Source organism: Taudactylus pleione, unplaced genomic scaffold (genome assembly GCF_031769625.1).
Source record: "Taudactylus pleione unplaced genomic scaffold, aTauple2 ptg000156l, whole genome shotgun sequence".
NCBI lineage: Eukaryota > Metazoa > Chordata > Amphibia > Anura > Myobatrachidae > Taudactylus > Taudactylus pleione.
Window position 1 is genome coordinate 14,089,502 of NW_028284558.1, and position 288,358 is coordinate 14,377,859.

At 44.6% G+C, this 288,358-nt stretch overlaps 1 protein-coding gene and 1 pseudogene across 1 annotated transcript; both read right to left on the minus strand.

Moving 5' to 3' along the window:
- Positions 1 to 21,393: 21,393 nt before the first annotated feature.
- Positions 21,394 to 149,750, minus strand: DARS1 (aspartyl-tRNA synthetase 1). Its single transcript, XM_088474862.1, has 18 exons — positions 149,600 to 149,750; positions 110,094 to 110,190; positions 106,126 to 106,155; positions 101,058 to 101,115; positions 96,043 to 96,135; positions 85,795 to 85,897; positions 68,657 to 68,759; positions 66,973 to 67,053; positions 56,325 to 56,384; positions 45,915 to 46,026; positions 41,546 to 41,680; positions 38,892 to 39,039; positions 29,641 to 29,787; positions 27,860 to 27,902; positions 26,830 to 26,910; positions 24,684 to 24,795; positions 23,907 to 23,978; positions 21,394 to 21,887 (listed from the first exon to the last, which is right to left on the minus strand). The coding sequence occupies exons 1-18, from the start codon at positions 149,620 to 149,622 to the stop codon at positions 21,796 to 21,798; spliced, it is 1,590 nt and encodes a 529-aa protein (XP_088330988.1). The 5' UTR covers positions 149,623 to 149,750; the 3' UTR covers positions 21,394 to 21,795.
- Positions 149,751 to 204,148: 54,398 nt separating this feature from the next.
- On the minus strand, positions 204,149 to 204,266 carry LOC148521659 (5S ribosomal RNA; annotated as a pseudogene).
- Positions 204,267 to 288,358: the final 84,092 nt, after the last annotated feature.

The window sequence follows — 288,358 nt, forward strand, 5'->3', positions numbered from 1 at the left end:
CTCACCAGAGGGAATTTATTGGGTCGACGTTTCGAGGTGTACTTCACCCCTTCCTCAGGACAACAAAAGTGACAAAACATAACAAAACAGTGTATAAATACATAATCAATACACACTTACCCCTCTGTAAGACCATGCACACCTGGGCTCCGTCCAGCATCCACACCTCCGGTGGCGGCAGCTCAGCAAAAACCAGAAGTGACGTCACCTGGCCAGGTCCCGGTGCCATGGAAACCCTATACAACGTGTGAACATTCTTTTTTTTACAAAACAGCATCGTGCATCAATATGTAAAATGCAATGTGTAGCAGCTTACTTTAGCAAATATACACAATAATACACATACAATACCAATATAAACACATATTAAAAATCGTGCTTCACACCAAAAGCCACAAATAAATATATGATAATTTAAAAGACTGTACAGGACATACATAAAATACACAATATCTACTATAGCGAAACCTAATTGCCACTCAAAAAGGCACCTTTTACAGAAACGCTAACCCTTTATAAAAAAAAAAGAATAAACTAATGCATTCGTAACACTCTGAAACAGAGTAATGGTGGCATCTAGTGGGTGCACCTCAGTATTACGCCTGCACATCAACTCATGTGTAATCAAATCCAGCTTGCATAAATCAAATATCCTAAAAACCTCTACCAAATGAAGAAATGTACACAGGATATTCAATCTCTAAAACATCAAAGCATGTGCCACTTGGCGCCAGTCATCACTATAGATGAAGAATGACAAATCTAAGTGACATATTTAATCATATATACTAGATCATGACAGAACCCACTAGGATATCTACTAAAAGATGTTTACAAACAATTATGTTTACAAGAAATTATTTACAAGAAATTAATGAGGCCAAGGGACTCCTGTAGTCCCCTTGGGGAGAGGGTACCCAATCTATAAATCCACAGGGTTTCTAATTGTAGAAGCTTTCTCCCTCTATCCCCAACTCTCAATGATTTGGGAACATGGTCTATGATCTTATATCTGAGTGTGGCCATGCTATGTTTATGATCTGAAAAAATGTCGAGCCACAGGTTGATCGCTATTGCCGGAAGCAATAGCTGTCCTGATCGCTGATCTGTGTTGAGCTATTCTAAGTTAAAATTGGCATTCAGTCTTGCTTATGTAGTAAAGGCCACACGGGCACATAATCACATAGATAACAAAACTACTACTGCATGTCAGAGGCCAGTTGATTTAATACTTTCTGTCAGAATACGGATGCAGAATAGAGTCACCTATCTCCACATACGAGCAGGTTGTACATTTGTGGCAACCATTTTTCCCGGCTTAAGAAGTGTTTTTTAACATTAATTTTGCCAAAATCTGTAACATCCGTTTTAACTACTAGATCTTTTATATTCTTGGCTCTAGTATAACCGGGTAATAACCTTGTTTTATGGAGGCATTTCAACTCTGGATCAGATGTTAGAATAGGCCAATCTGCTCGTATGTGGAGATAGGTGACTCTATTCTGCATCCGTATTCTGACAGAAAGTATTAAATCAACTGGCCTCTGACATGCAGTAGTAGTTTTGTTATCTATGTGATTATGTGCCCGTGTGGCCTTTACTACCTAGGCAAGACTGAATGCCAATTTTAACTTAGAATGGCTCAACACAGATCAGCGATCAGGACAGCTATTGCTTCCGGCAATAGCGATCAACCTGTGGCTCGACATTTTTTCAGATCATAAACATAGCATGGCCACACTCAGATATAAGATCATAGACCATGTTCCCAAATCATTGAGAGTTGGGGATAGAGGGAGAAAGCTTCTACAATTAGAAACCCTGTGGATTTATAGATTGGGTACCCTCTCCCCAAGGGGACTACAGGAGTCCCTTGGCCTCATTAATTTCTTGTAAATAATTTCTTGTAAAGATAATTGTTTGTAAACATCTTTTAGTAGATATCCTAGTGGGTTCTGTCATGATCTAGTATATAATATGATTAAATAAGTCACTTAGATTTGTCATTCTTCATCTATAGTGATGACTGGCGCCAAGTGGCACATGCTTTGATGTTTTAGAGATGGAATATCCTGTGTACATTTCTTCATTTGGTAGAGGTTTTTAGGATATTTGATTTATGCAAGCTGGATTTGATTACACATGAGTTGATGTGCAGGCGTAATACTGAGGTGCACCCACTAGATGCCACCATTACTCTGTTTCAGAGTGTTACGAGTGCATTAGTTTATTCTTTTTTTTTTTTATAATGGGTTTCTGTTTCTGTGAAAGGTGCCTTTTTGAGTGACAATTAGGTTTCACTATAGTAGATATTGTGTATTTTATGTATGTCCTGTACAGTCTTTTAAATTATCATATATTTGTGGCTTTTGGTTTGAAGCACGATTTTTAATATGCGTTTATATTGGTAGTGTATGTATATTATTGTGTACATTTGCTAAAGTAAGCTGCTGCACATTGCACTTTACATATTGATGCACGATGCTGTTTTAAAAAAAAGAATGTTCACACGTTGTATAGGGTTTCCATGGCACCGGGACCTGGCCAGGTGACGTCACTTCCGGTTTTTGTGGAGCTGCCGCGACCAGAAGTGCGGATGCTGGACGGAGCCCAGGTGTGCACGGTCTTACAGGGGGGTAAGTGTGTATTGATTATGTATTTATACACTGTTTTGTTATGTTTTGTCACTTTTGTTGTCCTGAGGAAGGGGTGAAGTACATCTCGAAACGTCGACCCAATAAATTCCCTCTGGTCAGGGTACTTTTTTCACTAGACTCCGAGTGCCGCCTATACTTTGATGAGATATATATATATATATATATATATATATATATATATTTTATTGTTTATTTATATGGCGCCACCAGTGTTCTGCAGCTCCTTACAATGTACATAACCAAAAAAGTGACTAACAGCACAAAAGCATACCGTGCAGGACAAGGACATGTATAATATACATTGCTACATTGGTGACCATGACACCCAAATAAGCAACTGCCCTAGTGGGGAGTAAGATGTAGATGGAAATAAAGTAAGAAGCACAAGAAGGTAGAGGGCCCTGCTCGCAAGAGCTTACATTCTTAAGGGGAGGAGCAACCAAACAGTTGTGACACAGATGGGGTATACAGGGAGGGAGCATATTGCAGCAAGTTAGGAGGAGAGCTGGAAGGCATTGATGCAGTGTATATATGTGTGTATATATATATATATATATATATTTAGCAATGCTGTTGCTTATTATCAAGTGTGGTATATATATATATCTATATATTGTTATGTGTATATATGTTTGTTCATGCTGTATCTATGTATTTCAGTGCATTATTATTATTGCCTATGACACAAACTTGAGAAAGATTTGCAATAGAATGGAAACATCGATGGCAAGATGGAATGTTGTTGAACTTCAAAATAAAAATGTTAAATACTTCAAAATATGTGGAGAGTGCCTTCTTTCTACAGAAGTAGAGTGCAACATATGTGTGGGACATCCCTTGGAGATTCCCGAAGAGCACCCCAGTAGCTGGGATAAACAAAGATGAGAGTGCAGGACACACACTACCTTTTTTGTTACATTACAACCTGTAATTTATTGGGTTTTTTTATCCGAATTTTATGTGATGAATCTGCACAAAATTGTCTAATTTGGTGAAGTGAAATGAGAAAAATATATATAAAAAATAATCTTTATAAATAAAATTCTGAAAACTGGCATGTGCATATGTAATCACCCCCTTTGCTATGAAGCCCCCTCAAAAGTTCTGATGCAACCAAATACCTTCAGAAGTCACATAATTAGTGAAATTAAGTTCACCTGTGTGAAATCTAAGTGTCACATGATCTGTCAGTATAAACACACCTTTTCTGAAAGGCCCCAGAGGCTGCAACACCACTAAGCAAGAAGCATCACACCATGAAGACCAATGAGCTCTCCAAACAAGTCAGGGACAAAGTTGTTGAGAAGTACAATTCTGGGTTGGGTTATAAAAAAAAAATATCCAAATCTTTGATGATCCCCCGGAGCACCATCAAATCCATCATCAATAAATGGGAAGAACATGGTACCACAACAAACCTGCCAGGAGAGGGCCGCCCACCAAAGCTCACAGACCGGGCAAGGAGGGCATCAGAGAGGCAGCACAGAGACCAAAGGTAACCCTGAAGGTGCTGCAGAGTTCCACAGCAGAGACTGGTGTATCTGTGCATGTGACCACAAAAAGCCGTACACACCATAGAGCTGGGCTTTATGGAAGAGTGGCCAGAAAAAAGCCATTACTTAGTGATAAAAATAAGAAGACACGATATGAGTTTGCCAAAAGGCATGTGGGCAACTCCCCAAATGTATGGAGGAAGGTGCTCTGGTCAGATGAGACTAAAATTTAACTTTTCGGCCACCAAGGAAAACGCTATGTCTGGCGCAAACCTAACACATCCCATCACCCCAAGAACACCATCCCCATAGTGAAACATGGTGGTGGCAGCATCATGCTGTGGGGATGTTTTTCAGCAGCAGGTACTGGGAAACTGATTTGAGTCGAGGGAAAGATGGATGGTGCTAAATACAGGGATATTCTTGAGCAAAACCTGTTTCAGTCTGCCTGTGATTTGAGACTGGGACGGAGGTTCACCTTCCAGCAGGACAATGACTTGAAGCATACTGCTAAAGCAACACTCGAGTGGTTTAAGGGGAAACATTTAAATGTGTTGGAATGGCCTAGTCAAAGCCCAGATCTCAATCCAATTGAGAATCTGTGGTCAGACTTGAAGATTGATTAGGGTTGTGAATAGTTATGCACGCTGAAGTTTTCTGTTATGTTGTCATAAGTGTTGTTTGATTCACAATATATAAAAAAACACAACTTCACAGTTGTAGGTATATTCTGTGAAGGAAATGATCCATTTTAATTTCAGGTTGTGAGGTAACAAAATAGGAAAAATGCAAATGGATGTGAATACTTTTGCAAGGCATTGTATATATATATTTATTTATTTTTTTAAACAGTCAGTAGCCAGATTTAACAGTTTGTGACGATGAATACACACACACTCAGTGGCCACTTAATATGGCCACCTGTACATCTACTGGTTAATGCAAATATTTACATCAGCCAATCATGTGGCAGAAACTAAATACACAAAATCATGCAAACACTGTCAAAAGATTCAGTTGTTGTGCGGACAAAACCCAAAAATGGGGAAGAAATGTGATCTAAGTGAAGTTGACCATAGAATGATGGCTAGTGCCATACGGAATGGTTAAAGTAATTCAAAAGATGTGAATCTCTTAGGATGAACAGCACTATCTAGAGTTTAATATGAATGGTTCACAAAACATACAATGAGCACAATTTCTCTGGGATAAAATGTCTTGTTAATGAGAATGGCCAAACTGTTTCAAGCTGACATTAAGGAGACAGTAACCCAAATAACTTTGCATTACAACAGTGTAATGCAGAAGAGCATACACTGAACCATAAAATTGATTGGATACAGCAACAAAAGACCACAACATTAGGCCCCATAATACCAATTGATCCAACAGCCTGAGTATTATTGCAGACCAGGTGCCTCCCATTAGGATTACAGTCTACCCATCTATTATTGGCTAATTCCAGAAGGATAATGCACCATGTCACAAAGTACACGTTACCTCAAGCTGGTTTCACTAACATTAGTGCAGTGTACCACTGGGATGTGGTGGGACAGGACATTCACAGCATGAATGTGCAGCTGAAAAATCTGTGACAACTGCGACATGCTATCATGGCAACGTAAACCAGAATCTCTAAGCTGCAACAATTCAGGCTGTTCTGTGGCAAAAAGGGTCATATCCAGGGGGTGTGGCCTGGCAGCCGACCAGACTGGACGTGTTCTCTCTGAGCTATAATAAAATCCCCTGATCGGGACCTGTGCAGCCCCTTACCTGCTGCTCCCCCCTTTCCAGTGCCAGTGTTAGCTGGGTGGTAGGGTTCGTGGTGCCCGGGGACTCCTCCTACGTCCCTGAGGGTTGCTGCCTACTGGCCCCTAGACGTGAGGGCCTCGATTAGTGACGCGGCCCGACGGGACTGCTGTCGCACAGCTAGAATCTAAGGCCGGCTCTCCCCCTCTCTTCAGCTTACCTGCTGCCCATGGCCTGGGAGGTCGCGACTGCCTGCAGGGGGTGCCGCTTGTCATCGACTAGAGGCCGTCTGGGCTGTTAACTCCTGTGGCACCTGGTGGTGCTGCGCTGATCCTCCGGTCTCCCCTCCTGCTCTGTGGCTGCTGCCTGTGGCTGGCCCTGCTGCTTGCATACCCCCTGCTGCTTTCTCCTAGGACCAGTAGTCAGCTCTCACTGGTGTGCGGGTAGGTTCTGTGGTCAGGAAGTGTTCACCTGTCAGTGTCATTAGCCATATTGCTAGGCTCCAGCTGCATTTTCCCTCCCCCTATTTAAAGCAGCTTGCAGTGGTTGGGATATCTTTACCCTTTTGCCCCAATTAGCTAGTATACTCTTCTTTTATAGTAGAATAAATAACACTGCACAACAATGAAAATGTTTCCGATGTGAAAATAGTTACTTCTAATTGATTTCAGCATGCAAAGAATGAATATGATATTTAAAACTCTGTTAGCTCTGAGTTCCGAGATATAGCCCATTTATGATGATGTAGGGGTATTCCTAGTGAAGTGGGCAGCATGGAGAGAATCTTACCAGCAATCTGCGTTCCGTGCAGAGGGGGCGGGGCGCCTAATGACCCAATTAAATTAATCAGTTATTTGTCCCCTCCCCTATTCAAATATATGCGATTCACGGGATTACCCACACAAGATAACTGTGGTGCACTGAGTGACAAGCATAGTGAGCGATTCCACAAAGACATTTCAGCAATGGAACAAAGATATCAGGGTAGGTGATCACTACTGTTGGACAGTGACAAGAGATGCCCCAGAAGAGGAGTACAAGCGACAAGCAAAGAGAAAGCACCCCCATGAATAGGCCACTATATTAGATAGTACTTTCATATGCTGTATGTTTGTTTCGTATGCTGTAATGTTTGTTTCGTTTTGTGTTCTTATTTGTGATTGAATTAATACAACTGTTATTTATTTTCTATCAAGAAAATATCAGATTATTTTAAAATAGCTTTTCACTATGACTATATTACTAATGTACATACAGTATAGTATAGTGTAGCTCAAAAAAATAGAGGTAGTAAAAACATTCTGAAATCATTTGTTTTTCTTGACCTCAAATTAGTAATGTATGACTATTTTTAGAAAGGAAACAAATGAAAAGTATTAATTTGTTGTACAGTGTAATATATACAGTATGTTTAATTACCATCTATTTAATGTGTGCTTACCACTGTATGTATGGAGGGTTAAAATTATAAAACCCTGTAAGCTGACTTCTAGAGCAGACGCTCCCCCCTGTGGCAGGTCCTTGTATAAGCAGTAATCCTTGCTTACATAGTGTTTCAACTGCCATCTCACTTGTGTTTATATCTTAAACTATTACATACTACTACCATGGGTTCATGAGTGATCAGGGTTCTTCGACTCACCCCAAGATGCTGTTAGCTCCAATGCTTTAACACTGGCCAGGTTAATGGCGGCCTAGGCCACTTTTCACAGGAAAATGTGACAGCAGTCGCCTCACCGCTTTCTACACACACGTCTCTTCATTTTAAGAAGAGTACATTTTCCTGTACTAACATTCCTTTTTCTGTGAGCTATGGAGAAGAATTAAAATTTTACTGCCGAGAAGGACTACTGTCCCCCTCCTTCTAGATCAGATATGCGACAATTCCTTAAGCAGACAGTCCCGTCAGTGATGACTCCTGCTCCCTGCCTTCACCAATTGACGAACCCTCGGCTGAATCTGACCCTCTTGCTGTTTCCTCTCAGTATGTCCAGACCTCCGATGGGGGTGATCTTTCGCAAATACCCTGACTCTTGCACTTTATGCCTGTTAAGACTTTACTTCTCTAGAGCATAGTCTTTGAGACACTATCCGTTCAGAACTAGCAGAGATTAAAGCAGACATTTCTCACCTAAGCGAGAGGGTCTCTCAATGCGAGGATTTTTGGGACACCTCAATAGATGCATATAATGGTTTGCGAGAGGTGGTGGTCCGCCAGGCATCTTTGATCACTGCCATGTCCCAGCGGTTGGAGGACTTGGACAACAGAGGCAGGGTAAACAATCTTAGGACCCAGAGCGTATCAGAGGATATCCCTGCTAATAGCCTGACTATCTCACCAGAATTTTTAATGACATCCTGGGTAGGGACCCAGAATCTTCCATTGCCTTTGATAGGGCCCACAGGGCGTTAAGGCCTCGTAGTGCAGCGGTAGACCAGCCTAGAGACATTATACAGCCATGGCCAAAAGTTTTGAGAATGACACAAGTATTGGTTTTCACAAAGTTTGCTGCTTCAGTGTTTTTAGACCTTTTTGTCAGATGTTACTATGGTATACTGAAGTAAAACTGCAAGCATTTCATAAGTGTCAAAGGATTTTATTGACAATTACATTAAGTTTACACAAAGAGTCAATATTTGCAGTGTTGACCCTTCTTTTTCAAGACCTCTGCAATTCGCTCTGACATGCTGTCAATCAACTTCTGGGCCACATACTGACTGATGGCCGCCCATTCCTGCCTAATCAATGCTTGGAGTTTGTTAGAATTTGTGGGCATTTGTTTGTCCACCCACCTCTTGTTCTCAATGGGATTAAGGTCTGGGGAGTTTCCTGACCATGGACCCAAAATGTTGATTTTTTGTTCCCTGAGCCACTTAGTTATCACTTTTGCCTTATGGCAAGGTGCTCCATAATGCTGGAAATGGCATTGTACGTCACCAAACTGTTTTTGGATGGTTGGGAGAAGTTGCTATTTATGGATGTTTTGGTACCATTCTTTACTCGTGGCTGTGCTCTTAGGCAAAATTGTGAGTGAGCCCACTCCCTTGGCTGAGAAGCAACCCCACACATGAATGGTCTCAGGATGCTTTACTGTTGGCATGACACAGGATTGATGGTAGCGCTCACCTTTCCTTCTCCAGACAAGCGTTTTTCCAGATGCCCCAATCAATCTGAAAGGAGATTCAACAGAGAAAATAACTTTACCCCAGTCCTCAGCAGTCCAATCCTTGTACCTTTTGCAGAATATCAATGTCTCTGATGTTTTTCCTGGAGAGAAGTGGCTTCTCTGCTGCCCTTCTTGACACCAGGCCATCCTCCAAAAGTCTTTGCCTCACTCTGCATGAAGATGCACTCACATCTGCCTGCTGCCATTCCTGAGCAAGCTCGGCACTGGTGTTGCCCCGATCCCGGAGCTGAATCAACTTTAGGAGACGGTCCTGGCGCTTGCTGGACATTCTTCGGCGCCCTGAAGCCTTCTTCACAACTATTGAACCTCTATCCTTGAAGTTCTTGATGATCGGATAAATGGTTGATTTAGGTGCAATTCTACTAGCAGCAATATCCTTGCCTGTGAAGCCCTTTTTGTGCAAAGCAATGATGACTGCAAGTGTTTCCTTGCAGGTAACCATGTCAACAGAGGAAGAACAATGATTTCAAGCTCCACCCTCCGTTTAAAGCTTCCAGTCTGTTAGTCTAACTCAGTGTGACAGAGTGACCAGTCAGCTGGTCCTTTTGTGGCAGGGCTGAAATGCAGTGGAAATGTTTTTGGGATTAAGTTCATTGTCATGGCAAAGTGGGACTTTGCAATTAATTGCAATTCATCTGATCACTCTTCATGACATTCTGGAGTATATGCAAATTGCCATCAAAAAACTGAAGCAGCAGACTTTGTGAAAACCAATACTTGCGTCAGTCTCAAAATTGTTGGCCATAGCTGTATGTCGCCTCCATTGTTTTACACAGAAGGAGGAGATTGTACACAAGGTCCGTAACCAAGAATCCATGGAGATAGTGTTATGAATCCTAGGTAAGATTCACTTTTGATTTAAAGCAATAGTCCTGAGGATTATATTGTGCGATGGGGTCAACTAAATTGGTAATGCTTGATAGAGACCGGGTGACCCAGGCACAGCCTAGAGGGCTGACGTGTAATTGACAAAAGTATGGCCTCGGTGCCAAGTTGCAGCCTTGAGGGCTGATGTGTACCTGGCTGAGGTGCGGCCTTGAGGGCTGATGCATACTTGGCTGAAGTGCAGCCTTGAGAGCTGAGGTGTACTTGGCTGAAATGCATCCTTCGGCCGAGTTGCAGGCGCACTTGGTTGAGGTGCAGCCTTGGGGGCTGTTGTGAACTTGGCTGCGGTGCAGCCTTGGGGCCGATTTGCAGCCTTGAGGGCTGATGTGAACTTGGTTGAGGTGCCATGAAAATTGTAGCAGATTGTCCACACAGACACAGAAGTGCAATTGAGAATGCAGCAATGTCCAATAAGAGTCCACTCAGACACTGCAGTGCAGCTGAGACTGTTGTGACGTTAGGAGTTGAAAGTCCACTCAGATCCTGACGTGCGGCTGAGCCTGCTGTAATGTTTGTAGCAGGTAGTCCACTCAGACGCTGAAGTGCGGCTGAGACTGTTAGAATGTTATTAGCAGAAGATCCACACAAATCCTGAAGTGCAGCTGAGACTGCGGAGATGTTTTTAGCAGATAGCCCACACAGACGCTGAAGTGTGGCTGAGACAGTTGATACACACGCAGGAGACAAAGAACTGGAACACACAGTAGCATAAATTCCTCACACAGGAAATGGAAGGCACGTACTGAACGCTAGCACCGGCATGAAAGAGTAAAGAACCAGCGGGAAAGAAAAAGGAGAGGAAACCAATCTGCGCAGTAAGGAGATGACGGAGTAGCCAGGTAGGAGGAGCTCACGGAGAAGCAGCCCGGCGTCCTTGTCTCCTAGCAACAAGCCTACGAGAACTGTTGGGAGCACTGTTATCCAACAAGACGCAGCGGCAGCTTGTGACAGATAGATGGCCAGAGGATCCAAATTTTCCAAGATCTGTCGTGGTCTACTCCAAAATCGCAGATCCCTCAGGCCCCTTACGTCGGAATTATAGAATCTCAACTTTCCTTTCAGCTTACAGGTAACTCACCAGGGGAAACAGCTTGTCCTTAAAGACCCTTCGGATTTGCCTTCCTTCTGTTCCACCTTAGGGATTACTTCTCCCCAGCTCCTAGATTGGAATGATTACACAACAGGCCCTATATCCACCCGCATTTCAGATGGATGACGAAAGACGGCAAATTGTTGAGCATCGGCAAAGAGTCCCAAGCGTCGTTGGAAGCGACCATCAGATAACCAAGTGACATGAACTTCTTTTGGTTTGCTCTGCCGTGTTATTGTCAAGGACCTGGGTTTGGCCGGCCTATACGTTACAGGGACTTTTCTAATTAGTATTCTATTTACCGGAATTCCCACAATGTTTGGGAAACACCTTAGGAGATGTTTCCCCTTTCAATTGTGAACTTATTGCCTGGACTTGTGCTAACCCAGAGGTTTCGTGAGTATGGCCCAATTTTGTGCCTTGCATATATATTATGTTTTCATGTTCTCTCAGGGCCTGATTCAGAGCCGCACGTAAGCAGCCGCTCGTTCGCTCCGAGCGATGTTTGCCCAACTGCGCATGTGTACGGATAGTTATACGCATGCGCAAACCAGTCAGTGTGGTCGAAATTCATGTGCTCGCAAAATAGCGAATGCCTGATAATTTGAGTGACAGAAAGAGGCGTATGTGGGTGGTAACAGGGGGAAGGTGCTTGAAAACAGGGAGTTGAGATTCGAACGCAGGCGTGCTTAAAGGTCAAAACGGGCGTTTTATGGGTGTGCATAATTAAAACAGCAGCGTCATTGACCACGTCACTGGGTTATTTTATAGTCAGAACTACTCGCAAAATTGTGGTAGGAAAAACCAACCCCAAGAATAGCGAGTAGTTCATACCCTGGTCGATGTACTCGATTAATCTAATAAATAGTGGACATGACGTAGGATGCGAGCGGCCAGGGGGCGTATTTTTAAAAAAAACGTCCGCAAGTTTTGTTCGCTCGTTCAGACCTAGAGGCGTGAACAGACCGCAAAGAGCGAACGGTTGATTTGAATAGCCACCCCTATTTTCTGGACGAGCGAGCGCTAATTGCGTCCGGCTCTGAATCAGGCCCTCAGTCCATATGTTCTGACCGATTTTCTATGCGCTTATTTTTTATGTTTTATTGACGTGTTCTTAGAAGTATTATGTCTGCCCTAGATCTCATAACACTTTGAGACTGCAAATGTCTAGGTAGATTTTTGTACTGTTAAGTTTAATATGTTTTACTGTTTTGGCAGCGGCTGCCGCTAACCCCCAGTGTCCCCCCACACCGTATATGCTTGTCCTAATGCCAGGTTGTGTGCGACACGCCCGTGCGGCTAAGGAGCGGTTTCTCAATGTTCTCCATTATTGATGTTACCTATTTTTATTTTATTTTCTTTGTTTTTTTTTCTCTCTCCCCCCTTTTCCTGCTCCTTCCCCCCACCCGAGATCTTTATAGGTAACTGATGGCGACTAGTTCTAGGAATACAACCCTTAGGCATGCCCGCAATGAGCCGCACCAGGCCCGTGTAAAAGTGGGCGAGGCCTATTCACGGGAGGCGTGGCCATGTCCCCTTAGGTAAAAAAGAAAACAAAGAAAAAAGTTTTGCAGGGCCGATCGCTGGCAGCACGGCGCATAACCCGTTGGGGGGCGCGGTCAGCTTGATCTCTCCCCCCACAGGCATAGGAGACTGCTGTGGCTGCTTCTTAGCAGCCGCGAGCAGTCTCCCAGTGCAGCCCAGCACACAGCAGCGTATGCTGGGCTGCTGTGATGTAAGAGGGGGGAGCGGTGCGGTCCCGGGCCCCCCGCCGGTCCCCTCCAGCAAGCTCGGGTAATTAGTACCTGCTCCTCCCCCCTCTCGGCGCCAAATTATACGCCTTTAAGGCTGATGTGGCTTTTATCCAGGAGACACACTTGAAAGCTGGTGCGGCCCCTTCTTTGAAAGGACGCAACTTTCCTAATACTTTTTATAGCAACAATAGTGAAGGTAAAACCCTAGGAGTAGCAATTTTATTTTCTCGTCTTCTCCCTTTTCTATAGCTGATGGTTGGGCACTATTAGTTAAGGGAACTCTCCATGGGCATATCTACACCTTTGTGTCTGTATGTGCCTAATGGCAATCAACCCTCATTCCTAAAGACAGTATTGATGCCTTGATCCTCATTCTAGGGGGTGATTTGAACTAGACACTTCATCCTGATGTGGATACTTCCACTTCCTCCCATAGTTGCCCTTCTAAACCATACCGAAGTGTTCGACGAACACTACATGAGCACACCTCTATTGAACCAATGACTTGGTCTGATCATGCCCTGATCACTTACACTCTCTACCCAGTCTCGATTCTCCTAAACCTTGCACCTGGAGCTTTAATGAAAGCCTTCTTTCGGACGCCTATCGCAAGCCTCAGCTGGACCAAAATTTCACTGACTATTTTGAGCTAAATAATTCTCCTGAGGTTTCCAGCCTCACTGTTTGGGGGAGACACAAATTTGTACTGCAGGGAAAATTGATCCAAGAGGGTCGGAAGATACATTTGCTCCAGCAAATTAGATTGCTTGAATTGACACACACAGCCTCTCTGTCAGCCGTGGACCAGAAAACACTATTCTTGGCCCGAGCTGAACTCAATAAAATATTGAACAAAGGGGTGAAGAGAGATTTTCATTTGTGTAAAAACCGTTAATTTCAATGGGGAAATAAACCAGGTAAATTATAGGCAAGGGCTTTGCGGGCTCAGAGAGCGATATCCTTTATAGAGGTGATCAAGGATGGGACTGGTAGAGATTGTATTTTGACCCCCGATATTGCTTAAACATTTTATTCTTATTATTCAAGGCTGTATAACCCAAGTTACTGCTTTTCAGGAGAATGTATCTCGGGAAGGTCAGTTTCCCCACGATCTCTGATGAGGACAGGGACAGGTTGGACAGCCCGTTCACGTTGAAGGAATTGGAAGAAGCTCTAAAAAAACACTCCTACTGGTAAGAGCCCAGGTCCTGATGGGTATACGGTTTCATATTATAAAATGTTTAGGACCACTAATTTATCCAGGATGTTGTCGGCATTTAATTCTATATCTGATAAGATAGGCTTTTCGTCTCAGTCCCTTGAAGCCCAAGTTGCGGTTATCCATAAGGAAGGTAAGGACCCGGCTCTATGCTCTAGCTATAAGCCAATTCCCACCTGAATACAGATACTAAACTATTTGCCAAGCCTATTGCTAACAGACTTAAGATTCTTCTTCCTGCGTTAGTCCTTTCAGACCAAGTTGGTTTTGTCCCAGGCCATGAAGCACGATTCAACACCACTAAGGTAATTGATCTGGTGCATCTCGCTGTGACGGAACAGTCCCCAGCTCTTCTGATATCCACTGACGCAGAGAAGACCTTTGACCCCCCTCTGAAAGCAGATACTGTAGAGAAAAATCACTTTTCTCTATGTTATAAGCAAACATCTAATGATTTTGACATTGCCGATGCAGTATTGCGAAGGAAAATCATTCAGATGTTATTACAAAAAACGCGCTTTTGTGGCTTATCGTTTTTCCAAATATCGGCAGGATCTCCTCTTGCTTTTTGTATATATATATATATATATATAAAACAAGAGATATGGTAAGAACTTACCTTTGTTATCTCTGTTTCTACGAAGTCCATAGGGTCCACAGGGTTGACCTTGGGGGATATAGCTGGATCAGGATCCATGGGCATCACACAGTTAAGCTTTTAGCTCCCAGGATGCACTTGGGTCCGCCTCTATACCCCGCCCCCGAGCCACAGGCACCTCAGTTGGTAAGCAGCCTAGGCTGGAGGAGGAGACTAAACAGAGAGAAGGAAGACTGGAACACACAAGAAACCATACTCACAGAAATGGGAGACGGAAAACCGGTGACCAGGGAAAACCGGTGACCAGACACAGCCCATTTGAAGCCAGGTGCGTCAGGGCGGGTGCCCTGTGGACCCTATGGACTTCGTAGAAACAGAGATAACAAAGGTAAGTTCTTACCATATCTCTTGTTTTCTACTTCAGGGTCCATAGGGGGTCCACAGGGTTGACCTTTGGGATGTCCCAAAGCAGTTCAACTAAGGGCGGGGACGCTCCTGTGCTGAAAGGAGCACCCGGCGCCCAAAGGATGCATCCTGAGAGGCGAAGGTGTCAAACGCATAGAACCTCAAAAACGTTTGAATTGAAGACCAAGTGGCCGCCTTACACAGCTGAACAGCAGAAGCGCCACGTCTAGCAGCCCAAGAAGGACCCACAGAACGAGTGGAATGAGCCTTAACAGAGGCTGGCACAGGCAAACCCTCCTGTGCATAAGCCTCACAAATAACGGAACGAAGCCAACGGGCTAACGTTTGTTTGTTGGCAGGCCAACCCGTCTTGTGAAAACCAAAGAGGATAAACAAGGAATCAGACTTCCTAACCGAAGCCGTCCGGTCCACATAGATTCTAAGCGCCCGGACCACATCTAAGGAAGATCAGGGGACTGAAAAGCTGGCACAAGTAGTTCCTGATTAATGTGGAACTTCGAGACCGCTTTGGGCAAAAACTCAGGACGAGTGCGGAGCACCGCTCTGTCCTGGTGAAAAATCAGGAAAGGAGGGCGACAGGAAAGCGCCCCCAATTCAGAGACCCTCCTGTCAGCCACTTGAGCTCCACCGACTCAAGAGGCTCAAACGGAGGACCCTGCAGGACCCGCAGAACCACTGCCAAGTCCCAAGGAGTCACAGGAGGCACAAAGGGAGGCTGGATCCTGAGAACACCTTGGAAAAAGGTGTGAACATCCGGCAGTATTGCAATCCGCCGTTGAAACCACACGGACAAGGCGGACACATGAACCTTCAGAGATGCAAGGCGTAAGCCGAGGTCCAATCCTGATTGAAGAAATTCCAAGATCCTAGAAACTCGGAACACCTGAGGATCATAATGTCTGGACTCACACCACTGAAAGTAAGTGTGCCACACCCTGTGATAAATCCGTGCTGAAGCAGGCTTGCGTGCCCTGAGCATGGTACCAATAACCGAACTGGAGAAGCCCCGATACCTCAAGACGGCTGTCTCAAGAGCCACGCCGTCAAAGACAGCCGACCCAGATCCGGGTAAAGGCAGGGCCCTTGAGACAACAGGTTCCGACGCTGAGGAAGGTACGGCGCGTCGATGCAGAGGCTCCTGAGATCGGAGTACCAAGGCCGTCTGGGCCACGCCGGAGACACCAGCACGAGCGTGCCGCCGTCCTGCTTGAATTTCTGCACAACCCGAGGAAGTAGGGATATCGGAGGAAACAGATACGCCAGGTGAAACGTCCATTTCACCGACAGCGCGTCCACCAGACTTGCGCCTGTGTCTCTTGTCCTTGACCCATAAACGGGCAACTTGTGATTGTGACGGGAGGCCATCAAGTCCAGCTCCGGCAGTCCCCACCTGTCCACGAGTAGCTGAAACACCTCTGGGTGAAGCGACCATTCCCCGGGATGCACGTCGTGACGGCTGAGGAAGTCCGCTTCCCAATTGAGGACTCCGGGGATGAAGACCGCCGAGATCGCTGGAATGTGACACTCCGCCCAAGTCAGGATGCGAGACACCTCAGACATTGCTGCCCGACTGCGAGTTCATCCTTGGTGGTTGATATACGCCACCGTAGTGGCGTTGTCGGACTGCACCTGTACCGCCCTTCCGTGAAGAACGGGACCGGACGACTGCAGGGCCCTGTATACTGCCCGCAGTTCCAGGATGTTGATGGGGAGAAGTGCTTCCACCGCAGACCAACGACCCTGGAGAGACAATGAGCCGGTCACTGCCCCCCAACCCCGGAGACTGGCATCCGTCCTGAGCAGGACCCAGTCCGGGATCCAAAAGGGGCGCCCCTCGACCAGATGAGCTGTCTGAAGCCACCAAGCCAAAGAGTGCCGAACCTCCAGAGACAACACCAGCATCTGAGAGCGGATCCAGTGAGGTAACCCGTTCCATTTCGATAGAACCAGCCCCTGCAGGAGCCGGGAATGGAACTGGGCAAATTCCACCATGTTGAATGTCGACACCATGGACCCCAGAACTTTCATAGCCGAATGGACCGACAGGCGGTGACTGCTCAGGCAACTGCGTATCCGCAGCTGTAGGGAGGCGACCTTCTCCGGAGTCAGGAAAATCCTTTGCTGACGCGAATCCAGTAGGGCTCCCAAATGAACCATCCGCTGTGATGGACTCAGGGAGGACTTTTTCCAATTTATCAACCACCCGTGTGCTTGCAGGCAAGCGATCGTCAGGTGGTGAATGTTGAAGCAGTACCTCCGGGGAGCTTGCCAGCAACAGGAGGTCGTCCAGATACGGCAGCAGCCGTACATTCTGGTTCCGAAGATGTGCGGCCATGACCGCCATAATCTTCGTGAACACCCTCGGTGCAGTGGAGAGACCAAAGGGTAGCGCTCGGAACTGATAGTGGTGTTGAATGATAGCGAACCTCAGATACCGCTGGTGCGAAGGTGCTATCGGAACATGGAGGTAAGCGTCCTGGATATCCAGGGACACCACGTAATCCCCCGGTTCCATCGCCAGAATGATGGAACGTAACGTTTCCATCCTGAACTTGGGAACTGAGGAATTTGTTCAGAGACTTCAAGTTGAGGATAGGGCGATGAGAACCATTGGGTTTCTGCACCAGAAACAGAGACGAATAATACCCCGTCCCTCGTTGTGATTGAGGAACGGGAACAATGACCCCTGCTTTCAGCAAGGACTCTATAGCCTCCTGAATCTGTAACGCCTTGGTCTTGTCCTGAGAAGGACTGGTGCAGAAAAACTGGTGGGGTGGTCTGTCCCGAAAAGACAGGGCGTACCCCTGGGAGACCACTTCTCGAACCCAGGCATCCGTGGTGGTATTGTGCCAGCACTGGGCAAATAGAAGTCAGCCTCCCACTCTGAGGTCCCCCAGAGGGAGGCCCGTCCCATCAGGCCGCAGGTTTATCTTCCTGCTTGGAGGAAGGGCCCCAAGCACTCCAGGCTTGCTTCTTGGGTTTAGAGGCAGTCTTACATGCAGACTGTCTCGGGAAGGACTGACCTTTTGCCTTTCCCTGAACCCGAAAGGAACGAAAAACCGAACTCTGAACCTTAGCAGGCAGTGCCGCCGAAGGGAGGAAAGCCGACTTGGATTTAGCCAGGGTATCCACTATTTTGTCCAAGTCCGGACCAAATAGTATTTCCCCATTGAAAGGTAAGGCCTCCAGGCCTTTCTTTGAATCAGAGTCCGCTCTCCAGGACCGCAACCACAAGGATCGGCGGGCAGACACCGCTGCAGCCGATACCCGCGGTCAGCAGACTAGCATCTAAAGAAGCTTCCCCAATGTAAGAAGCAGCGTCCCTCATCTGTCCCAACAACGCCCTCTAGACATCCGGAGCGTCGTCCGGGAAGGTATTTTCCAATGCATTGGCCCACCCCTCAATGGCCTTGGCCACCCAGGAGATGGCCATGCACGGTCGGGCCACCGCCCCGGAGAGGGAGTAAATAGACTTTAAGCAAGTCTCAACTTTCCTGTCCGTGGGATCCTTCAGCGAGGATATCGACGGTAATGGTAAGGTAGCGCCCCGAGTTAAACGGGTGATATGGGAATCCACCGCCGGTGGAGTTTCCCATTTTTTACAATGTGCCTCAGGGAAGGGATAATTAGCAGCCAACCGCTTCTGAGGAAGGAATCTCTTACTGGGCGCCTGCCAAGCTACCGCCATATGATCCGTCAACTGATCCGACAGGGGAAACACCGCAGAAGCCACCTTAGTTTATTTTAAACTAGGAAACTTCGACTTAGGAACTGGTGCCTCATCCTCTATAAGAAGAATGGCTCGCACCGCCCTAACCAGTGCTCGCACATTAATGGACGACTTGGTATCCATTTCCTGGACCGAGGCGTCCGAGTCAGTGTCATCAGGGACCTCCCCATCATCTGAGGAACCCTCTGAGTCCGATACCTGAGCCGCCCGCGCCATGAGTGGGCGTTTTGAAACCTTAGAAGGCATGTCAGTCTGCAACATTGACTGAAAGGCCGAGGATGCGGCTGCCAAATTTTGCACGGAGTTGGAGAGCACATCCACCCAGGGTGGAGGAGTCGCCATAGGGGCCTGAAAAGGTATCACAGGCTGCTGCGGCACAGGGGAAGCCTGTATATACATAGGCAACCCCGCATATGGACCCACAGACTGAGACCCAGGAGGACTCCGCAATAACTGCAGGACACCCGGGGAATGGGGGATGGTCGGCTGGGGTAACGCCTAGTAGGGAGAGCAGTCGGGACCGACAGACGGTCCACAATAGACACCAGCACTTGAGAAAACATCGCCCACGGTGGTTCCTGCGTCAGAGAAGGTCTGGATGGGCCAGGAGCCACCTGGCACCGACTACACAGGCCATCCTGTGACAAATCTTCCCTATCCACTCCTGCAGAACAGCGTCCGCAGGAGGCCAACACCGGAGCCACTGAGCGCTCAACCTCCTCGTCTGTCATGACAGAATATATTATATATCTGGCAACAGGGCAGAAGTAAACGCACTCACCGATGTGTTGAACAACAGCCCACAATATGGTACTGTGTCGCACACAACTGTATGTGACGAACCTCACAAATACGTGATTTATATAGGTGAGGTCTGTAGAAACGCCCCTCCCCCACACACCTGTAGGGCTTGTAGGAGAAGTAAAGGGACAGGTATAAGCTGACAGTAAGTAGAAATTAGCACAGACAGGTAGCACTAGCAAAAGTCACATACCATGCAGAGAAGATATATTCACTGCACCTTTCCACTACAATCAACCTCCCAGATTCAGTGTCTGGGAGGGCTATAGTGCTGTGTACGCTGTCCTTAAATCAGGGAGAGGTACACAGGGGGACCGGTCCGCGTGCTCCCCGAGATCTGCGTTGCCACAAAGAAAATGGCCCCCAGAGACCTCAGAGGAGGAGTGGCCGAAGAGTCTGCAGCTCAGCGACGCCAGACTGCGTGCTGAAAGGCGCGCTGAGCTGAGGGGAGGAGCCGCTGAACAGGGGAGGCTTCCTCCCCTGGCTGGCCATAACCCCAGGGATGCTGGCTTCCCGCTTACCTGTTATCCCTGGTGGTCTAGTGGTCCCACGGGTTATGGAGGGCACGCCGCCACTGCCAGCAGCCTCCGGTCTGTCCCCAGGACCGGAGGCTAAAGGACTGCATCTTAAGGCATTCCGCGCGCCGCCGCTAGCCAGCGACGCGCGGCTTACCTGAATCCCCAGCGACTCCGGCAGCAGTCCTGGGAGGTAGACAGAGTCCGGCTAGTACGGACTCTGTCCGCCCGCCGCGATACCCAGATCAGTACTGGCGTTGCGGCGCCAGTCGGGGATCAGAGCGGCAGCGTGGGCGTCTGTATAGACAGCCCTTCGCTGCCGCCTGTAGTAAAAAGAGAGATTAAAATAAATAAAATCTACCCTAAAATAAAAAGCTTCTGGGGGCTGCTCCTGCAGCCCCCCTGCGCGGTGACCGACTCTGGCCGGGCACCAACTTACACTGAGGTGCCTGTGGCTCGGGGGCGGGGTATAGAGGACCCAAGTGCATCCTGGGAGCTAAAAGCTTAACTGTGTGGTGCCCATGGATCCTGATCCAGCTATATCCCCCAAGGTCAACCCTGTGGACCCCCTATGGACCCTGAAGTAGAAATATATATATATATATATATATATATATATATATGTCATTCTTTATAACGGCTAGTTCGTTGTTTGGCTATAACCTTAGGTACTATGGAGTAATGCAATAAACAGTAAGTAACTGTGCACCTGGACAAACTATGTTGTAATGCGGGGTGCAAATTCATTTATTTATTCTTGCATGCAGGGTAAATATTGGCGGTAGCCCACACATGCTGGACAGCTTTATTTTTACACTGCAATTTAGATTTGAGTTTGGACACCTGTCTCAAATCAAAATCCCTCTGCACATTTTAAATCTACCCCACCTGCAGTACAACATGGTTTTGCCCAGGTGCAGTTACTTGCATTTTTTTGCTTTACTCCCACCTCAGAATCAGGCCCATTACGAGTAACAACATAGTCGAAGAAGCCAATTTGTGGATGAATCAATACTCATGAGGATGCAGCCAGTCAATTAACAAGAAACTATTGATATCCCAGTAGAAGCTGCCATTTTGTGGATGAATCAATAATCACAAGGATGCAGCCTGGCAATTAGCAAGGAACTAGTGATATCACTGCTGCCAAGGCAATAGACAAGCTGTATTCTCGAATGAGTGCCTCTGCTCTGTGTAGCGGACAGATGCATTTTACTACAGACACTAATAGCAGAAATACAGATCCACCTGTCGTCCCCTGAACCAAGAAAAAAAATCTGACCTTGAATTTATTTAATAGTTTAATATTTGCATTGTTAGAATTCACTTGCTATATTATTACAGTGATCTGCACTTAACATTACCTTTCAAATCATCTTTACAAAAAATGATGGTCGTATTGTAATTTTAAAACACGTTAAAGTCCTTTTTTTTTGTTAATACAAAATGCTATCAGTTTTCTGAGCTGCTCTGTTATCCTAGGAGTTCGCTGGCTTCTGGCATAAAGCATAAACCCAGGTTGTGTTTACTACATTAATGGGCCCATTACATATCATCTACAGAAAACATAATGCTCAGAACTAGGGACTTTAGAAGGACAGGCCGGGCGGTCCCTTGCTGTGACACTACTTGTGCAGTTTATGCTCTAGAATATGGCGGTTGATAGCAGGTGACTTCACATTAAAGGTTCTTAGGGGGTAAGTCTCTTGGGGTCACGGGGGAACATGGAGGTTTGTCGGACATTGTGCAACCCTAGGAACAGCATGGTGACGCGCTCCAGACCTGTAATGCAAAGAAGAACATTGAGTAATAGGAAAGAAGAGAGTAGAGAGAAGGGGAATTTAGACATACAGAAAATAGTGTGTCCACTGTGGCATTATTCACATTTTATTTCCTTACATAATGGAATTAAAATAGATGTATTCAGGATTTCATACCATTGGTCAACCCAAAATTATTTAGCTATAATTACAGCTCTTAGTCTAAAGCTGGGTACACACTTTGACGACCAGGTGATCTTACAACGGGTTGATACAATTTATCAATATATTGCGTCGTCTTACACGCTGCATGATCCGCTGTACGATGACGCGATATGGCTAATGTTACCAACTGTGATGTATGTCGCATATGGGACTAGGCAACCACACAATTCATCAAACTATAAACTGCGCGTACCCACTACACGATGGTCGTGCATATAGGTCGCATGTACTATGATTGCACGACAAATCGTGTAGTGTGTACCCGGATAATCGGAGCCCTGGACACCATCATTTTCCTACATTCTTCTTTGCACTCGAGCTCTGTCAGGTTGGATGGGGACCATTGAAAATCAGCAGTTTTCATTTATTCCACAGATTCTTGAAATGAATAATGCCTGAGCCAGTCCTGGAGATGGATTTTTCTTGTATTTAAGTCATTCCAGTGTGGCGTTTGCTAAATGCTTTGAGTCATTGTCCGGATAGATTATAGATTTCTCACCAGTCACACATTTCTTGCAGAACGCAGCAGGCTTTCCACAAGGATTACTTACATCTTTCTCTGTCCACTTTGACAAGTTTTCTTCTGCTACAATGCTGCATTGTAGGGATGGAGATCTGGCAAACATAGTGCCTAGGACTGAGGACAGAAAAGGTCATTTCATCAGTCCAAAGGCTGTACATCCATTTAGTATAAAAGGGAACATCACATGTGTTCTGGCAAACTCCAGGCAAGGTTTCATATTTGTCAGCATTGGGTTTCTTTTTGCCACTGTCCCAGAAATAGCGAATGTATGAGGTGCTCGGACTGTTGATGTGCCTGGGCCAGTTTCTCTCCATCTCTGCCATGGAAGACTAAAGCTGGATACACACTTAGCGTTATTTTGCATGATTTGCCCGATTCAGACGGATCGGAACTTCAAATCGGTAAAATCGTTAAGTGTGTACATTCTGTCGGGCAAACATATCGGACACCGCATCGTCTAATGTCGGCCCGTCTGCAGTTTGCTCCATATTATCTTAATTTCTTTACTATGGACTGTTGATGATATTAGAAGTGTTTTACATCTTCTCATATCTTTTCTCTGACCAGAGCTCATCAAAAACTAATTTTTCAGGTTTGCTTTGAACGTTCTCTATTCTTCAAGATGAAGCTCTTGCTGGGAAATTCAGTATCCTACTACTGTGGAACCTTTTAAAGAGAAGTAGGTATTCAATCTGAAATCAACTGAAAGACTGATTTTACACTGGTGGACTCCAATCATCTCTGATGACTTCTAATTGCACCTGTGTTATTGAGGTGCATTTAAAGGTGCATACACACTGTACAATATTTATGAACAATAACGATATCGATCAACAATAAATCGTTCAATTTTATGCAGCAAACGACCAACGATGCGCGTTCCGCATTGGACGATAATGATATCTATGGGCGTCCTTACATGCAGGCAAACTTGGATGATTTCATCACGATTTGCATGATCAGAGATGTGGCAGGATGACTTCACTGAAAGGTATCTATCATACATATCTGTCAGTGTGTACATCCAATATTGTTTGTTCTGTACTACAAAAAAGTTCAAAGGAAATCGTTCAGCGATATCGTTGGTTGTGCAAATCGTACCGTGTGTACCCAGCTTTAGAAAATGTGGTGAATATTATTGCAATTAAGAAAAAAAAATACTTAAATTTTTTTATTATTATTTGATAATTGAAAGTATTTTCCGTTGATCAAAGGTATAAACTACTGAATGATCCCAATTCCTTAAATGAAATGTGAAAAATGGTGCAACCAGTTTTTATAGCCAGTATTTACCAATGCCACCGCCAGCGTGAGGTGGAGCTCCATACCGGAAGGAGTCAATGTATGACTTGATTTTTTCTAAGTCTTAAGGTAAAGAAAAGAAAATACAATTACTGTTAATGTTGCCTAAAATGAAAATACAATCATTTCAAAAGTTACACGTCCTTTCAGAGGCCATATAAAGTCTGTGCCTTAGCACTTCCAGAACATTTTTTACACTGGAATTTATGAACTGTATGGAATATGTTACAGTAAAAATAACTGAGGTACCTTTCTAAAAAGTAGATAAAGACATATGACTTATATGAAACACATTATATTAATGTGCTACATTAAATTATGCTGCTTCCTTTTGGAGGAGGAAGGACCTATTGGGAGGTGTGTATAAAACATTTCATTTTGCCAGGGCATAGATCCACATGAAACTTCTAAATCAGAGTTAGGACACAGTATCAAACTAGTAGCAAATATGCAAACGTTTCAGAACTGAAGCTATGAAGAGGGGAAAGATGAGAGGGAAGTATTTTTTGTATACACAACAGACTTCCTGTCTGTCTACTGCAGGACAGTGCATGGAAGCACTCATAGTTTAAGGTGGAAAAACATAATAGCTCAACTCTAGTTGCATTGACAGGGAAGGAGTTTGTGTAAAGCAGTTGAGTACCCTATATCCCACAGCTGTAGTGGTGATTATTTACTCTTTATGGTCAGACTGTATAATCACGTTACTCATCAGCCCCAGTAGTATATGTCGCACATTACAGAGACTGGTCGGCAGGATTCTCTCACCAATCCCGTGATGTTGCGCTCTCTCAGTCAGCAGTTGAGCGTCATGCACTCTCTGAGCACCGGACAAGATCTCTTCACCTCTCATAAACATGTCATAGGAGTTAGAATATTTCTAGGCAAACATAAAATGAGATTATTATTATCCCTTATTTATCTGGCGCCACAAGAGGTTTGCAGCGCCTTACAAAGTACAAAAACAGAAACAGCATGAACAAAAATAGGAACGAAAGTGACATACAATATAGAACATGGACATTGTGTATAAACATTGCTGCACAGCTGTCATCATGCTCGAATAAGCAGCAGGGTGGCAGAACGCAGAGGTTGTGTCCCATTTCAGGCAGTAGGGAGGAGATGGTGGTAGAAGTGAGAGAAGGAAAGAATATGAGGGAGGAGGGCCCTGCTTGTGAGAGATTACAGTCTAAAGGGGAGGGGCAGACAGAAACACAGATGGTGTAGACCAGGGGTGGGGAACCTTTTTTCTGGCGAGGGCCATTTTGATGTAGATAACATTAATTGCGGGTCTAGTGCAGGCCACACCCCCTCTGTGTGACATCACACAGGGGTGGGGACACAATCGCCGGTGATCACACCAATGCCTGGAGCATACTGAAGATGCTTTGGGCAGCTGTAAGGGCAGCGGTGTGACCGTCTGAAGTGTCCTAAGGACGCTCCAGGGCGCACTGCTGCATAGATTCTGGCTGCTAGGTGCCATTCTAGGCACCCTGATAGCCAGATGAGGCTAGCAGAAAAAAGCTCAGAGGGCCAGACCAAATGATTCTGGGGGACTTATACGGTCCCCGGGCCTGAGGTTCCCCATCCCTGGTGTAGATAATGACTAAAGAGTAAGGAGCGGTGGGTTAGGGTGGGAGCTGAAAGGCTTTGATGAAGAAGTTTAGCATTTAATTCACCGTATATGATCTCATCTCTCCACAAAATGTCAAAGAGCAGGTTTAAATCAGATTTGGTCTCTTCAAATGTTACATGATACGTTCCAGCATGCACTTAACTAAACATTGATAATGGGACTCATTGAAAGTGCAAGAAGCATTTTCCATTCATACAGATGTGTCCTCATACATCTAGCCTCAATACGCCAGGCAGCGCGACTAGCTTGGCGTGACTATGCAGCCAGGTCCCTTGAGACACTGCTAGGGCCGGGCGTCATTTTTGCCGAAAATGTGTTTAAGTTGCAATGCAATGTAACTAGGATGCACCAGCAGACTGTGCGGATTACTATGATATGTGACACTTGTATATCTGTGTGCACCTGAGTCAGTATATGAAGCACAACAGAACTTGGAATAAAAAAAGCTGCGGTCGCTACATGGCAGCACTTCATATAAAGATACAAGTGTCGCATATCAAATTAATCAGCAAAGTGTGCTGGTGTATCCGGGTCACATCACAGAGTCTCACAGGACCTGGGGCGCACCAAGAGGGTCTTTTTAGTGCGACTGGAGCAAAGATGTATAAGAACACTTAAGTCTCTTTACAAAAAAAAAATGCTTATTTACATTTTTATAGTGGATCAATTTGAAACACAGCAATGTTTCTATGTCAGGTGTACAAATGCACATATCTAAGCCCTACGGTAATATGTGATTTGGGACCCAAAGTGGGTCTGTGAGATATCTTCTGGATCCAGGGGTCATTTCTGAATTAAATACATTTTTCCATTTTTTTTGATTTGCTGTAAACAAGGTAAGTGAATTATTCTTAAAAGATAATAGTTATAAAACCAAGTACTAATACACATTAACATTATGTCCACCTTAGAGGACAGATTTTATCCTTTAAAGTATAATAAATAAGTCAGTTAGTACCTGTACTGCCATTTATCAGTATAATGTAAAATGTATGCACGAACACTATATTAAGCACAATGTTTAAACACAATTAATTTTCTTCCTAAACTGGATGATAAATAACAGTTTTGAAATTATATTTCTTCACCAGCGAGTCTTTGTTATGCTTTATACGGTAAGGTACAACATTTTCCGGATGGAGATCTTGAGGTTAAAATAGGACTCCACAAAGAACTGGAAGCAACGCCAGCTCGCCCTGATCTCCAGGAGTAGCTTACAGCTAATTAGATGTTTTATTGTGAGCATTCAGTATTATCTATGCTGCACACAATACTCACTGGGTCCTGGGGGTCCGGCATGGTGTAGAAGGGTCTCACGGCCAAGGGGTATTTATCAAGGATGTAAAAATCTGTATCATACTAAGAGATGAATAGGATATAACACAGTGTCAGTAATGTGTCTCAGTTAGTGCCGACCACCAATGTAAAGTAATACAGCACTTACAGCAAAACATACAAAGAGATAGAAGAGTGATGAAATCGGCGCTGTCAATAAAGCAGCTGTTCAAGGAGGGTGTCAGGCTCCCAAAATAATATGGGTAAAAATAGGAGTGATGCATATATTTTTTTAACAATAAAATCAGCATATAAGTATAGGAATAACTATGTAAAGACACATGGGAATAGCCCAAACCACTATGATTACTATGGGTAATCTAATTGGAACCTGTCACAGAAGGTTTCTAGAGGGCACTGGAATATAAAGTGTATTAATCAGGAATAATAACCATTATGAATTTGGAAATGAGCATATTGATGAAAGAAAGGAAGTCCGTGCAGTGGAATTAGCAAGTATTCCTTGCAACAGGTTGTTTTGAAAAGTAGGTCCATAAAGTTGTAACTGGTCTAGATATATAATGAAATAGTTCCAAAGTGACCCAGGTGTTGAATGTAAATAATCTTAAACGCGTTTTCATTGTGGTAATCCCACAAATTCTTCTGCAGCATGTACTTCCAGTCTCTCACCGTCAGCCAAATCAACCAGTTGCGAGGAATACTTGCGGATCTGCTGATTTGGTTTAACAATGCTGTACAATGGGGGGAGAATGAGCAAGGACAAATCAAATGTAAAAGACGGTGTTTAATGGACCAGAACCAAGGGAACTTTGAACCCATAAGGCTCTGTAGAAATGTACTGTTGGGGGACCAGCTTATACTTGAGGAAATAGGATTGTCTAAGAGCTATGAAAACTGCTATAGGACATGGACAACAAATACAATTAACAAATAATAACAAGACATATGACAACACAAGTACATTTCTGTGCAACCATAGGCAAGAGATTATCAAGAATTAATTTAAAGTTACCTTCTCTTTGACCAACCGTCCCAGGAGTTTCTCATTAGGAGTGCTGAAAGACAAATGGGATTACAAGTCACTATCCAACCTCTATGCTGGTGGGGTTTAGCACAGGGAGTGCATGTGTAGTAATCACTCCTTTCCATCAGACTAAGACACTCATAGCTCACCAGCTATAGCTTACCAGTGCCCATGTCTCAGTGAGGCAGTGTTAGAGCAGATGTCTCCTACAGATAATCTACTGGAAGAAGTGGTATAGCGTTTCTGCTAGGCTGTGTCAGCGGGGCGCCGCGCTCTGCCCTATTTCTGAAGGGCAGAAAGCACCCTGTCCTCCAGCGCCCCACTGAAACAGCCTGTGGGTTCTATTCGCGGGTGCGGAAAACGGCAGAGCAACGGTCACCGCTGGTGCCGGGCGCATGCGCCCGGCATCCATTCACAGTGACTGCGGCGCTGGGGGGTTGCACGGCATGTCCGTAAGTGCAGGGCACGCCTCCCAGAGTGACGAAAAGGGGGCACGTCATAAAGAAACGCCCCCTTTTCATTGGCCATGCGCAGAAGTGCCCTTGCTCTAGGTCCAGCGCCCTGCCTGCCGCCGAACCTAGAGTGAACACTATGGTATGTGATTTTATTAAAGGCCAAGTTACCCACAACAGAAACATATATATATATATATATATATATATATATATATATATACACACGTATATATACATATATACACATATATATCTATACCTATATATATCTATATATATATATGTAACTTTGCATATAATTATGCTGGCTAATTACACCCATATTATTCAGTTTTGTTTAGGATTCCATGGGTTGGCCATGATGTGACAATACCATCGACGAATGACATATCGATATTCCACATGTTGACACTGCCGTAATGTTGACAGAATGTCCTCACTGATATTTTGTCTTAACTGTAACCCTTTGTGTATCTGATGGAACTGCAACCAAAGCTAACCACTGAGCCTGGCATTATTGTGCAGCAATATGCCGCCTGTTCGCAGCAACCCAGGTCGCAACTGGCTCAGTGTGTCACAATAGCGTACAGCATTCACAGTATCTCTCCATGATGAGGAAATCAACAAGAAGCACACCCTTGTGATCCCAAAACACGGGGCCATGCCCTTTTTTGCTGATGGAGTTGTTTTGAATTTCTTTGAAGGTGGGGACGATGTGTGTTTCCATGTCATGGATGCTTACTTTGTCTCTGGTGTCACATGATGCACAAATGTGTCATCGCCTGTAACAATACACTGCAGGAACCTCACTACATCCTGCACTCCATCCTATCACGTCACGTGTACAAGAAAAAATCCCATCCTATTGGTTTTGTGAACTTGCTTCTGTGCCCAGCGTAAACTCTTATTCCTGTACCCTAGTTACTCATGAACGATGATGTGCACTAACTCAAATGCGTCTGTCCTCCTGAATCAGGCTCTCAATGCAGCGCAAATTGTCCTCTGTGGTGGACGTGCTTGGCCGACCAGATCGCTGCTCATCTTGAACGTCTGTCCAGCCATTATCAAGGCAGTGCACCAAACCCAAACCTGTTTCTGTGACATGACATTATCACTGTACACTTAGACAAGTTGGCGATGAATTCCAGCTGCTGATATTTAGACAAAATGGTAACACAGCCCGCTTTGTTAAGGGGAAGAATGTGAAACTGCTGTGCATTTGTGAGGGAGTAGAAAGAAAACATACTTGTACAGTTTCTTCTGCAAGAGAACTATCTACTAACAAACGTGATTAGCAAATAAGAGTAAGCGCACCTGAGGTCTTCTTCATCACCCATTTCCACACCGGCCTCCCGCAGCATAGCAAGCCCCTCACGGTACTCCAGGCGTAGGGTGGGTTCCAGGAATTTGAACGGCTCACTAGGGAACTGCCTGGACACTGTCTGGATTTCTGTTTGAAACCTACAGGACAAACAAGAGATATGGTAAGAACTTACCTTTGTTATCTCTGTTTCTACGAAGTCCATAGGGTCCACAGGGTTGACCTTGGGGTATAGCTGGATCTGGATCCACGGGCACCACGCAGTTAAAGCTTTGCTGCTCCCAGGATGCACTTGGGTCCGTCCTCCTCTATACCCCGCCCCGGCCACAGGCACCTCAGTTGGTAAGCAGCTAAGGCCGGAGGAGGAGACTAAACAGAGAGAAGGAAGACTGGAACACACAAGAAACCATACTCACAGAAATGGGAGACAGAAAACCGGTGACCAGCCACACAGCCCATTTGAAGCCAGGTGCGTCAGGGCGGGCGCCCTGTGGACCCTATGGACTTCGTAGAAACAGAGATAACAAAGGTAAGTTCTTACCATATCTCTTGTTTTCTACTTCAGGGTCCATAGGGGGTCCACAGGGTTGACCTTGGGGATGTCCCAAAGCAGTTCAACTAAGGGCGGGGACGCTTCTGTGCTGAAAGGAGTACCCGGCGCCCAAAGGATGCATCCCGAGAGGTGAAGGTGTCAAACGCATAAAACCTCAAAAACGTCTGAATTGAAGACCAAGTAGCCGCCTTACACAGCTGAACAGCGGAGGCGCCACGTCTAGCAGCCCAAGAGGGACCCACAGAACGAGTGGAATGAGCCTTAACAGAGGCTGGCACAGGTAAACCCTCCTGTGCATAAGCCTCACAAATAACTGAACGAAGCCAACGGGCTAACGTTTGCTTGTTGGCAGGCCAACCCCTCTTGTGAAAACCGAAGAGAACAAACAAAGAATCCGACTTCCTAACCGAAGCAGTCCGGTCCACGTAGATTCTAAGTGCCCGGACTACATCTAAGGAAGCCTCACCAGCGGAAAGATCAGGTGACTGAAAAGCTGGCACAACAAGTTCCTGATTAATGTGGAACTTTGAGACCACTTTGGGCAAAAACTCAGGACGAGTGCGGAGCACCGCCCTGTCCTTGTGAAAAATCAGAAAAGGGGAGCAACAGGAAAGCGCCCCCAATTCTGAAACCCTCCTGGCAGAAGCAATTGCCAGGAGAAAAATGGTCTTAAACGTCAGCCACTTGAGCTCCACCGACTCAAGCGGCTCAAAAGGAGGACCCTGCAAGACCCGCAGCACCACCGCCAAGTCCCACGGAGCCACCGGAGGCACGAAGGGAGGCTGGATCCTGAGAACACCTTGGAAAAGGTGTGAACGTCTGCAAGTGTAGCAATCCGTCGCTGAAACCAAACGGACAAAGCAGACACATGAACCTTCAGAGAGGCCAGGCGTAAGCCGAGGTCCAAACCCGATTGAAGAAATTCCAAGATTCTGGAAACCCGAAACACCTGCGGATCATAGTTTCTGGATTCACACCACTGAAAATAAGTGCGCCACACCCTGTGGTAAATCCGCGTGGAAGCAGGCTTGCGTGCCCTAAGCATGGTACCAATCACCGAACTGGAGAAACCCCTAGACCTCAAGACGGCTGTCTCAAGAGCCACGCCGTCAAAGACAGCCGACCCAGATCCGGGTAAAGGCAGGGCCCTTGAGACAACAGGTCCCGACGCTGAGGAAGAAGGTACGGAGCGTCGATGGAGAGGCACCTCAGATCGGAGTACCAAGGACGTCTGGGCCACCAGCACGAGCGTGCCGCCGTCCTGCTTGAATTTCCGCAGAACCCGAGGAAGTAAGGATATCGGAGGAAACAGATACGCCAGGTGAAACGTCCATTTCACAGACAGAGCGTCTACCAGACAGGCGCCTGCGTCTCTTGTCCTTGACCCGTAAACGGGCAACTTGTGATTGTGACGGGAGGCCATCAAGTCCAGCTCCGGCAGCCCCCACCTGTCCACGAGTAGCTGAAACACCTCTGGGTGAAGCGACCATTCCCCGGGATGCACGTCGTGACGGCTGAGGAAGTCCACCTCCCAATTGAGGACTCCGGGAATGAAGACTGCCGAGATCGCTGGAACGTGACACTCCGCCCAAGCAAGAATGCGAGACACCTCCGACATTGCTGCCCGACTGCGAGTTCCCCCTTGGTGGTTGATGTACGCCACCGTGGTGGCGTTGTCGGACTGCACCTGAACCGCCCTTCCGTGAAGAGCGGGGCCGGACGACTGCAGGGCCCTGTACACAGCCCGCAGTTCCAGGATGTTGATGGGGAGAAGTGCTTCTTCCGCGGACCAACGACCCTGAAGCGATAATGAGCCGGTCACTGCCCCCCAACCCCGAAGACTGGCATCCGTCGTGAGCAGGACCCAGTCCGGGATCCAAAAGGGGCGCCCCTCGACCAGATGCGCCGTCTGAAGCCACCAAGCCAAAGACTGCCGAACCTCCGGGGACAACACCAGCATCTGAGAGCGGATCCGGTGAGGTAACCCGTTCCATTCCGATAGAATCAGCCCCTGCAGGGGCCGGGAATGGAACTGGGCAAATTCCACCATGTCGAATGTCGACACCATGGACCCCAGAACTCTCATAGCTGAATGGACCGACAGGCGGCAACTGCTCAGGCAACTGTGTATCCGCAGCTGCAGGGAGGAGACCTTCTCTGGAGTCAGGAAAATCCGCTGCTGACGAGAATCCAGCAGGGCTCCCAAATGAACCATCCGCTGTGATGGAATCAGGGAGGACTTCATCCAGTTTATCAACCACCCGTGTGCTTGAAGACAAGCAATGGTCAGGTGGAGATGTCGAAGAAGCACCTCCGGGGAGCTCGCCAGCAGCAGAAGATCGTCCAGGTACGGCAACAGACGTAGACCCTGACCCCGAAGGTGGGCAGCCATAACCGACATCACCTTGGTGAACACCCTCGGAGCCGTGGAAAGGCCAAAAGGCAACGCCCGAAATTGGTAGTGATGGTTCAGGATAGCAAACCTCAGATACCGCTGATGTGCCGGTGCTATGGGCACATGGAGATAGGCGTCCTGGATATCGAGGGAGATCATATAATCCACGGGTTCCATCGCCAGAATGATGGAACGTAATGTTTCCATCCTGAACCTGGGAACTCTGAGGTATCTGTTCAGAGACTTCAAATTCAGGATATGGCGATGAGAACCATTGGGTTTCTGTACCAGAAACAGAGTAGAATAGTACCCCGTCCCGCGTTGAGACTGCGGAACGGGAACAATGACCCCTGCTTGTAGCAAGGATTCTATAGCTACCTGAATCTGACCAGCTTTGGTCTTGTCCAGAGAAGGACTCGTACAGAAAAACTGGTGGGGCGGCCTGAACCGAAAAGACAGGGCGTACCTCTGAGAGACTACTTCTCGAACCCAGGCATCCGTGGTGGTATTGTGCCAACACTGGGCGAATTGGAGAAGTCGGCCTCCCACTCTGGGGTCCCCCAGAGAGAGGCCCGTCCCATCAGGCAGCAGGCTTATCCTCCTGCTTGGAAGAAGGGCGCCGAGCACTCCATGCCTGCTTCTTGGGCTTGGGTGCAGCCTTGGTCGCCGAATGTCTCGGGAAGGACTGGCCCTTGGCCTTACCCTGAACCCGAAAGGACCGAAAGGCAGAGCTCCTCACTTTAGCCGGCGCAGAGGCCGAAGGGAGAAAAGCCGACTTGGACTTAGCCAAAGTATCCACTATTTTGTCCAAATCCGGACCAAATAGTAAATCACCATTAAAAGGCAAGGCCTCCAGACCCTTTTTTGAATCTGCATCAGCCCTCCAGGACCTCAGCCACAGGGAGCGCCGAGCAGACACCGCTGCAGCCGACACCCTAGAAGTGAGCAGGCTGGCATCCAAAGACGCTTCCCCAATATAGGAAGCTGCATCCCGCATCTGCCCCACTAACGCTCTCTGGATATCCGGAGCCTCATCAGGAACGGTATCCTCCAAGGCATTGGCCCATGCCTCAATGGCTTTAGCCACCCAGGAGATAGCCATGGACGGGCGAGCCACCGCCCCGGAAAGAGAATAAATGGACTTTAAACAAGTCTCCACCTTCCTGTCCGTGGGATCCTTCAAAGAGGAGATAGACGGCAATGGCAGCGTCGCGCTTTTGATCAAGCGGGTAACGTGGGAATCCACCGCCGGCGGAGTTTCCCATTTCCTGCAATGAGCTTCAGGAAAAGGATAGTTCGCCGCCAACCTCTTCTGTGGATGGAACCTCTTACTAGGTAATTGCCAGGCCGCCGCCATATGATCCGATAATTGATCAGACAGGGGGAACACAGTTGAAGTCACCTTGGCCTTTTTAAAATTAGGAAACTTCGACCTAGGAGCCGGCGCATCATCCTCAACATGTAGGATAGCCCGCACCGCCCTAACTAAGGCTGGAACATTAATGGAGGACTTAGCTTCCACCTCCTGCCCCATGACATCAGAGTCAGAGTCCTCATGGATTTCTCCATCATCTGAGGACGCTTCCGAGTCCGACAACTGCGCAGCTAGTGAACTCACAACCGGACGTTTAGACACCCTTGGTGGCACATCACCTTGCAACATGGACTGAAATGCTGAGGATGAAGCCGCCAGACTCTGTACGGAGCTGGATAGAACATCCACCCAAGGCGGAGGAGCAGTCGGAGCAAAACTCTGCAAAGGCACTACAGACTGACGCGTCCCTGGGGAAGACTGCACATACACAGGCAGTCCCGAGTAAGGACCCACAGTCTGGGCCCCGGGGGAAGACCGCAACATTTGTGGAACCCCCGGGGAATGGGGGATGGTGGGCTGCAGTAACGCCCTAGAAGGGACCGCTGATGGGACCGATAACCGGTCCGCAATAGACGCCAGCACCTGTGAAAACATCGCCCAAGGAGGGTCCTGTGATACAGGGGGGTTGGAGGGGCCCGGTACCAGCTGGCACCGCCCGCACAGACCATCCTGAGATAAGTCCTCCCCATCAACTCCAGCAGCACAACGTCTGCAGGAAAATAGCACAGGAGCCACAGAGCGCTCAGTCTCCTCATCAGACATGATACCGTAAATCACAAGAAATAGGTATCACCAGAGGAATTACGGTTTTAACACCCGCGCACTCACCAGTATGCGACACAACAGCCCAGATATGGTAGTGTGTAGCACACAACAGTATGTGACTGACCCCACAAATACGTGTTTTATATAAGTGAGGGTCTCAGAAAAACGTCCTTCCCCCACACACCTGCCGGGTCGTAGGAGAAGGAAAGGGATAGTTATAAGCTGACAGCAAGGAGAATAAGTCACAGACAGGCAGCACTAGCAATAGTCACATACAATGCAGAAAAGTTAGTACTCACTGCACCTTCCGCTACAATCAACCGCCCAGATTCAGTGTCTGGGAGGGCTATAGCGCTGTGTACACTGTCCTTTAGCAGGGGAGAGGTACACAGGGGGACCGGTCCACTTGATACCGCCTGGGAGTCTGCGATGTGCCAGTAAAGATGGCCGCCGGAGACCTCAGAGGAGGAGTGGCCGAGAGATAAGAGCAGCTCAGCGACGCCAGACTCCTAGTTGAAAGGCGCGCTGAGCTGAGGGGAGGAGCCGCTAGACAGGGAAGGCTGCCTCCCCTGGCTAGCAATTAACCCCCGGGTTGCCGGTCCCGTTACCAGCCTGATACCCTGGTGGTCTAGCGGACACGCGGGGTTTTCCTCAATTGAGGGGGAGCCCGCCGCCGCCGCTAGCGCCTCCGGTCTGTCCCCAGAGACCGGAGGCTTCTGACTGCATAGAAAGTATCCGCGGGCCGCCGCACGTGGCGACCCGCAGCTTACCTGATCCCCGTCGCGTCCGGCAGCAGTCAAGGGAGTCCCCAGAGCCCGGCTAGTACAGGCTCTGGGGTCCCGCCGCGATCCCCGAAGCTGTACTGGCGTCGCGGCGCCAGCGGGGAGAAGGAGCGGCAGCGTGGCCGTCCTAAAGGACAGTCTGATGCTGCCGCTCTAACAGTGTAAAAAAAGTAGAAAAAAATAAAAAATGTCTCTTTTAAAATAAAGCTTAGGGGCTGCTCCTGCAGCCCCACTGCGACAGGGTGACCCGACTCCGGCCGGGCACCAACTAAAACTGAGGTGCCTGTGGCCGGGGCGGGGTATAGAGGAGGACGGACCCAAGTGCATCCTGGGAGCAGCAAAGCTTTAACTGCGTGGTGCCCGTGGATCCAGATCCAGCTATACCCCAAGGTCAACCCTGTGGACCCCCTATGGACCCTGAAGTAGAAATTAAAGTTATTGGAGATTAAAAAAACCTAAAAAGTAGCAAGCCAGATCCCTGTCTCCTACACAAAGTCACACAGCCATGAGCCGTAGATTAGCTCTAATTTATTGAAGGACAGAAATGATCAAAATGCAATTAAAAAACATATTTCACTGTCATTTTACAATACATTAACCTATTAGAGACTGCAGGTGCAACATAGTCATCTTTATGACCACTTCCATGCATGTCACCCACATCTTGCTGGGCTTCCCATGACTGACCATTATAAACAGTCCTTCAGAATCAGGATTTTGAAGATCTCTAAATAGTTATAATGAAGCAACATCCAGCTCAGATATGAGACCACTGGCTGATTGCTGGTAACTACAAACATTATCTCCTTCCATCTCAATGTGTAGCATTAACTTGCATCGTAGAGTTTGCTCACTAGAGGGTGATGTTGTAATGTTAAATGAATGTTATGTGATAGAATGGAGGCTAAAACACTTGTAGACTTCAAACTTTGTATTATCATCCAGTATTCTGATAACTGTTACACTTAAAATTTAACAAACTAGAGCAGTGGGAGTTCCAGGCCGGCGAAGATAATGGTAATTGATAAACAGTCCTATCTCCAGGGCTCAACATCCTGGACAAGTCTAAATTAATACAATGCTACCTTGACTTTAGTCTGTAGAAGGGACTGTTGTCAGGGAATGTTAGCGTGCTGGTGTGAATGAGTACCTCAGGATCTGCATGGGTCCTGGAAATAGGACTTAAAAACCTCAATAGTTAGATATAATGGTGGCAAAACTAAGACCTAAGCCATAAAGTTAGTTTAAAAACCTTCCAAAAATGTAGAGTTGAGGGAGAAGGGCTAGGGGGTATATTTACTAAAGTGTGGGTTTTAGAAGTGGAAATGTTGCCCATAGCAACCAATCAGATTCTAGCTATTATATTCTAGAACAGGGGTGGGCAATAATTGGCCCTCCAGCTGTTTTTGAACTACAAATCCCAACATGCATTGCAAAATTTTCAGCATGGCCAAATAGCAAAACTGTGGCAGGGCATGCTGGGATGTGTAGTTTTACAACATCTGGGGGGGACGCTCATTGCCCACCCCTATTCTAGACGGTACTAGATAAATGATTAGTAGAATATGATTGATTGTAATGGGCAACATCTCCATTTCTAAAAACCCGCACTTTAGTAAATATACCCCTAGGACCGCTAAGTACTTCAATTATACTCAATGTAATTTGCCGAGTTTAAGAGTTGAATATATCTATTTTGAATATCTGTGTTCTTAGTGGTTAGAGAGGGATCCTGTCTAAAGATCTACAGTAAAAAGGTAGACAATGTCTAGATAGACAACAGATGTTAGACAGTCAATAGGTTGACAGGGGCAAAAGGTCAACATGTAAGGTGGTCAACATGATCAAAAGGTCGACATGAAAAAGGTAGACGCAACAATGGTCAACACATGTTTTTTGGGGTTTTTTTTAGGGTTAGGCACTTACCAGGGGGTTGAGCACTTACCCCAACAGTTGGGGTTAGGCACCAGGAGGGAGGGTTAGGCACTTACCCCGGTGGTTAGGGTTAGGCGCCAGGAGGGAGGGTTAGGGTTAGGCACCAACGGGAGGGTTAAGGTGAAGATTAGGGTTAGAAAAAAATAAACATGTCGACCATTTTTTGTCTACCTTTTTCATGTCAACCTTTTGAACCTGTCGACCATTTGTACCAGTCAACCTTCTTGAATGTCGACCTCTAGCATGTCGACCTCTTGTCCCTGTCGACCTTTTGTATCTGTCGACGTATTGACTGTCTAACATTTGGTGTCTATCTAGACATTGTCTACCTTTTTACTGTAGACCTTTCAATCCACACCCGGCTAGAGAGTACATCAGCAGCTTTTTTCCTGGATGGCACTACAAGTCTCAGCATGGTAAAAACTCATATGGGTGTGCAGTCATAGCCCATCCCCCTTTCCTCTGTATTTGTACACTTGAAGGTAGAGACTTCCTTTTGCTTGGTAGCAGCACCCCTTCTATCTGCCCTTAGGTGTATGTAATCAGCACAGGTCCTGCATCCAGAAAAGAGCAAGTAACTTTGCTCCATGTTTAAACAGTGTTTTGTACACTGCAGGTGGGGCAGATATAAAATGTGCGGGGATTTAAATTTGAGAGGAGGGTGTCCAGTGTAAAATGTATAAAGCTGTCCAGTATTTGTGTTCTACATGCAACAGCAGCCGGAATATTCCCTGCATGCAAAAAAGTATATATTTGCACCCCTTGCATTGCCACATGGTTTGTTTCTAATGCGAAGTTACTTGCATTTTTGCTTTGTTCCCAACTCAGAATCAGGCCCAATGTGTTAATATTAGTAATGTTAGGGACCCATCTGATGGGGTTCACATTGATGTACTGTATGGGCTCGCTTGTTTGGCCAAATATGTGCCAAGAACCTGAGAACATCAGTGTTCTTAGTGCTAGGAGTGTGCACATGTATCTTATTTTTCCAACAATTTATAGTTTCAGGTCAAAGAACTTGGGTGACAAGAACTTAAAGGGAAAAAACCCCATAAAATCTGTTATCTGTATTTTTAGATTGTGTGCTGGACGGGAAGTGAGGAAATGCTGCCTGCCTGTTATTTCGTATCAGCTTTGGATAAAGACATCTCTCTGGTAGCCATGGGTGATCCTCTGAGGTTCCTTGCCTCCTCATGTCCTGTCCTTACCATACAGCTACACTATAAAAGTATGTCTAAGTAAAGCATGTCTCTATCTGCAGTAGGATTCTTTACAGTAATATAATAATTCAATATAAGTCAGGTGCATTACAACACATTAAGCCTCAGATGCACTAACACACTGGACAGAACTGGCTGTTAATGTCACTGCTCTATCTCCTTAATTATGTCCTATATATCCAGGATCATGACTGTGGATCAAGTTAGGACTTCTATTACCTTTCCTGTAATCCCTTAAACATCTGAACCAGGGTGTCTGCGATCACATCCACAACCTCGTGATAGTGATAGTTAAATGCCATCTCAATATCCAGACCGACAAACTCAGTCAGGTGCCGATGGGTGTTGGAATCTTCTGCACGGAACACTGTAAACCAGACAGACATGTGGTCAGTCACCTGGAATCCATAGAGCATAAAAGGAGCAGACATTCATGCAGGAACAACTGGTAAGCAGAGACAACAATGACATTTAATGATGTAGTTTGATGGAAAAAGCCAATTTAAAAAAGTATATAAAATGACCTATTAAATGTTATAAAGGTGCACCCTTACTAATAACAAATCATCCTTTACTCTTCTGTATAATGGCATTAAATATTCCTATTGAGGTGGTTATAAATAGGACTGCACACACTCAAACTATGATTTTAAATCCATTAGCTTGTGAGTGAGATAAAAGCTGCACACATATAGTCCACATGAGACAAAATCCCCACAGTCAAATTCCCACTAATGAGCATTAGGTACAAAGATAATTTGGAAGCTGTTAGCGAGGAAAAGTCGTAAATGGAAGTAACATTATTATAAAATATTCAAACGGTATAACCACATATCAAATAAATGGGCCTTTGCAGTAATATGGGTAGTCCATGTGAGGGCGCCACTAGTATGTTTGACACAAGAACTGTTAAAACAATTCCAAATGACATCTGTAGGCTATATGTTCCAGAATCTAAAATATACAGTATCCGTATAACAAGTTTTGCTGAATGTATTTTACTCCAGTGACAATCTATTTATACCTTGACTGACGATCCCCACAGGGTAATCATCCTGATGTAACTCTGACAGGTGGCATATGACATATAGAATGGACATGATGTATGATACAGGTCAACTGTATTTATATTTTAGCCATTCTACACACTAGTATTTATTTCATTGGCAGTGCTATGCAAGCTTATCGGTTTTGTCCTAGTGCTATATACAATGCTCAACGGATAAGTTAAGCATTTAGTTCCACCATGAGCTGTGCAATAGCATCAGGCTATAGAAAGAACTGTCATTGTGTTAGGGCAGCCCATGCACACTTCATCTGTCCTCCTTTGGACTGCTTGTGTCTTATCGGCTGTAAACAAACGTAAGAGACACAAACTACTAGTTTAACACGGATGAAAACTCTGGTTGTATACATGCACACGCTAATGGCCAAAAGTTTCAGAACACCCATTTTTGCAGTTGCTACTGATATTTATGGAGTTTAATGTCTCAATTTACTCTGAAATGAGAGTCGAACAAAAACAATTGAAGATAAAAAAAAGACATCAAAGAAACATTTTGTTCAACACAATTGAATCTACATTTTTGACCCCTCAAAGTAGCCACCTTTTACAGATACAAACGCCGAACACACTCGCTGCATTCTTCGTACAACGGAAATCAAATATTGTTCAGGAAGATCTTCCCACAAATGTGTTGCACTTGTAGGTTGCATTGCTCTCACCCTTCTGTCCAGTTCATCCCAATCCAGCTTGATGGGTTACAAGTCTGGAGACTGTGCTGACCATTCCATGATTTGAAGCCCAATATCTTGTTTTTTCCCCCAAATGGTAGTTCTGGCATAGCCTGGAGACATGTTTTAGGTTATTATATTGCTGTAGGATGTACCCTTGACCAACTAGGTGTGGACCAGAGGGGACTGAACGGCGCTGTAAAATGCTTTGGCAGCCCTTTTGGTTCAGGGTGCCACTGTGTAAGTCACACACCCAAAATCCAGACCCCAAGACCACCAAACCTGACAGTTGGCGTTACAGGGGTATTTTCACTAGGTAGCGACTTGCAAAAGCAGGAGCTTCCCAATGTGTTTAAACCTGAAATGTAAAAGGGCAATGTTTGTAATAGCAAAATATTAAAAAGCATTGCCCTTTTAAATTTTGGGGTTAAACACACAGGTAAGCAGCAGCTTGTAAATATATCCCACACACTGAGTAACCATCCTTTCACCTATTCAACGCTATACCACAACTATGCATGATGAACCAAAGAGTTCACATTTTTAACCATAGGTCAATAAGACCATCACCCATTCCAAGTTGTCCACTGGCGGTGCTTCATGGCCCAAGCAATCCTCTATTTCATTTCTACAAAACAGCTGTAAGATCTTAACCCATTATTTGTTCCCTAAAAATGGTCTTTTTTCAGAACTCTGCAAGTTACATATTTGTTTTTGCTAACCTAAACTTATGTTGTTAACCTCCAGCAGTTTACCGCTTATATACACCCCCATGTTTGTTTATTTTAGATATTTAAAGAGATGAACTTATTGCACCTTTCCAATGTGCTAATATTACTAATGCCAATACTTTTACTTCAGGCACAACAGACTCATTCAGAGATAATTATGGAACCATTAGATTTGCAAAGATCTGACAATTATGCAGACACGCGCTGTGGTTTCTCACTTGTTTTAGCCTGGAGAAATATCAGATCTTAGGATTACACACAATAAGAAGGTTCTGCATATTGTCATTTAACCCATAAATCACCATATGATGCTGTCTGACAGCGCTGTAATCACGTTCCGCATATGAATTTCAATGGGATTTGAAACATTTCAAAGTAATTAGACGGACAGTCGTATTTAACCCTTACCTGGCCCAATGCAAAACACCTTCTCAAAATCGGCACAGATACACATTTGCTTGTAGAGTTGTGGGGATTGGGCTAGGTAGGCGCTGGTTTTAAAGTAGGACACAGTAAATACATTGGCTCCTCCTTCACTGGCCGCTGGAAGAGTAAATTAAACCGCACAATTAGAGGCTTATGTTATAGACAAACTGCAAAAGCAAAATGTACAACTTTTCCTGAATCATTCTAGCACCATTTGTTAGGAACTTTTTAATACATTTGTCAAAAGGGCCGTTAAATTTATGTCATGGAAAGTATGAGCTTATGGTATCTTGTTGGTCTAGTAATTTTATAGAGCTGTAGAATAAAAATGAAAGCTAATAAAGACACCTTAGGGCATGAGAGGATGAGTTATGGAGACAGTGAACTTTTCATACAACAGGAGATGGCATGTACACTGAATAATGGGTCTATTCCCTCAGCAATGGCTATATGTTAGACACCCAGCCTGTTATGTCATGTCAGTGGGACGTCTCTTTTGGGAAATTCCCTCATTCCTACAGTAACACTGTAATTAAAGCGCTGCAAGCATTTGGAAAAGCCAAACGTTGGTAAAACACTATTCACTTGTTATACATTTTTCTAACCCTAGACATCACCCTCACCTTCCCTCCTGGTGCCTAACTCTAACCGTCCATCCTAGTGCCTAACTGTCAGGGTAAGTGGCTAACACTAACTTCTAGAGTCTAACCTTAACCCTCCAGTAAGTGCCTAACCATAAAAAAAAAAAAAGTGTCGACCTATTGCCCATCTACTGGTTGGTGTCTACCTAGACACTGTTGACCTTTTCATTGACTATCTATTGGCTGCCATCCGTTCCTAAGGCACCATGTTGTGGATAAATTGTGATTTTTCTCATAGGATCTAAAGAACGTAGATAAAAACATGGCAATACAATCTCTGGATTGATATGAAAAGATAGTACCACCTTTGGCAAGAAAGCTGGATTGGCTCTCATGACTAATTTATCCTTACATATATTCAAGAAAGGCTCCTTGCTCCATAGTGCTCTCAACTCCCCAAATTGTCTTGCAGAGGAAATTGCCACCAACAACCTTACTTTCAGTGTTATCCACTTCACAAAAACGTCAGATAGTGGTTCACATTTAGAATCCATAAAGCTTTTTAGCACCAATTTGAGATTCCAATGAGCCACAAATGATCTTCCATAAAGCTTTTTAGCACCAATTTGAGATTCCAATGAGCCGCAAATGATCTAATTGAGGGATGAATGATTTTTACTGCTTTGAAAAACCAAAATATATTATACTGTATAATGAAGTTCTTCTTACTTGTTAGCATAAGAGACCAGATTACAGACTCCAATACTTCCTTGTTTCAAAGCGATTTCTTCCCAATCTGTATATCAGTAAAACGTGTTTTATATATTGGTGGGAGGTTGGAACCTTATGTTAATGGTTTAGATGATGAGGTAGAAACACTGATTTTCCGTGAAACCATTCCTGGGCTATTAGAAGGACTTTTACGTCTGTTGGCCCTGTTTTCTCTTTCTCTGTTGTCTCTTTGACGGACTGAATGGGTACAGAAGACTGGCCTAAAGGAAACCGGTGACCAAGATAAGAAACCCATAGAAGCCAGGAGCGTCAGGGCGGTTGCCCTGTGGACCCTATGGACTTTGAAGAAAGAGAGTTAACAAGGGTGAGATTTACCATAACTCTCCTTTTCTTCTTCAGGGTCCATAGGGCTCCACAGGGAGACAATAGGGATGTCCCAAAGCAGTTGCTCAAGGACGGGGACGCTCCTGAGCCGAGAGGAGAACCCGGGAAAGAAGCAACCTGAGAGGCAAATGTATTAAAAGGCATAGAGCCTAAGAAAGTTGTGGACAGATGACCACGTGGCCGCCTTGCATAGTTGTTTGGCAGACGCGCCACGGCTGGCTGTCCACGAGGGACCCATAGAGCGAGTAGAATGAGCAGAAACTGTAGTCGGCACAGGAAGGCCAGTCTGCGTGTAAGCCTGTGAGATATTCATGCAAAGCCATCTGGCCAGAGTGTTTGTTAGCTTGCCATCCCTTCTTGTTGAATCCATATAGGACAAAGATTTCCTGATGAACTAGTACGGTAAACTTAGATCTTCAGAGCACAGACCACATCCAAAGAGGCCTCACCTGCCGAAAGGTCTGGTGATTGAAAGGCCGAAACCACAATTTCCTCATTAAGGTGGAAACGAGAGACCACCCTGGGAAGGAAGCCAGGGCGCGTTTGATGAACAGCCTTGCCCGGATGAAAGATTAGAAATGGAGAGCAACAGCAAAGCACCCCTAAATCCGATACTCTACGGGCAGATGCTATAGCCATAAGAAAGAGTCTTCGCAGTGAGCCATTTGACATCTACTGAATTCAGGAGTTCGAATGGAGGTTTCTGAAGTGCGTGGAGATCCACTGACAAATCCTACAGAGCCACAGGAAGGACAAAGGGAGGTTGCAGTGTTCTCCCCAGGCTGTTTTCTGCGGGCGTATTGCCCGGCAGAAACAGCCTACCGCCCGGCACTTCGCCCCGCCTCAATGCACCGCATTCCCGGTCCCCTCAATGTGCCCTTGTTTCCACGGACACGGATGCAACGCCGAGCTGCGCCGACGTCACATTCTTCACATTGGAGGCTCCATGTCCCCCGGCAATAAGGACATGTTAGTGAAGGTTCCAGGTGACTGGATGCGGCGCATCGGGGCAGGGGGAGGTGCCGGGCAGGGGGCACGGTACAGGGGCAGGTGCCGGGCAGGGGACACGGCATTGGGTCAGGGGAGAGTACCGAGCAGGGGATGTGGCATTGGAGGGAGGGGGGGGGGTAGTTGTCCATCACCGTGCAGGGGCGGTGTCAGGCTGGAGGGCAAAGATCCCTCCTCCTGTATAAAAGTTCAGGCGGGAACAGTCACCTGAACTGATTAAAGAGAGCCTGCAAGTGGGGCCAGTATCTGTAGAGCTGTATAAAAAATATATTCTGTGTAGCCTGCAAGTAAGGACAATATCTGGGCCTCTAAGAAGAAGAGAATGAATATATAAATTGTTATTTCAAGTTTAAATCAATATAAGGTCATGATTTAAAACTATTTATTATTGCGAAGGCCGCCACCCGGCTACTTCTTGATGCCACTAGGTTGGAAAAAAATTCTGGGGAGAACACTGAGGTTGTATACGTAGAACACCTTGCAGGAAGGTGTGAACATCTGGCAGAGGAGCAATTCTGCATGGGAACCACATGGGCAGAGCAGAGACGTGCACTTTCATAGAGGCTAGGCGGAATCAGAGATCCAATCCAGCTTGAAGAAAGGCAAGGATTCTAGAAACCCTAAAAACCTGAGGGTCATAGTTTCTAGTAGCACACCACCCGATGATAAATCCTGGCAGAGGCCGGTTTATGCGCTCGGAGATGGTCTGGACCACAGAGCTAGAAAACCCTTTAGACCTTAGGAGAGATGTCTCAAAAGCCAAGCCGTTAAAGACAGACAGACGGGCCAGGTCTGGATGTAGACAGGGACCCTGAGACAACAGATCAGGTTGTAGAGGAAGTTGGAGAGGAACGTCTATGGAGAGACTTTGAAGATCGGAGTACCACTGGCGTCTGGGCCAAGCTGGAGCTACCAACAGGACCTTTGCCCCCCTCTTGCTTGAACTTTCGAAGAACCTGAGGCAGTAGGGAGACTGGAGGACAGAGGTACGCCAAATGGAAGGTCCACCTCACAGAGGGATCACTGTACCGGGCCCCAAGATTTCTGTTGCCTGCCCTGCCTGGGATAGAAAAAAAAGCTTTGCTGTTGGTGCCCGGTCCCTCCAAGTACCACCTACACCCCATTGTCTCCATGTGGAGCCCTATGGACCCTGAAGAAGAAATACATCTATCAGTGTGTACCCAGCTTAAAGCAGACGTTGTGCACAGGCACAGAGGATATACTCATGAATGTGGGAGATAGGTAGTCAGCCTGTCCTCCCGTTCCAGCGGCATAACGTGTTCGGCCCTGGGTACAATAGAGAAAGATAAGCCCCTGCATCAATAGTGTAAACCAAAAATCACTACTTGCCTGCAATAACTATACATAGGAAAAAACACTGGGGGAGAGTAGGATCTCTCATTCATACAGTCAGAAGAAGTGTTGAAAGCTAACTGACTTTAACTTAACCCATTGTAAAGGCCTCCGTTGCTTAACCCACTATAAAGGCTTTCATAGATACTGAAGAAGCAACGCAACATAAATTTTAGAGTATATAAAGGCAATTGGCAGCTCTCAAGCTGAGAAGGCCTAAAGAACCTAGAACGCTCTGCCAATCTCGGTTTGGGACGTTGAGGCTTACACATTCGGTTAGCATTGTTACTTACCAGATATAATTTTGGGAGTCTGTATTTCCACAAATCCTTTTCTGCTCAGAGTCTCGCGGAACAGCTGACATACACCAGACTGCAGGGTGAACACAGCATGACTTGTGGATGTCTGTAAAATAAATAGAAGCAGTGAGTGGACATATTTACACAGCAAGCAGCTCTGTCTCACTCATGTGGCCACTCTAATGTACAGATCATTCCTTTATTATACAACACTGATATTATGGACTTCCCTTCAACTCTAAGAAGCATGGTGACTCTACAGTGCCGAGTCCATGAGTTCTATTCTGACCATTCTATGGCGTTTGCATGGTTTCCTCCAAATACTATCTGTAAGGAGGTTGTATGTTCACCTCCTGCTGCTATCTGTATGGATTTTGTATGTTCTCCTTTGGGTACAATCTCTGCAGAATTTGTATTCTATCGCCCAGGTTCTATCGGTGTTGAGTTGGTATGTTCTCTTTTGGATGCAATCTGTGTGGAGTTTATAAGTTCCCCACCGAATATGATTAGTGTGGACTTTGTATATTGTTCTCCAGGCATCTATATGGAGTTTGTATGTTCTCCTACAGGTGCTCTGTGTGTGGAGTTTGTATGTTATCCTGAGAATGCTGTAGTTTGTATGTTCACCTCTGAATGCTATCTTATGCTATATAATTTTGCGTGTTTTCAGCTCTGTGCCATCTGTGTGGAGTTTATATGCTCTCTTATGGGTGCTACATGTGTTGGGTTTGTATGTTACCTGTGTTGGGTATGTATGTTCTCCTTTGGGTGTTATCTGTAGGAAGCTTGTATGGGTGCTATTTGTGCAGAGTTTATATGTTCAAGTCCAGGTGCTATCTGTGTGGAGTTTGTATGTTATTCTCAAGGTGCTATTTGCGTGTTTTTTTTAGAGGTGTTATCTCTACAAAGTTTATATCTTCTCTTTTGTGTGCTACCAATGTTAGATTTGTATGTTCTGATCGGGTGCGATCTATATGGAGTCTGTATGTTCTCCTTTGGGAGCTATCTGTGTGGAATTTTTGTGGAGCTTATATGTTCTGCAGTGGGTGCTATCTTTGTGTGGAGTTTAGTTTTTTTGTGGTTCTCTGGTTTCCTGGATGTAAAATCGGCAAATACTTAATCCCAACTTTCAGTTGCCTGACTGTTTAAAAAAAACTTGAGAAACCAGTGGCTAACATGCTGTATACCATAATATAGGTGAGCCAGTTACTGTATTTTGGATAGTTTTTATATCCCAGACTACAATGGTTTACATACATTCCTTAACTTGTCCCAGTCTTCCCTCCATATTGCTATCCCGCTACTAGGATTCCTAAATGTCATGGTGTATCTGCATGTCACTGATCTTACATTTCTCCACCTTGATGGTACCAGCATGCAGCTGTTTGGGCCCTTCTTTCTAAGAATCCTGTCTTAAACCCACTCTCTGTAAGAGATCGCTGGGAGCCATCTTTGTTTACCTACAGACCGCAGTTTCCTACTGCCTTCAAGATATCCCAGTGGGCCTAAAGGTTTTAGAGTGGAGTTTAAATGTATATCAGAGGCTTTTGTAGGAATAGAAGATTGTACAGGGTAATTGGGGCACCCACCTAGATGCAGACCACACCAACCTTGAGACTTTTAAATTGCATTTCTTAGTGATGTCATTGAGATTCATAGGTAACTTGTAACACACTAAACTCTGTGCATAGTGAGGTCACTTTCACCTCATCTTATTTTGAAGATAAACAGACCATGACCACAAGATTGCTCATAAAATTCACATGTCAACAGATAGTCACGCAGAACACACCAAAACTTTTTTCACTTCTTTTCATACACGTCAGAAAGTTATATACTTCCCTATTTTATAATTGAGGTTAACATCAGTTGTATATTTACCACACACAAGTCGTCCTTTACCTCAGTAACACGGATGACGTAATCTCCTGATTTAAGATCAGAAGAGACTGTTCAAAAACAAGGAGTCAACAACTGTATAGGCAAGAGGAACAAGAACAGTGTCTGAAACCAATTAGATCCGTGGCTTGATCAGCAAGCTGGGACTTGTAGTTCCATATGTCACCCAGAGCTGCTCTAGAAAAATCAGTAATTTATTTCAAAATAAAAATGACCCAAGTATAAGTGTATGGAAAAATATTTGGGATTAGAAAATGAAGCAAACAAAGCATTGCTCTTGCCAGTTTATCTCTTTACAAAAACATTTTTACAAGATGACCAGATTACCTTTTTCATAAACATTTAAGGACCCCATCAGTGAGCTCCATTATTGGAACATCAGTTGTAGTTTATTTGGTAAAAATGATTGTAATTAGGGCAGATAAGAGATGAGACGACTCCTGCCTTTAAAAATAATTTGCTAGCATACTGTGTTGTCGTGGGAATGAAAAGGGAACAGTCTATGGCTAAAATGCATACACAAATGAAATTCCACGGGGTCACTTAAATCTTTCCATGTAGTGTATTTTCAGTAGTCCTCAGCAATACAGTACATGGAAAGTTTTAAGTTCTAACATATGGAGGGAAGACTGGGATAAGTTAAGGAATGTATGTAAAACCATTGTAGTCTGGGATATAAAAACTATCCAAAATACAGTAACTGGCTCACCTATATTATGGTATACAGCATGTTAGTCACTAGTTTCTCAAGTTTTGTTTAAACGGTCAGGCAACTGAAAGTCGGGATTAAGTATTTGCCGATTTTACATCCAGGAAACCAGAGAACCACAAAAAAACTAAACTCCACACAAAGATAGCACCCACTGCAGAACAAATAAGCTCCACAAAAATTCCACACAGATAGCTCCCAAAGGAGAACATACAGACTCCATATAGATCGCACCCGATCAGAACATACAAATCTGACATTGGTAGCACACAAAGGAGAAGATATAAACTTTGTAGAAAAAAAACCACTTAAAAAACGGTTGCACAAAAATAGAAGCGTTGCAATGATTGGGCAAAATACACCAACTTTACACAGACTGTACAGATGTTATTCTTTATTGTGCTTGTTCTACAATCCTGACAATAAGCTCCTCTAATGTATATTTTCTGTGCACCCTCATTTAGATGTATGGTACTCAATAGTAATTTTATTTGCAATGAAATGCTCCTCTCCATCTATGGAAAAGCTGTTAAGCAATTCGATAGACACCAAAAAATAATACTCTGCTAAATAATACGTAGCTGTGCATGCATACTTGTGCACTCTTAGGAGTATATTTACTAAAGTATGGATTTTTAGAAGTGGAGATGTTCCCCATAGCAACCAATCAGATTCTAGCTGTGATCTTCTAGAAGGCGCTAGATAAAATTGGGGTAGAATATGATTGGTTGCTTCGGGCAGCATCTCCACTTCTAAAAACCCACACTGTAGTAAATATACCCCGTAAGAGCTGTAGGAATATGTGGGACTAGTATGAATTGGGTTTCGAGCCAAAAGCGTACAGTAATCTGTAGGTGTGAAGCACTTTACTAGTGAGACATTATAGTGAATGGGGAGCACATCAGCTGTGCATATTTTCATGTCATTTTAATTTAAATAGAGAGAATGTGACAGAAGGCAAGGATAGACAGCAGAGTATGATTCAGTAATGATTACCTGCTGGTGTAGTATCTACATATTGTCTTATTGGCAGGGTGCTTGCAGGCTTCTCAGCCAAACGGATGTCTCCAAGACAGCTACTAAACTATGCATCTGGCATAAGCAAAAGGAGTAACTGTTGCAAGTTCACCTCTAGTTAACCTGCCATGCTGAAAAATGGGAGACTATAGGAAGTTGGTTGTTGTGGTTTATCAGTCTGCAAAATGAGTCAGTTAATCGAATTTTGCCCACTGCTCAAAAACCGTAAGTGAAAGTAGTGGCGCTGCTGCTATCTGTAACTGCTGTAACAGAAAACTGCAGGTGCTTAATGTTTATCTGCTACACATAAAAACCATAACATCCTAAATCTAAACATATGCAGGTACTGTAAATATAGAAAGGATACAATTGAAAATAAACAATAGTTATTCCCATGGTGTGCACACAGACACTATAGCATTTAGTACAGGTAAAGGCTCTCTCATCCAGAAACCAGATATTCACAATTCAAAAGTAAATTATTGCTGTAACTCACAGGTAACGTCAAACACAGAGACATACACAATAAGCATGCCCGCATGCAGTCACGGTGAGGAGTGCTGATAAACAATTTAATGAGGAGGGTAATAGCAGGGACAATGTAGTATATTTTGGACATAGTGCTCCAAATTACAAAAGAAAACTCTAGCCCCAAGCACTCTGCATCTCTGCATAACAGATGCCATAATAACTGTATATGGTGGATTCATTAAAAAAATAAAATTCACAAAAAATATCCGGTTGTCCTTAAACCCAGGTGTACTCTGCTTTCAATGTTTGTGTTTTGAGTGTGCATGGCCTATTAATACATACATTTGGGCTAGCGGAAAGGTCATGGAAGGGCCTGGTTCCCCTGCACCCAAGTCATGTAGTTATCTACCAAGTTCCAAGAATTGCATGCTAAGAAATTGGGTCCGGCCTATTGCCCAGGCGGTTAAGGGGGACTCATCTGCACTTGTATAGTTGGTGATCTCGGCTTCTCCCTCTCAGTAAAGCTCCACATTGATATGACCCATCTCCAGCATGCCTGTTTCACCCTCACAGGACAACTACTAGTAGGCTTCTCATTGATTACAGCATTTGTAAAATGAGCTGGGGTGGGGATTGAGCTTGGAGATTAAGAATATCTCCACATAACGTGAACTTTATAGCTGGGTGGTCCCCCAGTTTCTGTCATTTAATAGACTGTGCTAAATGATAGCTAGAAGCTGATTGGTTGCTATGGAAAACTTCTCCATTTCCTTTCACTCAAAAGTTTGATACATTTACACCATAATATGAACTGGAGGCATTATGTGGCATATAAACTGGGGGGGGGGGCACTGTAATGTGGCACATCATCAACTGGGGGCACTGTAATGCTGCACAGTATGACCTGGGGGCACTGTAATGTTGCACAGTATGACCTGGGGGCACTGTAATGTTGCACAGTATGACCTGGGGGCACTGTAATGTTGCACAGTTTGACCTGGGGCCACTGTAATGTTGCACAGTTTGACCTGGGGCCACTGTAATGTTGCACAGTTTGACCTGGGGCCACTGTAATGTTGCACAGTATGACCTGGGGCCACTGTAATGTTGCACAGTATGACCTGGGGCCACTGTAATGTTGCACAGTATGACCTGGGGCACTGTAATGTTGCACAGTATGACCTGGGGGCACTGTAATGTTGCACAGTGTGAACTGGGGGCACTGTAATGTTGCACAGTGTGAACTGGGGGCACTGTAATGTTGCACAGTGTGAACTGGGGGCACTGTAATGTTGCACAGTGTGAACTGGGGGCACTGTAATGTTGCACCGTGTGACCTGGGGGCACTAGTGTTGCACAGTATGAACTGGGGGAACTGTAATGTTGAATAGTATGAACAGGGGACACTACAGTGTGGTATAATATTACCTAGAGGAAGCACAATGTTGCATTATATGAACTGGGGACACTACTATGGGGCATAAAATGAACAACAACTGCGGTGTCTCTGTCTCTCTAGAAGCATTGGGTGGGGGTCCCTTCCAATTGTTGTTATGGGGCCTCCCTGCATAATATTTGCACACAAATTGCTATATCATATAGGACAGTGAAACCATCCTGATAGTAAACAGAAGGGCTGCATAGTATAAAATGGATATCCTAGAGAGCAGAAGACGCAGCCACAAGTAAAAGATGGGAAACAGCAAATCTATATAGTATGCAACTTATATTAAGCAGGCTGTCCCAGCTAATAGTGCTGATATACCTGAACTGTATTGCTCTCGCTGCCCCAAAGATGAACCCTCTGTCAAGTTTTACCACTTGTACAGGACTTCATATTGCTTTACAACTATGTCCGGTGAACCTCTTCACATATTCTCACATATATTTTTATGTCCCTTCTGCACAAAGAGAGTAAAAAGCTCTTTAAAAGAGGAGCACACAGTTATGTAGGATAATGGATCAGAGAGGAGGCACTTTCTATGCATTCCAGAAACGTCTACAAGATGTAATAATTTATTTTTAACTCATTCAAAAAATAAAATCTAAAATGTTAATGTGAGATTTAGTTTAATCAAAGCATTGTAACAAATACATGAAAGTGCTGCATCTTTGAGACAATGGAGGTTACATTAACTGGGCCTATGGATGTGTGTAAGAAAGCTGCTGTACGCAGGGAAATGACTGACCACAAGCCATACCCATACTCAATGACTCCTGATAGAAAGTGTTCACGCACTGGGCGGTATAGCACGCCTGATCTCCCATCTAAAGTGACAGGAGATCGCAGGACACTATTCAATAATTGTTTTTCGCGCTGCGCCCAAAGTGGTTGGGTTTAGCCACTTAAAATGGCTACCCTCGATCAAAGTGCTGGGCGTGATCACGAAAAGTGCTGTTTGGGAGCGCCCAAACAGGTCACTTTTCACCAATTTCAGCTCGCACCCCCTGGGGCTGTGAGCTGAAATGGTGTGCTGGCAGCTGATCGCGCCCGACAGGAGCAACAATTGAATAGCTCCTGTCGGGTGCGTAAAGGGGCGAAAACAATTGAAAACCGCCCATTGTGCGTTATCAGTGTATAGAGGAAAGTGAGACCTGAAGGTGGGGTAAGATACAGACCACTGAATAAGGTTCTTGCCCCCAAAAGAACTGCTGGTAATCTGCTAGGGAGCAGCTCCTGGTCATTGTACCAGCTCTAGAACTGAACACAGGTAGGTGGCTGTGCATCAATAAACCCAGAAAACCCCTATAAGTCTGCCCAGAGAGACACTGTATGGGCGGGGTACAATATGGAGTGTATTTGATTTTTTTATTGTAGATCCTGATGCTTTTAGCAAAAGTTTCCATTGCAGTTTATAGACATTATACAAGACATTGTTTTATTATTTTTGTAATCCGCATGTACATTTGGGAGGGGCTTGTTATTTTATTTATTTTTTATTTCAACATTTTCATTTACTGTTACTGCTGCCAAAGTGCACTATACAGTGGAAGCTCTCTCTCTCATTTCTGTAGCGTGAACCTATATTTGTGAGACTGCAGAATAGCAATTCACTAGTAACTTGTGACATCACTGAGGCATTGAACCAATCAATACTCATCAAAATGCATTCTACTGCTTCACAGGGGACTACTGACCTCTCTGAGCATGAGGAACTGACCTAATTGCTATTCATCAGAATTCATCACTTGTCACTAGTAGCATCAGTAAGCTTATGAGACGCTGAACCAATAAATATTGATGAGTGTACAGCTTGATTCATTGGAGTGATATCCCTACTGAGGTATGAGGCGCTGAACCGAACGCTTTTTATAAAATGCAGCCTATCGGTTCACTAGACACTAGTGTCATCACAGACCTCTAGGCACAATTTTGCAAACCTGGTCGCCATGATATCAATAGTTCTTAGTGAATTAATGACTCCAATTTCATGAACATTGGTTCAGCTCACAAAATGGTTGCCTCTGCTGTGTATAGGTAACTTTAAGGAATTGCTGAAAGTGTAAAATTAAGGACCCATTGGTCTGTTTGCAGCCTCTTTTATACCAAATTTTGAAGTTTCAAAAGTGAACGTTGAGGTCATTTTTAACACTTATATCCCATATTCTTTGTACAATAGCCTGTGAACATTTTATCCCATTCCCTAAGTAAATAAACACTTTGCAGTTATTGTTTGACCCTTGCTCACAATGAGAGGAAAGACCTGCTTAAACGAGCGTTGCATGATTATTTGGTATCCATGAATACTGTTTGTGGAGGAAATTACTAAGGAGACACTTTCTATACACACTAAGTCCAGAATATATGACTTATTTAAACACAGTTTATAACCACATGAAACCCAGTGAGATATGTGCACAACGGTTTCCTCTGCTACTGTAAGAGCGAGCAGACTGCTGTAGCGGCCCCCTGGCAGATGTATGCACTGGAGCAGAACAATACTTCAAAGGAACTTACGCTAAGGCAAAATATACATTTATTTTGTAGCACGTGCAAATAATAGCAAGTGTTTTCTCTTCCTGTTTACGGCATACCACTGACAGTCTCACAGTGGTGAGATCAAAAGGCCTGTGTTACTCACAGCTGTGCAGGTATTATATGATTTCTGATAAATGATGCCTTCAACTCATTCCTGGCCTTTATTAAGCTGTAATGCTTTTCATATTCCTGTTTGCCAAGATGAAAAGACATTGTAAACGTGTTCTGATACTTGCTTTGTATTGAATGTACTAAGTTGTAAGTAGCATAGTTTCATTTCTTAAAATGTATTAATGACTAACCAGCGTGAGCAAGGCTTTGGGGCGGCTGTGTCCACACCTATGCAGAGAGGAAATACGAGCAGCCCTATAGGAGCGTTCCAATATACATTTATTGTACTCTGCGTGTTTTCACGTCCTTCCCCCATTCTACCCCCTTAAGCGTAAGGAGGTGCAAGTCAGTGATTTGGCAAATAATGTCATAGGGACACAGACGTATTTTTTGTGCACAGTTCAAAAAGCTTATTTTATGCATAAAAACAGATCTTCGCTCCTACTCAAATCCCTACGACTATAATGCATTATTTTCAAAAGGGTTTTTTTTTTAACCTGCTATCCTAGTAATTACTTTTATTATTTTAAAGTACCAACATATTTTGCAAAGTCAATCACTCACTTTGGCCAACTTTTACTCTAGATCATGCTTATTTTTCATCATAGTATGTTCTACAGGATATAACAAAAGGATTATTGAGTAAAGATTGCACAATTACTGCCTGGATGACTAAGCAAGGGTCTCATGATGAGGACATTTGTCTAAGTAGCCAGCCTGTCCTTTAGTGTTACTGTAGATCAGACTGTGACCACAGACAAAGCTCTTAATCTCTGCCAAGCAGCAACTAAAGATCCTATCTCTATGCTATTTGTCCTATTGGCATAATAAAGTCAACTAGTCTGAGTTTTTTAAATGTAAGGCCGGCCATACACGGGGCGATTTGAAAACGTACAACACCTCGGTACGTTTTCAAATTAAGCCCGATGCATCGCATGCTGCTGTGAATGGTAAACGATGTATCTTAAAAGATACTTCGGTTACCTATTTAAGAGCATTACGGATCACAGATCTTATGGTTTTTCCATAAGATCTACGATGCCGATGTACGACGGCGGGGACGCGCATCGCCGTCGTAGAGCATGCCAAACCACACACGATGTGCACGATTGATCGTTGCGATCGATCGAAATCGAGCACATCGTCTAAAAAATCTTACCGTGTATGGGCCGCCTTACTTACCAAAAAGAGGCAGCATACACCGCATCTTTTGGTTACAGTATTATTGTGCAGGTTGCAGCCTCCATTAATGCCTCTAATACAGGGATGGCCAACCAGTCAGAGGCAAAGAGCCTAAAAATATCTGAAGTCACGTTAAAGAGCCAATAGCTGTCACAAGGCCACACCCCATTTTTGTGCGCACGCCTTTGGTATGACATTTGCAGGAGCATGACCTTGTGTCACACCCCCGTTTTAGTCACGCTTGGGGCGAGCCCAGCACATTGAAAATACACAAGTGACAATCTTCCCAATATAGTTTTTTTCTTTTTACTTTGCTGTAGTTTTTTATTAGTGGGACTTGTGGCAATCCTTGTTTTCAATCATTTTTGAATGGCTCTTATGCAATGCCCCCTGTAGTAGTGCCCATTATGCAGTGCCCCATATGAATTGCACCCTGTAATTGTGCCCCATATGCCGTGCCTCCTGCAGTTGTGCCCCATATGCAGTGCCCCCTGTAGTTGTGCCCCATATGCATTGCACCCTGTAGTTGTGCCCCATATGCCGTGCCCCCTGTAGTTGTGTCCCATATGCAGTGCCACCAGTACTTCATCGCATCGCCGGCTCCACGCTGTCAGGTCTCCAGCTGTCGCTGACTGGACAGTAGAAGCGCAGGCTCATTACATCGTGGGTGCACTGCATTACTGTGAACGCTACATTACTGGCAATGCTGGCCAGCGTTCACAGTTGCAGTGGGGGTCTGCGAAGGCCGTTGTACTGCCGAGCCACATCACAACAACAAAAGAGCCGCATGCGGATCGAGATCCGCAGGTTGGCCACCGCTGCTTTAATACATGTTACAGCCTCAATTAATGCGCACTGGTGTCTACACACAGTGGAGGCATTCATGTTGTTGGCAGAACCAATATGCATAGAGGTGACATGATATCCAGGACCATCCTGAGGTCTATTAACTACTGAAGTGGAAGCTTGTTTGTCAGAGATGTAGAATAAAAAAAAAAAGTATTAAGATTAGCGTGCACTGGAATTCAATCCTTACCCTTAAATCAATGACTCTATTGTCCAGTCGAGTATCCTGGTTTACAGTAGCTCTTCCTTCCTAAAGCAGGAAAACAAAACAAAGAAAACATACACAAAACATTAGGCGAAGTAACATAATACATAAAGTCAATACTTCTAGTGACTAGTTGCACTAGCCTGCTGAGCAACATACAGTACAGACTAGACTTAATGTGTTTGCTGTTTAAAGGGTCCCTGCAGCATATAATAACAATAATAAAACAGTTAAACTGTAATGCTCTTATCAAATAATCTATTAAAACTGTTGTAAACCTGCTCGTGCTATTGCTGTATAAAGTTTGTGGTTTTGCAGAATAACCATATTATAGTTATAATCCCGGCACGGCATCCCGATGGTAAGTAGTGGGGTTAGGTTTAGGGTGCGGGGAGGGAGGATTAGGTTTATGGGTAGGATACTTACTGACAGGTGTTGGCATCCTAACCCTGTTGGGTGCCGGCATCAGGATTCTGACTGCCGGCATCCCGAGCGCCACACTCTTGTACCCAACCCTATTAAGAGTATGGTAAAGAGTACATAGTTACAAATGCTAAAATGGTTTATAAAATAAGAGAACCAAACAAAAACTTTAGAAATAATGTGTTTGGTCTTTCACAGATAGCCTACCTTGATTTACACTATCACAGAATTATAACTGCCAGACAGCAGATAAGCTGCCCATGCATGCTGTATTACGTAATGGATGGATTGGTGAGTCAATCTGCCATTATTGTGGAAGACAACTTGCGATGATTTGGCCATTCACTTGCCAAGATAATGTTCATGTGGCTGCTCTGTGCACCTCTTCTCCTCAGAGGCAGCGGTGCCAAGAGGGGGATGGGGAAGGTACTGATTGCACAGGTCAAAGCTCATCCGGGGATTCCGACGAGAACCCATGCCAGACATGGAGCGGGAAAAACAAGAGATATGGTAAGAACTTACCTTTGTTATCTCTGTTTCTACGAAGTCCATAGGGTCCACAGGGTTGACCTTGGGGTATAGGTTGGGAACCAAATCCGGGCACCACGCAGTTAAAGCTTTTAGCTCCCAGGATGCACTGGGTCCACTCTCCCTATAACCCCACCCCCAAGCCAGAGGCACCTCAGTTTGTAAGTAGCCAAAGGCCGGAGGAGGAGAGAAAAAGAGAGAGAAAACTGGAACACTCAATAACCATACTCACCGAAATGGGAGACGGAAAACCGGTGACCAGCCACACAGCCCATATGAAGCCAGGTGCGTCAGGGCGGGCGCCCTGTGGACCCTATGGACTTCGTAGAAACAGAGATAACAAAGGTAAGTTCTTACCATATCTCTTGTTTTCTACTTCAGGGTCCATAGGGGGTCCACAGGGTTGACCTTGGGGATGTCCCAAAGCAGTTCAACCAAGGGTGGGGACGCTCCTGTGCTGAGAGGAGAATCCGTCGCCAAAAAGGAAGCATCCTGAGAGGCAAAGGAAACCAATGCCTAGAACCTTAAAAAGGTGTGGACAGAAGACCACGTGGCCACCTAGTAAGGCAAAACAGCCGAGGTGCCACAGCGAGCCGCACACGAGGGTCACATGGCCCGAGAAAAAACAAGCATCAACAACAGGAAGGCCTACCCATGGGTAGGCCCCTGAGGAAGACCTACGAGGCCATCCAAGTCAACATTTGGTTATAGGCCGGCCATCCTTTCCTGTGAAAACCAGAAATCTCAGACCACCAATAAGGAGTCCGATTTCCGTAAGGAACCTGAACGGATCACATAAATCCAAAGAGGCCAGACCACAGTCAATGAGGCCACACCAGCCGAGAGGACTGGGGACAGAATGGCCGTACCATAAGTTCCAGAATAATATGGAACCTGAAAACCACTAAGAAGAAACACAGGGCGAGAGCAACTCCCACCCTGACATGATGCCCTCCAGAAGAGGGAGCTACATGAGAACGCTCCCAATTCAGACACTCTCCTGGTTGATATAAACACCCTGAGAGAAAGAGAGAGCCTAAGCAATAGACCATGTAATGGCTATCACAACCAGCGGTTCCATTGACTGTCCCCGGAGGTAACGAAGAACCACTACTTACTCCCAAGGAGTCCCTAGGGAGGACAAATGGAGGCATAATCAAGAAAACACTCCAAAGGATGAACTGGATACCAGAGTGAAGCAATTCCATATCTTAACCATACTGACAGTGTAGAGATCCGCACTGTCAGGAAGACCAGGCCAAGTGTGAAACCCAAGCCAGCCGGAAGGAATGCCAGAATATCTGGAAATCCTGGACACCGGAGGATTGTATCGACAGGTACAATACCATAAGATTTATGGCTGCCACAGTTTGTGGTAGGTCCCAGCAAAAGCTGATCCATGTGCTCTAATCATTCCAACGATGACAAAGCCAGGGAAGCCGTAAGACCACTGTAAGGACACAGTCAAAGACAAACGACCCAGGTCCAAGGCAAAACCAAGGACCCTGAGACAACAGGTCCGGGCAGTGAAGCATCAGGGATGGAGTATCGATGTAGAGACTCCGAAGATCCAAGTACCCCTGACATCTGGGGCAAGCAGGAACCACCAGCAGGAAAGCATCTCCGTCTCGATTGAAAACACTTCCAAAGACCTCGAGGAAGAAGGGAGACCGGAGAACACAGGTACACAAAGTGGAAGGACCACTTCACCGACAAAGAGTCGCTGAAGTTTGCTTCAGAATCCCCAGAGCTGAACTGTAACACCCTAGTGTGATAAAGTCAGAAGGCCATGAGGGTCACCTCAGGGGGGCCCCCCCTGCTCACCAGGAGATGAAACCTCTCTTGGGGAAGAGACTAGTCCCCGGGATGCACGTCGTGACGGCTGAGGACTCCCGCTTCCCAATGGAGAGCTCCTGAAATGAACGCTGCCGAGATGGTCGGGAGGAGACCCTCGGACTATGTCCGAATATGTGACATACCTGTCATTGCCACCCAACGAACAGTGTTGCTAAAAAGGAAGCCACTGTCCTGACCCTGTCGGACTGAACCTTTTCAGGTTCACCGGGAAACAAGAGTTATGCCAGAGTAAGTTAATTGACAGGGTGGAATCGACAGACGTCCAACTGCACTGAAAAGGATTCGGTCCAGACACTGTCCCTAGCAAAGAAAACCCTGGACGAGATGGCCATAGCCACCCGGACAGGGACCGACTTGCCTCCGGAGAGAGCATCATCGTTTGAACAGTTATCCGACAGAAAAAACTCATTCCATCTGGAGATGAGCCAATTATGGAAAGGCCTGGAATGGAACTGAGCCCATTCCACCATGCATCCCAGAGTGTAAAGACATCTGTCGACTGCGCAGACAACCATGTACTCCTAATGGAAGAGAGGAGATTCCGTCTTACGCCAGAAGAATTCTCAGATTCTGAGAACCCAGCAGGGATCCTAGATGAAGAATACCCAGAGAGGGATGCAGGGAGGACTTTTTCCCCGTTGATTAAACGTCTGCACCCTGAAGAAGCCACAGTCATCCTGACCTGGCCGTAAAGTACCCCGGTGATCCCGCTAAGAGCAGGAGGCCGTCCAGGTACAGGAGCATTGGGATATACTGAACAGAAGAACTGTCAGAAAATCCAAAACGCTGGTAAACCCCTGTGGGGCTGAGGACAGTCCCAACAGGCAGAGCCCGAAAAATTGTAAGTGTTGCTGTGATACAGCAAACCTCAGCCCATGCTGAGGAAAGGTCTCTGTAAGTACCCGTAGGCACGCGTCCTGTATATCCAGTGATACCCTAAAGTCCCCAGGTTCCAAATATCGTATGATGGAGCATAGGGATTTCCTCCTGAGCCCAGGTAGCTTTAGGAACTGGTTCAGGGAATTGAGACAGAGAACAGGCCAAAGAGGACCATTCAGCCACCGCACCAGAAAGAAAACAGAACAACCAGTCCCTCACTGAGATAGTGGGGATGGCCCAATTAGCTCCGCTTACCGCAACAACTGCATAGCTTTCTGGATCTGTAAGGCCCTTGTAAAAAGGGCGTACCCTCCTACCCACGTAGCCGCGGCAACTTGACACTAATACCGGGCGAACTGAGAAAATCGGTATCTCCCAGTTGTAGGCCTGTCCCGTCAGACTGAAGAGATATCCGTAGGTTCAGAAGCAGGATCGGCTGGCAGTCCAGGCCTGCTCGGTACTGGATATGTCGGCCCTTGTAGATGCCGACAGTCTACGAAGAAACAGACCTTTAGGCTGACCGAGAGGACAAAAAAGACTTAACAGACTTAGTCTGAGGCCTTGTAGTGTGCATAGCTGAAAGCGGTAAACTTGTCGTTAGTAATACTGCCAATGTTACTACAATCTTGTCAAGGTCAGGACCAAACAATATCAACCCTAAAGATGGTATCTGCACCTCTGCATTCTCAGAGCGCAGCCATAGGGTATTACGGAGGATACAGTCGCAGCCGGAACTCTGAAAGTTAGGAGACTGGTATCCAATATAGGCATGTCCACCTATGACAACTGCATATATTACATGAGCGACCAAATACATTTGAACCCCCGACGTGTTGGAGGGGAAAAAACGTTACAAATGCATCAACCCAATATGCAATAGTATTAACCAACCATGCTATAGCCATGGTAGGATGGGTAACAACTCCCGAAAGCAAGTATACTGATTTCAGGCAGAGTTACCACCTACGGATCCGAAGAATCCGACCACGCAGGAATGGGAGGCGTAGTAACGTCTGTAATCAGACGAGTAACACGCCCATCCCCCCCAGGAGGGGCTCGTGATGCCCTCAGGGAATTTGGGACAGGAGGCCAAACACTGTTGTAACACCTCCTATCTGGCAACAGCCAGAGTCCCGCTATGCGATCCACCCGCTAGTCAGCAACAGGTAACCCGAAGGCACGCAATACTGAGGGTGTATGATACAGGTGCAGGTCAACATTCACTCTAACCAGAATGGACCTGCTACCAGCCCTAAAGCAGGGATAATAATACCTGAAATAGGCTTCCCCCCGTGTAAGAGGGAAAGAGCCCCGAACAGTACCCAGTTCACGGCAGAGCCAACTGGGAAGTAACCACAGGGCGTCAACCACGCCAATTAGCGTTTCGTAGAAAACGACATCCACCCAGGGTGGCTGTTGTGGTAATCCCTGCAAGGGGAATGACAGACTATTGTGGCACCAGGGGGAATTCATATACTGCAAAAAAACCCCTGCAGGGAGCGGTAGTCTGTGTCACAGGGGAAGAGTGCAAGAAGCTGCGAGATACCCTGAGATGAAAAGGGCAGTATGGTGAAGTAACCCCAAGTGAGGTACAACAATGGGGCCCGCCCGGCGATCCGCAATTGAGAGGATCCCGAGAAAACAAACCGCCCAAGGGGGTCGTGAAAGAGGCCGGCACCAGATGACGCCACATACAGAACCCTTTATGAGTCAAATCCTCCGCACTAACACCTGCAGCACATGACTTGCAGGATAGTAAAAATGGGTGCAGTATAACGCTCTATCTCCTGGTCAGACATATCTGACCCATCTTGGCGGAAATATTAAGCAGCACTATACTGGTCCTGACTGATGCCAAAAATAGCTGCAGGGACCCATTTTCAGCGTATGCAACACACAGTTCCATCTAAAATATGGCAACGTGCAGCACGCAACAGTATGTGACAAACCACACAAATATTAACAAGTATATAAATGTGAGGTCTCAGAACCACCCTAAGTACAGCTGTATTAGGGCAGATAAAGAAAAGGGATAGATATACACTGACAGGTGAGAGAATAAAGTACAGTCAGCACTAGCATAAGTCACATACAATGCAGATATATACATATATACATAAACATGTCATATAATATACTGCACTATTACACTGCATTCAACTGCCCAGATTCAGTGTCTGGGAAGGCTACAGCGCTGTGTACACTGACCTGATGGTGAGGTACGCAGGGGGACTGGACTCACTGCCATCTCCAGAGATTTCTGCTGCACCACAGAGATAAAATGGCCGCTGGAGACCTCAGAAGAAGCGTGGCCCGCGGAGGAAGCAGCTCAGCGACGCCAGACTATGGATACTGAAAGGCGCGCTGAGCTGAGGGGAGGAGCCGCTGTAACAGGGAAGGCTGCCTCCCCTGGCCGGCTATTAACCCCCGGGACGCCGGCTCCCTGCACCGATCGTTAAGTCCCTGGTGGTCTAGTGGACACACGGGGTATGGGGGGCCCGCCGCCACTGCCGGCGCCTCCGGTCTGTCCCCTGAGACCGGAGGCACAGGACTGCATTTGAAATGCGCGGATCACCGCAAGCGGTGATCCGCGACCTTACCTGCTCCCCGTGGATCCGGCAGCAGTCCTGGGCGCCCGCAGAGTCCGGCTAGTACAGACTCTGGGGTCCCGCTGAGATCCCCAGATCTGTACTGGCGTCTCAGCGCCAGCGGGGTGACGGAGCGGCAGCTTAGACGTCCTATGGACAGTCCGACGCTGCCGCTCTGAAGAGTCCAAAGTCTATGAAAAAACTTTGTCCCTAAAAAAATAAAATAAGCTTAGGGGCTGCTAATCAGCTCCCCCTGCGCTAACGGTGACCCGACTCCGGCCGGGCACCAACTTAAACTGAGGTGCCTCTGGCTTGGGGGTGGGGTTATAGGGAGAGTGGACCCAGTGCATCCTGGGAGCTAAAAGCTTTAACTGCGTGGTGCCCGGATTTGGTTCCCAACCTATACCCCAAGGTCAACCCTGTGGACCCCCTATGGACCCTGAAGTAGAAAATGCCCGTTCTTTTAATAGTGAAGCTTTCTAGTCTCTTCTCTAGCAACAAGGCCCACCAGATGTCTCAGCGGCCATGCACAGATATGCCAATCAATGTCATTTGCGGACTTAATTATTCTAACTGTCAAATCAAATCCGTATGCGTGTGTCCAAATTTACATCTTCAAAACCAGCTGACCCTTAGACTTCGTGTACACTGGCATATGAATTTGTTTAAAATGTAATTCTAATGTATGTTAATTGTATTATTATATTTCATTTATAAGTGAATATAAATGGATTTGAACAAACTTTTTCCAAAATGACACGGAACATACTATATGTAGGTAAATGGACAAAAAAAAGTTAGTATCTGTTTCCACGTGGGTTTGGCTTGAACGAGATAAAAACGTCCCGCTTTGTCACAGATGCAAGTTTACAAAATGCTGATTTTATGCCTTTGTAAACGAATTTAAAAAAACACAATCCTGAGAACCTTCTGACTAATGGACATAAAGATAAACATTACATTTTGTAAGCTGAATTCATTTTGCGTAACACATTTACTAGAGAAAATTTTTAAGAAACATAGCTGGGTATATCAGATGTTCGGTTCACTGGGGCACACACACAAATCTGCAAAGAAAAACAACACAAAGTCTAAAAATAGTGCCAGAAATTCACTATAGAAGCAATGTCGGAGACATGTTTACACGGGAGCCTCTCATGTGCTGAGAGGAAAAAAACGCTTCTCTGTATTGTGAATATGTCAATGTAAACAGGAGATGCACAGGCTGCAGAACTATGCAGCATAATGACTTCCGTTCAGCTTGCCTGACGTCAATACAACAGACAGGGGGTCCATCCCCAGAGGCAGGTCAGGAGTGTTGGACTCCTGACTATTGGCATTTCTTAGAAAACGTCTAGGAGTACGCAGTCCTGCATAGCTGCTATTGGGGTAAAAATATGGGATTTGTTAACCAGAAAAAAAAAACATCCTGTAAATTCCAAAATAAAGAACGGAAAGAGGGTAAATTATTGATGTACTTTGATGATTTTGGGGGAGACTGAATTAAGCTCAAGGCTCCTACAGGATCCTTAGTGGCATTGCAGGATGTTACTGGTACAGAACATCACTTATTTAAGCTTACACCCAATGTTTTCTGTACTGCGATATCTGGAAATTTGCACGGAAGTACATTGCACAAGGTCCCACTTCACTGAAACGTCCGCTTTGTCATAAACACAGACATGATTATCAAGTGTTTCTTCTTTTGCTTTGTTTTTTAAATCAGGTATTTTTATTGAGAAGTTTTCAAAATTTACAAAAAAAATAAACAAATGATAAAGAAACAGAAATAATAGGAATAACTAATCATACATGTTACACAACAAGACATTTGTTTAGGAGACTAGTAGAAACCAGCTCTGCAAGAGCAGCCATCTAACAGCAGAACAACACGCACTACTTGCTCCTATGCGGTTACAGGACTTTCCTAGGGCTGCACCCACTCTGTGGAATGCCCTCCCATGCACAAATAAGACTTTTCGCTGTTCTCCAAACCTTCAAGCGTTCCCTGAAAACACACCTCTTTAGACATGTTTATCAGATTCCAGAACCGGCCACATAACCTCTGCTTCCCCATTTAATTACCTCTCTTTTTACAGTCCACACTTAACTTCATATATTTTCTTTCTTCGCTTTCACATCCTCCTAACCTTCGGCCAACATTCCTGTGTGACTGGATCATACAACCCACCAAGAACCTTTGTAATCTGGCTGGGCCAATATGCAATATGCAGCACCTATCCTTGTGTATCAATGACTATTTCCCTATAGATTGTAAGCAGGGCCCTCTTACCTTTCTGTCTGTCTGTTTTACCCAGTTTTGTTCTATTAATGTTGTTTCCAATTGTAAAGCGCAACGGAATATGCTGTGCTATACAAGAAACCTAATAATAATAATACAGTAGGAGCAAATAAATACAATATAGCCATCGAAGCCACAGCATAATCCAATAACAACACAATCATATACAAGGAGGTGGCAGGAACAGCCATAGGACACGAGATTAAATTGAATCAGAAGGAAGGAGAGTCCAGATCCAAGGCATGTCTGTTAGACTGCCAAAGGGACCCTATATTATCAATTTAGAACAGCACTTTCTTTTGGTATACATAAACCGCTCATAGGACACTGTGGAGTTAACTAGGCCAATCCAAGAGGCAAAATTAAGAACCTGAGGAGCAATACATACTTAGCTAGTGTGAAAATGGACAGTTATGTTGAACCATTATTTACAAACCTATCTGCAAGACCCAATCCAAACAAACACATTCTCGTGGTAAATAAAAAACATTCTAATCTTGGGAGTCAGCCACATAGGCCAGGAACCAGTACCAAAAATCAGCAATCAGTGGACAAGACCAAAGGAGATGCCAGAAGTCAGCAGCAGACGCTCCGCATTTAGGACATGAAGTGGACGCCAAGTGCCCAATCTTCCCCAATACTACAGGTGCCCAAATAGACTCTATTTAGAAAATATAACTCTACTCGGGCATAGGCCGTAGCTGTACGTGGAGAACCAAGAATAAGGTTCTATTCTTCATCCGAGAGAGGACCCAAGTACGCCTCCCATTTGAGTTGTAAGGACTGTAATCCACTTGATACTTCAGCTGACAGTAGAAACAAGTAGACAAAGGAAATAGTGCGTATCAAAGCACACAAAGGAGATTCTACAAAAACTGGAGCACCCCTCCCACTGTGGTCGAAGCTGAGCTTCAAATACCTATAGAACATGGTTTTAGGAAGACCAAATGCACAACTAAGTTGGATAAAGGAGCACAAGGTCCCCTTTTGGTATAAATGACCCATTCTAGAGATGCCCTAAGAGAACCAGAGATAATTACCTTCCAGGACAGACAATTGAGAGAAAGCGGCAGTCCCCCAGAAAGGAGAACAGTGATCCGTTCCGTGAGCACCAAAAAGTTTGTGTGCTGCCAACCACACCTTGCGTGCCTTTACCAGAATGGGAGGACAGCCTGAAAGGGAGGACTCGGCAGGTATAAACTATAGTAAGATTTACACCAGCCTACTGAAGCGGTGCCCAATACACACCCCCACACTTCGGCACAGCCACCCCAGTCTCTCAATTATACAGCCAAATAATAAAGGGGTCTATTTACTAAACAGTGTTAGGAGAAGTGAAAAGTGATAAGGTGACAGCCAATCAGCTTCCAACTGTCATTTTTTAAACACAGCCTGTGAGATGGCAGTTAGAAGCTGATTGGCTGGCACCTTATCACTCTTCACTTTTCCTAACACCAGCGATTTGAAGGCCAATCTCCAGCCAATAAATATCCATCACTGAAAAAGGAAGTGATGTCAATGATCCATTGCTTTCACAACCAATTTACAAAGACCTGCAATTGGTTGTGAAAGCAGGCAAAATTCATGAGATCAGTCTCTTGGTGTTTTGCCACACATCCTTTATGTACAGGCCTACCTGAAGTCAGCCAGGCATTTGCAGATAGGCCTATAGCAGGCTGTATGTTATTTAATGCTCAATCTCACATGATTTTGGTCAACTGTCAAATTACCAATTGAAGGCCAAAATAACTCATGTGGCCTAGATCATAAAGTGCATTCCCAAAATGCCTGCATAAACTGTGTAGTGGATGTGAGAATTTCATCAGTCAATGGGACAAAGATATTGCAAGTTCTTATTACATTTTGCGATGAAAGATGTTAAGTCACTAAAGTAAACCTTGCCTGAGCAAAATGTTTCTTCAAGGAAAAAGGCACAGTTATAATTTACACAGCTTATATGTTAGCTGTGGTTGTGTAGGGTCAGGTGAATGTCAATAGGTAAAGTAACAGGACCCCAGCCTGTACAGTGAGTTGATTGAAATAAAAGGTCCCTCACCTCTTCCCCCTCGCCTTCGGGCCGCATTGCATCTTCCAGCTGTAGTGGCAGACGGGGCTCAGCCGCACTGATTACATAGATCTGAAAGTCAGTACAGAAACAGGTATAGCAGGAACATAAATTGCTATGATAACAAGTTGATTAAAGGCACTGGAAAAACATGCACCTAATGTTCTTCTGAGAACTCCATGATAAACTTCAGGGGGATGGATTATATAGAAGTGTTTAAAAAAGGAGGTGTTGCCCGTCACAGAATATGCTAGCGCTATAAGAATAAAAGTTAATAAATAACCAATCAGGTTCTAACTATAGCTTTTCTAATGGTATAGAAAAGCATGATGGCTGCCATATGTAATACAATCTTCTCTTCACAGTTACATTTCAGAAATGTGGTATACGGAGTCTAAGGGAAGGTTTGCAAATTCAGATTATATAGCACTTTGGATACAATTATCAAGATATCAATTGGAGGAATGAAAAATACATCATGAAATGTGCCTTATTCGATCAAAATAATTGTACAGTAAACAAATGTTACATTTTCCATTTGTATTTGTCCAATGTAACTATTGACATAAAATGTGTAAAATTCATGCTGCAGATATATTCCTCACTGCTACTGTATACAGGTGTACCTGCAGAGATTAGCGTGCCTAAAGAGCCAATGATTATCTCAATCACAATACCCTCATGTCAGTCTTAATTAACTTTGATGTCCCTATGTCTGAAGAAAAGAAAATACAGAGATGAGACAGAAAAAACTAGGTTTGCTAAACAGTGTGTAAAAAGTGTTAACACATGTATAGGATATACTTTAACTCAGTAAGAATTAAGCAAATACATTTTTTTAATTGAAAGTGCCTTTGAAAACACTAATGTTAGTGGGATAGAATATGTGCCATCTGTGAGTGAATGTAGTGGGCCGCTTAGGAGGTGTTTAGAAAAGTACCGTTGCCAGGTACCGGGAATGTAAATACTGCCTGAAATATACAGGGTGCTACACCTCTATTTTTTAGGACAGAAATTGTGTAATTTTTGGCGCAAATACTAGTTGTACCTTGTCTAGATATAGGTAAAATCCATATCACATTAATTAAATCGCATGAAAGGGCCGAAATGAATCTGGCCCTAAATATCGATTTATTTACAATGTATCCAAAACATCAAAGAATATATTTAAATCTAGATTCACAGATATGAGCATAATTCAATTCATCAAACAGATATGAGTATAGGAACTTGAATTTGCATCAGGCAAAGTCTAAAATAGACAAAATCAGACTCCTTCACCGCAACATGGCATGGAAAGAGTTAACCTGCTATGTCACACCAAGATAAAAGCACATACGAAATATAGGTGATCTCTCTGCATCCCTGATGAAGACTGGCTCAGACCAGAGTAAACACATAAGAAACTTCTCTACACAAGTGTGACACGCTCATACTGCAGCCCTTATATATGGGATTCAATACATCACAACATGTGATTTGACTTATGAGGCTGCATTTTAGCTATACATAGTCCATGTAAAAGTAGTTTTTTTGCCTAGAATGACAACATTTTATATGCTTTAAAAACAGTAGTCAAACTTTAAAAATAGAATAATAATATAGTATTCTCCATGATATAAAACAAAGCTAGGAAGCAGAGTGAGAAATGTGTTGGACAGCAGAGTATATTCACCCTAGAAATGTGAAGTTCCACGTCTTGCTGAGTGCAGCTCTCGATTTTCTGGTCAACTTTACGCACAACACCCTCCACGTCTACAATACTTTCCTTGGTGATGCTGCAAAATAAGAAGAATTAATTCCTTATTACAGCATCTAAAGCAGTCATTCCCGTTTTATGGAAATCTACTTCTATTCTCTTAAACCAGTCTTTAATGGAGGGAGAAGATTATTATGCGGATATGGAGGACATTGTATCTTTCTCTAAAGGTAGACCTACCGACTTTACTGCCATTTGGCTACCTTGGTTGATGTTTAAAGACTCCATATTATACAATAATTTCAATGGTGCACTTACTATATCCGTTTTTGCAGCGTCCTAACTTCTATTGGTTTAAGTCTGGGAACACTCACAAGTATTTACATTAATTCTAGACCGGACAACGTTATATTGTCCCCTCTAATATCCCCGTTTGTCTCCCGCTCAATCCCTTCTTCCCTTCTTTTATTTCTCTTATACTTTTTTTTTTGGGGGGGGGATATTGATTGATATATTTTGTATTTTTGTAGTGACTTTTTAGATTGATAATTTTTTTGTATTACTCAAAATGGAATAAGCAATTGTTTATATGTGTATACACTTTATCTATTTGTATTTCATTTGGAATTGCTTGGCCCGCTTTCAATAAAAACAATTTGCATAAAAAAAAAAAAGAAGGAGTCTTGGCAATCATTAGAGACCGGTAAAAATGACGGCGCATTGTCGCGCCCACGAAAAGCCCCGCTTGAGCAGTCAAACAGGTAACTTTTCGGTCACTTCTGCTTACCAGCTCGGGGGGCTGCGAGTAGAAAAGTTAGCACTGGCGGCTGTGCACGCCCAAACAGAGCAACAATTGAATTGCTGTGTCGGGCGCCATCTAGTGGCCGCCGGCAAGCAACGCACTTTAATTCCTCCCCATAGAGGTGAGGAGCAACATTAGCCATATAATTTATATATTTTTATGTTAGGGCCTATTTAAGCCTTGCTGCCCAGGTGGGCCAAAGACACTTACCCACTAAGGGACAAATGACTCCATGGGTCTTTGGCTAATGGGTGTCTGAAGGCCATTATCCCTCTTTGGGGCCAAAAGCCCCAAGCACAGTTTGAGCACTGCACATGGGAGTATAAAGGATGCACCTTGGGCGTCAATAAAAAATTTTTTAAAAGTTACTTATGATAGAGAGAGCAATAAATGTAAAAAAAAAAAATATGTACAATTAATAACCAGTCAGTGGTCGTGCTCAAAGTAGAAGTTAGTCAAAGAGACAATAGCTTTATTAATAAACCACACGACTATACAACTGAGGCAATCCTGTGGTGAGTTCTGAAGCTCATGCTACAGATAATATAATAACTATTACCCAGTTTATTTACTTTCGTCTCTTGTGGCTGTACAAAAATATCACTCTGCCTATTAATAGCATCAATACCGGTTTATGTTGCAGGTCAAAAATTTATGTTCTGTGCAGAACAACCTCTTCTTGCATCAAAGCCAGTGTAAATACATCCAGGAAAGATGGCATCAAAATAACTTCATTAGCCAGAACGAACAAACAAACAAGCAAAGAGAACACAGATATCTATCTCATAGGAAACAAAAGGTCACATCCTGGCTCAGACTGCTCAATGGAGCTTTACTAATTGCACATAACCAAAGCGGGCAGAAAGCAAAAGTTACACCAATTAGCTGAATGACTGAAAGGGCTGCGTAAAATCACTTAATGGCGACTATAAAACTCCTCTGTGCTTATATCTGCTGGGCTGGATGCTATTGGTTGTTACACTTTCAGCATAATCTACATGTCGTGGTTCTTCACCAGGTTAGACGAATATTTGTAAAGCTGCCCATCCACTAGGCGCTTAAACCTAGCGATTGAGAGATAACGACCGTCGTTATTGTTCAATCGCTTGGAAATCGTCCGCAAATCGTGCAGTAAAATGCCCTAAAAGACCAGCGATGCACGATCCCGACGGTCGTTTGCGTCGTCCTGTTTTGCCTGTCAATAAGTCGTTATTGGACATCGTTATCATTCCATCGTTCATGCATCGGTGCACATTTTCAAAGCCAGAACGACCAACATATATAGATTTAAATAAATATTTCATCCCACTTTTATTAACAACTGCTTTGAAAATCGTTGGTCTATGGTCTTTGGTCGTTTTGTGCAATCATTTATGCACATGAACGATAACGATCATCAGGAATTAAGGAAGGATTTATGAAGATCTTTTGATCTTTCATCTTTCAGGGACAAGTCTGCTAGTGGATGGGCAGCGTTAGAAATATTGTTCAAGCTGCAATACAAATAAACAATAATACGGTAGTAACAACAATTACTGGAATTATCAAGGGAGGGGGGATGTAGTCTGCATCCCGACTGTCAGGATGCCGGCGGACAGAATCCAGACAGCAGTCCGAATGCCAGAAAAAGAATCCCGACCGCTGACATCCCGACGGTGAGTATTAGGGTTAGGTTTAGGCACTATGGGAAGGGTTAGGCTGCGGGACAGGAGGATTAAGCTGCAGGAGGGGTAAAACATGGAGCCCATATAGTCACTGCTAGCGCCCACCCCAATCACTAAGTGAGAGAAAGCCTGTGACTGACTGGCAACCTGACAAGTGTTACCACACTTCTATAACTCCTAATATATGCGCTGGGTAATCACAGAACCCCACTCACTTCGGGATGAGGAGAAGCTGGAGGAGGGTGTGAACATGTGTCAACAGAGAGACATATCGCCATATAGCAAAAACTACAGGCCAAGCTTTCTAGGTGTAGGATCATCTAAGAGCAGAAAAATAACATTCAGCTACCCAACTGTACAGCTATGGTGTGTAAAGGAGCTGTGCACTCAGTCCTACAAGCAGCCTGTTACCACTACATTCAACATACAGAGAACATGTAAATTACTCATTTCTGAAGCACTTATAAACAGCAGGCGCTTACAAAAAGCAGCTATAAACCTATATTAACTGAAGAGCCTGTATACTGCCCTACACTTCTGTAGACTTGCACGTTGTGTAACACCATTACCTAATTCCAAATCAAACATTCTATACACTAAGGGGGCTGCGGTGTATAGCTCTCATTTGTCCATTTAGAAAGAAATTATGCAGTCCACTTTCCAATTTGCCACAGCTTATCATATTTATTCATGGTCTAGAAAAATTTGGACACTATTCAAAAAGTTACAGTGACAATTTTTTTGCACACACAGGGACTGATGCAGAATGAGTACTCCAGTTTAGCGTATGCTGAGTGAAAACCATCTCCAAATGCCTGGCTAAGCATTCGCACACATAATGCACCTATGCAGATGACTTATAGCAAATAGGTTTTAAGCAGACAAAACAAATTGTTATGAAATGATTAAAAACCAGGATGTAAGTGGCAGCATCTGCTACTGATGCCAATACAAACTCAATAATTCCAGCTTTGCATATGCACACACTTATGCTTTTTAAGTGAACATATTTGCAACACCTCATTGGGTGCCATTTAAAGAAGCTATGTGTGGCAGCGCTATGTTGGTACTTGGAACCATCCCGGTCTGTGATTTGGGTCCCAATTGCAGTAAATACTGCACAAGCCCCCCCAGTCTGTACAATATTACAGTCAGCAGAGCAGGCATCTTGACATTAAGTCCTGCAGTGCAGTCTTGGGCCAAATGCATGCTTTCAAAATAGCCTGGCTTATAGAAAGCTTCAAACTTCATATAAAGCAACCTTTGACTCTCCAGGGGTTGTAAAACTACAAGCCCCAGCATGCTTTGCCAGATAAGGGATTGCTGGCACTTCACAACATCTGGAGAGCCACAAGTAGTCCAGGCCTGATCTAAAAAACTCTGCAGAGCAGTAGCTGTACTCCCCAGCAGCGCATTGAAGTTAGATATAGGGAGAGATCTAGTCATTTTTACATGTATTCCCGACCATGCATTATATGGGCTCGGTCTTACTTTTCAATGAGAGCGATTCCCCTACTGTGCTAGTTATTGAAGCTCCGCACAAAACAGGTTAAGTGGAAGAAAATATAATAGATTGTAAGTATAATAGCTCTTTGACGAGGCACTGAGAGTATGAAGTAGAATTAAGAAAAGAGAAAATAGAAGTCAGGTGGCTGAGATTAACTGAAGGAAGAAGTGAGCTCAGATGCAAATCTACAGGAGACATAAAAGGCATGTACAGCAGTAACGAGATCCACAAGATGTGCCGTTAAACCCACCTCACATCCATACTTCTACTGAAAGTGCCTCAATTCACACATTGTCCACTGGTTAAACCACAGGCCTGGTGCCTGCAGGGTTACCGCTGTTTTCAATGCATTAAGCGTGACATAGGCTTGTGATTGCAGGAAATTAACAAGGCCACAGAAAACTCGTCAGGCTAATTAGTATGACTGAAGATAAGCACTCCGGCACTGATCAAAGCAGCCTCGGCAATTTGCAGTCCTATCCCCAATTAAAAGGAGCCATTCTGTAAACCAGTTCAATGTGAGGGGAGCACACAGAAAGGTTGGAGATGAGAGTAGTGAACAGTCAGCAGTAATGATAGAAGAACATCACTCTTCCAATCAATGCAGTGTCTGCTGGGTGTTCCAGCATCTCATACCCTCAGGGTAAGCTCGCCCCGACGCTTTCACTGGCCTCTTTGTCATGTACAGTGTCAGAAACGTCGTTAATCAAGAATTAATGACTGCCTTGAAGTTGCTGACAATATACATGACAAATTTGGAATACTAGAGCATTAATTAGGTTCTTGTTTTGTTCTGTCAGTAACATTTTACAGATGTGTAAGGACAGGGGAGGGGAGGGGAGACAAAGGGTGGCAATTGGAAAGTTAGCTTTATTTTTATTTCTTTTTTTAAATAAAGACTACTACAATTGCAATAACTATTTTATTAACATGTATTTTACTTGTATAACTATGTAGGGGAGCACTGAAATTCAAATTTAAGAAAAACATCAGTCTTTTCAATCTTACATGTGTGTTCTCATACATCTAGCCTCGGTACACCATGCGTGACGGGCGTAGTGTGAATGAGCCTCCAGGTCCCATGCTACTCTGCTGGCCTGGGGCGCCTTTTTTTTAAAAAAAAAAGTGTCTAAGTGGCAATGCGATGTGACTAGGACGCACCAGCAGGCTGCGCTGATTAATGTGAAAGGTGACACTTGTATACCTGTGTGTGACGGAGTCTGAATATGAACACTACGGAACTTGGAATTAAATAAGCTGCAGCCGCTAAATTGTAGCACTTCGTATACAGATTCAGTCGCACACAGATATAGAAGTGTAGCATATGCGTTATTATTACATCGCTTTGCAACTTAGGCGCATTATCTGCAAAAAAAAAAAAGACGCCTGGCACTTGCAGAGTCTCAAAGGACCTTCTGCGCTGAGAGGGGCTTTTGCCGTTACTGCAGCAGAGATATATAAGGACACATCTGTATGTTACGTTTAATTCTGTAATAATGGTAAGTAGATCACTTACATATTGGTGCCTACAAAGGAAGAACTCTATTGGTGGCCCAATACCAAACTTTTTAGAGTGAAAATATGATAGGGGCCGATTAGCAATTTTATTCTATTTTGTAAATATAAACATTCCGTTAACTGCAAATTAGCTATCCTGCAAAACAGCAACTGAATTCTATCTCCATATAAAATTAAATTCTGCTTTGGTGGCTTTATCTGCGAACATGCGAGTATCCCTTTGATGTGAATAAGAAATGCACTGTGCCCGCAGGAGTTTGGGGGGCTTTGAAAACCAGCCAAGGCAGGAGGGGAACGGACCATTACACACACCAGGGGGTCAGATGAAAATGTTTTATCTTATTGAACGTCCCCCTAATGAAACTTAATACATATTTAGCCTTTAAGCATTTATAGTCATTAAATAATGGTGGTTGCTGTAATGCCATCGCTCATCTGAAGAACTAGCTATAGAATATTGATAGACTGTAATATACCAGCGGTTCCAAGTACATGAGGTATCATGGGACCTGGTAAAATAATGATCCTAACAATCAATAACTTGCCACAGATCGTATCAGACTGTAGCTCCAAGCAGCTGAGCACTAGACCATTATTCAGAAAAAGCACTGCTATACTGGAGACATCAGAGGAGGGCTCATCATGGACGGTAATTGGAGTGTTGCCACAAAGGGAAGGTGGGGGGGGGTTCTTAACTGCGGCAATTACATTACAGAAATATTTCTTATGTGCTCTACCATTTTTCGCAATTACATTTTTATCCTAAGCAATACAAATTCAATCCTATATAATCACTGGTGCAGAATAGAGCCTATTCTAGGGTTTACATGTCCCTGAATCCCTACCTATACTATGGGGGGTATTCAAATAAACTAAACCCAGCGACTAATTGCCATGCCGAAGTTATTCAATTAGCGGGGAGTACTCCGCACACTAGTCCCTGCAGTCGGACCGAACCTCGCAGCTTATGGAGCTGCGAGGTAAAGTCAGCGGAAAAAACACCAAATCCAGCTCGCGAGCGGTGAAAAAACACATTCATTCCGTGGTTTACAAGAAATCAGTGTGTTTCCGTGCTCGAGTTCCAATTTTTCGGCACGGAAAAAAGGCTAGTTAATTGAATAGCCTTTCCCCGCGCCGCAGGGATTTTGGCCGTCAATTAGTCGCGGGTTAAACCCCGCGGCTAATTGAATACCCCCTATATGTGATAGCTGTAAATATTGTGGGAATAAACGTCTAACTTCTACATTATTTGGTGTAAAAAAACATTTATAAATAAGGAATGAACCAATAGATAACGTTGATTGCTTCACTTCAAAAACAGTTCTATAAAGTGCTAAAACTTTGCAATTTCCCCTCTACAGTCATTTCAGATCATATAAATAATAAGTACTGTATGTAAAATTGTAACTACAGATTCCCTGCACTTAATTGTAATGTGCGTGTGCCTTATGGTATTCAGCTTGTTTTTAGGTTTATTATCCGTATCACTAGCGGATCATTGGTCACAGCAGCAGGAGGTGAGTCAGGGAAAGTGGGAGACAGTGACCCATCTACTCTTGTGGTGAAGACAGAGCTGGTGATGTGAGGAGGGGGATGGAGGCCAGCATGAAGCCAAAGGCTGAGTGCTAACCAGTCTATAACAGCACAAGGTAGCAATAGTAATATGAAGCACCTGTCACACTCATGCAGGAATACCATAGTGTGAATCATACTTCTGAGAAACAACTCGCTGCTTCTGTCTTCCAGTGTTATCCATCCCAGGCGTCTCATTATTGTAAATTACACTTTTACACAGCTATGAAAATGAATATTTCAGTGCAAATGACAGATGTCACAGAAAGGATGTGAAAGTGTTGCTTGTGGGACAGGACACTCATCCTTCACAGTTTGTCTTTCCAAGTGACAAGAATTAAAAAAAAAAAAAACGTCACCAACAAGCCACATTAAAGCCTTTCTGAGAAAAGCCAGACTCTGAAATCTGGCGAGTCAGAATATGTTGAAGATGGTAAAAGACGTTGCTCTTGGGGTTCCCCATTACCTCTCTGTTAGGACGTGTGGCTCAATAACGATGCCTGTTAGAATGGGAAGTGAAATCTCACATACATCTCACCTCCAAATACTACAGAGAACATTTATTAAAAGAAAAAAAATAAACCCTCTATATAACGGAGTTTGCACATTCAGAGTGAAATGTGGTTGTTTGTGTTGCTGCATGTACAACACTTTGCATAGACAAAGTTGTTACACATGAGATTCTTCTGTTATATCTAAATTTTGCCTTGTGCTATCATTGCAGCTTTCAATTAAGGCTATAAAAAGCCTAGTTGGGTGTGGCTCACAGCCAGCCCCTGTATAGATGTGTCCCTCTGTATCTAGGAGGTGAGTACATTTAACTGCAATGTAATGATGTGCTGGGCATATATGCTAGTGTTAGGGACCTGCAGAAAAATGGGGTCCCTTGATGCTGGGCTGCAGGCTTAAATGCTTTGATCAAATCATGACAAAATCACCTTTGTTTTATTTGCTGCACACACATAAATTTGCAGTATATTATTGTTAGCGCCAATAGCAAAAGTTTTTCTGTCTTATATCTAAAGGCGACAGATATAAACAGCTCTGCTTGGATAATATAAGAATCTTGATGAAAAAAAAACACAAAAGATAAAATTCTGAATTAAGTTGCAAGACAACATGTACTAACCCAGTGGTTCCCAAACACTGTGCCGTGGCACCCTGGGGTGCCTCTGGACACTTGCAGGGGTGCCTCAGGTTGGTGGTCCAGCACCAAAATCAAATTATTTATGGTCAATGTAATGTAAATATGTGGAAAACCCAATATCACATAAACTAACCTCCGCAAGCCAGGTGCGTCAGGGTTGGCGCCCTGTGCCCCTATGGAGTCAAAGAAAAGGAATTAACAAGATAAGATCATAAATTGTCTCTTCTTTTTCTTCACTAGAGGGCACAGGGAGGACAATGGGACGTCCTAAAGCTGTCCCCCTATGGGAGGGGTTGCTCCTGAGCTGTGCTAAGAACATGTCGCCCAATGGCCGTATCTGCGCATGCAAAAGTCTCAAAGGCGTATAGACGGATGAAAGTATGAACAGAGGACCATGTGGCAGCCATACACAAAGCTGCTCTGCGGAAGCGCCAAGGATGCCACTGACCTAATGAAATGAGCCGTTACCATGGGAGGGATAGGAAGATCAGTCGCAGAGTAGGCGTGGGGGATGAATAAACTGAGCCACCTGGCCAAAGTCCGTTTAGAATAGAAGCCAGCCAGCCCCGCTTGTGAAAATCATACAAGACAAATAGATAATCAGATCTGCAAATATCTCTGGTCCTGTCCACATAAATCAGGAGAGCTCTCACTACATCCATAGAGGCCTCCTCAGGCGAAGAACCCGGAACACTGAAAGCTGGTACCACAATGTAAAACCAAAATACAACCTTGGGTAGGTAACCCAAGCAAGTCCTTAAGACAGCTCTATTCAAATGGAAGATCAAAAAGGAGCAGCAACAAGACAAGGCACTCAAGTTGGACACTTGCCGCCTCGGCACAATGGCAAGTAAGAAGTCAGTCTTCCATATAACAGATACGAGAGGAAGAGCCAAGTGCTCACAGTAGGATTGCTAGATGGTCTAGTAAATGAGGAGGCAGCAGGTCTTCTAGAAGGAAATCCCCATCCTTCTAAGATGTATATGGGTAAGGGTGAGATAAGCCACGACTTAAATCAACAAATGAAGACTGCGCCTGTGTGTAACTAAGCTCATATATATATATATATATATATATATATATATATATATATATATATATATATATATATATATATACACACACACACACACACACACACATTCATACATATACATATATATAAATATATATGTGGAAATGTCAAGCTGACACAAAACAGATGTATTTAACTCCTTTACTAGAGTCATAGGACCTCATTCAGAGTCGGTCATAGCGGCCGCACGGTCGTACGCCACCGATGTTCGCTAAACTGCGCATGCGTAAAGTTCGCAATGCACGTGTGCAATCTAGCTGCTACGATCAGAAATTTCGCTCTCCTTGAACACAGCCAGGTCAGTAGTTTGAGTGACAGGATGAGGCGTTTGTGGGTGGTAACAGGGGAAGGTGCTTGAAAACGGGGGGGTGGAGATCCGAACGCAGGTGTGCCTAATTATGCGAACTGCGTTTTATGGGAGTGCATAATTAACAAAGTAGTGTCATAGCACATGTGACATGGGAGGTTTTTACACTGACATGATCGTAGAGCTTAAGAGAGGGTATGGTCAACCTTAAACGACCGACTCTGAATGAGGTCCATAGTGCTCTTAGAGGTAAAGTGGTGAGTAATATTGCAGTACAAATGGTTCTAATAGGTAAAAACAAATAATGTTGAAACATAAAAAAGGAATGGGGGGGGGGGGGGGAGAGGGGAGAGCAAAAAGGTGTGGGTATGGAGAGGATGATGAAGGGGATTGGAGAGTAATAGCCTGGGGGGTAGGCGTCCCTTGACCCCCCAAATGTTGCAGTGTATAGAAAGTCTTTTGTTATAAGTCCCGATGAGGCCTCACTTACTCTTCTTTCTTCGGTCTTCTTGTCGTGAGTTGATCCGGACCGTATTCCAATGAACGCCGTCCGTGTGTTCAGCGGCTTGGTCCCCGCAGTCACGCCAGCACACGTGTCACTTCCGGCGCCGGGGTATCGCGAGATACCGCGGGCCGCCGTGTCGGGAGTCCCGGTTACTATCTGCGCGCTCTAACTCACCCGATGGTGAGGAGCCTTGGAGGTGGATGGATTATCGGTGTGGGGAGAATTGAGGGTTCTCCCAGGGTGGATGAAAGGAAGTCTGAGAGGTGTACTCCGAACGCGTTGTGGCCGTCAGGCCTTCTTAGGGGAGTGATGTGGCGCCATCTTGGAAGAGGGCAATATATACATGAGTATTGGATGACATCATAAGGTGCCCATCGTTATCTGATCGTCTTTTAGTCTGCCCGTGTGTACCCTCCATTAAACTGACATTGTAAAAAAGATGAAGAGTTGTATTGCCAATATTAAAACAATTCTCTTTCACTGCCTCATTGAGGGGTCAGCTAATCCTCCGGGTCTTGGCCAGTGATGTCACGAGATTAGATCTAGACAGATATAGGTCATTGTGTTGGTTACTTACTCTCTCACTTCCATATATGTGACATATGTCATCCTAAACATAGACATCTTGAAGCATCTGAAGACTAAACATCTATTACTGGCTTTTCCTCTATCTCTGACTGGATGTAGAACAACTAAGGAAATGAAATAATGGGAGGCACTGCCAATACAAACAATGTTACAACAACAACAACATGCTTGTTTATTATAAAGAAAATCATTGCAGAGATACAGTATAACCGAATATTAAGTCCCTTCTCAAGGTGAACCAATTGGCTGAATACGTAATCTACCTCTATGTTTGTCTGTTATTACCTAGTCTTGTTTTATTATAGTTTGTTCCCAATTGTAAAGTGCAACAGAATATGCTGCTCTATATAAATAACCGTTAATACATAAAAATCCTTTAGGTTTTAAGGGGTATATTTACTAAAGTGAGAGTTTATAGAAGTGGAGATGTTGCCCATAGCAACCAATCAGATTCTATTAAACATTTAACTAGCACCTTCTAGAAGATAATAGCTAGAATCTGATTGGTTGTTATGGGCAACAACTCCATTTCTAAAAAGTCTCACTTTAGTAAATATACCCCTAAAATCTCACAGGCAGGCCCCTTTATTCTAATCTAGTCCTGCAACCCCCCCATTCTGTCCACCAGCGTGCCCTTGCCTGTTACCTTCTGATGGAACTGTTACACTTCCGTAATGGAGAAACACAATAAGGAGATTCCTGCAGGTACGCCCGCTGGCGCTTGACACTCCTGTGATCGATTGAGACGGACATTGTGGACTTGGGCGCACACCTCTCTTCCACCTGAGGTGCATCTCCCTTCCCCAAAAAGAACTGGCCAATTACATATTGCTCCTACAGACACCCCTCCACTAATCCATCAGGTGGATGCCTGTCACGGGGAGTGTAATTCACTTAGGTACCTTCCTCATACCGCGGCTACCCTGGGAGTACTACCAGGAGCTAAGATCCACACTAGCGGTGAGGTGAACATATGGTAGGTAGGTCGAATATTATACCAACATTTTCCTTTTATCCCATACAAAAAGTGGATTGTTTTATTATACCGGAGCCCTAAGCCAGAGCGGATAGGGACTATTAATCAGAATTCAATTTATATTCTCATTATATTGTTTATTTTTTAACCACTTTGTGTGGTTCTAATATTGTTTTTATGGTTTAATGTTTTATTACATGAACATGTGATTATTCTTATAGCGCTCCCTTGTGTGGTTTTATAAAAAGGTAATGTAAAAGCCTAATGTTCACTGGGTGCCATTATTCCCACTGAGAATACAGGTCTATTAGGGAAATCATTCCACCAAGTAAACATTTATATTTTCACCATATATTAGAAAGTGGGAAAAAAAATGACTGAATAACATTTACTCCATTACTTCAAAAACTTTACAGAAGGTTTTTATTATGTCCCTCACCTCTTGAAAACTATTACAACATACCAAGAAATAACTACAGAGACAACTCAAGGGCACATTGTTTAGCATTGCAGCCTCACAGTGCAGTGGTCATGGGTTTAATTCCAACCATGCTGCTGTCTGCAGAGTTTGTATGTTCTCACCAGTGTTTGTGTGGGTTTCTTACAGGTGCTTTGGTCTTCTCCCAAAGTCCAAAAACATACCGTTAGGTTAACTGGCTTCTGATGAAAATGATGTACCCTAGTGTGTGTTTTCATATGGTAGGATATTTACACTAAGCTCCACATGGACTAATGTGAACAATTAAATATTCTACAGTGCTGTGTAATATGATGGTACTATATAAATAATGGACAATAAATTCAGAGAACTCACAGATCTAAGCCACCAATCCAATTTTGGATACATTAAAACAGGTTGGGTACTGGATCCCGGCGGTCACAATACCAACAGCGGCATCCCGACAGAATCCTGACGCCTGCAGGTAAGTACTCCAACCCTAACCCACCTTTCATGCAGCCTAACCCTGCCCTTCCCACCCGCAGCCTAAAGGGCCCAATCCACTAGAAGACATTACTGAGCAACTGCACGATTACGGCATCGTAATCATGCAATCGCTCAGTAATTGTTCAGCAATCGTGTACTTTTTGATCGTTTGATTGTGTCTATGGTCATCCTAGCAATTTGGTCGTATCGTGGTTGAATCGTTTGTAGATCGTTTACAATCGTTCAGTCGTTCAACGACCAAACGATCAGCCACTCCCCTGACACTGCCGACACTCCCAAACCTCCATTTTGTGTTCAAGTGCAAAAACCACTGTCCACCAATGTTGTGCTCCCTGAGGACTTGGGGGACAACAGGGGGCACGCAGACGGGGCACAGGCACTGCATAAGGGGGCCAACAGGGGGCACTTGAAAGGATCACAGGCGCTGCATAAGGGAGACAGCAGGGGGCACAGGCAGTGCATAAGGGGGACAACAGGGGGCACAGGCACTGCATAAGGGGGACAACTGGGGTACTGCTTAAGGGGCACAGGCACTGCATGGGGGACAACAGGGGGCACGCAGACAGGGCACAGGTACTGCATAAGGGGGACAGCAGGGGGCACAGGCACGGCATAAGGGGGCCAACAGGGAGCACGTGAAAGGGGCACAGGTGCTGCATAAGGGGGACAGCAGGGGGCACAGGCACTGCATGAGGGGGACAACTGGGGGTACTGCATAAGGGGTACTATGACCTGCTCACATTCGTCCTTGATAAAGAACCAAAGAGACGGTTGCAGTGCTCGCTGGAGCCAGAGGTGGGAGAGGTCCTCGTGGAGGATTTGGAGGGTCACGAACAGGTATGCAATTAAACAATTGTCAATTATTTTTTTTTGTTCTAGTTGATTGTTTTACTTCTGAAGCAAATCCCACTTTTGTCCATTTTCCTTTTTTTTAGGTTTTCAAAACCACTGTATGGTAAGTATTTTTTTTTTTTTTGGAACAAATAATATTATAATATTTTAGTGTCATCTTTCAAGGAGGATGTCCTGGACGTGGATCCTGTCCCTTCAGCCAGCGAGCCCACAGAGGTCGTGGAGTCGGCAATGGAGAGGCCGTCCGCTCCACCACCCACCAAGAGGCGGAGGGCGGCTTCCAAGACTCCAGCCTCTGGACCGTCAAGGAGTGACAGATTTTTAAGACACGCGAAGGTGGTTTTACAGACACCCCCGGGTCCAAATCAAGTTTTTGGCATGCATATCGGCCACGAAATGGACAGCATGGCTCCAAACCAGCTGCCTCATTTCATTCTCTCTCAAGGATGAACTTGAGTATGTACATAGGCCCTGATTCAGAGCCGGACGCTCTTTCAGGGCGTTTTTTTTATTGCGGCCTCCTGGCCGCTCGCTAAGTTGTGGGTGACCACCCACAGCTTTTGCGAGAGGCCTGGTGATGGTCGCGACCATCGGGGCTTGTGACGAGACCCTTGTGGTAGGGTCTCGTCCGTCACGAGCCCCAGAGAGCTTCCTGCTCTAACAGAGTAGGAAGCTCTCCACTGACATCACTGTCAGTGGAGAGCCTTCGGGAATGCCTCTGTTTGTGTAGCCAACCCCCCTCGCCGACTACAAAATGGGGTGAGCCGTCGATCAACATCGACAGCCGCCCCTTTTGTAGTGAGTCCCGGAGCGAGAGAATTTCTCGCTCCGGGACTTGCGCATGTGCGTGGCGCGCAGTACCCCACCATCGACGCGCTTGCGAGCGCTATGCGCTAACGAGCGGGTCTGAATCAGGCCCATAGTGCCATGACTTTGGTAACTGTACTTCATTTGCACTTGTTTACTGAACTTTTGGAATTATGTATACTTCTTGTGCTCTTAAATGAACACTGTTTCTCATATCAGTTTTGTTCTATTAATGTTTACAATTGTAAAGCGCAACGGAATATGCTGCGCTATATAAGAAACTGTTAATAAATAAATAAATATCTGTTTCTTTGCCTTTACCCTGGTTATGCTAACATCACTGTTCTGCTCTCTGTATATTCTTAAGGGGCGTACAGTGGGGTTTATCATAAGGACATCTTAGCGAATATTCTTAAGGGGCATACAGTGGGGTCTATCATAAGGACATCTTAGCGAATATTCTTAAGGAGTGTACAGTGGGGTCTATCATAAGGACAGCTTAGCGAATATTCTTAAGGAGTGTACAGTGGGGTCTATCATAAGGACAGCTTAGCGAATATTCTTAAGGGGCGTACAGTGGGGTACAGCAGTGTCTGTCATAAGGACATAAATAAAAAGCATAAAATGCAATGATTAAAATGGCCACCACCTATTTATTCCCTCATGAAAGCCTAACCCAGTATCCACCCCTCAAGAAATTAATTTGAATGCAACTATATCGTTTGATCGTTTATTGTTTGCATATTGTACAGGCTAAACGATCACAATTTCAAGGGAAAATCGCTGAAAGATATTGTACAGGGAGGCAATCGTCTAGTGCAGTGGTGGCTAACCTTGACACTCCAGATGTTGTGGAACTACATATCCCAGCATGCCTTGCCAGTTTTAGCATGCCCTAATAGCAAAATGGTAGGAGTGCATGCTGGGATATGTAGTTCCACAACATCTGGAGTGTCAAGGTTAGCCACCAAGGGTCTAGTGGATAGGGCCCTTTACCGACGTGATGTGAGCGGTAGGGATTCAGACTGCTGTCAGGATTCCGGCACCCCAACCGCCGGGATGGTAACTACATCCTCATTAAAACACATAAGAATTCAACAAGGTTGCTCCACATCTTAAGCTTTTGACATGGACGTGATCACCAGATTTCAATATTTTCCAGGTATCATAAGTGAAGTTCAATACAAGCAGTGATTTTGGGCCAATATGGCCAATTTTGTCCAAATTGGTCACAAAAATTGGGCTGGTGTGAATATCCACCTCACCACAGATCATAAATGTAACTAAAGTATGCATTCCGTGCTAGATCTGGCAAATGCTCAGCTTATAGAATATTATGCAGTATACTAGTGTGGGGCCTTAATAAACAGGCCAACATTACAAAACCCTGCACTTAAAACTCTTTCACCCAAAGGGGCCGATGCAGGGTTGAATTCAGCTCATGCTCAGATGCTCCAGAGTTGCAAGTGCACTGAAATGCTTATGACTCTGCCCCGGCCGTACTTGCATGTGTTTGGTCCAGAGCAAGCGAAGCTCCGCAAATGGACATACAATCTACTTTGTATGGGCCCCAAAGTATTACAGAAAAAGGTTTTAAAAATACATCATCTTCTGTCTACATTCAATGAATACATAGTTCAATCACCCAAATGATCTAATGACAGAAGTGAAAATAAAAATAAATCTCAAAACACACTCATTGCAGATTAGATGACAACAATAATGATCACTCGTTCAAGAACAGGAGTAAACACTAAAAGAGTATTAAAAGGGAATTTCCATATAGAATGGCTTATCTACAAACCACAGCTAAAGTACTGGTGTTTTTTCTTTTTTGTATGAGCTGCACTGACTGCCGTGTGCCCTCTACTTAGGTAGCAAATGGATTCATGATGGTCACATTCAGCCTCATTTAGTGATGGGAGTAATCCAGCTAGAAGGGGCAATTTAGCACTTTGGCAAAAACCATGTAGCGTTGTAAGCGGTGGAACTAATTCAAGATTCAGAGTTGGGAAGATTCTAGCTCCATAGTAATCTCAGTGTTAAAATAAAGCTGCCCAGTATTTCTGTGCAGTATTTTCCTAGCATGCAAAATGCAATAGCATTTACACCCTCACATCACATCATGGCTTGCCCAACTGCAAACTTGCTGCCCTAAGCAGCATTTGCTCCTACTCTAAATAATGTGCTTTATCTCTTAGGGCCACATGCAAACTTTCAGAAACACATCAAACCAGAACCTGGTAATTTGGCCATCAGGCATTTCAGTCCATCTGCGGAATCTATACGTTGTTCGTGAATTACAAGTCAATAGCACAAGATGTACAATAGAATGTACAGTATATTTATATAAAAATAAAACTCTGTTCCCAACACAAAGAGATCCTAATGAAAATAAACGCCTTGGTACTTCTACTGAATGTCCCAATTATCTAGAACCCCTTTTCCTGTCCAGCCTGAACTCTGTGCAGTGAGCGTCTAGCAAGTTACAGGGAAGTTACAAAAACTTTGCAAATCTACATATGCACAAAACCCTGTAGCCCTCCAGCCTTGAAGACACATCCAGGGCTTTTGTTGTTGGGCCTTAAAGTAATGTGGCCAGTTACTGGATTGACTGCCGCTTCATTGGGTTCCAATGAATTTCAGGTCTGGAATCCATTGTGAGCGTAATGTATTCAGCGCAATAGTGAAGTGACAATATTAAACAAGTGCAGACCCCCCCCTCCCCTTTCTTATCCTTCTTAAACAAATGCAGCATTGAGGAGAATGTGTGAAAATGGTCCCAACCCTCACAGTCTGGGTTCCCACCATTGTTTACTGTGACAACAGGATATAATTGCTTACTTACTTGGCAGAGAACTTAACCATCTGCTTGCTCGCCGAGTCTCCCACAGCTACCAGAGCCTGGACGGTGAACTGCTGCTGACGTAGGACCAGAAAACACTGCTTTCCTGATGAGAGGAAACAAAATACAGGTGTACCATGCACTTGTTGACCACAGTAACATAACAGGCACAAACTTTGTTAAATATGTGAAATGAATGGAGACGAAATCTAACAAACAGTTGTTTGGGGGAAAAAAGAAAAGGTTTTGTTTTATTAACCGATTTGTCATGAAGGCATCGTCTATGCAGATAGCAAACATTTTTTTAAAAATGGCATTTATAAAAATATTAAATGTATAGCCCCACATATTGTAAGTAAGGGTCCCTCTGGCACAGAGCAGCTTTCTGATGGCCCACATACTGTACTCATTAGTACAATACACTTTACCTAGAGAACTACATAAGTGTTGCCTGAAGGTCACAGGGCCCGATATACTGGTAAATAGTGACTAGGCTCCTGATTGGACGACCCAAGAAAACAACTGCTTTCTCAGCTGTCACATTAGAGTGTGGGTCACATTCCTTTGCTATTGCAGCTCCCAAGCAGTGACCCATAGGGAGCTCTGCAGACAGTCGCACAATTCAAACTGCAGACACACAAACCAAAGTAGGATACTGGGGGGAGAAGAGGGGTTTGCAAAACTCCCTCCAAAAAGTAGCAAACCTTCATGTAACTGTATAAATTACTATAAGCAGATCCCTGAGGGCCTTACTGTGTGCCACATTTATACCTTCAGCTATTGAACTCCAATGTCATCTGTGTATTAAACCCAATACCAATATGGCCATTTGGAGAAGTTTCAAAAGTAAGCCTCTCCCACCATATATGCAGAGCAACAGTACTAAACGTAGGAGCATGTGTACCAGTAATATAACCCTTTTAAAAAATAATATTAATAAAAACATTTATCTTTATAATAACAACAACATGTATGAAATGCAATAGCAAAGTACCTAATCCCTATTATGGCAGCTTTTTGACACCAGGATAATGTGTTCCATGCAGCAATTGTAACCTTCGCTGTCATTTAATAGTGTTTTGCCAATGGGGGAGGATCTGGTTTTAGCGCAGGACTAAGGATGCCAGATTGGATGCTGGTTACAGGTAATGGCAAAGTCTCCATAGCAGCCCAGACACTGTCTTTGAAAAAAAAATTGCTTTTAGTTCACGGACAGCGACATTTGTAATGGTTTGGGGGCTGGAAAACGTAAGCAGCACAAACAGCTGTATATAACAAGGAGAAGCCTCCATGCAAGCACTAGGAAATCTTAAGTACCCCCCTTCAAAGGGAGTGATGTATTGACTGTTACCGAGCGCAAACAGTAACAAGCATCTGCTTAAAGAGGAGCAGTTCATTGAGTAAGAGAATCTCATCATGGGGAGTGTTTAGTATTAGAAGGAAAGCAATACACGAGCTGTACAAAAAACAACAACAACAGATTTTGGGGGAGATTTATCAAAGCTTGGAGAGAGATAAAGTACCAACCAGTGGCAGACTGGGCCAGGGGGCAGGTACAATGTTTGTATTCCACGGCCGCCTGACTGTCAGGCAGGTAGTCGCAGATTATGCTTCAGCTCCAAGTCCGACAGTCTGCTGCCCAGCCATGCTGCTAGAGAGATCTGAGACTAGCTACAGAGGCTAATAAAAAATGGCTGCCCCCATATCAAGCTACAAAGAAATGGCCGCTGTCGACCAATGGGGAGCCAGGTTTCCTTTCCCAGGAACCCTAGAGGCTGGAAAGTGGAAAAAAGGGGGCGGAGCTTGTCGGTGAATCTGTCAGGACTCAGGGAAGAGGATCTGAAAAAGAAGTTTGATCGATGTCACCCAGGAAAGAGAGAGACAGAGAGGGCAGAGGTGAGTAGTGATCCAAAATGCAGGAGAGCCTGCTTCCGGTCTTCTCTACACTTTTAAAAACCAGGTAAATGGTGGATGGAGCTTATATACAGTGTATGTGTGTCTTTCTATCTATTTATCTATCTCATATCTATCTAACTAACTATCTCTCTCTTCTATCTATCTATCTCATATCTGTCTATCTCTCTAATATCTATTTATCTAGGCTCCGGGAGCTATTCAAATCAGTTTGCTGTTAAGTCGGAGAATGCCGGTTCTCACGGATTAACCTGGGTGTTTAGTCGCGAGAACCGGCATTCTCCGACTAAAGTGCTGTCGGATTTCTCCTTGCATCCCCAGGGGGTTCGAGAAGAAATCCTTAACATGACCAAACAGCATGGTGAATTAAATAGCTTTGGGAGCTCCCTCCCGATGCTATTCAACATCGCTTTGAATTGAATTCCTCTGCATGTGTGTGGACTTAGGGCCTGATTCAGATCCGCTCACTAGATGCGATCGCTCGCTCCGAGCGTAAGGAAATTTGGCTAAGTGACGTCAAGGCAGCCGCTAGCAGGGCAAGTCATAAGCACATCCACTATGTATTGGCGAGCGATCACTTTTTGTTTGTAGATGCCCACCAGCCTGTCTTAATATGCCCAATTGCGCTCGTCATCTCCAGGAAGTGCAAGAAATCATTGGTACATCGAGCACCATCGGATGCGATCGCAGCGCTTGAGGTTGACTATACCCTGCCGCAAGCACTTCGATCACTTCAGTGTAGATTTCAAGTAAGTGACGTGTCCTATGACTCTGGCTGTTAATTATGCACGCCTCTAAAACGGCGTTGAATTTCTCAGCCTGCGTTCGCACCTACACTCCTCCGTTTCCAGTGGCCTGCCCCAGTTAGCACCCACAAACAGCTTGACCTGTCACTCATTCAGCTGGGCTGTCTGTGGTTGGCAAGCGAGAGTTTCCCCATCGCTCATACCAGTTTGCGCACGCGCAATACGAAGCATACGCAGATTGAAAAACATTGCTCGCTCCGAGCGAGCAGCCGCTTGCGAGAGGGTCTGAATCAAGCCCTTACACCCGTATTCAATCAGAGGCGAAAAGTCGGAAAGTTCTCGACTGTCCGACTTTCCGCCTCATTCGCCTGTTTCCGAGGCGAATTCATTCCGTGCGCGCTCCCGTTTTTCGCCTAATTCAATTGCAAAACAGGAGATAACAGAAATAGGCGAATGCGGAACAGGCTAAAAGTACTGTCAGAATTGGGGAAATCAGTTTGTAGCCCAGAAAAAGATTCACTAACATAGGAAATCAATATAGATGTGTACTAATAGCCCTAATAAAGCTATTTTTGGTACTTAAGTTGTGTAAATTGCTTCTTATTAGCGACTTTGCATAAGTGGAGAAGAATAGCATTAATCAGTATTTTTTGGTGAAAATAAGTAATCCAATCAAATTTGGGGTACTTGAAATTGGGGACTAGCATATTTTTAGGTCTCTAAAGTGAACTTTTAAAAAACGTGAAAAATCCACCCTCATACATGCACCTGCAATCCCAAAAACACCTGACCAATCCTTGCAGTCCCTCCAAGAAGCCTATTTCACTAGTTTTTATGCTTGTCCCCCCACTTTTTACATTTTCACTCCAGAAATGACATGTCTTTTTGGGGGTGTTCTTAGGTTTATTTTTTTTTTGGCAGATTTGTCCTTTAGGGGGCTGTCCCAAGGGTTCTGTCATTTCCCCACATTTGCACCCCAAAATAAAGATTTTGCACTTCTTTTCACCTTGGAGAAACTGTTTTGCTTAATTCAATGCATCGAGTTTCTGCTTAGGCGAAAACGTCATGGAATTGAATTAGGCAAAAACTTTTTAGGCTATATTTTCCCCAAAAAATAGGCAAAAAAGGCTTTTCGCTTCTAATTGAATATGGCCCTTAATGTGTCTGTATGTATATACATATTAGTGTTCCCACTAGGTACTTTTAGCAGGGCACTATGCCCTGCCCATTTTGTTAACTGTGAAATGCACCCTGCCCGTTTTGTGATTGATGAATTGCGCCCCGCCTTTTCCAAGTCAGACACACACACTGTGGGACGGAGCTTTAGGGGAAGGCGGAACAAAGGGCCGGGCGCAGCTACTCAACCAAGTCCCCAGGAGACGCACACAATAGTTTGTATTTATTTATAGCTTTGTCATAACAAATTTACCCTCATATATTTCATTTGCTATTTAAACCACACACACATTACGGAAACCATGCCACCAGCATTGTTGTCACGCCCATTTTTACATTGCATTCGCTAGTAGAAAAACTGGGCCACTTGCTTGTGTCTGCCCCCCAGGCTGCAAGTTGCCAGCCAGCCCCTGGTACCAACCAGTCATCTTCTGTCATTTTACAGGCTGAGTTTGACAAATGACAGGAGGCGATTGGTTGGCACTTTATCTCTCTCCCATTCAAATCTCTCCAAGCTTTGATAAATCTCCCCCCATGTAAGGAGACCCTTCATGTTAAAGAAATGTACTGGGGAGAGAACCTGCTAGCTCTAACTGCCTTGGAGACTGATTAAACTCATCATAAGCCCATGGGCCAAATGTAATAGGGTGAGAGTTTAGAAAATGTGAGAGCTTAGCAGTAAACTCTCACACTTTTTAAACTCGTCCAATGTAATAGAGTCCGAGAACATCAGTGTTCTCCCCAGAAAATTTTTCCAGCCAGGTGGCATCAAGAATTAGCCGGGTGGGGGACAAACTTGCATGTACTTAGCCTAAAAAAACTCTCACTATTTAAACTCTCATCCAGATGTTTTCCATTTTGAAGATAAAACTCGAACCAGTGTGAGAGGTTACTGCTAAACTGTCACATTTTCTAAACTCTCACCCTATTACATTTGGCCCCAAAGTGAGAGTTTTTAGAAGCGAATTTTAGAAGAAATGTTACCCATAGCAACCAATCAGATTCTAGCTATTATCTTCTAGAAGGTGCTATTTAAGTGCTAAGTAGAATCTGATTGGTTGCTATGGGCAACATCTCTTCTAAAACCCACTTCTAAAAACTCTCACTTTAGAATATTAACCCCCTATATTCAGAAAAAGCAAACCCTTAGCTCATATACAGTTAGCTGTTTACGGACTACGAGCCTTTTAACGGTTACTGCAAAAATAACAGCTTACCTTGTCTGTTTGCTGCCCAGCTGGCAGGGATGCAGCAAAGAGAGTATTCTAACCAACGGCTAATCTCCCTCTGAGTGATTTGCTGAATACATGGTGGTTTGTATTCATAGTTAGGTTTACACATTAAAGGTAATGCCAAATCATCAAACGTTATACACCTATTCAGGAGGACTACAGTTAATATGCAACATACAAATACAGAATACTTTCCAAATAACAGATTGTCTACTGTATCTGAAGTAAATAACTGGACGTCATGATCTCAAGTGCACCAACGAGGACTACTGCACATATGAACTAATCCAAGGAACTGTAGCGATTACACAGACTGCTACTATTTCATAGTTAAGTGTATGAGAATGAGGACGTGTGTGTGTGGGAGTGAATGAATAAAGGGAAAAAAGGATCCTTGGAGGGGTAGTATTAATTTATCTAGTCTCCTGTATAGTGTGAGAGATACTACTTATTGTGGTCTTAGTGCCTGATACAGAGGTGTACGCTATGCCGTACACCTCTGAATCAGTTGGCCGATGTTTTTATTACAGCGCAGGTGTCTAAGTCTTAGTGCCTCTGCAATATAGCTCACAGAGGGGATATAGTTATGAGACCAGTGGCCACGATGCCGCCGGACTCAATTCCAACATCGAAATCCCTACAAGGGACTTAAGATAGACGTCGAAATACTGATGCCTATCTTAATTCTGATGCCGGAATGCTGAAGGATGCCAGCCCGAACGAGGGGGGGGGGATAGGTTAGATTTAGGGAGTGTAGCAGGGGTAGGGTTAGGTATTGGGGGGGGAGATTAGGCACCCCTAGGGTGGAGGTTTAGGAACCCCCGAGGGGAGGGTAGGTTCAGGGTGCGGTAAGGGAGAGTAAGGCACCCCTGGGGGGAGGTTAGGGTTAGGCACTAGGGGGGGAGGTTAGGGTTAGAACCACTAAGGGAGGGATAGGGTGAGGAGAGGGATAGGGATAGAGTACTTACCTGCCCTGTCTTGATCATCTTCCTTTTTATTCCTTCCAGATTGCCGGCATCAGGATATGAACCGGTGGCTAGACTTCATACCCATTCCTTCACAGAGAGGGAATGGACGCAGAGTGATTGCCAGTTAGGGACCATTTGTGGGTGGTAATGGAGGCTGTGGTTAGAGTGTCAGATCCAGCGACTACATCTTTTCACACAGTCTCACTGGTGCCGAGGTCTCAATACATCCTCCTGCAGCTGCGACATCTTCATACTTTTACATAGCAGCTGCATACACAGAGGCAGCAGCGGTGGCAGCATTAGCTTACATCACTGAATCAGGCCCTTAGCCAGAGACATTGCAAAAAGTACTTCTTGGAGGGGAGGCTACTTATTAGTTGTACTGCTGTATAGCCTTTTTTAAGGGGAATAACTGTAGCAAGAAAGGATAGTGACTACAAGGTAATAGTAAAGTATAGATTTTTCATTATATGTTATAAATTCAATTTTGAATTGTACTAAACTAGATTGTACTATCAAATGCCATCTTCTAATTAAAATTATATTTCTTCCCTTTAATAACAATTTACTAAATATATAAAGAATGTTATCCCCTTATCACTTCATTATTTAATAGGTATGAATGTAACCTGGGTGGTACCAGTCCATCATATCTACCTCACTGAATCATAGGGATTTCCCAAACCGACCTCTGACTCCTCCTCTACTATCAATAAAAGAGGACTCAGGTGGAGGAAGGCCAATAGGATGAATACACGGAGAAACAATGACTACCAGTATTGTGTGACCTGGTCACCTACACCAAGCACAGGTGAGCAGGAGTTACACAATGGTAAAGACCAGGACGCAGGACAATATTCTTATGGGTCGTGGCTAAAGATATGGGAACAACTCACCCTCTTCCCCATTGCATTTTATAATACTGCTCATTAGAAGATGACACAATTAATGCTCAAGGGGCCAAATATTTACATAAGAAATATAAGTATACCATACACGATGTAAAAGCTCTCATGGAAGGTGGAGGACAGCCATATCTTACAACATAAATCTGGGTAAAGTCTTCAGGAAGAATTATGAGCGATCAATGATTTAAAACCTACACACCAAAATGCTAAACTAGAAAAGATCTAATCTCTTAGGGTCAAATTGTTCACCCAAATTCAGTAACCCTGCACATTTTATCTGCAGAAAAGATAATAAGGAACTAATAATGGCCGTACTTTTTTCTATAGCAGTAGCAGACTAGCGGCGCTGTTCATTCAGTATCCAGTGTTTGTCTTCCGTCACTCAGCATGGCTGACAATCACTAATGGCACATACCCTTTTCTATGACAATGGATTTCTGGGCTGGTAAAGTCTAGGAATGTTTATTTTGCATGACTAAAATAACATGACATTTGGGAAATGTGCACCACGCCTGCATGGTACAGTCTGAGGGGCCAAAGCAACGGTAACGTCACTGTACAGCTGGGCTGAGACTTTGACTAGGATATATGGCATTGTTACAGATCTTCCATCATTTGTGGTCATCAATCAATCATGATGTGTAAACCAACTTAATGAAATGTTTTATTCTGAATCCATATGACACATTAAGACAGTGCAGGTCATATTTTTTCAGTCAATCATATTGGTGCTTTTACAATAGTGACTTTATGACTGAATATTACAAGTGGGAAGCAAGTTTTAAAATAATAGGCAAAATATTCAAATTAAAAGTTGAATTTAATAACTCTACTGTTGTGGATGGCGTTTCAATTCTATATTTTTTAATTCAGAATACCAACAGTGCAAAAACAGGATTGGACAACATGTGGCACTCCAGCTACTGTGGGACTACACATCTCAGCATGAACTGACACAGTTAGCATTATAAAACGGTCTCAGGGCATTCTGGGATGGATAGTTCCACAGCAGATCGAGTGCCACACATTGCCTAATCCTGTGCTAAAACATTCCCCCTTGGTCCCTGGTGACTCAATTACGGGAGCAGATCCCAGGAGAGACCTCCATCTCTTTGTTGATTGCAGCTAGTGCCTAAGACAATTTACATTAATGGTTGGATATCATGTTAAAGATTCAGAATTATTTTTAATAATGAATAATAAAATGTGAAAAAATTATCTAACATTGATTACAAAAATCCGGTGCCAACTGTAAACTTACATAGTCTGCCAGCAGTCCTTGCAATGCGTTTACTCCTGGTATCTTATCATGGCCTTCGCAATCTACAAAGCCAACCCAGATGTTTACAGCCTCAGGTTCCAGTGAAGTGATTAGGGCATGACATTTACAATTACTGGCAACCCGATTACTGTACCAAGCGTTCAAAATGAATACTTTGTACTATTCTACAGGAAAGTCTAAATCAGCCCACTGATATTGCAATAAGGTTTAATCATCATTACACTGAATCTATAAGTACTGACAACAAGCTAGGCCCAAATAAGCTCCCTGGTTACAAGTAAATAAATAAACTTTTAAAGTAAAAAGAAAAATTAAACAACAAAAAAAGAAAAAATTCCCAGGCCCTATAATACGGCATATATATTTGGTATCCTAAAGTTGGGTAAACGAAGTAAGATATATCACACGATATATTGTTAAGACACGGATCGGAACGATATTTTGTGCGGATCGTATAGTGGGTACGGCACATGTAATATATTGTTCCATCGCCGGGTACACACATTGTATAGTGTGTACCAAGCTTTATACTCAGGAGTACTAAAGCTGGCTAGACACTATACAATGTGGGTACCCAGCGACGGCATGACACGATTAAACAATATATCGCACTGGCCATACACACAACACGGATCTGGTGTATGACCGCGCAATATAATGCTTCATGCTGCATTGAACAGCATGGCACCGTTCACCACTTTGTCCATCTGCTGTGCAGCACAGCAGATGGGATGATGCAATGAACGACCAGCGTGCACGCACAACAGAGCGTACTCACTATACCATCCGCACAACATATCATTGCAATCCACGTTGGAATGCTGTCGCATAAGATATATCGTATAGTGTGTACCCGGCTGAAGACTTCTGAGGAAATGTCTGGGTTACACTCTCTGGGTAAAAGTACCTATCGAAAAATAAATCCTTGGAAAAGGGCTCATGCACTTACAATAATAAAATATACATTCATTTAATTCGCCTGGAATGTCCGTGAGACTTCTGATTTTTGTGGAGCTGTCTCTGACTCTTGTGAGAATAGGGCACCTTCCTAGATCCCAACCCTCTACCAGGAGGGTGATAGAGAATTGTGTGGTGGCACAAACAGCAGCACTGCGCAATAGGGAAGGGAGGTGCACTATGACGCAAATCGCCTCACACCTGCTATTGCTACTTGGATAACGTCTCAAGGATCTCCCAAAGGGGAAGTTCAAAAGTAGGTAAGTAAGACTTATTTCACTACGCTAACTCTAAAGCCTCCACCCCCCTTTTAAAAAATTAAATATATAAAGCTACTACTAAACATAATCTAGTTAAAAAGTATATGCAGTTTAACCAATACATATCAAAAGTCAAAACTATGAAATGTGGTCTAGTCAAGAAGGCCTAAAATACCCCTAAGTCATGAATAGCGTTCCTGCTAAGCTGTTTTAACGGGGCACGGCATCCTGCCAGTTTTAAAAGGGCAGAATGTGCACTGCCCTTTTGGTGGCGCCCCGCTAAAACAACAAGGTGGGCGCAGTCTCCACCCGCGGGAGGGAAAAATTGTGGTGCAGCGATCACCGACAGTGAATAGATGCCGGGCGCATCTATTCACAGAGACAGGACAGCTTGGGGGCAGCCAGGTATGTTCGTAAGTGCAGGGCGCGCCCCCAAGAGTGATGAAAAGGGGGCTAGTCTTAAAGACACACCCCCCTTTTCAGTTCCCACTCCCCCTTTCTAGGTTCGGCACCCTGCCCGGCGCCAGACGAAGAGTGAACACTAAAGAGGAGAACTAGGGCTTTAAAACTGTTCCACATTCAAGGATGTTTTAACATTTATAAGTGTCCACAGGCATTGGATCATTCTGACATGTTTCTTTAAAACAGAGTTTACAAGGGGACATTGAACTTGCAAATATGATCTTGATAAGAGATGGAAATTAATCCCAGAATTTGTCAAAGGAACATTTCACATCTTGTTACTGAAATAAACAGTAAAGATGCCAGTGATCAGATCCCACTGTGCCATGAGAAAATCCGTTCTTACCCTTTGCTCGGCTGGTATGGACACGGGCCCGGATCCAGACAACATCATCGGCTTTCTGTGGTGTCAGGTCTTTCACACTCGCAAGTGCCCTCTCTGGAGGATTAAAAGAGAAATGACTGCTGGTAGCTTTATACAACACAATGTCGGACCTCGTCATACATGCATAATGCCCACACATACTGCCGAACTGTACGCAGATATACAGCTGAGAGGATGAACCATTATTTCCCCTACTATAGTAGGGGCAGGCATTCTGTACCAGCCAATAATCATCGAAATTTAAAATCTCAATTCAGGAAGTGCCTCATGCCTCAATGATGTGCAATCCCATGAATATGGTTTCACGCAGAAAACCAGCTACCTCCACTGTGTGTAGGAGATGGCAACTTTAAATACCAGCCAACAAGAACAAACAGAGGAGTATCCCAAGTAGTCGCATATAGAAAATAAAAACATACATGCAAGGCATAAGCACTGGTGATCACAATGGATATCATTTAGGCAGCGCACACTTAATCCGCGTATCCACTTGCTGATTAAAATGAGCGATTGAACGATAACGACATCGTTATCGTTCAATCGCTCATTTATCGTGCATGAATCGGACATGAAAATGTCAAAAACAACCAGCGATATGCGCTCATGCTGGTCGTTTCCGACATCAATCATCGCCCGAACATGCCGGTCGATCTGCCGATAACGACAGATTTGGCATGTTCGAGGATGAGGGAGGGTGCCTGCACTGAACGACATATCGTTCAGTGTGGGCACTGTACAGTACAATGAACAACTGCACACGATAACGATATCGTAATCGTGCAGTCCTTCATTGTCGGGTAGTGGATGCGCACCTTTAGTTTTGCATCTAGATAGCCAGTGCATTTTAAGGTGCGTGTGTACAGTACGTTCTTTGGAGATGCATTTGCAATCTACACGTGCACATATAGAGGAGACGGACATGTCTGAAGGGACATACTGGCAAAAAGGTTTCATATCAAGTCCCATCAAAAAAACAACCTCCAATTAAAAACTACCACTTCCTTAAGATAAAATTTTTGGGTTCTTCTAATAAAATACTGCTCGGTTTACTCTCAATTAAGGCTTATATTAATCAATGCAGTGAAGGAAGAGCAGGAATATGTTTATTATGTATAGCATTTGTGTGCCGCAAACATTTTATCAGTTTGGGATAACTAACTCGCTTCTCTGTCAAAGTGCAAACGGAAGGTGCAAAATACGACCCATTAAAAGTATAGGACGAGAAATGATGTATGCTAGCTGGAAGCTATATGGAATTTCAAGTCTTTTCGCTCAGTGGAACTGGCACTGCACCCTTTCATACATCATCACTCGAAAAAAGAATATTGTCTTTTGGCTGTTTAAACTGGATTGTGTACCTTTTCCTCAACCTTGCTACTTTTTTCGTCATTGTGCTACTTTTTCCTCAATTTTGTGTCTTAGTTCACTTATAGTGTACTAGGTACTTAGGATCATTAGTTTGTCACTACTAAGTAGCACAGTCTGTGGTGCGATAAACAATTGGTGGAAAGATGTATGTAGACACATCTGTAGCCTCTGAGGCTTGTTTACAATATTCAAGAAGCTGGTCATGTGAACAGATGATGTACCTGTGAAAACAGAGATGGATTTACAAAAATAAAATAAACTTTTACTCTTCCAGAAAGTGGTTATCTCTTTACGTAGCTTCAGTCACAGTAAGGTTTACCGGAACAGATGTTTTAGCAAGTGTAGAAAACAGTTTTACAGAGTGAATAATGCACTGAGGTGCTAAAGTCTTCATAGTTCCATACTTTGATCTCCGCACACAATTGTCTGCAGTTGCGATTCTGTGGTCTCAGCGAGGAGTAGATCTCTCCAGGGCCGTTAGTTGCTGCACTATACCAGGAGATGTTTTGCATTATTCAGTAACACGGTGATGAACAAGATGCACAGCAAATATCTGTATCGCTCCATGACATTTTCTATAAAAAGCTGGATTCAGGGCACAGTAGATAACAACCAGTATGGGGGCTGTTTGGCGCCTGTACTTGTCAAAGCAGTGCAAATGAATTAGGGTGTTATCCGTATTTAGCAAATGGCTACAGACTGTACATACATAAAAAAATCCACTGCTAGAGATAGAACAGAAGAAATATAGTAAGAAAAATGAAGTAACATAATAAAAATAAATGTTAATGACAAGTATTCATGTCTTAATAAGGAATGAAATTCTGTTTACACATCCATTAATGCTAATCAGCGGTGTACAGCCAGTGGGATGCAGACGCAAACCATTTAGGGGGAGGGGTCACAATTTGTGTTAGGGGTGTCTTAATTGCCAGTTTTTCATTTAATTGTATTGGTAACAAAAATAAAAGAATGACACTTGGGGCTTCAGTACAATGGCTCATTGTTGCTAGAGGACCCAGGTAAAAATAAAACAACACCACACCTCTAGTCTATAGATGGGTAACCTTTGGTGCTCTGGAATGTATTTAATAAAAGCTAAAAAAAAACAAAGCACCATTTCCACACCAATATGTATCTATAGCTAGAACAGTACAGTGAGAAAAAAAGCCTCTTCCATGGAAATGCACTGCGACTGACACATTTTAATCTGTCCACAGTCATGGCAGCAAAAAGATGGGGGATGTGGCCAATTTATATTATAATCGGGAATGGCATGTCCTGAAACGAACATGCTCAATTGGGGTGGGAGCGCACCCCCTAACGGTCCCCACTGAGATGGGGACATGCTGCTGGCGAGGGGCTCCCAGCTATCTTCCATATGCCCAGACTCATTCTCAGCCAGGATGTCCCTCGTCTGCACCACAAGTCCTCACCCCACAGCCATTCGCCATGCTCTCTGCAGCTATTAGAGATACAGTAGAAAAAATACAGGAGATACAGGTAAAAGAAAGAGAAAAAAGTGAGGGAGAGAGCAAACGGGACAGTGAAAGCATAGAAGACAAAGGATGGAGAGAGAGAAAAGGGAGAGAGTGGAGACAGACAACTGAAAGGAGGGATAAAAAGACGGATGGAGGGAAAAAGGGGGCAGAGACAAAGGAGACAGTGAGAGAAAGACTTGCCAGAGAAATGGTGGGCAGAGAGAGAGAGAGAGATAGGCAGAGACATGGGAGAAGGAAAGGAGGAGTAGAGGGAGAGAGAAATGGGGAAAAAGTGGGGGAGGGGCAGAGAGAAACAGGGAAGACGTTTGGGGAGGGGAAGAGAGACACGGTATAAGGGGGGGAAACAGAGGGTGACAGAGAAAAAGGGGAGAGAGACGAGGATGAGACTCAACCGAGCACAACAGCTACTGACCCGGCAACAGGTGACAGGTCCAAAATTCTAGTTCAATTATTTTCTGGGCAATCAGAATAAAGCAATACAGCAAATATTATATATTTGGCTTTAGTTCTCTTTCATTTCCATTCTATTAGAATAATAAGCGAGACATACACCTGGACATAGGGGAAAAGCTTTGAACAGTAGACTTCCTGTAAGAACATGTAAAGTAATAAAACCAAGACAGAATAAACGGTGCATGGAATTTCCCTGCTAGCTCCTAGCTATTATGAAAGGCAGATCAAATAATTTGTTTAAAATCATTCTACACCAACATCAACGGCCAAATGCTCCATTTACAATTTCAGTTACGAATCACTGACATGATACAATCCCAGCACACAATGAGTAATTACAAAATATCATCGTTTCAGCATGTGGATGTGTCCAGTTTTAGAGGGCTCTCATATGGCATATAGGCACTAAAAGCGGCCAAGAAAAGTGTACCTATCTCATACACACAATGGGTGCAGGCATTCCAGGGTATGTACTCATGAGAATGCAGCCCATTAATTCTCTAACTGGACATAAGGGACTTTAATTCATAGTGATTGATAAGCTGTATCCTCGTGAATATAGTCCACCTATAATGGTTCCATCCACTGTATGCAGGTGTCAGATGACCGTCAATGGAAGTCAGAGAACAGTTTACCCGATTAATGTGGCTACTTCAATCAGGTGCTGCTCAAGAAGCATACAAATCTATATGGAATCAGTGCCTACCTTCCCCTCTATATACAGTATAACTAACTCTGACATACAATATTAATGACTATGCCCATTAACTGAAAATAATAAACATTTATAGAAAATAAATAGCACCTGGCACTCTGAAAGCTGAAACTGAGAGATTAACAATTTTTATTGCCATAAATAGAGCAAGCATGCACAAATCTTACAGGGTTTTTCCACGTAAATGTTCTCCTTTGCTATGTAAATACCCTGCTTTTCTAGTAATGTTACTCCTTCCCTGGGCCCCTGCTATTTGGTCAATTTAGACAGATAGCGGCATCTAGAAATAGCTGGCAACAGGGTTTGCCATGTTCTGCTCTGCTCAAATCTCTCCATAGCAGGAAAGAGCCAGCTCAGTAGCTCTAAGGCTTATAATTACAGAGACGATATAAGGTTGCATGATAGTAAAATATAACAACTAATCAGCATGATCGATCACATGCAAGTTACACAATTAAAGCAAACACCTGATGGGTTCCCTTGATTTATATTTGCACCTTGAGCAATGTTAAGCTAGCTACACACTTGTCGATATATCGTTTGTTCGGGTGACAAACAATATATCACTAGTGGATCATCAGGTGTGTACAGACTAAATGTCTGAACAATGTAGTTCACAGATAGATCAGGGCGGCCCTGCAGCACATCTGGCTGTGTGTACAGCCGACCTACCGACCACCGGCCGCAGGAACCGCCGACATTGACATTACAACTTGGCGGGCAAATATAAATGCCAGCCCAGTTGTGATGTCTGGCCAGACATATTGAACGGCCGCCTGGTAAGTGTATATAGCTTACCAAATTGGCCGCTGGGTCGGCGTCACGGGTCCCTCAAGTGTGTACCCAGCATTAGTAAATAACTATTTAGCATACAATAATTCAGCTTACAAAAATACTACAGGGGTAAAATGGGGGAGATATATTTCTTGAATACAAACCTGGTTTCTCTTGAGACTGTATCATTGTGGGCACCCCATATTTGTCCTTAGCAAAGTCCTACATGAAAAGAAAAATTGATTCAACTGGGCGGACTGCAGAGTAGGAACATTAATTACTAGAAATAAAGACAGCTGAGGAACAGATATTTCATACTAACTCTGCAGTCTCTCCAGCCTCTAAAGAGAACAGGTTCTTGACAAAGATGTTGACATTTGCAGACTAAAATAAGTCTGCGTCAGTTGATGGCAATAGTTGGGCTAAGCAAGAGTGTTCCTAGTTAAGTACAAGGTAGCCACCCCGTAGTGCCTAGATTTAAGGAGCGGGGCAAAATGAGGTTTTCATTTAGTGTGCTCATATGACTGACATCTAATAAAGGAATCGAGAAGAGGTTTGGGGGGGTTATAGGCATTTTGAACTGCGCAGAATAGTACAGACTCATTTCTATTCCAAGGACTTGATTTATGAACCAATTGAGGACCATAAATGAGGCTAAGCTAAGCAGTATCTAAATAGAGAACAGTGGAAAACTGGTGTATCTAAAATGATAGGATGATGGACTTGGATGTGAAGTATTTGGACAGATTTTTTTGCCATTCTGAAAAGCTAAAATGAGGCATGCATGTTAAAGAGTGCTTGGAGGAGCGGCTAAGGGACCCTTATGCAAAACCACTGCATTAATGAGGTAGGAACTAGCCCCAAACCGAGGTCCCCTGTTCTAGCAATCTGCATTCCCACCACTAGTGATTCAGATCACAAACTAAGCTGTAAATTACAGATTTATATAAAGGGGAATTCCACCTACACAGATAAGCTATGGTCCGTGCATTAGAAACAATTGTTTCAAGACAGTAAATATGTTGTTGCATCAAAGAAAATAACCTGTCTGGACAACAGAAGTCTCTAAAGTTGGACTTCCCCTTTAAAAAGAGCAGTTTTAATGTGATCTGGAAACATTTTAGGGAAACTATCTGCAGGACAGATCTGCTATTTACAGAGGGTGTGCTACAAAATGTCCACATTCAGACACAAGAATATTGACACCAGAATGTCAATACATTGTCTGAATGTCAACACTGACAAAATGTTGACATTGCCAGAATGTAAAGAGTTGGTGTGTTGATATGGTGTTTTAAGCTGAATTTAGCTCCAACCCTCCCCTAACCACAACCTCACTGACAACATTTGACATTATGTCCAAGTCAACATTGTACATGTTGATATTTTAATTTTGTCCATGTCGACATTTTGGTGTCAACATAATGACTGAATACTATTTACTGTATGGAAATGTAACATAACAGATATACCATTGTGAAAACCACATTATCAAGAGACACCTATAATACCCAAAAATTTACATCACTGCTCCCAGTCTCTGACAAGTTGTACAAATACTTACAATCCAATGAACTGTATATAAATGAAGAACAAAATAAAGTCATGATACCATATATGTATTTATTGAGCTGATGATGTGATGAGGGAATATATCATTCCTATATAATTTTCCTTCAGTTCTAGGATATGGCGCTAGAAGAAAAGGTGTTCCCAATGGTAACTGTCAATACTGAATGTTCTGGAACCGTGAATGAGAATAAAATATGGTACTTTTTTCCAACAATGTGATATATATGAAGCAGAGAAAAATATACTGTAATATCCTTAACGCCAATGAAAAAACACAAATGTAAATATGGGGTAGAATACCCCTAACTTAAAGCAATAATGAGAGTTATGGTAAAAATTACCTTTGTTAACTCTCTTTCTTCAAAGTCCATAGAGTCCACAGGGAGACCTTGGGGTGTAGGTGGTGGTTGAGGACGGGGCACCGAACAGTTAAAGCTTTGCTCCCAGGATGCAACAGTCATTCCCCCTATACCACGCCCCCGAGTCAGAGGCATTTCAGTTCGTGACAGGCCTATGGACGGAGGAAAATAGAAAAAACACTGGTACACACAAGAATCACATTCTCACACAGAAGGAGACGGGAAACAGGTGACCAGGAAACATAGCCCATAGAAGCCAGATGCGTCAGTGCGGGTGCCCTGTGGACCTTGTGGACTTCGAAGAAAGAGTTAACGAAAGTAAGTTTTACCATAACTAATTTTCTTCTTCAGGGTCCATAGGGCTCCACAGGGAGACTTTGGGGATGTCCCAAAGCAGTTATTCAAGGGTGGGGATGCTCCTGAGCCGATAGGAGAATTCGGCGTCCAAATGAAGCATCCTGAGAGGCAAATGTATCGAAGGCATAGAACCTAAGAAAGGTGTGAACAGAAGCCAACATGACCGTCTTACAAAGCTGATCAGTTGAGGCGCCACGACGAGGTGCCCATGAGAGACCCACAGAGCGAGTGGAATGAGCAGTGACAGTAGCCTGTACAGGAAGCCCTGCCTGTGTGTAAGCCTGTGAGATAGTCATGCCAAGCCATCTAGCCAATGTCGGTTGATTGGCTGGCCAACCCTTCTTGTGAAATCCATAGAGCACAAATAGGGAGTCTGTTTTCCTCAGAGAACTGGTAAGGTCAACGTAGATCCTGAGAGCACGGACCACATCCAAGGAGGCCTTACCTTACAGAGAGGTCTGGTGATTGGAAGGCCGGGACTACGATTTCCTCATTAATATGGAAACAAGTAACCACTTTGGGAAGGAAACCAGGGCGAGTCCAAAGAACAGCCATGTGCTCAACTGGTTGATCCGAGAGGGGAAACTCTGCTGAAGTCACTGTTTATCGTTTAAATAGTGGGTGCTTTGATTTGGGGTTGGGCTCATCATCTTCTATTTGTAAGATAGATCTAACCGTCGCACCAAAGCAGGTATATTAATTTTAGACTGAATTTCTGCTTCTTCCCCCGAAGGGGACTAGGTATTAGAGAGATCAGCATCTTCTACCTCCTCAGATGACACAGAATCTGAGAGCTGCGTAGACTATGAAGCTAAAACAGGACGCTTAGTAGTCTTACTGGGTGGGGGCTTCTCACCTTGCAACATATTTTGAAAGGCTGTAGAGGTAGCCACCAGACTTTGTACTGCGTTAGGGAGTATGTCTACCCAGGAGGCACCTGTATTGCTTGTACCTGTTGTGGCAACCCCATAGGGGGAATTACAGCCGGGACTGCTAGGCGGTTCGCAATAGTGACCAGCACCTGAGAAAAGGAAGCTCAGGGGGGCTCTTGAGCCGGGGCTGGGGTCTGATGGGCCTGGAGGGCTATAAAACTTAGAACATAGCCCATCCTGTATTAAAGCCTGCTTCACATAATTTGCATGAGAACAGTATGGGTGCAGCTGCTTGCTTGCTACTCTTGCCTTTGCTAGCCATAGCTGTAGAGTAGCTGCAGAGTAGTATAGCACACAATATGGAACTGAGTAATATGCAACCACTAGGTACAGTATGTGATATACAAGTGGGAATGCAATATACTGATTCTATCATATGCCTGGTCAAGCTGTAGGAGCGCACAGCACAAAATATGGCACAGTGCAGTAACTAACAGTATGTGACAACCTTCACAAATACAAGAAATGTGAGGTACAGGAAACCCTGAATACACCTGTATGTTAGGGCAAAGATGAGAAAAAAGGGAAAGATATATGCTGACAGTATAGAGAGAATATACAGACACACAGCGCTAGCATAAGTCACATACAATGCAGAAATACATATATCTGCAAAATGGCACTACAACTACTCAGTCCTTAAAGGCTGGTAAGCTATAGTGCTACATAACCTGTCTCCAGGGAGAGGTATGTAGGGGGAATGGACCCTGTGTTTCCCTGAGAGAGCTGTGGCTGAGCCTGTAGAAGATGGCCGACGGAGACCTATGAGGGGGCGTGGTCGGAGGAGGAGAGCAGCTCAGAAAAACTATACCTCAGAGGAACGGCGCTCTGAGCTGAGGAGAGGGGCCGCTGTAATAGGGAAAGCTGACCTCCCCATGCTGATTGTTAACCACCAGGACGTTGGATTCCTGCTCCATATGTACCCTGGTGGTCTAGTGGATCACGTGGTCGGAGCCAGTGTTCACCCTCAGCATCTCCGGTCTGTCCCCTGAGACCGGAAGTAAAACTGCCCATCTGCGAGCCACCACAAGCAGTGACCAGTCTTACCAGTCCCCATAGAAACTAGGTTGCAGTCTGGGTCTGTCCGCGGGGCCGCCTAGCAAGGTCCTTGGGATGCCCGCTGAGAGCACCAGGCAGAGCTGGCGTTGCGGCGCCCGGAGGGGTGATGGGAGTGGCAGCAAAGACGTCCTGCGGACAGTCCGCTGCCGCCCACTCAGAAGAATAAAAATAAAATAAAGAAAATCATAAAAAGAAGAGCTTTTGGGCTGCTGAAGCAGCCCACTGTTATAATGATGACCAGACTCCGGCCAGCCGAAGTGCCTCTGGCTCAGGGGCGGGATATAGGGGGTAGGACCATTTCATCATGGGAGCAAAGCTTTAACTGTTCGGTGCCCGGTCCTCAACCACCACCTACATCCCAATGTCTCCCTGTGGACCCTATGGACCCTGAAGAAGATATATTTTTTTCAATTTCTTATGAGTGCTATATAAGGAACATCTGATTCAGGGTTACCTCTGAGTAGTTTTATATAAACTATATATATTTGGAGAAAAAAATAAAATCTATAATGCAGTAACTCAAAGCAAGAAATTGAAAAAGATATTCTTGCTTTGTTCTTTTTTCTTTTACCACTGGTACTGACGATATTACAATACCATTTTCTCAGTTTCATATAGATCACTTTGACGGAGGTGCAAACCATCTTTTATTCACATTCATCATTCCAGAACTTGGGGATACCTTTAAGTTTCATAACCTAGAAATGAAGGAAAATTGTATAGGAATTCTATATTCCTTCATCACATCAATAACTTACATATGTATATGGTATCAGGACTTTCTTTTGATCTTCATTCTTGTATGGTTCATTGTATTGTTACTGTTTCTAGTGTTTACTCCTCATTGTTTCTATCCTGTTTATGATTTTTTTGTTGGTGATTTTCAATATTTGGTTTATTTGGCACACTCTAGTTCGGAGTCACATATATACTTTGCTTGTACAAACACTTACCTCTCCCTCATCTGCCTGCTGTTCAGATACCTAGCGTAAGAAGAAAAAACCGGTTTCAGCAACTTGAGCAAATGTACAATTTCTAGAATCATTAAGTTTAGGATAGTTGTATATGCCGTGGAATGCCAAGGGAGGGATTCAATTAGCCATGAGACTTACCACTGGCTTTTAGCTTCCAGGTTAATTGCCCAGAGCTATTCAATTGTGTCCCACGATAAGCCCCACGGCAAATGCGCGGTAAGGCATAGATTCTGGGTTTAGTGCCGAAGCTCTGTAATTACCACTTGTAGTAAGCCCACGTTAAGCCCCAAGAATGCCATGCACTTAACGCAGATTTCTGTTCGCACCCTCATGAGGTGTGAACAGAAATCTGCGATAAGTGCACACTCAAGGTTTATCACGGGTAATAATTGAATAGCTCAGGACTCTTAACCTGGTAGCTATAAGCCTATGGTAAGTACCGTAGTTATTTGAATCCCCCCCGCCACAATTTTTGTCCACAATAAGAGTGCTTCTTCAGTGGAAAACACAATATATTACATTTGTTTAAATCCCCTTATAAGATGATTTTTATATTGCATTTTTGGCTGCCCTATGATTAAAATAAAGCAATTATGAATATGGTTTTAAACATTCCCATTTGTTCAAAACCATTTATTCTATTTGCAAGCTGTAATTTCTCAGTTTCCTGATTGCATTTCACTCAATAGCACAGTAATAAAAGGTATCTCTACTTAACCGTAATGTTTATTCGTTTGTGATGGATATTCCTAGGTCCTGGTTCCCCACATTTGTGCACAATGCACCTTTTTATCCTGCACTCCTGGTTGCATTCCTTAACTGATGACACTGGGTTGCTATACATTCTTACATACAGCAGCTGACGTTCCAATTAGATGGGCATTTTAAAGAATAACATGTATTAGCAGAATGCATTTGACCCATTGGCTAATGCAGAAGAACCAGAGAAAGGTAAAACACAAATCTTACCCAAGTTGCCCCACTCCTTAAGAGTAGAATACTTTGTTATGTAAGGCCTTTAAACAAGCGGATACTATTAAGGAGCAGTGCAGCATTTCACACGTAAAAATGGAATAATAAAGGGAAGGATTCAATTCAGCTCGATTAGGAAAGCGCCGGGAAGGAGTTCCCGAAGGTATTCAATTGTCCCCATCGCGCCATGCACTTAGTAAAGAGATGCCGGTCACCACGCCCTAAGCTAGGTGTTAAGTCACGGTAACCGGCATTCTCCGACTTGCTGTTAGCACCGCAGTAAGCTGGGAAACAGCATTTCAGCCGGCACTTTAGTCTCATTTCTGTTCGCACCTCCGGAGGGTGCGAGCAGAAATCCTCTAGTCTGACTTAACAGCGTGGTCAATTGAATAGCTCCGGGAAATCTTCACGGTACTATTCACATCGCCCTGAAATGAAACGCCCCCAAAATGAGTAATAAATACATTATGCAAATCAGAGTAGGAACAGAAAATATTAACTAGAAAATGGGTAAATCCAATATAACCTCTTCGTTGAAGGGTTCGTTCTCTGGCGATACATTAAGACTGCAGCGGGCAAAAAAAAACTAACCTGTGCCCCACCTAACCTAATGTGTGGTGGGGTCCACCGTGAGCTGCTGGGTCCATTCAAAAAGTGACACAGGCGGTCCGACATTACATTAAAAAAAAGAAAAAAATGATTGGGGGAGAGACTTTAAGTCCCTCTAACTCTCCAACCCCACTAGCAAAAAAAATGTGGGGTAACCCTCATTTGAAAGAGGGGAGCCCCCTCTTTTAAACGGTGAGCCCAATTAAAAGCTAATGTCTGTTGATCATGCTTCTACCCAGACATCAACCCCCTGCACTACATGAAAAAAGTCCAGGGATGGGGGAAGATCACCCACAACCTGGCTACAAACACTTAAAGGGCACTCATTTTTGAAAGAGATGGGCCCCATAGTACATATTGACTGAAGACAAGGCAATGTTACCCCGTGCAACGGAAAACGTACGTTTCCATATATATAGGGGAGAGCACTATGTGCCCTATTACCCCACATAATGACAGCTGTATGCAAGTGGGCATACATATTTGAAAGCGGGAAGTTTCCACCTTCAAATTATGTGGCCCAACAGTACCTATTGCCTGGTGATCCCCTGTGAAGGCATAACTTGTGTGGTTACTGCATAAAATAAATTCATTTATATTTATGCTGGAACGAGTGCAAATATGAAAAAATTACCATTGCATAAGGGTGAGGAAACCCTTAGCAGAGAAGGGGTTAATGGGATTTCCAAATATTAAAACGATCAAGCAATTATTGGGTTGCTGAAATTATGGGCTGCAATTAAACAGGACATGATTTTCTAGTGACAATTTTATTAAAATGCGATGCGACGGCACAATATATCCGGCGGTCCGTACACACATGCACGATCTGATGTTCCCCTGCTGCATCCAGAAGCATGGTGTCGTTTGTCGGATCATGAGATCAGCCTGCACTGCAGGCAGATCTGAAGATGCGACAAATGATGCTTGGGAGCGCACAACAGTGCATACACATTGAACGATTTGTCATTCCGATTCATCCCAAAACAACAAATTGTCCAATATATCTAGGGTGTACCCAGCTTTATTCACACCCACGTGGTGTTGTTGCTTAGTATCAGTAGGATGTAGGAATGGCCAATTAGAGGTCCCTGAGTGATACGGTATCGCCATATGTGAACTGATAAAAAAATCATTTTTTTTCATATCAATGATATCGATATGATCAAATATTGTTATTTGATGCTGCACATGCGTTGCTGCAGTCTGCACTAGGTCTGAGATTCTCAGACATGGCCAATCAGAAGACACAATGAGGAGTATCCATTAGCCCCAAAATTTGTTCGGGCGCTAATGGATAGCTGCGATCGGCGAAAAATGGGGATTTTTTGCCTACATTTTTTTTTTTACCCTATCCTATTATTTGGGTCGAAATGATAGGATCGTTCTCCCAAAACCACATAGGACCCGCAAAAAGCTTGCAGACCTGTGTGTTTTTGCCATTTAGGTGGTGAAAAAACGGCACTTATGCTGGATTCTTTTTCGGGACACATCAGGTCCCGAAAAATATCCACGATAAGTGCCAGCATCGGGGCGGCACTTCGGGGCTAATTGGATAGCCCCATCAGGATCAATTAGCAGCGCTACTTTAGCGCTTCTAATTGGATACCTCCCAAAGGGAGCGATTCAATTGTTACAGACACCCGCTGCTGGGCATCTATACAAATAGGCGTCCAACTGAGAAATTCAGTTGTTGCTACATTCGGACGTCTAAAGTTGCGAGGGGGCAGGGGACATTCCTTTTCACAGCCTGCTGAGGTGTGAGAAGAAATGTGTCCAAATCCTGTTTTTTGGACTCCCTAACCACCACTTTAGACAAGCTATGCGCGGTAAACCCAGTGCTTGTGGCCGTGATAACTACTAATGGGTACATGAATGGAGAAACAACTGAAATACACCGTCGGGCATCTATTAGTATAGACGTCCAGCAGGGGGCTTCTGTAACATTTGAATCACGACCAAATAATGTCTCTCACCTCTCAAACAACCCCAAGAGGCCACTAGGAGAGCTGTCGTCAAGCTGAGGGAGAGCTGGGATGGTAAAAGCATTGGGACTTTTTACTCCAGAATCAACTTACATGATATATTGTGTGAATTGCAACAACTGAAATATCGTATTCTATCGGGCTAAAATAGCAATAAATGTAAAATATCGATGACCATCCCTAGTAGGATGTCATATTTTTATGATGGATACATTTGTTTTCTTTCAAAAAAAGTCAGTACAGCATACTGGTAGCAACCTTTATTGTACTCAGCCATGTCTATGCATTTGAAATACTAATACAAACTGGCTTATATAGGAATATTGTATCTGCCATTGTACTCAGTAGTTTAGACTACATACAGCAGGCTCCAACACTGACCAGCTTGGCCTGTTTTTCGGCTTTCTTTGCTGCTTTCTCAGCTTCCTTCTGTTGTTTTTTCAGGGCTTTCTTGGACTGAGCCTGGTCCTCAGCTGAACTACAAAACACAAAGTGAGAAAGAGAGTGAGCCCAGCATGCAGCGGTGAGTGTGATATTAAAAGGTGACCTTGCCTCTTCCATATGCTATTTATTCCACTTCCTGGAGGAAGTTTTTAGTCAATGGGAAACTTGGTCCCATTCATAGCAACACAGGGGCTCACTTAATCCCTTTGTCTGGCAGAAAGACTTGTTCGGCTTTTCTTTATTCAATACATAATTTTTTTCCCTCTTCCAGAAAATAAAAACAGGAAATTTCTGGGGAAGCATGTGTTTGGAAATAACAAGCATGGGATATTTCTTTTAACGTGCATTTCATACATAACATGAAGAAGTATCCTTTTTCAATTAGGATGCTGACAATGGTGGTGCATTATGTGAACCTGTATGACACTGTGACCCTAATTTGGCACAATTAATGAGACCTAGAGGTAATAATACAGATGCATCTGCATGTAAAATTCTGATAAAAAAATAATAATAATTCTGACAATGTAACAGGTGCCACCGGATCATCAGGACTGACTGGCTGCCTCAACAGGTTGCCGAGAAGACTACATGGGCATATATTTCATTCTTAAGCTTATGAATTATGAATCTACTCACTAAACTTTTCTCTTATATCGCTCTACGCTCCACCATTAAACCCTTGCCTTAAAGTGCACCTGTTGCATATGTAGTGGAGCAGCCATTTTGTGGACTATGCATGAAAAAGTAACCTATTAATTAACCACAAACTCTGTTACAGCGATGGGACCGTGGGTTTAAATCTGACCAAGGCAATCCGTGTGGAGTTTTTATGGCCTCCACTTGTTTACATGGGCTAAGTGACTATATTTAACAAACTCCACCAAAGCAACATGAGATTGATCACCGTACAATGTGTACATGGTAATATGTGTGGTGCATCTCTAGTACTGCCTCCTCTATTGTCAGTTATGTATCAGTGAGGAATGATCAGTGTGGTGACATGCCGCTGCCTACCTGTCCACCACCATGACTTACACATTCTCATTCACTTTCAGTTGCCACCTCCTTTCAGCATGTTCTCCCATTGTTCCACACTATTGCTTGTAATAAAACAGGTGACAGGGCCTCTTTAAATGTACTGTAAAATGTAAGTGTAAAGATGCATACACACACACAACGATTTTTTGAACGATTATCGATAACGATATTGTTTATCGTTTAAAAAATCGTTCACTTACAGAGTTAAAACGATGAACGATTATCATTCATCCACATTCACGTTAGTAGTTCAGTCAGACTGACCAACTCAACGATTTTCAGTAAGGGAATATGCAAAAATCATTTGTAGCTCAAAAAAATCGTTCATTACATTTACTAAATGAACGATTTTACTAAACGATTTTAGTTCATTCCTTGAAAAATTAACAAAAATAGTTTACTAAAATCGTTCATTTACTAAATCGATGTGTGTGTATGCACCTTAAAGGTGCATACACACACGATTTTTAAACGATTGTCATTAACGATATCGTTTATCGTTCAATCGTTGACAAAAAAATCGTTCACTTTCTGAGTTAAAACGATGAACGATTATCGTTCATGCGCGTTCACGTTTGTAGTTCAGTCAGACTGACCAAGTCAACGATTTTCAGTAAGGAAATATGCAAAAATCGTTCGTAGTTCAAAAAAATCATTCATTACATTTACTAAATGAACAATTTTCGTTCATTTTTCCCTTGAAAAAATTTACAAAAATCGTTTACTAAAATTATTCATTTACTAAATCATTGTGTGTGTATGCAGCTTAACAGATAATTACCACTTTATTTTTTGCCAGCATTCACTCGATGTCTGCCATGTGCCAGACTCTGGCAAGAACGGATGTCCATGCGCCATAAACCAGACATGCACTGTGCTCATACTGTATGTCTTTCTGATTCATCCCTTTATATTAATGTGCTTTTAACAGTAGGCTTGCAATCTGCACTGGCCTCCTTAACCCTAAAATGGTATCATTATTTAAAGGTGCAATCCCAGAGATATTTTTTGTTTTTTTAAACAGCAAGTTTTGTACCTCTAGCATAGAGTTGATATGTATACTTCTAGAACTCAGCCTTCCCTTTGCAAAAGCACTTAGCATGGAATATTTATATGGCTGCCACGGCAAGAGAGTCTCTCTCCAGGAAACATTTGGTTTCTGCTTGTTTAACCTGATAAATCTGAGTTAGCCAATCACCAAGCTCCTTGGTGGTCACATGATGGCAGAGACAGTAGAGAGGCAGGGTCTTATGCTATGCATGTTACATAGTAGGGATGGCTAGTGGAAGAGTGGGATCAAACTGTGGCCGTGCTGTTGCCATAGTTACATGCCTTAAGATAGCATGTAACCATTGTTTGTAAATCATTAGATGGTTTGAGCCATCAATGGGACTTGTGCCCATGCATAAATGAGAGAGCTGGTTCGCACATGCACAAAGAAGCGCTGCTGCAGAGTCTGTGTTGCTCTCAAATTAGTACTCTGCAAACTATACACCATTAATACATTACATCAAATGCGCGACACAAAACCACAATGGGCCCGATTCCGAGTCGCACACAATGATGATATTCACATAAATGCTCTATGTTTTTCAACTGTGCTTGCATCTCAGTAGCATGCGCCCCATGGTGTGTACATAGAGTCACATTGCAACTGAGACGCGCGGTCTCAAAAATGTATTGGAAATACTGTATATTGGCTGTTCCTTGGCAGTAGCTATCGAGACGCATGGAGATGTAGCGTCCTATGGGCCTATCATGGGAGTGTCGCAAATTTGTTTTCAAATTTAGATACTGAATTGCTTACACTAGAGGCCTTACTCTGACGGAGAACCTGCACCTAGCATGGAGTATTCGTAGTGCATGCACTGAGAGAGCAAGTGGGGGGGGGTTGCAAACCGAGCCCCATCACAGCAAGTCAGCAGCTGCCCATCATGCACCCTCCACCTCTCCCATCCGGCATCTCATTTACTGTTTGGCAGGCACCGGGTAGGAGAGGGGGAGGCAGTGAGGCTGCAATGCTTGCCTTCAGTGCAGGATGGGCCCCAGGAGGAGGGAGCGGCTGACATCCTCTTTACATCAGGGGCAGCCACAACAGTGTGGGCAGAGATCGAGGTGAAGGGGTGGCTAGCATACTCCTTCCAGCGGGGGCAGCACAAGGCAGTGAGCTGCACTGAGACGCAGCCAATAAGTTGCACTGTACTGACATTCTATATGAAACGTCAGTGCAGCGCGACTTTCAGCCATGTTATAGTGCCGGGCGGCAGAGTAGGGATGAGACATCGAAAGTAAACATTGGAAGTACCGATGTTTTTTATATTGAATACAAAACTTTATTTAGATATAAACATTGGTTCTCTTGAAGCGATGTTTCTGGGGGTTTTTTAAGCAAACTCTGGGCCTGATTCAGACCCACTCGCAAGCGGGTCGATGTTTGGCCACTGCGCATGCCGGCCCATGCTCCGACGTGTGCATGCGCGAGACCTGGCTAGCGACGGGCGCTCCATCACTACGGGTCTCGCACCAAAGGGGGCGAGCTGTCGATGGTGATTGACAGCTCGCCCCGTTTGGGAGGCGGGCAGGGGGGGGCTGGCCAAACGGAGGCGTTCCCGAAAGAACACCTGTCGTTTGGGGGCGGTCCCACTGACATCACCGGAAGCTCACTGGGGCTTGCGGGAACAAGACCCTACTGCAAGGGTCTCGTCGCAAGCTGTGATGGTGGAGACCATCGCGACCATCACCTGGCCGCTCGCAATAGCTGTGGATGGTCACCCACAGCTGTGCGAGCAGCCAGGGGCCGCACCAGAAAAAACAAAAAAATGCCCTGATTCAGAGCGAGCGCTCTGTCAGAGCGTCCGGCTCTGAATCAGGCCCTCTGTACATAGACATTAATAGACTAAAACTTTAAAATAATTATACAATGTCTATCTTCATGGGGGCAAACAGTTTATATACTGTATGTATACACAAAAATGGTGCAAAAATGATAAGGATGTATGAACAGGGGCGTCTTAAGAGAGGAGGGGGCCCGTGTGCACTCCCCGAGCGGGGCCCCCTCCTCTCCCCCCGGTGGCCGGCAGCCAACTGACGTGGCTTGCCAGCCACTGGAGCATTAGTAGACTCCGGGCACTAGAGTGTGCCCGAAGTCTACTGCGCATGCGCAGAACACCGGAAAAATGGCCGTGGCAGCCATTTTCTGGTGTTCTGAGCAGTGCTGACACCCGACGCGGGACCACGGACAGGTATGTTTAAACTAATATGGGTGCAGGGTGTCATGCACACACTGCACCCATTATAGATACGCCACTGTGTATGAAGCATTTTTAGAAGTAAAATATGCTTTGTGGTAAATCAAACTTGTTATTGAAGAAATAAAAGTGATGCATTATCTAATAAAACTTTAATGAAACAGCTCACTGCTGCTTACCAAGAGCTGCAGCAGCCAGGCACCCCAGCAGCCAACCAGTGTTCACTGAGAGCAGCACCAGTGACAGTGAGCTGTGGGCGGAACTGTCCTAAGTGCTGCTGATGATGATTGGCTGACTACTCTGTCAGCCACCACCACCAGCAGCAGCACATTGCACACAGCAGTAGTAACCTAGTCAGTGTTTTGTACTATCTTCTTAAGTTGTGATTGATTATAAAACAAGGAGAGAGCCAGCTGGCAATCCAAAGCAGTGACAGCACCACACAGTGCCACAAAAAAAAAAAAATTGGAAAAGCAGGGAAAAAAAAAATCGGGGGAGAAATCTAGCGATGGTAATAAAACATTGTATCCTAAACATTGCAGGGTTAAACATCAAACATTGGAATCATTTGACCGATGTTTCCGATGAAACATCAAATGATTCCCATCCCTACGGCAGAGATATTTTCCTCAGGCAAGCCGCCCGAGAAATACAGCGTGGGGAGAACACTAAATAAAACGCGCACGGCTTACAAAGCTTTTTTGTGCTCATGTACACTACAAAAAAGAAAAAAGCTAATTTACACACAAAAACTGCTTGTGTCCTTCTGTACATCAGCCAACAATGTGGAACATGTTATATGCTGTTGAACAACAGTATTATTTAATATGTATTATATATAAGCGCTGTACTTTTCTTGTATTTCATATTTCCCACTTTACAATGTGTCATATATGGATTCCTGAGTCATATGAATTTAGTGCCTATGTAAGCAAAACTTTGGTGGTCATTAAAGCCAGAGGTGAACGAGCACACTCCAAGAGCATGCACTTACAGGAACGGCCACACTCCAAGAGCATGCACTTACAGGAACGGCCACACTCCAAGAGCATGCACTTACAGGAACGGCAGGAGTATACAGCACGGACGTAACAGAGAGAGGATACAGTCCTGACAATAGCTGAGGAGTCACAATCCCAGCAGTCAGGAAAACAGCACAATAACAGATCTGACTCGTGCGCTGCACCTGCCTGATGCTGGTCACTACACTCTGAATCACAGCTAGTCATGCCTGTCTAGCATCCTTAACACGCTATCTGGAGGAAAAAATAACAAAACATATTAGTCATGAAGGAACTCTCAATAAACACTCTGGAATCCAAATGATAAAAACACCACAAATCTAGACATCTGCATGGGCCTTAGGAACAATAATAGCACCACTCCTGCAATGATTGAAGCTGTAATATAAATCAGATCAGAATTACTTTTATATTTTGACTCTTGTTTATATAATAATATTCTGCAATTATGTTAAACTTATTTAACTAGACACGTTATCCTTTAAATTCATATTTTAACCTCAGGTTCATGAGAACATGCATTGAAAACAAAGTGCGATATGTTCTGTCTATATGCTACATGTTCCACATGCTGCTCCTTTACATTGTCAGAGGATTTTCTGGACCCCTTGACCTTCAAAGAGCCAACCAAACAATGGCTGCTGTCAGTCAGACTATGCATGCACTTTCAATTTCATAATTAACAGCCAAGCTCTCCAAACACCACATAAGGCTACTCAGGGCTCAGCTGTGGGCGAGCGGTGAGAATGGACTAGGAGGAATTTACGGAACTCGACATGAATCTGCCCGTCACTCAGCAGCCATATTTAACTCCCGGACCTCAAGGCCTTGGTGCTTTATCCTGGATTACCTTGGATTCCTGTACTCTATATTAGGGCAAATGACTTAATTGATTGAAGTCATATATTCAGCTGTCAACAGTTCACCATCTGTATAGTGAGAAAATTCCCAACTGCACTTGACTTTTGATTGCACAAATTCCTTGGAGAATGATCTGGGCGCCTGCAGGATGAGGTGGAGTTTCTGCTAATGTGTGAATCTCTGATTAGTCCAATACATAGGGGACATTAACAACTGTACTATGCATAAACAACTTTAAAAAAGACAGACTAATCAAACATTATCTTTCATTTTTTAGCCGGGCCTCTAACTGTAACTAGATACCAGAAAATTTGCATGGCTTACTTCTTAAGTGCTACTCCGGAAAATAATGAAAACCAGTGGTTACTGTATATTCAATCTTCTCTCCTATTGACAACAGAACAAACAAGCAAATGCATATATTTCAACAGAAAGAGATGCTACGGGGAAAATATGGAAAGTAGCCACATTTCCTTTCCAAACAAGGGTGTCAGCGGTCTTACCAAAGAATAAACAGGTTTTTTTTATAAGACAAGACCATTATCTACAAGTAATAAAATGTGTATGTGTTTGTCTGTATATGTGCACAGCAATGCAGCTTCAAGCCATATAAATTTGCTTCGTAGTGAACTTTTCTTCTTCTTTTTTTTTTTACACAAAAATATGGTCTGTGTACTGTTTTTCCAATATTGTGTCTGCGACTGCAGTCAACACACCACCTGTTGTAATAGTGGGTGACTGTCGATGATTTCATCGGAGTCTTCAACCTGAGTGGTGAACATGTAATGCTAATCACACACAGTGCACTATCACAGCTGATGCTGACCAATCAGCACAATAACTGTGCGAGTATGGCCCAAAAGTGACTAGGATGCCCAACAATGATCGATATTCTCATCATCGGACAAATAATACATGCAGTCGGATGATGACAACAGGTGATCGCTATTGTCATGCGTATGTGGTGATCTTCTCACCAAACTAACAGGCACAGACATTTCAGAGTGGTCCGTTGTTCACAGCACACAGTTTCAGCTTGCAGTTCTGATAGAGCCAAAATCACTCCAGGGCTTGCGGCAGCGAGACCCTACCGCAGGGTCTCCGTTGCAAGCCTGATAGTCGCGATGGTCTTGACCATCGTGACCATCATCATGGACGCTCGCTATAGCTGTGGGTGGTCACCCACAGCTATGTGAGCGTCCAAGAGGCCGCTCCATCTTCATGTAGGAGGGCCCTGATTCAGAGCGAGCGCTCTGGCCAGAGCGTCCGGCTCTGAATCAGGCCCTCTGTCCTCAAGGCACCCTAACAGTCCAGGTTAGTGTTCCTTCTAGGATGCGGAGGGGACAGGGCGCTTACCAAAGATGGGCACTGCTGTGCGTGCACCAAAGGCGTGTGTGCGCCGAGAATCGGGCGTGGTCACTAGAAAAGGGGCGCGTCTGAGATGCACCCCCTTTTCATTACCGTTGGGGGCGTGCCCAGTACTTACGAAGATACTGGGTTGTCCCCAAGCTCTCCCCACAGTGTGAACAGGTGCTGTGGGGAGAGGGCAGGGGGCGCCCTGCTGAAACAGCCTAGCAGGAATGCTACAGGTTTTAAGGATATCAGTGCTGGACCACAGGTGACTTAATTAGTAACTCAATTTGATTTACTCATCTGTGCTCAACCATAATTATTTCTAAAACCTAAATTGCTGGGGTGCCTTGAGGACTGCGTTTGGGAACCCCTGGTTTATTACACAAGACTGCAAAATGAATCAGGAAAGAAAATCATCCTAAATACTATTGTGTATCTAGTGATGAGCATACTCTGTACAAGTACAGAAAGATTCAAAGCACTCTACATGTGCCCAGTGATATGAGGACCTAATAGCTGCTCTGTTGGCCTCTCAACGTCTGAGAGCGGATATTATGGCCGCCCCTCCAGGTCCCAGCAGAAAGAGAAGCAACGATAGTCTCGCACTCACAGCATGTCAGCAGTACAGGAGGAGCTTCCATAGCGGGCACAATTAGTTTCATGTGTAACCGGCAGCCCGTTAATCAGGTAACTGTTCTACAGTGACTGGTACTTGCAAGCAGGCACTAGGACCTAGTGACTAGGTGAAGGAAGAAGAGCAGGGGGGACCCTCTAAGGGATGCTCGACCCCAGATATACAGTAGGTGAGTAGAAGGGGGAGGGCTCAGTAGAAGTGCAAATTAAAACTTAAGGGCTGGGAAGCCCTAACATAACCCATCTAATCAGTTGCTTATGTCAGTTAGGATAAAGCCTGGAGCATACAAAGAGGAGCATCTTGTGAGCTGTGGTGTCCTTGTTTCTACTATTAAAGGATGGGTAGGTGGGAGCTGAAATATAAAGATCTAAAGCTGGCCATACAATGCACGATAGTGCAGTTGACCAGTCGACAGGGAAGAGGGCAGGAGCGACTGCCTTATAATCGGAGCGCCTCCATACACAGCACAATGTATGGAGGCATTTTCCATTCATAGCCTGAAGTCGGCTGAACTATGGCCGGGTGAACCGGACAGGTTTGAAACTAGCAAACAATCCAAAATGTTTTATTTCAGCTGTTTTCAGACTGCGATCGATTATTATCGTTCAGGTCAATACACTCAACAGCAATTGTTCAAACCAGTCATTTAGTTGGCTGGTATGCACAATTATCATGCAGTGTATGTCATAGCATTGAAATTATGCCCGTAAATACTGTAAGGGCCCACTGTCATGCCACAAACTCACAGGAAAACGCTCCATAGAAAACTTGGGTCTCAGTATGAATACTAATGGAGCATACACACGGTCAGATTTGTCAGATGAACGATTTTACCAAAGTTTTGAACGATTTGAACGATTTTTGACTGCATTAAAATGAATGGAATCGTCCAAGTCTGACTGCAAACACATCAGATGTCAGATATCGTTCATCGTCCAGGCATGTCAGATATGTCAGATTTTCCTTCAGATATGAACGACTGAACGATTTTTAAATAGTTATCGTTCAGATCTGAAGGAAAAATCTGACCATGTGTATGCACCATAAGCGCATGGAAAAAAAATATGCTTTTGATTTACAGAGTACTGAAAACAATATGAAAAAGAAAAACACCCTATAAGAAAAGCAAGAAGTCGGTAAAGCCATGAGTGTGTACCACTGACAATCATATTCATTGGGACTGCCATAAAACAAATACAATTTCTCAAGTGGGTGTCTTTCAAGCTGCATGAGGCTAAGTGGAAGTGGCTGCACAATGGCACAGCTGAATGATTGATGTGTTGTGTAACAAAAGCCTGGACCACCATTGGGAGCCTTTGCATTGTGCACAATCTCTACCTCCGTTGTTTGAGCAGATTTACATCCCATTAACATCACAATCTGAAATGGCATTTCAAGGAGATTCAACCAATTAAATCTTTTAATGCTTGCAACGCTGATATGCAAAATAATATATCTGTCATTCATACGATTATATACAGTAAATTTGAAAAATTAGTTCCTGAATATTAATAAATAATTTAAAATTAACCATTTGCAATAATTTCATAACAGCCATTTCTATAGAAATCGTTAATTACTTGTAACAAATCAAGCAATTGCCACAAGCCATGAAATGCAGGACTTCAAATCTATGAAATCTACAACTATGTTCTCAAGCAGGAGTAGGCAATGTATTTCTCTTTAGGTGCCAGAAGGTCACCACCATTACAATATATATATATATATATATATATATATAGACATTTACAAAAGTAATACATTATGCTTAAATGCTAGTGGCTTCCATCTAGTTAATCAGGTTAGGTTGACCACTTGTAGACATGCTTTAGAATTGTGTACTGTTAATTGACTGTGAGCAGGACTAACTGTGGCAGGTTCACTCACCAGAGGCCCAAGCTTCGCTGGTTATGCAGGCCACACTTGGGTTATTCTAATTTGGAAAGGGTCTAGCGCAATGGTTCCCAAATTCGGGTCAAGGGCCTAAACACTCCAGGTTTTAAGGATCTCCATGCTTGAGCACAAATGGTTAAATTAAATTTACTGTGCTGCTAATTACATCACCTGTGCTCAAGCATGGCTATCTTTAAAACCTAGACTATTAGGAGGCCTTGAGGACAGAGTTTGGGAACATCTGGTCTAGCGAGGCAAAAAGGTCTCCTCTGCGAAGGAAGGAGGTAGAGTAGGAGAAGGGAGAGGTGCAGCACAACTGATACGAGAGGGAATGACCCCTCGGGATGCCACTCAAAACATCATTGAATGCCACCTAGCGGCACTAGTGCCAAGGGCTCCCTAACCCTGTTCTGATGTAAGCACGGTTGGCATTTCATTATACAGAATGCTTGGACAAAATGTGACATGGTGATATATTCGTAAAGATGGTACATGCACAGAAGAGAGCAAAGATTTAGTGCCGTAGTATTTGCTAGCTCCTGCCAAATAGATCACCGGAAAGATGGAGCACCCGCAACTGCTTGGTTTGCAATTAGTTGTTAACATCAGCGCGCACTTGCAACAGCCTATGCTTGGCTCGAGGTATACACCTGGTAACAGGCATATTTATGCTTCCATCCAACCCTACATGGCACACAATTGCGTTAGACCTCACTGAACTTTGCCTACATTAGAAGCCCCCATTACGCCTACTCATCCCCAAGTGTAGATGCAACTAAAATGCATATACTCAGCATCAGAGTGTGAGCAATACGAAACAAACAAGATACACTCCTCCAAATCAGGCCTCAGAATCAAGTGCCGATTTTAAGCTGCAGTGATTACAAGTAGACTCTTCTGAGACAATGAATTAAGCCTCAGTGTACATGATTCTCGCAGTGCCTGGTAAACTTGTCTGTCTACACACCGCAGTGCAGGAGATAAAAGCTTTGTGCATGCAATAAAAGCCTTTTCACATATGCAAATTGATTAAATATTTACAGAAAAATTCCTCTATAAAATGGAAAGTTTCCAAGGCAGACACTAGACGCAGGGGCACAATGTATCCATGGACCAGTCCCTCAAAAACCATGTCAGTAATACAAGAGAAATGAGAAGTAACAAAATATATTTACACTCTACACAATGATAGATAAGGAAAAATTAAACTACACTTACGAGGGTGGGAAAGTTTACTACTTCTTTTGTTCCAATAACTATGTTTCTTATAGCCGTGCATCGATAACTACAGTACATGCAATCATTTGATTTTTCGCTTTAATATGCTTGGCAGTCCCAAATAAAATAATCAGATAAATTCTACAGTTCAATTAAAAAGGTAAACAGTAATAGATCACAAACCATTAATTTTATATAGGCTAATACAGCTACTAATACATTATAACAATAAAACAATCTTTGAAGGATATGTTTTTCAGATTCATCTCCATTTTCCCCATAGCCATAACGTAATCCCATATACGGGACTGAGCCCCTCACTAAGGATCAGCTGACCCCCTGCAGCTACATCATCGGAAGCATTGTTTAGGGACATGGTAAAATGAGAGTCACAAGCTGAATGGTTGGCAACTGCTATTCACCTATAGTGAACCATATTGTTCCCATTGACACTACACTTTGTGCCTTTAAGTCTACTGATGTACAGTGACAGCTGGTCTCCAAATCTGAAATGACTGATAACAGAGAGCAGCTTGCACTTAAGTATAAAGCAAGTATAAACACAATATCAAGCATCTCATGGTATTGGATCTGCAGGGGGTGTAGGGGGGGCTGTCAGGGGGGGAGAGAGGGGAAGGGAGAGAAAGAGAGAGAGAAGGACCGACCCCCAACAGTGATCCGACACTCGCAGGGTGGATACACAGCAATACTTGCTCCGATGCCTTCCTAATAGGGAGCAGCGTCCCCACCATGTAGAAAAACAAGGCGGCGGCACTCAGAGACCTTTCAGTATCATATAATCAGTGCTGTGGTTTATTGCAAAAGCATCATTGCCCCTTCATCAGGATGTCAAGTACCATCCTGATGAAGGGGCGTGTTGCCCCGAAATGTTGATAATGATGCTTTTGTAATAAACCACAGCACTGGTTATATGATACTGAAAGGTCTCTGAGTGCCGTCTTCTTGTTTTTGTTCTCTCTCTCTCTCTCTATATACATACGCTCGCTGCCCGGGTTTAAATCTTCAAGTTATTACGTTTTATTATGTGATGTAGTCCAAATCCATCCAGTGGAAGGCCCAAAACAGGCTCCCTGGGTCAAAGTTCTGCCCAGCACACACTACTGTGCGGTCCGACCGGGACCCCAACCACTCTATTAGGCATCTCAGACCAATTGCCACCCCTCTGTGAAGTTTTCATCCAAATCTATCCAGTGGAAGGCTCAGGCTCCTCGGGTCACAGTTCTGCCCAACGTCCCTGGGTCAAAGTTCTGCCCTGCGTACAACAACGGGAGATCCGACCGGGACCTCAACCCCCTAGTATGTCTTCTGGGATCCAATGTTACCACTCTGAGAAGTATTCGTCCAAATCCTTCCAGTGGAAGGCTCAGAACAGGCTCCCGGGTCAAAGTTTTGTCTGACTGGGACCCTAATCCCTCCAAAACCGAATGGTGTCTGAATGCATAACCGGACAGATAAGCAAACAAACCAATATATTTTATATATAAGATTTGTCGCTCTCTCGCATTGTCGCTATGTGGTCTAATAGCTTACTAAATAACTACGTAAGACTCAGCAGCCTTACCTTGAGAGCTGTGGAAGAGATTCACCAACAAATAAACAACCTTTATATATTCACATCAAATGTAAGAAACTTTTTTTGTCTTTCTCCAGGTGCTTATTAACTGATATCCCTGGTTGTGGTCCTGTCTCTTTAAGCCAGGACCCATATTCATGTTTAAAATGTATGCAAGCTTGAGCCAAAGGTGGCAGACCAAGATAATTTATCTGAGAATCAGTGTAGAGACTGGCCAGATGGGAATGACTGTGAAGTGGTGGTCAGCTTAACAATTTTTGCAATATTTTGGAACCAACATTCCCTGTATTCAAAGGAGTTGCAGTTTGAAAAGCAAGTGAGTGCCAAGTTTGTATGATATTTTTTATGTAGATGGTGTGGTCACATACCAAGGGCACCCCAGATGGTTGAGTGCCGTGGATTAAGCCTGTCATTTATTTAAATTTTGTGGCCACACTTGCTAGGGCACCCTGTTTTTCAAATGTAAGAAACTTTTTTGTCTTTCTACAGGTGCTTATTAACGGATATCCCTGGGTGTGGTCCTGTCTCTTTAAGCCAGGACCTATATTCATGTTTGAAATGTATGCAAGCTTGAGCGAAAGGTGACAGACCAAGATCATTTATCTGAGAATCAGTGTAGGGAATGACCGTGAAGTGGTGGTCAGCTTAACAAATTATTGCTATATTTTGGAATCAACATTCCCTGTATTCAAAGGAGTTACAGTTTGAATGTATGCAGTAATTTGGCACCTTATTTAAGGACGCTCAGAGGCGAAACACGTGTCTAAGGTAAAGTGGTACTGGTCAGTGCACTGACCGGACCACAGGAGTGATCACTAGTAACATTTATACTCAATTATTACTATTATGTACTATCCCTAATTTTAGGTATGCACTTAATATTTTTACCAATTTTCTGGGCAGACTCATTTGTAGATAGTCTTTGGCTGGGATTTCGCAACAGGTCATTTAACCTGAGGTCCCAACAGCAGATTCAACCTCATGATCATTTTTCCGTCTGGTCCAAATTGCTTGTTTTCTCAACCTCCTGTACACTGCCCAGGCACACAAGGGAACTTATGGGAATTGAACATCAAGGAACATTAAGTCCAATTTTATTTACGATTTCTACTTATGATTGTGCCCAACAGTTCACTTCTAATTCAACTGTCAAGTTCATCGATGATGCAACCATTTTGGGTCTCATTAACAAGGGGGATGAGAAGGTGTATCAGGTTGAAGTTGATTGTTTGATTAAATGGAGTGAAGATAACTACCTGGTTCTGAACTAAAAAAAAAGAAAGAAAAAGACCCAGATAATTACACGGCTCAGGTGTATTAAATCGCTATATTAAATCACTAGCAGTGAGGTTTAAAACAGTTTGATTCCATCCATCATTGTTAAACTGAATTTGGAAAAAAAAAAAAACTTGGAAAATTGTAAATAGCTCCAATATAATGTTTGTATTATGTATAACAGAAATATAATATGTTGTCAAGATGTTGATTTTGTACAATGACAAAGTATTTAATTTATTCAGTATGAGAAGTCTGATATATATATATGTTCCACATAAATTATATATTAAAGCTGTTTTGCTGGCATCTAATTGAGATTACTCTACTCAAATATATACTCTACTCACCTAACCACGCTGAACGTATGCAATGGAAATATGTAGTTCATGCTATTCAATTGTCAAAATATATACAGTGCCTTGCATTTTTCATGTTTTGTTGCCTCACAACCTGTAATTAAAATGGATTGTTTGAAGGTGTGCATCATTTTATTCATAGAACATGCCTACAACTGTGAAGTTGTGTTTTTATATTGTGAATCAAACAACATTTAGGACAACATAAAAGAAAACATCAGTGTGCATAAGTATTCAGCCCCCTAAAGTCAGTACTTTGTCAAGCCACCTTTTGCGGCAATTACAGCTGCAAGTCGCTTTGGATAAGTCTCTATGAGCTTGCCACATCTTGCCCCTGGGATTTTTGCCCATTCCTCACGGCAAAACTACTCCAGCTCCTTCATGTTGGATGGTTTCCGCTTGTGAACAGCAATCTTCAAGTCTGACCACAGATTCTTAATTGGATTGAAATCTGGGCTTTGACTAGGCCATTCCAACACATTTAAATGTTTCCCCTTAAACCACTCGAGTGTTGCTTTAGCAGTATGCTTCGGGTCATTGTCCTGCTGGAAGGTGAACCTCCGTCCCAGTCTCAAATCACAGGCAGACTGAAACAGGTTTTGCTCAATAATATCCCTGTATTTAGCACCATCCATCTTTCCCTCGACTCGAATCAGTTTCCCAGTCCCTGCTGCTGAAAAACATCCCCACAGCATGATGCTGCCACCACCATGTTTCACTGTGGTGATGGTGTTCTTGGGGTGATGGGATGTGTTGGGTTTGCGCCAGACATAGCGTTTTCCTTGGTGGCCAAAAAGTTCAATTTTAGTCTCATCTGACCAGAGCACCTTCCTCCATACATTTAGGGAGTTGCCCACATGCCTTTTGGCAAACTCAAATCGAGTCTTCTTATTTTTATCACTAAGTAATGGCTTTTTTCTGGCCACTCTTCCATAAAGCCCAGCTCTATGGAATGTACGGCTTATTGTGGTCACATGCACGGATACACCAGTCTCTGCTGTGGAACTCTGCACTCCTTCAGGGTTACCTTTGGTCTCTTTGTTGCCTCTCTGATTAATGCCCTCCTTGCCCGGTCTGTGAGTTTTGGTGGGCGACCCTCTCTTGGCAGGTTTGTTGTGTTATCATGCTCTTTCCATTTGTTGATGATGGATTTGATGGTGCTCCGGGGGATCATCAAAGATTTGGATATTTTTTTTATAACCCAACCCAGAATTGTATTTTTCAACAACTTTGTCCCGGACTTGTTTGGAGATCTCCTTCGTCTTCATGGTATGATGCCTCTTGCTTAGTGGTGTTGCAGCCTCTGGGGCCTTTCAGAAAAGGTGTGTTTATACTGACAGATCATGTGACACTTAGATTTCACACAGGTGGACTTCATTTCACTAATTATGTGACTTCTGAAGGTAATCGGTTGCACCAGAACTTTTGAGTGGCTTCATAGCAAAGGGGGTGATTACATATGCACATGCCAATTTTCAGAATTTTATTTATAAACATTCTGTTTCATAATATGAGATATGGTAAGAACTTACCCTTGTTATCTCTATTTCTACGAAGTCCATAGGGTTCCACAGGATACCTTGGGGTATAGGTGTGACGTCAGTCGCAGGGCACCAAAGAGTTAAGCTTTCAGCCTCCCAGGATGCACTAGGTCCCCCTCCTATACCCCGCCCCCGGGCCAAGGCACCTCAGTTAGTTACCGAGCCATAAGCCGGAGGAGGAGAAGGAAGAGAGAGAACAAAGATCTGGACACATACAAGAATCACATTCTCACCAGAGGGAGACGGAAAACCGGTGACCAGAGCAAAGCCCATCTGCAGCACAGGTGCGACAGGGCGCTAGTCCTGTGGAACCCTATGGACTTCGTAGAAATAGAGATAACAAGGGTAAGTTCTTACCATATCTCATATTTTCTACTTCAGGGTCCATAGGGTATCCACAGGATACCTTGGGGATGTCCCAAAACAGTATCCTTTAAGGGTGGGGACGCTCCTGTGCAGAAAGGAGAATCCGCCGCCCGAAGGAAGCATCCTGAGAGGCGAAGGTGTCAAACCTGTAATACCTCACGAAGGTATGGACAGAAGACCACGTAGCAGCCTTGCAGATCTGAACTGCCGAGGCACCACGTCGAGCTGCCCACGAAGGACCCACAGACCTAGTGGAATGAGCCTTCAGAGAAGGAGGGACCGGTAGGCCTTCATGAAGATAAGCTTCAGAAATAGCCATACGGATCCAGGCTGCCAAAGTTTGCTTTGAAGCAGGCCAACCCTTTTGACGGAAGCCATAGAGGACAAACAAAGCGTCCGACTTCCTAAACGAAGAAGTGCGGTCAACATAAGTCCTTAAGGCCCGCACAACATCCAAAGAGGCCTCACCCACGGAAAGACCCGGTGAGTTAAAGGCCGGAACAACTATTTCCTCGTTAACATGAAACTGGGAAACAACTTTGGGAAGAAACTCGGGCCGAGTGCGGAGCACTGCCCTGTTCCCATGAAAAACCAAGAAAGGGGGTCTACAAGAAAGAGCCCCTAACTCAGAAACACGTCTGGCCGAAGCAATGGCCAGAAGGAAAACAGTCTTAGCTGTTAGCCATTTAATATCCACTGAGCCCAGTGGTTCAAACGGCGGTCCTTGGAGAGCCCTCAGGACCACAGCCAAATCCCAAGGCGCCACAGGTGGAACAAAGGGCGGCTGAATACGAAGAACACCTTGCATAAAGGTGCGCACATCCGGGATTGTAGCAATCCTACGGTGAAACCGGACAGATAGGGCCGAAACCTGTACCTTCAAAGAAGCAAGGCGAAGCCCATGATCTAGTCCCACTTGCAGGAAGGCGAGAATCCGAGACAGACGAAACTCCCGCGGTGCATAACCTCTCGGTCGACACCACTGGAAGAACGTATGCCACACGCGATGGTATATCCTCGCGGAAGACGGTTTCTGAGCTCGTAACATGGTACGCACCACAGAGCTGGAAAACCCCCGGGACCTCAGCATGGCCGTCTCAACAGCCACGCCGTCAAAGACAGCCGAGTCAGGTCCGGGTGAAGACAAGGACCCTGAGACACAAGGTCCGGTCGTAGCGGCAACCGCAGAGGACTGTCCACGGACAGACCCTGGAGGTCTGAGAACCAGTGCCGTCTGGGCCACGCGGGAGCTATCAACAGGAGCGTCCCTCCTTCCTGTTTGAATTTCCGGATTACCCGTGGAAGAAGGGAGACCGGAGGGAACAGGTATGCGAACCGGAACGTCCATCGGACGGACAGAGCATCCACCAGAGATGCCCCTTCGTCTCTTGTGCGAGACCCGTACACCGGCAACTTGTTGTTGTGCCGGGACGCCATGAGGTCGATTTCTGGAAGACCCCACCTGTCCACCAGTAGTTGAAAAACGTCCGGGTGCAGGGACCATTCCCCTGGATGAACGTCCTGGCGACTTAGAAAGTCCACCTCCCAATTTAACACTCCCGGGATGAAGACCGCTGATATGGCCGGAAGATTGCGCTCCGCCCAAACCAGGATCCGAGAGACCTCTACGAGAGCCGCCCGACTGCGAGTTCCTCCTTGCCTGTTTATGTAGGCCACGGTGGTAGCGTTGTCCGACTGGACCTGCACCGGGTGACCCTGGAGAAACCGCTGTGCCTGCAGGAGAGCATTGAAGACCGCACGGAGTTCCAAGATATTTATTGGAAGCTCCGCTTCTGTCGGCGTCCACCTGCCCTGGAACAAGTGTGGACCCGAAACTGCTCCCCAGCCCCGAAGACTGGCGTCCGTTGTCAACAGGACCCAATTTGGAACCCAGAACGGACGTCCCTTGTTGAGGTGGGTCGTCTTTAACCACTACGCAAGGGACAGGCGAACCTCCGGGGTGAGCACAATCGTCTGGAACTTCAGAGACTGAGGCAGCCCGTTCCACTTGGACAGGATCAGGTGCTGCAGAGGTCTGGAGTGAAACTGGGCGTATTCCACCATGTCGAACACCGACACCATGGAGCCCAGTAACCTCATCGCCGAGTGTAAGGACACCCGGCGGCTGTGCAGACAACTGCGCACCCTTGACTGTAAAGCAGAGATCTTGTCCTCCGTCACGAAGATCCTTTGCTGTCCCGAGTCCAATAAGGCTCCAAGATGCAGAATCCTCCTAGACGGGATTAGAGTGGACTTCTGCCAGTTGATTAGCCAGCCGTGCCGTTGCAGCAGTGCAATGGTCAGGTCCAAGTGGTGTAACAGGAGCTCTGGAGATCCTGCCACCAATAACAGGTCGTCCAAGTACGGCAACATGCGGACTCCTTGCAGCCGCAGAGAAGCCGCCATGACCGCCATCACCTTGGTGAAAACACGTGGTGCTGTCGCCAGGCCAAAAGGTAATGCCCGAAACTGGAAGTGGTCGCTGCGGATTGCAAACCGAAGGAACTCTTGATGGCGCAAAAGAATAGGGACATGCAGGTAAGCGTCCTGTATGTCCAATGACACCATGTAGTCCCCAGGTTCCAGCGCCAGAATGATGGACCGTAGGGTCTCCATCCGAAACTTCGGGACCCGCAAAGACTTGTTGAGTGCTTTGAGGTTGAGAATCGGACGATATGACCCATTGGGTTTCTGTACCAAAAATAGATTTGAATAGAAACCCTGGCCCCTCTGGGAGAATGGAACAGGCACTATAACTCCAGCCTGGAGCATAGTGTGTAATACCTTCCACAGCTCCGTAGCCTTGTTCCGGTCTGATGGTAGACCCGTGGTGAAGAATCGAGCCGGGGGTCTGTGCCGGAAGGAGAGGGCGTACCCGTGGGAGACCACCTCCAGAACCCAAGTGTCTGTCGTAGTGAACGACCAACACCGGGAGAACTGCAGCAGGCGGCCTCCCACCCCTGGGATCCCCCAAGGGGAGACCCGGACCGTCAGGCCGCAGGCTTGTCATCTGGCTTGGGGGCCGGACGTCTGGTACTCCATGCCTGTTTCCGGGGCTTGACCGATTTCTTAGGGCCAGCCTGTCGAGGAAACGACTGTGGTTTGGGCCTGCCCTGGGCCCTAGATGACTGAAAGGACGATGGTCCAGAACCAGAAGGAGCAGCGGCCGACGGGAGACAAGCAGATTTGGCTGCCGCCAGCGTGGCCACAATCTTATCCAGATCCGGACCGAAGAGAACTTCTCCGGTAAACGGCAACGCTTCCAGACCTTTCTTGGAATCTGCGTCCGCCTTCCAGGATCGCAGCCACAAGGTGCGACGAGCAGCTACCGCTGCTGAAGAAATTCTAGACACCAGAGTACTAATGTCTAGAGCCGCCTCGTTGATGTAGGTGGCCGAATCACCGAGATTGCCAATCAACTCCGCCTGTTCGGCCGGACAGTCGGATTCAAAAGAAGCCTCTAATGAATCCGCCCAGCGCTCCATCGCTCTGGCAACCCAGCAAATGGCCATAGCCGGCCGTGCTGCCCCCCCTGCAAGGGAATAAGCGGACTTCAGGCAGATTTCTACCTTGCGGTCCGTAGCATCCTTAAGGGAGGACATGGATGGCATCGGCAATGTGGCACTACGGACAAGACGGGTCACGTGAGAATCCACCTGTGGAGGGGATTCCCACTTAGCAAAATAATTATCCGCGAACGGATAAGCCACCGCCAGGCGTCTCTGCGGCTGGTATCTTTTGCCAGGTTGTTTCCACGCCTCCTCTAAATGGTCCACCAACTGACCCGAAAGAGGAAAGACTGTGGCATCGCCCTTCACATCTTTGAAAAAGGCATACTTAGATTTAGCCGCTGGGGGAACTTCGTCCTCAATCACCAAGGCTGTGCGGACCGCCCAAATAAGTCCAGGAATATATACTTTGGACTTAGCATCAGCGTCCTTAGTATGGAGAGGTTCCTGATCGTAAGGATCCAGAATCTCCCCATCATCAGACGTCCCTTCATCATCCTCATAAGGAGCGGACAGAGACGCCACCGGCCTTTTATGAGGCCGCATCACAGACTCCCCTTGCAACACATCCGACAAGTGCTGTACATAACTCGTCAGGGAGTTAACCCACGCTGGCTCCTGAGAACCTGGGAGCGGGGAAATAGGGAGACTGTGGGGTACCATTGTCGTGGGAACCCCTGCATGGGTGACGACACCACAGACTGCTGGGACAAACCCATCGGAGTAAACGCGGGCTGCGGAGCTAACTGGCCCACTAAAGCTGTTAACGCCTGAGCGAAACAAGCCCAGGGCGGCTCCTGTACCGGTGCTGTAACCGTAATAGGCCGCGCCATGGACAAACACTGCCGGCAAAGGCATCCACGCTACCCTCCCCCTCCGCTAACGGTACTTTGCACGTGGTACACTGTAGCCGGAGGGGAAAAACACTTTCAGACATGATGGCACCACGTATGTGACCTCTCTCACCAATTAAGTATTAAATAGGCGAGAGACCACCCTGCAGCACCGCAAGGGCTTTAGCAGAAAGAACAGGGACAGTAATAAAGCTGACAGTTTAGAGAAGAAAAGTTACAGGCAGCGCTAGCACAGTCACATACAATGCAGAGAAATAACAATTCCTGCACTAACAGCGCTGATCACTCAACTACACAGACACAGGGCCTGGTAGGACACAGCGCTGCATACACAGACCTGAGCCACAGCGGAGGAGAGGTATGCGGGGGAACCCAGACCACGATGCTTCCTTCCAGACTTCCAGCAGCGTTCACCATGCGTTGCAGAGAAGATGGCCGCCGAGGAGCAGAGAGAAGCTGGCCTGGGGGAGGAGCGCTGACACAGGACCAGTCAGCACAGTGCAGAGAGGGCTGTGTGCAGCGGGGGAGGCGCCGGCTGTGAGACAGGGAAGGCGCACTCCCCTGGCATGCATTTAACCCCTGGGACGCCGCAGCGCTACCGCTCTGCTGCGGTCCGCTGTCCCAGGGGGTAGTGGAAAGCGCAGGTTCAGTACCTGGCTCCACGCTGCAGCCAGTCCCCAGGGAGCCCCCTGCCTGGGGACTTAGGACCATGTGACCAGCGGGGACCCACCGCGGGACCCCGGTGCTTACCTTTGTCCCCCTTGGATCCGGCCATGGTCCGGAACATCTGGGGTCACCGCTAGCTGTGACCCCAGATGCTCACCAGCATCCCCGGATCGGTACCGGCGTTCTGGTACCGGCGGGGGTGTAGGGAAGACAGCATGGACTTCAGGACTGACTGTCCATGCTGTACATCCAGATGTGCAGCCACAGCTGCACTGAAGAAAGCTTCAGGGGCTCTTCTAGCCCCCACTCCGACAGGTGCACCCGACGCCGGCCGGGCACCAAACTAAACTGAGGTGCCTTGGCCCGGGGGCGGGGTATAGGAGGGGAACCTAGTGCATCCTGGGAGGCTGAAAGCTTAACTCTTTGGTGCCCTGCGACTGACGTCACACCTATACCCCAAGGTATCCTGTGGATACCCTATGGACCCTGAAGTAGAAATATATTTTTCTCACTTCATCAAATTAGACTATTTTGAGCAGATCCATCACATAAAATTTAGATTAAAAAAATAAATAAATTACAGGTTGTAATGTAACAAAAAAGGAAAAAAAAACATGGGGGTGAATACTTTTGCAAGGTACTCTATATCTATGTAAGACTGTGTGTGTGTGTTATGCACGGCCATAGTTTTGCACCTAGCGCCACCAAATTTGGCATGGTGGTGTAGTTTGACCATTATTAGGTTTTTGCCTAGGTTTGAACTTCATCATGGCCACACACAATCACACAATCCCATAAAACCAGTACACTTAAATTACACAGGTTTTCCAAGTTAGTCAGCCCTCTGTGTTTGCATGATAAACTTTGACATTAAACAGTGTGCATTATTAGCATTTCACTCACTATCTCATCTCAAAGGAGCTTCCCAGGCATCTTAGCAGAGTGCCTGGCAGGATCATGAGCAGCTCAGCACTCGATACAGTGATCGTGCTGAGCGAAAACATTTGTGGGTCCCAGAGACCCCTAACTTTAAGAAATTGGGGTCCTATTCCACTTTTTCTGGGTCCCATTATATATTATGGTACAATGCTAGGGGCAGGTAGCAGTTAGGGTAGACGGGGTTGATGGCAAGCAGTAGTTAGTTGGGGTAGAGCTGGATATAGAGACAAGGAGAAGTGGGGGTAGCGGGGATAAGGGCAGGCAGGGTGTGGGTAAATACAGACAGCAGTTGGGACAGTGCTGGGGGGCAAAAATGGAGCTAGGGGTAATGGGGTAAGGTTAGAAATCAGCTGGAGTAGCATTGGAGCAAGGAGGGGGTTAGGGGCAGGCACTACTGAGGACAGTGCTGTGGGGCTAGGTAGATAGCGGCTAGGGCAGTACTGGGGGCAATGATGGGGTTAAGGGCAGGGAGTACTGCGGGTAGGGAAGGGGTAAGTGTAGACAGTAGCTGGGGCAGTACTCGGGAGTAGGGGTAAGGGTAGATAGTAGCTGTGGCAAGCAGGTGCTTAGGGACAGGCAGTACTGGGAGTAGGGAGGAGGTAAGAGTAGATAGTAGCTGGGGCAAAAAGGGGCTTAAGCACAGACAGTACTATTGGCAGTGCTATATTAATACTGCTGACTGAGCCTCCCAGTATATACCAAGCCCAGTTAACTTATTTAAGGTCTGCAGGCACAGGGAACACACATTACTCCAGGGGAGACACACTTACATATCCCTACCATACAGGGTCACAGCCTACATACGCATAACTGTCTCCCCGGGCACAGATGCCGGCCAGGGGAGTGTAGGCAGGCACTACACTGGCTCACTGCCCGTACACAGAGCATATATCATGGGGCAGTGACAGAGAGCATTGCTCACTTTTGCGGAAGAGGGGGGTGGCTGCACCCGGTGTCTATGTGCTCTGAAGACGATGCAGAGGCACAGCTGGAGACTGACCTGGGCTGGAAGAAGAGCACTCAGCAGATCAACATGCTGCGCAGTGCCCTGGTGGGCTGAGAGAAGAAGGAAGACCCTGCAGGATGCGATTGGCTGAAGAGTCAAATGCAGTGACTGGCTTGGGAAGCAGGTGGCAAGCGATTGGCTGGGGTGCTGGAGGCGCTGCTGCTGCTCCTGGGCAGTGGGTGGAGCCTGTTGGTCACAGGACGGGGTGGCTGCCTGGACGGTGTCTGGCTGGTCTGAGCTGCTGGTGATCGATTGAGGACTGGAGTGGCGGTGACTAGATGAGGAGCTGCCACCGCCGGCTATTGGTTAAGAAGACGCCAGTGGCGGTGACTTGCTGCTGCAGCGCTGCAGACAGCGCATCCCACAGGACCCAGGCAGTTTTTAAAATTGGGTCCCCGACAGCCTGTAGGATACAGAGATTACAAACAGCAGGGGAGATTGATCGCAGCCACAGTGTGGGTGGGCCCCCTTCTATCTGGGAACGGGATTGCCACCCTGATGGTAGACCTGCTAGACATGGTCTTCAATGTTTGTCTACAGAGTGATTTCAGAGGGCGATTCAGCTCCGGATGCAGTGACAAATATCATGCAGATTCCCGATTATTGGGAAAGCGAAGTGGCTAAACCCTTCTAAAGAAGTGGCCATTAGAGCGAATAAACCACAAACTTTATACATTTCTTTTCGCACCTCAGGAGGCTGCGAGAAGACGTGTCCCCTTGCTGCTTTAGGTGTCCAAATGGAGCAGCAATTAAATTATTCTGACGTGCACCCAATCGCTTAGACGCCAAGCAGGAGGCCCCGAAAACAAATGAATCGCCCCCATTATGTCTAAAATCACTGTGACTAACGAGTATTTTGTACAGGAACTTTTCCTTGTTTTATTTCTTTGGTGCAGACATTATTATTAATATTATTATTATTTTTTAGATACTAATTCTATATACCAAGAGATCTATCATTGATCGGGACTTAAGGACATAGATTTCTGCTATCTAGTTTGACACAATATTTGGAAGAAATATTTTAGTCCACCTTATCAATAAGACCTATTACATGGGACACTAATTAAACCAAATAGGATTATACAGTGACTTGCAAAAGTATTCACCCCCTTTGCATATTTCATGTTTTGTTGCCTCACAACCTGGAATTAAAATGGAATGTTTGAAGGTGTGCATTATTTAATTCAGAGAACATGCCTGTTTTTTTATATTATGAATCAAACAACATTTAGGACAACATAACAGAAAACTTCAACGTGCATAACTATTCACCCCCCTAAAGTCAGTACTTTGTCGAGCCACCTTTTGCGGCAATTACAGCTGCAAGTCGCTTTGGATAAGTCTCTATGAGCTTGCCACATCTTGCCTCTGGGATTTTTGCCCATTCCTCAAGGCAAAACTGCTCCAGCTCCTTCATGTTGGATGGTTTCCGCTTGTTAACAGCAATCTTCAAGTCTGACCACAGATTCTTAATTGGATTGAAATCTGGGCTTTGACTAGGCCATTCCAACACATTTAAATGTTTCCCCTTAAACCACTCGAGTGTTGCTTTAGCAGTATGCTTCGGGTCATTGTCCTGCTGGAAGGTGAACCTCCATCCCAGTCTCAAATCACAGGCAGACTGGGATGGTGTTCTTGGGGTGATAGAATGTTTTGGGTTTGCGCCAGACATAGCGTTTTCCTTGGTGGCCGAATAGTTACATTTTTGTCTCATCTGACCAGACCATCTTCCTCCATAAATTTGGGGACTCGCCCATATGACTTTTGGCAAACTCAAATGGTGTCTTCTTATTTTTATCACTAAGTAATGTTTTTTTCTGGCCACTTTTCCATAAAACCCAGCACTATGGAATGTATGGCTTATTGTGGTCACATGCACAGATACACCATTCTCTGCTGTGGAACTCTGCACTCCTTCAGGGTTACCTTTGGTCTCTGTGCTACCTCTCTGATTAATGCGGGGGGCATTAATCAGAGAGGTAGCACAGAGACCAAAGGTAACCCTGAAGGAGTGCAGAGTTCCACAGCAGAGAATGGTGTATCTGTGCATGTGACGGTCTGTGAGTTTTGGTGAGCGGCCCTCTCTTGGCAGGTTTGTTGTGGTACCATGTTCTTTCCATTTGATGATGATGGATTTGATGGTGCTCCGGGGGATCATCAAAGATTTGGATATTTTTTTATAACCCAACCCAGAATTGTACTTCTCAACAACTTTGTCCCTGACTTGTTTGGAGAGCTCCTTGGACTTCATGGTGTGATGCCTCTTGCTTAGTGGTGTTGCAGCCTCTGGGGCCTTTCAGAAAAGGTGTGTTTATACTGACAGATTAGGTGACACTTAGATTTCAGACAGGTGGACTTCATTTCACTAATTATGTGACTTCTGAAGGTAATTGGTTGAACCAGAACTTTTGAGGGGCTTCATAGCAAAAAGGGGTGATTACATATGCACATGCCAATTTTCAGAATTTTATTTATAAAGATTCTTTTTTACATATATTTTTCTCATAAATTACAGGTTGTAATGTAACAAAAAAGGTAAAAAGCCACGGGGGGTGAATACTTTTGCAAGGTACTGTATGTATCTCTATCACTCCATATGGAAGGCAGTTTCCTGGCCACTTGAGAGATCAGAAGAATCTATGACACCTCTACATAAACCCAACATTTTATGTTCCACATTTATTCGATTTTTCATCAAACTGTCAGTGTGTTTATGTTAATCACCTATCCCCAATGCTTGAAGGCTATATTATTTTATTTTGACCCCATTAAATAAAAGTTACATTTTAATCTGTGTAATAAGATTGCCCGAACAAAACAGTCTCCTTTTCCTCCTTCTTCCTATAGTCTATATACTATTGACTCATGGGAGCACCATCAAACCCTGAATGTATAATTTGTACAAATAAGCTTTAATATAGTTTATATTGTTGGTGCACCCCTATCTTTTCTCATAGGAAATAAACTATACATTGAAGATCCAGTGAGAAATCCCCTCTTACTTTGTCCTATGCTTTATTTAGGTTAAGAAGCTGTACATAACTAAAATATGGGCTTTATTCACAAAGCAAGTGCTTTTATAAGCTGCTGCTTCCCGGCGGGTTGCAAGTGAAAATTTTAAACAGCACCCACAGTCAGTGTACAGAACGTCGGGCTTTAAAATGACTGTGGGTGCAGTTGTAAATTTTCACCTGCAACTGCCGGAAAGCAGCAGCTTATAAAAGTCTCTGCTTCGTGGATAAAGCAATATGAGCGCTCTCTCCTATTATTTTTAGGAATATATATATATATATATATATATATATAATATCTAGACAGATTTAAATTTTATTATTAGCCTAATTCAAATTTTAAAACCGTTGTTTTTTGTACGCCATTAAGTAGGCGAAAGGAAAGTTCCTCAGTGTGTGAGGTATATTTACTTTATAAACTGCTGCTTCCTAGTGTGTTTAAGCCCCAAATTTAAAAAGCAATGCTTTTAATAGCAAATGGCAGTCACTATTTTGCTATTAAAAGGCATAACCCTTTTAAATTTCAGTCTTTAACACTTAGTAAATAAACTCCTGTGGTGCCAACTGTCAGACATGGAGGAGGAAGCGTGATGGAGCTCTTTTGCTGGATCCTGAATTTGCGATTTGCACAGAGTTACTGGCACCTTGGATCATAAGGACTATCACAGCACTCTCTAGCGCCATTCAATACCCACTGGTCTACACCTGGTTTTTCAATGGTTCATCCTACAGCAAGATACTGACCCAAAACATACCTCCAACATACTGCCAGAACTACCTTTTGGGAAAAGAACAAAGTGATAGACTTCAAATCATGGAAAGGCCAGCACAGTCTCACGACTTAAGGTGGGTACACACTGCAAATATATATCTATAGATCGAATGATCTGCAGATATATCTGTAGTTGATGGTCATTCATATACTGTACAGCCATGGCCAAAAGTTTTGAGAATGACAAGTATTGGTTTTCACAAAGTGTGTTGCTTCAGTTTTTATGATGGCAATTTGCATATACTACAGAAGGTCATAAAGAGTGATAAGATAAATTGCAATTAATTGCAAAGTTCCTCTTTGCCATGACAATGAACTTAATCTCAAGAACAAAAACTCCACTGCATTTCAGCCCTGGACCAGCTGACATCATATCAGTGATTCTCTCGTGAAAGTGTTGACGAGGACAAGGCTGGAGATCACTCTGCCCAAGCTGATTGAGTTAGAATAACAGACTGGAAGCTTTAAAAGGAGGGTGGAACTTGAAATCATTGTTCTTCCTCTGTTAACCATGGTTACCTGCAAGGAAACATGTGCAGTCATCATTGCTTTGCACAAAAAGGGCTTCACAGGCAAGGATATTGCTGCTAGTAAGATTGCACCTAAATCAACCATTTATCAGATCATCAAGGAGAGAGGTTCAATAGTTGTGAAGAAGGCTTCAGTGTGCCCAAGAACATCCAGCAAGCGCCAGGACCATCTCCTAAAGTTGATTCAGCTGCGACATTGGGGCACCACCAGTGCAGAGCTTGCTCAGGAATGGCAGCAGGCAGGTGTGAGTGAATTTTCAAGCAGTGAGGCAAAGACTTTTGGAGGATGGCCTGGTATCAAGAAGGGCAGCAAAGAAGTCATTTCTCTCCAGGAAAAATATCAGGGACAGACTGATATTCTGCAAAAGGTACAGGGATTGGACTGCTGAGGACTGGGGTAAAGTTATTTTCTCTGATGAATCCCCTTTCAGATTGTTTGGGGCATCTGGAAAAACGCTTGTCCGGAGAAGGAAAGGTGAACGCTACATCAGTCCTGTGTCATGCCAACAGTAAACCATCCAGAGACCATTCATGTGTGGGGTTGCTTCGCAGCCAAGGGAGTGGGCTCACTCACAATTTTGCCTAAGAACACAGCCATGAGTAAAGAATGGTACCAAAACATCCTCCAAGAGCAACTTCTACCAACCATCCAAGAACATTTTGGTGACGAACAATGCCTTTTCCAGCATGATGGAGCACCTCGCTATAAGGCAAGAGTGATAACTAAGTGGCTCGGGGAACAAAACATCAACATTTTCAGTCCATGCCCAAGTAACTCCCCACACCTTAATCCCATTGAGAACTTGTGGTCAATCCTCAACAGGCGGGTGAGCAAACAAAAACCCCCAAATTCTGACAAACTCCAAGCATTGATTAGGTAAGAATGGGCGTCCATCAGTCAGTATGTGGCCCAGAAGTTGATTGACAGCATGCCAGGGCGAATTGCAGAGATCTTGAAAAAGAAGGGTCAACACTGCAAATATTTACTCTTTCCATAAACTTTATGTAATGGTCAATAAGAGCCTTTGACACTTGTAATTTTGCGTCAGTATACCACAGTAACATCTGACAAAAAAAGGTCTAAAAAGCAGCAAACTTTGTGAAAACCAATACTTGTGTCATTCTCAAAACTTTTGGCCATGGCAACATACTGAACGACCATCATCTTCCAGGCAGCCGCGGGTCTGCTGGCCTAGGGTCGCAGCGCAACCAACTCCCTGCGGCTGCATGCGATCGGCTGATTGCACGTACAGACTTGTCAATGGACAGATATATCTGTCTGTCGGCAGTGCAGCACAGCCGACACGATATGTCTGTGAACAACGTTACGCACTGGGCGACGGACACCAGATATATTGGCCGATCAATTGATCGGCCAATATATCTGTCAGTGTATAGCCAGCTTTAAACCTCCATTGTGCTGGATTGGGATGAACTGGGCAAAAGGGTGAAAGCAAAGCAACAAGTGCAACAGATTTGTGGGAACATCCGTAAGAGTGTTGGGAAGAACATCCTGAACAATATTTGATTTCCACTGCAGTAAACTGTAGAATCAATTTTGTTACACATGATCTACTTTTATAGTGAATTGTTTATTTGATCTATGTTATAAATACATATCCATATATAGCCAATTTTACCTCACACCCCATAGAGATGAACAGAAAAATTGGCAAAGCTGAGGTACCGAATACTAGAGAATTTGTGTGTGCGGAGAATTGATTATGGGCCTAAGATTATTATCCCAATTGGGCAGTGAAACTTTACCTTATGTTTCATGTTATTGTATATAACATGTTTATATTATGACACCTCACTAAACATACAGCACTGTGCAATCTGATTTTCTGATATTATTATTGTAATAAGTAAGGTGACAGTGGGGAAAATACACAACACTGGGACATACAAGGTAGACAAAAAATTCAGAAGTGAAAAAGAAAAAAGGTAGGGAGGGCCCTACTCATGAGAATAGAGGCAGCTGTGAGGGTGCATTAATGTGGGTAGTATAGGCGGAAGTAGGGTAAACTCTAATAAATAGATGTGTTTTCAGAGAGCACTTAAAGATATGAAAGCTGTGGGACAGTGATCAGATATGGTAGAGAATTCCATAAGTGGTTAGTGATACAGGAGATAGTTTATAGGTGGAAGTGAGGTGCAGGTCAGAGTTAGATCTAAGAGGGCAAGCGGAAAAGTATTCTGAGATGAGATTTATGCAGCGGTGATGTAGTTGAGAGCGTTATAGGTAACGGTAAGCAATCTGAATTGTATTTTGGAATAAATGGAGGGAGATGTATCAAGCTGTAGAGAGAGAGAGAGAGAGAGAGAGAAAGTGGAGAGAGATTAAGGGCCTGACTTGGAATAGAGAGAGATATGTCTCTCAACTGATCATCTTGGTGAAACCATGCTGCACTGCAGTTGGAGCAGATTTAAAATGTGCAGAGAGATTTAGATTTGGGAAGGAGGTGTCCAAACTGACATTTAAATTGTAGTGTAATAATAAAGCTGTGCAGTATATGTGGTCTACATGTAAAAGCTGCCAGTATTTACCCCACATGCAAAAAAAAAATTATGTATTTACATCCCTTGCATTGCAATATGGTTTCTCCAGGTACACAGTTAAGTGCTATCTCTCTCTCTATTCCCAACTCTGAATCAGGCCCTAAGTACAAACCAATCATCTTCTGACACTTTACAGACTATGCATGAAAAATAACAGGAGCTGATTGGTTGGTACTTTCTCCATCTCCATGGCTTGATGCCCCTCCCTCCGTTAGAGCTAATACAGGAATTTGCAGAAGGGGCAAGAGATGAGATCGGTCTTGCAAAGGATTTGGAATGGTTTGAATAGGAGAAGATGGGTGAGGGGAATCTAGATAAGACGAAGTTACAGTATTCAAGCTTGTAGATGAAAGAATGGATAAGAGTTTTGGGAGACATTTAAATTGTTTTATCGCACCCTATCTCCTGTCTAAAGTGACGGGAGATCACCGTGCGATATTCAATTGTGTTTGGGAGCCCATGCATGTCGCAGCCAAATGGATAGGGTTTAGCCATGTAAAACGGCTAAACCCTGTCTAAAGTCCTACTTTGGGCGTCCAAAGCAGAACTTTAGACAGGTTTAGTCGACTTATCGCACATTTCTGCTCACCTGCTGCCACATTGGGTGCCCATTAATTATCATGGCGCCCAAAAAAATTTAAATCGCCCCAGTTGTGCTTTAAGTGGCTTCAGACTTTCATGTGGAGACAGCAGGGACATTTGGACACAAATGATAGTAGCAAAGGCGAGAAGCCTGGGAGGGAGTGATAGACATTGGTGTCATGACCATAGAAGTGGTACTGGAGACTGTATGAGTGAAATAGTCACCCAAGAGATAGAGGGGTGAAGATCGGGAAAGAGCTTTGTGCAATCTCAACATATAATAGGATTGGAAGTAAAAATGTGCCAGGGTTAGACATGCTAAATGCGCAGTTGGATATGGAGGAAGTGAACTAAGAAAGAACTATTGGGACAACAACCTTGTGGCATGTCACCAACAACACAACAAACACAAAGTGGAGAATTCAATTACCCGAAAGTAAATTAGTGGGGAAAAACTAGCCTCCCAAATTCGCTCCATAGGTGCGTTAACGCCCATTAAATTAACATGTTAATTGGAGTTAACACACTGAATCCATGAAAAGTTAACGGATTTGTGTGTTAACTGGCTGTTATTAACCAATAACAGCACAGTTATTGGTTGATGACTGAATAGCCCGCAGCGATCAATTAGCCTGCAGTAAATTACAGCAGCTAATTTAATCTCCCCCATAGTACTATTGTACAAAAAAATGTTTACAAGATACAACAGCCTAGGAGAAAACACTTTCACTTTTTTTATATTCCCAAAGTAATGATTAGATTAATTCAATTAGCAGCGGGACTTACTGGGGGCTATTAGCTCCCGGGTTAAGAGCCAGGAGCAATTTAATTACTGCCCGATACATTGTGAGGTCAACATAATCACTTGGGGCAAAGTGAGTATTGACCTCCCATACCAAACTCTTTAGAAGAAGATGTGAACATTTATTTAGTTCTCCTAACTCTCAGACCGTGCCACACAATATATTTTCCTCCAGTTCTTATTATACAGAAATATACTGCCGTCTGGCTGATGGGCACAACCAATGTATATAAAGGTGATCTGACCACAAATACAAAGAAAGAAAGCCAAAGTCTGACAATCCTATGCTGTTGGCTTTAGGACCAGCATGCAACATTTTCTATTGCAATCTGCATTTCTTTGTAGAAAGATTACTCCAGACACGAGGTGAGGGGTCATTGTTCATCCTGGTTGTCTGTGAACAAATATTACCCAATATCATAAAATATTAATCATTTATAGCGGGATTCATATGTACCATTAAAAACAACTGTTTAATTATGCCAATGGTATGTAGCCACTCCACTCTTGAAATGCTTTATTTAATCAAGGTTTTCAACTTGTGACTTTACATTTCATTTCTTGCTGATATTTAGCATATGCTATTTGATCATATAGCCTTGATTCTTGTTGTCACTTTATGTACTGTGATGGTATGTCCTTTATGTTTACAAGCAACTATTAAGCATGTATTTTATGTTACATTTCTTTTTGTAACATCTAACAATAAAAACTACTCAATAAAAAAACAAAAACTGTTAACATACTTTACATTATCAAGAAATTAAACGGTTTCAACTATGTGAAAAATGTAATTTCATAATACTACAGGTGAGAGATCACAGCGACACATCTCAGCTGATTTTCACTGTTCAGAACATTGCATGTAAACAGACTGAAACCTCACCACATCCTGGAACACAAAGTCATTCTCCACATCATCTAACCTCCAGAATCACAAAACAACACAGATTGACTGATAGGGGGGGTGCCAGTTTCAGAAGACTGGCATAGATTTTATTCAACTGACTTCACGGTGCTTGGTGTAAAGGCGACTCTGGTTCTGAACCCTATACGTAACTGAAAGGGAGGCATTCAGCAATTGCTACCATGGAAGTGCACGAAAACATAAAGAACACACTGGAATATGACTGAACTGTAAACCACAAATAGGACAAGATGATCCCAGCCACACACTGTTGGCCAGCAGTGGAGATATCATTAAGAGTGATCACACTTGCTCCAACTATTCCCATTTTGTTAAAAAACCAGACTAGTTTGCTCTTTAACCTCCCGATGGAAAACTCAGACTGTGCCCCCTCTCACCAAGAACCCAACATGCCCAACTCTATTGTCCCTTAAGCCGAGTAGTCAGGAATGTAGACGGGGTCAATGTCATATCGGTCTCATCAGACAAAGAATGAAATGTACAGATGTCCTTGTGTTAACAGACTGTCTATTAAATATACAGATGACCTTGTGTTAACAGACTATTAAAACAATGTGCCCGCAGTCTTCATGGATTCTCACTGCTCCTTTTAACATCATAGCAGCCGCCTCTGAGACACATGATGATGATTAATACATTATTTTGCAAAAAGAAATCTCTCTTTTAGAAGGACTCCTAAATGTCCAAGACTTTTTTTTGGCAACTAAATTGTCTAGAAATGATTGTGGCCGAATATTAACAGGTTATGTGAATTTGGAATTCATTTAACCAGTTACAATTAATAAAAAAACACCAGACAAATTTTTAACAAAAAACAAAACAAAAAAACAAATAAAAATCTCAACCTGACGTATCTGGGAATCCCGCACCTCCAGCTGTGCTTACCACTACCATAGCCAGTTACCTGTCTGCTCGCCAAGGATGGACACCCTGGAGAACCTTGAATAAACACATTGAACAGTGAACTGTAACAAGAAGTCCGATTGGATGGGCAACCACAAAGGATTATTTATTTATAGTCTGTGAGCTGGGTTTAGCTGGGGAGGGTGGCAGATGACAATGACTTGTAGGCGCTTATGAAAATATACAATGCATACTCATGCGTGGTTCGTTTCGCTGGAGCGAATGTCCAAAATACAGCATTACTTTAGTGACATGCGATGCATACTGGGTCTAACAAACAAGAATAGAGATTCGCATACATTTATTCACTATTTTTTTTTTCAGGTTAAGAGGACTAACTGCTTTCCTTATCTGTAAGAAATTGATAAATGCACATATGGATTTTCATAACATTTAAATAAACAGAATTGCTCTTAAATATGTCATTCACATAACAGCCAATAGATTAAACCAATCAATGTGGGCAACTGGGTGCTCATTACTTTTTGCGCATGTCGCGCCAAATGCACCGTGTTTAGGCATGTAAAGCAGCTAAATCCATCTAAACTATCGGACCAGCTGCTGAAAATGCAGTTTGGGTGCCCAATAGCCTGACACATTTCTGCTCATCACCGCAGAAATAATGGGTGCCTGAGATTGGCACAACAACTGAATAGCTCCACCGGGAGCCCACATTATGCAGTAACATAACTATATATAGTTATGTTCCCTGATTTGAAAGGACTGTCTGATATCATTTTAACAAACTGTTTATATATAAATATACGCACACACACATTATATATATATATATATATATATATATATATATATATATATATATATACACACATTATATATACATACATACACACACACACATTATATATATATATATATATATATATATATATACACACACACACATTATATATACATACATACACACACACACACACACTATATATACATACATACACACACACTATATATACATACATACACACACACACACATATATATATATATATATATACACACACACACACACACACACATTATATATACATACACACACACACACACACACACAAATCAGTCAAGCCGTAGTGAGTGAAATCACTAGTTCATGGAGAATTGATAGGCTGCATTGTAGTGAATACTTGTCGAGCCAACAACATTTTACTTCTGAATGACAGGTTTACTTTAACTACACTATTAGTAAGCACTAATATTATATAGATCGATTTGAGGAGCCCTCTGCAGAATAATTCATATATTTAACACACATATATAAAGCAATTTTAAATAAAACCTATGGGAAAGAAATACTGACGACAAGGCTTCAGAAGTTAGAGACTGGGGAAACCACAGTAAGCAAGAGGGATGGAGCAAGTTGCATGCAGTCAGTTGATTAAACTGATTAAAACTGTAGAACACAGTACGCTTACACACTTACATGAAGCCCCCGCAAGTGCAGATGATACAGGTGTGCGACATGACGTCAGTCAATACACAACAAAAGACAACAGAGGGGGTTATGAGACAGGGTCTATAGTGAGCGACTGGAGCATATACCTACTCTAAACCACAGCTTCTCAGTCTGCAATCACTGATAACAGAACTGTAACACCTGCCTCACACTCGGAATATTGAGGGAAATCTACCATACAGTTTTCTGCCTAGGCCTCTGTATTACACTTGCTCAAATCATATGCAGTAGCTAAACAATTACAAATTAAGCAGGGTATCCACTAAGCGATTTAAACAAGCGATTGCACGATAACGATGTCATTATCGTGCAATCGCTTGCAAATCGCGCATGCATCGGGGATGTTTTGGCCTGGACGGAAGCGACCCGCGATGCGCATGCCAGCGGGTCGCTTCCGACATCGCCCGTACATGCAGGTTAACCTGACGATCTCGTCAGGTTCTGCATGTGCGGGGATGAGGGATGTGCCGGGACTGAACGAGTGAACGTTCAGTCCTAGCACATCACTAGCTATACAAACGACAGTACGATTGCAATGTCGCAATCATGCTGTCGCTTGTATATCGCTAAGTGGATACCCTGCTTTACATAGGTTAGTTATAACTCGTCCCCAGTACCTATTATATAAACATTGCTGCTCACCACTACCGAATCAAGTTGGGGTACATGGGAAAAAAAAGAGAGATGATCCCATAGTACAAATATTATAAAGAACCAGTACTCTCCAGTCACTGGTTTAAACAATTTATCCGGTTTCAATCTGATGTTTCAGTCTTTACAGACAAAAAGTCTGTAAAGACTGAAGCGTCGATTAAAACCAGACATTTAACATTTTGATATAATTTAAATTTCCATAATGACCTCTCTAATGAAAACTAAACAAAGGAAGTTGTTGCCCTAACAAGAAAACAAGGTTGTGTAAATAAGCATAAGAAGTATGCGAAATCTTTCAATATTCCAAAAAGGGTATTTTCTTTATTCACTAAAGATATGTGTTATGCAATTTTGAAAAATTTCCAGGTTAACCAGAGTTTTTGAACTTCAAGTAAATAAAAAACAAGTTGAATAATGGTGCAAAACGTATTGAGAGTTATGCTGGGTACACACTGGCAGATAATTAGCCTGATCGGCTAATATATCGTATGTGCGTCGGCCAGTGTGAACCATCGATATGTCTGTGATATCGCGTTGGCTGTGCTGCACAGGTGATGGTAGATATATCTGCCATCGTGCTGTGAGTACAGGCGGTCGGCTGACAGGCCATAAACTTGATGCACAAGTCACGAGGAGGAGGCATGATGCGACCCCCGGCCACCGGGACCCGCGGCCATATGATGGTTGTTCAGTGTGTATGAACAACCATCATCTGCAGAGCAGTCGATCTGCAGATTTATCTTTTAGGTGTGTACCCATTACAATTGACACCAATTTAAAAACATATAGAAGGCTGACTAATTGCAGTCCACAGCATCAGATTAAATTATTGCTATCGCTTTTATGTCTGAGGTTTTCATAGATGTAAAACCTGGAACACACTTGCTAATTATAGCTCAGTGTAACATCATACATAGACATAAATCATCTGAGCTGCAATGTACTACAAGCAGCACTATCTTGCAATACAGCACCTGTTATGTTTGACAGCGCCCAATTCTCACCCCTGGGTATTTTGACTGTTGCTGTCTGTAAATTATATTTTAAAAGCATAAATCTACACAGGGCACTTAAAGCAATGCAAGAATGTCACCCACAGACATCGGTCAATCACACATAACTAATTAACTACATTTCAAATGATAAACTGAACTGGCCGCTACAGCTCTGTATGAGGTTAAACCAGTGATGAATAAGGCTGCATGTGTATACATCAATCAAATGCAAGAAGTCTACACCATGTACACAGATTTTCACTGTCACAATACTGCTTGTGACTGGAAGGATTTCCCAGATCTAAACTCTACAATCATATAATGCCATTTGACCAGCTAATTTGGGACAACTTCAGTAGCATGTATGGTGTAAATTAAACAAACTGCTGAAATGTTTATCTCTCAGTGTTACTATATTTACACCCAAATGCAGTCTGTTCTATCACATTCCTATTATACTTTAGTGCCCCATATTGACCTTCTTACCATGTAATGGTACAAAAACATTTAAACACAACAGTTAAATGAGGTCATAAAATATCATTTAGAACAATCTGATGTATAAAGTTTGGTACGGGATCGATATATTGGATGGTCGTATACTAGATTGTGCAGTATGTACGGATCGCCTGATGTATTGTGCCGTCGCTGGGTACACACATTGTCTAGTGTGTACACAGCTTAAGGGCGGAACGTAATAGGCTCCTGATTAGTAGCTACTTACGGCGGCGATTTCCCGGCAACTCTGGCTGACAAATCTCCAGATGTAATAGCTAGCGATTTAGAAGGAGAGAAGCCAAGCTGCCTGTAATGTATAGCGGGTTTAAGACTCACACATACCTTTGGTCTGTTTTCTTCCCAGTGTGCTTACAGCGTGCCTAGCCCTAACCTCTCCCTAGTGGTGCCTAGCCCCCCCCCCCCCCTTCCCTAGCCTAACCCTCCCGGGGGAGCCGCCTTGCCCTAACCCCCCCCCCCGCGGCTACAATTTAAGACACTTGGCTTACCTTCGTTCGGTATGCCGGGCGTCAGGATTTCATCGTGTGGCTGATGATATGCGTCAGGATTTCGACACCTATCTTTAGCCCCATGTCAGGCTTTCAGTGTCAGGATGAAGGCCTCCAGTAACCTGACTAAAACCCGAATGGCACAAAGTATCCATTTTTAATGTGAAATTGTCCTTATGTGATCACAATTTGAGTTTTGTGTATCCTATACCTATGTTAGGTAGAGCGTAGTAGTAGGATATCATATATTTGTATCTGATTCATAGTCTGGTGGTGGATGATTCACCTGTGATATTTCCTCCGCTGTGGCTGCCTGTATGCACAGCAGTACTCTATAGATCTACCCTAACCATAACCCTTCTTTCCCGCAGCCTAAACCTACCCCCCCCCCCCCCCCAAGCCTAACTCTCCCTCTAACCCCAATACTTACCATCAAGAGACTGGCGCCAGGATTCTGACAGCGGCATCTGGGATATAAACTACATCCCGATGGAACAGACCTTTTGAAATTAAAATCTAATATTTTATGGTCGCCCATACCTACAGAATATAGCATCTGTATACACATAGCTTATAGTGGGTAGTGTCTGTATACACATAGCTTATAGTGGGTAGTGTCTGTATACATGTACAGATGTGTCCTCATACATCTAGCCTCAACATGCCATGCAGCGCGACTTGCCAGGCGTGAGTGACCCGCCCGGTCCCATGCAACTCTGCTAGCGTTGGGTATATTTGCTTGCCGAAACGTGGGTAGCATCTCTATACACAAGGCTTATAGTGGGTAGCGTCTGTAAACACAAGGCTTATAGTGGGTAGCATCTGTATACACAAGGCTTATAGTGGGTAGCATCTGCATACACAAGGCTTATAGTGGGTAGCGTCTGCATACACAAGGCTTATAGTGGGTAGCGTCTGTAGACACAAGGCTTATAGTGGGTAGCGTCTGTAGACACAAGGCTTATAGTGGGCAGCGTCTGTAGACACAAGGCTTATAGTGGGTAGCGTCTGTAGACACAAGGCTTATAGTGGGTAGCGTCTGCATACACAAGGCTTATAGTGGGTAGCGTCTGTGTACAGGTAGCTTATAGTGGGTAGCGTCTGTATACACAAGGCTTATAGTGGATAGCGTCTGTATACACAAGGCTTATAGTGGGTAGTGTCTGTATACACAAGGCTTATAGTGGGTAGTGTCTGTATTCACAAGGCTTATAGTGGATAGCGTCTGTGTACAGGTAGCTTATAGTGGGTAGTGTCTATATACACATATCTGTGTCCACTAGAAGCCAACATCAGTGTCTCACAAACTCACACTTATGATCCCTGTAGTAGCAGGGCAGCATGATGCAATCCTCAGCAAGTCACACATGGAATTACATCCTCCTACTGCAAAAGGAGTGATAAATCCTGTATATAGGGACCCTTCATATGTACAGTATAATACATCCAGGGCAAAATATTTATAGTCATCTCTCAATGGGGGAATACAACAGGAAAAAAAAAAAAGATGTGGAACAAAGTAACCAGCAAACGTATAAAAATAAAAAGGATTATAAATACAATAACATGTGCAGTATGTACAGTACTATAAGACGTGCTACGGGAGGTGGCTGCACCTCAGGATGGGACAGACCCACACTCAGCTCCTAACACGGACCATTAGTAACTGCCACAATGCTGGGTGACAGGGGCAGGTAAGGGCAACTAGGGTTGGGGGGGGGGGGGGTCATCATGTTGTTTTGGAACTATTAGTCCCAACATGCCTGACAGCTGCCAGGACTTGCGTCTCCGCCTGACAGTTTGAGTGTAACCCTTGCCGCGCCGAGCAGGGATAATGCCCCCCTTACCCCTTGTTCTCCTCCTTGGTCATAGCGCAGCCAGACAGATGTGACAGTAGTGTCCCGAGCGAACCTCAAAACCGGCTTCCGCCAGCAACGTGCACCGAGATGGGAAGGGGAAGGTATTAACTGTGACACACTGAAGACTATGGGAGGGAGAGCAGCTGTCCCGGATCGGCCTTGGAACTTCAGTTCCGGGGAGATAATGTTCCGCCTAGCATAGAGCAGCAGAGCCCTTTTCTGTACTGTAACTGAGCAGGGATTTCCTAGCTCTGTGCATACATACAAGCTTTGTACTTACACAGCTCCAAACAGCCTACATGCAGCACACAATACTCTTTGGTGGCGCCATGCACCTCAATTTCCTCCAAACCACTTGGGTTTAAGGAGCAAGAGGGTGGTTACAGAGGAGCAGAAGTGTGTGCCTGACCATGGCATACTTCCAAACTGTCCCAATTAGGGTTGCCACCTCATCCCATTAATAAGGGACACCTATGAATTACACAGATTCTACGGGGTCAATCCAGTTAGGCGCGAGTTGGTGCGTGCGAGCCGTTTGCACTTTAAACAAGCACTGCGAAGTTCTGTTGCAATCCAATTCCAAACTTGTATTTTATTTTTTTTTCAGAGGAAATTTGCATATTTTTGTGCACACCTCCCTGATGGTGTGAGATGGTAGGGAACATTTTTATTTTATTGTAAACATTTCGGGACACCATGCAGAACCTCTTGGACAGCCTCTTTAATGACTGAGTAGGCATTTGGAAGTTTTCAATTAGCTTAAAAATTAGATGTTATTTTGGGGTGTTTGAAAAAAAAAATACCCCCAAACCAACTTTTTCGTTAGTTTAGGCACCCAAAAGTGTAATTACAGAATTTAAAAAAAAATAAATTGCTTTTTTTCTTTACCTTTAAGAAAAAAATAAAAAAGTTTTATTAGTTTGCTTTTTATAATTTTTTTTCTAACTTTTTATAAAAAATGCCCAAATCAACCATTTGACACCATTTAAAAACCTTCAGTACTTTCCTAATGCCCCCTAACAGCCTTATGTATGATTCTGCTAAAAAAATTGTCACTGTTTTGGGGTCGAAAATTCTTTCCCCACTTTTACATGCCCTTATCCTAAGTCGCATGCTATAGAAAATTTGTACACCCTCCCCACGAGTTGGCATTTCTAATTGGATTGAGCGTTTCTTGGGAGCAAGCATTCGTGCGAAGAGTTCGAGTTTCATGAAACAAAATCGCATTTGCAAACTCACACCTAATTGAACCGACCGCTATGGCTGGCTGACTTCAAATCTACATTTCGCCTGGTTTTGATCAGTCACAGAACAAGTGTAATTTATATGTGTCCCTTATTATCCCAATGTCCATTATTAAAGGAATGATCTGGCAACCCAAGTTCCAATGTAAGCGTACAGACCCACTGTCATGACAATAGGACTGTACGCTTACATTGGAACTTGGGTTGCCAGATCGCTCCTTTAATAAGAGACATTGGGATAAAAGTCCAGCAACAGTACTCATGAGTAGCTGGACTTTTATCCCGACTTAGGGAAGGTTGTGAGGTATGTTGAATGAACCTTCAATGCCGTGCATAGCAGCAACAGGTGCATGGTACATGGAATGGGTTGTTTAGGGGAGGAAAGGGCCAATGTGATATGTAAAATGTGTATGCTGACCAGGCCCAGGCGCGCCGACAGGGATGTAGTCAGGAAGCTGTGACCGTGAGGCGCCCGACCAGGTCAGAATGAGCTTCTGCACAGAAGCTCATTCTGGCTACCTAGAGGAGACAAGATGGCCGCGGGAGGGCATGCAGCACATGCCCAGCCGCGGCCACTCCTCCCATGGGCCTTACATATATATATGTGCAGGGCCTTAACTGGGGTGGTGCAACATGGCACAGGATACCGGAGGGCAGGGGGAACTGTTTTGTGTGAATTTTCTGTTTATAAACATTCTCACTTGTAGTTTCCTCGTCTTTGATCCTCGACATTTCCTGGCTGCTCCTATCTGCTCTGTGACCCTCCATCTGGCCACCTCCCCAAGCACCTTCAGTCACATCCTGCATTATTTAACGTACACATTTTAAAATATCATACCTGGGACTCGAACCTGCGGCGATTATTTGCTGCATATGCACTACAAGCAACACTTTCTATACCTTCAGTGGGTGATCTACACTGCCAGTTCCAGGCTTGTGCACGATTTTATGATGGACAAATCCTGATATAGGTGCAGCTTCACCGATGCTCTTCTACATCTAGAGCTGGTAAGTAAAACTGCATCATTATTGTGTATCATCAAAGCAGCCATTAGATTTACAGTGTATTTGGCACCAACACCTGGATAACAGTGGTACTAAGGGATTGGTACCCCTTTATAACTGTACAGGACAAATTAGATTTGTCATGCCCCTTCCCCAAGAGGCCATACCCTTCATTTGGGCGCATGCCTTATGCCCCTATTTGAAAAATTTGGAGAAGGGGGGCACCAATACTCCTTCTGGCCCAGGGCACCATGAAGTGTAGTTATGGCTCTGCTATGCATAGGAGCCTTGTCACGGGAGTGGCCCACGTGACCAGCAGCGCTATACAGACTGGTGGCAGCAGTGCCTTCACCCACCACTCACACCAATGTCACTGTGTGCCCTGTGCACAGACTGCTATGTAGCCTATCCTATTCAAGTGAACAAAGGCCCAAAGCACATCCCCCCCACACCACTTACCGGCTTTAACTTGACGGATCGAGATGAAACAAAGTGCAGGTTATTTCTAGAAGTATCCACTACAAAATGATGCAGTTTTCATTAAATCGGTTCAGTAGTTTTTGCGCCAACTTAGAACAGACAGACACAATGTTCTTATATATTAGCAGCTTATGCTCCTACCCTCTTAGATGAGGAGGGCCGCCGCCACCGAGGATTACTCACCCGGGCCTGGTGACGGTCCCAGCGCCTGCTCCGTAATCGATCTGACAAGCGCCGGGACCTGCGCATGTGCAGTAGTGGCATGGCGCCGCTCCGCGCATGTGCATATCACCGGCTTCCAAAGGGCTGCATCGTTTGCAGCCCCAAGGAGCCGAGTAGAGCTGGTGAAAAAGCAGAGAAGCGGCTTCCTACTGGAAGCCGCTCTCTGCTAATAGCAGCCCGGACTGGCAGTCCAAGGGGGAGTCGACACCTCCCTCTGAGACTGCCTGTTGTATATGTGACTGGCAGGTTGTGCTTCCAATAGGAAGCCACTACCAGTCACAGTGTAGCCAGTGCAGTCACAGACTGCACTGAGGGCCTGATTCAGAGCCGGACGCTATTTGCGCTCGCTCGTTCAGAAAAAGGGGCCGGCTATTTAAATTGAGCGCTCGCTCTTTGCGGTCTGTTGACGCCTCTATGTCTGAGCGAGCGAACGAAACATGCGCTCGCTATTTTGTAAAGACGCCCCCTGGCCGCTCGCATCCTACGTCATCTCCGCTATTTATTAGATTAATCGAGTACATCGAAAGGCGTCTGAACTGCTCGCAGTGCTTGTGGTTGGATTTTCCTACTGCAATCATGCGAACAGAAGAGACAACCAAGTGACGTGGTCGATGACGCTGCTTTGTTAATTATGCACACCCTTAAAACGCCCGTTTTGACCTTTTGGCATGCCTGTGTTCGGATCTCCACTCCCCGTTTTCAAGCACCTTCCCCTGTTACCACCCACAAACGCCTCATTCTGTCACTCAAATTAGCAGGCATACGCATGCGCAGATGTGCGAACATCGCTCGGAGCGAACGAGCGGCCGCTTACGAGCGGCTCTGAATCAGGCCCTGACTACACTGAGGTGGCAGATTTTACTGGGGGGGCTGCAGTCTCGCAGCCCCTAGGCAAAATCCGCCACTGCATATTAGTATAGATAATGTTATTTATAGCACTTTTCACCCACTAGAACTGAAAATGCTTTACATTTGCATTTAAAACACAAAATACAGAAAAGAGAGACATTAGTGAAGGGACATTAGTGAAATACGTCAGTAAACAGGGTAAACAGTCTGTTTTTGAAGGATTCTAGAATGGAGGCCTCTCAAACTGTGCGGGGAAGCGAGTTCCATAGAGTCTGAGCCGCAAAGCTAAAGCTCGACCCCAATGAATTAAGGAAGTTTCTAGATACTGCTAATAGCCCTTCATCTACAGATCGCACTAATTGAGTATGGAATCAGAAGCTGCTTCAGGTACCTTAGGCTTTAGTTATATAGGGCTCTGAAAGTCAGTAAACCAATCTTGAAATAGATTCTCCATCTTACAGGCAGCCAGTGAAGGGAGTAGAGAATGGGTGTTATGTGGCTAGAACAGGGCTGGTTGCTAGTTGGTTAACAGCCTGGCCTCTGCATTTTGTATCAGCTGGAAGTGGTGCAATTATTTTGCTGGGAGCCTCAGGTAGAGGGCACTGCAGTAGTCTAGGTGTGATGATACAAATGCATGTGTGACTTTAGGCAGATCTTCTGAGGCAATTAAGTGCTTAATGCTGGCTATGGCCCTCATTCAGAGCCACTCGTAAGCGGCAGCTCGTTCGCTCCGAGCGATGTTTGCCAAACTGCGCATGCGTACGGATCGTTATACGCATGCGCGAACCAGTCAGTGCGGCCGAAATTCATGTGCTTGCAAAATAGCGAATGCCTGCTAATTTGAGTGACAGGATGAGGCGTATGTGGGTGGTAACAGGGGAAGGTGCTTGAAAACGGGGAGTGGAAATCAGAACGCAGGCGTGCTTAAAGGTCAAAACGGGCGTTTTATGGGTGTGCATATTTAAAACAGCAGCGTCATTGACCACGTCACTGGGTTTTTTTTTAGCCAGAACTGCTCGCAAAATTGTGGTAGCAAAAACCAACCACAAGAATAGCGAGCAGTTCATACCCTGTTCGATGTACTCGATTAATCTAATAAATAGCGGACATGACGTCGGAGGCGAGAGCGGCCAGGGGGCGTAGTTTCCCAAAAAACGACCGCAAGTTTTGTTCGCTCGTTCAGACCTAGAGGCGTGAACAGACCGCAAACAGCGAACGGTTCATTTGAATAGCCACCCCTATTTTCTGGACGAGCGAGCGCAAATAGCGACCGGCTCTGAATCAGGGCCTATGTTCCTCAGAGGAAAGAATGAGGATTTGATTGTGACTGATACCTGATGTTTAAGACTGGGTAGACATCAGAACGACGTCCAAAAGACGCAATGGTCATTCCAATGTCCCTTCTTCCCAGAACACATGATATAGAGTGTACACACTATGCAATCTTCCGAACGATGGCACGATATATCATGTCGGAGAATTGTATCCAATTAATCTTTTCTCCTGTACACACTGTGCAATCATCGTCTTCAGAGGCAAGATTGAACCGACATATCACCTGGTAATCTGGTTGAGCATACATACTGAGTGATGTGCACTACATTGTTCATGACATCTTCCCAGCTAACGTGCAGCACATCAGAGGAAAAGATGCGATGAACGACGCAAGTGAACACGCAATGGAGCATACACACTATGTGATGTGGATGATATGTCGTTCCAATTTGCCTCAAAACTACATATCATCCGATATATCACCTAATGTGTACCCGGCCTAAGTGTCAAGCCACTATCCAGGACAAGATCAAGATTCTGCATATGTTCAGTGTTTTGTAATTCTGAACCCTCAAGCATAAGTCCAATTGGTTGGCTATGCTGTAGTCTTGTCCTTTGATGGCGAGCATCTTTCATAAGGACCTATGATTTATTAGGGTTTCAGTCGCAGCCAACTGGCACTCATCCACTCCTGGAGCTCAGCTAGAAAGCCATTTAGGGTTGTTATTGGGTTCTCAGTGCCCGGAGCAAAGGACAGGTACAGTTGTGTATTATCTGCATAACAGTGGTAAACCAGGTGATGACATCCAATTTTTTCACCAAGTGGTAGCATGTATACTACAAAAAGCAGAGAGGATAGAACCCTGTTGAACATCGCATAGCTGTGGCACTGGTGCTGATGAGTATACTCCAGAAGAAACTCTCTATGACCTGCCGGTGAAAAATTATTGGAACTAGCTAAGGCTGTGCCGTCTAGTCCACAGGAATTTTCATGTGCTCATTCGGACAGGGCCAGCTAGAGGAGGAGCCGCGCCCTGTGCAGAGAAGCACACCTCCCATTTAGCATCAGGCTGGGGGTGAGCCCAGCATTCCTTCAGTAACTGGGCTGCCCCCAGCCCTCTCTCTGCACTGAATGGATTCCACACACATGCGGGTGGCATCCATTCCACTTTTCCAGGGCCGACCACCGGTGGGACACTTAGGCCCATGGGTGGAACAGCGGGGCAATGCCCGAAAACCGTGACTGTCGTGCTGAAAATCGGGATGGAGGGGAGCGCCCTCTATGGGGTGGCGCCCCTTTTCGACCGTACTGGTCGAACGTGCCTCAAGCCAGCCCTGCATTCAGAATCCCAGCGTCTACGGTATCAAATTTTGCAGAGAGATCCAGAAGAATTACGATTGATCAGTGACCTCTGTCGCTTGGCATCAAAAGATCATTAAGCACACATACCAGGGCTGTTTCTGTGTTATGCCTTCTTCTGAATTCTGACTGGAATGAATCATAAACATTATGGGTTGACAGACAGATTTCCAGTTGAGTTGCAACCACTTTCTCCATAATCTTTCCTAGAAAAGGAAGGTCCGATACCAGTCACTAGTTGGTCATATAGACATGATATAAATTAAGTTTTTTAAGGTGTAAATTAGGCACACATCAACAAACTGTTCTTTCCTGGTGTACTGTTCTCTCCTGGTGTAACCCAGGCACATATCCTACAGTTCTCCCCTGGTCTACAGAAAAAAAGGGATTTTCCCTCCAGCACACTGCAGCAAAATCAACAAAAATACTTGAATCCTACATGATAATAGAAATTCAGAGGTATTAATTTACATACATTTGCAAATATATGAATAAGCGCTGGGCCAACGTCAAGGCTCCTCTATACCAGCGTCCCTAACATTATGGGGTTCACGTCCGAGATGCAGGGAACCCCAAAAGAATCCAGCCAAGGACTATCCCCAGGGCATCACACGAAAAATGGAAAAAAGGTGAAAGTGATGTTTAAAGTATACCGTATATACTCGAGTATAAGCCGACCCGAATATAAGCCGAGGTACCTACTTTTACCCCAAAAAACTGGGAAAACTTGTTGACTCGAGTATAAGCCTAGTGTGGGAAATGGCAGGAGCTGGTAGTGCCCCCAGTAGTAATTCCCCCTGGTTGTGCCCCCAGTAGTAATCCCTCCTGGTAGTGCCCCCAGTGGTAATCCCCCCTTTCAGTGCCCCCTGTAGTAATCCCCCACTGGTAGTGTCCCCTGTAGTAATCCTCCCCTGGTAGTTCCCCCAGTGGTAATCCCCCCCTGTAGTAATCCCCCCCTGGTAGTGCCTCCTGTAGTAATCCCCCCCTGGTAGTTCCCCCAGTGGTAATCCCCCCTTTTAGTGCCCCCTGTAGTAATCCCCCCCTGTAGTAATTCCCCCCTGGTAGTGCCCCCTGTAGTAATCCCCCCCTGGTAGTTCCCCCAGTGGTAATACCCCTTTTAGTGCCCCCTTCAGTAATCGCCCCCTGGTAGTGCCCCCTGTAGTCCCCACCCCCCAGTAGAGAGAGCGTGACAAGAATAAAAAAAAAAATCACTTACCTGTAACTCCCGCTCCTGGTCCCGCCGCTGTCCGCTCCTCCGGCCGCTTTGCATGGGAGAGACGTCATCATGACGACGTGTCTCCCATCACCCACTGCGGGAGCCGGAAGATGGCTCCCGCAGTGGGAGCAGCAGCAGCCGCTGAGAGTCTGACAGACTCTCAGCGGCTGCTGATTACACCAAACACGCAGCTGCCGGCTCCGGCGGCTGTGTGTTTGGCAGTGTGTAGCGCTGACCAAACTCCGTCCGGTCAGCGCTACACTTGGCTCGAGTATAAGCCGAGGGGGTACTTTTTCAGCACATTTTTTGTGCTGAAAAACTTGGCTTATACTTGAGTATATACAGTAGTTGTGTAAAGATAAATCAATAAGTGTTAATGGTAAGGGGTTAAAATTACATAAATAATAGACAAACAAATAGAAAAGTGATAAAAAAAATATATCTATGTGAATTAAGTGGTGATGCCCTGAAAACAGGCCCAGCCAGAGCAGCTTCGGGGGCCCCACGCCCAAACGCTCACCCCAAAATAATTGTTGCTACCTAATAGTAGCACCCACTCTGGGTCATATAATTACAAATTAATGTACTGCATAATAACAGTACATGTATAAGCTGAGAGCAGACTCACCTAGAAGGTACCCCAGAAACCTCCTAATGGCACTATTCAGACCAGCACATCCTCCCAATGCTGGCTCCTTTCGTGCCTCACAAAACTGCAAACGAAGAATATAGTGGTCGCTCACATCAACTTAATGACATTGCACAGGTGCTCGTAAAGGGTGGGGTTTACACTGAGCTACAGAAAAAAAGGGATTTTCCCTCCAGCACACTGCAGCAAAATCAACAAAAATACTTGAATCCTACATGATAATAGAAATTCAGAGGTATTGGTTTACATACATTTGCAAATATATGAATAATTTTGGGGTGAGCGTTTGGGCGTGGGGCTCCCGAAGCTGCTCTGGCTGGGCCTTTTTTCAGGGCATCACCACTTAATTCACATAGATATATTTTGTTATCACTTTTCTATTTATTTGTCTATTATTTATGTAATTTTAACCCCTTACCATTAACACTTATTGATTTATCTTCACACAACTATACTTTAAGCATCACTTTCACCTTTTTTCCATTTTTCGTGTGATGCCCTGGGGATAGTCCTTGGCTGGATTCTTTTGGGGTTCCCTGCGTCTCGGACGTGAACCCCATAATGTTAGGGATGCTGGTATAGAGGAGCCTTGACGTTGGCCCAGCGCTTATTCATATATTTGCAAATGTATGTAAACCAATACCTCTGAATTTCTATTATCATATAGGATTCAAGTATTTTTGTTGATTTTGCTGCAGTGTGCTGGAGGGAAAATCCCTTTTTTCTGTAGCTCAGTGTAAACCCCGCCCTTTACAAGCACCTGTGCAATGTCATTAAGTTGATGTGAGCGACCACCATATTCTTTGTTTGCAGTTTTGTGAGGCACGAAAGGAGCCAGCATTGGGAGGATGTGTTAGTCTGAATAGTGCCATTAGGAGGTTTCTGGGGTACCTTCTAGGTGAGTCTGCTCTCAGCTTATACATGTACTGTTATTATGCAGTACATTAATTTGTAATTATATGACCCAGAGTGGGTGCTACTATTAGGTAGCAACAATTATTTTGGGGTGAGCGTTTGGGCGTGGGGCCCCCGAAGCTGCTCTGGCTGGGCCTTTTTTCAGGGCATCACCACTTAATTCACATAGATATATTTTTTTATCACTTTTCTATTTGTTTGTCTATTATTTATGTAATTTTAACCCCTTACCATTAACACTTATTGATTTATCTTTACACAACTATACTTTAAAAATCACTTTCACCTTTTTTCCATTTTTCGTGTGATGCCCTGGGGATAGTCCTTGGCTGGATTCTTTTGGGGTTCCCTGCGTCTCGGACGTGAACCCCATAATGTTAGGGACGCTGGTATAGAGGAGCCTTGACGTTGGCCCAGCGCTTATTCATATATTTGCAAATGTATGTAAACCAATACCTCTGAATTTCTATTATCATGTAGGATTGAAGTATTTTTGTTGATTTTGCTGCAGTGTGCTGGAGGAAAATCCCTTTTTTTCTGTAGCTCAGTGTAAACCCCACCCTTTACAAGCACCTGTGCAATGTCATTAAGTTGATGTGAGCGACCACCATATTCTTTGTTTGCAGTTCTCCCCTGGTGTAAAGTCACCCAGGTACATATCCTACTGTTCTCTCCTGGGTAGACCAGTCACATGTCCTACTGTACTCTCCTGGGTAAACCAGACACATATCCTACTGTTCTCTACTGGGTAAACCAGGCTCATATGCTACTGTCCTCTCCTGTGGGTATATTTACTATGTGCGGATTTTTATAAGTGGAGATGTTGCCCATAGCAACCAATCAGATTCTACCTGTTATCTTCTAGAAGGTGCTAGACAAATGTTAAGTAGAATCTGATTGGTTGCTATTGGCATCATATCCACTTCTAAAAACTTGCACTTTAGTAAATATACCCCCCTGGTGTAAACCAGACATATATCCTACTGTTCTCTCCTGGGTAAACCAGACACATATGCTACCCTTGCCGAGCTGGACGCATCTTGTGATACAGCCAGCACTGCAAGCTAAGCAAAATGCGCCTGTTATTGGGGCGCATTTTGCACTTGTGATTTAGATGCAAACGTCATTCAACACAGCATGAACATCTCAGTCTAATTTGTGATTACATCTGGTTAATTGCATGACACACTCCTATATAAAGTAATAGTTAATTAAATTGTCAACTGTTCTGCATATTTCTTCACAGGTTAGTAAACTAATTATCTTCATTTTAGTATTATAAAATAAGAACAACATATGAAAACAACTATAAGACTCCCTGTAGGGAAGTTTTGGCGATAATTAAGGTCATAAAAATAAGACATTTTGGCATCAGAACCACAATTTGTTTGACAAATAGACCTAGGTATTCCCAAAGCTTGCAATCTACATTTACAGATTTAGCCGATAAAAGGTATCATAGAATCACTATGTCTTTAAATAATTGCTATAACACTATAAGTATGGCTAATCTCAGTTAATTATATGGTACAAGCACATCTATTCTGCTCCATTATTTGAGTCGCCATTCTGTATGTTTATAGGTGCACTGGGGAATAAAAAAGTCTGCAATGATTGCTCTGTGCTTCTGTACAAATGTTTGAAATATTCCCATTGTACTGTAATTCTTCAACAAACAGTAGTGTCATATTAATGTAACACAACTCTGCTCCTCAAAAAACTCACTGAATTTAATGCCATTCTACCAGCATCTGAAAAAAACATTAACATTCCTCCAGCAGATGGAAAAAACTGAGAGAGGTGTACAACGCGCCCAATTATCAATGGATCCAGGCATCAGAGGCGATGGTGGATGGTCTTGGGATGCCGATGTATTACTAATAAACAAATTATGGGAAAAACATGATTCACTGCACATTTACTGTATGTTAAAGACCCCATGCTGTGACCACACAGCAATCTTTCCTCCTCTCAGAGCTCTCCGAAACTTTGAAGTTGTTGTAAGTGAAATGACGGAACCTCACAAACTTTTATCTTTCAGTTATATACTTATACAAATACTACGTAATTTTCATGTACCCAGAGGTAATATAAACAGCAGCACATGTTGAGCATATTTAGTTAGTTATTTATTAAATTAGTACACAACACTAAGAGGAGAATAATCCAGATTTTGGAAATGGCATGGTAAATATATCAGCAAAATGTGTAAGCAATTGGTAAGGCAGATGTTCTTCACAGAAGTTAATGTAATTTACAAATTAAGGGGGAGATGTATCAAGAGAGATAAAGTGGAGAGAGATAAAGTACCAACCAATCAGTTCCTGTCATTTTTCAAACATAGTCTATAAAATGACATAAGCTGGTTGGTTGTAACTTTGAAATACAAGTTGGAAGCTGCTCAATCACTTCAGTAATATCACTCAGGTGCATGTAAGGGAGGGGTTAGTCTATACAATTAACAACAAAAACTAATCTCCCAGCACACTGAATGAAATCAGCAATAAGATTTGAAAAACTACATGGTGGTAGATAATTCAGAGATCTCAGTTGCATATATTTGCAAAGATATGGCTAAGCCTCCGGGCCGCGTCACGGCATCTCTGATACCGGAGGTCCCTATCACTTGGTCAGAATCTGGGGTGCAGAACCCCAAAAAAGCCGGCGATAGCCAGCCACCCCAGCGAAGCACACCAGTGAGAGACTAAAGTGTTAGTATAGGATTAAAGGAAAAACGATGTGTTAATACTATCTCACTGGTGTGCTTCGCTGGGGTGGCTAGCTATCGCCGGCTTTTTTGGGGTTCTGCACCCCAGATTCTGACCAAGTGATAGAGACCTCCGGTATCAGAGACACCGTGACGCGGCCCGGAGGCTTAGCCATATCTTTGCAAATATATGCAACTGAGATCTCTGAATTATCTACCACCATGTAGTTTTTCAAATCTTATTGCTGATTTCATTCAATGTGCTAGGGGAATACTTTTTGTTGTTTCTTGGTTGTAACTTTATCTCTCTCCAAGCTTTGATATATCACCCACTGACGGAGCGTATTTAATACATTCTTATTTACTTCTTTAAGATAAGATCTTCCCCGGTATGGGTGTTTGATGGGAGTGTTGATGTGAATAGCGTTAGTGCTGCCTAGCCCTTTGTGACATGAATCCTTATTACAGCCCCGCCCTGTCCACGTCACTGAGGAAGGGGGCAGTATCCGGGAGAGTTGTCTACACTCCTGAGATATCAAGAGAACAACAATAAATGTAGGAGTCTACTAGACATACCAGGAGGGTAGACAGGTATAGATTAATGCATACTGGCAGTGTAATTGCTAGCGGTGAAACAAGTTCACACTAATACACACATTGTGGGTCTCATTCAGAGTTAGGAGCAAATAAAAAAAAAGAAAAGAATTTGTACCTTGGCAAAACTGAAGGTGAGGCAGATTTAAAATGTGCAGAGAGATTAATAGTTGGGAAGTGGTGTGTCCTAGCTTAATTCTGAGCTTCAGTGCAAAAAATAAAGCTGCCCAGTGTTTTTTCGCTACATGCAAAACCACACAGGGCAGGATGTACTAAGCATTACCTCCGCAATGCGGTACAGCCTGCGCTCTCTTCTCTCCCAATAAGAGCTGTCCTTTGCAATGCCCACGTATATAGGGACTTCCGGGTTTAACTTCCAGAAGTCCTTCTGTGCATGCGCAGAAGGCTAAGGGCCGCTGGGGGGAGATGGGAGGGATCTGATTGGATCCCTCTCAGGGGGAGTGTCCCGGTAAGAAACCAATAGGCTTCTATTGGGTAACGCCATCTGAAGATGGCATCGCATTCTGGTGCTTAGTACATATGGAAAATTTGGTAAAACCCCCCAAAACTGCATTTTCAAGGGTTTTACTTTTCCACTTTAGTACATGCCATCCACAGTATTTTCCCTGCAAAAAAAATGAGCTCTTAGGGCTATATTTACTAAAGTGAGAGTTTTAGAAGTGGAGATGTTGCCCATAGCCACCAATCAGATTCTAGCTATTATCTTCTAGAAGGTTCTAGTTAAATGTTAAGTAGAATGTGATCGGTTGCTATGGGCAACATCTCCACTTCTAAAAACTCTTACTTTAGTAAATATACCCCTTATAGTTTTCTGAATAAAGAAGCTTCTGTAATTTGTAGCACCATGCTTAAAATAAATATATTGCATTTCAAAAATACCTAATCTCTCCTCATAATGCCTCATTACTCTGTTTACCAGGGCTCTTCTTAGTGACAGTAGGAGGAGGGTCTCGGTAATAATGTTTCTGTGTAAGATAACACTGAGCCACAACAATAATATACCTTTTACTTTTTTTTCTCATGCTTATAGATAAAATATTTAATATCAGAATGGAATAATGATGCACTCAACAGATACTTATTAACTTTGAAGATTCTTTTTCTGTATTTGTATTTTTGTTTGACAAACAGTTCAACATTACCTGATAAAACCGAGGGATACCTTTGTTTTGGGATATTTTCCCTCCAATTCTTCAACCAAATCAGCACTTCATTGTGAGGGTTTATAGAGCTCTCCCAAACGTTGATTTAGTCTCAGTTTGTTCACAGGTTAGAATGGGTGGGGGGGAACAATTTACGTCTGTGTGTTGATTGTTTAAACCGTGTCAAATCGGAGCTTACCCTTGAAAAGTGCTTGTCCGCTGCCCTTTTTTCTCTCCCCATCCCCAATAACACAAACACTATTGGAACTTCAGAAAAACAAAAACATGAAAGGTGTTGACTTTGTTGTGTGGAAGCAGACGGAAGGCCCTTATTGTTCCCATCTTTTATATAAGTTGATTACTGCATTTCATTGGAAAAAAAACTATATTACCCAGCAACCACATACAACTTATTTCAGGATTTTTTTCAACGAGATTACAAAATGTACCAATCAAATGTAATCGAAATTTGTATTTCGAAGTCAATTGAAAGTCATCCTCAACGTGGAAAGAAATTTATAGCATCATTGTTTATGTTGAACAACTCCACAGATGTTTGAAGTTGGCAAGTGATACGATTAAACACTTGACCAACGTACAAAATTCTGATTCGAGCTCTGTAAAAATGTCTTGTATAGAGTTATCAAATTGTTAAACATAAAGTTTTAAAAACAAGGGAAAATTGATAAGGCATATGAGACTCCAAATGGAAGAATTAATAAAATATTTGTATTTTTTCTATTTTAAATAATTACTATTATATTGATTTTTTTAAGCAGTGTGTAAACAGTGTGTCCAGGGATTTTATCAAGGGGGCAAAAAGCCCTACTGTTTTGTTCTATACATGAAGAGTGTACCACCACAATACTAAATTAGAAAAAAAATGAATGAATCATGCTTTACTATTTTGAATAAAGCATTTTATTCCAATCTAATATAGTTAATCTAGATTTTTTTAATTGGAACCGAAATTCCAAGTTGAACTTTTAGGTCCACTAAAATTAACTAACTGGTTCCCTTAAGACTGGATGTGAAGCAATGTGATCAGTTAACCCTAAAGGCCAGTACACACTAGACGATGTCTAGTGTGAACCGACCTCCTTAGCGACGTGACCTGTCAGGGTGCCGGCATTGGCAAGTGCATACACACTTGGCGATGCTTGGAGCGACAGCGCGAGAGAGGGGGCCATGCTGCATTCGGCAGCATAGCCCTCGCTAAAGATGTCACCCGTTGGACCTGCATGCATGACGACGAGCGGGAGCATGCATTGTCAGCGACAGCAGGTGCACACTAGACGATGTGCCCGATATGACGTCTGATCCGGCCGGATCGGATGACATATCGACTAGTGTGTATCTGGCATTACTTCTCCAGGCAGTTTCACATGAGTATCACTTAAATGGTGGGGAAAAAAATCCAGTTATCGCTGTTTATTAATAAATATGCCCGCAAAGGAAAGCGTATTCTTCAAAAAAAGTTAGAACATATTTTTCTTGGGTAAGTATGGATAACAGTAAAATAGCAGTCTATACTTTTACCAATGTGTTTACCATGAAAATATTTGAAAGTACTTTTTGCTGTGGGATACTTTACAATTTTATAGGTGTTTTTTTTTTGTTTGTTTTTAAAGTTGTACCATTTGCAAAGCAGAAAAATTGCTACACTTATTTATATAAATGGGTTTCATGTTATATGCAGAATTTTGCACTTACTTGCCTAGGTACTTTCCTTAATGTCCCCCATGGAGAATAGGGGGGATAATTTACTAAAGTGAGAGTTTTTAGAAGTGAGTTTTAAAAGTGATTGTACTTAACATTCAACTAGCACCTTCTAGAAGATAACAGCTAGAATCTGATTGGTTGCTATGGGCAACATCACTTTTAAAACTCACTTCTAAAAACTCTCACTTTAGTAAATGTACCCCTAGGAGTGAGAAGCAGGTGCTGTGTGAGCCCTTGCTACACCAATAATTCTAAACAAATTTTTTCTAAAGTTTCCAGGACAACCCCAGGTATATACTATATAGTTTTTTATATCTTGCAGAATATTTATCCAAATAGTATACAGCATGCTCCATTGAAAGGTGGATATTTGAGCAGTTGGTGGAGGCCTTCCTTTCAAAGGACTATTATAGAAAACCGATAGTGTTATATCATGTTCGGTCTCTTGGCAGTCAGCTTAATGGCCCCTTTCTGCAATCCTGTTTGATATTGTGGAACGAACAGTCTCCCCACCTCCCTCTGACCAAACAGTAAGAATGCAGAGGGACTACAGCTCTATAAAGGGAACAAAATATACTGAATTTGTATTATATCATTGTGCTTTAATGCTGAAATTAGCTTATACTAGGTTAAAAGAAAAAAAAATCTAAAAAAGCAATAACTAATAGAGACATAAATAATAAATTATTATTCTTCAATTAAAACATACAGAATTCAGATGTTCATGGCTAAAAAAATGTTGCGCATGAAAGATATTTTCTGAGTTAAAAAATACAGAGTCTGATTCAGAAATGTACGTTAAACATACATCTGTTGTTGAGGGGATTGTGTCTGCGCAGGACCCATTATGCGCATGTGCAGAATGGGTCCTACGATCTCGCTCGCAGACCCCCCCCAAGCTGCAGCCTGATTGACATGCTGCTGTGTCTGGGGGGTGAAGAGGGGGCGTGCCTGGTCACTGTTCCTGGACACGGGGTCAGGGGCGCCGAGAGGGGGGGGAGCGGGTACAGATTACCTGGGCCCGGGCTTCCTAAATCCTCTGGCGCCGCTCCCCCCCTCCCTCACAGCAGCCCAGCACACAGCATGTGCTGAGCTGCAGTGGAGACTGCTCGTGGCTGCTGAGCGGGCCGTGCAGGCCCGCGGCTCTCAGCGGGCCTGCACGGGGTCATGTCACCTCTGTTTTCTGGGAGGAACGAGGTCAGGGTCTGTGTTAGTGAATGCAGATTCCTGGCCTCTTAAGTGACCAAAGCCCACTCAGTGTGTGGGAAGTTACAGCTCTCGCAGTCTGACCAATGGAGCAAAGTTGCCATGGTAATCGAAGCCTGCGATGTCGGTTGCAGTGCTGGGATCGCAGATGCAGCACGGAGGTATCTGACACTTCCTTTTGCACTTGCATCTGAGGTGGATGGACCTGCACAGCCGCTTGTGTGCGGCTCTGCAAATCTGAATCAGGCCCATAGTCTACAGGCAGTAAAAGCCGAACAAGTTGTATTTTCTATTGGAAATGTGATAATTTATTTTTACCTGTACCCTTCTGGCTCTGTATACCTAGTTGTCTCAAGAGCAGGTTTTTATGGGTCATAATCCCCAGCATGGAACATTTTGCAATATATGGAAGGTCGCTATGATCCTATTTTAGCAAACTGATTCTGTATTACCAGCTAATAAATTAATCAGTATTCTTATAGTTTTATGTTATTATTGTGGATATGTGCTATTTTTATTTTCTACAATATTTCTGAAATTTAAAAAAAAAATATAAAAATGTATAACACAGCAAATAAGTATAGTTATTAAAAGCATTTACATTTTATGCATTAACATTTATTTATATAATACCAGCATACTCTGCAGTGATTAGGATTAGGAGTAAATATTGAAATAAAACACAACTGAGAGGTCTGTTTATCATTGGTGACACTGAGCACCATAAAATATCATTTCTTAGAAATGCTTATTGTGTCAATAAATTATTTTTTAGTGCTAATGTTTCAATAATCCTTGCCAGCACAGCGACTCCGACAAGAGCCTGTTCCAGTAAACAGGTTGACAGTAAAATTATATTTATTGCTTTTCAGAGCTGTAACTAGACTTTTTGGTGCGCTCTTCCAGAGAGAGCATTGGTGCTCCCCCCTCCATTTTTTAAATAGGGACGTAACATAATGCACCTGAAAAAGGGCCATGGCCTCATGGGTAAGGGCGAGGGAAGAGATAGGAGAGGCCAGGAGATGCTGGAGATTAAAGAAGCGTAAGCTACAAGTGAGAATAATAATAAACAGGAAAATTGACAGGCCCAAATAGCACCCCCTGCCCTGGCACCAGTCGCACTACCCTAGTTACGGCACTGTTGCTTTTGATAAATAGACCCCAAAGTTTGAGAATTTGTTGCCTTGAAAATCTTACAACCTGTATATTGATTTATGAGGGCGGTTCAATTAGTAATGTAACATGACCTCTCACGTGTGTAATGTTCTCTATTTTATTCTAATTACCAGCCAGGCCAGAGCAGGTAGACCACTGCTTCCCCTCACAGCCATTAGATTGCGCCTTATATCAGTCTTACCATCCCAACATCAGGTGTAAGATGGCGGTGCTGGCGGAAACATAGTCAATTATTCAAGTGCGTAGTGTGATCAGATTTCTGTGTCTAAAGGGCACATCAGCAGCTGAAATTCATCACCAATGTGTCAAGGTGTACGGTGATAACGTCATGTCACGGATATAGGTTTGGGTTTGGTGCACTGCCTTTGATAAAGGCAGGACAGACGTTCAAGATAAGCAGCGATCCAAGCACATCCACCACAGATGACCAAACCCAAACCTGTTTCCGTGACATGACTTTATCACCATACACTTTGACAAGTTGCCAATAAATTTCAACCCTGCCATCTTACAACTGATGTTGAGACAGTATGACTGAGATGAGGTGCAGTCTAATGGCCGTGAGGGGAAGCAGTGGTTTACCTGCCCTGGCCTGGCAGGAAATTAGAAAGAAGTAAGCTTCTCCTTACTATACCTTCATCTACTTCTTACTCTCTACCAGGGCATCTAACACTTGGTTGCTTTGCATTGTTGCTTATCTGGGTGTTATGGTCGCGAAAGTAGCAATGTATATTATCCATGTCCTGTAATGTATTGTATTGTACTGTACTGTACAGCAAGTCACTGTAGTGCATACACACGATCAGATTTTTCCTTCAGATATGAACGATAACGATTTAAAAATCGTTCAGTCGTTCATATCTGAAGGAAAATCGTTCATATCTGACATGCCTGAACGATGGACGATCAACGATGCGCGTTCCCGATGGTCAGATAACGATTTCTGACATCTGATGTGTTTGCAGTCAGACTTGGACGATTCCATTCATTTTAATGCAGTCAAAAATCGTTCAATCGTTCAAATCGTTCAAATCTTTGGTAAAATCTTTCAAATCGTTCAAATCGTTCAATCGTTCAGTCGTTCATCTGACAAATCTGACAAGTCTGACAAATCTGACCGTGTGTATGCTCCATTAATCAATCTATTTGTTTATGTACTTTGTAAGGCGCTGCAGAACACTTGTGGTGCCATATAAACGATAATAATAATAATAATAATAATAATAATAATAATAATAATAATAATAATAATAATAATAAAGAAATACAGAACATTACACATATGAGAGGTCTTGTTACCTTACTTAATGAACCACCCTCGTATGATAATGTTTGCTACCAATACAAGTTGTTTTTTTCACTGGAGATGGGGAACATGTTTTCTTAGCTGACATAACCTACTGTGGGGAAGATTTATCAAAGCTTGGAGAGAGATAAAGTACTAACCAATTAGCTTCTAACTGCCATTTTTTCTCTGAGGGGGCCCACCACCACACAGTGGCGGAACTGCCGGAGACAAAGGAGTCAGGTGCCGCCGGGCGCCAGCCCTGAAGGGGGTAACTCCTCCATTGTCACCGGTTCCGTGTCCTGCTATACCTAGTTCTGTGCCTGCCTGTGCTGAAACAGGGGAGCCGCCGAGCTGAGGGCCTGATTCAGAGCCGGTCGCAAGCACTGAGCGCTCGCAACCGGGTCGATGTTTTCCCACTGGGCATGCGCACGACAGAGCCGGCTCCGTTGTGCGCATGCGCGAGACCCGGCTAGCGACGGGTGCTCTGCCACTCCGGGTCTCGCACTAAAGGGGGCGAGCTGTCGATGGTGATTGACAGCTCGCCCAGTTTGGTAGGTGGGCAGGGGGGGTGGCTGGCCAAATGGAGATGTTCCCGATGGAACGCCTGGCGTCTGGGGGTGGCCCCACTGACATCACCAGTGATGTCAGTGGAAGAGCTTCTGGCTCTATTAGAGCCAGAAGCTCTCTGGGGCTTGCCGCCATGCGACCTTACCACAAGGGTCTCGTCGCAAGCCCGATGGTCGCGATGGTCTTGACCATCGCGACCATCAACCTGGCTGCTCGCAATAGCTGTGGGTGGTCACCCACAGCTATGCGAGTGGCCAGGAGGCCACACAAAAAAAAATGCCCTGATTCAGAGCGAGCGCTTGTTCAGAGCGTCCGGCTCTGAATCAGGCCTGAGTCCCAATCAGCATCAGCGGAGCTCCTCCCCGTCTGGACTGCTCTGGTGGCGGAAGTCACATAACATGTGACCCCGATCCTCCCTGAGGCTGGGCCTACCGACTGAGGAGCCGGGAGGAAGACAGTGCACCCGTCATGGGCGCTTAAGGGCTGCGCGGCAGCTGTCATTGTGGAGACACTGGAGAGTGGACAGGAGTCCGCGTGGCTGGCGGCTGTCACTGGGGAGCGGACGGGAGCCGGGAGAGGCTGAGCAGTGGCTATTGTGGCTGAAAATCATAGTAAGTGCAAAGCCCTATGGCGTGGGGGGAGTGGTAGGTGCTGAAGAAAGTTACATGTGGGGGAATCTGAGTGATTAGGGAGAGCTGTGTGTGTGTGTGGTATGTATGAGATGGAGTATGTGTGTTTGTGTGTGTGTGGGGGAGGTCTGTGTGAGATGGGGGGTGTGTGTGTGTATAGGGGGATATGTGTGAGATGGGGGATATGCAGGGGCGCCGAGAGGGGGGGGGGGAGCGGGTACAGTTTACCCGGGCCCGGGCTTCCAGAGGGGCCCGGCGGGGGCCCGGGTCTGGCGCCGCCCCCCTCACTTCCTCCCTCCCTCCCTCTGCAGCAGCCCAGCACACAGCGTGTGCTGGGCTGCAGCGGGAGATTGCTTGTGGCTGCTAAGTAGCAGGGATGGTAGCAGGGCAGTACGACTGGGATGAACTTACGCCACTGCTACCACAGACTGGATCTTTATTGCCAATCCAATCTGCAGCGCTGTGTACGCGCACCACACTGACGTCAGTGACAGCTGCTGGCATCACAGAGCAATGCAGGGCTGCTGAGCGATGACTCAGCCATCCAATGGCTTGTGAAGCTGCAGCCTGCAGCTCAGTGACTGGCTGGCGCGCAGCTTGCAGAAAAGGAGGAGGCGGGAGGAAAGGAGGACACAGTCGCAGCCGCCCCGCAGCATATGGAGGTTTACTTCTGTGGCTAGAGGAACGTGCATGTGCAGCTAGATAGTACTCTCCTCTTCTTCTGTGTCACAGTCTGTCAGCAGCAAAGGAAAAGTAAGACAGGCAGTATAGAGCTTTTTTTTAATTAATTAAATTCGAATTTGAAGGCACTGGGTCCGATATGTACTATATATATATATATATATATATATATATATATATTCACATATATATACACAATAGCAGTAAGTCCTGCTCTCCATGTGTGTGATAACAATACCGCTGGGTGCCCACACGACACATGATACAAGATATCCACAAAGTGCAGCACTCCAGTCTTATAAATAATACTCAGACTGCAGTATTATCAGCGGCAATGGTTCAGTGCCTATGTATTCGTGGCATTTATGAAAGTGCGTTGAGTACATAGGCACTGAAACGTTGCCGCTTATACTACTGCCGTCTGAGTATCATTTATAAGACTGGAGTGCTGCACTTTGTGGATATCTTATATATGTATATATATATATATATATATATATATATACATATACACACGGGTGTTTCAAGAGAGGAGAAGGCCCGTGTGCAGTCTCTGTCTGGAGCCCCCTCCGCTCTCTCCAGCAGAAATCTGCGCAGTGAGTGCTGCAGCGCACCGGTAGACTCTGGGCACTAGGGTGTGCCCAGAGTCTACAGTGCATGCGCAGGTCACCGGGAAAATGGCACAGCGGCGGTAATTTTCCAGGTGATTTTGACAACACTGATACTGGTGCCAACGTGGGACTCCGGCGGCGGAGTGGTAAGTATTAAAAATATGGGTGCAGAGTTTGCGGTGTGGGCCTTCCTGGACCCAGGAGCCCCGCAGTGGCGCCACAAGGGGGGTGCGGGCCGCACCCAGATGTCACCCGCCGAAGGGTGATACCAAGGTGCAGACTCCCCCTCAGTGACAGGAGCCAGGTGCTGCACTTTATAATTAAGTGAAACACTCGGCTTCTGACACTGTGAGGGAGCCAACCATCACTGCACGCACCTCCGGCACCCCCCACCCTGCCTCCCAGTGATAATGCGACCGCAGGGGTTCCGCAGTGAGGTCACGCCCCTTCCTGTTAGGCCACGCCCCTTTTGGCACCGCACATCTTCGCCACGCAACACAACGTCCCTCCCCGCACCGGGTGACAACGTGGGGAGGGACGCCACTGGGGCCCGCACACCCTGCACCCATTATAGAAAAAACGCCCCTGTAGATAGATGTATATACAGTCAGGTGCATAAATATTGGGACATTGACAGAATTTTCATATTTTGGCCTCTATTCACCACCACAATGGCTTTGAAATTAAACAAACGAGATGTACTTTAATTGCAGACTTTCAGATTTAATTTGAGGGTAATTACTTCCAAATCAGGTGAACGGTGTAGGAATTACAACGGTTTCTATATGTGCCTCCCACTTTTTAAGGGGCCAAAAGTAATGGGACAAACTAAACAATCCTAAATCTAACTTTCACTTTTTAATACTTTGTTGCAAATCCTTTGCAGGCAATTACAGCCTGAAGTCTGGAATGCATAGACATCACCAGACGCTGGGTTTCATCCCTGGTGATGCTCTGCCAGGCCTCTTCTGCAAATGTCTTCAGTTCCTGCTTGTTCTTGGGGAATTTTCCCCTCAGTTTTGTCTTCATCAAGTGAAATGCATGCTCAATCAGATTCAGGTCAGGGGATTGACTTCGCCATTGCATAACATTCCACTTTTTAGCCTTAAAAACTCTTTGGTTGCTTTTGCAGTATGCTTCGGGTCATTGTCCATCTGCACTGTAAAGCGCCATCTAATGAGTTCTGAAGCATTTGACTGAATATGAGCATTTAATATTGCCCGAAACACTTCAGAATTCTGCTTCTTTTGTCAGCAGTCACATCATCAATAAATACAAGGGAACCAGTTCCATTGGCAGCCATACATGCCCACACCATGACACTACCACCACCATGCTTCACTGATGAGGTGGTATGTTTTGGATCATGAGCAGTTCCTTTCCTTCTCCATACTCTTCTCTTCCCATCACTCTGGTACAAGTTGATCTTTGTCTCATCTGTCCATAGGATGTTGTTCCAGAACTGTAATGGCTTTTTTAGATGTTGTTTGGCAAACTCTAATCTGGTCTTCCTGTTTTTGAGGCTCACCAATGGTTTACATCTTGTGGTGAACCCTCTATATTCCCTCTTGTGAAGTCTTCTCTTGATTGTTGACTTTGATACATATACACCTACCTACTGGAGAGTGTTCTTGATTTGGCCAACTGTTGTGAAGGGGTTTTTCTTCACCAGGGATATAATTCTTCTGTCATCTACCACAGTTGTTTTCCGTGATCTTCCGGGTCTTTTGGTGTTGCTGAGCTCTCCGGTGCGTTCTTTCTTTTTAAGAATGTTCCAAACAGTTGATTTGGCCACACCTAATGTTTTTGCTATCTCTCTGATGGGTTTGTTTTGATTTTTCAGGTTAATGATGGCTTGCTTCACTGATAGTGACAGCTCTTTGGATCTCAAATTGAGAGTCGACAGCAACTGATTCCAAATGCAAATGTCACACCTAGAATCAACTCCAGACCTTTTACCTGCTTAATTGATAATGAAATAACGAGGGAATAGCCCACACCTGTCCATGAAATAGCTTTTGAGTTGATAGTCCCATTACTTTTGGCCCCTTAAAAAGTGGGAGGCACATATAGAAACCGTTGTAATTCCGACACCGTTCACGTAATTTGGACGTAATTACCCTCAAATTAAATCTGAAAGTCTGCAGTTAAAGCACATCTTGTTTATTTCATTTCAAAGCCATTGTGTTGGTGAATAGAGGCTAATATATGAAAATTCTGTCAATGTCCCAATATTTATGCACCTGACAGTATATATATAGAGAGAGAGAGACAGCCAGCTGGATGGCACTCAGGAAACTTGCAACCAATAAATGACACTGACAGCGCAGCTCAAGAGATCGATGTCTTGGAGACCTACTCCTTTATCAAGACATATATATATATATATATATATATATATATATATATATATATATGTGTATTCAAAGTAATGCCGCACTCACATCTTCATTAGATTCATCAGCCACTGGGGTGTCTTCCCAAATCCACTCAAGTAGATGCAAATATAGAGAAGTTCAACAAATGGGGCACTCACCAGATTCCTCTTGCACGTAAAAAGCTGCTATTTATTAGTCACATTTCTGCAAAAGTTGTACAGTGCTAAATAATAGACATAATTATATGTATAAAATGTAATATATATATATATATATATATATATATATTTTTTTATATATATATATATATATATATTTTTAGATATATATATATGGACATGCTTGCCTACTTTTGAAAGAGCGTTTCAGGGAGATTGTGAAAGTAGGACCTGTGAGCGCGGTGGTAAAGTGGGCGTGTACTGCTACATCTGAGAAGCGTGTCATAAAATTTTGTAAACTCTATTTGTTAAAAACGCACTAATACTTTTTAGAAAATGCATGTAGCCATAGAAATCATTGTGCCTTATAACTAATGCATGGAAATGATACTAAATATACCATTTGAATGTATATATCTCTGTTTTGTTTATTATAACAGCTTCATAAAGATGGTAAGGCACAATCAGGTAGATTGCTAGACTCTTCAGGGAGACAGGGAGTTTGCTACTATTTCAGGTAGTCTCCCTGACAATCAGGGAGAGTTGGCAAGTATGGTGTGTGTGTAATTTTAATTTTAGACCTTAGGGTCCCCCTTTCTTAAGTACCCCAGGCCCCCCAAAGCCTTAATCCATCTCTGGTACTAAGCCTTGGATAGTGATAGTGGAGAGATATAAAGAACCAACCAATCAGCTCCTAACTGTCACTTTACAGGCTGTGTTTGAAAATTAGGAGCTGATTGGTTGGTACTTTATCTCGCTCCACTTTATCTCTCTCCAAGCTTTGATAAATCTCCCTCTGAGGGACAGATGTACTAAGCTCTGGAAAATGATAAATTGGAGAGTGATACACTTCCAACCAATCAGCTCCTCTTCAAACACAGCCTGTAACATGACAGTTAGGAGCTGAGTGGCTAGTAGTTTATCACTCTCTAATTTACCATTTTCCAGAGCTTAATACATCTCCTTTTTGTAGTTTTACAACAGCTGGAGAGCCAGACATTGCCTGAGCCCCTGGTACAGTATGCACCGGGCCAGCTAGGTTGTTTGGCCACTTTCCTGCCATATGTTGTGAGGTCATTGCAGAGCCCGCTCATCTCACATCTGCAGAGGCAGCTGGTCAGTCCCAGGAAGTCATATAGGTTTCATGGACATCAATAAAATTGAGTCTCCTGGGTTCAAAGTGCGGATGATGAAAGTAGGCTGTAAAGCTAGCAGTGAAGATTTTATCATTGTGAGGCTGAGCTGAGAGTGCGTCCAATTAATGTTTGCAGTATTAGCAGATTCAAATTTGTCCCTATACCCTGCAAGAGAAAGCTGGAAGCAAGTAGAAACAGGAATGTACCTTTTCCTCACTTACAGGTCTTGGTTTTATTAGTGGTCTTCAGAGCGCCAATATATTCTCATATGCTGTAGGGTGGCGTACTGGTTAGTATTGTTCTGGTATTTGTATAATCACTCTGTATACATGTGGGTTTCCTCCCACAATTAAAACACACACTAAGGGGTAAACTTACTAAGATGAGAGTTTTTAGAAATTGAGATGTTGCCCATAACAACCAATGAGATTCTACTTAACATTTAACTAGCACCTTCTAGAAGATAATAGCTAGAATCTAATTAGAGTATGGAGCAGGCTTGCCTACCCTCCTGATTTGGTCGGGAGCCTCCCGAATATTGGGTGCCGCTCTCGACCCCCCGGAAAGGCAGGCAAGCCTCCCGGCTGCTGCCTACCCCCCAGGACTAATACTAGAAACCCCCGCAGCGGTGGGCCTGATGACACGATTCGCACTGAATCGCGTCATCGTGGCTCCGCCCCCTGCTTCACAATGCATTTATTTTCGGCATTGTGAAGAGGGGGCGGGGCCCAGATGACGCAAGCGTGCAGCCACGCCCTGGCCCTGCCCAAAAATGGTGTCATAGCCCGGCCACGCCTCCCACTGTATGGAGGCATTCAGCTCCCTCCCGGAAGGAGGGAGCTGAATGTCGGCAAGTATGGTATAGAGCTATACGCACATTTCCAGAACTCACACTATGTAATAGGGTGTGAGAACATGTAAACTCGCATGTTTCTCACACACCTGCAACTCGCAATGGCAAAACACGCATCCAGATGTTTTGCCATTGTGAGCATACAAGTCGGGCAATGTAATAGAGTGCGAGTGTTTAACTTGCGCACTATTACTGACTTAAAACTTGTGAGAAAACAGACCTGCTTCAGGTTAGAGAGTCTAGTCCAAGTTACTTAGAAAGATGGACAGATCAGTGAGATCTGTGCATGTTTCTGTGTGTTAAAAAAAGTAAACAGTAAAAATAAAAAAAATATGTGCTCACCTACCCCCCTCAAAAAAGTATAACAAGCCATGAGCTCTGTTGAGCCTTTCCTGGTTCTTAAAATACAGAGGGAAAAATGTGTAGGGTTCCCCTGTATTTTATGAAATAGCACAAGGCTCTGCTGAACCGGTCCTGGCTGTGGAAACACAGGGGACAAAATCAGTAGGGGTCCCCTGTATTTTCCATAGCCAGCTCTGGACTCTTTCTAGCGGGGGTGTAATGCCACAGCTGGGGAACCCTTTCAACAAGTCCCCTGGCCAATGCATTACACCTGCCCGCTATTCAGCCCAGGCTGGGGATTCCCCTTCTCCAGGGCACTGCAGTCCTGGGCTGATAGCCCGGGGCTACCCCGGCACCCCTGGCAGGTGGGCGCCGGGTTGATTGTGCTTTAAAGTGTATGTAAAAAATAGATTTATTAATATTGTTTTTTTGCTGGAGAACAAAAGGTACCAGCAAGCCTCCCCCGCATGCTGGTACTTGGAGAACCACAAGCAGCAGCATGCAGGGCATTAAGGGTCTGCTGGTACCTGTAGTTCACCTGCAAAATAAATGTTAAAATAACCACAAAACACACACCATGAAATAAATTTTTTATTAAAGCATACATGCACACTCACATTCACACTCACATACATGCATACTCACCTATAATCCCTGCAGCCAATCACATCCACTTGTCCAGTAGAATCCATGACACCTGTAAAAAAATTATATACTCTCCTATTCCTAGCGTAGATCACATCCTCTTCGATCCAAGTAGGCATTCACTGGGTTAAAATTTTAAAAAACGGCACCCGAAACCAGGTCGGACAGGAGAAAGGGTATGTGAGGGGGCTCAGAGCGCTTCCTCTGCAAAACTTTTTTCATTTTTTTTTGGGAAGGGGGCGTGGCCACGCCTCCCATGATTAGGCCACGCCCCCTGTTACCCGGGCCCGCCGCGGCTCTTGGCAGGCCTGTCTGGAGTGAGATATGTGACCCAGAGGAGAGGAAAGGCGGTGGTCATTGGCTGACCGGAGAGGGCAGAAGGAAGTGTGTAAGGATATGAGGTTGGAGAGGTAGGGAGCTGTGGAGTTGGAGAGGGCCTTGTATGTGATGGTTAGGAGTTTAAAGACAATTCTCTAGGGCACAGGTTCTCAAACTCGGTCCTCAGGATCCCAAACTGTACATGTTTTTCAGGTCTCCACACTGAATCAAAGGAAATAATTAGCTCCAACTGTGGACCTTTTAAAATGTGTCAGTGAGTAATGATTACACCTGTGCACCTGCTGGGTGACCTGCAAAACGTGACCTGTGTGGGGTCCTGAGGACCGAGTTTGAGAACCACTGCTCTAGGGGAAGAGGAGCCAGTGAAGGGCTTAACATAGAGGGGAGGCAGATGTGGAGCAGCAGGATAGGAAGATAAGTATGCAGAATATTCCTCTGCCTGCATATGGAAGCCGTCATCATTAATATCTGGACCTGCACACTACCCATGAAGGGTGAAAAAGATCCATCAGAAACAGGCGTCCAATTTATGTCACCATCTATTAATGAGCACAGAATGGGCTTACACACCCATGAGACTCCCACAAGACAGAACAGTTCCATGCATCTGCATGGTCGCTGCCCAGTTGCCACCCTGACATGTGCATTTTGCAAAAAGAGTGGTATATCAATGGTAGGATCAAATTGTCCGCACATGCAATCTAAGTCTATGAGCGTAAACATTGTCCGGGGTAGGTGCAGTCTAAGGGCCTGATTCAGAGCTGGACGCAATTAGCGTTCGCTCGTCCTGAAAATAGGGGTGGCTATTCAAATCAACCGTTCGCTGTTTGCGGTCTGTTCACGCCTCTAGGTCTGAACGAGCGAACAAAACTTGCGGTTGTTTTTTGGGAAACTACGCCCCCTGGCCGCTCGCATCCTACGTCATGTCCGCTATTTATTAGATTAATATTCTTATGGTTGGTTTTTGCTACCGCAATCTTGCGAGCAGTTCTGGCTATAAAATAACCTAGTGACGTGGTTAATGACGCTGCTGTTTTAATTATGCACACCCATAAAACGCCTGTTTTGACCTTTAAGCACGCCTGCGATCGGATCTCCACTCCCCGTTTTCAAGCACCTTCCCCTGTTACCACCCACATACGCCTCATTCTGTCACTCAAATTATCAGGCATTCGCTATTTTGCGAGCACATGAATTTCGACCGCACTGACTGGTTCGCGCATGCGTATAACGATCCGTATGCATGCGCAGTTGGGCAAACATCGCTCGGAGTGAACGAGAGGCCGCTTACGAGCGGCTCTGAATCAGGCCCTATGTTTACTTTATAAGGAGCATGCGCAGTTTGCATATATCTGCGGTATCTGTCCGCATTTCCACTTACATCCAACTAAAGCTGGCCATATATCAGGCATCTTTCGGGGCAATTCCCCGTTGTGCCGATGCCTGGGTTGGATGATCGGCAAAATACAACATGATGGACAATCTTGATTCTGAACCAAAAATAATCTGAATAGGCAACTTGGGGATTTTTAACATGTAGTTATTTGCCGATCCCCCGGAGAAAATAGACGCACATCAGAGTCCACCTGATCGGTGGATCAGCATCAGGGAATCGAGATTGGTCGCCTAAATTATGGCCTGCATTAGAATTGGGGCCAATATCTATAGTCAATTATCATTTTAGGAATGCATGGTAGTTAACTGCTCGCTGTGGAAAGGAACAAAACCTAATAAGCTGGAAATTTCTTAATTTCTCAATGTTTCACTCTGTTATTTAATTCTAATGGGCATATTTAACACAGTCCATATATCAGATGCAGATGGAATGTGAAACTATCACCCAAATTCACAATGCGATATTTGAATACATCAAAAGGATGTATCAAATATCACATGCAGAGACAGAGCTTGCGAGAAGCTCTGTCCCTGCGAATCCTCTCGCCGCACTTATACAAAAGAAGTACCCTGAGAGCGTGACTGACGCTGGCTACCCATCCTACCCCCACTCCGCTCTGCTAAACTTACACTAACCCGCAGCCAGAGACCAGTGAGCCGGTCATATGATTGCTGGGCAAATGCTAAAGAGGTCATATGATCGGTACTGTAAACTGAGATGCCGACTGGGACTTCACAACATCTCAGTTCACTTTACAGATCAGCTGACAGGGGTTACAGAGCACAGAGATCAGATAACCGGGTCACCAAGGTGCTCACTAGATCACCTATCACCGGCCCCTGGTGTTATTTCTTTTTTTACTCTCTTTTTTTTGTGCTGTGATCAGCCTGTGGTCTCAGACACACATGGCTGATCAGAGAAGCCTATACCGGGCACTGCTCTCCCTGTTACTATCACAGGACTCCCTCCCAGCATTTTTTCAGAATTTCTCTTAGTAAATATGAAATATATTGCATTTCCCATTACAAGTATGGAAATATGATCTGCTTTCTAAAAGAATAAGAATTTTAAGGATTTTTCCAAAAACTGCTCGAAAAGTACTTTAAGTGATAGTAAAACAAAGATTATTTTTGTAAAAAAAAAAAAAAGATTGATAAATAGGCCCATAAGTACACAACTCTTGAGGATACAGCTTTGTGCTTGGGCATATTTAAATTTTCCTTCTAATTATTGTATGGAATATCTCAGCAATAACTGATCCAAATGGTGTTATATAATTACTCAATTATTTATTTTGCTGCATTAAGCAGAGTTCTAGCAAGCACCCGCACGCCTTCTTACATTCAGCACCTCAATTATTTGAAATGTGCATATTTACACTTTGTTATTCATTCATAATTTCATTTACAAGTTAAGGTACCCCTATACATGTTGGTAGCTGCTCAATCACTTCAGTAATATCACTCAGGTGCATGTAAGGGAGGGGTTATTCTATACAAGAAACAACAAAAAGTATTCCCCCAGCACTCAGAATAAAATCAGCAATAAGATTTGAAAAACTACATGGTGGTAGATAATTCAGAGATCTCAGTTGCATATATTTGCAAAGATATGGCTCAGCCTCCAGGCCAAGTCTCGGCTTCTCTGATACAGGAGGTCCCTAATATTTGGTCAAAGTCTGGGGTGCAGAACCCCAAAAAATACGTCGAAGGCCAGCCACCCCAGGGAAGCACACCATTGAAAGGCTAAAGTGTTAGTTTTTACTTTATTCTTATTAACACTTACTATGTGTTAACAGGTGATACACAGGTGAAGAGTGTAATTAAAATGCTAAGAAAAAAATAATAATTATATACTAAGAGAAAAAAATATAATTGGAAGGTGTTAAAGTGCTAAATAAAGTGTTAAAGTGTGCCACCCCAGAACAGCCCAGCCACACCAACCCTGGGGGGCACCACACCCCAAACTCATCCCCAAAACTGATAGCTATATCCAATTTGGGTCATATAATTGCCCAATATAGAACTTTAACACCTTCAAATTATATTTTATATAATTTATTTATTTTTCTTAGCATTTTAATTACACTCTTCACCTATGTATCACCTATTAACACATACTTTTTGCTTTATTCTTATTAACACTAACACTTTAGTCTTTCACTGGTGTGCTTCCCTGGGGTGGCTGGCCTTCGCCGGATTTTTTTGGGTTCTGCACCCTAAACTTTGATATAATATTAAGGACCTCCGGTATCAGAGAAGCTGTGACGTGGCCTGGAGGCTTAGCCATGTCTTTGCAAATATATGCAACTGAGATCTCTGAATTATCTACCACCATGTAGTTTTTCAAATCTTATTGCTGATTTCATTCTGAGTGCTGGGAGATTACTTTTTATTGTTTCAAATTAAGGTATCCGAAAGTTTAACAACTGGGTACGCGATATATGGCATCACTGCACACACTGGCCCTGATTCAGGGCCAGATGCTCTGACAGAGTGCTCGCTCTGAATCAGGGCCGGCCTTCTGGTTTTTTAGAGCGGCCTCCTGGCCACTCGCATAGCTGTGGGTGACAACCCACAGCTATAGCGAGCGGCCAGTAAGATGGTCGCGATGGTCAAGACCATCGCGACCATCGGGCTTGCGACGAGACCCTTGTGGTAGGGTCTCGTTACAGCAAGCCCCAGAGAGATTTCGGCTCAAACAGAGCCGAAATCTCTCCCACTGACATCACTCGTGATGTATGTGGGCCGCCCCCAAATGGCAGTGTTCACATGGGAATGCCTCCGTTTGGGCAGCCACTCCCCTGGCCCGCCCCCCAAAGGGGGCGTGCTGCCACTCAACATCGACAGCACGCCCCCTTTGGTACGAGACCCGGAGCGACAGTTTGCCCGTCGCTATCTGGGTCTCGCGCATGCGCACGACGGAGCCTGCTCCGTTGCGCGCATGCGCACTGGGCCGGCATCGACCCGCTTGCGAGCTCTCAGCGCTCGCCAGCGGGTCTGAATCAGGCCCACTGCACGGTCCACCATACGACAACGCGATATATCTTTACATTCTTAATGTAACAACACCGGGATGATGCGTCTATCCAATTAATCAGACAAGGAATTGGGTGGATACCCACTATACGATGGTCATTGCAATCCAATGCGGATCGCTAGATCAGCCAATATATTGCATAGTGTTTACCCAGATTTAGTATTGTATATTTGTAAGACCCTTTTAGGTAAGATATACAAAGATTTGTACAAATGTGTACATCATTTCCCTCACATCTAAAATTCAATCAACTTAATAATTTAGATTTTTTTTAAATCTTCATTTTGAGTATGATTTACTGCCAGAATTGTTTACTCCTCTGCAAGTAATGACCATTATGAAGCACATGAAGAAGTTGGTTTGTCATATTTTTTTTGTGTCTTACTTGAGGCCTTCCAGGCATTTTATAGACCTTTAAAATTCACACCTGCCGCCCGGCAATGTCATTCCACACATCAACCGCGTCTGACTGTCTCTGTTTCACTGTGGATACAATTGAGACGGGCTAGCTGCTGGACGTGAACAGACCCACGTGTGGACCAAGTAAGTGCTCTGGGAGCTGCAGCCGGGCACTGGCACTTGGCGTGAAACAGAGACAGTCAGACGCGGTTGATGTGTGGAATGACATTGCCGGACAGCAGGTGAGAGCAAAGCCGCGGCTTCATTGTTGCTGACAGCCATTCACAGCTTTGTGTACTTGTGGACTTTAGGGAGATCCGTGTAACATGACATGCAAACACCGCTCCCTTTGAATTACCATCTTTAAGCATCTGGATATTTATGTTATTCACTGGGGATCGATTACCCCATACAAGTGGAGAATTTACCAGTGTAAAGGAAAATAATCATATGTTATCTGTGTTGTCCACATATTTTATCGTCTATCTTCAGTGGAAAGACGTGAAAATTGAGAGGCCAAGTGAACATTAACTCTCACTCGATATAAAGAGGACAATATCCTTACAAAATTACATAAAGTAATTTGGATACTATGAGTGATCATTATACAATTAGCCCAGTCTTATATATCTTTTACAATTAATATAATTGTGTGTATAGATATGTTATGGTTTTATAACTACAACTGGTTGTTTGTATTTTATAGAATGTATTGTACAAATATATATACTCTTTTATGTATTAGAAAATAAAACAACATTTGTTGTGTACTATATAAATATTTTTTATTTCACATATAAGACTTTACGATATTAATACTAATAGTGAAAATTATCCTAATACAACATTACTAAGGGGGGAGGGTTAGGTTTAGGCACTAAGGGGGAGGGATAGGTTTAGGCACTAACAGGGAGGGTTAGGGAGCAGGGGGGCGGAGAGGGTTGGGATTCAAGAAGGAAGGGTTAGTAGGTGAAGAAGGGAGGGTTAGTATACATACTGAGCCCCTGTCGGGATTCAAAGCAACGGGATGCCGCTGTCGGTCCCATTTCAAGACATTAATATTTTGCATTAGAAGTTACTATATTGCCTACTGTAGCTCTTCTTTTATGTGGAACATATATGTCAGCGCATCTGTGAAGTTTGGATGAGTTACCATTGTCAATTGAGGGGTCTGTAGGTTTTTTATTTATTTTTTTTCAAAATACGTTTTGAACGTTGTGTGATCCTGATACTCTATATTGTGCTGTGTTACGATCCATAAAATTAAACTTATTTTATTATCCAGAAGATAATTTTTCAGTTTACACAGTGACTCATGGCTCATCAAGAACCCTGCGATCAGACACGCTGCAGACACATGCCATGAAAATGTGATGGAAAAGTATCATATTTTTACAGTTCCAGCTTTGTTAGTGAAAGAAGAGATGGTCATCCACCAGTGGATGTTGCAAGGTCACAGAAGAAACTCAATTCCCCAACTCAAATCCCCTAGTTTGTGAATAAGGACTAATCTCCTTGACATGTGCATTGACAGAGGGATTTCTGCGGTCACCAGAGCTAATATGTGTCAGCAAATAGCACTTTTCCCTTTGGACCTTTAACATCCTGTTAATTTGTTTACCTGTCAATCATTTTTACTTTGAAATCCATGAACGGCCTGGTAAGTGGTCTGTCTGTATATTACAACACAAAGAACAGTAAAATGCTTAGTTTCTAAAGAGGGATGTAGTCAATAGGTCGACATTTACAATGTCTATATTCAGAATGTTGACACCACATTGTCGAAACTAATGATCTCAACATTGTTAAAAATGTAGACAATCAACGTGTCGACATTATCGGAATATCGACATTAGGGTTAGGCTGTTGGTGGGAGGGTGTGGGTTAGGCTGTGGGATAGGGGGGTTAGGCACTAGATGAAGGGATAGGGGATAAATACTCACCGGAAGCATCGGAGGTCTCACCCGGAAGTGACGGACACATGACCACCGGGACCCAGAAGCCACTGCAACTATCAGGATTGGGTAAGTAACCGCTAAGCCACCAGGGACTATATATTGACATTCTAACATTTAAGCATTATTATGTCGACATGAATGTTGACATTCAGTCAGTCAACATATACCACACTCACTAATGGTACATCATTTTCTGTTTCATTTTCCTACCTTCCAGTTACCCTTCTGCCGAACAGTTTGTAATAAAGGCAGTCCAGATGTCCCTTTACTGGGATGGTTGATTTTGATTATAACCATACCAGTGGTGAATTTCCCACTAGGCATTTGAGGCTTGTGCCTAGGTGTGCCACTTGCCCCGTTAGGCCGCTGGCCGGATGGGGCCATCTGGAGCTTTAGGGATTCTTTTCTATTTTTGTCATCTGCAGGCAGTGAATTGTGGTCAGGGGTGAGGTTGGAGCTGCCTTGGTTGTCCATAGGGTGGAGGGCAAAGGAATGGCCCAGACATACAAGGGGCATAGCCAGCAGTGACGTGATATAATGTACAGTATGTGACAGGCAGACCGCTGCCACCTGTTACTCTTCAAATAAAAGCTTTTCACAACGACGAAGATCTAGCTTACTTTTATCTATACAGAACTCATGGGCTTTTAACCAAATAATGAAAATAATAAAGTTGTGTTTTTTAAAAGAGGGGGGGGGGGGGGATTTAGCCAATAATGTTGTTCCTGAACCCTAAATCTGTCCCTGCATACCACTCAACATTTTCTCCATGGAAGTAATTGCACTCTATAAGGGTGCATGATCAGTGCTTCTAACACACTGGACCACCAAGTTCCCTTTCTTATGAAGACAGAGCACACCTGTCATGCAGATCAGCAGTGAAATGAGTATATCTTCCCAACTGTTGGGTTGTTATGGAGAATAAGGTCACGATCATATGGTGGGACAGATTCCTCAAGTCGCGACTGTCCCGCTGAAATAATAAGGTATGTATAAATGAGGCTAAACACAGTAGTATTTTTGAAACAAAAAAAGTAACAAAAAAAAGCAATCCCCCAGCACTCAGAATGAAATCAGCAATAAGATTAGAAAAACTACATGGTGGTAGATATTTCAGAGATCTCAGTTGCATATATTTGCAAAGATATAGCTAAGCTTCCGGGCCGCGTCACGGCGTCTCTGATACCGGAGGTCCCTATCACTTGGTCAGAGTCCAGGGTGCAGAACCCCCAAAAAGCCGGCACCTGAGTGATATTACTGAAGTGATTGAGCAGCTACCAACATGTATTACAGTAGTATTTTTGTAGAAAAATATAAAATTTTAAATGAAACCCAGAAACAAGAATAATTTATTTTGCGGGAATGATTAAAAAACTGTGCAGTGGGCATGTATCTTTAAATGTGCTACGAACATTCTCCAGGAGGGGGCAGCCAGGTCAGCGCTGCAGGGGGCATGGCGGTGGCAATGGTGAGCAGTGCGGGGTCGTGGTGGCGTGATAATGTCATTGTGGTCCCGCCCCCCGCTATACAATTCCGAGATTACCGGCACTGTAAAGCAGGGAGATGGGCTACGATGACGCAATCCAGCTTTCACTTGTTAAGTGGTCGATGGAGGGGAGGGTGGGAGTAATGTTTTGCAGGTGGTGGTCGGACCGGGGGATGGATACAGCAAAACAGGAAATGCAGTCAAACCCCCAAAAATGCAGTTTTCTGGGATCTGACTGCATTTTTATATGCTGGATCCCTCCCAGCACCCCCCGCGTCACACGTCCTTCTGCGCATGAGCAGAAGGACACCAGAGGGACTTCTGGGTCCTAGATCCGGAAGTCCCTCACTCGCAAAGGACAGCTCTTTCCGATAGAGCTGTCCTTTGCATTTTCCATCATGAATACCAGCGTAATTAATGCCAGCATGCATGCGAAGAGTGGCTGGACGCATCGCATACCAAATGCAATGCGTCATGCATCCCGCCCTGGGAGACTTGCCCCTTTTTTAGGGCGGCCGTGGGCGCCACCTAATTTTTGGGAGCCTCCCAGCCATTCCAGGAGAGTCGGCAAGTATGGCTACGAGTCTAAATGGCAAATAAAATCACTTGCTCAAACTCTCTACACTGCGGTTCACTGTTTTTTTTTATGAGTCACTACATAACCCCAAACAAGGAACAGGAGTTTCATCGTCAACCAGAAACCTACTAAAATGCACCATAAGGCCTTCTTTCCGCTAGAAATCTATCAACTGAATCCCGTGTTGCAATTCCTGTGCTTTCTAACAGATAAGAATGATTAATTATATAGTCAGCTTCTATGTACTTTAACATGAACATATAGGGCTATCTTTACTCAAGTACAGGTTTGTAGAAGTGTAGATATTGCCCATAGCAATCAGATTCTACTTGTTATTTATCTAGCACCTTCTAGTAGGTAATAGCTAGAACCTGATTGGTTGCTATGGGCAACACCTCTACTTCTATAAACCCACAATTTACCCCGTAATGATGCATATACAGTTCTTGAGCGCATTCTATTTTGTGTTGATTTATGTTAAGCTGAGATTAATGTATACTAAAGGATTATGAACGCCCATGCATAGATGTGTACAGTAGCAATGTATTCAACAAAACAACAAAGGAAAAAGTTAGTGTGTTCTCTTTCCACGTGGGTTAGGGAATAATGACTAATTAGTGTACTTTATTCTTGTGGTTTTGCCCTAATGCTTTCATTCTCTTAAAAAGCCAACTATTGTTCTTATCAGCCGAATAACAAACATCAGAACATTACCAGCTCAAGTGAAGACACATGTGCCTAATATATGCAGGCACATTCTCAGTGGTGACAAAAGACTAATGAGACTGAATACAGAGAGGATAACAATCTGATCTTATCTTCTTGGGAAAGTATAGATAATGAATAATTATATATTGTGATACTACTAGGGGTGAGCGGGTTCGGATTTCTGAAATCCGAACCCCCCCGAGCCCCCCCGATCCGAGTCCGATCCGAGTCAGGCTCGACTTTTCCCGCCTGACTCGGATCTGAAATCGAGGCAAAACGTCATCTTCCCGCCTTCCGAGTCTCGCGGGTTTTGGATCCTATATAAGGTACACACGTCGGCGCCATTTTCTCACTCGGCTGTGGACAGTGAAGAGGGAGGGTGGGAGTTAGGGCTGTGTAGTGTAGTGTAGTGTAGTGCTGCTGTTGTCCACTACTTCAAAGTCCATAGGGGCTGGCTGTGTTGTGCTGTGCTGCTGTTGTTAATAGGGGCTGTGTCCACTACTTCAAAGTCCATAGGGGCTGGCTGGACTGTGTTGTGCAGTCAGTTCTCCATAGGGGCTGTGTCCACTCCAAAGTCCTGTGCAGTGTCCCAGTCCTAAAGGAGTGCTGTAGTGTTGTCCAGGGGGTGCTCTGTCCATCAGGGGTGCTCCCCCCAAGTGCTAAAAAAATAATATATTTTCTGTGTTTGTGAATTGTGTGCGCAGTAGCCGCACGTGCATCAACAAAGTAGTGCCAAGCGTGCGCCTGTGTCATAAGTAAAGGGCCGGCTGGCTTGACCGTTAAGGGTGCTGTAACCCCCGAAAGTACACTCCAGTCCAAACCAAAAAAAATATTATTTTCTGTGTTTGTGAATTGTGTGCGCAGTAGTTGCACGTGCATCAACAAAGTAGTGCCAAGCGTGCGCCTGTGTCATAAGTAAAGGGCCGGCTGGCTTGACCGTTAAAGGGTGCTGTAACCCCCAAAGTACACTCCAGTCCAAACCAAAAAAAAAATTATTTTCTGTGTTTGTGAATTGTGTGCGCAGTAGCCGCACGTGCATCAACAAAGTAGTGCCAAGCGTGCGCCTGTGTCATAAGTAAAGGGCCGGCTGGCTTGACCGTTAAGGGTGCTGTAACCCCCGAAAGTACACTCCAGTCCAAACCAAAAAAAAAATTATTTTCTGTGTTTGTGAATTGTGTGCGCAGTAGCCGCACGTGCATCAACAAAGTAGTGCCAAGCGTGCGCCTGTGTCATAAGTAAAGGGCCGGCTGGCTTGACCGTTAAAGGGTGCTGTAACCCCCGAAAGTACACTCCAGTCCTAACCAAAAAAAAATTATTTTCTGTGTTTGTGAATTGTGTGCGCAGTAGCCGCACGTGCATCAACAAAGTAGTGCCAAGAGTGCGCCTGTGTCATAAGTAAAGGGCCGGCTGGCTTGACCGTTAAGGGTGCTGTAACCCCCGAAAGTACACTCCAGTCCAAACCAAAAAAAAAATAATTTTCTGTGTTTGTGAATTGTGTGCGCAGTAGCCGCACGTGCATCAACAAAGTAGTGCCAAGCGTGCGCCTGTGTCATAAGTAAAGGGCCGGCTGGCTTGACCGTTAAGGGTGCTGTAACCCCCGAAAGTACACTCCAGTCCAAACCAAAAAAAAAATTATTTTCTGTGTTTGTGAATTGTGTGCGCAGTAGCCGCACGTGCATCAACAAAGTAGTGCCAAGCGTGCGCCTGTGTCATAAGTAAAGGGCCGGCTGGCTTGACCGTTAAGGGTGCTGTAACCCCCGAAAGTACACTCCAGTCCAAACCAAAAAAAAAATTATTTTCTGTGTTTGTGAATTGTGTGCGCAGTAGCCGCACGTGCATCAACAAAGTAGTGCCAAGCGTGCGCCTGTGTCATAAGTAAAGGGCCGGCTGGCTTGACCGTTAAAGGGTGCTGTAACCCCCAAAGTACACTCCAGTCCAAACCAAAAAAAAATTATTTTCTGTGTTTGTGAATTGTGTGCGCAGTAGCCGCACGTGCATCAACAAAGTAGTGCCAAGCGTGCGCCTGTGTCATAAGTAAAGGGCCGGCTGGCTTGACCGTTAAGGGTGCTGTAACCCCCGAAAGTACACTCCAGTCCAAACCAAAAAAAAAATTATTTTCTGTGTTTGTGAATTGTGTGCGCAGTAGCCGCACGTGCATCAACAAAGTAGTGCCAAGCGTGCGCCTGTGTCATAAGTAAAGGGCCGGCTGGCTTGACCGTTAAGGGTGCTGTAACCCCCGAAAGTACACTCCAGTCCAAACCAAAAAAAAAATTATTTTCTGTGTTTGTGAATTGTGTGCGCAGTAGCCACACGTGCATCAACAAAGTAGTGCCAAGCGTGCGCCTGTGTCATAAGTAAAGGGCCGGCTGGCTTGACCGTTAAAGGGTGCTGTAACCCCCGAAAGTACACTCCAGTCCAAACCAAAAAAAAATTATTTTCTGTGTTTGTGAATTGTGTGCGCAGTAGCCGCACGTGCATCAACAAAGTAGTGCCAAGAGTGCGCCTGTGTCATAAGTAAAGGGCCGGCTGGCTTGACCGTTAAAGGGTGCTGTAACCCCCGAAAGTACACTCCAGGCCAAACCAAAAAAAAATTATTTTCTGTGTTTGTGAATTGTGTGCGCAGTAGCCGCACGTGCATCAACAAAGTAGTGCCAAGAGTGCGCCTGTGTCATAAGTAAAGGGCCGGCTGGCTTGACCGTTAAAGGGTGCTGTAACCCACAAAGTACACTCCAGTCCAAACCAAAAAAAAAATTATTTTCTGTGTTTAGCCGCACGTATATATCAAATCGATATAACATAAATGGAGGACCAAACTTTCTCCGATAAAAATAAAATAGAGAAAGATCAAGAACCACTTCCTCCTAGTGCTGAAGCTGCTGCCACTAGTCATGACATAGACGATAACATGCCATCAACGTCGTCTGCCAAGGCCGATGCCCAATGTCATAGTAGAGGGCACATACAATCCCAAATGGCAAAGTTCAGGAAAATGACCTTGAAAAAGACATTTAAATCAGCTGAAGAGAAACGTAAACTTGCCAATATGCCATTTACGACACGGAGTGGCAAGGAACGGCTAAGGTCGATCCCTAGTATGTTCATGACTAGTGGTTCAGCTTCACATGACGATGGAAGCCCTCCTCCCACTAAAAAAATCAAAAGAGTTAAGCTGGCAAAAGCACAGCGAAGAACTGTGCTTTCTAAGAAGATATCACAAATCCCCAAGGAGAGTCCAAGTGTGGTGGTGGTTGCGATGCCTGACCTTCCCAGCACTGGACGGGAAGAGGTGGCTCTTTCCACCATTTGCATGCCCCCTGCAAGTGCTGAAAGGAGCACCCACAGTCCACTTGCTGATATGCAAATTGAAGATGTCACTGTTGAAGTACAACAGGATGAGGATACTGGTGTAGCTGGCGCTGAGGAGGAAGTTGGCGAGGAGGATTCTGATGGTGATGTGGTTTGTTTAAATCAGGCTCCGGGGGAGACAGTTGTTGTCCGTGGGATGAAAAAGCCCATCACGGTCATGCCTGGGCAGAAGACCAAACATTCCACCTCTTTGGTCTGGCAATATTTCTATCCAAATCCGGACAACAACTGTCTTGCCATATGTACCATATGTAAAGGTGAAATAAGTAGGGGTAGGGACGTCAACCACCTAGGAACATCCTCCCTTATACGGCACCTGCAGCGCGTTCATAAAAAGTTACTGTCAAGTTCAGAAACTTTGGCTAAGACCGTAAGCAGTCCAGGGACACCTAAATCCCGTTGTCCTGTTGTATCCAAGCGCCTGCAAACCACACCGTCAACTCCCTCCTCGTCAATTTCCTCCTTAGTCAGGATCGGAAGTAGTCCTGCAGGCCATGTCACTGGCATGACTGACTCTCCTATCCGGGATTCCTCTGGAGGATCCTGCATTGCTACGCCTACTGCTGCCGCTGCTGCTGTTGCTGCTGCTGGGAGTCGTTCATCATCCCAGAGAGGAAGTAGGAACACCACTACTTTTACTAAACAATTGACCCTCCAACAGTCCTTAGCGAGGAGGATGAAGTACGACAGCAGTCATCCTGAAGCAAAACGTATAACTGAGGCCTTGACTGCTATGTTGGTGTTAGACGTGCGTCCGGTATCCGCCATTAGTGCAGTGGGATTTAGACAATTGATGGAGGTAGTGTGTCCCCGGTTCCAAATCCCGTCTAGATTCCACTTCACTAGGCAGGCGATACCGAGACTGTACAGAAACGTCAGAAAAAGTGTCCTCAGTGTCCTGAAAAATGCCGTTGTACACAATGTCCACTTAACCACGGACATGTGGACAAGTGGAACAGGGCAGACTAAGGACTATATGACTGTGACAGCCCACTGGGTAGATGTATCACCTTACGCAGCAACAGCAGCAGCGTCACCAGTAGCAGCATCTCAGAAACGCCAGCTCGTTACAAGGCAGGCTACGCTGTGTATCACCGGTTTCAGTAAGAGGCACACCGCCGACAACCTCTTAGAGAAACTGAGGGAAATCATCGCCCAGTGGCTTACCCCACTTAGACTCTCCTGGGGATTTGTGATATCTGACAACGCCACCAATATTGTGCGGGCATTACATCTGGGCAAATTCCAGCACGTCCCATGTTTTGCTCACACAATAAACTTGGTGGTGCAGAATTTTCTGAAAAGCGACAGGGGCGTGCAGGAGACGCTTTGGGTGGCCCGAAAAATTTCTGGCCACTTTCGCCATTCAGCGACTGCGTGCCGAAGACTGGAGCGCCAGCAAACACTCTTGAACCTGCCCCGCCATCACCTGAAGCAAGAGGTTGTGACACGGTGGAACTCAACCCTCTATATGCTTCAGAGGATGGAGGAGCAGCAAAAGGCCATACAAGCCTATACATCCACCTATGACATAGGCAAAGGAGGGGGTATGCACCTGACTCAAGCGCAGTGGAGAATGATTTCCGTGTTGTGCAAGGTTCTCCAGCCCTTCGAACTTGCCACACGTGAAGTCAGTTCAGACACTGCCAGCTTGAGTCAGGTCATTCCCCTCATCAGGCTTTTGCAGAAGCAGCTGGAGAAAGTGAAGGAGGAGCTAAGACGGAGCGATTCCGCTCGGCATGTGGGACTTGTGGATGAAGCCCTTCATTCGCTTTGCCAGGATTCCAGGGTGGTCAATCTGTTGAAATCAGACCACTACATTTTGGCCACCGTGCTCGATCCTAGGTTTAAAGCCTATGTGGTGTCTCTCTTTCCGGCCGACACAAGCCTGCAGAGGTGCAAAGACCTGCTGGTGAACACACTGTCAGCTGAAGCGGAACGTGACACGTCAACAGCTCCTTCTTCATTTTCTCCTGCAACTGGGGCTGCCAGGAAAAAACTTAGGTATCCTAAGCAACCCGCTGGCGGTGATGCAGGACAGGCAGGACCAAGTTTGGACATCTGGTCCGGACTGAAGGACCTGGCAACAATTTCTGACATGTCTACTGTCACTGCATATGATACTGTCACCATTGACAGAATGGTGGAGGATTACATCGGTGACAGCATCCAAGTAGGCATGGCAGACAGTCCATACCTGTACTGGCAGGAAAAAGAGGCAATTTGGAGGCCCCTGTACAAACTGGCTCTATTTTACCTGAGTTGCCCCCCCTCCAGTGTGTACTCCGAAAGAGTGTTTAGTGCAGCCGGGAACCTTGTCAGCGAAAGGCGTAGGAGGTTGCTTCCACAGAATGTGGAGAAGATGATGTTCATCAAAATGAATTATCAGCTCTTCCAGGGAGACCAGCCTGCAGAAGGTACAGAGGGACCTGTGGTGGTGGATTCAAGTGGGGACGAGTTAATCCTTTGTGAGGATGAGGATGTACACACTGAAGAGGGTGAGGAATCGGTGGATGAGGAGGATGAGGATGACATCTTGCCTCCATAGAGCCAGTTTGTGCAGGGACACATTAATTGCCAGCTTGTTTTGTGGGGGCCCAAACGAACCAATCATTTCAGCCACAGTTGTGTGGCAGACCCTGGCGCTGAAATGATTGGTTTGTTAAAGTGTGCATGTCCTGTTTATACAACATAAGGGTGGGTGGGAGGGCCCAAGGACAATTCCATCTTGCACCTCTTTTTTTTCTTTGCATTATGTACAGTTTGGGGCCTAGTTTTTCAAACTGCCATCCTGTCTGCCACTGCAGTTTCACGCCTAGATGGGTCACGTGTTTGTGCCGCCCACTCGTGTCGCTTAGCATAGTCATCCAGCTACCTCGGTGCAACGTTTTGGACATAAAAACACTATTGTGAGGTGTGAGGTGTTCAGAATAGACTGGAAATGAGTGGAAATTAAGGTTATTGAGGTTAATAATAGCATAGGAGCAGAAAAACCTACAAATTCTGTGATTTTAGCTGTTTTTATGCTTTTTTAAAAAAAAATACAGATCCAAAACACAAAACCCAGAACCCAAAACACGGAAGGGTGGTTTTGGCAAAACCAATCCAGATCCAAAACACGAAGAAAGATCCAGATCCAAAACCAAAACACAAAACACGAAAAGTGGCCGGTGCACACCCCTAGATACTACCTATATTGGGCCTAATGTATGCCTATTTGCACAGAATATCTTGCTCAATTTTGGCTCACCTGCTCCAAAACCAAGAGAACAGAAGTACAGGCAATACAGATACATGCATATATCAGTCACATCACCTCTTGTCGCTGTGCAGGTGTAACTGGGCTGTAATGTAATGGAGCGTTCTGACGAAGGCAAGGTGTAGTGAGGCTATATTGAGGGAACTGCAGGCTATGCAGAGTTAGACATAAGTGTAAACCAGTGCTGTCAAACGCGGGCCCTTCAGCTGCAGTGGAACTACACATCCCAACATGCACTGCCATTGCACTGCTATTAGGGCATGCTAAAACGGTGGCAGGGCATGCTGGGATATGTAGTCCCACAGCAGCTGGAAGGCCCGAGTTTGACACCACTGGTGTAAACACTTGTTTCCAGGCACACTAATGAGCCAAGTATAAGATGGTGTAAGTCCGGATTGATGATGATGAGTAGCAAACAAAAGTGTACGGATAGAAGGTTGGCACAATGTGCGAGCTATTCAGCATACGGGTGACTATACGCATTTATTTCCTTACACGCAATGTGGGTATGCCCAATTTACATTGAAGTAAGCACCAGGCCCATCTTGTAGATGCCTGTAGAGCAGTGGTTCCCAATGTGTGTGTGTGTGTGTGTGTGTGTGTGTGTTGATGGGGTGGGAATGGGGGGTGATGGTGAGTTAAGCTGGGCACACACTTGCACAATTATACTTCAGATGCGATTTCACTAAAACTTTTAAAATTACATTTTTAAATACATTACCATACCTTTGTTCTCTTTGTTTTGTACCTGAACTGTGGAGATCCTTTCTCTGTGACCCCCTGTTCTTTCATTTTGTCGTACCTGAAGAAATTGGGCTCCCAAAAAGGAATTTAAGCTGCAGCTATCTGTATGTTAGCCCTGGTTCCTGTCCCTGTCATAATGCTTCTCGCTAGTGGTGTAATGGTTCCAGGCTCCAGCATGTTGACAATTGGCACTTGCCAACTAGCGAACCATACCAACAGACTGCCTGGGATTATAGCAGACTGATGTGCCTGCTGCATAACATCAAGATTTAGTTTCACAGGACAAGATATTACATTTAATCCAAAAATATTCCTGATTTTTCAGGGTAAGGTGCCTTTCTTTCAGCCTTTTAGTTACAACACGAATAGTGTTGGATAGATCTTGGATAGAACAGAATATACATAATTTCCAATATTTTTTTGTCTTAAATTAAACATCAGTGTAAGGGAACATTGGGATAGTCTTTATTAGGGTCATTCGATGGTAACTCACGTTTTACAAAGTGGCAAGTATATGCATGGCTATCAGCAGCATAAAGAATTTATGTGAAATTAATTTTATTTACTAAGAAAATAATAAGACAGGTCAAGCTTTAAAAAACTGTATACAGTAATTGCTATTTGTTTGCTACAGTATGTCACTTTGTAACATGAGTTACCATGGAATAACCCAATACAAGTATCCCTTTTGTGTGTCTGAGGATGTATAAAACCTTAGTGACAGTATGCCTTGCCATAGGTTTTCCCTGAAAAGTGAAACCATTAAAAACAGAGAAGGCCCAATTTCAAAATATCAGCACTTTTGTTTGGCTAAAAAAACCTCTTACTCCATAAACCAGTGAAAGCAGGGAACACAGGGAACACTCTGCTACATGCACCTTCCCCAAAATGTAATTTTATCGCAGAAGTAGACACACTCATGTACCAGAGTGTCAGAAATCCTTACGTCATACTTGCTTACCCTCCTGCAATGTCTGGAAGAGTGCTGAATCTTATGCTGGGTACACACTACACGATGTGTACCCAGCATGTCTTCACCGGCATCGAACCCGGCATGCCAAGTCCGATGGGGGAGGTATGTGTCATGCTGCATTCTGCAGCATGGCATCATTAGCGACATCCCCCATCAGCGCTACAGTAGGAGCAAAGGGCGATGTAACTAGCAACCCTCGGGAGCACGTATACTATGGGTACACACTAGACGATGTGCTCGATATGTCGCTTCAATTCTGCGAGATCGGACGATATATCATCTAGTGTGAACTTTAGAGAGCTCCCCACAATTCCCCAGATGGTACGCTAGCCTTCCTGATTCACCTACTTCATGTGTCTCAATGACATTATGTGCAGGAAATCAGGACATTGTGGCCACGGACCACTGCACTAAATCGCAAATTTGCATTGTTCAGCGGTGACTCAACTAATAGCACCATGCCCTGTGTCTTACACCTGGGACTCACCTCGGGCAGCTCTTTGGGCCTGAGTAAAAAGTCGCCAAGTATGCTTTAGATTCTTGTATATTTTTTTTTCTGACTAGGCCATAGTGGGCTATATTTGGTTGTTTGATAAAGCCATCTTTTGTACTTGCTTTACATTTGCTATTCCTGAATGTTTGCACCATGTTAGTACTGTCGAAGCTGAATAATTGGAGACAAGTTCAGTTTAAAATTTAATCGCGGCGACGCCATCTTGCGACTGGCCACAAGACGCCATCTTGAAAATGAGATTGCAAGACGCCATTTTGCGAATGGCCGCCCAAGCGCCATTTTAGATAAACTCACATTTTAGTACATGTGGCGATAATACTATTAGCACCATGCGATTGCATCTTTCACCATTTCTCATACACACATTAATACGCACAATTGCGCTGTTAACTAGTCGCATATTAATAAGGCCTAAGGCCCTCATTCAGAGCCGCTCGCTATTTGCGGTCGTTCGTTCTAAAACAAGGGGTGGCTATTCAAATGAACCGTTCGCTAATTGTGGTCTGTTCACGCCTCTAAGTCTGAACGAGCGAGCAAAACTTGCGGTTGTAATTTTGAAAAATACGCCCCCTTGCCGCTCGCACCATACGTCATGTCCGCTATTTATTAGATTAATCGAGTACATCGAACAGCGTATGAACTGCTCGCCATTCTTGTGGCTTGTTTTTTCAACCGTTATTTTGCGAGCAGTTCTGAGTAAAAGAAAACCAAGTGACGTGGTTCAATGACGCTGCTGTATTAATAATGCACTCCCTTAAAACGCCCGTTTTGACCTTTAAGCGCGCCTGCGTTCGAATTCCACACCCCCGTTTTCAAGCACCTTCCCCTGTTACCACCCACATATGCCTCCTTCTGTCACTCAAAATAGCAGGCATTCACTATATAGCGAACAAACGATTTTCGGCCGCACTGACTGGTTCGCGCATGTGTATTAAAATCCGTACGCATGCGCAGATGTGCGAACATTGGTCAGAACAAACGAGCGGCCGCTTACGAGCGGCTCTGAATCAGGGCCTAAGTCTTTATTTACTGAATGACTGCGTATGCAAATTAACGTCATCCTTAGAAGGTATAGGCAGGTTATTAGAAGGTATAGGAAGGTGTGTATAGAGGTTCTGATCCAGTATCGTTAGTTGGGGGCTCGTAGTGAAGTCACTTACCTGCTCACACAGTACATACGGCTATCGATATTTCAGCAAAGGGTGGAGTGGCAACATGCAGGGTTTGCCTGCAACCGCTTTGTGCTGAAAGATCGCTATCCATCTCCGTGTGAATCAAGGAAGCTGACTAGAATCCAGGGACAAGAGAGGAAAAAGTTTGTTTTCCTCTGGTGATAGAACCTTACGTTTAAAGGGGTGCCGCAGTACTGCTATGCGCAGGTTTGCGCATAGCAAAGACACACTTTTGTGTACGCAGCTAAAGGTTGTCATATGGTTGTGTGGTAGTCGCATTATTGTGTATGCGACTGGTCGCACAATAGTGTATACGTACTTTCGGTTGTGCTGCCATGTGTTTGAACAAAGCCGTTGAGGTTTACATTTTTTTAAAAATGTAATTATTACCAATATAATTTAAATTTCTGCGCAGGAAAAAGTGTGTAACAGTGAGTGTTTGTTGGTAGGGGTAACTTGTTCCCTACAGTTTAAGGTACCGTATGAACTTTAAGGGCTAAGTGCTAGTTGCTCGGTAAGCAGCTTTACCGTTCTATACACAGTAGCAGGTGTACATGTTGTCTTTGTTGTAGAGAGGTGCGTGGGAGTAGCCGATATATAAACTCTCAAAGGTGTGGAAGTTGCCTTACTAAATCTTATCCGGGTGTGGAAGTTGCCTTTTTCAATCTTATCCAGGTGTGTGGGCGCCGCCGACTTAAATCGTCCACAGGTAAGTGAAAGTATCTTGATTGTCTTTCACCAGTTTAAATCTTTATTGAAAAGCGTAGGATTTTGTCTCAGAATGGGAGCCATGCAAACAGTAGAGATGTTAGACAATGATGTGCTGCTAATGCAGACGCCGATCGGATCGGCCCGTCGTATTATGCATACTAAGTACGGTACTTATGCAATAAAGTATTGTGATTTATGGTTTAATATGACGAGGAAGAGTGTTAGACCGTTTCCCAGAATTGGTAGTTTTGATAAAAATATGTTAGATAATGTCCGGGATCACATCGGTCTGATGCGTTCCCGAGAGAAAAAGGTTAAATATTTTGAATGTTTAAAACTGTGGCAGCATGAAGGGGATGTGTGGCTTAAAAATGTGCAAACGATGCAAACTAGCGTCGTGAGCACATTGCCAGAAAATACATCCGCGGCGCTAAATTGCAATACGGGCGAGCCACAAAATGGCGCACCCGTGCGGCAAGGTAGTGTCGTGGAGAGTATTGCCAGCAGTTCACGCTCACCTCCCCCACCTTATGTGAATGGAGGTGCAAGTACAGTTACCAAAAATACCCATAAAAATGTAACAAGAAACTTGTACCCTCTCTTAAGCAACTATAAAGAACATGTTCATGATGTGGATGATGAGCCTATTGTAATGTCTGCCATTTCCCATGCTGTACAAATGATAGATGCGGCATCACCACAATCACGAGTGGTGACGCCACCTCCATCGGTAACAGCAAGGGAAGTGTTAACACCCTCTGCACCCGTAGAGGAAGTTGTTCATACCATACGCAGCAGCAGCAGCAGACTAAACCCCCAGCCAGGTAACCAGATCAAAGGTAGCAGCGCTACTGGTTTGCATCCCATTCGGACAATAACTGTTCCAAATGGAAATGCAGATGCAAACGGTATAGTGCCCACGAGGGAAGTAGTAATGCATTGTCCTTGGACAAGAGCAGAACTAAATTCCATCATAAATGATTTCCCCGATCCCAAAAAGGAATTAGCCAAATGTCAAAGATTTTGGAGAAATTTGGGTAGTTCACATGAACCCACTAATAAAGATTGGCGTGTGGTGTTAAGGGCCTGTCTACCACGCAATACCGACGTGACAAAATTTATCACGGATTGTGTATTGGATGGTGACGTTCCCTTAACAGACCAAGTAAACCAAAGTAACATTTCCAGCATTGTAACTCAATTAGGTATATATTTTCCAGTAGTAGTTAACTGGAACAAAATTTTCACCATTAAGCAGAAGGAGAGTGAAACTGCAGAAGATTATTGCGATCAGGCTCTGCAGGCTATCACCCAGTACACTGGGATAGAGGATATTAAAGATAGCACTCACCACCGGGGAATGATAGTCACGGTACTTGTGGACGATCTGAAAGAGAGTTTAAAAACTCGGGTTCAGACCTCACAGCCTGGCTGGCGGGGACTCACAATAGATACCCTCATAGAAACCGCCATCGAACATGATAAAAACATCTCCAAGAAGAGAGAAGCCCAATGCGAAAAACTAATGGCTGTCAGGATACAAGCTCTGGAGGGAATTACGGTAACATCACAGCCAACAGACACACTTGCACTTGCACACACACTCACTTCTGAACAAGTATGTGCTCTCACTAACCCCATGCAATAACAAACCCAACTCTATCCCACTAACCCGATGCAACCACAGGTCCCATACTACCCACCAACTTCTTATTCCCCACAATACCCTTACCCTCCTTATCCTTACCCATATCCACCACCTTTACCCTCTGCGCAAACCTCACAACACCACATGTCTTCACCCGATACACGAACATGTTTTAACTGTAAACAAACAGGACACTTAAGTAGAAACTGTACAGTAAAAAGAGTAGGGACCCCACATCAGGGAAGACCTGGATATCCCCATAAGGGATATGCACAGAAGCCAGCAAGTGTCCAGCAGGCACCAGCTCCAATTGTGGCTGTAAATGCTTTATTGGAGAATGGTAGCCAACGCTAGGGGTCAGGTCATACCTGTAGTCTACAGACAGTCAGGTTAATGGGAAGTACTAGGGAAGAACCGGTCATGATGGTTGATGTAGCTGGTACTGAATGTCCTTTTCTTGTAGACACAGGGCCGACCAGATCAGTGATAAAATCTCCCGTTAACTTACAGGTGACCAATGAGACAGTACCAACAATGGGTGTAACAGGTAAAGTGGAACATTATCCTTTAATAAAGTCCACAGAGGTTACTATTGGGCCGTTGCATACCAGGCATTCTTTTCTCCTGGCTGCTGAGGCTCCTACTAACCTACTGGGCAGAGACTTGTTATGTAAGATGGGATGTGTTATATATATTGCACCCCTGATGGTGTATTTTTAGATATCCCAGAGAGAATGGTATACGAGGTGCGGGATATGTTAGACACTCCTCAAAGGATAATGTATCACTCTACAGTTTTAAATGAAACTCCATCACAGGTAGATGAAATGTTGTCCCTAATTCCAGATTCCCTTTTGGACTAAAGATGGACAGGACACTGGATTAATGGCAAACGTAAGCCCCGTAATGGTAAATTTAAAAAGCGGTAGGCAAGCTCCAAAAATTCCTCAGTACCCACTAAAACAGGAGGTAGAATTAGGGGTTTTTCCAATAATTGAGCGATTATTGCAACAGGGAATTTTAGTTCGTACAGCTAGTGTAGCCAACAGTCCCATCTTCCTGGTGAAGAGTGGTGGGAGGGGTTATAGGCTGGTACAAGACCTTAGAGGTGTTAATAAGGTAGTAGAGAGCCAATTCCTGGTAATGCCAAATCCAGCTGTCATTCTGATGCAGATTCCACCAAATGCAACCCATTTCACTGTCATTGACCTCTGTTCTGCTTTCTTCTCTTTGCCTCTCCATCCTGACTGTCAGTATCTATTCGCATTTACATACAGAGGTTTACAATACACATGGACACGGTTACCCAAGGTTTCATAGACAGCCCCAGTATCTTCTCCCAGACATTGCACGACTGTTTACAATCTTTTCAACCTGCCAATGGATCTGTTCTAATTCAATATGTGGACAATTTATTGCTATGTTCTGACTCATTTATGTCATGTTTGAATGATACTAAACTTTTGTTACTTCATCTCTCACAACACAGGACACAAGGTGGCTAAGGACAAACTACAGCCGTGCCAATCCAGAGTAAAATATTTGGGACACTGCCTAACCCAGGGGTTACGACATCTTACAACAGATAGAATCCAGGCCATACAAAACATGACACTGCCGCAGAATCAACAGCAAATTCATACCTTCTTGGGAATGTGTGGATACTGTAGAATGTGGATCCCAGGTTTTTCTATTTTTGCCTTACCTTTACAGGAATTAGTCTCTTCCTCAAAGCCTGACCGTGTCATACACACAGAGGAATCAGAGCAGGCTTTCCTTAATCTTAAGAATAGTCTGACAAAAGCTCCTGCATTGGGAATACCCGATTATGAAAAACCTTTTGATTTGTATTGTACGGAAGCCGATGGTTGTGCTGCAGGTGTCCTTACACAAAAACATGGTGATACCAGTAGGCCCGTAGCATACTACAGTGCCCAATTGGACACTGTGGCAAGATCACTCCCCACCTGTTTGAGAAGTGTAGCAGCTACTGCTCTATTGGTGAGTAAAAGTGAGGACGTAGTATTGGGCCATGATATGATTGTCTACACTCCCCATGCTGTATCTGCTCTGTTGAACTCAGCTCAAACCAGACATGTCTCCTCAGCTAGGTTCACCAAATGGGAACTAGCTCTAATCGCTCCTGCAAATATTATTGTTAAACGTTGCAGTACGCTGAATCCAGCAACATACCTACCATATGTACAACATGATGTACAAAGGGTGGAAGGAGAGGAGTTGCTGGTGGGAGGTGAGTTCGGCAGACAATGATGCGCACAATTGTATGACATATCTGAATCAGACCTTTACTGCTAGACCTGACATACATGACACACCTTTAGAGAATGTGGATGTAACTTTTTATACGGATGGGAATTGTCATAGACAAACAGACACAGGTGAATTATGTACAGGTTATGCTGTTGTAAATGACACAGACATCTTAGAAGCTAAACCTCTTGGCCCAGGTGGCAGAGTTAGTAGCACTGACTAGAGCATGTGAACTGGCACCAGGCAAATCTGCTAACATTTACACTGACTCGAGGTATGCGTTCGGGGTGGTGCACGATTTTGGGGCTCTATGGCGTCTGAGAAATTTTATGACAGCAGCAGGTACACCAGCTGCACATTCCCGACACATAAAACATCTTTTAGAAGCAGTCCAACTGCCCAAAGCGGTGGCAGTAATTAAATGCAAAGCCCATACATGTGAGGATGACTCGGTGTCACTGGGCAACAACAGAGCTGATGAAGCTGCAAAATGGGCAGCAGGGTTAAAAATGTTTTCTTCAACTGAAACAATTTATGTAATTTCAAACAATTGATATGCTGAAATTAATTGAGATGCAAAATTTGTGTTCAATTCAGGAAAAATCCATTTGGAAGTCCAAGGGATGTGGGCAAGAGTCCTCTGGGCTCTGGAGGGACGGACATGGTAAGCCAGTAGCTCACAAGGCATATTACCCCAGCCTGGCTGAGGCAGCACACGGCCTGACTCATCTGGGTAAACAGGGTATGTGCAAGTTGGTGAGGGCATACTGGTGAGCACCAGGTTTTTTTTCACAAGCAGAAGAGATAGCAATGTCCTCTCTGACCTACTTGAGAAAGAACATAGGGAAAGCGATCCCTACAGAACCGTCCCACATTCCACCGACTGATGGACCTTTCCAGGTGATACAAATTGATTTCATCCAATTACCACCCTGCAGGAACCTTAAGTATGTATTAGTGTGCACAGACATATTTTCTAACTGGGTTGAGGCCTACCCAGCGGCCACTAATACTGCTACGTTTACTGCCAAGAAAATAGTTCAGGAATTTGTATGCAGGTACGGTATCCCTAAAATCATCGAGAGTGATAGGGGTACCCATTTCACAGGTGATGTTTTTCAAAATATGTGTAAGCTGATGGGTATTAATAGCTGACTTCATACCCCCTACCGACCGCAAGCCAGTGCCAAGGTAGAGAGGATGAACGGGACTATTAAAAATAAGCTAAGTAAAATCATGGCAGAGACTGTACTAGGATGGCCAGAAGCATTACCTTTGGTCCTACATAGCATAAGGACCACTCCTAGACCTCCTCTGAATCTGTCCCCATTTGAAATATTGTTCGGTAGACAACCTCATTTGATTATAAGTCCACAGGAAGACCTGAAGGGTAACAACGAGGTAACCGTAAAGTATCTTATATCAATGAGTAAGCAGTTAAAGCAACAGCAGCAGAAACTGAAATTGTTGTCTAATGATATGCCTGAAACTAACTGTCATGATGTTGAACCAGGAGAATATGTAATGATCTGAAATTTCTTGCATTCAGGTTGTTTGACTGATAGGTGGGAAGGTCCGTATCAGGTGCTGCTGACGAGTACTACATCTTTGAAGGTGGCCGAGAGAGATACCTGGGTCCATTCCACTCACTGCAAAAAGGTCAATCAACCAGTGGAGAAACAAGTCGGAGACAAGGCTGATAGTGTGGACCTGTCGCTCGTGAGCTTGTTCCGGGAGGATTGACCAGGTTGTAGTGAGATACCTGAACAGAAAGAAATCTGCAGGTCTTGTTGTGACAATGAACGGGCCTGCTGTGTTCATTTTCATATTCTCTTTTAGAGTGTTCACCATCTTGGTCGGTTCAGGAGTATCCAGATTCTGTGATGGGAGACCGATCGAGGAAATGGGAGCTGATGGCAGTGCTGATGGAGTGGAGTCAGGAAGAGTGCAATGCCAATCAGGGGAGTGTCTGACCAACCTTAGTACTGTTATTGTTAAGAGAGCTATCATTCCGGATACTCGGGGAAGGTGTGGAGGTTTATCGTCTGAAGATTCCTGTATTTGTGAGCTTTGTGGGTCCCTAGTTGATGATAACTGTGTCCAACGGTGCCAACCTAAATATAGCCCGTACTGGGGTGGGTATCCTTTAGAGGATTATCATAGCATGGTAGGCAAAGTGTTCAATCAAACTGATTGCTGGGTGTGTTCACATGTGCCACAGGGACAGCATAATGTAGGGTTGGTGCCATTTCCGCTGAATACCACGGAAATTTTAGAATTGCAAAAAAGTAAAACCTTGGATGGCAAATTTCTCTCATCCAAACCACCTCATTTCAAACTCCATCAATTCCAAATACATAGATCACTTTTGTGCTTAAACATAACCAATGATACCAGCGACCCTAAGGAGGTTATAGACCGGAAGATGGATGAAATTCTGCAGCTAAAATGGGAGTTTCATAAGGAAAAGGGAGAGATTCCGCACAGAACCCAAATTTTTTTTTGAAAATATTAGAAAATATTATACCCAACCATATTGTATTTATAGATATAAATCATCATAACTCAGTGTTGGTGGTGCTCCCACAGCCTAAAACAGTATATGTTCAAACAGAAAGAAAAAAGTAAGGCTCTTTGTTGGGGCACACTTAGAAGAATTATTCAAAAATATTAAGTTTAAAAATTAACTTTTAATATAAATATTAAAATAATATTTAGAGGTACCAATAATAACAAATATAAATAAATTGGCGAAAATATTTATTAAGACAATTTCTGCAATTCACATACCACACAAGAAAAATAGTGAATATACTATACTGAAACAGGAAAATACCATAGAGATTGGTATACAAGTTACACCATGTGCCGTCCTATTAACCCCAATGAAACAGTGCAGATTTTTTATCCTACAGTACCAGGTCTTCCTAGACGGTCTCCCATACTAGTACTAACCAGGCTTTTACCGTATCGCTTCCAAGATCAGACGGGTTTGGGCATGATCAGTAAAATATGACTGTAGGTTTAATTAGTGTCACTGAAAGTAATTGGGGATCTGCCCTATGCACATGACATATACTTGTAGAAAAAATGTAGGACTGTTTGCACCAGAAACGTCCAATTAATTAGTGATAAATTAAAAGAAGGAATGCAGCAGCATACCTTACTAGTGATGTACACGTAACATAGTAGATAATAGGACTGAGAGTATCGAAAATAACATCGGTGTACAGCACATATGATGGAAATCCTGAATCAAATAGTATTAATCCATAAAAGAAAAAAAGTGAAAGACATTGGTAAATGGATTACGTATATGTTACAAAAATTAATTGAAGGCAGCACCCAAATGTATCTTAAGCTACATATATGTACTCAACATAAAATATATCAACACCCTAGTTTTGCTGGGTAAAGGGTAATAGGGTTAAATATCCCACATAGATCTCAAGAGTACATATTTGGGTTAGAGCAAAAATAATAATCGGTCAGCATAAAGAAAGAAACATCATGTATATAACAGTTCATCAGATAAGAGTTTCAACCTCAATAATTAAGCTAACCCAATTAATGATCTGTCAACATATTAGCAACCTGAAAAGATATACGGTTGTGAGACCAAATAATCAGCTATTGGCTGAATAAATACAATGAACCATAGACAATGTATGGAAATAAATGGAAATTCCGCAAGCTGACAAAGAAGAATATGAACTAAAATTATTTGCTCCCCTGGTAGCAAGTGCAGATGGTCACATGAGAATAAGATAAGTATTGATTAGAACTAATCAAACAGAGCATCTGCTAGTAACATACGATACCAGTGTGGAGTGATAATGAGTCCTGTCCGTGCACTGACTCGGTCTCAAAGAAACATAAGCAGATTAGTCATCAGCCGAGGACGCGCGTTTCGCCCATGTTGAGGCTTGTTCACGTCTGTAGAATTGCAAAAAAGTAAAACCTTGGATGGCAAATTTCTCTCATCCAAACCACCTCATTTCAAACTCCATCAATTCCAAATACATAGATCACTTTTGTGCTTAAACATAACCAACCCCAATAGACCTGGGAGTTGGGAAGTGACGGGGAATAATCAGACGATGACCTTCTCACAAAGAGCTGATAATGAGTCCATAAACCATGATCTGTTATGCTCCATTAAGTCTGGTGGGAAACATTTTAGGTATCGGTATACATTGAGTTCCACCAAAGAAATTATTGGTAAGGTGCCAAATGGTTATTGTGCTAAAATAATACAGCCAGAAACTTGCATGTACCAGATGGAAGACCCAGAAATAGGATTGTTTGCAAGGGAAATGTGCTTAATGATAATGATGCATACCATTCCTTATGTTCTCCCTGATAATGTATATTTCATCTGTGGAAGAAAAGCATATAAATGTCTCTCCCCGAGTTCCGAAGGTTTGTGTTACCTGGGAAGAGTAGTCCCAGAAGTTATGACCCTCACACATGTTGAAATGCTGGGTATACATAAAAACACACTGTCACTATATCTTCACACACAATATGAACACAGAGGCAAAAGAAATATGATACCTGGTGATGTACATAAAGCCACTCAATTAATCAGTGAGACAACTGGCTTTCAAGTTTTAGTCGCATTGGATCCCACCAGGATCGCTCGGGGTACATTAAATTTTAGATATATCCAGGAACTTGCTAAATTGATAGATAATATTAACGAGATGTACGATGACACATTCAGGTATACAGGGAGAGAATTGCAGGCGTACAAGAAAGAACTGGTGCAACACAGGCTAGTGCTGAATTATTTAACTGCTGTTACCGGAGGGTATTGCGTAACATTGGCCACCCAGTTCAGGGGAGAAAAAAGTTGCACCTATGTCACCAATGATACCAGCGACCCTAAGGAGGTTATAGACCGGAAGATGGTTGAAATTCTGCAGCTAAAATGGGAGTTTCGTAAGAACCATAACGCTTCAGTGGCTGAAGTAGGGAAGAAGATGGAAGGATGGGTTTCATGGCTGAACCCAGTGAAATGGTTCTCAGGTCTAGGGGAATGGGTCCAGGAAGTGATCGCCAGCATAGGCAAATTCTTGATCCTTATACTAATTGTCATCATAATAATTGGCATATGGGTCCGGTGTGTTCCTATTGTGTTGAAGTGTGGAAAATGTAAAAACAGAGTAAAACGTGGTCAGTAATGACAATATGTATACCGAGGCAAATATTGAGTATGAGTGACAGAATGAGGCGTTTGTGGGTGGTAACAGGGGAAGGTGCTTGAAAACGGGGGAGTGGAGATCCGAACGCAGGCGTGCCTGATTATGCGAACAGCGTATTATGGGAGTGCATACGGTTTATGGGAGTGCATAATTAACAAAGTAGCATCATGGCACATGTGACATGGGAGGTTTTTACACTGACATGATCATAGAGCTTAAGAGAGGGTATGGTCAACCTTAAGCTCTACGACCAGTTCCGATGGTTCCCGATGGTCTCGATTAATCCTTATATTCCCGGAGATGACGTGTAATGCGTACGAGAAGGGGGCGTATTTTCTTGTCTTCCGGCCGCTTCCTCCCCTTGGTCGGCCAGCTACCGATCCGAACTTAGGGACGCAACTTGCGAGGGAATCATTTGCATATCCGGCCCCTTTTCCCGTACGACCGAGCGACCGCTTCCACTGTCTCTGAATGAGGTCCTTAGACCTATGTTAGTAAATGCCCAGGCACCACCTTTGGTTCATATTAGAAAACAAAACTGTGCCTGTGTAATGACATGCTTTATGCAAAGAATGTATATATTGCTGAGGTTGGTGTACATGCAGATTTGGTACCTGCAGCTTCTTATGTTTGGACTGGCAGAATAAGGGAGGGAAGCGACGTGCACACATAGAGGCATATTTTGCAGAATTATTAACTATTATTTTGCATGAAAGAAGAGCAGCGAGCAGTGATTAGTTTTTTGTGGTCCGATATTTATTATATTTATTGAAGACTTTGTGCACAGTATGGAAAAAGTGTTTTGTCACGAAGTGTGTATGAACGAATATAGAAGTTCAAAGATGGTCGCACAAGTGTCAGCCATGACAATGCACGTCCGCACACTGCTGTTCATTCTGTCAACCAGGATCGTGTCTACCCATTGGCTAGGATGGCACTCGCCAAGGGCGCCACCCAAAGGGGGGGTGCCACCCATAGCCATGGGGTAGATACGCCACAGTCCAGCATTTTAGCTTGTGCGCTGTCCCTTTGAACTCCCTCCCACCTGCCAGCAGTTGCCGGGTAAACGGCCCGCCGTCTGCGAGTGCGGGATCCATCCCCCGCAGAAAGGTCTCTGCAGCATCAAAGCTGCAGAGACCGGCATTGAGGCTTGTGTGCCTCCAAAACTAATGACAGGTCCCGGTCACCTAACTCATTCCTTGAATAATTGGCTGAAAGATCCAACTTCATCAGGCAGCCCCGGGCCACAGCAGCGTCATCATCACAGCAGGCAGCCGGGGTGCTGTCTCTTCTGGATAACCGGCTCCCTGACCTGCCTCATCTTGATAATGATCGCTGGCAGTGGGCTGTCACTGACAGGGGAGCCAGCAAGCAGCACTCAGAGAAAATGACAAGACGGCCCTGGAGCTCCTTTCCAGCATTATTAGTAAGTTACTTAAAGTAACTACTACGGATGGGGGGCATCTGGTCTTGGGGAGCACAAAATGTGGGATCAATGTGGAGGGAGGGCACATAATATAGTGTGGGATGTGGAAGGGAAGCAATGGAGCATACAGTGGTATAGGGGAAGGGGAGCAGAGTGTGGGGTGTGGATGGGGGAAGGGGAGCAGAGTGTGGGGTGTGGATGGGGGAAGGGGTGCAGAGTGTGGGGTGTGGATGGGGGAAGGGGAGCAGAATGTGGGATGTGAATATGGGAAGAGGAGCAGAGTGTGGGATGTGGATGGGGAAGGGTAGCAGAGTGTGGGGTGTGGATGGGAGAAGGGGAGCAGAGTGCGGGGTGTGGATGGGGAAAAGGGAGAATAGTGTGTGATGGGGAAGGGGAGCACAGTGTGGGGGAAGGGGAGCAGAGAGTGGTATGGGGAAGGGGAGCAGTGTGTGGGATGTGGAGGGAGAAAGGAAGCACAGTGTGGGGTGTGGAGGTAGAAGGGAAGCACAGTGTGGGGTGTGGAGGGAGAAGGGAAGCACAGTGTGGGGTGTGGAGGGAGAAGGGAAGCACAGTGTGGGGTGTGGAGGTAGAAGGGAAGCACAGTGTGGGGTGTGGAGGGAGAAGGGAAGCACAGTGTGGGATGTGGAGGGAGAAGGGGAGCACAGTGTGGGATGTGGAGGGAGAAGGGAAGCATAGTGTGGGGTGTGGAGGGAGAAGGGAAGCACAGTGTGGGATGAGGAACCTTAAGTGTGTTTTACTGAAAAGTTGCACAACTCGAACTGCGGTGATCCTGGCAGAAGCTGTTACGGTCTCTGACACCGTCTACCAGGATCACAACTTTTGAGTGCCACACACTGACAGCGAGACAGACTGGGTAGCTACATGTGCTGTTTGTGATGACTATGGGGTGGCTTGTGTGCACAGCTCATCACAGCAGGCAGGGGCACCCTGGGCAGGGCAGCTAAACTGATGAGTGATGGTGGGTACTTTTTTATATTTAATCTAATAATTTAACTAAAATATTAAGTTTTTTTAGTTTTCAATTATATAAGTACAGCATGTAATTATTCTAAAAAATATGGGGGAGGGGGGCACCAGTCCCTTACTTTGCCAGGGGTGCTCGAACCCCTAGATACACCCCTGCTATCAACACTCTCCAAAAACTTTGTTTTGAGGTGTTAAAGCATCCTCCCTATAGTTCTGATCTTGCCCCATCGGACTATCACCTGTTTGGTCCCTTGAAAGAAGCCCTAAGAGGACGAAGATTCATGTCTGATGAAGAGGTGAAGGCAGCAGTGCATTCGTGGCTCGCAGCTTATCTTAAAATATTTTTTAATGAGGGTTTATGAAAGCAGAGAGATTATGTTGAAAAATAATGTATTTGTCTTTTCTGAAAGTTGATTAAAATAAATTCTACAGCCATAGTGCGGATAATTTTTGACTCACCCACAGTATGTATAATATGAGGATGCAGAGCAGAGATATATATATAGGCATAGTAAGCATATGAGGAACGCACAGCATATATATGAGGGGAGCACAAAATACATATATAAGTGGGGTAGTACGGCACTGTACCTGTCTCCAGTCCCTCCCTTGGTGTTGCCGGTCTCCTCGCACCTCTGCTGCCCGCACAGGATGATACCGCCACCACTGCTGTGCTCAGACTTCACGAGATTTCAATGATATATATGTGTGGTGTGTGCATATTATTATTATCCTTTATTTAGAATGTGTGGTGTATGTATATGTGTGATGTGTGTATGTGTATGCAGGTGTGATGTGTGTATATGTGTGCGGTGTGTGTGTATATGTGTTATATGTGTGTGTATATATGTGTGGTATGTGTGTGTATGTATGTGTGTATATGTGTGCGGTGTGTGTATGTATGGTGTGTGTGTGTGTATGTATGCATGTTTATGTGTGGAGTGTATGTATATGTGTGGTGCTGTTGTGTAACATGATTGCGAGATGATTCAAAGTTCATGTTACTTGGAGGATCTCAAGGAACATTTCAGTGAAAACCCGTTCAAAATCGTTCAGTAAATATATACATACAACCATAAAGCAAAAATCCTACACCCGGCTCCGCTCAGTGATCACAAAAGTGAAGACTGGACTCTGAAGTACACCTGCAGCTTTTATTTGTTTACATTGTCTTCACCTATAACCCCATTCAATTGATCCTGAAGGACCCCACTGTTTTGCTAACATGCATGCAAACAGTGGCGTAACAACCGTGGTTGCAAGGGGTGCAGCTGCTATGGTGCCTGAGCTGCCTCTGTGGCCTGCCGCCAATCACGCACATAAGTTGGGCCGGTCCAGTCAGGGCCGCCGAGTGGGGCCCGTGTGTCAGCGTTGTTGAATTGTTGCCGGCCTGCCAACTGTAATCAGCCCCCGGCAGGCAGTCATGGAGAGACAGCGCCACCGGTCGTGGGGCAATCAGAAATCACAGACAAGCAGCCAATCAGCAGTGGTGGCTCCTGGTCCGCGAGCTCCAAATGGCTCGCGACCGGCGCCAGATTCAAATTGCGCCTGCACCAAATCCACACCTGCTGGCTGCTGATGGCACACAGGGGGAGGCGAGAAGCTGCTGGAGGGACATGGGGAGGTGAGTTGCTGGCAGAGGGGCATTACTGTGGGGCATAATGTTATAAGGGGCATTACTGTGTGGCATAATGTGTAAGGGGCACTACTATTATGTGGAATTATGTGCTATATGGGGTGCTGCTACTATGTGGCATAATATGTAAAGGGCATTACTGTGTGTTGTATGGAGCATTGCTATGTGGCATAATGTATAAGGGGCACTACTAATGCATGGCATAATGTGTATAAGGGGCAGGGGCGTATTAACAGAGGAGGGGGCCCGTGGTCACTCCCTGTCCGGGGCCCCCCTCCTCTCTCTCCTGTGGCCACCATGCACTGATAGCCTCAGTAGACTCCGGGCATGTGCAAGTCACCTGGAAAATGGTGCAGCAGCCATTTTCCCAGCGATTTCCCTACTGCACATGCGCAGAACGCTGCGGTGGCCATTTTCCAGGCATTTTGTGTAGTGCCTCTCCAGCCAACTTGGGACTTCGGAAAGGAAAGTAATTAAAAAGTATGGATGCAGGGTGTGTGGTGTGGGCCCCAACACACCCTGCACCCATTATAGATACACCCCTAAAATAAGGGATACTACTGCGTGGCATAACCTGAATGGGCTCTGTGTGGCATAACATTTCATTGCAAGATAGTAGTTCACCCATTTTGGGTTTTATAAATTGTTACCATCAGACCATTTAATTTGAGGACTCCAACTTTATCTTCGGATGAATTAAAGAGATGGGTATCTCAGTCCACAAGGAGATTACTATTAATGCACCTGTGGCTATTGTGACACTCATTAAGACTGTACTTGGGCAAGACTGTATCTGATACTTGGGCAAGAAAATGTATTTTCCTTAGTGATAAGAAATAAGATTAGGTTCATTTGAATAGTCACAACAACAATTTTATTTTCACATTTATTTTCACTATTTCATTTTAATATTTCGCTGTTACCTTATTTAGGTTAATATAATAAAGGTTATGTTTCAGATATTTTGTTATTTGTGGATTGGCAATACCCTTTACTGATTGACATTTTGTCAAATGACAATGTGAAATGAGTCCGTGAGTACCCACATAGGAATATCTTTTTTCAATTCTATTCCTGGGTGCACCTCCCACCAATTAGTCAATACTATAGTCATACAAATCAAGTATATAGGGAAGGACCTTTTCCAATACTATTTCTGCTATGTGTATACTTCTGTGCGGGTAATTTTTTTGTTTGTTTGTTTACTCTGGGGTAGATATTGTCAGACGTGTAATGAATTTTTATTGCGTCCTGTTATACATTACCAACTCTTTCATGTTTTATTATCCTTAAACATCAGATTGCATACCTCCCAACATTAATACTTCCAAAATCAGGACAAAGGGAGTTCCATCCCTGGTGTACACCTAATTCACTCACTGATTTGGCACAATGCTGAATTTTTGACAAAGCGCCTCAAGCTGCTTGAGCTTTCGACATATTTTATGCTATAACACAGTGGTGGAAAAAACTATTGGTCCTTAAAGAGCACTAAAGCTGCATACACACACAACGATTTTTTTAATGATTATCGTTAAACGATATCGTTTAACGATAATTGATGGTAAAAATCGTTCACTTTCTGAGTCAAACGATGAACGATTATCGTTCATGCGCGTTCACGTTTGTAGTTTGTCGTTTGTAGTTTGTCGTTCAGTCAGACTTGTCAACTCAACGATTTTCATTAAGGGAATATGCAAAAATCGTTTGTAGTTCATGAAAATCGTTCATGACATTTAGGGCCTGATTCAGACCCACTCGCGAGCGGCTGTCCGCTCGCAAGTGGGTCGATGGTGTGCACTGAGCATGCGCACGACGGCACGCCCCCTTTGGTGGACGTGCCGGGGGCGTGCCTCCCAGACGGGGGCGTTCCCAAGGGAACGCCTACCATCAGAAGCCGGCCCACTGACATCACTAGTGATGTCAGTGGGAGTGATTTTGGCTCTGATAGAGCCAAAATCACTCCGGGCCTTGCGGTTGAGAAACTCAACCGCAGGCTCCGGCTCGCACTGGCGATGGTCGCGATGGTCAAGACCATCGCGGTCATCAACCTGCACGCTCGTATAGGCTGTGGGTGGTGACCCACAGCTATACGAGCGTCCAGGAGGACGCTCCATAATTATGGAGGACGGCCCTCATTCAGAGCGTGCCCTCTCCTCAGAGCGTCCGGCTCTGAATGAGGGCCTTAGTAAATGAACAACTATAGTAAACGATTTTAGTGAATTTTTTCAAGGGAAAAAATCGTTTACTCAAATCGTTCATTAAAAAAATCGTTGTGTGTGTATGCAGCTCAACAGTTCATTTTCAGACTGTGTTTAAAATATGTCAGTTAAGTTTGAATATACCTGTGCACCAGATAGGAGATCTGTAATACATGAACTGTTATGGGGTGCATGGTGACCTAGTTTGGCTAGTTTGGCCACCGCTGCTATAACATGTAGAAGTGTGATTATGGGCAGGATGCATCAAAGTGAAAAATGCAGTAAATCCTCCAAAACCTGCAGTTTTATCTCATCACATATGGATCCCCATATGGATTAATGAGCTCCCTCTACGTTCCTTTGTGCATGTGCAGGACGATGGCTTTTCTAACCTATGGGTCATAAACCCATAAGTCTATCATTTTATAGAATGTACTTTTATAGAATGCTAGCTACAATTTGCATGGTTGCTTTGGGAAACTGCTCCACTTGTCCAATTCTCCACTCTTTAGAAGGCATGAAACATCTCCCCCTTTCTCTGCTAACAGTAACTGTGAAACTTTGCACTGTCTCAGCATGTTACTGCGTATGTGAACTATGAGGGGGTGGAGGGATCCAAATGAATCTTTTTTGACTCTCCGAACTCCTTTCCAATAGATAGGAAATTGCTAAATAGCACAATCCCCGTAAAGTGTAGGAGGGCTTCGGTGTGATCTGTTACTTACTGGAAAGCAGGAGATATATGCACATATCTCCTGCTTTAGGGGCTTAATAAATAGCATTGTTACTTAATTTGGTGGTAATCATGCAAAAACTGCTGTTTCTATTGAGCAATGGGTCCCAAGGGCATGATAAATAGGCACATGCAGGGTAGATTTACTAATGCAGGCCTGGCCAACCTGTGGCTCTCCAGCTGTTGTGAAACTACAAGTCACAGCATGCCCTGCAACAGTTTTGGCATTCCCTAATAGCAAAACTGTAGCAGGGCATACTGGGACTTGTAGTTTCACAACAGCTGGAGAGCCACAGGTTGGCCAGGCCTGTACTAAAGCTTCTAAAAGAAACAGTGTAGGTGTTCCCATAACAACCAGATTATTGCTATCATTTCCTAGATTGTAGAAGATAAATGATAGCTAGATTCTAATTGGCTGCTTTGGCAAACCAAACATAAACCAACATCCAAACAGGATCCATTTGTGAGGAATCATGATGCTTCCATTATCATAAAATGTAAAGCGAAATGGACTATGCTGGCGCTAAAAAAAAAATGTTTATGTTGATAAATATTCCTACAAAATGGCTGCCACTTAAGGCCTCAGAGATGTCACTGGTTTAAAGAAAATAATTCTGTGAATACTGATTTAGCCATGAAAATGGTTTCTTCCATGTTCATGACAAGAAGGTAAAATAGTATGTGTTAATGGGTGCACAACAAGGAAAGGGCCATCATGCTGTGGAAAATGAATGTAGATAAATGACATGCTGCCGTACCAGTCTTAAAGGCAGCCCAGTTGGGCGCATACCAGCCAGCAGCAGTCTATTTGTTCCCCTCATAACAAGAACCCAGCATTGATTTCAGCATCATGAGATGCAGCTGAGGGGATGACAACAGAGTGAAGATTGTGATGAAATGGTGTCGATTCTGCCAAATCGCTGTGTAAATTACACACAGATGACATTGCTCTGAGCTGCCGAATAACTATTTTTTTTATTTTTTTTTGCCAGCACAAAGCTCCCCATAGAGTGAAATGAGTGATTGATCTATCACTAATGTTTTATCAGTCAAATGAAAATATCTCTTTGTGAAATGAAAACAACTGAAATCCTATACATTGCTACCAGCAATAAGTTCTCAGCACTGGACTAGAATATAAAATCGCCACATCAAAGATAGCTTTAATAACCATCTCTGGACATCTGAAGGACATTAATCTCAATTTCTCGGCTCATAAATGCAATGTGACAACTTTATAGATTTTCACATTGACAGTTGACTGCTTTGTTATATATAATACTTCTTGCATGCTTGTAATCACTTTAATTAAAATGGTATTTGTTTATTTTTTCATCACCAATCTTTGATAAAAAGACAGAGCAATGTGGTAATTGCCATATGGGATGTAACCCTTACTGGGTTTATGAAGGTGTGTATATTTAGGGTCCTATTTATCAATCTTTTTTTTAACTAAAATATTGTGAAGACTTTTCACATTATTTTAGTATCACTTAAATGGGCTTTTGTTAAAAATGACTCCAATCCCTTAAATTTGCATGCTTTTAGTAAGCAGATCGCATTTCCCACACTTCTAATGGGAAATGCTATCTGTTTCAGATTTACTAAAAGGAATTGTAAAAAAAATACCAGGAGCGAGCCCTGCGATAATAACGCTATTTGGAGATGGCGTAATGCAGTTTTACTCCCATTTCACATACTCCAGCTCAGCCTGTTGACAGGGAAAGTAGAGACCGAAGTAGGCTTCTGTGATCAGCCATGTGTGTCTGATACACCACATGCTGATCACAGTAAAAATAAAACAATCACACACATGCCTCCGTTCAGGTAATTGTTGACCCGATCATCTGGTGCTGTTTCCCGGTCATCTGATCGGTAATCTGAGATGTTGTGAAGTCCCGGCGGCATCCTTAGTTTATTGCAGGGTTCAGCGGGGTCATGCACAGCCATCAGATGACCGCATCATCGAGGAGCTCACCAATCACCTTAACAAAGGTAAGTGTAAGCTGAGCCGGTGGTCGGGGGGGTGGGTGGCGGAGGGAGTGGGGGGCGAGAAGCTGGCGGTGCATGCACAGGGTGTTTTTTGCTAAATTTATCCTGAGAAGTGCGGGGAGAGGATTCACATGGACAGAGCATTCTCGCAAGCTCTGTCCCTGCTGGCAATATTTGATACATCCTTGCAATGGGCGAATTTATCGCATTCCATCCGCATCTGAGATGCAGATTTTGATAAATATGCCCCTTTGGCTTCATTTATTTGCCAATAAATTTATTTGTCCACATTTTAGTGAGATCTTGTGACATTATGTGACATACCTGTCATGACAACTACATATTTTCCGATTTAAGTGCCATTGTGTGACATGTTAGGCTATATCCCCCAATGAGGATCTTCTTAAAGGATAGACCTTATTTAGTTCCCAAATCTCCCTGCCTATCTTTCCTTATAATTATTCTTGATCCCCACACTGCGATATTGCAGCAAATGTTTGGCAATTAGCCCATTATCGCCTTGTGTGTTGCCCAAGTACCAATTCCCATGTCAGATATTTCATTGAAATTGATCATATCATTATTTTGTATGTTAGCAAATATGGATGGAAACTGATCACAGCCATTGGCCTGTGTTTGTCATAATAATCCAACTGCCCCTCTCATTTTGGAATTGATCTGGCTACTGTGTCTGAAGAGCGTAACGTTTGCATCTCATAGTATTTAATCAATAACTGTGTGACCAAAAGGATATTAAATCACAATTCAAATGGCGGTATCTCAACATAAAGTGTCCTTTGATGATTTTGGGAGTCATAGGAAGAAATTAAATTCTTGGTAATATGTAGCCTTAATGTTCAGCTGCACAAATTCCTAAGAAACGCTATAGCCCAACATTGTTCATTTTTCTTGTTCGTTGTTCTGTGGTTCTGTGGACTGTATAAGCAGGCGCATGTGACCTGGAACATTTATGTTAGACAGCAAAAGACGCACATTATGCTGAATGGCAATGAGATATACAATGCTGGGTCACAGTTGCAGCATATATGAACAATAAAGGAGATTATAACTCCAATAAGACATACAATGCTGTGTCACAGTTGCCGCTTGTATGAACGGGTTGGGTATGGGAGACCGGCAGTCGGGATGCCGGCTGCCAAAAGGGCGATAGCGGCATCACGATGCTGAGAATCCTGAAGGGCTTAGTAAGTATAATAACCCTCCATCCTTCACACCCTAACCCTCCCCCCCACACCCTAACTCTCCCTGTTAGTGCCTAAACCGAACCCTCTTCTGCTTAGTGTCTAACCCTTACCTCCTCAGTGGTACCTAGATCTAACCCGCAGCTGAACCCTAAACTCCCCCCTCCTGCAGCCTAACCCTAACCCCCCTGTGATGCCTAATTGTAACCGTCCCCCCTCGCTACAAGCTAACTGGTCCGCTATACCCAAGTTCAGGATGCCAGCTGTTGGTATTCAGGCGTCGGCATCTCAACTGATGTCGGGATCCTGGCGCCGGTGTTCTGGCCACGAGTCGGGATTCCGGCACCAGAATTTCGACCGCTGGCATCCCGTGCGGCGGTGAAAAAAGTAAATCCCATATGAACACTAAAGGAGAGTGTAATGGGGCCTATCCATTAGCAGATCTTTCTCTAGCGATGAAAGACAAAAGATTATCACTTGAAAATTCCTGGGGCTGCGGTGACAGATATCTGTCATGTACATGACAGATTTTTGCAAACAACGAACGACGAACGATATTGCATGACATCATTCAGGGAGTGGATTTTTTTAATGTTTCTATGAATTTTCATAAAAAATATTGTTAGTCGTTCGTCGTTTACCACTTATAAACTGCCAGATATTTCTAATATCTGGCAGCGATAAGCGATAATTGACCAACATGTTGGAGAGATGAAAGACACAATTTATCGGCCGTGGGAGTGCGCATCTGTCATTGTTCAGGGCGTATCCAGTAGCAGATAAATTGAACGATATATCGTTCAGCCGTTCAATTTATCTGCTAATGGATAGGCCCCTTAACTCCAATTCATAAAACTGAATACTCGGGTTGCCTGTGACTCAATAAATTATACTTTGGATGCAGTAGTAATTGTGCATGCAATGGAAGGTATATAGCTGAGCCTCTTACCCATTACAATCTACTGTGATTCCTGACTGGTCAACAGCTATGTGCTTACAGACCGCAATGATTTGATTTTTATTCACTGTCCAATTTGATACATTAGGGGAAAGAGCAACATAGTTTGTTAATAACAAACCAATAGCTCCTGATGTAGTAGCAACGGTGTATATTTCAGGAAGAATATAGCTCTCATCCACTGTCTTTTGATATAATATGGGATTTGCTAAAATTCCTAAATGATTAACAGCTGAAAGAGCAACACTGCCTATTAATAGCTAACTAATAGCTCCTGGTACAACAAGAGTTGTTAACAAAATAGAAGGAGCATAGCACTTACGCTCTGTGATCCAAAATAAATATGGGATTTGCTGTAATTTCTAATACTGCTTTTACACCTAAAACCTGGGTCCGACCCGAGATTTAGAACGCAGTTCCAAAACGGTTCAGACCCAGGACAGACCTTTTCTACTGCGGCGCCGATCCTGATTATTCCCGGATCGGCGCCGTTCACACTGCACATGGGTGCAGTGGAACACTTCTCCCGGCACTTGGAGATGAAACCCGGAAGTCCCCATGCTGTAAACGGGACCCGGGTTGAATGACCCGGGGTACCCGTTTACACTGCAGGGTTTCACAGGTTGTACCAGTGTAAAAAACCCTGCAAGTTACTTGGGTTGGATTGCCGGGTCACTCGATCCGGGAATCCAACCCTAGCCCCTTTTACACCTAGGAGCAATCCGGGTTAAGCCTGTAATAACCCGGGTTTTAGCTCTGGTGTAAAAGGGGTATTAGTGATCAACAGTTATGTGTGTATAGATTTCATCTTCAATATTAATGCAGTGTAACATTGATATTATTATTGGACTACATCATATCCATATAAGCCATAATTATTAAGGATAATGTATCACTTCTTGCAAATCTTGGGCTATATTATTTAAATAATAGTCACATTTGTCAGGAATTATTATTAATAATATTTTTCTCATAATAAACTGATTAGGGCTGATGTGAATTAGCATTCTATCTATACACAGACGTACGTGACAGTGACGATAGGCATTGTTAGAATTTGAAACCAATAATCTCTTTTGATTAGTGAAGGAGTGTGCTTGGTCCATTGATTTGCAGAAACTCATCTTATATATTATATTATTATATTAATGGTGTAGGGGTGTGAATTAAGAAATAAACTACTAATAAACAAAGGAGACATCACTGGTGGTAACAATTTTGAATTCACTTTCACTTTTGTTTTTATAAGTAGAAAATAAATAAATAATAGGAATTAATGATATTTTGCTGACCTAATTTTAAGGATGAAATAAAGGTTAATTTTTAAATGCATACATTTTTCAATACTAATTTGGATCATTGGGAAATCACACATCTACCTACAGATATACTGTAGATTTCAATGTCCAGTTCATGAGTACCCCATAATAGGAATACATTTTCTTTTCCTTTTGGCACATGTTTATTTATATTCGTGGGTGCACCTCTCCACTATATGTTGATTTCAACCATACTTGAATTTTAAGGGGAAAGTACGGCTTTGAATCTTTGGTCTGTGCAGATTTGCTTCCTCAACATTGTTCTCTGGCCCTGATTCAGAGCCGGACGCTCTGACAGAGCGCTCGCTCTGAATCAGGGCCGGGCTATTTTTTTTTTTAGAGCGGCCTCCTGGCCGTTTGCATAGCTGTGGGTGACCACCCACAGCTATAGCGAGCGGCCAGGAAGATGGTCTTGACCATCGCGACCATCGGGCCTTGTGGTAGGGTCTCGTTGCCGAAAACAGAGCCGAAATCTCTCCCACTGACATCACTCGTGATGTCAGTGGGGCCGGCCCCAAACGGAGGCGTTCACATGGGAACGCCTCCGTTTGGGCAGCTACTCCCCCGGCCCGCCCTCCAAAGGGGGCGTGCTGTCACTCAACATCGACAGCACGCCCCCTTTGGTACGAGACCCGGAGCGACGGCTTGCCCGTTGCTATCCGGGTCTCGCGCATGCGCACGATGGAGCTGGCTCCGTTGTGCGCATGCGCTCTGGGCCACCATCGACCCGGTTGCGAGCGCTCAACGCTTGCGACCGGGTCTGAATCAGGCCCTCTGTGTGGTGCAAGGGGAAATCAACGATGTCCGTGTGGTTGCAGCATTCCTTCGTTCCCCGCTGCATTACAATGGCACCTATACAGCCATCGCCGAGAATTGAATGACCACCATGGTGTTTGATAAGGAGAAAGATGTGATGTGAGGAGGTTTACTGAGAATACTGTAAGAAATGTATGCACATATTGCTCTATTTACTAGTATAGCAAAAACATCTTTCAATACAATGAGATGTAATCTCTCTATGTAAAGTAAGTGCGACTGAACAAATTTCACTCATGACCTCATCTGTAGAAATGGATTCATTCATTAAGAGATGAACAAATCTGCTTATTACACTCACAGTGATTACAGTGCTGGACCCATCTGTGGGGCCACTACATTAAGTAGATTTTACAGGGCCCCTGGGGTATTCTAAGTGCACTGGCAGTAGCGATGACCTAATCTGGTCTACTGTGTACATAGTCATACAATCAAATTATGTTCTGAAATATGTCAGTTTTACTGGAAAAATTACGCTTTAACATTTTTGAAACACCAAAGATTGTATTTACTTTATATAAAATTAATTATGAATGGGAGAGATAGATGTGTTGCCAAAACTTATTTAGTTATTGGAATTATTTGTGATATTATTATTTAGTTATTGCAATGATTGTATTATTATTATTATTATGCAATTATTGCAAATATTTGTGATATTATCATTATTATAATTTTCACAGTTATTGCAATTTGTGATATTATTTAGTTATTGCAATTTTTGTATTATTATTATTATTATTTCTTTATTATTTTATTTTGCCAACTAGATACAAACTTGAACCCAGTTTTAAAGTACTGCATAGGGACACTTTCTCAAACATTTATGTATAATCTGCAATGAAACTCGGCTGCAGGACTTGGGTTTTTGTCCATGAGCACTTTGAAAAAGGGGGAACATTCAGCATTGTAATGGGCAGCATCTGATTGGTTTTGAGATGCATAACCAATCGGAAGTCATTTACTAGTCACATAATCTATGCAAAAGTTAATCAATTGTTCTCAGTCTTTTGCAAGTTTGAGCCTGTCTGAGATTCATCATAGCCGAAAAGATGTTTGTAGAAGTGGTTTGAGTGCAGACAACAAACATGTTATGTGTATATTAAACGTGAAATGAGCATGTTCAGCTTAAATTTCCAGCTTTTATTTAAATTCAGTTCCAGAACTTAAATTGCACTACAAATAATTCGGTCACAAATCACATATGAACCGAGAACTTGGTTTGAGGCCATAGAACCAGTCTGGTTTGATTGAATTTAAAACTTGCAAAAAACACCAAATATTCCACCCTAATCAGATTATTCCTGGCCAAATGCCATCAAGGAAACCCTGAGAGTGTCAATTAACTACACTCGGGTGAATACCCTTTAAAAAATAATGGTGTTAGCCCTCAGTTAACCCACAACTTCAAATGATTCATTTCTATGTGATAACTTATACCCCCAGGTATAATCCGGATTGGCACCGCAGTGTAAAAGGGGTTTGTTCCAGTTCTGACCTGATTTAGAACCATGTTCCAAATCCTGAATCAGACCCAAGAAAAAGGGGTATCGGTAAATGTTAATACTCCAAAAAGCATGTCTGATCATGGGTAAAGTATGATAAGTGGCTGTTCCTAAAGTACTGGGGTTGCCTCAGTATGCACAAGCTCTCCAGGCCTTTCCTGACTCTAAGGTAAATATGGTGCACAGAGGTCACGTCGTGTGACCCAGCCAGCTTGTACCGGCTTTGCCGTTTGTCTGAAACCGCTATATCCAAATGTGGTCCTCACTACAAAGCCAGACTGATGATATATGATGCAAAAAAATGGTGAAGGAATTTTTGTAGTCATAATGGTGCATACACACGTAACGATTTTGTAACCAACGATTTTCTGTCAGATTTTCCCTTGAAAAAGTGAACAATTTTTTGAAGTGTAATGAACGATTTTTTGAATGATGAACGAATAATGGCCCTCATTCAGAGCCGCTCGTTAACAGCAGTACGCTCGTTGCGTTCCGATGTTGTGACACCGCGCATGCGCCAGTGTAACACTGCGCATGTGCGTACGGCAGATTGCGAGGTTTTTTTCACTTGTTCGGCAAATTGCGAACAGGAAGTGACATGTCAAATGTGATTGACAGAACAGGCCGTTTTTGGGCGGTGACGGGGGTGGAGATGGAAAAATGCAGGCGTGGCGAGGCGTTTTTGGGGCGTACATAAATTAGCTCATGCGAACGTCCAATGTGTTCGTACCAACTCATACGTCACTGGCTGATCCTCTTTCCGTTCAAACTGCTCGCACATCTTAGGGTCTGGATTACTCGACCACAATGGCGATGGCCTTGTCCTTTTGCCCGGGCCTCCATGATGTTTCATCGATTTATCACGGCTTGTCAGATAAACAATCAACTTTGGATTGAAAACCAGCTTGTTTTGTGTTTTTTTTTTTTTTTCACTTTGTAATAGCACCAAACCATACGCAACTGAAAATCTCGGCTGCTAATTTCTGGATTACACAATTAATGAGCGTTTTTTGGTAGTAATGTATTTTACAATTTGTTTAGTATTTTTGCATTTTGTAACAATATTGTATTTATCTTTGTGTGTATTGTAACCTTTTGCATTGTTTTTTTTTTTTTTTAACATTTATTCCAAAGCGTTTTTTAAAGTAACATTTTGTTTTAACCCTTGATTTTTTTAAAGTCCCAAACTCCGATTTCGTTTTTCACTTGTGGGCCAGAATTAACTATAAAACAATTGTCAATTAATGTCACAATACAGTTGAGAACAATTTGTAGGTTTTATTTGCCAAACACATTTGTAAACAAATCATGTGCATTTTTGGGGTCCTTGTTACCCACTAATATAGGACACATATTGTTGGATTAAATGATATTTTTGGCACACAAACGAAAAAAAAATTAAAAACAATTCACAAGAAAGGAGAGGGAAGTTTTGGCCAGAAAGGAATATGGGGCAAGCACAGAAGGTGTGTGGGCAAAGTAGCCAGTGCTGTCATCATTTCTTTCCCCGTTTGGCTGGGGTAGGGTGGGCGCCAGACCGGCTCCGGGATGTCCTCTGGCTGGCCTGTCCAGAGGCAGATGTTGTGGCCTCTGGACTAGGCACAGGGCTAGGCACATTTGGAGGAATGACTGTTGTTGTGCCAGAGGTGGAGGATCCTGATGTTCCAGCAGGAAGGGAGGTCGGCTCCACCATGTGCTGACGAACGAGCTGCTCAAGGGCATTGGCGATTCAGATGCTGGCCCTGGTATTTTCAGCCAGGGCCTGACCAATGGTCACGTTGGCCGCCGCATTTTGATCCAGGGCCTCAGCCACCCGTAGCAGACTGGCGTCCATCCTCTGCAGAATCTCCGTATGGGAATCCGATTTAAAATTGAGTTCTGTGAGGAGTGCCACTGCCTGCGAGGGGGATTGCCCAGGACTGGCTTCTGCAGGGTCCTCAGCCGGATGTACTGGTTCCTCCCCTGCAGAGCCAGCAGAAATTTGGCGGCCAAAGCTCCCCTCTGGAGCAGCCTCATCCGCCTGTGTCTCTGTGAGACAAAAGAGAAAAGAGGAACATTACAATCTACATATTGTCACAATAACATTTCAGAGTTGGTTACATCACAACATTTACTTGGGACAACATGAGGAGCCGCAAAGTCTGGCATGTCCGTATCCATGTTAGACACGCCAAACACCTCCACATCCTGCACACACCCCTGTGCCAGCTCTTCCAAATCATTCAACTCCAATGACACAGCCCTGTCCGCCATTTTTTGTTTCAGGCGATATTTGAAGTCTTGCCATCTGTGGGTGAAAAAGTAGCCATTATTCCTGCAATTTTTTTGGGGGGGGTTTAAGGGGGGTCAAGTTTTTACTTACCGCTGTTTGACATCCCGGGCTAGACGGACATAATCACCCACCCTATTGACAGCACTGGCTATCTCCTCCCACATTCTCCACTTCTGGCTTGCACTCATATTCCTGTCTGCCTGTGGCAGGATGTCCACACACTTCTGAACCAAAACCTCCATCTCCTTTCTTGTGAATTGTGGCTGCCTTTTCTTTTTCCCTGCTTTGCCCAGAATACTGGGCCCAGCAGCCTCTTCCATGTCATCCTCCACACCTATTTTGTGTAAATTTGAGAAATTGTAGCGTGCAAACTTTCACTATATAATGTTTCAAAATAATCCTTGTTTTGAAATGCCTGAAAAACTTACCGGCCGCCTCTTGGCCATTGTTTGGCTGGTCTGTATCCATTTCTTAGAGCAAAACAAGAAATACACCAGACCGTTTTTTTTTGAGTCGTGACGTATTTATACATGCGTCCTTATTATTCGGTCGCATCATTGATTGTGCGTTCCTATGATCCCTCCTTAATTTGAGCGGGAAAATAAACACTATTTATGGCTTTGGCCGTCTTGAGTCTAGGTGGCGGGTGTTGGTTGTTGGAGGTTACGTTGGTCGGAGTGGATTGTTGGCGGGAATTGTATTTGGCGGTGTTTGGCGATTTTTTCTTTGCGTTTTTTTGGAGTTGATCTTTACGTTCGCTTTTTTTGGTGTGGTTCTTTTATTTGTCCTGTCTTTTTTGGTAAGTTTTTGGCCGTCTTCCTTTTGTTCAATTTGGCTATCCTTCTTTTTTTTAAATTTTGATCACTAATTTTTTTATAATTATCCTTTGGTAGGTTTCTTTTGGCTCTGCCCCAACGACCCTTTTCTCCGGTGACTTATATATCCTGTATTGGTAAGTTTGGATTTTCACTTGTTTATTAAATGTTCTTGTCAATTTTTACGCAAGTTGTGTTCACCTTACAGTTTTTACCTTTGGTTTTGTCTTTCCTAAATGTCTGAACTAATTAGTGCATTTTTGTCTGCTTCTTTTCTGTATTGTAATTGCGAACTAATTAGCGCATTTTTGTCTGCTTCTTTTCTGTATTGTAATATTGTAATTGCGAACTAATTAGCGCATTTTTGTCTGCTTCTTTTCTGTATTGTAATTGCGAACTAATTAGCGCATTTGTGTCTGCTTCTTTTCTGTATTGTAATTGCGAACTAATTAGCGCATTTTTGTCTGCTTCTTTTCTGTATTGTAATTGCGAACTAATTAGCTCATTTTTGTCTGCTTCTTTTCTGTATTGTAATTGCGAACTAATTAGCGCATTTTTGTCTACTTCTTTTCTGTATTGTAATTGCGAACTAATTAGCGCATTTTTGTCTGCTTCTTTTCTGTATTGTAATTGCAAACTAATTAGCGCATTTTTGTCTGCTTCTTTTCTGTATTGTAATTGCGAACTAATTAGCGCATTTTTGTCTGCTTCTTTTCTGTAGTTAAATTGGTTGAGATTTCCCGTTAGCAATCTGGTTTGTTTTTTGGATCCCAAATTGTGGTAGTCTGTGCACTGTCGTTTTGCTCTTTGGAGAAATGTGTGTTTCTCCCCTTTTATGTTTTGTATTTTAGCCAAATTTGAATCCTAAATGGCCACCCAAAATGTTTCCATTATTCGGTTTTATTATTTTTTAGGCTTGGTAAATCATGACAATACCCCGGCATGTAAGCATCATTGGATTGTATCGTAAAGATAAGTATTTTTGGTGTTCTTTTGGGGCAAACAAACCTTACATTCAAATCTTGCCATTTCAGGTTGATCTTGGTCGGATTGTTGTGGCCATGCTCCCGGAAGCCGACCAACCTCAATCTCGTCCCAGGCGTAGGCCTCGTAGGCGTGCAAGGCCCCAGATATTTCGAACACGTGTCACCCTTTTTGGAATGCCCGATGATGAGGTGTTAAGACGCTACCGTCTTCAGCCCCAAATCATCATAGACACTCTCTCATTAATAGAGTGATCTTGAGCGGCAAATTGACAGTCCTACAGCAATACCACCACTTATGCAATTTATGGCGGTGTTACATTTCTGTGCCTCAGGATCCTTTCAAACTACAGTGGGAATAGTTGCGGGAATCTCCCAATCCTCCTTTTCCAGGATCCTGAGGGCAGTGATGGAGGCCCTTTTCAAGCACCTCCATCATTTTATTAAAATGCCTTTGGATATGGGTGCCCTTAGTGTGGCGAAGGCAAATTTTTACCAAATAGCTTGCTTCCCACACATCATAGGGGTTGTGGATGGTACTCACATACCACTTCAGCCTCCAGCACGGCTGGAGGCCATTTTTAGGAGCCGCAAACACTATCACTCCCTGAATGTAATGGTGGTATGTGATGCCTCCCTCCAGATCCTGTCCCTGAATGCAAAATTACCCGGGAGTGCACATGACTCATTCGTCATCCGGCAATCAGGGATATGGCAAAAATTAGACAACCTACAAGCTGGTGATGCGTGGCTTCTGGGTAAGTGGAGACCTTTAGTACATAACAATGGTAAGCTTGATACACAGTGATCCTGATGTTGTCACTTCTTTTTCACAGGAGACAGTGGCTACCCTTGCACGCCCTGGCTGCTCACTCCTTATTTGGCTCCCACACCAGGGCCACAAAGTAATTTTAATTCCGCACTTACAGCCACCAGGCAAGTGGTGGAGTGCTGTATCGGCCTTTTAAAAGGCCGATTCTGATGCCTCCACCGCTCTGGTGGCGAGCTCATGTATTTGCCGGATATGGTTTCGAAAATTGTGGTCCTGTGTGGGATATTTCACAACATCACCATAAGGAGTGGTGTCCCAATGCAGGCAGAGGATGCCTTGCCTGAGGATGGCCCCCCCGAGGTTGGTCGGAGGTCAGTATGTGGGGGGTCCATACGCGATGATGTGGTGGCCAGATATTTTAGGTAATTATTGGCACAAAAGAAGTTCTTTGACACAATGTGGTAAGGATTTTTGGCGACCATCTAATTAATTTGTTTATTCTTTCCCATCTTCTGTTTGATTTCATAATCTTTTGGACTGAAACGATGACTACTTCCTGCTACCCAAAACAAACCTTCATGGGGACACATTGGATATATATTCTGGACCCAATATTGCAACGCCACATTTGTGGAATCATGTTGGCATGCTCATTCGTCAACCAGTTCTTGATTTTTCTTTAATTTTTTCTTATGGTGTTTGATGGTTTTTACATTTTGTTATCACTGTGTGTATTGTTTGTGAGCCAACACTTTGGTTTTTAATGTATGTGGTGAATAAATTTTTTGATTTTGTAATTCCCTACATTTTCTTGTACATTACAAGCAAGTGTAACCAGGTTCACCCACGTTAAATTTGCTTAAGGGTTAATCCTGTATTGTCGCAATTTGCACAATATTTAACTATGCTTTCTGGGTCCAAACCAACACCAAAAGGTATTATGTCGAATCAGTATGCTTTGGAATCTCGGTCTAAGCAGGTTTCCCCAAAATTGGAACATGTAAAATGTACAAAGTGAAAAAATGTAAACCCAAAAAATGCACCCAAACGATTGTTAGTGTTAGCTGTTTCATGTGCCTGTTTTCAAAAAATTAACAACACACAATCTTAGTGACATTAGTTGCAAATACTTGCTGCAAGAGTCTACTTATGTAAGTGTAAACAATCTAAGATTTGGAGACAAGGAATGAGACTGAACTCAAAATGTAACTTTTTAATTATGAAAAGTAATTTGCCTAGATAAAAAAAAAATTATGGACGCAGGATCCCTGCCATACGATCCAGGACCACCAGCAGGCCGATCACGTGGCCCCGCATCACTTGTACGCACCCGGCTAGGTCCGCCAAACGCCTCTGGTACTCTGTGGGTTAGAAAATTGTGGGGCTTACTACATAATTTAAGAATCTCCCAAAAAACACAAGCAAAAGAGAGTTATCCAAAAATTACAATAGTGTGACCAAAAGCACATTTTTAACAAAACCCAGAAGGCCCAAAAAATGGACACACAAAAAAACAAAAACAAAAACAAAAAAAACCAGACAGACAAGTTTGACTGTTTTGCCATGTGGGATATGTGTATGGGGAAATCAGCAGTAATATATAAAAACAAACAGATATACAACACAACTTTTGGCAAAACAAAAAAAGGAAAAGGCACAGACACAGGATTAGATCAACACATTTTAAACAACAAAAAAGGATAAAAGGGAAACATACCGTTCTGAATGACGGCTGGCACAGAAACAACTCCCTCGTCCTCCTCGGAGGTGGCCAAATTTCTCAAGGAGGTGGGAGGGGTGATGACCGATTCCGGCGATGGGGTGGTCAAGAGAGGGGTGGTTTGAGGGGAGGGGGAATTGGGATGAAGGGGAAGTAGCACAGAGGGATGGGCGACAGGGTCTGGGCAGGCTGGGGAGGAGGCGGAATTTTGGGTATTTTGGGGAGAGGATGTTTGGCTGGGGGTTGGGGAGAGGGGACGAGAGCGCCGTCTTTGACGGCGATGACGCCGTAGTCTTCGCTCTGCCCCTAAATGATGGAAAACAAATTGAGGTTAGTTTAGAACATCACCTTGTTAAACGCTAATTGTTGAAGACAAAAAAATTAAAACATGCACATGCAGATATGAGTACAAAGAATAAACAGGCCATACATGAAAACATGCACATGCAGATGTGAGTACAAAGAATAAACAGGCCATACATGAAAACATGCACATGCAGATATGAGTACAAAGAATAAACAGGCCATACATGAAAACATGCACATGCAGATATGAGTACAAAGAATAAACAGGCCATACAAGAAAACATGCACACGCAGTTAGGGCCACAAAGATAAACATGAAAAACAAAGTAAAATAAACTTACTTTCAGCTATCTGCATGCGAAAGCATGCCAGCAAGCCAGGCGTCCGCCGTTGAAGGTCGGACCACCTGCGCTCCAGCTGGCCGATCTGGCGGCGTGAGCCGAAGGAACGCAGGCGTCCACGTACCTCCGCATATGCGGAGCACTTTTCACGATTGGTGATGGGGGGAGGCTGGCTGGTGATCCGCCTGTCCATCACCTCTGTTAATACCAGGAGCTCGCGCTTGGTGAATGCAGAGGCTCTCATGATGGCAATGGGGTATTTTTAATAAAACAGTTTTAATAAAGACCAGAAATTAATTTTGATTGGCTAATGTATTTGGGTAATTAACAGGACCAATTCTATTGGTTAGTGTATGAGTCATGTGTTCGACAGGGCCAAAAATCTATTGAGAGTTATGATAGGCTTGATGCAGTGACATGCGTAAGCTAATTTAAATAAAGAAATGAACCCAGTAAAATATGCGTGGACATATATGTACATATATGTACATATTGGGCTCTATAACAGCACATCCTAACAGTGAATGTTTTCCAGATCTCCTAGTTGCTGCACAGGTTATTTATTACTGGCTGATACATGTTAAAAGATCCACAGGTGGTGCTAATTATTTCATTTGTGATACTGAGAAGAACATGCAGCACTAGTAAAATTATATTATATTACTATTTCTCTTGTTGTCATGGTGTGGGCTGGAGGGGGGGGTTTCCAGGCAGACGGAAACCCCCCCTGCGTTTGCCTATGTGCACCTTAAATGTTGTGTACGTTTTCACACTACTGTAGATTTTTTTGTCACATTTTAATATTGCTCAGACACTTGGCATTTGTAAATGAAAATTTATAGAGGACAATTAGTTTTAATTCTCTCTTTCAATTTTCACATAACAGGCCCCTGGTGAACGCCCTGAACCACACTAATGGATGTTTTGATGTCATGCCCACTATACAAAGGTAGATCTGTTTGTTCCTTCCATTTGCTGACCCACTGAACCTGTGTGTAGTTTGTACAGTAATTTTGTTCAACAACCCCATCATAGAAAGTCCCATGCAAGACTACCATATACAGTACACATTCTGTCATGATGACGTCAATGGTTGATTAGATTTATAATAGTATATAGTACATTTTGGACATTTCAGGTTTCCTCAGGAAGCTGTGATGAGTAAAACTCATTGTTTACTATAGCAACCAATCAGATGTTTACTTTAATTTTGTAAACTGTACTAGAAAATGACAGAATCTAATTGGTTTCTATGGGTAACACCCTCTGTTGCACAGTTATCAGTGCAGCTCCTTGCTCTCTGTAAACGGGAGATGTCCGGGGAGGAGAAGCAGTTGCGTAACTACTGCCCCCGCAGCCCCCGCGGTGGCTTGGAGGCGCTGGGTAGCTTGGGGGCAACGGGGCCAGTAGTTATGCCACTCAGTGGTGGAACTCCCGTAACTACGGAGGGTGCAGGGATGCGGTCGCACCCCCTGCACCCTCCATCTGCCGGGCGCCCGCTGGGTGTGTTACCAGCGGGCGCTCGGCTCCTATTCAAACCCCCGGCGGCAGCCAGAGGATGGAGCTCCCTCTGTCTTCCGGGTCCCGCAGGGCACTATGGGAGTGACGTCATGACGTCACTCCCATAGTGCCGAGGAGCGGACGCCGGGGTATGGACGACAGCAGCACTGGAGCGGGGATAAAGGTAAGTGTTTTTTTTTTGTGTGTGTTTGTGTGCGCGCGGGAGGGAGCAACTACAGGGGGCTAACTACTGGGGCAACTACATGGGGCTCACTACAGGGGGCTCACTACTGGGGGCAACTACAGGGGGCTCACTACTGGGGGCAACACTGTGTTATAAGTGGCATTACTTAGTGTGTCAATGTGTAAGGCACATTGCTGTATCATGTAACCACACACCTTAAACATCGTCTTTGGGTGTGTTTGATCTTTGGGAGGGGCAGGGGGGGGGGGGGGCACCTGAAACTTTTTTGGCATGGGGGAGCAAAATTTATAGTTACGCCTCTGAGGAGAAGCAAGTGATGGGGAGAGGCCTGATGGTTCGCTTAAGTAAGCCCTGCCCCCTTTGCAATAAATATCTGTGATTGCCGCACATTTACATAAGGGGCGGGGCTAAATGACGTGATTCATGAAGAATAGCGTCATTAAGCCCTGCCCCCTACACAGGGACCCGCGATCGCAGCAGAAATTCTCCCCATTCTGCTCACTTCACTAGGAAGTGGGCAGAATGCGGGAGAAGTGCCTACCCTTCCGGGGGTGCGGGATGTTACCTGAAAAATCGTGAGCCTCCTGCGAAAACCGGGAGGGTAGGCATGTATGAATTGCATGCATCTGTAAAGTCGAACAAATTGTAAAATGTGTGCATGTCTTTACTAGAGATGAGCGGGTGCGTTGAGAACCTGAGAACCGAACTTAGCAGATACGAGGCAGATCCGAGTCGGCTCGGGTTTTCCCGCCTGACTCGGATCTCAAAACAAGACAAAACATCAACATCCCGCTGTCGGATTGTCGCAGGTTTTGGATTGTATAAAGGTCCTGCGATCACCGCCATTTTTGATTCCGGCTGTGGAGAGTGAAGAGGGAGAGAGCTGGGAGCTGTGCTGCGCTGCTGTTGCATAATTGTGACTTGTGAGTTTGTCCTGGGAGCTGTCCTGCGCTTGTCCATAGGGGCTAGCTGGCTGTTGTCCAATCCATACCATATAGGGACTGGCTGTTGTCCTGTCCATAAGGGCTGGCTGTTGTCCATAGGGGCTGGCTGTTGTCCATAGGGGCTGGCTGGCTGTTCTGCTGTGTTGTCCAGGGGGTGCTCTGTCCATCAGGGGTGCTCTTCTTCACCCCAGTGTAAAAAATCAAAACAATTTTTTTTGTGTGTATGTGTTAGCCACACCACCAGTGTGAAAATAAAAATATTCTTCTGTGTTTGTACGTGTTAGCCTGCCACGCCACCAGTGAAAATATAAAAACTATTTTTTGTGTGTGCGTGTTAGCATGCCACGCCACCAGTGAAAAAATAAAAACAATTTTTTGTGTGTGCGTTAGCCACATTTATCAGCAACGTAGCTGCGCAGGGGTGCTGCCTGTATTGGTTATCAAGAGGCTGCTGCCTCGTTCGGGCGCTCTCCCTCCCAAGTGCCTCCAAAAATTCAATCAATCGATCAATCTTTTTTTTTTGTGTGTATGTGTGCGCGTTATCCATGGCATCACAAACGCCTCTGCTGAGATTTGCATAAACATTTTCAAAGGTGAAAATAGAGGATATGGTTTAAAAAAATGTAATAAAGCAGCTAAAACTGCATTCTCTGATTATAGTGTTGTTACTCCCTACCCATGGCCCCTCTACCTGAATTTCAGTGAGTCAGAGGGGCAACTCCATGTAACCGTATTCCAGAGTGCAGCTGCTCCTCCTGTAGCCAGTGGCGTAACTAAGGGGGGTCGAGCAGGGCGTGTGCGACGCCGGCCACGGTCCGACCCGTCCTAGTTAGGCAGTGTAGCGCCGACCGCAGAGTGTGCGGTCAGCACTACACATTTACACAGGACTGGTGCTAGGCTTCCCTCTGCCCAGCGCCGATCCTGTGCTGCACAGCCAAGCCCCTTCCCTCCCTCTGAGCGCTTACCCAATAGCGTCAGGAGGAGGATGGGAGGCGGGCTCAGGATGTGCAGTTTAACACACACATCGGCGCCAGCACGGCAGCGATGTGTGTGTTAACCAGCAGCCAATGAGAGTCAGACAGACTCTCATTGGCTGCTGCTGCTACTGCACACACATCACCGCCGCGCGGCAGCGATGCGTGTTAACCAGCAGCCAATGAGAGTCAGACAGACGTGCGGCGGTGGTGGTGGGTGCAGTGGCCGGAGCCGGAGCGTGGATTCAGGTAAGTGTATTCTTTTTTGTAACGTGTGTGTCTGCACTACTACCGGGGACACCATTACTGGGGGGGACCTGTACTGGGGGAGGGGAACTACTGGGGACTACAACTGGGGGGGGGGCTACTACTGGGGGCACTGCATCAGGAGGGGGAACCTCTACTGGGGACTACTACTGGGGGGGGGAAACTACTACTGGGGGCACTATATAAGGGCTTACTACTAGGGGACCACTACTGGGGGCACTAAATAGGGAGGACTACTACAGGGGGCACTGTATCAGGGCACTGGATAGTGGGGATCACTACTGGGGGCCTGCATAAGGGGGACCACTACTGGGGGCACTGCATTGGGGGACTACTGCTGGGGGCACTATATAAGGGGCTTACTACTAGGGGACCACTACTGGGGGCATGAAATAGGGAGGACCACTACAGGGGGCACTGTATAGGGGGATCACTGCTGGAGGCCTGCATAGGGGGGACCACTACTGGTGGCACTGCATGGGGGGACTACTGTTGGGGGCACTATATAAAGAGCACTGCATAGGGGGTACCACTAGTGGGGGCACTGCATAGGGGGGACTACTACTGGGGGCACTATATAAAGGGCACTGCATAAGGGGGTATCACTACTGGGAACACTGCATTGGGGGGACTGCTACTGGGGGCACTATTTAAGGTGCACTGCATAAGGGGGACCACTACTGGGGGCTTTTCATAGGGGGGACCACTACATGGGGCACTGCATAAGGGGGACCACTACTGGGGGCACTTTTTAAGGGGAACTAATGAGGGTACTGCTTAAAGGGGACCACTACTGGGGGCATTGCATACTGGGGTACTGTATAAGGGGAACTAATGGGGGGCTGCATAAGGGGGACCACTACTGGGGGTACTGTATAAGGGACACTACTATGAGCCTGCATAAGAGGGACCAAAACTGGGGACATTGCATACTGGATACTGGATATGGATACTGCATATGGAAAGGAATGTTCAGATTAATGATAAAGGGGTGTGTCATGTTGACATGCCCCATTTTTAAGTGACCATGCCCATAGAGGGGGAGGGGGCTTCATTTTTACATTTGCCCTGGGCTCCAAATACCCCAATTAAGCCACTAACTGTAGCCCAGATCAGAAGATGTGTAGGGGGTGTGGTGATGATATGGACTAAAGTGGAGCTCACATCCACTAAAGTGCACAATGAATCCCCAATCTAACAGGGAGCACAGCTGTAATTTATACACAACACAGGATGGGATGACAATATAGGCTTGGGTGATGGTATAATCTGGGGTGATGTATACATCATCTTCTTCACACAATTAATTTGTCCCCGCTGGAATCCACCATTACAGGTGCCTCTGTAATTTTTGCATGTAATTGACGGTAAAGGTCTTTCTCGTAGAATTTGTAGTTCATTTTGATGGGCATCATCTTTTCCACATTTTGGGGAAGTAGTGCTGAAAACTTTGAGTACACGCTGGAAGGTGGGCAGCTTAAGTAAAGCAAAGGCAGTTTTGTGTAAGGGTCTCCAAATTGCCTCTTTTTCCTGTCAGTAGTTATTTACATCTCTTCAGATCTGTGTCTGTTGGGAAGAAAAAACAATGTCTTCATCCCTTCTGTGATGAAAATCCACTCCCAGCAGAAGGCATGGCGCTCCTCAAGAAAGACACAACGTAAGACTTAAACCTTACATCTTAAATGTTGCATTTGCTACTCTGTTCCGCTTGTCCACAATATCTGCTCCAGTTAAGTGGACAGTGGGTACAACGGCAGTTTAAACTGAAGGCCACTAACTAAATATGTTTTTTTTTATATCCCTGTACAGGTTGGGAAATGCCTTTACGGAAGGTTTGCAAAGTATTATTTAAGTCAATTGTTTTTGGAAAGCACTCTTCCTGGTCCCCTTCTGGGATGAAAATCCACTCCTAGCCGTAAGGCTTTAAATCAGGGGTAGCCAACCTCGGTCCTCAAGAGCTACTAACAGTTCACGTTTTCCAGACCACCTAGCTGGTGCACAGGTGTATTCATTACTCACCAACATATTTGGAAAGATCCACAGGTGGAGTTAATTATTTATTACACTTGTTATTCTGTGAGGAGACCTGGAAAACATGCACTCTTGGTAGCTCTCGAGGACCAGGGTTGGCTACTCCTGCCTTAAATCATAGATCTTACGCTTGTCCACATATCTGTGCTGGTTAAGTGGCACTTTGAGGCCACTAACTAACTTTGTTTTATTAAATGATCCTGTACAGGTTGGAAAATGCTTTTTCATGTGGAAAGCACTACTAGAAGTCTTCCTGATTCCCTTCTGGGATGAGAAAATCCACTCCCAGCAGCAGCAGGCATGGCCCTCAAGGATTCTTCTGGGGCAAGGACTGATGTGAATGTGTCAAATATTTTTTGTAAATGCCTCCTCCCCTCCCCTTCTCCCTCATAAATTTTCTTCGGAATCAAAAAATGAAATTAAATTTACTACCAATCAACCCTTCCTGTCCCTGCCCTGCCTTCAACTACATACATACACCAACTCCCTCAGGCCTCTCTTGAATAATAAAAACATTTGTTTCCTGATGTGCCATGTTGGAAGTTGAACTGCCACGTGTTTGTGCCGCCCACTGCTGCCCCTTAGCTTAGTCAGCCAGCTAGCTTAGTGCAAATTTTGGACCTAAACTGGATGAAAACAATATAGTGAGCTGTGGGGTGGTCAAAATTGACTGGAAACAAGTGGAAATAAATATTATTGAGGTTAATAATACTGTAGTAACAAAAACAGGCCCATTTTATGAGATTTTAGCTGTTTTTATGATTTGTTAAGAAAAAATCCAGATCCAAAACTAAAACCGAAAAACATGGAGGTGAGGTTTTGGCAAAACCAATCCAGATCCAAAAGCAGGGGGGTCGGTGCACATCTCTAGTCTTTACTCATAGCGTGTGACGTTTACAGCAGGCATACATAAAATATACTTACTTCCATGTATTGAAACATTTGTTTTGTTAATGAAATATGCAAATTTCTTTGAATACATCAACTCTCTTCATGAACAAATGGAAAAAGTAAGCAACCATCATCGTCAAAATATGTCAGGAAGCCGCACATAATATAGCTTTGCCAAACATATGCATGACGTGCCATTCTGCATCTGTTTGCAATTAGCCAAAATTAGGCCGCTCCCTCATCTGCCTCTTCACTCGCAACTGAGATTGTGAGGACCAGAATCAACAGACTTTACCAAGGGACAGGGCCTATTCATTATGTTAATTATCGTGGTCTGAACGGACCCCGACAATTAACATTCTAACTCGCCGCAGTATCCGGAGCAATTCTTCATTACTCCGGCGCAGTGACATCTGATGCGAAATCAGCTGTCCCCACGAGTGGCTTCACTGTTCCTTTCGGAACAGTGACGGTACTGCGCATGTGTGACCTACAGGTCATGCATGCGCACAAGAACCCTGACGTCCGGTGGAAGGAGCTGGACAGGGGCGGAGGCCTCCAAAAAGGATCCCTCTTCGCAACCCGGACCTCCTTCCCATAGGGAAGGAATGTGTTGCGATCCACAAGTGGGGGCATTCGCCATCTGAAGATGGCGAATGCTCCTGCACTCAAGCTCCGAAAATATTGTATTTTGGAGCTTGATGAATTCTGTCCCCATACTAGTGTATGGGGACAGCGGGCCATTCCGCAAAAGGAAGGTAAGTAGGAGATATCTGTGATATCTCCTGCTTTACCTTCTTGATGAATGGCCAATTGATGATGAATAGGCCCCAAAGTGAAACGATGGTGAAATCAGTGTACATACCGTTTGTGAGTTGTGTGCAGCTGGCCCATGTCCCCAACTATCGTGAGCGGCTTTGAAAAGGTGTCCAGACCCAAAAAAGAAGGGGCCAGATGGAAAAACAATCCCCAAATGATAGTAAATGCGCTGTTTATACATAGACAAGCGCATGATGACCACAATAGAAATAGCATATAATACTAAAGTTGCAGGTTTTTTATAATCCCCTCAGTGTCACAAATGAAATGATTAGCACTACAGTACCTGTTGATCTTTTAAAATGTGTCAGCCAATAATGAATATACTTGTGCACCAACTAGGACATCTAGAAAATATGCACTGTTAGGGGTGCACTAATGTATAGACCATCTATAGGGTCAATTACCCCTTACCCTAACCCTACCCCTAACCTCGGTACTTACCTTTGGGATTCCGGTGCCCAGGATGCCAGCGCCGGTATTCTGATGTGTCGGGTTTTCGACGTTGGCATTCAGACCACCGGAATCCCAGCAGTTGGGATTTTGACCGCATCCCATTATTAATACTGTTTAATAATACACTATCCAGTACATAAAGAGACCAATGTGTACATCCTTGTCCAGGCAGTGCAAGGTTCTTTTTCTGCCCCCCCCCCCCCAGATTCCCAAGCTTGCTCAAATGATCCGGAATGGAGCCCTCATCTGAAGTAAAAATATTCAGCTCAGACAGGATGGCCCTACTGCAGCATATAATGGCATACTGTGATTGCTGGTCCTGTATAATTATTTCATACCTTCATAGGACTTATATTCATATTATCCCTTTAAACCGGGACACTCATGGATTACACAGGTTCTGTGGCTGATTTAAAACCAGATGAAATGCAGGCTTGAAGTCAGCCAGTCACAGAACCTGTATAATTCATGAGTGTCCCGGTTTAAAGGGATAGTATGGTAAGCCTACTCAGAGCCATAACTAGACTTTTTGGTGCCCTGTACCAGAAAGAGGATTGTCGCCCCCCTCATTTTGCAAAGGGACATAATGCACCCAAAAAAGGGGAATGGCCTCATGGGGAAGGGCCAGGGAAGAGATAGGGGAGGGCAGGAGATGCTGGGGATGAAATAAGAGGAAGCTACAAGTGAGAATGATAATAAACAGAAATTTGACAGGCCCAAACAGTGCCCCCTGACCTGTGGTGCCCTGTGCAATGGCACCGGCCGCACTACCCTAGCTACGGTGCAGAGCCTACTTATATAATAGCTGGTTAAGTGCTGATTATGCACTCTTCATGGAGTGGCCACACTTGCTTTAAAATCAAGCATTTGGTAACCCCTCTGTAGAAATCCTGCATTTTCCACTGTTGTAAGTGGTAATTGCATGCGATGCAAGTGGTATTGCATTATGTACTGTATTGTGTCTAAGGGCTCTATTTACTACAATCCGCATTTGTTATGCAGATTGTAGTGTGATATTATTGACTGAATTCGCATTGCGAATTCAGGCAATATCACAGGGATTTACTACAAATGCCTTGCAGGGGAAGAGCTTGCGAGAAAGCTCTATCCCTGCGAAACCCCTCTGCACACTAGTCACTATATTTTCGCACAAAAATACCGTGACTAGTGCCCCGCGCATGCGCCGACCGGCCACCGCTGCTACCCCCCCGACGCAAAGCCCCGCCCCCGACACTAAGCCCCGCCCCGTGATCGCGGACACCCCTGCAACACCCCTCCCTTAATAGCACTTACCTGCAGTCATCGGTGCTCCGGTGATGTCTTCCATGCCTCCGGTCAGCTGATATCCCATACTGCACTGGGACCCGATCATTCTGATACCCGGGCCGCAGTGCAGCATGGGAGACCAGCTGACCAGAGAGGAGTCATCACCGGAGCCCCGACCACCGGTCCATGGAGTCAGATAAGTGAATTTATTTTCTTGACTTTTTTTTTTTGCAGTGTATCAGCGTGTGGTCTGTTTAGACCACACAGCTGATCACTGGGACCGGCTCCGGGCTCTGCTCTGCCTTTTAGAGCTGAGCAGGAGTCCGGTAACCGGGGGAGACCCTGGATAATGCCACCTCCAGGTGGCGTTATTATCACAGGGCTTTCCCCGGTATTTTTTTACAATTTATTTTTAGTTACTTTGGTCGGATCACATTTCCCATTACAATTATGGGAAATGCGATCTGATTACTAAAAATAAGTGATACTTAGGGGTTGGAGTAGAATTTTACGAATTCTACTCCAATTGCCCTGTAATAACTATAGGTGATACTAAAATAATGTGAAAAGGGGGTGAAAACAAAAACACCCTTTTTCACTTTATCTTAGTAAAAATAATGTTAATAAATAGAGCCCTGAATATTGTAATGGCATGGTTTCATTTGTGTTTTCCATATGGTCTGGTGTACTATATGTAGGGGGATTTGGTAGTCTTATTTGTTTAGTTATGCTGTAGGAAGTTGAAGTAGTCTTGTTAGCGTATTGCGCCACACCTATTGTGTGGGTAGGACATGCAGCATAGGGATTGGTTGGTGGTAAAACATTGTGCTGGCTTGTGAGACCAGAGGGTAGATTTACTAAAGCGTCTAAAAATGAAAAGTGATGTTGTCCATAGCAATAAATCAGATTATATCTATCATTTTCTAGGATGCAATAGAGAAATGATAGACAAAATCTGTTTGGTTGCTATGGGCAACACCACTAGTTTTCATTTTTAGAAGCTTGTCACGTTATGCTCCTCTGGATCAGATTACCTTGCTCATGTGGCATCCTTACGTGTCCTATGCATACTTGCCTAAATCGGGTGCCGCTCCCGGCCCCCAGGAAAGGCAGGCAAGCCTCCCGGCCCCCGGCAACCCGTTCACCCCCCTACCGCACTTACAGTATAAATAGCAGCAGCTGGGGGGAGGGGGAACGGTGACGCGATTCGCGTTTAATCGCGTCATCATGGCCCCACCCCCTGCTACACAATGCTATTAATATCGGCATTGTAAAAAAGAGGCAGGGCCATGATGACGTGATTGCGCTGTCACAACCCCAAGTCCCACCCCCAATGATGCAGCATCTGCCGGGACACGCCTCCTTTTACAGCGACACGCCGCCCACTGTGAAAGCCGACAGCTCCCTCCTTCGGGAGCTGAATGACGGCAAGCATGGTACTATGGTCCTCTGTGCATGCCATATCTCCTGGATATCCCTGTACATGTCATTCCCTGCATTGCCTCTGGTTCCTGTTAGACTGTGTGACTAAGCCCAACAGTATGGCTATCTTGACTCTCATCATGTGATCACTCCTGCACCTATCCGGATCATGCATTACTCCACATGATCTCTGCACCCTATACGCTCCCAGGACAGCCTATTTAAACTAGGGGTGAGCGGGTTCGGATTTCTGAAATCCGAACCCCCCCGAGCCCCCCCGATCCGAGTCCGATCCGAGTCAGGCTCGACTTTTCCCGCCTGACTCGGATCTGAAATCGAGGCAAAACGTCATCATCCCGCCTTCCGAGTCTCGCGGGTTTTGGATCCTATATAAGGTACCCGCGTCGGCGCCATTTTCTCACTCGGCTGTGGACAGTGAAGAGGGAGGGTGGGAGTTAGGGCTGGCTGGGCTGTGTAGTGTAGTGTAGTGTAGTGCTGCTGTTGTCCACTACTTCAAAGTCCATAGGGGCTGGCTGTGTTGTGCTGTGCTGCTGTTGTTAATAGGGGCTGTGTCCACTACTTCAAAGTCCATAGGGGCTGGCTGGACTGTGTTGTGCAGTCAGTTCTCCATAGGGGCTGTGTCCACTCCAAAGTCCTGTGCAGTGTCCCAGTCCTAAAGGGGTGCTGTAGTGTTGTCCAGAGGGGTGCTCTGTCCATCAGGGGTGCTCCCCCCAAGTGCTAAAAAAATAATATATTTTCTGTGTTTGTGAATTGTGTGCGCAGTAGCCGCACGTGCATCAACAAAGTAGTGCCAAGCGTGCGCCTGTGTCATAAGTAAAGGGCCGGCTGGCTTGACCATTAAAGGGTGCTGTAACCCCCAAAGTACACTCCAGTCCAAACCAAAAAAAAAATTATTTTCTGTGTTTGTGAATTGTGTGCGCAGTAGCCGCACGTGCATCAACAAAGTAGTGCCAAGCGTGCGCCTGTGTCATAAGTAAAGGGCCGGCTGGCTTGACCGTTAAAGGGTGCTGTAACCCCCAAAGTACACTCCAGTCCAAACCAAAAAAAAAATTATTTTCTGTGTTTGTGAATTGTGTGCGCAGTAGCCGCACGTAAATCAACAAAGTAGTGCCAAGCGTGCGCCTGTGTCATAAGTAAAGGGCCGGCTGGCTTGACCGTTAAAGGGTGCTGTAACCCCCAAAGTACACTCCAGTCCAAACCAAAAAAAAATTTATTTTCTGTGTTTGTGAATTGTGTGCGCAGTAGCCGCACGTGCATCAACAAAGTAGTGCCAAGCGTGCGCCTGTGTCATAAGTAAAGGGCCGGCTGGCTTGACCGTTAAAGGGTGCTGTAACCCCCAAAGTACACTCCAGTCCAAACCAAAAAAAAAATTATTTTCTGTGTTTGTGAATTGTGTGCGCAGTAGCCGCACGTGCATCAACAAAGTAGTGCCAAGCGTGCGCCTGTGTCATAAGTAAAGGGCCGGCTGGCTTGACCGTTAAAGGGTGCTGTAACCCCCAAAGTACACTCCAGTCCAAACCAAAAAAAAATTATTTTCTGTGTTTGTGAATTGTGTGCGCAGTAGCCGCACGTGCATCAACAAAGTAGTGCCAAGCGTGCGCCTATGTCCCATAAGTAAAGAGCCGGCTGGCTCATTTCTTAAAGGCTGGTGTAACCCACAAAGTGCACTACTCTCCAGCAAAAATAAAAAAATATTTTCTGTGTTTAGCCGCACGTATATATCAAATCGACATAACATAAATGGAGGACCAAACTTTCTCCGATAAAAATAAAATAGAGAAAGATCAAGAACCACTTCCTCCTAGTGCTGAAGCTGCTGCCACTAGTCATGACATAGACGATAACATGCCATCAACGTCGTCTGCCAAGGCCGATGCCCAATGTCATAGTAGAGGGCACATACAATCCCAAATGACAAAGTTCAGGAAAATGACCTTGAAAAAAACATTTAAATCAGCTGAAGAGAAATGTAAACTTGCCAATATGCCATTTACGACACGGAGTGGCAAGGAACGGCTAAGGTCGATCCCTAGTATGTTCATGACTAGTGGTTCAGCTTCACATGACGATGGAAGCCCTCCTCCCACTAAAAAAATCAAAAGAGTTAAGTTGACAAAAGCACAGCGAAGAACTGTGCTTTCTAAGAAGATATCACAAATCCCCAAGGAGAGTCCAAGTATGGTGGTGGTTGCGATGCCTGACCTTCCCAGCACTGGACGGGAAGAGGTGGCTCTTTCCACCATTTGCACGCCCCCTGCAAGTGCTGAAAGGAGCACCCACAGTCCACTTGCTGATATGCAAATTGAAGATGTCACTGTTGAAGTACAACAGGATGAGGATACTGGTGTAGCTGGCGCTGAGGAGGAAGTTGGCGAGGAGGATTCTGATGGTGATGTGGTTTGTTTAAATCAGGCTCTGGGGGAGACAGTTGTTGTCCGTGGGATGAAAAAGCCCATCATGGTCATGCCTGGGCAGAAGACCAAACATTCCACCTCTTTGGTCTGGCAATATTTCTATCCAAATCCGGACAACAACTGTCTTGCCATAGGTACCATATGTAAAGGTGAAATAAGTAGGGGTAGGGACGTCAACCACCTAGGAACATCCTCCCTTATACGGCACCTGCAGCGCATTCATAAAAAGTTACTGTCAAGTTCAGAAACTTTGGCTAAGACCGTAAGCAGTCCAGGGACACCTAAATCCCGTTGTCCTGTTGTATCCAAGCGCCTGCAAACCACACCGTCAACTCCCTCCTCGTCAATTTCCTCCTTAGTCAGGATTGGAAGTAGTCCTGCAGGCCATGTCACTGGCATGACTGACTCTCCTATCCGGGATTCCTCCGGAGGATCCTGCATTGCTACGCCTACTGCTGCCGCTGCTGCTGTTGCTGCTGCTGGGAGTCGTTCATCATCCCAGAGAGGAAGTAGGAACACCACTACTTTTACTAAACAATTGACCCTCCAACAGTCCTTAGCGAGGAGGATGAAGTACGACAGCAGTCATCCTGAAGCAAAACGTATAACTGAGGCCTTGACTGCTATGTTGGTGTTAGACGTGCGTCCGGTATCCGCCATTAGTGCAGTGGGATTTAGACAATTGATGGAGGTAGTGTGTCCCCGGTTCCAAATCCCGTCTAGATTCCACTTCACTAGGCAGGCGATACCGAGACTGTACAGAAACGTCAGAAAAAGTGTCCTCAGTGTCCTGAAAAATGCCGTTGTACACAATGTCCACTTAACCACGGACATGTGGACAAGTGGAACAGGGCAGACTAAGGACTATATGACTGTGACAGCCCACTGGGTAGATGTATCACCTTACGCAGCAACAGCAGCAGCGTCACCAGTAGCAGCATCTCAGAAACGCCAGCTCGTTACAAGGCAGGCTACGCTGTGTATCACCGGTTTCAGTAAGAGGCACACCGCCGATAACCTCTTAGAGAAACTGAGGGAAATCATCGCCCAGTGGCTTACCCCACTTAGACTCTCCTGGGGATTTGTGATATCTGACAACGCCACCAATATTGTGCGGGCATTACATCTGGACAAATTCCAGCACGTCCCATGTTTTGCTCACACAATAAACTTGGTGGTGCAGAATTTTCTGAAAAGCGACAGGGGTGTGCAGGAGACGCTTTGGGTGGCCCGAAAAATTTCTGGCCACTTTCACCATTCAGCGACTGCGTGCCGAAGACTGGAGCGCCAGCAAACACTCTTGAACCTGCCCCGCCATCACCTGAAGCAAGAGGTTGTGACGCGGTGGAACTCAACCCTCTATATGCTTCAGAGGATGGAGGAGCAGCAAAAGGCCATACAAGCCTATACATCCACCTATGACATAGGCAAAGGAGGGGGTATGCACCTGACTCAAGCGCAGTGGAGAATGATTTCCGTGTTGTGCAAGGTTCTCCAGCCCTTCGAACTTGCCACACGTGAAGTCAGTTCAGACACTGCCAGCTTGAGTCAGGTCATTCCCCTCATCAGGCTTTTGCAGAAGCAGCTGGAGAAAGTGAAGGAGGAGCTAAGATGGAGCGATTCCGCTTGGCATGTGGGACTTGTGGATGAAGCCCTTCATTCGCTGTGCCAGGATTCCAGGGTGGTCAATCTGTTGAAATCAGACCACTACATTTTGGCCACCGTGCTCGATCCTAGGTTTAAAGCCTATGTGGTGTCTCTCTTTCCGGCCGACACAAGCCTGCAGAGGTGCAAAGACCTGCTGGTGAACACACTGTCAGCTGAAGCGGAACGTGACACGTCAACAGCTCCTTCTTCATTTTCTCCCGCAACTGGGGCTGCCAAGAAAAAACTTAGGTATCCTAAGCAACCCACTGGCGGTGATGCAGGGCAGGCAGGACCAAGTTTGGACATCTGGTCCGGACTGAAGGACCTGGCAACAATTTCTGACATGTCTACTGTCACTGCATATGATACTGTCACCATTGACAGAATGATGGAGGATTACATCGGTGACAGCATCCAAGTAGGCATGTCAGACAGTCCATACCTGTACTGGCAGGAAAAAGAGGCTATTTGGAGGCCCCTGTACAAACTGGCTCTATTTTACCTGAGTTGGCCCCCCTCCAGTGTGTACTCCGAAAGAGTGTTTAGTGCAGCCGGGAACCTTGTCAGCGAAAGGCGTAGGAGGTTGCTTCCACAGAATGTGGAGAAGATGATGTTCATCAAAATGAATTATCAGCTCTTCCAGGGAGACCAGCCTCCAGAACGTACAGAGGGACCTGTGGTGGTGGATTCAAGTGGGGACGAGTTAATACTTTGTGAGGATGAGGATGTACACACTGAAGAGGGTGAAGAATCGGTGGATGAGGAGGATGAGGATGACATCTTGCCTCCGTAGAGCCAGTTTGTGCAGGGACAGATTAATTTCCAGCTTGTTTTGTGGGGGCCCAAACGAACCAATCATTTCAGCCACAGTTGTGTGGCAGACCCTGGCGCTGAAATGATTGGTTTGTTAAAGTGTGCATGTCCTGTTTATACAACATAAGGGTGGGTGGGAGGGCCCAAGGACAATTCCATCTTTTACCTCTTTTTTTTCTTTGCATTATGTACAGTTTGGGGCCTAGTTTTTCAAACTGCCATCCTGTCTGCCACTGCAGTATCACGCCTAGATGGGTCACGTGTTTGTGCCGCCCACTCGTGTCGCTTAGCATAGTCATCCAGCTACCTCGGTGCAACCTTTTGGACATAAAAACACTATTGTGAGGTGTTCAGAATAGACTGGAAATTAGTGGAAATTAAGGTTATTGAGGTTAATAATAGCATAGGAGCAGAAAAACCTACAAATTCTGTGATTTTAGCTGTTTTTATGCTTTTTTTCAAAAAAATACAGATCCAAAACACAAAACCCAGAACCCAAAACACGGAAGGGTGGTTTTGGCAAAACCAATCCAGATCCAAAACACGAAGAAAGATCCAGATCCAAAACCAAAACACAAAACACGAAAAGTGGCCGGTGCACACCCCTAATTTAAACCCTTCATGTTCATCTGCACATGATCAGATCAACAAGTTAGATTCAAGACTTCCTGGTTCTTGTTGTCCTTGTTGCTTAGTACAGCTGGATTCTTACAGATTCTTAATACTGTGTTCCTATTATGCTAGGATTCCATCCACAGATCTACTCTGGTATCTGCATCATAGTGCTCCAGTGAGTAATTACTAATTGTGCTGTCCATCTGAGGAGCTAGCTAATCAATCAGCCTGCTGCCTGCTAATTCTGCAAGAGACTCCCACTCTGGTTACATCAGCTCTGCAACGCTACTGCTTCTAGCAAATACCAGTCCCAGTCTGGTTACTCCTGCTTCCAGCATTTATTAACTCTGCAGCACTACTGCTTCCAGCAAATACCAGTCCTAGTCTGGTTACTTCTGCTTCCAGCATTTATTAACTCTGCAGCACTACTGCTTCCAGCAAATACCAGTCCCAGACCAGTCAGACGCTTTGCTGGTTCCAGCCCGGCATCCAGCATTGCCTGTCCCAGCTGAGCCTGGCACCCACCATAAACCAGTCCCAGTCTGGTCAGAGGCATTGCTGGTCCCAGTCTGGCATCCAGCATTGCCAGTCCCAGCCTGGCTTCCAGCATAGCTGGTCCCAGCCCAGTCAGAGGCATTGCCAGTTCCAGCCCGGCATCCAGCATAAACCAGTCCCAATAGACAAAAAAATATGGACAAACCCAACCTCTGCGCACTCCACTAAAAATCTAACTAAGAAGGAAGTCCTCAATCCAAATGAAGAAGGTCCAATAGCTAGGTATTCTTAATAATCTTCTTCCGTTGATTCTTATCGGAAAGAGAAAGAAAAAAAGAAGAACACAAAAATGGTGTAGTATATCCAGACTAGTCTTTCATGTAAGTTATTCACAATAGACTGCTTTCCATCACATCAAGATAGATATATAAGGTAACCGTACCGTACTCACAATATAGTGCTACGGTCACCTCCCATAAAGGTAACTTTACCAAAGGAACCGGATAACCAATGTGCCTATTACCGTATAATTCATTTTCACCATCATGCAGTGCCGAAAAGGTATGACGGAGAATGATGGGCGTACCCCAACTCACATTCCAAAATCGATGCACATGCGTATAAAGGTTTCTTTTATCCCCAATAATCCCGCACTTCAGTATAATATTCAATTATATTCTCCTTGCATGACGGGTGGTACTATAGAGTATAAAATGAAAAGTCTCCGTCACAAGTAATAAACCATATTTATTTTCTATACAAAACATACAAATGAGTACTGAGTAACACCTGAACGAGGATAATGGATGGAAAAAATGCAAATGACCTGAGGTGGGCAGTGGGTCCGGACTAGTCCACTGCAAGCTGCTCAGAATCCAAGTTCAGAGATACCCACAAATCCTGCTGCCACCAACTTGGATTCTGAGCAGCTTGCAGTGGACTAGTCCGGACCCACTGCCCACCTCAGGTCATTTGCATTTTTTCCATCCATTATCCTCGTTCAGGTGTTACTCAGTACTCATTTGTATGTTTTGTATATAAAATAAATATGGTTTATTACTTGTGACGGAGACTTTTCATTTTATACTCTATAGTACCACCCGTCATGCAAGGAGAATATAATTGAATATTATACTGAAGTGCGGGATTATTGGGGCTAAAAGAAACCTTTATACGCATGTGCATCGATTTTGGAATGTGAGTTGGGGTACGCCCATCATTCTCCGTCATACCTTTTCGGCACTGCATGATGGTGAAAATGAATTATATGGTAATAGGCACATTGGTTATCCGATGCCTTTGGTAAAGATACCTTTATGGGAGGTGACCGTAGCACTATATTGTGAGTACGGTACGGATACCTTATATATCTATCTTGATGTGATGGAAAGCAGTCTATTGTGAATAACTTACATGAAAGACTAGTCGGGATATACTACACCATTTTTGTGTTCTTCTTTTTTTTCTTTCTCTTTCCGATAAGACTCAACGGAAGAAGATTATTAAGAATACTCAGCTATTGGACCTTCTTCATTTGGATTGAGGACTTCCTCAGATAGATTTTTAGTGGAGTGCACAGAGGTTGGGTTTGTCCATATTTTTTTGTCTATTATCATTGATTTGGAGGTTGGTGATCCCTCCGTTGGCATCCCCTCCATTGCAGCACTCGGCGCTGTTGTCCACTGTCAATTATTAGTTTAGCATAAACCAGTCCCAGTCTGGTCAGAGGCATTGCTGGTCCCAGTCTAGCATTTAGCATCACCAGTCCCAGCTTGGCTTCCAGTATAACTGGTCCCAGCCCAGTCAGAGCTATTGCTGGTCCCAACCCGGCATCCAGCATAAACCAGTCCCAGCTCAGTCAGTGGCATTGCCAGTTCCAGTCTGCCATCCAGCAAAACCAGTCCCAGCCCAGTCAGAGGCATTGCCAGTCCCATCCTGGCATCCACCATAACTGGTCCCAGCCCAGTCACAGGCATAGCTTGTCCCAGCCCAGCATCCATATTGTCTAACTGGTCCCAGCCTGATACCTGCAAGCATTAGCCAGTCCCAGCCCAGCATCCATATTGTCTAACCTGTCCCAGCCCAGGACCTGTGAGCATTAGCCAGTCCCAGCCTGGCATCCATATTGCCTAATGGGTCCCATCCTGGTACCTGTGAGCATTAGCCGGTCCCAGTCCAGCATCCATATTGTCTAGCCGGTCCCAGTCCAGCATCCATATTGTCTAACCGGTCCCAGCCCGGCTTCCAGCAGTCCAGTTCCCAGACCAGTCATCTCCCAGTTCTAGTCCAAATCCAATACCAGTTCCAGTCCAGCTCCAATACCAGTCCCAGTCATTCTAATAAAGGACTTTCCTATTCACTCTACAGTTTAAGCAGCACATACAGTCATCCCTTATGTCAGCTCCATCAATACCGCCCAGTGATCCCAGCCCTGTGCCCACACAAACAAAACCCTGATTCCTGACAAAGCTTTAGTAAATCTACCCTCTATGACTGATGGTACAATACGCAAGGTGGAGTAGAGCTAGGGAGTAGTTTCTGTAGTTAAGTAGCTCTATTTCTCCCACATATATCCTCACAAAATGACAGTGCAACACAGAATCCCAGCGACTCCAGTCAGGGCCGGATTAAGGTCTGTGGGGGCCCCTGGGCAACAAACTTGATGGGGGCCACATCAGTAATCCAAATATATATATATATATATATATATATATACACATATATACACACACACAATATATATATATATATATATATATATATATTGTCGAAGCTGGATTAGTGGCTGTGACGGAATCAGCGTAAAAAAAATTAGCGTGCGCGACGCCATCTTGCGAATGGCAGCTAGACTCCATTTTAGAATCAAGAATCTTCAAGACGCCATTTTGCAACCAGCGCCATTTTAAGTTACAACTCACGTGCTAAGTACAGATGGCAATGTTTTTGATAATCTTTTTAGAAGCCAGTACAGGCCCATTCTGGGGACAACCTTGCATAGAGAAATACCAAAAACAACTAGAAACACACAGCCTCCTGAGAAAAGTAAATATAATAGACAATGCACCAGAATACTGTGAGTGTTTTACATACAAATTGGGAATCCCTGTATATAGACAAGTATAGTTGTGGCAATTGTAATATAACCCAGACATTGATCTACACAATTTAATTTGTCTGAATCCTAAACAGGTTTTAGTCTCACTCCCAGCTCCACAGCTGGGGGTAACACATGAGCATTGCAGTTTGAAACTGTTAGTAAGGAATGAGATATGTGTCTGTATGTGTGTATATATATATATATATATATATATATATATATATATATATATGTTAAGTCCATCATAGATAGAATCTCATGCATAAATACCGCACATTACGCACAGTTGCGCTGCTAACATGATGCTCAGTAGCGAATGCACAATATCCTGCATGCGAACGCTGTTTTTTAGCTGCATGCATGCACATCTGCCCCAAATCAGATAAACCTAACTAGCGTCTTTTCTCATATCCCTAATACTTACATAATGCACACTTGCACAAAAGGTTCCATAGCTATAAAGTAAAAGATCCAAGTTTTATTCATTTATTACAAATGCTGTGAAATAAAGACTATTTTGGTATCTAAGGTTTAATACATGATAAGTAAGCCGTGTTTGATAGTATACTGATCCGCACTTTCTCAACAGCTTCCCGGTATCATCGATGTGAAGATCGCAACATGCATTCTCAACTTATGGACCGTAGAGATATAAAGCACCAAAATGTATTTTGTGAAACCAACAGCCTAGATTTGCATGCAGGGGAAATAGAGGAGGCAACAAGCTGTTAGAGGCTGTTCTGTGTCCATTTGAACCAACCTGTTAAATGCCCTGTAACAAATGCACCCGCACTGGGAACCAATGGGATCAGCAACAAACTCCTCTATTGTGTTGTCTATTTCTGGGGGAGTATAAATATGTGTGCTCTGACCCTGGGTTTCTAGTCTTCTTGCTGATTGCTGATTGACGGAGGTTTCTTGCTGATGCCGGTATCTGGTCCAGAGCGCGTGCGTATGTATGACTGTATCTTGGGTCTGTATAATTCTTTGCGCTAAATTGTACTTAGATCACAGCGTGTAACTGACTGTACTTTACTTGAATAATACTTTGTGCTTTGGAACACATGTTCAAGGTCTAAAGTCTTTATTTTACTGTATGACTGCTTACGCAAATAGCGTAAATTTTAGAGGTTTATAGGCAGGGTTTAGAAGATATAGGTAGGTGCGTATAGAGGTTGAATTCCAGTATCCCTAATATATATATATATATATATATATATATATATATATATATATATATATGAAATATTAGAGCACAAAAAGGGGGCGCCACATCGTGCATCAAATATAGACAAAAGTTTTATTACATAAAAAACAAAGACTCCAGGACAGCGTGCGTACCAAAGTAGGCGGTCTAAAACCATATTTCAGATTTCTGCCCATTCGGATCTGGGTCTGTGTGAGGGGAAGATGCCGGCTGATTGCTGTGGCTGCTGGCCTGTGCACTATTAAGATTTCGATTGAAACCAAAAAGACACAGGACCTCATTCAGAGTCGGTCGTTGCGGCCGCACGGTTGTAAGGGAAAAGGGGCCGGATATGCAAATGATGCACTCGCAAGTTGCGTCCTTAAGATCGGATCGTTAGCTGGCCGACCAAGGGGAGGATGCGGCCGTAAGAAAAAAAATATGCCCCCTTCTCGTACGCATTACACGTCATCTCCGGCCATATAAGGATTAATCGAGACCATCGGTAACCATCGGAATTGGTCGTAGAGCTTAAGGTTACCATACCCTCTCTTAAGCACTACGATCAGGTCAGTGTACAAACCACCCATGTCACGTGTGCTATGACACTACTTTGTTAATTATGCACTCCCATAAAACGCCGTTCGCATAATTAGGCACGCCTGCGTTCGGATCTCCACCCCCGTTTTCAAGCACCTTCCCCTGTTACCACCCACAAACGCCTCATTCTGTCACTCAAACTACCGACCTGGCTGTGTTCAAGGAGAGAGAAATTTCTGATCGTAGCAGCTATTTTGCGAACTTTACGCATGCGCAGTTTAGCGAACATCGGTGGCGTACGACCGTGCGGCCGCAACGAACGACTCTGAATGAGGTCCACAGTCCAGTGTGTCTCTGTGAAATCACTTCAGGACTATGGTATCCTGTCCTATTTCACAGACTATTTTGTACTTGCGCACTGATTTTTTTTGTTGTTTTAATATATATATATATATATATATATATATGTGTATATATATATATATATATATATATATATATATATTATTTATATTTATATATATATATACATATACTGTTTATATATACACACAACACATACACAGTGTGTGTATAATATATATATATATATATTTATTTCATTTAATATAGTGCCCGCCCAACCCCACAACCAGTAGCACCACCACACATATAAAAAAAAATATTATTCGACTCACCTTCCAGGCTTCAGGCCAAGGCAATCACACAGCAGCAGACCCGGGGCAGCAGCTGCAGCTCCTGTATTTTCACCTCCACGGTCTTCACATGCGGCCGTTGAGGAAGTGGACTGGTGTGGGGCTGCGCAGCGCGATCTTTGACGTCAGGCCTGCAGTGCCGTACAGCCCCACCGCGCAGCCTGTCCGCTTTCCAAAGCAGCGCTGCGCTCTGAGCTAAAGTGACTGCCGAGGAGACTAACGGTGACTGCCGAGGAGGACCGCAGCAGAGACAGCTAAATACTGTACTCCGCCGGTCTTAGTAGAGGAAGGGCGGTAGTGGCAGGGGACAGGGTGTGGGGGCCCCTATGTGTGGGGGCCCCTGGACGACCGCCACTGTCGCCCTGCCTTTAATCCGGCCTAGTCAAGTGTCAGCCTGACGCGCATGGACGATAGAGACAGACGTTATCTGAAGTGGATGGGTACTAACAACATAGACAAAAAAGGGTGTCTGAGGAACTTGTGCAGGAGCTGACATTACACCGAACCACATAGTGCTAAGGCTCCACCCTTCTGTTTAGGAAAAGTTGTCCAGTATTAATCTGGTTTCTTCCATTAGGTAGTGATGGATCTGATCCAGGACTTATTATGTGTGGAGTTGGTGTAAGATTTCTAAGCATCCTAGGCAAAGCTCCAACCTACTGCCCTTCCACCCACGAAAACCAACTTCCGGTATACCTGCACAATACATTAATAGAATAATTCAATTATTGGTGACGTGCGCACTGGCAAAAAATGTTTGTACAAAAATATTGCAGATTTACCTAAACATCTGTGATGCTTGTGGCCGTTGGTGACCTTTTCTGTGTGTCTTCTTGCCTGTTCTAGAGCACAATTATGGTTCCAGACCAGAGTACTGGTGGAGCGCACAATGCTTCTTGTGTTCCACTGTAGTTAGAGTTGGTTGGGCAGAGGATGAAGGTCCATAGTTTTTGGTATGTGCAGTAGGCAGAGTATGACAGGATCCAACACATTTAATCCCCCTATGGAGTTCCTCATTCATGTGGTGTAGTCTTGCTGCTAAGGAGAAGGAGGTGGTGGTAGGGGCACTTCGTGGTATGTCCCCCAGGTCCTGGCGCCTTAGGCAGCTCCCTAAATATGAATACAGGTTGAGTCTCCCATATCCAAATATTCCGAAATACGGAATATTCCGAAATACGGAATATTTTTAGCATGACTGAGAAAGTGAAACCTTTGCTTTCTGATGGTTCAATGGACACAAACTTTGTTTAAAGCACACAATTATTAAAATACAGTGTAAAATAACCTTCAGGCTGTGTGTATAAGGTGTATATGAAACATAAATGAATTTCATGTATGTACACAAACTTTTTTTGATGCACAAAATTACAAATATTGTATAAAATGACCTGCAGGCTGTGTGTATAAGATGTATATAGAACATAGTATGCGCTCAACCAGAAGGTGTTGGATAGTAATGCTATAATGAAAAAATAGTAAGATAAATGAGAATGAAATGATGCTCGTGGGCAGGAGTGATGTGTAAAGGGTTTATTGTACCAGAAAAATGTGGGGTAGAGGGATGATTGATGTGGAAGACACAGGGCCTCATTCAGAGGCGATCGGAGGATGCAAGCGGTCGCTCAGAAACTGGGCGGCCACTTGCATCCTGACCGCCCACCTCTGTTGCGGTCGTTAGGCTGTGGGTTAACACCCACAGCTCTAACGACCGCTCTGGTGATGGTCGCGATGGTCTCTGACCATCGGGGCTTACGACGAGACCCTAGGGTAGGGTCTCACTTGTCGTAAGCCCCGGAGAGCTTCTGGTTCTGTCATGGGAACGCCTCCGTTTGGGCTGCCACCCCCCAGCCCGCCTTCCAAACGGGGCGAGCTGTCAATCAACATCAACAGCTCGCCCCCTTTGGAAAGAGACACGATACGAGCGGCACTGTCGGTCGTAGCGGGTCTCACACATGCGCACGAGGGAGCCGGCTCCCTCGTGCGCATGCGCACTGGCAAAACATCGAGGCGGCCGTGCGGTCGTAGACCGTACGGCTGCCTCTGAATAAGGTCCACAGTGCTTCCTGGTGATATGGGAAGGGAATAAGGATCTGATGGGGCTGAAGCTGGTGATAAGGAAAGGATGCTTTAAAATAAAAAATAAGTAATAAGAAAAAATAAAAAATGAATCAAAATGTCAGCTTGTAAATGTCCTGGAGTAACTGTCCTAGTGGGTGTTGTGCTCTGGAGGGGCGGTGACCCGAGCCCTCCGGTCCAGCAACTTACCCGGTCTTCTGTGTCTTAAGATGAAATCCGTGCGTGCCTCTGACTCTGCTGGAGTGTGCGCCCGGTTGCACACTCAACTAGATGTCCGTGTATCACCGTGAGCGGCGAGACCGCCGGGTGCCTTGATCACATGAGATCACGTGGCCTTCGGATCTGCTGACGCTGATGGCCGCTCAACCCGCCGGCTGGCGGGGAGACTGGATGCTGCAGAGGAGGGTAGGTGTCTGGTGTAACGGCTCTAACTAGAGAACTGCTGCACTTCCTGGTGGCAAAATCCCGCGATCGCACATGGGATGTCGCAGGCACTGACAGGGAGTCAGCTGTTGGTATTGTGTTCAGTGAGAATGAGATAATGGTGGGTCCAACGCGTAGCGGCTCTCTAGCCTTCATCAGGGACTGAATGTATAATGGATCTCTTATATAGGCAGATCCCACCCGACATCACTCCCAGCTGTGAACTCTGGGGTTACTATGGAGATGTGGCTTAATCTTGCAGGGATGGGTGTGGCCACAAACGGGGGTTGTGAGGGTTGTGTAAAGAGGCAATAGGTAATTGAAACAAAGGCAGTATTTTGCACAAAACAGAGATGTACTTCTATTGGAATAAACTTAATGAGTAAAAGGTTAATCTTGAAAATTCTTCTGGGTAAATCAATAGATATTCAAATTAGGTGGAGTAGCCATATCTGCAAAATATTATATTATCATCCCTAAATATGCCTAATTATAGTGCCAGTCCCGACGACAAGGTGTAGCTTCCTAAAGGTGAGATTGGGTGTGTTGCCAAGTTTTTTTTTACGCCCTCGTCCACTTATGCAGTTTCAGTTTCAAACAGCCGCTTCTCTGTGCATGAGCAGAACCTCTTTTTTAGCTATGCAAACTGGGGTACAGTACGTCCCACTAAGCATCAACATTACTCAGTGCTCCAGTAGCTTAATCATATTCCGGACAGGATGTACTAAAGGGGAAAATGCTGTAAAACCCATAAAAATTAAGTTTTCAGGGGTTTTACCGCATTCCCCATATGTACAAAGCACCGGAATGCATCGCTTCATCCCATTAACCAATAGAAGCCTATGGGCTTCTTATCGGGACGCTTCCCCTTGGGAGGGATCCCATATTATCCCTCCAATCTCCCCCCGTGGCCTGCAGGCTTCTGCGCATGCGCAGAAGGACTACCAGAGGGACTTCTAGGTGTTGACCTGGAAGTCCCCCTGTCCGGAGCCATCGCAAAGGACAGCTCTTGTCGGGAGAACTGTCCTTTGCGATATTCTAGGTACATACTAGGTACATACTAATCAACCGCAGTATGTACCCGAAGACAGGCGGGATTTACCGCATCACGGACCCGATGCTTAGTACATCTCGTCCTACATGTCTGTATCTTTTATCTTTAATCAAATGTTATGTTTAATTAAAAATTTTGTCTTAAACACATTTTGACCTTTGTACTTCTCACTATTATCCCTTTGTGAATCAGCAAGGGCAAGGAAAAGCAAAGTATTACCAGCACAGATTCGGTTAATGTGTTTGCCCTGAAACTCTGCATGTTGTTGGATAAACACAAAAACTCCATGTGTGACACAGGTCATTTAACATCCTAATTTCAAGTAATTACTTGGGAACATCATCATAACTGTAATGTATAGTTATTATGCCCAATTTTATAAGTTTTCTTTGATATTTTAAGAACTGTAGGTGATGTCAGAACTTAAGTCAGGGTAAAAAATCTGAAGATCTAAGAAGCAAAACAGCCAGCTCTGTGTTGGGGAACCAGACGTCAATAAATCCATATAGGGCGGTTGTGGCTTCTGCAAAGTGGCCTAATGTTGTAGGTCAGGTCACACTGTTAAAGCTGCACGTGCAATGAAACTTACATCTAAGGCCTTCCATCTGAGACCATTCCTCAGAGAACGTCACGCTTAACGTGATCAGATCATATGTATCTGTGCTGTTTCCTACCACTCATTAACTGTATCAGGTTACCTAGGCTACTAATTTCCACCTGTTCCTGAGCTTTGTTTTTAGCTTTTTATTTTATTACAGTAGAGATTCTCCTGCTTGTGAAGTAGAACAGACACCGAGGGGCTGCAAATTTTTATATAAACTATTACAGGGGAAGGAGGGCATCACGTGTAATGTAACTGTAAATTCATCATTCCTTATATTGATTAGTAGCATAATGTGCTATAGTTTTTCCGGGATGGTTCACATCTCTTCCGTGTTAAATATCTTATTTATTATGCAGCTCTTCCTGGATTAAAGGGGTTACCAGCAAAAATGAATAATTTGCCCAATATTGCCAGAACAGTCCATCTGAAAAGGGCGCTGTCATTGAGTATAGGCCCCCATACACGGCACGATATACGTGCTGATCCGATGGATTGGCACGATATAGGTGCTATATCGTGCCGTGTATGGGCACGATATCTTACCTGATATCGTGCTGCGCACTCCCGCGGGATCATATCTCGCATCCCCAGATCTTCCCGCATGTTCATATCTGGGATGTGATGTACGATCCCATTCAGATGGAGGAGGGGGAGCCGGCATATCGTACAGTCAGCGGGGACTGCACGATTGCCGGCGGTGACAGCACAATCCGTCTGCTGACGGATCGGCAGTCGCCCAACACGGTGCATCAAACCGTATATGGGTACCTTAAGGGGTGGTCTCATGAGAAACTGAGAAGGATTCATCAGATTTGGGCTTGGTCTGGGTGGCTCAGGGATGCGTTTTTTTTTTTGCATAGGAAAATCTTAGAGAACAAGTGTCGCAATAAGGGGCATATGCAATTATTCGGTTTTAGACCTGATAATTGTAATCTCTTATCATCGCTATTCGTGGCAAGAAGAAATTATGTAATACCCGAATGTATCGAAAATCACATCCAGGGACAGGAGCCCCCGGCAATGTGTCAGAAATGAAGTTATCACATTAGCGGTCATGTTCACTCCCATATTGGGACCCTGCAGCGATACTGAAAGCCTGATTCATCGGTGGGCGCAAAGGCCCAATGTTTTAAATCTGCACATGCATCCCGGTGGTTACCGCCGTAGATCTATGCAATTCCAATAGGCATGACTGGGGGGTGGCTTTTGTAGGCAGGAGTGTCACAAGACGCAGTTCCCCTGGCTGTGTCGGCCATGTACTCAGACATTCTAAGCAACCATAGGGTTGCGCCAATGTCCAATGGAGCGGCTGATGACTGAACAATGGTGCGACTATTTGTGCACTGTTATAGTCATAACCGATGGGCATCTCAGTAGACAGCCTATCGACTGCAGCATTAGAATATATTCGAAGTAACAGCTGCTACAAAAGTCTGCATTAGTGTCCACCTCTGATCAGGCCCTGAGTTATTAAAACACTCAGGGCCTGATTCAGAGGCGCTCGCTATTTGCGAGCGCTCGCTTTGAATCAGGGCGGAGTTTTTATTAAAAAACATCCGCCTCCAGGCCGCTCACATAGCTGTGGGTGACCACCCACAGCTTTTGCGAGTGGCCTGGCGATGGTCGCGATTATAGCGACCATTGGGCTTGCGACGAGACCCTTGTTGTAGGGTCTTGGTTCCCGCAAGTCCGAGTGAATTTCCTGTTCTAATAGAGCAGGAAGTTCACTACTGACATCACGAATGGAATGCCTCTGTTTGTCCAGTCACCTCCCCTCCCCGCCTACAAAACGGGGTGAGCTGTCGATCAACATCAACAGCCGCCCCGTTTTGTAGTGAGCCCCGGAACGAGTGAAGTTCTCACTCGCTCTGGGGCTCGCGCACGCGCATTGCGCATGCCGTGCCTGTGCACTGGCCGACCATCGAACCGCTTGCAAGCGATATGCTCTCGCCAGCGAGTCTGAATCAGGCCCTCAATTCCTAAAAGACAGCCACTATTTACTGTCCCTCCAGGGCATTTATGAACATTCATAGTACGTAACACTCACCATGTGTTTTGCCCTCACATAATGTAACTGCTTCATTAGAGGCGATAATAAATGTTATGTTTTAGCTTGGTAGATGCTTTATACATTTTCAAGTATTCATTTAAATCCCCTATGGTTTACACAGTCCTAAATTGCACAGCAGGATATATGGGATGTAGTTAGAATACCGACGCACAGGAAGCCATCTGAACAGAATCCAGGCGTCGAAATTCCCGACCTAGTACTAAAGATAGGCATCAGTATTTAGACGCTTATCTTTATCCCAATGACGGAATCCCGACAGACGGCTTCCCAAACGAAGGTAAGCGGGGAGGGTTAGCTGTTAGCCGCGGGGAAGGGGGGGGGGAGGGTTAGGTTTAGGCACCCGCGGGGGGATTTAGGGTTAGGCACTCCCAGGTGCAAACATCAGAACTGCGATAGGTACTAAATGTGTGGTTTGAAGGAGACATCACACTTGGGGGTTAGAGGAGATGGTTGTGCCGTCAATATATAATGAAATTGTGGGAAGTGAGATTATGCTGGAGTGTGGCAGGATGATCAGCTCAGTCATGTTAAGTTTAAGAAAGTGCTGGGACATCCAGGAACAGAAAGCAGAGAGACAGTTGGAGATACGAGTGAGAAGAGAGGGGGAGAAGTAGGAAAGGTAAGGTAGATCTGAGTATCATCAGCATAGAGATGATAATGGAGGCCAAAAGAGTTGATGAGTTCACCTACAAAGGATGTATAGAGGGAGTATAGGAGAGGTCCAAGAACAGAACCTTGGAGGACACCTACTGTTAGTGGGAGTGGGGGGGGGGGGGAAGAGGAGTCATGAGTAGACAGAGAAGGATCGGTTAGAGAGATAGGAGGACAGCCAGGAGAGGGCAGTATCATGTAGACCAAGGGAGTGAAGGATTTGCATGAGGAGAGGGTGGTCTGCAGTATCAAAAGCAGCAGAGAGGTTTGAAGAGAATGAGCATAGAGTTGTGGCCCTTGGATTTGGCAGCAAGACGGTCATTGCTGACGTTTGTGAGGGCAGTTTCAGTCGAGTGGATAGGATGGAAGCCATACTGTAATGGGTTAAGCAGGGAGTGGGAGTAAAGAAAGGTGGCTGTAAACAATATGCTCAAGGAGTTTGGAGGCAAAAGGGAGCAGAGAGATGGGTTGGTAGTTGGAGGGAATGTTAGGATCAAGGGTAGGTATTTTAAGAATGGAGGAGAATGCAGAAAGGACAGTTCCTGATGAGAGGGAGAGATTTAGGAGGTGAGCAAGATCGGAACAGGCAAAGGAGAAAGGTAGCAGAGGGTGCAGGAGGGTTTCGGGTCAAGGGGACAGGTGCAGAGGGTGCGAGGACCGGATGAGGGCCATGACTTCCTCTCCAGATACAGGGGAAGAATATGTCAGAGTTGGTAAAATGGATGGGGAGGGGTGGTCTAGGAAAGGAGGTAGTGGAGAGTTGAGGGTTTTGTGGGATGTGATGTCCTTACGGATGAGTTCATTTTAGATGAAGAGTAGAGAGTGAAGAGGGGAGGCGAGGAGTGGATGGGCAGAGGAGGGAGTTGAAAGTGGCACAGAGATTCCGGGGATTTGGGGACTGGGAGGAGATGAGGTTCATGAACTACAACTGTTTAGAGAGGGAAAATGCAGCTTTGTAGGAAGAGAGCATACATTTGAAATGGAGGAAGTCTGCCTTAGAGCTTTCCTTCTGAAGCAGAGATAGCTGATGGATTGTTTGCCTTCTGTTTTACATTAGTTAGCAGAAATTTTGCTTCAAATCTTTTTACACTTTGAAATATGCTCTTATATTTTATTTATGCACCCTCCAGCCTGATCGGCCTCCAATGTTTCTAAATATGCCTTAGAGGATGCAGGTGTTTAACTTAATAATAGAGCTGATACAGAGTTGACCCCAAGCCCCTGTGGAATTTATAATCTATGGGGTCTATGTATTAATCTTAGATAGAGATAAAGTGGATGGAAATAAAGTACCAAACAATCAGCTCCTAACTGTCATTTTTCAAACACAGCCTGTAAATTGACAGGAGCATATTGGTTGGTATCTCCGTCCACTTTATCTCTCTTCAAGGCTTAGTACATAGACCCCTATGTTCCCTACCACATGTACACACACATATAAACTAGGGTTATTTTTATTTTTTTTGAGAGTTAAGCAACCTATCAGTATATTATTGATGTGTGGAATGAAACCAGAGTACCCGGAGTAAACCCAAGCAAGCACGAGTAGAATATACCAACTGCACACAGTTAAGCTGGCCACACACTAGACCAATTTACATCCAACCAGCCAACTTGTTGATTGGTTGGAATTAAAATCTGGTAAGGTATGAAAGCAAATGACAATCATCAATTTGCTCCCAAATGCTGGAAAATGGACAAAAACTGTTGTTTGAACAAATTATTTAGATCAACATTTAACAAACTTGTTTGAACGTCCATTTTCATCTGTTTTCTGGCATTTAGGAGCAAATTGCTGATCATCATTTACTCCCATACGTTATCAGATTTTCATTCCAACCAATCAACTAGTTGGCTGGTTGGACAGATAATCTTTAGATGTGTGGCCAGCTTTAGGGCCATGGTGGTAGTCAAACTCAAGACCTCAGTGATGTGAGGCAGTAATAGGGGAGCTAACCATTACACCATCTGTGCTGCCCACTGATTAGTAGCTCTTGTGAGGTAATCAGGGAGCTAAAGACATATTTAGAATTTGAGACCCATTTGTCGACATTTCGTATTATTGACTCAACATGATTCATGCAAACAAGGGATGGAGGAGCATTCCTTCCTTTTATTTTAATTGACAATTCGTCAGCAAGCCAGACAAATTACAGAAACAGTATAGATTTATGACACTATGCGGTAATGAGGTCCAGGACAGGTGGCTTCTCTACCCTATCATCTAATGTCCAGATCAAAGTATAAACCCTAATGACTGTGATGGAAGATGTGTGCAGAAAAGTCAGTCCACTGAAAACCCTTCATTTTCTGTGTCCTCTGTGTCAATTTACATTCTTTAGTAAATAAGCTGCACCAAAATCTGGCAGTGTGGCTGAATTAGCAGTATTTAGTAGAACAAACAAACCAATAGAAAACATTGCTGGGGGGCTCATTAGGTAATAGGCTTTGTAAGCATCAGAAGTATTTTTAAAAAAACGAGTGAGCTGGTGTGTAAGTTTTCTGTTTGCCCTTCCCTAAAAATATAGCACTGGCATCTGCGCAGAAGACAAAGCGGAGATTTGCTGACTTCTGCACATACGACGTATGTCCAGCGATTTCTTTAGAAATATGGTGCAATATTTCCAGAGATGATGCCGATAGTGTGATGCCGATGCCTATTCGATGTCATAACCACAGCCCCTCTGGTGGCGAGTGAGTGACATGAGCTCAATCTTTCTCTAGGCAGCACAAAGTCACACTTCTAGAACCTGGTTCAGAGTTGCACTCATTTCCAAATGTGGATGGATCTTGTGCTCTAAGTGCACATTCATAGTGGCCTGTACTATGTACAATTATGAGCTATTCAGAGTAATGTGCATCTCAGTAATCTCTTACTAGCAGCTAATTTGGCATCACTTTGTGGCAACTGGGCAGTAACATGGTAATCGCATGTAAGATAGGTGTATTGTATGTGCAATATGTATGTGGGCTTGTAGATGGCAATGCAGGCTATTCTGAGATGAGCGCATGCAGAGATCCGAGTGCCTCTGGTCAGGGAATACTGGGCCTGATTCAGAGTCGAACGCTCTGACCAGAGCACTCGCTCTGAATCAGTGCCCTCCTCCATGAAAATGGAGCGGCCTCCTGGCCGCTCGCATAGCTGTGGATGACCACCCACAGCATATGTGAGCGTCCATGATGATGGACCATCGCGACCATCGGGCTTGCGACGGAGACCCTGTGGTAGGGTCTCACTGTCGCAAGCCCTGGAGTGATTTTGGCTCTATCAGAGCCAAAATCACTCCCACTGACATCACTAGTGATGTCAGTGGGGCCGGCTTCAGACGGTAGGCGTTTCCATGGGAACGCCTCCGTCTGGCAGGCACGCCCCCGGCACGCCCACCAAAGGGGGCGTGCTGTCAATCAACATCGACAGCCCGCCCCCTTTGGTGCGAGACCCAGAGCGATGGAGAGCCCGTCGCTCGCCGGGTCTCGCGCATGCGCACGACGGAGCTCCCTCCGTCGTGCGCATGCGCAGCGGGGGAACATCGACCCGCTTACGAGCGTCCTGCGCTCGCGGACGGGTCTGAATGACCCCCCCTGTTGTAAGTTCTGCTAGGGCAGGGATTGAAGTGACTGAGTACTCTGTGCAGAGTTATGGAATATGTTGGTAATATATAGATTAAAGATAATAATGTTAATAATCACTGGGACACAGAGTCTGAGGTCAGGAAAGCTATTCTTCTGGGCATTAGCTGAAGAAGGCAAATTCTACAATATGGAAAGTTTTTCATGTTCCATCTTTTTCCCCTTAAACTTTAGTTTTGTCGTACTATGTATTTTACAGGTGAAGGATCTTCCAGATTTCAGAGTAAACACAATCCAGCTATTGAAGTGTGGAACAATAGCCTGGCTAAAACACAGCGCTCCAACCTGCCCATTATATACAGAGAGCACCTGGAGTTATTACTGCCAAAAGCTTTCTTGTATCTTGTTACAGCACCAACTGCGCACAATATAAGTGCATAGCCCAATCCAGAGAGCGAGGGAGGGGGAAATCCCCTGACATGAAAGAAAAGTGTGTTCCTATGGGATGCCAGTCTGAGCACTCAAGTGGTTGACAAACATGATACAATAAATGCTGGTTTTGCAGTTCCCTTTGTGCTCTCGTCCAAGGCTACAAAACCAGGCCTGTCAAGGCTCAAGCAGCGCTAATCTCCATTTCTGGAAGACATTGCTAGTTACCTTGGCATTGTAGCTGTCACAGATTGCAGGGCAGGCTCTCGATAAACACTGTATGTTCTCCTCTGGAGCAAAACTAAATCATGTTTATCAGCATTTGTGAAAAGTGACATCTCTCAATGTCAGCGTGTATGAAGTCAGCTCTTTGAAGAGCAAATTATTTTGCTCTATGTAGTCTCTTATATCAGTAATAGCCTTAATTCACTATACAGGGGAGAGACTAAGGGCTCTATTTACTACAATCCGCATATTGAATGCGGATTGTAGTGTGATATTACCGAGTGAATTCGCATTGCGAATTCAGGCAATATCACAGGGATTTACTATAAATCCCTTGCAGGGACAGAGCTTGCGATAAAGCTCTGTCCCTGCGGATCCCATCCGCACTCTAGTCACGGTATTTTCGGAAGAAATACCGCGACTAAGAGCCCGCGCATGCGCCGACCGACCACCGCTACTACCCCCCCACCGACACTAAGCCCCGCCCCCCGGCGCTAAGCCTCGCCCCCGCGATCGCGGACCCCCCGCGACCCCCCCCTCCCCCCCCGTGACCCCCCCTCCCTTCATTACACTTACCTGCATCCTCCTGGCCTCCGGTGATCTTCTCTGGGCTTCCCGATCAGGTGATCTCCCATACTGCACTGGGGCCCGATCACCTAATGACCGGGCCCCAGTGTACTATGGGAGACCAGCTGACCGGAGAGGAGGCATCACCGGAGGCCCGATCACCGGTCCCTGGATTCAGGTAAGTAAAAAAAAAAATGTTTAATTTTTTTTTTCTTTTTTTTACAGCAATCAGCTTGCGGTCTGCTTAGACCACATAGCTGATTACTGGTATCGGCTCCCGCCTCTGCTCTCCCCGTTAGAGCAGAGTGGGAGCCCGTTAACCGGGGGAGACCCTGGAAAACTCCATCTCCAGGTGGCGTTATTATCACAGGGCTTCCCCCGGTATTTTTTTACAATTTATTTTTAGTAACTATGGTCGGATCACATTTCCCATTACAATTATGGGAAATGCGATCTGCTTTACTAAAAATAAGTGATACTGGGGGTTGGAGTAGAATTTTACTAATTCTACTCCAATTGCACTGTAATAACTACAGGTGATACTAAAATAATGTGAAAAGGGTGTGAAAACACCCTTTTTCACTTTATTTTAGTAAAAATAATGTTAATAAATAGAGCCCTAAGGGAGGGGAAATGGAGACTGAGAGAAAGAGAGGACAGAGAGATTGTAGAGAAAGAAAAAGAGTGTGTGTGTGTATGAGAGAGAGAGGACAGAGAGAAAATTAGAGGGAGAGGAAAAAAGAAGAGGGAGAGAAGAGAGATGAGAGAGTCAGGGAGGACAGATTTTGACAACATACAGAAAAATAAAGAAAGAGATAAATCAAGAGAGTGAGAATGAGAGAGGAGAGAGGGAAGAAAGTGAAAAGGGGAAACAACAACCGTGAGAGCGAGAGCGCAAAACACAATAAAATTATAGTGAGAAAATGCAACATGAGAGGTGTCTAGCGGATTGTTTTAACATTATTATTATAATTATTAGTATATTATTATAATTATTAGTTGTTATTAGAATTAGAATTATCTGTCTGTATTTATATGCCACCCAGTTATTGAACACGTATTCTTACCTATTGTTCTAGTAATTTGATGAGCTTTAGAGTTTTTTTTCAATGAACACATACTGTAAGCAGCCCCCCTTATATACAAGCAGTACCCCCTTGTAGTCCACTAAACTTCTTTCTTTGGAGAATGCTGAAATCCGCTAGATCACTTGATTGTCTATGGCTGTTGGAAAGTGTTTTTTTTTAGCCATCAATGTTGCGGCACCATGAATGGCAGCGCCCGATAATGACAATGGTCCCGGTGTGATGGCTGAGGTCTGTGCATGGTCTAAAACCATTGGCCAACAATGGTACAGCCTTCAATGGCCATCCCTAATCTAGACCTAGCTATGCTCTGGGTCAAATGTACAAATCTGCCCAACAAGTCAGAGGCAGCAGTGCACAGTCATCCACTAAAGGCTCCATCCCCCTCCCTCTGAGAGGCGTCTTGAAGCTGTCATTACTAACAAAGGCTTTTGTACAAAGTATGAAATACATTCAGTAAGCGTGTTCAATACTTTTTCCCTGTGTCCTTTTACATTATTACACATAACTTAATTCATGGACATCTATGGTTTGATTCCTGTGCATGTGTGGATTGCTTGGGTTGTTGCTGACATTTGGTGAAAATTTTATTTCAATAGCCCCATTACAAATATATTTACTGAGAAAAATGTTGGTGTGATCAATACTTATTTTACACACACACACACACATATATATATATATATATATATATATATATATATATAAAATATATATATATATATATATATATATATATTTCACAGCATAGGCTCGGCACTCTTACTCTTCCTCTTAGGGTAAATGTGGATGCCTTCTGCGGTAATCACAATAGCAGCACACAATGACAGCGGCACTCCAAACAATAAATGAATAGAGGCTGGGCTATAGAAACCTCGTTTTATTTCAACGTTTCAATCTCACGTTGTCATCAGGAAGTATAAAGCAAACAGTAAAAACACTTACCTATATAACATACCTCCCAATATGACCCTCTCCAGGAGGGAGACAATGCTCTGGTCCTGGTCTTCCCTGGTAATTTATGATTGGTGGCGGCTCCAGAGGTGGGGCTGCAGCACAGTCCAATATTCAAATAGTGGAGTCACACCAACTGCCAGTGAGTCCCAGCCAGTGATGTTTGGCAGTGTGTGAAATGACAGTTGGTGCAACTCCCCTATTTAAATTTTGGACTGCGCTGCAGCCCCGCCTCTTACCAGGGAAGTCCAGGACCAGAGCATTGTGTCCCTCCTGGAGAGGGTCATGTTGGGAGGTATGATATAACAAACCACAAGTGCAACACAGCGTGTGTTGGAGTCATCGTCTGACGTCATTGCAGCGCACAATCCAGCGGGCGCGACATTTGACGTAATTCTCACTATAGCAACAGGATAAACAATACCAAAGTGAGTGAACAACTAATCACCAAAAAACATCATGAAGAAAAAAATAATAGACAATATCAATAAAGAATATCAATAGGGGGACACAACAGGGAATACACTACCCATGGATACACCACAGATACAGCAAAAAAAGAACATATAAAGTTTTATAAACAGATGTGATATCCTATTAAAATAAGATTATTCTATAAAAGGGCTAATGCCATTTTGAATAAAGTTTATTTAAATAAAAAACAAACCAGCAGTTTGAGGAGTGACAGTTGGAGCGGTTGTGAGGGGAGAGCTGATAGAGGGTAAGCAGAAGGGAGAGACACAGCACTGGGAGAGCAATATATGTAAAATAGAGTCAAATTAAGAACTGTAAGGTGTCAAATCATGATCCTGCTGACACCTTCAGCTAAGAGAGCGCACAGCATGTGTCAGAGACAAGATTTTATACCTTTGTCTGATTCACCTTCATCTGAGGGGACACTGGCTCAGCAATGTTCATTGGGCTGGGTGAGATAAATTCTTTAAATATACATGTAGAAATCTGCTCCACTGCACAGGATATTATCCTATAGATGCTATACCTATACAGTGTATTCCACAGGAAGCAGTTCCAGTTTGTTTGATACAACCATCTTTAATACATTATTTATTTTGCTAATTGCTAAAAGGAGTTTTACATCCTGAATCCGACAGCATAACAAGATAATTGGGCCCCAACGTGCACATAAAGACCCCCTGTAGTATCCTTGGCCACACCAATGTTATCTTGGACTTTAGTAATGTCTATGCATAGATTGATTATATTGGTTTATTTTAGTAATGTAGTATTAAGCTAAAATGTTGTTATATATTTTCCATATGTGCGATGACCTTAATGTGTATAATGTTTCTGTGATTTCATTAGATTGTGTGAGTTTAAATAAGCTGAATCCATTCTCTCTCCTCTTTACTATAACCAATTCCTATTCCTAGTAGGGATGTGCACCGGCCACTTTTCGTGTTTTGTGTTTAGGTTTTGGATCTGGATCTTTCTTCGTGTTTTGGATCTGGATTGGTTTTGCCAAAACCACCCTTCCGTGTTTTGTGTTCTGGGTTTTGTGTTTTGGATCTGTATTTTTTTGAAAAAAAGCATAAAAACAGCTAAAATCACAGAATTTGTAGGTTTTTCTGCTCCTATGCTATTATTAACCTCAATAACCTTAATTTCCACTCATTTCCAGTCTATTCTGAACACCTCACACCTCACAATAGTGTTTTTATGTCCAAAAGGTTGCACCGAGGTAGCTGGATGACTATGCTAAGCGACACGAGTGGGCGGCACAAACACGTGACCCATCTAGGCGTGAAACTGCAGTGGCAGACAGGATGGCAGTTTGAAAAACTAGGCCCCAAACTGTACATAATGCAAAGAAAAAAAAGAGGTGCAAGATGGAATTGTCCTTGGGCCCTCCCACCCACCCTTATGTTGTATAAATAGGACATGCACACTTTAACAAACCAATCATTTCAGCGCCAGGGTCTGCCACACAACTGTGGCTGAAATTATTGGTTCGTTTGGGCCCCCACAAAACAAGCTGGCAATTAATGTGTCCCTGCACAAACTGGCTCTACGGAGGCAAGATGTCATCCTCATCCTCCTCATCCACCGATTCCTCACCCTCTTCAGTGTGTACATCCTCATCCTCACAAAGTATTAACTCGTCCCCACTTGAATCCACCACCACAGGTCCCTCTGTACCTTCTGGAGGCTGGTCTCCCTGGAAGAGTTGATAATTCATTTTGATGAACATCATCTTCTCCACATTCTGTGGAAGCAACCTCCTACGCCTTTCGGTGACAAGGTTCCTGGCTGCACTAAACACTCTTTCGGAGTACACACTTGAGGGGGGGCAACTCAGGTAAAATAGAGCCAGTTTGTACAGGGGCCTCCAAATTGCCTCTTTTTCCTGCCAGTACAGGTATGGACTGTCTGACATGCCTACTTGGATGCTGTCACCGATGTAATCCTCCACCATTCTGTCAATGGTGACAGTATCATATGCAGTGACAGTAGACATGTCAGAAATTGTTGCCAGGTCCTTCAGTCCGGACCAGATGTCCAAACTTGGTCCTGCCTGCCCTGCATCACCGCCAGCGGGTTGCTTAGGATAGCTAAGTTTTTTCCTGGCAGCCCCAGTTGCGGGAGAAAATGAAGAAGGAGCCGTTGACATGTCACGTTCCGCTTCAGCTGACAGTGTGTTCACCAGCAGGTCTTTGCACCTCTGCAGGCTTGTGTCGGCTGGAAAGAGAGACACCACATAGGCTTTAAACCTAGGATCGAGTACGGTGGCCAAAATGTAGTGGTCTGATTTCAACAGATTGACCACCCTGGAATCCTGGCAAAGCGAATGAAGGGCTTCATCCACAAGTCCCACATGCCGAGCAGAATCGCTCCGTCTTAGCTCCTCCTTCACTTTCTCCAGCTGCTTCTGCAAAAGCCTGATGAGGGGAATGACCTGACTCAAGCTGGCAGTGTCTGAACTGACTTCACTTGTGGCAAGTTCGAAGGGCTGGAGAACCTTGCACAACACGGAAATCATTCTCCACTGCGCTTGAGTCAGGTGCATACCCCCTCCTTTGCCTATGTCATAGGTGGATGTATAGGCTTGTATGGCCTTTTGCTGCTCCTCCATCCTCTGAAGCATATAGAGGGTTGAGTTCCACCGCGTCACAACCTCTTGCTTCAGGTGATGGCGGGGCAGGTTCAAGAGTGTTTGCTGGCGCTCCAGTCTTCGGCACGCAGTCGCTGAATGGCGAAAGTGGGCAGAAATTTTTCGGGCCACCCAAAGCGTCTCCTGCACACCCCTGTCGCTTTTCAGAAAATTCTGCACCACCAAGTTTATTGTGTGAGCAAAACATGGCACGTGCTGGAATTTGCCCAGATGTAATGCCCGCACAATATTGGTGGCATTGTCAGATATCACAAATCCCCAGGAGAGTCTAAGTGGGGTAAGCCACTGGGCGATGATTTCCCTCAGTTTCTCTAAGAGGTTGTCGGTGGTGTGCCTCTTACTGAAACCGGTGATACACAGCGTAGCCTGCCTTGTAACGAGCTGGCGTTTCTGAGATGCTGCTACTGGTGACGCTGCTGCTGTTGCTGCGTAAGGTGATACATCTACCCAGTGGGCTGTCACAGTCATATAGTCCTTAGTCTGCCCTGTTCCACTTGTCCACATGTCCGTGGTTAAGTGGACATTGTGTACAACGGCATTTTTCAGGACACTGAGGACACTTTTTCTGACGTTTCTGTACAGTCTCGGTATCGCCTGCTTAGTGAAGTGGAATCTAGACGGGATTTGGAACCGGGGACACACTACCTCCATCAATTGTCTAAATCCCACTGCACTAATGGCGGATACCGGACGCACGTCTAACACCAACATAACAGTCAAGGCCTCAGTTATACGTTTTGCTTCAGGATGACTGCTGTCGTACTTCATCCTCCTCGCTAAGGACTGTTGGAGCGTCAATTGTTTAGTAAAAGTAGTGGTGTTCCTACTTCCTCTCTGGGATGATGAACGACTCCCAGCAGCAGCAACAGCAGCAGCGGCAGCAGTAGGCGTAGCAATGCAGGATCCTCCGGAGGAATCCCGGATAGGAGAGTCAGTCATGCCAGTGACATGGCCTGCAGGACTACTTCCGATCCTGACTAAGGAGGAAATTGACGAGGAGGGAGTTGACGGTGTGGTTTGCAGGTGCTTGGATACAACAGGACAACGGGATTTAGGTGTCCCTGGACTGCTTGCGGTCTTAGCCAAAGTTTCTGAACTTGACAGTAACTTTTTATGAACGCGCTGCAGGTGCCGTATAAGGGAGGATGTTCCTAGGTGGTTGATGGCCCTACCCCTACTTATTTCACCTTTACATATGGTACATATAGCAAGACAGTTGTCCGGATTTGGATAGAAATATTGCCAGACCAAAGAGGTGGAATGTTTGGTCTTCTGCCCAGGCATGACCGTGATGGGCTTTTTCATCCCACGGACAACAACTGTCTCCCCCAGAGCCTGATTTAAACAAACCACATCACCATCAGAATCCTCCTCGCCAACTTCCTCCTCAGCGCCAGCTACACCAGTATCCTCATCCTGTTGTACTTCAACAGTGACATCTTCAATTTGCATATCAGCAAGTGGACTGTGGGTGCTCCTTTCAGCACTTGCAGGGGGCGTGCAAATGGTGGAAAGAGCCACCTCTTCCCGTCCAGTGCTGGGAAGGTCAGGCATCGCAGCCACCACCACACTTGGACTCTCCTTGGGGATTTGTGATATCTTCTTAGAAAGCACAGTTCTTCGCTGTGCTTTTGCCAGCTTAACTCTTTTGATTTTTTTAGTGGGAGGAGGGCTTCCATCGTCATGTGAAGCTGAACCACTAGTCATGAACATACTAGGGATCGACCTTAGCCGTTCCTTGCCACTCCGTGTCGTAAATGGCATATTGGCAAGTTTACGTTTCTCTTCAGATGATTTAAATGTTTTTTTCAAGGTCATTTTCCTGAACTTTGTCATTTGGGATTGTATGTGCCCTCTACTATGACATTGGGCATTGGCCTTGGCAGACGACGTTGATGGCATGTTATCGTCTATGTCATGACTAGTGGCAGCAGCTTCAGCACTAGGAGGAAGTGGTTCTTGATCTTTCTCTATTTTATTTTTATCGGAGAAAGTTTGGTCCTCCATTTATGTTATATCGATTTGATATATACGTGCGGCTAAACACAGAAAATATTTTTTTATTTTTGCTGGAGAGTAGTGCACTTTGTGGGTTACACCAGCCTTTAAGAAATGAGCCAGCCGGCTCTTTACTTATGGGACACAGGCGCACGCTTGGCGCTGCTCCTTTGTTGATGCACGTGCGGCTACTGCGCACACAATTCACAAACACAGAAATTTTTATTTTTTTTGGTTTGAAGTGTACTTTGGGGGTTACAGCACCCTTTAACGGTCAAGACAGCCGGCCCTTTACTTATGACACAGGCGCACGCTTGGCACTACTTTGTTGATGCACGTGCGGCTACTGCGCACACAATTCACAAACACAGAAAATAATTTTTTTTTTGGTTTGGACTGGAGTGTACTTTGGGGGTTACAGCACCCTTTAACGGTCAAGCCAGCCGGCCCTTTACTTATGACACAGGCGCACGCTTGGCACTACTTTGTTGATGCACGTGCGGCTACTGCGCACACAATTCACAAACACAGAAAATAATTTTTTTTTTGGTTTGGACTGGAGTGTACTTTCGGGGGTTACAGCACCCTTTAACGGTCAAGACAGCCGGCCCTTTACTTATGACACAGGCGCACGCTTGGCACTACTTTGTTGATGCACGTGCGGCTACTGCGCACACAATTCACAAACACAGAAAATAATTTTTTTTTTGGTTTGGACTGGAGTGTACTTTCGGGGGTTACAGCACCCTTTAACGGTCAAGCCAGCCGGCCCTTTACTTATGACACAGGCGCACGCTTGGCACTACTTTGTTGATGCACGTGCGGCTACTGCGCACACAATTCACAAACACAGAAAATAATTTTTTTTTTGGTTTGGACTGGAGTGTACTTTGGGGGTTACAGCACCCTTTAACGGTCAAGCCAGCTGGCCCTTTACTTATGACACAGGCGCACGCTTGGCACTACTTTGTTGATGTACGTGCGGCTACTGCGCACACAATTCACAAACACAGAAAATATATTATTTTTTTAGCACTTGGGGGGAGCACCCCTGATGGACAGAGCACCCCCTGGACAACACTACAGCACCCCTTTAGGACTGGGACACTGCACAGGACTTTGGAGTGGACACAGCCCCTATGGAGAACTGACTGCACAACACAGTCCAGCCAGCCCCTATGGACTTTGAAGTAGTGGACACAGCCCCTATTAACAACAGCAGCACAGCACAACACAGCCAGCCCCTATGGACTTTGAAGTAGTGGACAACAGCAGCACTACACTACACTACACTACACAGCCCTAACTCCCATCCTCCCTCTTCACTGTCCACAGCCGAGTGAGAAAATGGCGCCGACGCGGGTACCTTATATAGGATCCAAAACCCGCGAGACTCGGAAGGCGGGATGATGACGTTTTGCCTCGATTTCAGATCCGAGTCAGGCGGGAAAAGTCGAGCCGGACTCGGATCGGACTCGGATCGGGGGGGCTCGGGGGGGTTCGGATTTCAGAAATCCGAACCCGCTCACCCCTAATTCCTAGTTATGGAATAAACTGTTTTATTCTTTTATGCAAAGCCCTGTCTACCCTTCTTTGTGTCTGCCTGGGGAATGCTTGCCTCTCTGCCGGGATAGAGTATAGGGAAAAGCTGCTGTCAAAGGAAGAATACCCTACCAAGGTAACTCTGACCTGTACCTACACCACATCATTTGCAGCCTTTTCACACCAGGGTATTACACAAATATATTTGTAAAAACGACATATGGCAAAAAACATAACAGGAGAGATCTCTCAAATAGTATATCACAGAAAACGGTCAATTAAAGCAAGATAATGGCAAGGTCTCATTAAGACCATGAGGTTGTACCATATTGAGTAGGTGTATCCACCTCGACTCCATCTGCAGAAGCAATTTGGATCTATCACCCCCTCTGAGGCTCTCTGGGGCATGGTCTATCATTTTATATCGTAGGGTCGACAGATTATGTCTGTGATCCCTAAAATGACAGGCCACGGGTTGCTCATTTACATTACCACCTAAGGCTAGTCGGATGGCTGACCTGTGTAGTGCCATCCTTTTGCGGAATTGGTGGGTAGTTTTGCCAACATATAGCAGTCCGCAAGGACAATAAACAGCATACTGACTGGTACAGGTCAGTATATGATTGTATCTGCGTCCCGTATGGGGATGTACAAAACTATCACCTGTTTCCAAGAAGCTGCACATAGTGCAGCCAAGGCATTTATAATTGCCAGGTTTCTTGGACAAAAATGGGTTTTGGTCAAATTTCCAAAACCTGTGATGTCATTGTGAACAAGCCAATCACCGGGACCTTTTCCCCTTATCGGAATAATCTGTTATTGGCCTCCAGCTTTCATCCTAGGAACCTAGTGAGGGGCTTACCTTACTCCCAGGATTTGAGAGTACATAGGATTTGTAGTGACCCGGTTGATGAGCTCAAACATATGGAACCGCATGACAGATAATTTCCTCAGTAGAGGATATTCTCTTAGATCTTGAAGAGATGCTCAACAGAGAGCCTTGGCCGCTCCTAAAAGTGTTCAACATCCTCCTAATAAAAATGACAATAGACTTAATGACAGGATGGTTTGGGTTAACAGCTACAGTGCAGGGAGCTGCTCTATCATTAATACGGGCAAAATATTTTGGCCAATGATTAAGGCTGAGGCCAACCTTCCAGCACTAAAAAACACCACCCTGTTACCTTGTTATAAACGTGGTAAAAACATCTGTGATTGGCTTGTTCACAATGACATCACAGGTTTTGGGAATTTGACCAAAACCCATTTTTTGTCCAAGAAACCTGGCAATTATAAATGCCTTGGCTGCACTACGTGCAGCTTCTTGGAAACAGGTGATAGTTTTGTACATCCCCATACGGGACACAGATACAATCATATACTGACCTGTACCAGTCAGTATGTTGTTTATTGTATTAGGTGTCCTTGCAGACTGCTATATGTTGGCAAAACTACCTGCCAATTCCGTGAAAGGATGGCACTACACAGGTCAGCCATCCAACTAGCCTTAGGTGGTAAAGAAAATGAGCAACCCGTGGCCCGTCATTTTAGGGATCACAGACATAATCTGTCGACCCTACGATATAAAATGATAGACCATGCCCCAGAGAGCCTCAGAGGGGATGATAGATCCAAATTGCTTCTGCAGATGGAGTCGAGGTGGATACACCTACTCAATATGGTACAACCTCATGGTCTTAATGAGACCTTGCCATTATCTTGCTCTAATTGACCGTTTTCTGTGATATACTATTTGAGAGAGCTCTCTATTGTTATATTTGTAAAAACGACATATGGCAAAAAACATATCTGTTTATATGTTCTTTTTCTGCTGTATCTGTTGTGTATCCATGGGTAGTATATTCCCTGTTGTGTCCCCTTATTGATATTCTTTATTGATATTGTCTATTATTTTTTTCTTCATGATGTTTTTTGGTGATTAGTTGTTCACTCACTTTGGTATTGTTTATCCTGTTGCTATAGTGAGGATTACGTCAGACATCTCGCTCGCTGGATTGTGCGCTGCGATGACGTCAGATGATGCCCCCAACAGACGCTGTGTGTTGCACTCGTGGTGTGTTATATAGGTAAGTGTTTTTACTGTTTGTTTTATACTTCCTGATGAAAATCGTGAGAATGAAACGTTGAAGTAAAACTTGAGGCTTCTATAACCCAGCTTCTATTCATTTATTTTTTGGAGTGCTGCTGCCATTGTGTGCTCTATATAATATATAATATATCTGTATGTTCCTGAAGACGGGGTCTCCGTATCCCGAAACGTCGAAATAATTAAACGCTTTTTGTGAAGTCTCCTGAGTGCCGCTGTACCTATTGTGGACTATATATATATATATATATATATATATATATATCAGTACAAATGTCCACACTCTGCACAATGGTGTCCAGTAAAATCCAGACTTTTTTTTCCTTTTCTGTTAAACTGTATTGCTGCTTAATCCCAATCCTCCTTATGCTTGAGGAAGGTATACACAGACTAGATTGCAATCACAGAGGGAAAGCGCAAACATGAGAATAGTAAAAAAACAAACAATGTTCAATAAAATCTGCTCACATACATCAAAGTTAGAAGTTTCACGTGTTATATGGTAGGTCTGTAAACTTAGCCGGACACCGTCCGTACTCAGCGACCAGCCGCACACCGCACTGCCTCTGGAAGTAGACAGATGACTGTTCCACAGTCTCATGATTCCTGACCACGCCCGACTAGTTTCATCAGAGACTTCATCAAGGGGTGTGGTTTGCAACCTCTATCAGCACTTATTTATACTGGCCTTCTATTATACTTAATGAACCCTGCATTAATTGGCTCACATCTAATACACATATCTGGCTTTCAATAAAAGCTTTCTATATCGATCCAGTATAGTATAATGAGCTCTTATGCAAATACATAACATATTTTTTTTAAAATTACATTACACAGAATATAAAAGAGAGGATAGTAAAATCACATATCACATTCAGATGTCTTTCAATTAATCTGTTAATTAGCACACTCCACAGACTAATATTACATAGTCAAACTTTATAAAATTCCAACGTAAATGGTCTATACCTTAATAAAGTTTTATTCATTAATTAACAGCCAGAACAGAGACTATAGCAATAATCTTAATATATATTAAAATCCTGAGATAAAAAGAAAAAGAAAAAGAAGAGATCAGAATAGATACTTCATTTCATCTACATTTTCATTACATAACTTGGTCACAGAGTCAAGGTTAACCCTTAGTAAGCTATCAAAGGGATTCACAGAAGATCTTTTTGTATCTATATTAACAAAGCCAATTTATTTTCACAGCTCAAGACAAGAGAAAGATTCCACCCTTCCTTGTTATAGATATTATTATCCCATGCGAACCTTGATTCTTTACAAATATATATAGGAATCTCGTTACTATTAATCTCATAAGTTCAGAGAGACATACATGTTCCCACACCCTGCTCCTAACAGCTCAGGACCATGTAAGAGAGCAAAAGGGAAAAAAACAAAATTCCAACACAAATTGCTACCACAGAGTCCCCGCCTTCAGGGCTAGTCGTGCAGAAAAGGAGTGATGTCATAATTCTCATTGAGTCCATGAGGTGCGAGGCTATTTAACGTGTAAATCCAAAACGTCTCACGTTTTGATAGCTGTTTTAGAATGTCGCCCCTTCTGTCATCCATTCTCACTTCCTCAATACAGTAGCTTTAAAACTAAAATTAGCAGCAATCAGCAAAATGTCGGGGTACACTGTGATTTTTAAGTTTATGTAATATATTTCTGGTATGTTCTAATATTCTCAATTTCAATTGCCGTTTTGTTTTGCCTATATAGATCTTGTTACACCTGCATTTCAGCATATACTGTATATCACATGTGTTGTCTGGCAACTGAGTTTCCCCTTTATCTCCCAGTGTTTATCCTGTTGCGAATTATAAAACATCTTATTATCTTTGCATACGTATTTGCACATTTTACATCTATTGCATGGATAGAAACCACTTATTTGGCTAAGTCAGTTTTCTCCCTTTATCCCTGGTAAATTACTAATTGCCAGTCTATTTTTTAAATTACACGCTCTCTTAAACACTATTTTAGGCTCATTAAAAGGATCAAGTTTTAATATGTCCTAGGGCCTATTTATCAAAGTGCATTTGAGGTAAATTCCCCGAAAACACCTGTTTTCGGGGGTTTACCTCAAATACTTAGTATCCCCCGAATGTATAAAGGAGGGACCGCAGCAGGTATCGGAGATACCTGCTGCGATCCCTCCATTGCTGCCGGCAGCCGCCTCCCCCATAGGTTTCTATGGGGGATGCGATGCTGCCAAATGTATCAATATCAGGAATGCGAAGCATGCCCGATATTGGCCCCAGCAGCTAACGCTATCTAAAGATAGCGTTAGCCGCTGTTTCCTATGGGCACTTACCGCATATCAGCCGGTGGAGGGATCTGCCAGATCCCTCCGCCGGCAATGGGCGCCGCTCATGTGCAGTCCGCGGGACTGCGCATGTGCAGAAGCCCCGACTGCCCTCCGGAGACATCGCAGGGACGGGCTCTTTTCGGAGCCCGTCTCCCTGCATGTCCCGAATAATACATCCGGCAGATAGGATCGCATTTTGCAATGCGATCAGGGGCGATACTGCATGCCCTGATCGCATTGCAAAATGCGATCATTAATAAATGGGCCCCTCGTGTTTTACCAGAATCTTTCTAATATCCGTTGCTTTGGTGTTATACGTAGTAATAAACGGTATTTGACACTCAAAATTGTTGTCATTATTTTTACTTTTATATTCCAACAATTCTAATCTATTTCAGTTGCTCTCATCTTGCCCTTATTTATTATTCTTGGTGGATATTTTTAGCATCACTCGAACAGTTTCTCCTTAGCCTTGTCCACTTTCTTAAAATGTGTGTAAGTGTTCATTTTTTTCACCAGCCTTACAGCCTGTAGAATCCAGTACCAAGTCCAAGAATTCTATTCTAAATTGATCACATCTAGCCGTAAATTATAATCGTTCTTGTTTAGATGTTCCACAAATTCAAAAAATAAACTCTCATCTCCATCCCACACAATAAGCACGTTGTCTATATATCTCCTGTTTATTTTAATCTGCTGAATGAAGGAATTGTTTTTTTGTATGTTGTTAGCTTCCCATCTACCAAGGTATAAAGTTAGCCAAGCTCGGTGCATATGGAGTACCCCTTGCAACTCCGCATTGCTGGATATAGAATACATCCTCAAATTTGAAATAATTATTTTTCAAAATAAATCTAATACATTCCAATATAAACATTTTTTTATGCATCTCAATATTAGAATCATCATTCAAAAACCACTTTACCGGCTTCTAAACCTCCCTCGTGTGGTATACAATGCCTCCACATCAATGGTGCACCATTTAAAACCAGCACTTCACACGAGGTCATCCATTTCCCTCAAGATCTGTGTTGAATCCTTAACATATGAGTCCAGTTTCCCCACATATTGTTTGATATATATATCAACAAACTCCGACATGTTAGCAGTAGCTGATCCTATGCCCAATATTATCTGGGCGTCTAGGGTTTTTTTGTAATCGTTTGTGTATCTTGGGCAAACTATAAAAAATTGGGATTCTTGGATGGGGGTTAGATATGTAGTTAAATTCTCCCTCAATTAACTGCCCTTTTGAAGACCCTCTTCCAATAGCTTTCCGATCTCCATTATTATATATATATATATATATATATATATATATAACTTTCTGTCTTTTCCGCACTCTCTTCAGAGTAGTAATCGCTGGGGTGCAACATCAAAAATGTGGTCCAGGTAAGACCAAAAACCACCAATATAGAAAAATATTTGTAGGGGTGCACTCACCAGACATCAGTTACAGGCTCAATGACAGCATGACAACTTTATTTCATAGAATATTAATCCGACGTTTCGGTCCTCTTGGGACCTTTGTCAAAGTACAATAATCAACCACAAACGACACCATTAAATACCCATACACCCTCCCCCCAAGCAGTATGAAAAAAACATAAAAAACCAGACACAGACATATTTAACATAGACAAACAAACATCTATACATTCATGACCTGCATGTCAACGGAGTACATTAGCTTACATTTCTCCGTGGCTTACATCTCTCTGGTGTCTGTACAATCAGACACAATTACCAGCTGGTAGCCGCGCGCGGCATCTCCCATACCACACGTGCTTTGCGCACAAGGCTCGCGTCACTCACCGTGACCAAGGACACGTGACGTACACAAAGCGTCCTGTAACCTAGTAACCACTATAGCAAAAATGTCAGCCCCTTTAGCGGCTAAACTTAGATATTAGCATTATGTGGCTAAGCACCTAACACAATACTAAAACTATTTTAATGCAATTATATCACGGAAATCATTCCCAAAACCGGGACATGAAACAATCGGTAACATCTGACAGTTAATGAAGCCCAGACCTTACTCAGGAATTGCTTATTCAGCGCACATTATGAGGGCTCAGGCGGCATCAGGTATCACAGTGGCTAATTTATGTATGCCCATGCAAAGCCGTTGAAAATGCACTGGCACACTTGCTTTCGGCCGACCCCCCCGCCATCACCCACAAACGGCACTATCTGTCAATTACTCTGCCATTGGTCTGCGCATCCTCTATGATTGCTGTCCCGATCGCAGTGGCTCATTCGCGCACGCGCACTGCAATGCATATGCATGCGCAGTACGCAACAATCGACCGATTGCGTGCATATAAGCAACTGCGTTCCTTGCTGAATCAGGCCCTGTGTCTCCTGTCCAAACTACTGCACACAGTACTTATGACTAAAAACCTTAACTAACACATTTCTGGGGGGATGGAGTTTCCTGAATAGCGTGTAATACCTAGCAGCTTAGGAGTGTCATATATAGAAAATCACTGTGACAAAGGAAAGAGAAAAAGCTGAAAAACTGTTGTTAAATATGTAAGTGGATGGTGAAAGTTAGCATTACTGCTTAACAGCACTGTCCTGGGTCCATTTTCCACCATGGCCTTAACTGTGGGAAGTTTCTATATTCTCCTCATGCTTATGTGGGTTTCCTCCCACAATTGGCTCATGACAACAGAAAATTAACTCGAGTCTGTATGTGTTTGTACATTTGCTGCTAGGGTTGCTATATTTTAAATATAAATAACAAGGACACACTGGGGGCATGGCCAAATAAGGGAGGCATGGCCATGTCCCTCCCACAAAAAGTTTAAATAGTACAATACGCGGAGCCGCAAGCTCAGCACTCAGGGGAGCACAATGTGGGATGTGGTTAGAGGAAGGAGAGCACAATGTGGGATGTGGTTAGAGGAAGGGGAGCACAATGTGGGATGTGGATAGAGGAAGGGGAGCACAATGTGGGATGTGGATGGAGGAAGGGGAGCACAATGTGGGATGTGGTTAGAGGAAGGGGAGCACAATGTGGGATGTGGGTGGAGGAAGGAGAGCACAATGTGGGATGTGGTTAGAGGAAGGGGAGCACAATGTAAGATGTGGTTAGAGGAAGGGGAGCACAATGTGGGATGTGGATGGAGGAAGGGGAGCACAATGTGGGATGTGGTTAGAGGAAGGGGAGCACAATGTGGGATGTGGATGGAGGAAGGAGAGAACAATGTGGGATGTGGTTAGAGGAAGGAGAGCACATTGTGGGATGTGGTAAGAGGAAGGGGAGCACAATGTGGGATGTGGTTAGAGGAAGGGGAGCACAATGTGGGATGTGGGTGGAGGAAGGAGAGCACAATGTGGGATGTGGTTAGAGGAAGGAGAGCACAATGTGAGATGTGATTAGAGGAAGGGGAGCACAAAGTGGGATGTGGATGGAGGAAGGGGAGCACAATGCGGGATGTGGTTAGAGGAACGGGAGCACAATGTGGGATGTGGATGGAGGAAGGAGAGCACAATATGGGATGTGGTTAAAGGAAGGGGAGCACAATGTTTGATGTGGTTAGAGGAAGGGGAGCACAATGTGGGATGTGGTTAGAGGAAGAATAGCACAATGTGGGATGTGGTTAGAGGAAGGAGAGCACAATGTGGGATGTGGTTAGAGGAAGGGGAGCACAATGTGGGATGTGGTTAGAGGAAGGGGAGCACAATGTGGGATGTGGATGGAGGAAGGAAAGCACAATGTGGGATGTGGATAGAGGAAGGTGAGCACAATGTGGGATGTGGTTATAGGAAGGGGAGCTCAATGTGGGATGTGGAGAGAGGAAGGAGAGCACAATGTGGGATGTGGATAGAGAAAGGGGAGCACAATGTGGGATGTGGTTAGAGGAAGGGAAGCACAATGTGGGATGTGGTTTTGAGGAAGGAGAGCACAATGTGGGATGTGGATAGAGGAAGGAGAGCACAATGTGGGATGAGGATAGAGGAAGGAGAGCACAATGTGGATTGTGGATAGAGGAAGGAGAGCACAATGTGGGATGTGGATAGAGGAAGGGAAGCACAATGTGTGATGTGGATAGAGGAAGGAGAGCACAATGTGGGCTGTGGATAGAGGAAGGAGAGCACAATGTGGGATGTGGATAGAGGAAGGTGAGCCCAATGTGGGATGTGGATAGAGGAAGGGAAGCACAATGTGTGATGTGGATAGAGGAAGGAGAGCACAATGTGGAATGTGAATAGAGGAAGGGGAGCACAATGTGGGATGTGGCTAGAGGAAGGAGAGCACAATGTGGGATGTGGTTAGAGGAAGGAGAGCACAATGTGGGATGTGGCTAGAGGAAGGGGAGCACAATGTGGGATGTTGATAGAGGAAGGAGAGCACAATGTGAGATGTGGATAGAGGAAGGAGAGCACAATGTGGGATGTGGATAGAGGAAGGAGAGCACAATGTGGGTTGTGGATAGAGGAAGGAGAGCACAATGTGGGTTGTGGATAGAGGAAGGAGAGCACAATGTGGGATGTGGATAGAGGAAAGGGAGCACAATGTGGGATGTGGTTAGAGGAAGGAGAGCATAATGTGGGATGTGGTTAGAGGAAGGAGAGCACAATGTGGGATGTGGTTAGAGGAAGGGGAGCACAATGTGGGATGTGGTTAGAGGAAGGAGAGCACAATGTGAGATGTGGATAGAGGAAGGAGAGCACAATGTGGGATGTGGATAGAGGAAAGGGAGCACAATGTGGGATGTGGTTAGAGGAAGGAGAGCACAATGTGGGATGTGGTTAGAGGAAGGAGAGCACAATGTGGGATGTGGTTAGAGGAAGGGGAGCACAATGTGGGATGTGGTTAGAGGAAGGAGAGCACAATGTGAGATGTGGATAGAGGAAGGAGAGCACAATGTGGGATGTGGATAGAGGAAGGGGAGCTCAATGTGGGATGTGGAGAGAGGAAGGAGAGCACAATGTGGGATGTGGATAGAGGAAGGGGAGCACAATGTGGGATGTGGATAGAGGAAGGAGAGCACAAAGTGAGATGTGGATAGAGGAAGGAGAGCACAATGTGGGATGTGGATAGAGGAAGGAGAGCACAATGTGGGTTGTGGATAGAGGAAGGAGAGCACAATGTGGGATGTGGATAGCGGAAGGAGAGCACAATGTGGGATGTGGATAGAGAAAGGGGAGGACAATGTGGGATGTGGATAGAGGAATGAGAGCACAATGTGGGATGTGGATAGAGGAAGGAGAGCACAATGTGGGATGTGGATAGAGAAAGGAGAGCACAATGTTGGATTTGGATAGAGGAAGGAGAGCACAATGTGGGATGTGGGTGGAGGAAGGAGAGCACAATGTGGGATGTGGATAGAGGAAGGAGAGCACAATGTGGGATGTGGTTTTGAGGAAGGGGAGCACAATGTGGGATGTGGATGGAGGAAGGAGAGCACAATGTGGGATGTAGATAGAGGAAGGAGAGCACAATGTGGGATGTGGATGGAGGAAGGGGAGCACAAAGTGGGATGTGGATAGAGGAAGGAGAGCACAATGTGGGTTGTGGATAGAGGAAGGAGAGCACAATGTGGGTTGTGGATAGAGGAAGGAGAGCACAATGTGGGATGTGGTTAGAGGAAGGGGAGCACAATGTGGGATGTGGTTAGAGGAAGGGGTGCACAATGTGGGATGTGGTAAGAGGAAGGGGAGCACAATGTGGGATGTGGATGGAGGAAGGAGAGCACAATGTGGGATGTGGATGGAGGAAGGAGAGCACAATGTGGGATGTGGTTAGAGGAAGGGGAGCTCAATGTGGGATGTAGATAGAGGAAGGAGAGCACAATGTGGGATGTGGATAGAGGAAGGAGAGCACAATGTGGGATGAGGATAGAGGAAGGAGAGCACAATGTGGGTTGTGGATAGAGGAAGGAGAGCACAATGTGGGTTGTGGTTAGAGGAAGGAGAGCACAATGAGTGATGTGGATAGAGAAAGGGGAGCACAATGTGGGATGTGGATAGAGGAAGGAGAGCACAATGTGGGATGTGGATAGAGGAAGGAGAGCACAATGTGGGATGTGGATAGAGAAAGGGGAGCACAATGTGGGATGTGGATAGAGGAAGGAGAGCACAATGTGGGTTGTGGATAGAGGAAGGAGAGCACAATGTGGGATGTGGATAGAGGAAGGAGAGCACAATGTGGGATGTGGATAGAGAAAGGGGAGCACAATGTGGGATGTGGATAGAGGAATGAGATCACAATGTGGGATGTGGATAGAGGAAGGAGAGCACAATGTGGGATGTGGATAGAGAAAGGAGAGCACAATGTGGGATGTGGATAGAGGAAGGAGAGCACAATGTGGGATGTGGATAGAGGAAGGAGAGCACAATGTGGGATGTGGTAAGAGGAAGGGGAGCACAATGTGGGATGTGGATGGAGGAAGGAGAGCACAATGTGGGATGTGGATAGAGGAAGGAGAGCACAATGTGGGATGTGGTTAGAGGAAGGGGAGCTCAATGTGGGATGTAGATAGAGGAAGGAGAGCACAATGTGGGATGTGGATAGAGGAAGGAGAGCACAATGTGGGATGTGGATAGAGGAAGGAGAGCACAATGTGGGTTGTGGATAGAGGAAGGAGAGCACATTGTGGGTTGTGGATAGAGGAAGGAGAGCACAATGTGTGATGTGGATAGAGAAAGGGGAGCACAATGTGGGATGTGGATAGAGGAAGGAGAGCACAATGTGGGATGTGGATAGAGGAAGGAGAGCACAATGTGGGATGTGGATAGAGGAAGGAGAGCACAATGTGTGATGTGGATAGAGAAAGGGGAGCACAATGTGGGATGTGGATAGAGGAAGGAGAGCACAATGTGGGTTGTGGATAGAGGAAGGAGAGCACAATGTGGGATGTGGATAGAGGAAGGAGAGCACAATGTGGGATGTGGATAGAGAAAGGGGAGCACAATGTGGGATGTGGATAGAGGAAGGAGAGCACAATGTGGGATGTGGATAGAGGAAGGAGAGCACAATGTGGGATGTGGATAGAGGAAGGAGAGCACAATGTGGGATGTGGATAGAGGAAGGAGAGCACAATGTGGGATGTGGATAGAGGAAGGAGAGCACAATGTGGGATGTGGTTAGAGGAAGGGAAGCACAATGTGGGATGTGGTTAGAGGAAGGGGAGCACAATGTGGGATGTGGTTAGAGGAAGGGGAGCACAATGTGGGATGTGGGTGGAGGAAGGAGAGCACAATGTGGGATGTGGATAGAGGAAGGAGAGCACAATGTGGGATGTGGTTTTGAGGAAGGGGAGCACAATGTGGGATGTGGATGGAGGAAGGAGAGCACAATGTGGGATGTAGATAGAGGAAGGAGAGCACAATGTGTGATGTGGATGGAGGAAGGGGAGCACAATGTGGGATGTGGATAGTGGAAGGAGAGCACAATGTGGGTTGTGGATAGAGGAAGGAGAGCACAATGTGGGTTGTGGATAGAGGAAGGAGAGCACAATGTGGGATGTGGTTAGAGGAAGGAGAGCACAATGTGGGATGTGGTTGGAGGAAGGGGAGCACAATGTGGGATGTGGTTAGAGGAAGCGGAGCACAATGTGGGATGTGGTAAGAGGAAGGGGAGCACAATGTGGGATGTGGATGGAGGAAGGAGAGCACAATGTCGGATGTGGATAGAGGAAGGAGAGCACAATGTGGGATGTGGTTAGAGGAAGGGGAGCTCAATGTGGGATGTAGATAGAGGAAGGAGAGCACAATGTGGGATGTGGATAGAGGAAGGAGAGCACAATGTGGGATGTGGATAGAGGAAGGAGAGCACAATGTGGGATGTGGTTAGAGGAAGGGGAGCACAATGTGGGATGTGGTTAGAGGAAGGGGAGCACAATGTGGGATGTGGGTGGAGGAAGGAGAGCACAATGTGGGATGTAGATAGAGGAAGGAGAGCACAATGTGGGATGTGGATAGAGGAAGGAGAGCACAATGTGGGATGTGGTTAGAGGAAGGGAAGCACAATGTGGGATGTGGTTAGAGGAAGGGGAGCACAATGTGGGATGTGGTTAGAGGAAGGGGAGCACAATGTGGGATGTGGGTGGAGGAAGGAGAGCACAATGTGGGATGTGGATGGAGGAAGGAGAGCACAATGTGGGATGTGGTTTTGAGGAAGGGGAGCACAATGTGGGATGTGGATGGAGGAAGGAGAGCACAATGTGGGATGTAGATAGAGGAAGGAGAGCACAATGTGGGATGTGGATGGAGGAAGGGGAGCACAATGTGGGATGTGGATAGAGGAAGGAGAGCACAATGTGGGTTGTGGATAGAGGAAGGAGAGCACAATGTGGGTTGTGGATAGAGGAAGGAGAGTACAATGTGGGATGTGGTTAGAGGAAGGGGAGCACAATGTGGGATGTGGTTAGAGGAAGGGGAGCACAATGTGGGATGTGGTAAGAGGAAGGGGAGCACAATGTGGGATGTGGATGGAGGAAGGAGAGCACAATGTGGGATGTGGATAGAGGAAGGAGAGCACAATGTGGGTTGTGGATAGAGGAAGGAGAGCACAATGTGGGTTGTGGATAGAGGAAGGAGAGCACAATGTGGGATGTGGATAGAGGAAGGAGAGCACAATGTGGGTTGTGGATAGAGGAAGGAGAGCACAATGTGTGATGTGGATAGAGAAAGGGGAGCACAATGTGGGATGTGGATAGAGGAAGGAGAGCACAATGTGGGATGTGGATAGAGGAAGGAGAGCACAATGTGGGATGTGGATAGAGGAAGGAGAGCACAATGTGTGATGTGGATAGAGAAAGGGGAGCACAATGTGGGATGTGGATAGAGGAAGGAGAGCACAATGTGGGTTGTGGATAGAGGAAGGAGAGCACAATGTGGGATGTGGATAGAGGAAGGAGAGCACAATGTGGGATGTGGATAGAGAAAGGGGAGCACAATGTGGGATGTGGATAGAGGAATGAGAGCACAATGTGGGATGTGGATAGAGGAAGGAGAGCACAATGTGGGATGTGGATAGAGGAAGGAGAGCACAATGTGGGATGTGGATAGAGGAAGGAGAGCACAATGTGGGATGTGGATAGAGGAAGGAGAGCACAATGTGGGATGTGGTTAGAGGAAGGGAAGCACAATGTGGGATGTGGTTAGAGGAAGGGGAGCACAATGTGGGATGTGGTTAGAGGAAGGGGAGCACAATGTGGGATGTGGGTGGAGGAAGGAGAGCACAATGTGGGATGTGGATAGAGGAAGGAGAGCACAATGTGGGATGTGGTTTTGAGGAAGGGGAGCACAATGTGGGATGTGGTTTTGAGGAAGGGGAGCACAATGTGGGATGTGGATGGAGGAAGGAGAGCACAATGTGGGATGTAGATAGAGGAAGGAGAGCACAATGTGGGATGTGGATGGAGGAAGGGGAGCACAATGTGGGATGTGGATAGTGGAAGGAGAGCACAATGTGGGTTGTGGATAGAGGAAGGAGAGCACAATGTGGGTTGTGGATAGAGGAAGGAGAGCACAATGTGGGATGTGGTTAGAGGAAGGAGAGCACAATGTGGGATGTGGTTAGAGGAAGGGGAGCACAATGTGGGATGTGGTTAGAGGAAGGGGAGCACAATGTGGGATGTGGTAAGAGGAAGGGGAGCACAATGTGGGATGTGAATGGAGGAAGGAGAGCACAATGTGGGATGTGGATAGAGGAAGGAGAGCACAATGTGGGATGTGGTTAGAGGAAGGGGAGCTCAATGTGGGATGTGGATAGAGGAAGGAGAGCACAATGTGGGATGTGGATAGAGGAAGGAGAGCACAATGTGGGATGTGGATAGAGGAAGGAGAGCACAATGTGGGATGTGGGTAGAGGAAGGGGAGCACAATGTGGGATGTGGTTAGAGGAAGGGGAGCACAATGTGGGATGTGGGTGGAGGAAGGAGAGCACAATGTGGGATGTAGATAGAGGAAGGAGAGCACAATGTGGGATGTGGATAGAGGAAGGAGAGCACAATGTGGGATGTGGATAGAGGAAGGAGAGCACAATGTGGGATGTGGTTAGAGGAAGGGAAGCACAATGTGGGATGTGGTTAGAGGAAGGGGAGCACAATGTGGGATGTGGTTAGAGGAAGGGGAGCACAATGTGGGATGTGGGTGGAGGAAGGAGATCACAATGTGGGATGTGGATGGAGGAAGGAGAGCACAATGTGGGATGTGGTTTTGAGGAAGGGGAGCACAATGTGGGATGTGGATGGAGGAAGGAGAGCACAATGTGGGATGTAGATAGAGGAAGGAGAGCACAATGTGGGATGTGGATGGAGGAAGGGGAGCACAATGTGGGATGTGGATAGAGGAAGGAGAGCACAATGTGGGTTGTGGATAGAGGAAGGAGAGCACAATGTGGGTTGTGGATAGAGGAAGGAGAGCACAATGTGGGATGTGGTTAGAGGCAGGAGAGTACAATGTGGGATGTGGTTAGAGGAAGGGGAGCACAATGTGGGATGTGGTTAGAGGAAGGGGAGCACAATGTGGGATGTGGTAAGAGGAAGGGGAGCACAATGTGGGATGTGGATGGAGGAAGGAGAGCACAATGTGGGATGTGGATAGAGTAAGGAGAGCACAATGTGGGATGTGGTTAGAGGAAGGGGAGCTCAATGTGGGATGTAGATAGAGGAAGGAGAGCACAATGTGGGATGTGGATAGAGGAAGGAGAGCACAATGTGGGATGTGGATAGAGGAAGGAGAGCACAATGTGGGTTGTGGATAGAGGAAGGAGAGCACAATGTGGGTTGTGGATAGAGGAAGGAGAGCACAATGTGTGATGTGGATAGAGAAAGGTGAGAACAATGTGGGATGTGGATAGAGGAAGGAGAGCACAATGTGGGATGTGGATAGAGGAAGGATAGCACAATGTGGGATGTGGATAGTGGAAGGAGAGCACAATGTGGGATATGGATAGAGGAAGGAGAGCACAATGTGGGATGTGGTTAGAGGAAGGGGAGCACAATGTGGTATGTGGTTAGAGGAAGGGGACCACAATGTGGGATGTGGGTGGAGGAAGGAGAGCACAATGTGGGATGTAGATAGAGGAAGGAGAGCACAATGTGGGATGTGGATAGAGGAAGGGGAGCACAATGTGGGATGTGGATAGAGGAAGGAGAGCACAATGTGGGATGTGGATAGAGAAAGGGGAGCACAATGTGGGATGTGGATAGTGGAAGGAGAGCACAATGTGGGATGTGGATAGAGGAAGGAGAGCACAATATGGGATGTGGATAGAGAAACGAGAGCACAATGTGGGATGTGGATAGAGGAAGGAGAGCACAATGTGGGATGTGGATAGAGGAAGGAGAGCACAATGTGGGATGTTGTTAGAGGAAGGGAAGCACAATGTGGGATGTGGTTAGAGGAAGGGGAGCACAATGTGGGATGTGGTTAGAGGAAGGGGAGCACAATGTGGGATATGGGTGGAGGAAGGAGAGCACAATGTGGGATGTGGATAGAGGAAGGAGAGCACAATGTGGGATGTGGTTTTGAGGAAGGGGAGCACAATGTGGGATGTGGATGGAGGAAGGAGAGCAGAATGTGGGATGTAGATAGAGGAAGGAGAGCACAATGTGGGATGTGGATGGAGGAAGGGGAGCACAGTGTGGGATGTGGATAGAGGAAGGAGAGCACAATGTGGGTTGTGGATAGAGGAAGGAGATCACAATGTGGGTTGTGGATAGAGGAAGGAGAGCACAATGTGGGATGTGGTTAGAGGAAGGAGAGCACAATGTGGGATGTGGTTAGAGGAAGAAGAGCACAATGTGGGATGTGGTTAGAGGAAGGGGAGCACAATGTGGGATGTTGTAAGAGGAAGGGGAGCACAATGTGGGATGTGGATGGAGGAAGGAGAGCACAATGTGGGATGTGGATAGAGGAAGGAGAACACAATGTGGGATGTGGTTAGAGGAAGGGGAGCTCAATGTGGGATGTAGATAGAGGAAGGAGAGCACAATGTGGGATGTGGATAGAGGAAGGAGAGTACAATGTGGGATGTGGATAGAGGAAGGAGAGCACAATGTGGGTTGTGGATAGAGGAAGGAGAGCACAATGTGGGTTGTGGATAGAGGAAGGAGAGCACAATGTGTGATGTGGATAGAGAAAGGGGAGCACAATGTTGGATGTGGATAGAGGAAGGAGAGCAGAATGTGGGATGTGGATAGAGGAAGGATAGCACAATGTGGGATGTGGATAGAGGAATGAGAGCACAATGTGGGATATGGATAGAGGAAGGAGAGCACAATGTGGGATGTGGTTAGAGGAAGGGGAGCACAGTGTGGTATGTGGTTAGAGGAAGGGAACCACAATGTGGGATGTGGGTGGAGGAAGGAGAGCACAATGTGGGATGTAGATAGAGGAAGGAGAGCACAATGTGGGATGTGGATTGAGGAAGGGGAGCACAATGTGGGATGTGGATAGAGAAAGGAGAGCACAATGTGGAATGTGGTTAGAGGAAGGGATTCACAATGTGGCATGTGGTTAGAGGAAGGGGAGCACAATGGGGGATGTGGCTAGAGGAAGGGGAGAACAATGTGGGATGTGGGTGGAGGAAGGGGAGCACAATGTGGGATGTGGGTGGAGGAAGGAGAGCACAATGTGAGATGTGGATAGAGGAAGGAGAGCACAATGTGGGATGTGGTTAGAGGAAGGAGAGCACAATGTGGGATGTGGTTAGAGGAAGGAGAGCACAATGTGGGATGTGGTTAGAGGAAGGGGAGCACAATGTGGGATGTGGTTAGAGGAAGGGGAGCACAATGTGGGATGTGGATGGAGGAAGGAGAGCACAATGTGGGATGTGGATAGAGGAAGGAGA

Coding starts and splice junctions, on each gene's coding strand:
- DARS1 (XM_088474862.1), bottom strand. CDS start 149,622: ATGACCAAGGAGGAGAACAAGGG. Junction 29,788..38,891: donor TTTAAGGGATTACAGGAAAG/GTAATAGAAGTC, acceptor TTTGTCCTGTAG/GTTTCAAACAGAAATCCAGA. Junction 21,888..23,906: donor TCACGCTGGCGGTGGCATTG/GTAAATACTGGC, acceptor TTTGCATTACAG/GTCTGGAGCGCGTCACCATG.